Source organism: Echeneis naucrates, chromosome 16 (assembly GCF_900963305.1).
Source record: "Echeneis naucrates chromosome 16, fEcheNa1.1, whole genome shotgun sequence".
Taxonomy (NCBI): Eukaryota; Metazoa; Chordata; class Actinopteri; order Carangiformes; family Echeneidae; genus Echeneis; species Echeneis naucrates.
This window is the reverse complement of record NC_042526.1, coordinates 10,784,540-11,069,496: the sequence shown is the minus strand read 5'-3', so window position 1 is coordinate 11,069,496 and position 284,957 is coordinate 10,784,540. Positions and strand designations below refer to the sequence as shown.

The 284,957-nt window shown below is 40.6% G+C and overlaps 19 protein-coding genes, 1 long non-coding RNA gene and 1 other non-coding gene across 38 annotated transcripts; 10 read left to right on the top strand and 11 right to left on the bottom strand.

The window, feature by feature from the left end:
• The first annotated feature begins 71,713 nt into the window (after positions 1-71,713).
• lepa (leptin a) lies at positions 71,714-72,293 on the top strand. The gene is made up of 2 exons (XM_029523489.1): positions 71,714-71,860; positions 71,961-72,293. Exons 1-2 carry the CDS (start codon positions 71,714-71,716, stop codon positions 72,291-72,293), a joined length of 480 nt encoding a protein of 159 aa, XP_029379349.1.
• A 546-nt stretch (positions 72,294-72,839) lies between these two features.
• On the bottom strand, positions 72,840-80,212 carry rbm28 (RNA binding motif protein 28). 2 transcript variants are annotated; one of them, XM_029522859.1, is made up of 20 exons: positions 79,875-80,212; positions 79,474-79,620; positions 79,272-79,378; positions 79,052-79,127; positions 78,846-78,938; positions 78,641-78,712; positions 78,386-78,488; positions 78,079-78,287; positions 77,922-77,988; positions 77,716-77,825; positions 77,543-77,616; positions 77,259-77,394; positions 76,951-77,015; positions 76,667-76,825; positions 76,291-76,440; positions 76,083-76,157; positions 75,862-75,976; positions 75,479-75,617; positions 74,882-74,996; positions 72,840-73,405 (listed from the first exon to the last, which is right to left on the bottom strand). In XM_029522859.1, the coding sequence occupies exons 1-20, from the start codon at positions 79,990-79,992 to the stop codon at positions 73,268-73,270; spliced, it is 2,268 nt and encodes a 755-aa protein (XP_029378719.1). In that variant the 5' UTR covers positions 79,993-80,212; the 3' UTR covers positions 72,840-73,267. The 2 variants fall into 2 exon arrangements, with proteins under 2 accessions (XP_029378719.1, XP_029378720.1); XM_029522860.1 differs by having other exon boundaries at positions 78,088-78,287.
• Positions 80,213-86,713: 6,501 nt separating this feature from the next.
• LOC115056804 (uncharacterized) lies at positions 86,714-90,220 on the bottom strand. Its single transcript, XM_029523535.1, has 4 exons — positions 90,100-90,220; positions 89,402-89,656; positions 88,360-88,606; positions 86,714-88,188 (listed from the first exon to the last, which is right to left on the bottom strand). The coding sequence occupies exons 2-4, from the start codon at positions 89,636-89,638 to the stop codon at positions 87,827-87,829; spliced, it is 846 nt and encodes a 281-aa protein (XP_029379395.1). The 5' UTR covers positions 89,639-89,656; positions 90,100-90,220; the 3' UTR covers positions 86,714-87,826.
• Positions 90,221-100,137: 9,917 nt separating this feature from the next.
• Positions 100,138-105,159, bottom strand: impdh1a (IMP (inosine 5'-monophosphate) dehydrogenase 1a). Of its 3 annotated transcripts, none has more exons than XM_029522871.1 (14): positions 105,061-105,159; positions 104,400-104,448; positions 103,525-103,626; positions 103,327-103,401; positions 103,009-103,215; positions 102,809-102,896; positions 102,516-102,715; positions 102,234-102,324; positions 102,061-102,156; positions 101,794-101,937; positions 101,456-101,597; positions 101,207-101,350; positions 101,032-101,115; positions 100,138-100,633 (listed from the first exon to the last, which is right to left on the bottom strand). In XM_029522871.1, exons 1-14 carry the CDS (start codon positions 105,156-105,158, stop codon positions 100,612-100,614), a joined length of 1,542 nt encoding a protein of 513 aa, XP_029378731.1. In that variant the 5' UTR covers position 105,159; the 3' UTR covers positions 100,138-100,611. The 3 variants fall into 3 exon arrangements, with proteins under 3 accessions (XP_029378731.1, XP_029378729.1, XP_029378730.1); XM_029522869.1 differs by having other exon boundaries at positions 103,342-103,401; positions 105,061-105,158; XM_029522870.1 differs by lacking the exon at positions 103,327-103,401 and having other exon boundaries at positions 105,061-105,158.
• Positions 105,160-107,461: 2,302 nt separating this feature from the next.
• Positions 107,462-110,609, bottom strand: LOC115056762 (receptor-interacting serine/threonine-protein kinase 3-like). Of its 3 annotated transcripts, none has more exons than XM_029523462.1 (12): positions 110,529-110,584; positions 110,283-110,436; positions 109,894-110,203; positions 109,654-109,808; positions 109,510-109,559; positions 109,148-109,306; positions 108,904-108,980; positions 108,681-108,780; positions 108,530-108,579; positions 108,236-108,281; positions 107,763-108,005; positions 107,462-107,672 (listed from the first exon to the last, which is right to left on the bottom strand). In XM_029523462.1, exons 2-12 carry the CDS (start codon positions 110,420-110,422, stop codon positions 107,665-107,667), a joined length of 1,338 nt encoding a protein of 445 aa, XP_029379322.1. In that variant the 5' UTR covers positions 110,423-110,436; positions 110,529-110,584; the 3' UTR covers positions 107,462-107,664. The 3 variants fall into 3 exon arrangements, with proteins under 3 accessions (XP_029379322.1, XP_029379323.1, XP_029379321.1); XM_029523461.1 differs by having other exon boundaries at positions 107,463-107,672; positions 110,283-110,443; positions 110,529-110,609; XM_029523463.1 differs by lacking the exon at positions 110,529-110,584 and having other exon boundaries at positions 110,287-110,420.
• Positions 110,610-128,895: 18,286 nt separating this feature from the next.
• Positions 128,896-201,311, top strand: frmd4a (FERM domain containing 4A). Of its 9 annotated transcripts, XM_029522565.1 has the most exons (25): positions 158,234-158,756; positions 172,596-172,661; positions 177,130-177,224; positions 178,822-178,914; positions 181,848-181,932; positions 183,975-184,031; positions 184,445-184,467; positions 186,709-186,792; positions 186,920-186,985; positions 187,099-187,156; positions 187,363-187,449; positions 191,880-191,956; positions 192,848-192,989; positions 193,158-193,299; positions 194,751-194,884; positions 194,987-195,109; positions 196,350-196,581; positions 196,818-196,874; positions 197,002-197,239; positions 197,503-197,661; positions 197,773-198,105; positions 198,215-198,813; positions 199,412-199,514; positions 199,956-200,027; positions 200,524-201,311. In XM_029522565.1, exons 1-24 carry the CDS (start codon positions 158,589-158,591, stop codon positions 200,023-200,025), a joined length of 3,291 nt encoding a protein of 1,096 aa, XP_029378425.1. In that variant the 5' UTR covers positions 158,234-158,588; the 3' UTR covers positions 200,026-200,027; positions 200,524-201,311. The 9 variants fall into 9 exon arrangements, with proteins under 9 accessions (XP_029378428.1, XP_029378427.1, XP_029378426.1 ...); XM_029522568.1 differs by lacking the exons at positions 158,234-158,756; positions 199,956-200,027 and adding an exon at positions 128,896-128,914; XM_029522567.1 differs by lacking the exons at positions 158,234-158,756; positions 199,956-200,027 and adding an exon at positions 150,410-150,763 and having other exon boundaries at positions 192,851-192,989.
• trnam-cau (transfer RNA methionine (anticodon CAU)) lies at positions 199,140-199,212 on the bottom strand. The gene has a single exon. It is a non-coding gene; the product is annotated as a tRNA-Met (tRNA).
• Positions 201,312-205,416: 4,105 nt separating the features above from the next.
• tmem253 (transmembrane protein 253) lies at positions 205,417-207,145 on the bottom strand. 2 transcript variants are annotated; one of them, XM_029523808.1, is made up of 6 exons: positions 206,601-207,145; positions 206,415-206,525; positions 206,276-206,332; positions 206,071-206,181; positions 205,807-205,953; positions 205,417-205,663 (listed from the first exon to the last, which is right to left on the bottom strand). In XM_029523808.1, the coding sequence occupies exons 1-6, from the start codon at positions 206,760-206,762 to the stop codon at positions 205,610-205,612; spliced, it is 642 nt and encodes a 213-aa protein (XP_029379668.1). In that variant the 5' UTR covers positions 206,763-207,145; the 3' UTR covers positions 205,417-205,609. The 2 variants fall into 2 exon arrangements, with proteins under 2 accessions (XP_029379668.1, XP_029379667.1); XM_029523807.1 differs by having other exon boundaries at positions 206,415-207,145.
• A 257-nt stretch (positions 207,146-207,402) lies between these two features.
• Positions 207,403-214,106, bottom strand: LOC115056970 (B-cadherin-like). Of its 2 annotated transcripts, XM_029523799.1 has the most exons (16): positions 213,968-214,106; positions 212,453-212,659; positions 211,951-212,040; positions 211,722-211,865; positions 211,473-211,628; positions 211,255-211,396; positions 211,005-211,174; positions 210,784-210,912; positions 210,510-210,695; positions 210,170-210,414; positions 209,919-210,061; positions 209,602-209,826; positions 209,293-209,517; positions 209,049-209,188; positions 208,741-208,884; positions 207,403-208,175 (listed from the first exon to the last, which is right to left on the bottom strand). In XM_029523799.1, the coding sequence occupies exons 2-16, from the start codon at positions 212,606-212,608 to the stop codon at positions 207,924-207,926; spliced, it is 2,547 nt and encodes an 848-aa protein (XP_029379659.1). In that variant the 5' UTR covers positions 212,609-212,659; positions 213,968-214,106; the 3' UTR covers positions 207,403-207,923. The 2 variants fall into 2 exon arrangements, with proteins under 2 accessions (XP_029379659.1, XP_029379660.1); XM_029523800.1 differs by lacking the exons at positions 211,951-212,040; positions 212,453-212,659; positions 213,968-214,106 and having other exon boundaries at positions 207,406-208,175; positions 211,473-211,647; positions 211,722-211,826.
• Positions 213,468-216,707, bottom strand: LOC115056973 (pyruvate dehydrogenase [acetyl-transferring]-phosphatase 2, mitochondrial-like). Its single transcript, XM_029523805.1, has 8 exons — positions 216,125-216,707; positions 215,852-216,031; positions 215,655-215,774; positions 215,281-215,567; positions 215,110-215,215; positions 214,792-215,028; positions 214,397-214,696; positions 213,468-214,283 (listed from the first exon to the last, which is right to left on the bottom strand). The coding sequence occupies exons 1-8, from the start codon at positions 216,203-216,205 to the stop codon at positions 214,008-214,010; spliced, it is 1,587 nt and encodes a 528-aa protein (XP_029379665.1). The 5' UTR covers positions 216,206-216,707; the 3' UTR covers positions 213,468-214,007.
• LOC115056972 (telomere repeats-binding bouquet formation protein 1-like) lies at positions 215,622-224,033 on the top strand. 2 transcript variants are annotated; one of them, XM_029523803.1, is made up of 12 exons: positions 219,930-219,966; positions 220,103-220,213; positions 220,350-220,481; positions 220,857-220,988; positions 221,225-221,285; positions 221,406-221,524; positions 221,703-221,831; positions 221,933-222,085; positions 222,174-222,305; positions 222,454-222,579; positions 223,229-223,371; positions 223,456-224,033. In XM_029523803.1, the coding sequence occupies exons 1-12, from the start codon at positions 219,930-219,932 to the stop codon at positions 223,924-223,926; spliced, it is 1,746 nt and encodes a 581-aa protein (XP_029379663.1). In that variant the 3' UTR covers positions 223,927-224,033. The 2 variants fall into 2 exon arrangements, with proteins under 2 accessions (XP_029379664.1, XP_029379663.1); XM_029523804.1 differs by lacking the exons at positions 219,930-219,966; positions 220,103-220,213; positions 220,350-220,481 and adding an exon at positions 215,622-216,066.
• Positions 224,034-224,456: 423 nt separating this feature from the next.
• pdp2 (putative pyruvate dehydrogenase phosphatase isoenzyme 2) lies at positions 224,457-227,357 on the bottom strand. Its single transcript, XM_029522428.1, has 8 exons — positions 227,256-227,357; positions 226,983-227,162; positions 226,786-226,905; positions 226,412-226,698; positions 226,239-226,344; positions 225,921-226,157; positions 225,524-225,823; positions 224,457-225,410 (listed from the first exon to the last, which is right to left on the bottom strand). The coding sequence occupies exons 1-8, from the start codon at positions 227,355-227,357 to the stop codon at positions 225,135-225,137; spliced, it is 1,608 nt and encodes a 535-aa protein (XP_029378288.1). The 3' UTR covers positions 224,457-225,134.
• Positions 227,358-229,638: 2,281 nt separating this feature from the next.
• On the top strand, positions 229,639-237,336 carry LOC115056971 (telomere repeats-binding bouquet formation protein 1-like). 2 transcript variants are annotated; one of them, XM_029523801.1, is made up of 18 exons: positions 229,639-229,744; positions 229,881-229,991; positions 230,128-230,259; positions 230,635-230,766; positions 231,003-231,063; positions 231,184-231,302; positions 231,482-231,610; positions 231,711-231,863; positions 231,952-232,083; positions 232,232-232,357; positions 233,007-233,149; positions 233,234-233,616; positions 233,703-233,773; positions 233,904-233,981; positions 234,279-234,515; positions 234,975-235,055; positions 235,273-235,335; positions 236,957-237,336. In XM_029523801.1, the coding sequence occupies exons 1-18, from the start codon at positions 229,708-229,710 to the stop codon at positions 236,977-236,979; spliced, it is 2,211 nt and encodes a 736-aa protein (XP_029379661.1). In that variant the 5' UTR covers positions 229,639-229,707; the 3' UTR covers positions 236,980-237,336. The 2 variants fall into 2 exon arrangements, with proteins under 2 accessions (XP_029379661.1, XP_029379662.1); XM_029523802.1 differs by lacking the exons at positions 229,881-229,991; positions 230,128-230,259 and having other exon boundaries at positions 229,695-229,744; positions 235,273-237,336.
• A 2,046-nt stretch (positions 237,337-239,382) lies between these two features.
• Positions 239,383-241,681, bottom strand: LOC115056974 (cell surface glycoprotein 1-like). The gene is made up of 2 exons (XM_029523806.1): positions 241,511-241,681; positions 239,383-240,659 (listed from the first exon to the last, which is right to left on the bottom strand). The coding sequence occupies exon 2, from the start codon at positions 240,650-240,652 to the stop codon at positions 239,702-239,704; it is 951 nt and encodes a 316-aa protein (XP_029379666.1). The 5' UTR covers positions 240,653-240,659; positions 241,511-241,681; the 3' UTR covers positions 239,383-239,701.
• Positions 241,682-241,690: 9 nt separating this feature from the next.
• Positions 241,691-242,891, top strand: LOC115056977 (uncharacterized). The gene is made up of 3 exons (XR_003841846.1): positions 241,691-241,741; positions 241,950-242,065; positions 242,168-242,891. It is a non-coding gene; the product is annotated as an uncharacterized LOC115056977 (long non-coding RNA).
• An 8,623-nt stretch (positions 242,892-251,514) lies between these two features.
• On the top strand, positions 251,515-258,493 carry neto2b (neuropilin (NRP) and tolloid (TLL)-like 2b). The gene is made up of 12 exons (XM_029523084.1): positions 251,515-251,795; positions 253,173-253,229; positions 253,383-253,541; positions 254,135-254,383; positions 254,579-254,626; positions 254,767-254,894; positions 255,169-255,270; positions 255,524-255,650; positions 257,016-257,129; positions 257,488-257,618; positions 257,707-257,799; positions 257,873-258,493. Exons 1-12 carry the CDS (start codon positions 251,786-251,788, stop codon positions 258,320-258,322), a joined length of 1,668 nt encoding a protein of 555 aa, XP_029378944.1. The 5' UTR covers positions 251,515-251,785; the 3' UTR covers positions 258,323-258,493.
• A 945-nt stretch (positions 258,494-259,438) lies between these two features.
• Positions 259,439-264,119, bottom strand: LOC115056328 (uncharacterized). The gene is made up of 12 exons (XM_029522667.1): positions 264,004-264,119; positions 263,802-263,845; positions 263,124-263,187; positions 262,770-262,901; positions 261,877-261,981; positions 261,734-261,783; positions 261,483-261,602; positions 261,325-261,370; positions 261,105-261,176; positions 260,790-260,943; positions 260,621-260,703; positions 259,439-260,532 (listed from the first exon to the last, which is right to left on the bottom strand). Exons 1-12 carry the CDS (start codon positions 264,034-264,036, stop codon positions 260,383-260,385), a joined length of 1,053 nt encoding a protein of 350 aa, XP_029378527.1. The 5' UTR covers positions 264,037-264,119; the 3' UTR covers positions 259,439-260,382.
• Positions 264,120-264,960: 841 nt separating this feature from the next.
• LOC115056329 (ADP-ribosylation factor 4-like) lies at positions 264,961-269,229 on the top strand. The gene is made up of 6 exons (XM_029522668.1): positions 264,961-265,130; positions 266,006-266,086; positions 266,184-266,293; positions 266,770-266,841; positions 267,060-267,185; positions 267,311-269,229. Exons 1-6 carry the CDS (start codon positions 265,064-265,066, stop codon positions 267,395-267,397), a joined length of 543 nt encoding a protein of 180 aa, XP_029378528.1. The 5' UTR covers positions 264,961-265,063; the 3' UTR covers positions 267,398-269,229.
• An 839-nt stretch (positions 269,230-270,068) lies between these two features.
• On the top strand, positions 270,069-274,562 carry LOC115056885 (protein tyrosine phosphatase domain-containing protein 1). Its single transcript, XM_029523659.1, has 12 exons — positions 270,069-270,259; positions 270,363-270,443; positions 270,603-270,721; positions 270,995-271,132; positions 271,236-271,507; positions 271,594-271,896; positions 272,010-272,264; positions 272,344-272,460; positions 272,556-272,657; positions 273,548-273,628; positions 273,717-273,827; positions 273,912-274,562. Exons 1-12 carry the CDS (start codon positions 270,069-270,071, stop codon positions 274,032-274,034), a joined length of 1,893 nt encoding a protein of 630 aa, XP_029379519.1. The 3' UTR covers positions 274,035-274,562.
• A 1,635-nt stretch (positions 274,563-276,197) lies between these two features.
• On the top strand, positions 276,198-277,481 carry cimap1b (ciliary microtubule associated protein 1B). Its single transcript, XM_029523573.1, has 6 exons — positions 276,198-276,309; positions 276,403-276,606; positions 276,767-276,868; positions 276,948-277,069; positions 277,158-277,298; positions 277,389-277,481. The coding sequence occupies exons 1-6, from the start codon at positions 276,198-276,200 to the stop codon at positions 277,479-277,481; spliced, it is 774 nt and encodes a 257-aa protein (XP_029379433.1).
• A 1,287-nt stretch (positions 277,482-278,768) lies between these two features.
• On the top strand, positions 278,769-282,228 carry rabl2 (RAB, member of RAS oncogene family-like 2). Its single transcript, XM_029522806.1, has 8 exons — positions 278,769-279,412; positions 279,534-279,563; positions 279,740-279,819; positions 279,956-280,035; positions 280,162-280,273; positions 280,488-280,585; positions 280,736-280,819; positions 280,964-282,228. Exons 1-8 carry the CDS (start codon positions 279,306-279,308, stop codon positions 281,042-281,044), a joined length of 672 nt encoding a protein of 223 aa, XP_029378666.1. The 5' UTR covers positions 278,769-279,305; the 3' UTR covers positions 281,045-282,228.
• Positions 282,229-284,957: the final 2,729 nt, after the last annotated feature.

Genomic DNA, 284,957 nt, shown 5'->3' with positions numbered 1-284,957 from the left:
ATCCAAAAATAACTCATTGAGCAAGATCTGGGAAACTGCAGTGCCGCCACCCTGGTGTACTAACCATGAAAATATTCAGCATTATTTTAATCACGTCGGCTATTTGACCAGGATCATGCGGGAGGCGATTGTTGTTGTTGTTGTTTTGTTTGGGTTTTTTTGGGGGGGTTTTTTTGGCTTTTTTTTTTTAAGCTTTTTTTAATAATTGAAAATTTTATTAAATCTTTTCATTTCAAACTGAACTTTGGAAAATGTTTCAGTGTTGCTGTGTTTGCTGATATCTTCCTCCACCTGTGTTCAAATCCTGATTTTATAATTGTAATCTTGTCTAATTCATCAGACACAAATTAAAGATGATTTTTCTGTTATCAGCTATACTTAATGGGAAATGTTCTTTATTTCTAATTCCCTCTGCTTGATATATAATTTTATAAAGCGCCATTTTCCTAAGAAATCTTGTTTTCAGCCAATCATATTTGCTGGAGCAAAGTTTGTGCATTATATGTTCAGACTCAATATTTCTAGTAACCATTTCAAATTTTAAGACCTTCAGCGTTTCAGTGGGCTTCAGTTGCTTCTTGCTGTGTTGCAGCTTGTGTATTGTCTCTTGTCAGTTACTGTTGTTTCTACAGCACTTAGCTTCTCTTGTGTGTCTGATATATTTTGTTATTTGTCTGCCTGCTTTAGTGAAAATCATACCATATAAGGGGAGTAGTTTATCTGCTACAATGGAGAAAAGACGCAGCATATTGGAAGTTTCCTGGGCAGCTGAGAAATCAGAGCAAAGATATCCAGTCAATAGATGACCAATAGCTCTTCGACCTCGGCATCTGCATCTATACATGATCCATGTACTCAGTTCACCACCAGTGTTATTTGGAAAATGTCTAAATCCAGCAAAAATTGGCAAAGTTAGAAGCAACACTCAATAAATAGAACTGCCAGAAATCTGTGATATGGCATTCAACTTACTGACTGGTCATATTGTCACGATATTGTCAGATAAGGGACAGCCCCAATTTGAAGGCTAGCCCCACTTTTGGTGTCCAGCCCAAACGTGATATCGTGATATTACATCATGTGCAATTTTAAGGCCAATAAAGCGTATAATACGTACTAACTGAGTTGTGGCAGTCGCAGAACAAAGTAAGTGCAGTATGTTACTGGTGTTAAACTGCGAGCATCCTCCATTTCCATTTGGACAATTACAAATTTGAAACTGAATACGAAGTGCTGAGAGCTGAGGACTGAGCCAAGTGACATTATGTTCATTTTGTTATTGGATAGGAGAAGGAACTTGTTCGGGCTTTTTAAAACAACTCATCACAGATGACTAAACAGCGGGTCCATCGCTGGCAACAGAGAAGATGACAGAAGTTGGGAATCCAAATCTTTGGTGTATGTACAGTATTTCAGAACCACAGCGCATGAAAATGTCTACAGTCTTTGGAGTCGAACATGATGAATAGACATATTTGATTTATTTCATATCAAACGATCCCCAAAGGTTTTCCCTCTCTGTTCTGTTACCAGTTAAAGTTTTGTTTTGTTTTGTTTTTTGCTGCCTCTGAAAGGTGTGAAACATTGAAATAACAGGCTAAAGACTTCATCACTGATAAACATTAGCTGCACAGTCACTTTAAACTTTTTTTAAGATAGGCGAAAACAGCTCAGGGATTCATCTTTCACTTCTTTTCTTTCTAAATGTTAACAAACTTTGAAAATGTATTGTATACATTATATATGTATTACTATTATTATTACTATTCGTTCTGCATGTTGGTACACTTGGATTAAAATCTAAATCCCCATGGCCTCAGAATACTATCAGATATTATTATTAAAGATTAGGCTCTACTTTATGGAGAAAAAAATGGCAAGCATCCGCACACGCACGCTGAAAAATTTACATGCACTCATTGGCACTTGTGCGCGGTCTTTCCTCTGCACACTTCCACTTCAAGGGCTGCTCATTTGGCTAACAGACCTCATTACACGGGCGGATGGACCATCGACCCTTTGGTGAAGGAATTAAAGAAATCTCCCTTTTCTACGCTTCTGTCCAGAATGTGTGACATGATGTCCTGGAGTTATTTACCTGCTCACTGTAGTATGACAGCTAATCTCACCTGCAGCGCTAAGACTTCACACATGACAGTTAAAATGTCTGGAGCAAAAGTAGGTTGACTTTCTATGGTTTTGAAGAGTAAATCTCTGAATACAATGCGCAGAAACATTAAACATCCTGAACGTAAGTGCCACTGTAAGGATATGACAAAAGAATATAGCCAGTGTCCAGTTGTGGCAGTAATTTAACATGATTTTTGAGATTTTTTCCAGAAAGCAGATAGAGAGGAGCTTTCCCTTTCACAGCAGGTGTTTACATTACGTAAAGTGCAATACCCTGACATTTTGGAGCATTCAGATTCAAGCTTCTGCATCTGTTTGGATTATTCTATTCCTTAAACTATCTCATCTATCCTTTATCTCAGAAATTACATTCACATGAGATAACAGGCAACAATAGCACTTTAAGGTCAGGAAAACATCAGGGTTTTGCTTCAGTATACGGTAATTAAATTTATATTTTAACCTACTTGAGAACATAAACCAGCAAAGAAGACACAAAATTACCCCAAAAATATGTTCATATTATCCCTTCAGACTGTGTTTCATATTCACTGATTGGTCACAATACTGACTGCTGGTCAGTATTGTCAAGGTCAAGTTAAAAACATTGATGATCAAGTTACATTGGCACTTGTCATTGGGTGGGACATGCCGAGTAAACATTCTGCCCTTAAAGTTTATGGAAAATGTGAAAGTGTAAAGACATGAGCAACTCTGACAGGAGAAACAATGCAATGGCAGAGGACCTCAAAAATGGTCTGCAGTGGTCAGAGATAGAAGAATACAACAAGTTCAATGAGAAGTCCCCGACTCTCAACCCAGTCCCAACATCTGTGCCACATGCCACAGCACACCTTCAGAGGTCGACTGGACTCAACGTCTTGTCAAGTCTGAGCTGTTGTGACAGCAAAAGAAGACCTACACAGTAATATGCAAGTGGCCATAATGTTATGTCTGAATGGTTTATAAACACGTGCGCACACACACCTGAACCAGACACACGCCCATATATGATGTGACATGGTAATTTCACCTCATATCTCAAGAGACCAATAAAGATATTATTCATATTTGGCAATTCAATTCAGATGACAATGTTTTTCTATTTATTCTAATTGTAAAGCAATCAGGGATTCCAGATGTGTCCTGAAGACTGCAGGCCTGTTATGCAATCTGTGGCCACAGCCACCAAGACTCAAATTATCGTGACAACACTAATTAACATGATGACAACCAGTTAAATCCCCACCACAGCTGGGCTCTGGTCAACATGGTAACACATCACAGACAAGTGTTTTTGACATCCTTTCCAGAGCATTGACCATAGATTCTCACACAAATTCTCAGTTTCATGCACCAACACCCACACACAGCAGTGCACACACATGAACACGGATATACAATGTAGACACAAACAGTCACAGGCCTGAGGAGGTGAATATGTGTGACTGGATTTTTGAACAGCTGGAAGCCATGTCTCATTTTTTGTGACCTCCTAGCCACAGGGCAGAGGAGAAAAAAAAAACAAAAGAAACTATCAAACCACTGAAGCTTGGCGAGGCACAACATGTGTTTGTGAGTGTGACTGTGCGTATATATCACAGCCGCACATGTGACCATCAAATGCCTTTGGGAGAAAAAAATATATCCACTTAAATTGGATTTTATTACTCACTGTCCCTCCCTTCAGTCATTTTCTCAGCTTCTTGCCTTCATTGAGAAATCGCCAAGACTTTGAGGTCACTTTTGGTCAATACCATCCCTCATCTCTACCCCCTCCTTCGCTTTCCTCAGCTCCGGCTCATATATTGCATCCCTCAACCTCCCACCCTAAAGCCCCCATCTCCACTAAAGATGTCAGACAATAGTTTCACACTGATCAAATGAGACAGTGTGTCAGTTCCATCACAGGCCACAGGGAACAGTAGGAACAAGTGCAATTGTTTTTGAGTGCGTATGTGTGTTTGTGAGTGAGTGAGTGCGTGCTTGCGTGTGTGTGTGTGTGTGCGCGCACAATGGCATATAAAACTGCAAAGGTCCAGATGTGCATGCTTGTGTGTCTGTCTGTGGAGTTGTGATGTCTTGCCTTAGAGAGCAGGCAGGGGAAAAATGAGAGAAGGGAAGTGCTGCAAGAAGGATGAGAGGCCCATCAATCAGAATGAAAACTGTCTACGCTACAGAATAACTTTTACACATGATTCTCATACTGTCTTATAGTCTTATACTTAACTTATAGCCCAGCACGAACAACCACCCAATAACGTTTTAGAGTTACAAGTTGCTAAAATTATTCCTACCATTACAGATTGCCATTCATCTTTGCATGGTAACCATTATAACTTTTTTATTTGTGGGAACTAATTTGGTTTTTTACCTCCAGTCAGATGAAAGGAGGAAATCAGAAGCTACTGTTGACAGCATCTTAGAAAGTCCACTGAGACATATTGTACATTTACTGTATAAATCTGACTTAAGTGTACTGCTATAGGCCAATACAGGCAACCACTACAGACGCACACAATTATTTGTAACTGTGCTACAGTTCAATGTTGGATTGCTACCTAATGTTTCCTTCACTCAATCTTTTCAAGATGGTAAGATACCATTGGTACTGGAAATAAAGCATAAAACCCCTGCTGGCAGTATCTTGATAGATCAGGCTGCAGATTTTCAAGACCAAGGACCAGGAAAAATGTATGTAGCAAACAATTTACTAAAACATTGTAGTAAATATTGTGAGGTCTATTGGATAGGTCAGTAAAAATAAAAAGCAGCAGAGTGCAGAATGGGAACTAAATTGAAGTCAGACAACTCATCCATTGAGCTACCCTACACCTCCCACATTGGCTTTTTATGTAGCATAATACTTAACATGAACATTTGCTTTCTGGTCAGATGTCACTGAACTCAGTATAAGTCTTGGTGACTACATTATAGTAAAACTTAACACTTCCATGCTGCATTGGATAAGTCAAGTAGAATATCACACTGCAGCCCATTGAAGGCCAGAGCTTTTTCAGAGTATTCACAACATTGCCACAGACCATGGATGACTGTCCTTATCATCTGGTAAACTGGCCGCACTTTTTCCAATTCAATCGCACCGTATGAATTTGCCGCATCGGTTTCATAATGAGGCATCAATCCACTATTTCTTTCGTATATCATCTAAAAATATGGCTGACATTGTGATACATGCCTGAATAACTCCAGCCTTCCTTCTCCAAAGGAAGCTGCAATGTGCATGTGACGGGACTGAGCTCAAGGGTCAGTCACAATATACATTGAATCATGCTTTTGGTGCAATATCTGTTTTATCATCTGTTAAAATAGCATATACGATATGGACAAACTCACAATGCACCTGTGCCGTACACTTGCTTTCATGTGCTTTGGACTGTAAAAAAAAGGAGCCCTGAATGTTAGTTGGTCTTGTGTTGTTTTACATTGAGGCTCAAAAAACTGTAATAGTAAGACAAAGCCTTGCCTGAATATGTGACACTGAATATATTGAGTTTTATGTTAACATCAAGATATTTAATCCTAAGTAGGTGTAAAAATAATTAGTAAAACATGAAAAAGGCTGTTACTGTTTTGATTGCAATGACACTTTAGTGCCTTTTTCAAATATAGCCTGGTTAATGACTACTTAATTCGCATGACATATCATTGATGCATTTGGAACACACTCAATGAAATGTGACCCGATATAAACGGCTTTCAATGACTGTCTTTCACATCTTTAATAGAACATAATTCTACCAGATACCCACAAATCTAAGATGTTTGAATTTCTTTGCACATGGTCGCAGTTTTAACTATTGTTGTCCCCTTACGCAATAAATGCTATTTCACATCATGACAAACCTTTTTAAGGTGCACCCCTCAAAGCATACAGAAACCATTTGTATTTACTATGCAACAGTTTCTCTTTCTCTAGTGCATATTCAGTAGGGGTGGGAATCTTTTACTATCTCATGATTCGATCACAATTTTTGGGGCTGCAATTCGATTAAAAAAATTGATTTTCGATTCAAAACGATTTGATTCATAATGATTTCTGCTTCAATCTATAGGTGTGCAAAGGAACATGATCTACTCCAGTCTGCTTTACAAGACAGAATGACAAATGAGACATTAAAGTGTCTTTTTCACATTTATTAAGTTTTAAACATTTATCCATGCTTAGATGAATTGTTGCATAAAAGCAATCTCACATATAGCTTAAGTAACAAAAATAAGTGTCTCTTTATAAAAAAAAAAAAAAAAAAAAAAACTTGCACACTGTAAAGCTCATTGTCAAATCTGTGATCACGAAAAACTGAATTCATCATAAACACAGAATAAAACAGAACTAGCCGACATTTTACATCAACATTTTGGTTTCCCCCCCCCCCCCCCCGGAATAAAAAGAAACATATCTGTCAGGAAAATTCTCCGAGGGGGGTCACTAATGATGCACGCTCCCCTACCCATGAATAAATAAATGAATGTGGTGACTTGAGCGTAGTGGGTGCAGTTCGATTCCCAGTAGGGGCACCTCAACATGTCTAGGTTAATTGGTGACTTGATGTAAATGCATGTGTGGGCACCTACATATGTCTAAGTTAATTGGTTAATTGGTGATAATGACTGGGCTACAGCAAGGAATGGACCAGACCAGACCGGTGACGGCACCCCTCTAGAGACTGGACCAGACCAGAGACCGGGCCCCTGCAGAGCGTAGAGACTAGACAAGACTAGACCATTGTTCCAGAACCGGCTCTTTGGTGACGTCAGGATGGCCCGCATACAATATGGATTTGTTTTTTGTTTTGTTTTGGGGTTTTTTTATACATTTTGGGACATTTTAAATCGGGTTAGGGTTAGGGTAAATGAGAGTAACAATTCTTTTTGGCACAGTCCTAATATTCAGTGATTCTAATATTTCAGAACAGCAAAAAAAAGTCTTGTTTGCTTCAGCCACTTTAACTGCTTCGACATTCTTTTCATCTAAATTCATACCATTTCCGAATTTTCCATCTGTCTGGTAGAGGTTTGACTTGTGCTAAAAGGAAATATTGTGTAAAATCTCAGTGCATTAAGTCCAACACCATGTCACGCCATTCAGTTTACTCAGCTTTTAACTCAGAGTGTTTATGCTGTCACTCCTTTTAAAATACATCCCACCAGTTTTCAAATTTAGACACAACCATCAGTGAAACACGAACTCGGACACACATGAAGCTTCAGCCTTTCCCTCTGGGTATTGCTGAAGTGACAGAGAAACAGTAGCAGGGTGAGGATTACAATTGCAGGCTTTTACATTTGCACAAACACACACACACAGCTTCAGACTTGGGCAGATGGATAAAGTAGGGAGGATGCGACCAGAGGAATGATGCATGATAAGGACAGCTGTGCTAAGCTCACTTCATTCAAGATATACAAGCTCAGTCACCGTACATCAGCAGCAGGGCAGAGTGTTAAAGCAACAGTCTTGTATAAATCACCCAAAAGACATACTTGAGTAAAACTACAGTTAAGACCTTCTAAAAATATTTTAAGTCCTCATTGCTACTTCAAGCCATAATCAGCAACACATCTTTAACTTATTAATGTAGTTTCCAATTAAATCAGTAGAACAGAAACAGACTGCAGAACACAATTAACTGGGGAAGAGCAAATCTCAAAAGAATAAATACAACCAAAGGCAGGTTTATTAAAAAATATATCTTAGGCCAAAGCAAGTGACACTATATACACCTCCTATATTCACAAGGACAATGTGGTGAATACTATAAATACCAATCAAAATTCATGACCTGTGCCTCAGTTCATTTGCTTTGCATTCCTTGCAGCATGCATGTGGGTATTGACAGTGTTGATGTCCATCAATCTTCTTTTTACAGTCTGTAGAGTAAACCTCCTGGTTGTTCTCAGCTAAAGGCTTCAGCCATCATTTGACCTCAGTCAACTTCAACCAGAAGTCCACAAATGTACATTTCCCCATTTCAGAGTCTGTTTCACACCATGAGAGGGCATCACTGGCCGAGAGCCAAACCACCCTGATTCACCCATCCTTTTGTTTTTTTTTTGTATTAACAAGCAACTAATATGGTTATGGGACATGTAGTGGAATCAAAGTATGTGGTTTTTTGTTTTTTTTGTTTGGGTCCTGACAACTTCACTATCTGCTACACCAACCTGTATGATCACATGATTAGGAAATAATCACAGAAAAAACATGATTAAAATAATCCTGCATTTTATTTAATTTGAAGCATTGTCCGCTACACTTCTGCTACTAATTCCTCAAATACCTACTTTTGTTTTTGTTTTAAATAGGATTAAATGAATAGAAATTGTGTCGTATGACTATACAAATTAATGTAATCTATTCAGTCAATACAGAATGCCACAGCCAACACACAAATTCATGTAATTCTGCTACTAACACAACATAATAAGGTCACTCTATTTTGTCAAGTCCCAGAAACTTGTCAGAGACTGGTCATAAGTCACATAAATAAAAGTAATGGGTGGACAACCTATCCATCTATCTATCACTGGCTATTCTCTATGTCACCAATTAGATACCTTCCATTAATTATCACTGGTTGATTCATAATTGTTCCTGCCAAAAGCAAGAGAGAAAGAATCCATAACATTAAAGAAACGGAACATGGAGATTTATTGCAGGTAAGATAAAATGAAAAATCCAACAAGCACAATGAATTGTTGCTTGATTTTAACATACACTATATTTTATGTATTGGCTCTCCGATTACATTGTGAGATTTATATCAAAACAGTGTAAGCGCAGATCCACAGCTGCAATAAATACACACAAACACTGACTTGTGGAAGGCCAGAGAAACATCCTTCTTATCTTAATATTTCATACATAACAGTGGAAGAACAGAAGAGCTCTCCATTTTTAATGACCTAAAGGGGGTTACTACCAAACCCAAGAGCAGGTATAGTACAAACAAAGTTTTGCATTTCATAACTATTTATGTTGTTGTCTTCGAGTCAATCTAGAGTATTGTGTATAATTCAAGGAATGAGAGAGAAGAAAAGAGAGACTGAGAAACTGAAAAGAAGAGAGACCTTCTAAGTGATTATTTTTGGGTTATTTTGCTTCAGTCACTTCTATGGAGGCCTGTCAAATATCTCAAAGTGGTCGCAAAATTCTTTTCATATTGTTTTAGGACAAAAAGGGTTATGTAATACGAGATCACAGACATAGTTTTATGATATAGAAAGACACTAAAAAAGATGGTTTGACAATGCATTGGCCAATGAGACCTTTAAAATTTGAAGAACTATATGAGCCATCACATATATCATACATAATTTCAGACTGAAAAGCCTCATATAACTACATTGATATTAAAATAATATTATTTTTGCATTTTACTGAGTGCTGAATGCTCTGGTTTGTGTAAAAATAAACCATTTTTGCAAATCAATACCTTAGAAAAAGCCTAATATGTTGTTATGTCAGACACAAAGCCTCTTCCCTGGGGCCCGCAAAGACTAATGGAGGACCGTTCGATGTGTCGTGCGTTGTCATCATCCGGAGGTGGGTTTGTTGTTTTTTTTATCCAGAGCTATTGAATTGAATCTAGGAGTCAGCACTGGGCAAATTGCTTTCATTGTGTTCCAATGGTTCCCAAAAGAATAAGAGTGCATGAACAATCTGATTTCAGATGACTGCTTTGGATGCCCAACTATTCTTTAGAAACTACCCACCAATAATGAACAGTGGATCATACATTTCAAATGAATGAGAAATGGCACAAGGAAAACTTAGATGACAAATTAATTGGGCATTCTGCCTGCATGATGTACCTGAATGCAATGCACACTCAAGCACACAAACATGCAGCATGGAAAACGGAGTACAGTGTGGGACCGTTTCAAAATAATACAGTAAACCTACACTTCAGATCTTCTGATAAAACACTGATATCACTAGTTGTTTGTGTATTTCTCAGATGGATGTTGAAAATTCTAGCTTATGTCATGTCCTTGTACCCATTAAAACGTTCTAATGCGCAAGTACTCTTCTGTTTGTTAACGATTAACTCATCATTCAGCTCTACAGCAAAACAAACAGCTGCTAATATCATCCTCCTGCTCATCTGTTCACTCATCTTGTAGTCTGTTATTTGTCCTTCAGTGGCAGAGCTGCTCCTGACTTAACTTGTTCTCAAGGTCAGTGAGTAAATAAGCGTGATAAAATCACTAATGATGAATCTCCTGTTACTGTGAAGCAACAAAGGGGTTGATAGCTTGTTATCAAGTCAATTACAGAGTGAATACATTTTCTAAACAAAATCGGAATGTCTAGCCTTATAAAATTCATCAAATAAAATATTATTTATTTCTTTCCTTTCTGATTTACAGCTAACCTATGGATTGTGTCCTAGACATTCGGAGTAATTTACTTTTCCTTAGATTTGGTGAGATGCAGTGACACCTTCCACACTTTATATCTTCTGAATTCAGAGTTGGTCTGAGGACACGTGTGAAATGAATCAGTCCACAAGGGATAAAGTCAGTAATCACTGGCGTCATTGCCATGTCTGCTGCCGTTTTTTATTTATTTTTTTTATTAAATTGGGAACAAAGGCAAATGACAGCGCTGAGGTTCTGTTCTGTACGAGCAGTTCCTGTTTCTGTCGGAGTGACTGGCAAAAATATGTGTACACACTAGAGCTGACAAAGCTGAAAACAACTGTTCATTTCCTGATACCTGAGCTTGTGTATGGTGGATACAAAATACCAATCTGATACTGGTGCATTGCAAATAAATAAATGAAAGTTCTATACATTTAACCCTCTTCCTACACGTAAATCTCTTGATCACCTTTTTCATGTAGAACCGTTACATTTTCTCTGACTCCATGGTGACTGAAGGCCCTCTTGCCTTTGTTAATGTATATATAAAACAGTATAAGCTACTTGGTGAAAGAACCTTGCCACTCTGTTTTTTTTCTCCTACCGTCCTCGGATCGTGGGCCATTTACCCCACCCCCCCCTCCACGCTTCTTGTAGCCTTGGGCTAAAGTGTGAGTATTGCAGTGATTTAGAGGCCCACATAAAACTCTGTCATGCGCACACAGACCAAGTCAGAGAGCGAAAGACAGAAAGAGTAGCTGAGGACTGCTTGTACAAGGAAGAAATTGAAAGTGTGTGCGTGATTTTGCTCATGTGGTGCCCATATAATATCCAACAGATCCCTTAACCACCACCAGAGCCTCATTTTCATTTAATTTCAACAAGTCAATCCACTAAACCATCAAACACTCACCATTATAAGCTTCTGAACTAAAAAAAGAATTCAATTTCCTGAATGCTACCTCCACAACTTTATGAATCCACAGTGGGAAAGAGCTCATTTTACAGCTCACACACATTTCAATCGAGCCAACATAGAGAACTATAGTCGTTCCCACATGGGAGGATCAAATTGTGTGTTAAATAAAGGAAAGGCTGAACGTGGGGTGAATAGGGGTTAAAATGGGCCGGGGCTGGCACATAATTGTAACCTGGTTCTCCTTTTTCCCTGATCGCCTTAAAAAGAGCATAGCATGTACCATATCATGCACTTGTTACATTGTATTTATAGTGTGAAAGGTTATATCAGTAAGATTTTGCAATCTATACACACATGCACCCTTGGCAAACCTGAGACTACAGAGGTCCCCCCACATAACAAATCCCAATTTAACCACTGGTGGTGAAGTGCTGGTGACCAGAAAAACTCACGGAGGTAGCGATATGGGAGTGTGGGATGCAGAGAAAACGATGAAGACAGCAGGTGGGACAGGACAGAGAGAGAGAAGACAGGGAGAATTTTCAGCACAAGACAGTAGTCTAAAAATATCCTTAGTGGTATGAGTGTAAGAGCATTCAAATGTTTGCGTTTGTGTTGTGTCACTCATAAATAAACTCAGTTATTCTGTAGATTTGTTTATGTGCAATTACTTGTGCGCCTTCTAATTTCATGAATGTTTCTGTCACTGTAGTTTTATTAGCAACCAACTCAGAGCAGAGTAGGTAGCAGCACAAGGTGAAATGTAGAGCAGCCATCTTAGCTAACAGAACACGTGTGTGAGTGGCATGATAAGGACTTCCTCAGATGGCATTTTAATATAGTTTACACAGATTTCACAAAGGGAGGAGGACAATAAAGAAAAGAGGAAGATTGCTTGCACATGGGTGTATTTGTAGGGCTGTCCTTGTGGCAGAGACAGAGCTACAAACATTCCTTCTCACATTTTATATACATGGACACTAAGAAAAAAAAAATCTTTGAGCTCAAAATGATATATTCAAAATCTGTCAATTGGAAGAGCACTGAAAAAAAAAAATCATTGTTCTCCTTTTTTTACTGCCGAGTCAATCTTTTTTTTGGCAGCAGAAATATCAACTTCTTCATATTTCCAAATAAAATTATCTAATTTTTAACAAAAACTATTAAAATAACTCTCATAATCAACTGGAGGGAAATGACTATATATCTGTCATTTGGAATTGTTGTATAATTAGTGTGTCTATTAGGCCTGAAAGGCAACAAATGAGAAAGATTGAGAAAATTAAGTCTTGTAGAAAAAGATAGACAAATAAGTCTTGTCTCATTGAAAAAAATAAAAAAAGACTTATTTTCACTCCAGAACAAACTGAAAATGAATGGAAAAAGTGATCTCAAGGGGGGTGTGTATGTGTGCGTCAATGTGTGAGTCTCAGTGTGCCTGTTTGGGACGTAGCCTGCGGTCGAGGTCAGAGTTGTATGTTGGTGCTACAGTAAGCAGGCATTACACACATGTCCTATCCTCCGCCAACACTCATTAACACTGCATGGCCCTTTAGACAGCAGTGTTTAGCATTCTATAATGAGTTTCCCTCCGGAGCAGCAGGCTTGAATGTCACTCACAGTCAACTGCAGTTTGAGTCAGGAGGTGGTGATGTGTGTGGGTGGTGAAGTGGTCACAGTTTTTGTGTCTATCTTCTGATGACTGAAGACAAAGTAAACAGACTCAAGACGTCTCTTATGAAAATGAGTAGAGGCAAGCAGAGAAGTGGAGACGGCAGAAAGAAGGCATTTAGTGAGTATTCGTGCTGTGTTTGGGGACATGTTCTGAGCATACTCTATGAATAGACCAAATGCCAGATTAAATGCCACAACTAGTGTGCGTTTTCTGTGGTCATGGCCTTTTAGGCTAGACAGTCTATTATTCAGTTAGGTGCCATGGAATGTATCGGCCTTAAATAAAAGCCTTAATTGGATCCAAGTTTGCAAACTGTTCATTGCACAGTGAGGGGGAGCAACATTTTTATTGTGTAACCTGACAGTGATGAGGTTGTGCAACACACAGACTGCATCTTGACATTTGTTCGCAATGCTGGTATGAAGAGTCAAGGCATAAAACATGACAAATGTTTCAGAAACACTCCATAAAATTCCACTGACTAATGCAACAAGATAGGCACATTAGCAACATTTAGCTTTACTAATAATGAAAATAATGTAAATCAACAGCATGTCCAAAGACCAACAGTGGCACATCTGAAGTACAAAAGACATCAGAAGTGCTTGACTTTGACATCAGGTTGTATACAGGTTGTACATCTCTCTGATTCTAACTACAATGGTTCTCTTCTGCAATCGTTTGATATGAATGTATTTAAGGTGAAGTTCAGACAGAGGTCTCTTGGCGTCTAAGCTTTATCCTGGTGTCGCATACATGCTTACTCCCCAATAAAGAGCAAACACCGGCAGCATATCTGCTTCATCAAAGTCTAAAATTCATTTTTCTTACCCGAGCGCTTTATTACTCTCGATAGAATGCAGGGAGAAGATCTGAGATAAAAGACAATAACAGTTTTATGAGTTGCCCACTGTGTGCATCTGATCTGATTCACTGTGTGTTGTCACATGCTCACATGCTTTATGGACTGAATGTGAGTTTGTGTAATGTATGCTTGTGTCTTAAACGTGTTCAAAAGTGTGTATCTTTATTCTTGTTTGGGTATGTAGTCAAGGGTGGATTAATTAGCTGTAATGTAATTCACAGTGTCACCTCTCATTATTTTCAGAATGCAAGATGTCCCGCACCTCTCTGTGTCCCTCTTGCCCCCTCTTCCCCTCTTCTCTCCCTCTCTCACCTTTCTTTTCTCTCTTGTTGCTTTTTATGTCACCCCCATCTGTCTTTTCACATTTTCTGCACCAAATCAAAAGCACACAGCCTGCTTCTTGTCTCCATCTCTCACAACCTTCCTCACCCTCTTCCCTTAGAAACCTTCCATTAGAGTTATCACAACCTTCAGCACATTCTGCATTATTTTACATTCACTATGGTGGACTGACGTAGCAAATTTAATTTAATTAATTTTTCAACTGAATTGTACTTTATTAGTGGATCCAAAGTAATCTGCAGTAAATCTACATTGAGCTTTAATGGGATGGTGATCACAGTTCACTTGCAAACTGTCTTTGATATTAATGATATGAAGAAACAAAGAGTTTCAACAATGAAAGAATCATCACATTACCATTTAAACCACCCAATTTCATAAGCTGTAGTTTCAAAAACTAGCCTCATCCTTTAGTCTCTGCATACTTTGCCTTTTAAATAGATTTTATTTCAAACTGATAGAATTACTTTCTATACCCATCGGTCCAAATTTTGGCCTATTACTGAGAATTAAGGTGAAAATGTATTGCAAATTTCAATGTCCACATTTATCAAAAACTGGAGTTTTCCGGACGGGCTCATGCCAGCTGCGATGCACCTTGACATGATGGTGTCCTGGGGCATCACAGCACACCATCTATCAAACCTAACTGATCACAGCAGCACTGCCATTTGTTTTGAGGCCATATCTTATACAGGTAAAAAGCTGACGTATAAATATGGACAAACATATTCACAGACTAAAGTAATGACCACATTTTGTCACAAAGAAACACACAAACACCATTCATCGAAAAACAATACCGGTCTTGTTACAACTGGTAGTAAAAAGATTTATTTTCTTTACAAAATGAATCATGTGCCTTCAGATGTGTCTAGAACTACACTAAAGTCCATCTGGGGCAAAGTGAAGTGATTGAATGAGTTAACAAGTAATCCACACAACATAACCCATGGACATAAAGAAGTCATGACATCGAAGAAACTGCTGTCTTGTAGACTTTGGTGATAAAATTGTGGCAAGGTTCAGATGAACAGTAGTTTAACACATTTTCTAAAACTTTCAGTGCTCCCTGGAACCTGGATGCTTCAAGTTGGCTGTGTGTGTAATATTGATCAAAAAAGGTTCTTGGTCAAGAAAATTACCACATAATCAATATCTTCTAAAGTTTCAAAATCCAAAACCTCTGCAGGGATGGGAGAAGCTGCCAAAAGTAAGGCCGTCTCTGTGATATTCCCATCATTCAGGTCTAAGCGGCTACATGGAAGGCACTTTCTGTGAAAGGTATATGACAACCTGCATAAATGCTGCCAGCTTTTAAAGCACTCCAATTATGAAGAAAACCACCAAACCATTTGGACACAACTCAAAACATTACGTCAGGTCAACACATGAAACCACTCGTTAACCGGCTGACACCATCACTCTGGCAATGCATGGTAATGGCAGCATCACGCTACGCTCCAGGCTGCACATGAATCTGAGCGAGGGACAATGATTCATCTTTTAGCACTGCATTGACCCAAACCATATAGCCAAGACAAGGCTAGAGTGGCTTCAGGTCAAGTCTTTAACTATTCATGAGTGGCCTTGCCAAACCCCATAAAATACATCTGTAGACATGCAGACGACAGATCACAGACGCTTCCCATCCAGTCTGATTGGAGTTGAGAGGAAAATGCGATACATCTAGAGACTTATCCAGAACACTTTCTGGTGTATTTGCCTTCGAAGGGCCTCCTGCAAAGTGTTGAAAAAAGGTTTGAATGCTGTTCTTTAATATATATTTTTTGACCACCATCAGTACAATGTAAATGGAAGAAATTCATTTAAAATTAGATCTACCTTAGTCTTGCAAAAAGTAAAAAAAAAAAAAAAAAACAGCCAAGCTATGTGATTTGGCCAAGGACACCCAAAAGAGTTGTATATACTACATATCTGTAAGTGATGAAAGAACAGAAACAGATACACAGCAAAGACAGCACAGATTAAACAAACAGTTCAGACAATGACATGAAAGCGAAAGTCATTGTTAGAGATGAAAAATATAAATATAAATAAAAATAATGATTCACTGGCATACATGTATGAAATTGATGCATCAAATTATACAAAACGTATTTGTCAATTTTTCAGAAATAAAACAGGGTTGGAATGCTAATATTAACTGCTGTAGTAAATAACATAAATAAAATGCAATAGTTAAAAAAAAATAAATTTACCTTGTTTATTCAGTAACACTTGTGACCCCGCACTAAGGCCAGGTAACATTGTTATTCAACTCTGAGCACACCCCTTTCCTTATTTACAGTCCTTCTCCTTTCACTATCTCACATATACGAATTCATATCATGCAAATTATTTGACAGAGCATCTGTGTCAGAGAGGGTGAAAGACATGTCAAGGTTGAATGGAGGCAATTTCGTTCTATTAGCTTTCATTCTTCAGAAAAAAGTTGATGGACCATAAGAGATTCTTAATAGATGAATAAACCAATATAACATAATGATTTAGTATGTAACACCCAGGAAAAAAAGATGTGCGTTCACTTTGCGGGCGACTATACACAATATGCAGCTTTTGTTCACAGTATTCTGGTCTGATCCAGTCCTAACGTTGTTTAATGTTGAAGGGAACAGTAATTGGCCCATGTGAAAACCTCCTGTCACTTACAAGGACATCAGTAAAATAAGAGCGATACATGGAGAAAGATCTCCCATAATGCTTCTTGTCTTTTAATATTGTATAATGAGACATGGTGAGGATCCCCCTCTACCAGCCTCATGAATTATTTCACATTCATTAGGGTATTAGTAGGAGAGTAGTATTGGGCCAAAGAGAGGTATCAGAGAGAACTGGAAAAAAAATTAGCAGATGAGAAAGAGAGATCAAGAGGGTAGAGCAAATTAGGAGTGACATGTGATGCTTTTTCTTGTCAATGGCTCATACAATTTTGGAGCAAAGGCAAGTCATTCAAATGAGTAGGGCATTCAAAAGACTAACAATAACATTCAAAATGCTCCACTAGACTGATCGATGGTCTGCCAAACACCAGATATCTCTTTTAGCACAGTGTGACTGTGAGTGTTTGTCCTTTCCGATGGCTGATGTAGACTGAGGACATGTACGTGAGAGACACTGTAAAGGCAAGTCCAGCAATAAGTCATGATTGATTTTGTCCCCTGCCAGTTGGAGGAAGAGGCAAAAACATTCCCTACAGGGTCTAGAGAGATAGATTGTGTACTAAGAATGCCATTGTTACTGAAAAGCACATTTTCCCTGACAAGGCACTGCTATTTCTCCTCCTCTTCTCCTTTCTCACGATGACAAATACTCTTAGCCTGATAGATGTTATTGTTTCCAATCACACATCTCCCCTTCTCTTTGTTTCTCTTTATCCCATACCAAACACACACAAGCACGTGTATAACACACAGCAGGGTGTGCACCTCTTTATTTATATCACAGGAAGTGGGAACAGATTCCAGTTTGACTGGACAGAACCTGAAGTTTTATATTAAAATCAGGGGCAATCTTTTGTTTATAAATGTGAGGGATGGATGTAAAATGCACAACAGACTTGACGGAAGGAAAACTGTGGCCCACCGAACAGAGAAAAAAAAAACAACAGCATATCTTTTATATATCCATTCATAGATTTTAAATTGAGTCAGTCGCCTCATAACAAAAATGCGAGCGTTCTGTTACAATAGCACAACAACGACACTTTCAAACAAACCAACAAAAAAGGGAAATGTGCAAGACAGCTATGAGGTATTCAGTTCTCAAGCACTCTGGCTGTCAAGTTGGTGGAGTTAGAACAAAAAGCTGTGTGGGACGATGGAGCCGCATTGTCACCATGCAGGACGCTTGCTGTGTTTTCTCATCTGCCAGTCAGCTCCTGTTGATTACAGCTGGCTGCAAGGAAGAGGAGAATTTATCAGCGCTGTCAGATCACTATGCAGATCATCTGATCAGGCGCAGGAACACAGTTACTGACACACAATTTATGCAGAATATGCACAGAAAATCCATTTATTACATTACCAGATATGCTCTTTCGGAAAGTTGCTTAACCTTCACAAAGCTGCCTTCTGTCGCCAAATGTTGTGTTGACTGAAGCTTAGACGGCTACAAAGCAAGTGCACATTTTGCTTTTCTTTGTCAGAAAGCACAGCACTATAGGAAGAATTTCTCTGGGTTATAGTTTATGGTTCTGTCTATAACATTGTTACAAGTACACCTCTGCATTACGTTGTTTGCTAAAATCAAAGAAAACTAAAAAGAGGAATACAAATCCACTTCCAAAAAAAATTACTTTTACTAACTCTGTTTTTTGAATTTTCAGAAAGGATTAAAAGTGCAGGGCAGCATGGTGGCATAGTGGTTTGTGCTGTTGCACCACAATAACAAGGTCGCAGGTGCAGTTCCTGGCCTGGGGCCTTCCTGTGCGGAGTCTCTGTATGATGGACTCGTGACCTGTCCAGGGTGACCCCACCCTCACCCAGTATGAGCTGAGATTGGCTCCAGCACCCCCACAACCCGGATAAGCGGTTAAAGATGGATGAATAAATGAATGAATGAATGAAAGTAAATAACAATGTCTCTTAGAAAGTAAGTTTAAGTTGGGTTTATGGTCAACAAGAGGATTTGTTTTCCATATCAGCGAAACATTAATGTTTTGTCCAGGGGAAGTAAAAAAAAAAAAAAAAAGAGAGGTCTGCATACAAAAACAGAGCCTCACAGTGTGGTCAGGTTTAGTCATCAGACTAAGTAAATTACTACCTCTTGCCCTGTACTTTGAAGAGTTTTTGTCTTTACATCTTAACAAAGATAAAGATTTTTCCCTGTCGTTTTCCTGGTGCTAAAACATGACCATAAAAGTGCTTGTGGTGGGTGTTACATGAATACGTTCTAAGAGAAAACAAATAAAATGTTTTATCAATTTGCAGATACGTGTAGTTGAGAATTAAGACTGCAACTAGTGTGATTTGTTGGAAAGGCATAATATCTTATTTGATAAGAGATTTAAACAAATCTTGCATAAATTAAATGTGACACTGACAGGCTAAGCTATTTTTGATTTAAAGATTGTTTCATCTATGATAAAACTGTTGATCTGAAACTCAACATCACGCCTTTTGCTTTATTTAAAAGCACAATTTTGCTCGTGCTATCTAACAACTATGTTCTGACAAAGTCTTCATTAATGAACATTTTGAAAGCCCCTTTAATTGACTCATTTTGAATGCATGCTGGCAGATTCAGTATGATCAAGGTATACAATTTCAAAGTCTTTAGTTAGATTAATATCACACCAGCACTCCATTATGATCTGAAAGATGACTTTTTTTCCACGGGTTAGAATGGTCACACTAAATAAAATGTAGTATTTATCAGAGGATACTAACACAGGGACCTCTGCCTCTCTAAACCACCATATCCATTATCCTGCCACAGTTTTTTTCCAAACCCCAGCTAAATATGGAATATCATTTTTCTTGTTGAAGAAATGTCATGGGAGCATGCCTTTCCCATTCTCTGCCACTCCTGGCTTAATTAGAGTTCTGTAATTACTGGGACTGTAATTTCTGGGCTGAGGAGATGGAATATGTAGAGTGGGTTGCAATGGAAGTCCTGGGAGCTTTCTTGCAACGCAATGCCAGATCTTTTCTCTCCAATGCAATCATGTAGAAAGGCTCCCTGCAGTCTAATCTTCAAGTGAAGATAAATTTGGGGTTCGTTTGGCCCATTATCTGGGCTTATTTTATCATTTTCAATCCATTCTAATCAGTAAGGATGCTGACATCTATCTTAATGTAGCAGTTTGACCTGCAGAACACCTCCTGATCATACAGTCAGGCCATTATCTGCCAGAGACACTGCCACTTGGCCGGAATCCAACTACACAGATGGGGAACAGGTAAGACTGTTTTCAATACTTTATTTTAAGTGCCTAGAGAGGAGTAAGCCAACTCTGGGAAGTTAAGCCGATTGTGTATTACGCTGTCGGGCTGATGATGATGCAATCTCAAGCAGTGAACTCTCCCTCTGCTTTTTAATTTCCCTCAAGCATCTGTTTCTAAATAGGGGTTTTATCCTTTAAAGCTGGGGCATGTTGTAACCTTCAGCTGTTTTATTCTTTTCTAAGCACTAAGCAGAATAGCCGGAGGGTACGAACTGCTGCCAGGACACTGTACACTTTTCAATACGGGTAATTACTGCTACAATCAGTTCAACGCATTACTAACGCTGCACTTAATAGGGAGCGGATGCCATTTCATTGAAAACAACAGATTGAGTCAAACGTCAGCCACTGAAATACAGATACTGTACATGCAGTTGAAAATCTGTGCCAACATATAATGCATGCATATCATAATTACTCTTGGCATCACATGTAGTATTTTCCATTTCAATTTAAATTATTCAAATCCAGCAATTTTTTTAAGCAAGCTAGTGAATGCCTTCCACTAAGCCCTTTTCGTATATCCCTTTTGCTGATTTAGATTTGAAAGCCCTCACTGAAGTTGTCAATTTATAGTCAGATGCTTGAGACCACTGTTGCTCTCACTCACTCTAAGTGTATTATGTGTTGACAGCTCTTTGAAATAGAGGGTTTCATGTTTGTGAGCTATTCATGCAAGCTGAATGTGATATGGATCTACTTGAGAGAGACAGAAATTCTGCTTAGACTGTAAAGTGACAGGAGTTTTACAATCCCAACCATAAACTTGTTTTTCTTTTCATGTCTATGAATCTAAGCAACTGCTTAAGGCTTTACAAATGAACTTCACTAAATGAACTGCTTGAATGCTAAACTTGAATCCAGGCTTTTCAGTTTCAAAGGCCGCTGTGCTTTTGGTTTTTTGGATTCCATCACATACGTGTTATGAATCTGCTAATATTATAATTGATAGCAATAATGCTGATGCAACTTAAAAATCCAACTCGTGCCTAGCTATTCATATACCCTGATCTCATAAATCTATTCAAATAATTTCTCAAGGCAGATTTCATCCCCCCTCAAAATACTGCAATCACTTCTAAATGGAAAACAGATTTTCTCTCAGCCCTACATTTAGAAAATACTGCAGATTGCTGTGGCTATTTGTCCATTTGGCAGCCTGCCTCTGGCACAAACTGAGGCGTCTGACACAGGTAATCTGACTGTGTTTACTTCGTTTTAACTCCTTTTAAAAACATTTGCTGTGCAATATACGATGCAAAGTCTGGGTGTTTCCTCAGTGTTGGCAGACATTCCTGTACGTTCACTGATGAATAAGATCATATGAAACAGAAGCAAATCAATGCAGAATGCAGTACTGTATAGGGATGCAATGGTACACTTTTCCCACAGTTGCATCACAGTGTTTGGGCCACGGTAACAGTGCGGTTTCAATATCTTAATATAAAACTACTCACTAGAAAAGGCAATATATTGCGTGCAAAAATAATTAAAAGTAAGCACAGATATAGTCAAACCACTTTATTATAAAAATGTAACACCCTTCCATAAAAAACAGAGCAGTATCCGATAAAAAAGCCACCATAACTAGAAACATCTTAACTGTTACTCTTTACCGAAAATACGCAATATCTAATAAAAATAAAGAAAATTTTTACCCACTCATAGAAACTATTTAACTGCTACAAATACAATCAGCAAATGTGAACATGACATCAAGTGCAGCGTCAATTCAAAATAGTTAAACAACAGCAAAGCAATACTTGCACACCGTGCTTTGCTTGACTATGATCATTTTTCTGTTGTCATCGTAGTCAACGCTAAATCCAAAATGATCCCATACCCCCAAGTTTGCTCAAGGTTTACTCTCCGCTCTCTTTTCCAGAATTTCCAAGCCGAGTACTGATTGGCTCCTGGGAAATTCAGGGACTTCTGATTGGCTCTGAAGGCAGCATGAACAGTGCAGTGCTGTTCTCTCTACTGCGTCTGCTCCGAGTGCATCTAATTGCACAGCATGCGCTGCATCAAGTTTTGATTAAGTTTTGTGACGGGCTAAAAACATACCAAGAAACCACTGTTTGCCTTTGTGTATTGAAAGGTTCCATTAAATATTGAATATTGTATTACAGCATCACTGTGTGATATGTACTGTGCTGAAAAATAACTGAGGAATGACAATCCACAAAATGAAGCAGCTGTGGTCAAAAGATAAGATATTGTTTAATATGTGAATGCAGCTTTCAAAGCATAAGCCGTCATCACAGAAGTTTCTGTTCCTGCAAATTCTGTTTCCCTCCATCTGACCATATCCGCAGGTTATGTCAACAGTTCTCATCCCATACTGTGAACAACCTGGTCCTGGTGTGCTTTCTGCCAGAGTTCCCTGACAGTTTTGCAAAAAGTTAATTTCAAGTTGCACTCCTTGCCAGAAAATACCTGTCTGTGGATGTGTTCCTTTGCCTTTCTAGGACATGATAGGAAAGTTCTGCTTTAATCTGTTTTTTCCACTTTAAGTACAGCCCAGTTTGCTTTGATATACATTTTTTCCACAAGTTGGTATTTGAGAAATACACCTGGTTGAAATTAACCAGAATGGGCATTTAATCACTCTGTGGCTGGACAGTTTCCCACGTCATTGGAGTGAACCAACTGATTCTCAAGTTGTTGCCATGAGAGAGACAAAAAAAAAATTTGAGCAGATTTTTAAGAAGCCACTCAGATTTTCTGGAAGAAAACCCAGCATGTGGATCAAAGGTGTTTCTAAAGATCAGGCTTTGGGATATGAGGATTTCATACACAGGGCATTGGAGGCAAGGCAAAGTGTGCCTAAGTTTAAATTTACACATATTTTTATTCAAGGGTCAGTCTGACAACTTAAAAAGGGACAGATTTTTATGGATTGGTTATAATGAGCAATGACAGTCAATCTAAATATAATGCATGCTCATTCCTCTCGACTCAAAGGTACTAAGTCAGAGGATCAATAAAAAGCATTATTAAGCTCCATTTACAAAAAAAAAGTTCAATTCAAACAAGAAACAGGCTAAATCACTGGGCACTTTGTATAAATTACTTTAAATGTTGTTTTACAAAATGTTTGCATAATGGATTCATCTATCTAATGGGAAACAGAAAGAAGCAGACAGATGGTGGTGGAGCCAAAATCAACCATTAGCTGGGTGCTGACAGTATTGTTTTTATTGATTGTACAAATGTATTTAACTATTCATGTATCTAGTTTTATTTATTCATTTGTTTACCTGTCCCAGACACTAACACAGATATGGTTAATGCAGCCTGCATATCAACATCAGAAGGAGCCAGTTGGCCTTTCATCACACAGAAATACAGACAAAGACCCTTCAAGATGCAGGACAAAGACAAATGGGACAAATAAGGAAAACTAATGTGGCTGTAGTGTCGAGATATATGAAAAGAAAGAAGAGAGATGAAGTGATGTTTCATCTTCCAGGGTCTGGTCTTCAGCTTTAGTGTCATCTACTTCAATCAACAGCATAGCTCCAGGCTTTGCATATTTACATATTTATTTTATTTACATAGCAATTTGCATAATTACCATAATGTAAACTGTACCATGCCAATGCTTTGTGGTGTATGAACCTGTGGTGAACTTTTCTGAATAAGTGTTGAATGCCAGCAGATTTATGTTTCCATGAACAGCCAATATTCTGTTTTTTTCCTCCTTTTCCCTTGCCTATCTTGTTTTTGCTTGTTTTTTTTCTCTTATTTTCTTTTTGTCCTTTCTAAGCCGCCCATGCACACCTCCTCTCCAACAGCACCAGCATGACAATCGCAGGATGTATTACCATTGTGCATGCGTGTGTGTGTGTGTGAGAATGTGTGTATATGACCTACTGTGCCCCTGTTGAAAGCACCATACACCATAATGACCTCACGATCTGATCTGCCCCATCTGCTATCAAGACAGGTAGTGTCTACACCTGGGGGAGAACTCCCTTTCTTCCCTTTCTCTTTCTGTCTCTCTCAATCTGTCTGTCCCTTGTCTTTCACACACACACACACACACACACACACACACACACACACACACACACACACACACACACACACACACACACACACACACACACACACACACACACACACACAATATTGTGCCAGGATGCAGAGCACTTGTTATTGAGACATCTGCTACAGTGTTGACTGACGGACATCATTCATCCAGCTGTAACATATAATGATGAGAAGGAGCAAGGTCAACCTTCTACGTCCTGTCCACTCTGGAGAACCCTAACCCTGGAGAACCTTTGGTTTTCCTTTCTCGGTTCTCCAAATCTACTCCAGATTACAACATGCATGTTCCTGAGGAATAGCAAGCTATATATTTTCTTTCTTTTCTGTCCCAGGGACTTTATTCTGGCCCTGAAGATTAGAGAGAACACATGTTTTCAAAATAAGGTAGGCTGCGGGGTATCTTTGTCTGGCGACTTTTCTGCAGAGACATGTCAGCAACAGTATAGCAGAGAGTACACACTGACCCGTATGGCAGAAGGGCAAGCACAACCTAACCTTTGGTGTAAAATATGATCATATTCTCCATAGTGCCCCGACACTTAAAAGTAATTTAAGCTCCAGAGATGAGTCTAAAACAGCATACAGCCCTTAATTTAATAAATCTGGCAACTTTGTAAAAACACAGAAGCAAAGCCATTTAAAGCAGAATAATTGACAACAAAGCCAAACTCAAAACTTTTATAATTACTGGTTCATGAAGACACAATGAACCATTTCCACGGTGCTACACTGTCTGGTGTTTATGGGTACATGAGTAACATTGCTTGGTGGGAAATATGCCTCAAAGCACCCTTCGTAGAATTAAGCTGAACAGAGTTGAAATGTCATTTTTTTTCCATGAATTTCCTTTTTGTATCGGAAAACGCACTTAAAAGCAGACTTCCAGCTTCAATTTAAAAGAATGACTCGGCCTCCGGGAATGGCAAGCAAAGCTTTTTGATTATTAACGACATTCTGCTGTTAGTGTGTGAACCAGTCTGAGTTTCATTTGGGTATTCTACCTACAGGGCATGACGACATTTCCCCACAATCTTACTTGTTAAAGCAATTTGAATTATAAGAATAAAGTCTTCCATTAAGGCTTTTATTGGCACAGGCCAGAGCATAACATAAATTGCTGATGTGTGCCTACTGTACACAGCTAGGCATTGAGGTAGCTACAAATGCAGACAGTGTCCTTGCTGTTGAAACTACTTTTTAAAGGCAAATAAATGAATGAAAGTGAAAATGTCAAGCCAGCCCTCAATCACACTGAAAGGGAAACAAAAAGAGAGCCTGAGGTGCAAGGAACACACAAGGACGCAAACATCATATACAACAGATTCAAATTCAGAATGTCACGACATCTTAAACATTCAACAAGTATTTTTTTGTCACCCACCCCACCCATTTTCTCTCCCTCACTCTCCACCTCCCTCCATCTCCATTCCTCCATCTTTGCCAAGGACACAATCCCTGCTGTTGTTACCATGGAGACAAGCCCAGAAGGGCTGTGGGCGAGACATGAGAGGGACTGTGGGTGACTGTGTGTGTGTGTGTGTGTGTGTGTGTGTGTGTGTGTGTGTGTGTGTGTGTGTGTGTGTGTGTGTGTGTGTGTGTGTGTGTGTGTGTGTATGAGCATAAGCACATATTTGAAAATCTTTGCCCTTGTTTGTTTTCATATGATTTTTCAAGATTTCTTTATGTTGCTTTGCTTTTCTTGTTTCTTTATGCTTGCAGTAGTCAACATATAATTCATGTTTGCCAAAGAGTCAATTCATGCTATTTCAACAAATCAGGTAATGCAAGCTGTTCAAAGTGAGAGAAGGGAGTCAAGGTTAATTCTTCTATCTGTATGATTAGCATTGCTCATCAAATAAGCAACATGCATTTGGAAGTGTGAAATTTTTCTGTGCAGTTCCGTTAAGGCTCATATGCTGTTTGTTGCTGTCCTTGGCAATCTGACGCACACAGTTCTGGATCAGCATCATATTGTGACATAACATTTGACATGGTTTCGATTTATTTCACAACAAACAATGCAGACCTCCAATGGTATATGTCTGTGTTTGTGTATGGATGTGCATGTGTTAAAGTGAAGAAATGTGGGTTAGAAGGTAATGCATGTGTTGACAACAATAATTCACCCCATTTATTGAAGGAGAGATGAGAAGAAAGTGTAATTTTTGTTGCTCCAGCCACTCTCTCAGCTAAGAGATCTAAGTGACTCACTTTCACCATTCTTCTCTAAAAAGCCTAATGGCCCAACATTGCAGTACTTTTCCTGACAGCAAATTGAAGTTTCAGCAGTAACACGTACTATGTGAGAGTTTATGCATGGCATATTATCAGGTTGAGCTGAATGCTGGATGAAGTCTTGTTCAGATTTATGGACAGATTTATGGAGTTGGCTACAATGGGCTGTTCAGTTTGAGTCATCTTAGGGAAAGAGAGAAACATGCTTGATTACATATTGTTGTACCCCTCATAACTAGCATAAACTAATCTAGTCAAACACAAAACAAACACTTCTCTAATGAACTGAGAGACAGTCGAAAGCTTAGAGTTTCATCTCTACATCTGATTAATTTTAATAATTAATCAAACAACAAGTTACAATAGGAAACACACACAAGCAATGCACATAAAACACAATCAAAATATATTATAAAATTCTCACACTGAAGTTGATGGTTGAGAGAGATCACCAATCCTCAAGCAGAATGATTCATTGTAACAAAAGCCCACCTTCTGTTACTGAGATGAACGCCTGTGTTTCATTACATATTTAACACCTCTTATGTTTTTAGTCAAGGTCTTATGAATGATAACCACTAAAACTGCATGTGTAAAAATGCTGATACCTGTGATGCAAACCAGAGGTGTGATAGGCATAAACCATTCTGACTGATGTCTTCCCATTCCACTTTACAAAAATTGAATTATCTTGTTATCTGTTGCTCATTTACTTCCATCCTTCATCAATGAATGGCTTTGCAAGGCCTCCATGTTTATGCTGCCAACGCAATAATATTTACGTTTTTATTTTCCAGAATGTCTGAGAAGGAAAGAGAGCAAATGAGAAAAGAGATGGATATACTGCGTAATCATCCTCATTTAACAGCCATATATTCAGACCAATAGGGTGGATGTGTGTGTGTGTGTGTGTGTGTGTCTTATGTTACTTGAGCCTCAGCCTTCTAGCACTGACGGAGCATCATCATGATAGTAAAGTGGCTCCTTAGCTGGACCCCATTGACAGCCAGCGTTTAGTGTCACACATTTTGTCAGTGTGCTTGTGTGTTTCTGTGTGTGCCTGCCTCTGAATGCAGTTTCAGTAATTCTGTGGCCACACTAACATGCCTATACTGGCAGGTCCCTTATGCAAAACAAATGGCCTAGGTTGGCAGGTTCAGTGAAGGGTGACGGTTGTATCTGGTTTCATCAGGTCAGAGAGTGATGGCCACAGCAGATCCAGGGGAGATACCGTTTTATTTCACTTGCAGTGCAAGAACCTTACAAACCCCCAATGAAACACATTGTGCCAAGGTCTAGACTCAGGAACTGTGGTGATCATTACCTTGTTTAATTGCCTAAGACCTTTAGTTATTCAATATTAACTACAGTGACATTGACTCGAAAACACTGTTGTTAACTTTTTTTTTTTTTTTTGAAGGTCAGTTAAATAACAGGCTAGTCTCAGGCTTGTATCTAGGCAACAGTTCTGCATTGATAAGACCGTCACAGACAGGTTAATAGAAAGACTGAATAAAGCTATAAATACTATTAATCATGCACACAACAAATGTGTATATTGTTTATAATGTTATGAGTGACAATGATTCAATGGTTCATGTTTCATCTCAAGGTTGTTAATATTCAGAGTCATAGAAACAGTCACATTCCCATTCATGATGAGCATATAATATTATAAAAAAGTATAAAAAGACAAAGCATACAAAAAACATTTTAAGTCAGTTCAAGATGGCAGGATATCAGCAGCATTTGCCATTCTATGACCTATTACATGGGATTTGTGAGGGTTTCAAGTCCAAAAGGTTGGAAACTTTTCTCATTTGTTGAAAGCTGTTGTTGCGCTAATATACAACTTATATTTAACAGTACAATGGACACATTGTATTGTGAAGTCAACCTTATTTTTCTGTTACATCACAGCACAATTCATCAAGCTAAGTAATAGCTTGGTAATGTAATGTTTTGTTACAAAACTCAAATTCAACAGTCCATGGCATACACCCACATATAAACACAAGCATACGAAAATAATCTCTCTCTTTTACACACACACACACACACACACACTTGATTTGAGCCATATTCACCAAGAGCAACAGGTGTGACAACAGCCTGCATGAGCTCTGTGATTCTCTGCTTGGAAAATGAGTAGGTGTTTCTGTTTTGATGATTAGTTGAAGATGAATACATGCCAACACATTACGGCCTCATTCAGCCAAAACACATACAGTTTTGCCAATGTCCCAAGAGGGGTTTAGCAACTTCTCACCTACACCCACCATCTCTAAAGTAATTGCCTGAATAACACTGTATCCACTGCCTTCTTTTACTCCATTGAACATATTCAATGTTGTTGCTGAGTATAGAAACTAGTAAACTAATAAGTATTGATGGCAAAATTATGGACAGCAGTTAAATTAAATCTTTTTTTTTCTTCACTTCACTTCTACTTCTTTTGAAAAAAAAAAAAAAAAAAACATTGAATTTTCTATAAACTTTACAGTTGGGCCAGTGGTTCAGCAGAGTGATGTCCTTTGCTCCCAGTCTGCCCATGTTTAGCATCATCCTTGCCATGCATAGCACATGGCAGCAGTGTGTTGGGGTGCTGTTACTGAGTTAATTTCAAACAGACTCAGCGTCATCATTTCATAAAAATAAGCTCTGTAACGCAGCATGTATAATGTATGATTCCTGCAGAGGAAAAGGAACCGACACAGACAGACCTGACAGCCCCAGGGAGTCAAATGAGTTAAGGGGAAAAGTTGATTATAAGGCTCTTAACGATGCCGCTAATTACCATTGATGCAAATTAGCTGAAGCTCCAAGTTAACTGCACAGAGAGTAATCAGTGTGCCAGAAGTTCGAGTCAAACTATCATCCCTCAACCCTTCATGGGGCACAGTAAAATGTTTTACGCTGTGCTGTACGCTGTGCCAGAAATGTTCGTGTGCTTCCCTGCTGACATCTGAGTGACCCACATGACAAAAGTAAAGCTTGTAATTGTGGATCTGTGTTGACAAAGACACGCAGCGGCTCCGATCCAAGAAAAAGTCATGCCATGCTTGTAATCTGAGGTGAAATTAATTTTCAACATTTGACTTTCACAGCAAAGGTTAATGTGTTGGTTTCTTTCTGGAGGTGCGGTGTGCAATTATACTGATCAATGCACACGCAGCTACAGAAATCAACACACACACAGAAACACACATCCATTTAGCCTGACTTATGTGGACTGTGACTGTGTTATTTTGTGCAGTAAATCCAGGTTTCTCTCTATGCCGGGATACCAGCTTAATCTTCTTCCAGGCTCTCGGCACAACAACCGCTGGGCCTGATTTACTGTGGTCAGCTTCAATAATCAACCCTGGGAGCCAAAGGTATTCTTCGGGGTCTGGATGGCAATACGTTTCAAGGACAATTATTTTTAATGAGTCTGCCTCCAATCTATCTGCATGTGGGTCGAGGGACGCTTGACAAATCCGTCCTTCAGAGAGCCTCCTCCTCACTCTGATCTATGGTTCTGCTTCATTTCCTCTGCCTGTCATGCTGTGTGTAGAGCCGCTATCAGTATGTTTCACCTGGTGCGATGTCTCACCAGTGGAAAGACAGGCTGTATGACTGATATGGCAATATGGTATTTGTAGTCCTAAAAAAATGACGACACTATAATACATTGTGTGATGATAAATGAGAAGAAGCAGTGGAAGAAAACTTTTATGCAAGAACTTATATTACATGTATGGGTCATCCTGAACCTGGTACTGTAATCCAAGCTTGATAATTCACCAAAGACCAAAAGAGATACTAAATATCAGGAGGTAAATCAGGACCCACATCTAGTTGAGTGGTTGTCCTAATTTGTCCAAACCACCTTATCAATAACTGTTGCCTATGTATTCTTCAGAGCTGGCCAAAGGTATGTCCTCACTATGCAAGTTGGGGCTCTTGTATGCAAGAACCCCAGTTCCCGCTCATGTTAAAGTGGATGTCAATGTTTAAAACTTTAGTGAGAGGGTGAAGCGGAACTCTCCATCTGGTATCTGAAAGACGAAAAAAAAAAAAAAAAACGATGCAAATGTATTGTGAGAGCAGCAATCGGCTTAACTTGGTCTCTGCTCCATAAATTAGATGTGAGCAAATAACAGTAGAATGACGTAAGAGCTAACTTGGAATGTGCCTCACTCCATCTCTCTAACCCATCTGAGCAGTGAATTTCTGAGTCTGTCTGCATCTTCTTTGCCTGCTGTTTCCAGGGCCGTGTTGTGTTTTTGTGCCAGGCAAAGGTTAGACACACACATCCATATGTACACAAGGAGCAGTTAACACAATATATGACACATGTACCAAGTCAATGCCAGAATTCACAAGTATGGCAGTTCTTGTTTGGCATATATACCAAAAATGTATTAGAGATCTTATTCTTTGATGGATGATGAGAGCAGTACAACAATACAAGTTAATAATATTGTCCTTGTTTGCTCACAAACTCGGTGAGATGAAAAAGGCAGGCCCGGTAAACAATAACATCTGGCATGTCCACACAACTTGCAGGAATTAAAAATCCCCCCCTAAAAAAAACTAACCATGACTGATAGACATATTTTGTATATGACATGGATCATCAGGGACAAATGACCAGAAACCACTTTGCTAATACTCAGTTCTGGAAAATGTGTACAGTGTGCAAGGCTATAATTTTGAGGAGCACAAGCGTTGCCAATTTCAAAGGCAGCAATCTGATAAAAACAAAAGACAAATGAGCAGAGTCAAATTATGTGCTGTGTCTGATTGAGCATTAGTGAGTTTAGTCCATTTAACATTTCATTTACACCTTACCAAAGGATAAACTGTATAACATTATAAAAGTGATAGAAGAGCAGATTTAGCCATGCTAGTCACCATCTACGTCTCTGAGCTGCAGAAACAGCTTGGCTTTATTAATCTGATCTATTTTCTTCAGCAGGCTATGATCTATTGTTGCAGATGACTGTACCCCTCCAAAGAGCTCCAGCCCACGGGGCGTGTCTCCTGCTGTGATTCCCAGCAGAGGTCTTTGTTGTGGGGTTATGGAAGCACTTGAGCTCGGCAGTGTGCTTGTTGTTCAGACCTTTCATGTCCCATGAGGAAGGTGGGTCCACTGGGATGGGTGTTTGATTCACCAGTGTGACCTTGAGCCTGTCGGCAGTAATCACAGTATAGCCTTCATGTGGTCTTTACATTTTACATTTTTGTGTGCTTTTGTGAATGACCATCTGGAAGAGAGAATGAAAAAGTACAAGGAAGAAACAAAGTAAGTAAGAGGGATTGTGTGTATCCAGCTATATTGCTCATATGCATGCATGTGTCTGTGTGGAGATAAGTCTCTGTTCTGTCTGGTTCAGTACTGAATATCACATTCTTGCAACTTCCTCTGTGACTCTAGCCTCGGGCTGTTTTGTTGCATGTGTTTCCTGCCTCCACTTGTGTATCGGGGTAATTAGATGCATTGCATGCGTCACAGTGATTTTTGTCTCCCGTTAAATTCTGTGACCAGATTGTGATTGAGTTGTAGCAACCTTTTATCTTTTCCTTGGTCCTCTGATGAAGAGTTCTCCTTGTGGGCCTGAAACTCTGGTATAATTCGTTGTGGTAAGAGAGTCCATATTGTTACTCTACAGTAATCACTCAAAGTTGCTCAACAAACCAACCAGTACCACGCAGACATGCACTAAAATGGGAGATGAGCAGCACTGGAAAAAATTTGATTTTTCCAAAATCTAAAGAACACAACGTACCAAAGATCTCAATCAAACTAACAAAGCAGAACTCATGCTGCTCATGGCAGTAATCTGCCTTCTGCTCCCTTTTAAACTGCAGATATAGAGCAAATAAACTTAGCTACGTAGAATTGAACTTTTTTTCTACCTGCCGTCATGCAGTGTGACTAACCCTGGCAATTTGGCAGACAGGCACAAGCACAGTATGATGCTTGTAGAAAGCAACAATGACTGAGGGCTGGAGGTAGATATGACTCGAAAACATACACATACATATATACACAAACACACACACACATGCAGCTGCAGCTTGTTTGCTTGGTGGTGGATAGAAAAAAAAAATCCATGTCCTCTGAGCATCTGTTCACTACAACAGGGATGTTTTCCCTCCCAAATTCCCAATATTACTTGTCCTCACAAAATATAATTTAGAGAAATGTGAGCAAAGCTACTGGCTAAAACATTACCCACCCACTACAGTGTAATAAATACAAAAAAAAATGTGAACTTTTTTTCAACCAACGAAGATACAATCTTGAGGAGGAAAAACTACTTTGATTTTAAGGGAAATTGGGTTTTAATAAATGAAATTTTATCTTTTTATTTTTACCACTTGTGGCCTCAGTAGTTAGGCATTAAGTGTAGCACGCTACACTTAGTTACCACACAACTGAACATGTCTGTTCAATTTAGCTGGAGCAATCTTATCACGGGGTCTACTGGCACATGATAAGCCACACTACTACTCCTGCAGCTCTATTATTGTGAAAGATCATTGTTGCAGTATTAACACAGGTAGACAATGAAACCCATTCATTTCCATTTTGTCAAGACAAGAGGCTGCAAAGTGCTGTGATGGTAAAATACGCAGGTAGGCATCATCACCATCTGTCACAATTATCATCTGCAAACCCACGATAATCAGTAATGGACTGTCAATAATTATATGGACTCAATGTGCTGCAATTTGGCAAAAAAAAAAAAAAAAAATAACCCACTTTTTCTCGAACTGAAAACATATCACATCATTTCATTACATCCTTTCATCAGTCATTGCTGCAAATTTTGGAGCATGAAAGCATTTATTGTCAACAGGTTCCACTGAGGGAACAACTATTAGTCCTTTTTTTTTTTTTTTAAATCAAGAGGCGTAAAGCTCCAAAGTCTCTGATGACTGATTAATATGATTTTTTAGACCAACACCTTTATGATGGAAAACAACTCAATCTTCACATAAAGCATTTTCATGAAGATGAATATTTGTCTTCTTACACAAACACAATTCTTCAAATTGAAATAGAGGATAGTCACATTTTCTACAAATAAATGATGAATACATTCAGCATGTTACTTTCCAGGCAAAATTGTTGACAAACATGCCCTGTGAAATGGCCCAAGTGTCCCTCTCTGTCAGTGTGTGTTATTGATAACAGACTGCACACCCTGTCTGTCGGTCAGTCAGTTCAGAGGAGGCTGGTTGCGTCATGTCATAATTTTGCTGCGAGTTCATCAACTGAGGACATATCACATCATTTCATCAGCCAGACAGCCTTTCAGATACATCACTGCTGAGGATCCGCTCCACAAACAGCAGTTACCCAGCATGCCATCCGCTGAACACATCTGGATCAAAGCCTAAAAGCATGGACTAGCTTTTGCGCATTTCTTTTTTAAACCACTGAGAATGTGATGAAGTGTCAAAGGTACTGCAAAACAGCCTTCACATCATCTTCACAAGGTAGATGTGGCAGGCAAACTGAAACAAGCATTCCAACTCAAGGGTGATTAATTAAAAAAAAAAAAAAGAAATTGGTGTGAATACCCAAATGAACAAGATGTGTGTCTGTGTTGAGTGAGCTAAAGTCATCCAGCTGGATTAACAGGAAAATCTGCAAGTCATTCTTTGTCTCAAGGTTTAGGGAGCACTGGAGTAACATCAAGAAATGTCACCAGCTGCCACAGATGACACTGCATTGATATTCTTGGAGGCCAATATGACAACATTAGAATGGGATGCCCATGCACAGGCAAGCACATCCAGAAATACTTAACACTGAGTTACACAAGACGCACCCATAAACATGCACACGAGAGCTAACACCTACTTGCCTCCCAGCAGTGGGGATGTAAATGTATTAAGATCGCTGTGTGTGACATGAGGCAGAAGGAGAAAAGTGGCAGATGACACAGGTGGCACAGAGCAGAAATACAACTTATTACAGCCAATACAAAACCCCTGCTGAGGAGGGCTGCTAGGACAACAAATATGAGCAGCAAGCTGGTACAGGAAAGCAAAGACAGGAGGCAGAGACAGGTTTGAAGAAAGGAAAGAAGGAACCATGTGAGAGTGGGAGGAGAGAAGAGAGCCAAAGAAAAAACAAGGGGCATAAGAAAGGGTTGGAGAAATACACAAACAGATTAGACGAGAGGGAAAGAGAAAAGGGAGGGGGGGTGCTGATTAGAGAAACAGTGTGGCCAGTCGTAAAGGATCATATTGGATAGGACTGTCTACAGAGCCAGTTTTAAAGGTTGCCCAGCATCACTATTCATCTCACCTGCATCCAAATGATGGCGTGGGCTCAGACACACACTCACACATACACACTATGGATAGAAATCTGCACTCTTGTGTATTGGTAAGAGAAAGACTTATTGTGCCCCGCTGCACCTATGGCAGGTTTCCAGTACTCGCAGGTGGATAAATGGTCTTTTAGGTTGGCCAGCAATCTGACCACTCTGCTGTTTATGAGCAAAGGAAAGTGGGAAAGGAAAAGGGTAATGGTGAAAGAGTGAGAGAATGAGAATGAGAAGGGGGTGAGGGAAGAAGGGAAGTGAGGAGTAAATGAGGGGTGGAGGATGAATAGGGAAATGCACAGCAGATGATTTGTAACATGACTACCTTGTATTAATCTACACTAATGCACTTTTCCACCACAGAAAGAAAGGAGCAGACAGTAAAATGATGGAAGAACAGGAGAAAATTACAGAAGACAAATGTGATTTTACAGCAAAATACAAGTAAAATATTTGATATATTAAATGCAGACAGGCATCTTCCCCCTGACCAATACATCCATTGGAGGCTTTCACAGACTGATTTTAAATAACTGCAGATAAACCTTTATTAGTGTTGATGGGTGACAAGGCCAAGAAGACATTCTGGGCTGCCTACAACCAAACGTTTTGAACAACCGACAAAGATAATGCCTCTGTCCACAATGATTTGAGAATTTAAAGACAATAGTTACATTTGCAAACAAAAGAAAAATATGAAAATTATGAAAAGTATAATGTCCTGGAAAAGCAGCTCAGCAGTTAGCAGGGTAGTAGTCTGGACTGATAGTTCTACCCATATCAAAATGCCTTCCTGTATGGTGACATATGAGTGCCAAAAAGCACTCAGGCAATGAAACAGGCATTTGGGCGTATTATATTATTTCACACGCGTAGATATTAACTGCGAGCGCATAAACTTCTCCATGAGCAAGGAAAAAGTGCTGCGAGCGAGGACGAATGTGTGCCCAGTATGCCAAACAACCACTCAAAAATCACCCCGCTCACGCAAGTAGGATTTCTGCTCTCTCTCTAGAAACTTTTGGCACATTGGGGGAGGGAACAAGGGTCAGCACTGGCTGAGCGAGAGAAAAGAAATCTATTTTTGAGTTTTTGAATAATTGTTTAGTGCGCTGGTCACATATTCATCCTTTTTCCCCTCGCTCGTGGAGCAGTTTTCCTCTGAGCGCATGCTCGCAGTTAATATCTACGCGTGTGAAATAATATAATATGCCGATTGCATGTTATATCGCGCGAGTTGTTTTTGTCGCCTTATTCCTGGTCTTCAATGGTGCTTACATCTGTATAAAACTTAGCACATTTTCAAGACTTTTCGGCCAACAGAACGAACTGGCTGGCTTTTTGCTGTGTCTGGACAGAAAACGGGTTAGCAGACTCGCTCACTGGATAGGAATTCATAACCAAACAGGAAATTAATGAAAGCACCTGAAGCGAGAATGAAGAAAAATATTTTCATGTTGGAAGAAGTGAATAAGGAGAGGTTGTCTGGCTGTCTGAGATGGACTTTACATGATATTATTCACGAGCTACTTTTATACTTTTATGAAAATACTTCTGATTCCTCTGATAGAAATACTAAAAGGCCTTGGTGTTGTCCAGATATTATTAATAAAACAACAATGAAACAGTCAACCAGAGTGAGTGACATGAACCATTATCATAATGACTACTGTTACTGTAATTAATTTTTAATTGAATTGATTGACACTTCTGCTGTTCTAACAACTTATTAGCTCACAAAAAAAAAAAAAAAAAAAAAAAATCAGCTGAAAGAGATTCAATTTCAAGTAAGATTTGCCAAACACTCACCACCTCTTTTGAATATTTACAAGGACTTTTTGAAAATTAAAGAATCAATTTTGACTCATTTTAAATATTTGCACCTGTTGGAGCCAGAAAGTATTTTTATTTTTTTATTTTAGTATTTTAATTATAATATTATCACATATCTGGTTTTGGTATTTTATGTGATTTGTTGATGACAGCAAAAGTACTAAATGCTTCCTGCCATATTCTTTCATTTGTGGGGACAAATTACAACATGAAAATTTTAGGTGCTGGCATATCTATCCATTGAAATTACATTTTGCTACTGCTGTAGAAAACCACACTCTTCATTTTTGCTTTTGATCTTCAGCTTATCTCTATGTAAGACAGCCCTGCATGTGCTCATGAAACTCTACGTGCTAACTGACAAGGCCGCCAACAAGCCTATGGGAGCAAAACACAGCAATGAAGATGAGATTATTAATTAATTATAAATCATTCCAGCATCTCTGAATTTATTTCATGTCGGCATCAGATATGAGAAGCAAATAATCTGAATAAAGCTGCATTCTGTAGGGGCTTAGCTGTTCATAAATGTAACATTGATGATGGGAAGTAGGGGTTTGGGGTTGTTTCAAACAACATATCCCCAGAGACATAGTTTCCAAGGCAGATACACACTGCTGATTAGGACACTGATCTCAGTATTGATATGCCTATAAAATACGAGACAGTTCAACACAGACACAGATTTAACTTGACACAAGACACTCACGTACACAAAATAATATGTACACAGTTTATGGTGTCTGTACAAACACACACACATTTATAAAAATGCATAAATATAAACACGCACACATACTATATACACAAATGAATAAAAACAAATGAACAGATTACCTGACCCACTGCACACAAACACACAGCACCAACAGATCGACCTGAGCTATGCCCAATATGGGTCTCCAGCTGCAGATCAATGAGAGACGAGGGTAGAAGTGATGGTTGTGAGTGAGAGGCCTGAAGGCAAGCTGCATAATCAGGGAATCTCCTGTCACACAATATAGCTTACCATGGATGAGTGAATTAACATATTTCTTCTCCTGAAGTTTGAACTTGTGATTTGGTGGAAGTGGAGGGAGAGCGGTGGGAAATGCATGTGTGTGCTATAAGAGATGATAGCAATGTTTAGGTTTTTTGCTGTGAGGTCTCTCACACGTTCATTTCTTTTTCCTTTCATCCAGGGTTTCTGTAATTAGTAGATTGACCTCTACTGTCAGGGCCTAATTAGATATGGTAATTAAGGATTAGATGGGTCAGGAGGGATGTGTGTGTGTGTGTGTGTGTGTGTGTGGCTCTGTGTGCACGCACATATTGGGGTTGGCAAGGAGGATGGGGGCTAGTGTTTGTGCGTGACGTGGACAGATAAGGGATGTGGAGGTCGATACGCTGCTTTTAGATTTAGGGATGCAGGGAATTGTCTACTCTCCTTGGTAAATAGCTGCCTTGTTTGAAAGATCAATGTGGATGGATGCAAGATGAATAAATGTTAATTAAAAAGTATCACTGTACTAAACCTCCTCCATTGACATCAATGAGCTGACTAATGCAATATACTAAAGGACCATACTGTATTTCTGGAGTGGTAACATCCACTGGGAAGTGTTCTGCTGCCAAAATACATGAGGATAGGATGATGTCCTTCTTAGGAACTGTTACCAAAGCTCTTCCACTTATCACCAGCATATTTGCTGCTGTGGTAAATGGAAAAAAAGGCTGTGCATGTTGTTGCTAAATACTTTTAAATTATAAGTTGAAAGCTGCAATCAGCTATACTCTTGTACCATTCAACTCAAATTAATTAACGTCATTTTACACAAAAAAAGCAGGTCACGCAGACATTGTGAGAAAACAGCTTGCACAATAGACCAGCAGAGTGATTCAAGTAACAGCAATTACAAAATGACAATGGCATTCACAAAAAAAAAAAAAAACAAGCATATTACAAAAGAGAAATTATGATTTAATAAGAAAAGCAAATTCCAAATGAAACACCTAACGATGAAACAGCGTGACAGTTTAGACTAAATCTGCAGACTCTTGTTGTGCTTAACTATGCGTTTTCATCATGAGGTGCCTTTGTCTTATATATGGTGGGGAATCAAAGGATGTGACTGAGAAACAAACACAGAGCAGACAGTTTTACAGCTTATGGTGGGCAAAAGGGGAGTGTGATGGCACCAGATATGTTGTATCCAACAGGCAACCCCAGAACCTCAGTCAGAAGGGGTGCCCATCACTCACTGCTGCCCTGTAGGGGGTTGATACACTTTCCTCACTCGATCATTCAAGACATGGCAGGTAACATTACAAGAAAAGGAAGGGAGAGACAGATAAAAAGGAAGTATATTGAGCAAGCTATCAAGCAATATGAAAAGTGGAGAAAGGCGGAAGAGGAAGTAAAATGGATCCATGATAAAGAATAAAAGAAGGAACACTTGGATGAGGTTGAACTAGGACAAGGACATCAGAGCCTGAAAGTTGAGTGGAAGAGGGTGAAAAAAATATTTGGACAAAATAAGTATAAGGTTGGAGTGGAAGATAAAACTGGAGAGAAAAAGATGGTGGATGATTAGTATGCTGGCAAATTGTTACATGTCTTAGTGATCTCACAGAGCGGCTCACCCCTCTCACATAACCCACGATGTAATCTGAAGCTACAGGGAAGACAAAGTCATTAAAATGAAGGACCGAATGTGAACCATGAGCAGCTCTTCCTACAAAACAGCAGAAAAGGCGACGAGGATATATCTGGCAATAAGATTTTAGAGTGAGGTGAGATTTGGATGACCTAGTTAGAGAAGAGCGACAGATAAAAACGGAGTGAGGGAGAGGAAAAGACAGAAAAAAATGAATGATAGGAAAAAAAAATGCATCATGCCTCCATCTGCTGAGTGTTTGTGTGACATGTTCATGATATGTTCACAGATTTACAAGAAACATCAAATACTGTGTATCTGATTTTGTTGTGAGCTTGTGCCACACATGTATTGTCAGATTGATTACAGTGTTTTCTGAATTTGGTTGTGTTTTGAGTTTTTGTTTTTTTCTATTTGCACATGGCATTCTCCTAACTTTCAGTGTGTTGAACTCTCAGTGAGATTCAGTGGTAAACAATATATTGAAATTCTGCCTTTCTTAATGAAACTCCAGTTATTGCAATGCACCTTGAGGAGAAGGAAATGGCCCACAGGTTGAATAAAATTTTCAATAACCATCAACCACTCTGCAACGGTGTTGAATGAAAAGTTAAAAGATCAACAAAATCAACAGGATTCATGGTTCTGGGATTCATTGCATTCAAGTCCATGAGTGCCTGTCTGTCATGTAGTTGTTGAGATCTTCTTGGTCGTGCTTGTGTAAAAATGCAGGAAGGCCACATATTTTGCTCAAAGTTCTTTTTCCTGACAATGCCCCTGCAGGGACTTAAAATGGTAATAGTCAAATACTCTAGTTGTGCTCACTTTGTAGCGAGCATATGTCTAAAAGGAAAATGTCTTCGGACATATGAACAATTACATTATTTTCACAAACTAGTGAATGGTTTCCATATTTTATGTATATTTCAGAAGCCATTGCAATCAAGTGACTCAACTCAAGTGGAGCTGTTCTATGTGGTTGTAAAGCTACTGTTTTTCTATAGTGTTCCCAAAAGAATGAATCAAGTTTTACACACCTGCAAATCAACAAAAGTGCAGAGGGAAAAAAAAAACTTTGTTAAAATAAGACAGACGAAGACCGAATGCGACCTTGTGTTTGTGACATTGTGTGAATGAATTTCTTTTTATGACAACTCTGTCATTCTTGGCCTTTCTGACACTTACTCTAAAAGACAACCTAACTCAAGAGACTAGCTTTGAAAGCATGCTCTAATGCACCAAGTGTTCAAGTCTGTCTCAAAACCAAGCGTATTTGATTCCACTATGAATTTTCCATTGACCTTTTGGGTGGTAGGATGGATGGATGGATGGATTGATAGCCAGGTGTGTGTGTGTGTGCATGAGCATATGGCTTGGAAAAACAAGTGTTTCACGGGTTTGACTGAGCTCATATGTAAAATATAGAAAATAACATCTCTGAGTTCTCAACAGTGTACACACTGTTCCTCTACTCCATCTTAAAAGAAAAGCACTCAGGCCTCTTTGTTTGCAGGATGTGAATACATACAGTTAGACAGAGCTGTGTGAGCGCGGGTTCACAGGGGAAAAAGAAAAACAATATTTTAACACATACACAAACACATATGCACAAAGATACACTTACATCCACACAGAATGAAGCAGAGGGGAGAATAGTAATGAGGCAAAGCTTTACAATATTCTAAATTTGGCTGTGGGTCTCCTGACGCAGGTAAATGTTCACATTGCACCCTCTTTCCCCTCCATTCCCTGCTGTGCATAGATGACTGAAGCTGTCTTATGCTAGATATTTTCCCCTTAAGGCTGTTTCCATTCGGGGTGCCCAGAATAATGTTACACACTCCATTATTTTTATAGGCCTTAGGCATCTCACTCAGATCCGTTCACGAATATATTGACTTTCACTTTGCTGCATGATTGAGGCTTGTTTGCCTTGCTGCCAGCAGACAGCATGGACCAACCAGACTGTAAAGGATGAGTTAAGGAAAAACTCCACCACATACAGACATGAGCAGAACTGTTGAAATAGTGATTCTGTTTAAACTGCTGACTTTATCTCAATTCCCCAAGGGAATTTTTAAGAATTAGCCTTTCCCTTTCTCTCTGTGAAGAAATGAAGATAGATGCTCCACATATGATCTCGTTAAAATAGAGTAAAATACAAAATAGAGAAAATACAGCAGAAATGATCTGTGTCTCATTATATCAGTACCAGAAAGAAAAGCATTTCACATTTGACATCTTTTCATCAATTCACTACAGAGTTAACAGCCTAGAAAGGTGGATAGAGTTCATGTGTTTAGAAAACAAGCAAGAGGAAGAGTTTCCTTGATATTATTTGCCACTCAGTTTATACTCCAACCACACCAGAGATGACAGAGATACAGAGATGAATCACCCATTCATTCATAACATTCCCTCATATTTTCCTGCTTATCTGGCCTTGGGTTGCGGTGGAAACAAACTAAGCAGAAACCTCCAACATGCTCCGACATTTTCCCCAAGCCATATCTCCAAACTGCTCCTGGGGAATGTCGATTTACTCCATAGCCATATGGGACATATAATCTCAGCAGGATATTTGGGATTCGTTCAAGGCGTTCTCCTGGTTGTGCGTGGCCAGAAAACATTCACAGAGGTAAATGGGATGCACAAATGGACAATCAATTGAGGAGAAAGATGCAATGTTTCAGTTTTCTGTCTTAAATATAGTGCTTGTGAGCAGAAGAGGGGACCCCCCAACCAACCAAAAATTTTCCAAGTATGGTGCTTCACAGGTGGAGCTCTCTAATTACTATAAGCCCATTCAGCAACTTTAAGGAGACCCAGTGCCGTGCACACTTTCTATCTGCAGTATTGTGCAAATGAATGTCAGAGAGGACTCAGGCTTAGTTATGGCAAGCTCCTTAGCCCAGTCTAGTATGTAAGCATGGCTCTGGATCCAGATGTGTGTAATTGTGTTTACATCAACACAAAGCATATGTTTACATATTCATATGCCACACTCTGTCAGTTATTAGTTAAGCATGTGCTCTGGAGCTGTTAACAAGAATGCTGACCCTGCTGGTGAGTGGATTGTCCCCGGACACTCATTTCCTTATGGGAAATCAAACACAAATATGTCTCTGGCTCATGTGCTGCGACACTGTCATCATTAGTCACATTTATTCAATGTGACACTGGAACCTCTGTTACAGCAGCTACTGTGGCCTTTATACCCCTGGGTAATGAGTAATTCTGCTAATGATGAGTGAAAGATACAGACACTGTTAAGTTAATGTGACTGAAAATCACACCTTGAATGCAAACTATGCAGCTGAATAGTCCAACAACATCTGCTGCTGTTAGGTATGGGCTGTATAATAGCTATACATGTAATTAAACAACGACTTCTGACAAAGAAAGTCAGCTCTTGTAATAAACCTGTAACAAACTGCCACCAACACATAGAATACATGTGAAGTTGTTTAGGATATTCCAGGGTTTTCTTAACAAAGCATAAACTATTGTACTTCAATGTATACCTTGCCAGAGGCTCAAATCAATTCTTGTCTCTTTAACCAACCAGCCTCTCTGCTTGGAACACAAAATATATGTGCTTTTTCCACTGTGAGTGGGATCACAGAATCTTTTAAGAACTTATGAACCTGGATCAGGCCTATGACATCCTCTTAGCAGATCAGACTGAGAACACCTGCAGAGGAGGACAGAAAATAAATCGCAAATAGTCCTCCCAGACACCCAGATCACCCTCAACTAGGTCCTCCTGTAAACAAGAAACTTACTGGGACACTATGACCAAGAAGTGGGGCATTCTAACCTGAATATTACCTACATGCCTTATTGGCCCAAATCACTTTAATTAATGGGATGTTAAGACTCTTTTTTTTTTTTTTTTTTTTAACCAGGGGAAGGGGTGGGTGTTATTGGCACAACAGCCAATTCGTACCACTAACATATATTAATGATGATGATGCCTGTGGTTTTAAATAATTTTATAGTGACTTTAACACTCTGACACTGTCCAAATGATGAATGCATGAGATCATGGCTTCAGTCTCTCAATTGACATAATCACATTCAAACATCTGCGTAGGCTCCTGCTCTTTATGCTATTTGGATTACATTGTTGAGGCAGACAATGACTCCCCCACCATCTTTAAGGATTCACTCCTCTAAGGGTGCCTGCATATTTAAAGTAGAGTAGGTATCAGCTCCATGTGACTTTCCCTCAGGGGAGAGGTTGAATGAGAAGAGAATGTCCTTAATGGTAAGAGATCACAAAACCATAACATTGCTTCAGTTTTACTTGAATGCTAAAAATCTAACTTTTAACTGAATTTCATTTCTCATCTAACTCTTATTTGAGCTCACCACAAGACACTTAATACACAAAACAACTGGCCACATATCAGACAAGTAGACTGAATTTAATTTTGTCAATGAGCTATTTGAGAACTAGTCAAGTGGTACCTTTTACACTTGCACAACTTACACAACTAATTGACAGGAGCACTTCTCCACAGACCTCTTGTAAAGGTGGTGTTGGTGTGGGGGCTATTGGCAGCCTTGGTTGTATTGTACCGCCATCCTATTTTGCTGCAGTGTTCACAAGCAGTGAAAGGACATATAAGACATGGGTGAATTACAGGAATTACAACTTCCTTTACAAGGTCAGTGTTTGGTAATTCAGTGGAATGAAATCACCGAGCCCCACAGCTACAGACAGGAAACTGGCATCATGTGAAGCTGGCCTTGATGATGTTTACGTGTCAGCTAGATCATGTCATAAAATGAGACCATCTTATGAAAGATATAATTCAGTAACTAGTTGTAAAAGCAAATCATTTCCCTATTAATAGAACTCACCTTGAGACCTGACCAGCAAGAGTGGATGTGTGTAACTATAATGTAAGGCAGCCTCCTTCCTTACTGCTGGGCCTCTTATTCAGAGCAGACGCCTCCTGAGAATAACAGGCAAACGGAGCATGAAGGGAAGCCGAGGTCTGGACCAGGGGAAGATAGCATGACTGTCTGACAGGATGTGCTTAGTTACACACTCTCTGTTCCTACTACAGCCCAAACAGCCCACCAAGGCCACACATGGGAGAAGAAAAGGCAAGGGAGGAGAATACAAGGTGTGTGTGTCTGTGTGTGTCTGTGTGTGTGTGCATGTGCATGACGCAAGAAAAGATATATCGTTCCCTGCTTTGCCTGGAGAGGCTCTGGGATGCATCCAAGATGCCAACAGCAGTGACAGCATCATCAACAAAATGTAGCTTTGGCACACACACAAACGCGTGCACACACACTCACACGTAGCCAGATTGCTGCTGAGCCACTTGAGAAAAACACTCCAAATGTGTTTAGGAAACTGCTCTGCCCCAGGAGGGAAAATCACTTTTTTCCTTTTAGTTCCAAACAAACAAACAGCTACACACTTTCCATCCTCACTCCAGCGAGTGACGATTCTCTCTCTGTACAGCAGCAGAATGAACAAGTCTGCTTTTAGAAGGAAACTTTTCCACTTCATCATGTTTACTGGCCATTAAGCCAATTACAGCCAAATGAAACTAAAAAGGACAGGCTTAAGAGAGAGTCAGATTGCTCCTGAAGGTCAAACAACACTCAGAATGAACAGCCTCTCTCCATAAATCCTTCAGCTCAGATGTTGCTTATTGGCACTCTACATCAGCACACCTGTTTATCTGATGAAGCTAAAGGAAGACTTTAAATGTCTGGACATTTGCCCAGTTTACCTTTATGGTCCATCTCTTGCTGCCATCTCTCTTTCTCCCTCTAATTTCTTTTTCATTTCCCAAGTGGGTGATTCAGTGCATTTTTCACTCTTAGGACCACCAAAAAATAAAAACCAAGCATGGACTTAATAAGAACACTCAAGATGTAAGGAGAAGAAAGAAAGAAGAAAGAGAAAGAGAAAGAGAAGAAAGAGAAGAAATACTGACCAAAGGAATCAATGAGAGATAGTTGGTTAAAGCCATTAAAAAAAAGCTTCTAGCAATATCATTAAGTTCTTAATTACTATATCTGCTTTTGGGTTTATAGTATTTTGAAATGTCAAGTACCTTATATTTAAAAAAATATTTTTTTTCTTGCATGAACACAAAGTAATTAGAAGCTGATATGCTGGTGAGGGGGTGGTATTACTGAATAGGCCAAATGCTTAATGGTGCCAATTCCCAAGGGAATAATGACACTCGTGTAAACAAAAGACTCTGTATCTGGCTTTTTTTATTATTATTGTTAATTATTGTTATTATTAAGGTGTGTGGCCCATTTTTGATTCTCAGACTGAATGAGTGAGTGAATAAATGAATGAATTAGTGGCTTTGTCTGAATGAACATGGAAAGAACTTTGACACCTCAAGTAGAAGGAATAACACAGACAGCAGAAAAAGAGACAGTGAACCAGAGAGGAGAGCAACATATGCTGATGAGGAGGACTTCCCAAGAAGGATTTTAATATTTCATGTGTCCTAGATTCCACCATAAACCCCCCCTCCACCCCAACCCCACCCTGGGGACCAAGAAATGACTATGGAGCCAAGTATGGAAGGATGGAGGGAAGGAGAGAAAGACCAAATGAGAGATTTTTTCTAAATTATATAAACTGGTAAAACAAACGATGTGCATTAGGCCATGCACCCTCCAAACATCAAAGTAATACTACCCAGTCATTTTTTATTTTATAACACCTATGGGAACTTAAATGCCACTGAGTTTTGCTCTATTTGTAGTTCACAGTAACAAAAATTGTAGGTGCCCTGTATCTGTTTTGAGAGGGAGGTCAGTTTTTTTGCAAGTTATACAATATATGAATTTTCTGTTTTTCTATGTCACAAAGAAGCAACTCCCTCATCAAATTATTATTTAAAGTTAAAGTTTGACCACAATAAATATGAAGGTAATGCCAGTAGAGCACTAGAAAAAGTGTTGTGTGGTTGATCAAGTCACAATTCACTGCAGAAAAGCTCAAGAAAAAAAAGAAGAAAAAAAAAAAAAACATACAACCATTTTGAGTCTTGACTGCTTGAAATTTAATGTACTGGAGCAGTGCTGATGTTCATGTCTAACAGCTAAAAAGCCCAATTTCAAGAATGTTTATTATACAATTACTTCCACAGTAATAAAGGGGAAAACGATAAGTAAGTTATAGAAGAGAATAGAGTGGATAAGAAATGCTGTTCTTAAATGACCTTGACTTTGTTATCAAAGACATTGTTAAAACAGTGCAGAGAATAAAAACCATAAGCATTTCTGCAGGACGCAATGTCATCCTTTATTGTTAAAGGCAGATTTATCCTCTCCATGGCGCACTGCACATTCTGATCCACCAACAAGTAGCCTGCCACCAATATTTGTCTCTGCCTCTTGATCAGACAGCTAATTAGCATGAAAAGTTATGTTGCTGCCACTCTCTGTGTATTTATGCTTCTGTCAGCCTGTCTGTCCACACATTTGTCTGTCTGTGTTTATAGCTGTCAGCTTGTGTGCATGTGGTTCCTGCACTTTGTGTCTTGCTAGTCAGCTGCTTTGCTAATATTGTCAAGTTCAACCGACCAAGATTGCCTGAAGCCTCTGACCATGCTAATCAGCTCAACCCACAATAACCCACCAACTGGCATGTTAATTAATCATGTTACAGTGGTGGGATGTAGCCTTGCATGTCAATGCTCGACACCACAACAAACATAGGTATTAAAATAATGATAACTGCTTGTAGTCTTGCTATTAAATAGCAGTTGCTCCCTTTCCTGTGTGAGCTTCAATCAGTGTGTGTTAGTGTAGAAACTGTGCTCGTGTTGCACCTGCAGCATGGGTAACAACCATAAAAAATGACTTAGAGGTGATGAGAAGCCTAGCACCGCTCTGCTGGCTGCCACTCTGTGTTACCTTTAGGACTGCCCTGCAACTCACTTCACAATTTCATTTATTTCATAGATAACATTTCCTGCTTGTACTGACATACTTGTACATGGTGGACACACACACACAGTGACTTGTGTACACTACCTGGAAGCTATCCCTTACTTTACTGTTACAAGAATAACATCAGAAACTGTTTTAGCTCATGCTGCATGCAACTGCAATGAACCCAAACAAAGAACATTTATTTTGTCTACAGCAAAACCAGCAGCATAGCCAGAAATCACAGTGTGGGTGGGCACAGAGAAAATCAGGTGGGCCAACTTTACCCCAACACTAATCACACTGAAGTTAACCAAAGGAAACCATTACAACTGCATTTAAATGAACGTATCACACTTGCAGTACACAAGGCATTCATATAATCGGAGGTCATGGTAAAGGCACCAAAATGAACACAGCATTGCGCTGGCACGGCGGCCATTTACATACAGTATGAACAAAAGCGCTGCTTTCAGAGCTGCACCGGTCCCGGTAGCAACACGCTCGGCAGCTTGAAGAAACATGACATTTGAACACAGCGTGGCACGGCGGCCATTTACAGTAAGCACAAAACACCGATGACAGCATTGTTGAACAACTCGCGGCTGAAATGGCACTTGAACAGAGCATGGCACGCTCAGAGACAACACCAGCAACCCCAGCATAGACTTCAACGTCGCCACAAAGTGCACACACAACAAAAACAAAATCCAATGAGCGGCCGTACTGAATTAGCAATACGACAGGCTGCAGCACCAAACTGTTAACTTCACTTACTTTGGATGATCACAGCAGGAGACGGCGGGCCTTGAATGCTGAACGCTGAGCTGATTTCAGTTTTCCAGTCGATTTCAGTTTTCCAGCCAGTCGGCTGTTTTCCACAGAGCTCAGTCCATGTGCCACCGCTGATCAGCTGAGGGCAAGTGTAAGCCCACTGACAGTTGGAAAGTTTCCCAACAAGCTTGTTATGGGCAGGGTGAAGATGGCCGGAGGGAACGGCGCATTTTGGGAATTACGTCACCAGGACCAACTTTTTGTTGGTGTGTTTGTTTGTTTGTTTTGATTTGTTTGTTTGCTGGCTGCAGGTACCTGCGCTTTGACTTGGAGGGGTGGATGTGCGTTTGGAGAATCAAGTGCCTTTGCTGTTACTCGGCACTTGTTGGGGAGAAAACGGAGCAGAAGTCGGTATCTGGGGAGAGACTGACGGCTGAACTTTGGTTGAATTGTCTTCCTCCTTTTCCTCCCGTCGCCTTTTTGTGACAAACTTTGATAAACCGCTTTATTTCTCCGTCACAGTTTGTCCTCCCCGGAGCTAGCTAGCTAGCTAGCCGACTGCTGGCGGTTCCCTCGCGCGCGTCGCGCGGGCAACAGAATGAGTGAAAGAGGAGGGAGGGGCCAAAAGCACTGTCAGTAAAACAACCTGGCCAATCACCGTCATCACATGGTAAACGACGGCAAAGACAATATATATTTTTTTATCTGTTATTTTTTATTTTTGGTGATTGTTCGATACTCGAAACAATTTTCCGTGACAATAACGGCAATTGACTGCTACAGTGGTCATTATTTTCACTGGATGAGCTGCATAAATGGAAGCTTTCTGATTGGTTGCGGCCTGTTTGGCAAGTGGGTGTGGCCAGACTCACCAGGCCTCACCCACAGCCACGCCCACGAGCATGAAACTTGGTACACTGTGTGTTTGTGTGAGGCAACAGAAACACAAATCACATCATGTTTTCAACATAAAGTACATTGTTTGTCTGTTCAGATTAAATATGGCGTGAAACCACAAAAAATTATTATTCTCCTCATGCAGCTCTGTCTGCTAAATCTGCATGTTTTACACTGCGCTGTCATCCCTTTATGTGATGGCATAATGATGAAGATACTGTTTAGATATTCACTTATTATCTGCTAGGCTCAGCTTCCAGACAAGTTAAGGCTTCCTGTATTAACCAGAAAACTGGAAATATCTTTGGCTCCTTTTCTCTTTCTATCACTGGACAATTACAATATTTATGAGAAGGACCCTGTAGTGGAAAAACACAGTTTTATTCTCAAGCTATTTCTTTTCCCCCTTGTACTGTGGATTATTTTTCCTTTTTTTTAATGAAACACCGCCAAGAAAATCACTCAAGCATTTGTCAGTGTAATTGTACAACACAATGCCATGAATGGATATGAGCCTGCCGTTTCAAACTGCTGACAGAGACAGAATAAAACACCTCGCACTGAACAGGAGATTAGGACATAGAAATGGAGTTAGAAAGACAGCAAAGGAGAAATTATGAGAGAATGTGGGGGGGGGGGGAGGGGGTTCATTTTTTTTACATTCTTATTATTTTCTTGAAGCCTTTTGAAAAAAAAAATACTTGAAATTAAAATCGAATAAAACGTTTATCATGCTGACCTTTGACACACGTCATGAAAAAAAAATGTGTTTGATTGGGATAACATTGTTCAAAGGATCAAGTGATTTTATTTCTATTAGATTTGTAAAGTGTCTGTACTGTACTTAAGGGTTTTTTAAAATACTTTTTCCTTTGATCAGTATTTTATACATGAATTTATTGGTATACAGGCTGTATATTTCCTCTACAACTGCTTTGAGATCATTCTTAACTCAAACTCATATTTTCCCTTTCTACTTGTTCCTTGCTAACAGTTGCTAGTCAGATGCTGGGAAATTATATCGGTTTCATATGAATTAGTCCAATGTGACAGATGTTCTGGTTCCTCTGGGATTTGGGAGGCTGGAGAGCCAGAGGCCATCTATTGGAAAGCGAAACATGGACTAACCATAAATCAGACCTCAAATGGCTGCTTCACAATGATGCAAGCCTTACGCAGGCTTCCATTTGAACTTCAGAGATATTTCACAATCCTATACTGATATTTCTTAAATGTTCATTGCTCCAGTTTTAGCTTATCAAGGCAAAAGAACAGGTTCACTGTGTAAGTTGTGTTTAGTCTATTTCACTCTGCAAATGGGGACTTATGCAGTAAGACAGCGAATTGAGCATCACCTGCCTGCAACTTTATTGCTCTCGATTCATATGTGCATTGGAAAATGCAAGGCATCAAAACATATTAGTAGGCATTGAAATGGGAAAGCCTTCTCAGAGAGCACTGTATACGTGCAGAGTAACCAAATATGAGCACGCCCTTTTTAAGAAAACATGTTGCGCAGACAGACTGAGGATTGAGTTTAATCAAGTGTGACTTCTAACTATTCTCTGTACTAAAGCTGCAGGATTGAATAGACTTTAACCTGTACTACATTCTTTACACATATCTCAGACCACCAGGTTCCTCATACATCCTATGGTGATTTTTAAAGTCTATCCACATGTGAGTAATAGCTATTTACTTTGTCTAAATGGATGTGTCTGTAATTTCACCCTCCTCCCATCAAGGTTCCCAAAGCACACTGCAATTTCCTTGATCACTTACTTGCGACACTGCAGATCAGCCTATGTGCCTGAGTCTTTGTGTGTGCATGCTGTATGTATTTTTTTTCCTGCTTGTTGTGCATGAATGTGTGTGTGTGTGTGTGTGTGTGTGTGTGTGTGGGAGTGAGTGTTTTCATGCATAAACTGAGGACAGACCTCATTGTCAGGGACCGTTTGCTGTATGACAGCATCTTACAGTCTATCTCACAAAAACGAAACACATCACACACAAACCACTTTCATTCGTCTATACCTGAGTGAATGATGGATTGCGCTCATTTTTAAAGTCACCACTGTAAAGTGAACATAAAGCCCCCTCTTTTTGACCTCTGCTTCCTCCAGTTTTTTAAGCACAAGCACCACTTACCTCAACCTGACATCCACAAAATGTAATTTTGCATCTGTCAACAGCAGCCAAAAGTACCTGGATTCAATGCCTGAGAAAAATTTATATTTTAGTGTATGAGTAAACACTTTAGTGATGTAATTTGTAATCATGTATCAGCAATGATATTTAGATCCATATTTCTCCCGCAAATACTAACCTGTTGCCAGATTTCCTTTTAAAATATGTTTCAAAATAAGTTCTTTTTGACCTGCCTGGGAAATTAAATCTTAATCAGTGGCTATAATATCCTCTCAATAGTTATGATGAGTTAACAATTGAGGCAGACAATGTGTTCAGCATTTATAACATTGAACTCAATCATCCATCCATAAAAAGTAATCCTTAGCTTCACTTTTATTTATTTTTTTAATCTCTAACTTTTATTGCTTCTAAGATCTGTTTTACTAGCCTGACAAAGACAAATCACTTTCTACAGTTATTGCGGTCTCATTGTGGTATTTACTCGGGACAGAGAAAGTCACAGAGTTTTGCTAATTTAAAAGACGAAGAACCACATTATTACATTTACTCTAACAAGAATGTTTTTTACTGCGGTGGTAGATGATATAAATGCCCTAAACATTTCAAACAAGTGCTTAAATTTCACCAGTTAAAAGTTAAATGGGTTACAAAATCTTTTAAAAACTTTGATTCATTTATTTACTCTGGTAAAAGCACGACAAGAGGACATCATTTTGTTGCTTAATAGGTGACATTCCCCGTTTTCCCAGAAATCACTTTGTTGATTGCAACAATTCTTTGCGAAACTACCTTTCTCAAATTAATTTCAACATTATGTCAATATGTTATTTTACCAATTTAAAATATACTAAGTGAAAAAGATATATGTTTATAGTGCCCATTGCAAAATGTCTGTGCGAGCACATATGCTCAACATATGAAAACAAACAGTATGTTGCATCTGCAGCAGCGCTCTGGTGGCTGTGTCGCCATGCCATGTCATGACATGCCATGCCACATAGAGAGCCCAGAGTAGCAAAATACAGTGTATAGTAACAATCCTTATATTTGCCAGTTTATTGACCCAAACATATATTTTATAAGCTCACATGATTTGATTTACATACCAAACATTTTTTTACTATACATTCAAAATCACAATATAATGACCACTCCCTGTTTTATTTTATTTTATTTTTTTATTTTTTTTTATTTTTTGTCTCAATTCAGGTCGCCCTACTTCCTGTTCCCCTCATGTTTCCCACTCCTGGAATTGTCCTAAATCAAAAGGCAAATGAGCCTTTTGCCTTCGTCTGCGTCTGTCTAATCACCTCCCCCTGTCTGTATATACTTCACTTCACCCTTTTGTTCTTTGCCAGTTCATTGTTGCATGTCTCACATTCCAGCATGCCTTGTCGTCTCTCATGTTCCTGGTTTTCAACTTTGTTTGGATTATTGGGTGTCATCTTTTGCCTCTTCCCTAAAGCCGTGCTCTTCCCCGTGCCTGTACATTACAGACATCCTTTGGAATGGGTAATTCTATACATAACATTAGTCTAGCATCATGATAAGTCTTCAGTTTACATTTCTAAGATTTAAAATTAATGGTTTCAGGAGTGACAAGAAAGAGTGTGTCTTATCATCATCCGAAGAATCCTTGTAGTTTACTAATTCACTCTCAATGGATGATTTTAAGTCTATATTCTTCATGAAAAAATTTTGTTTCCATGCATGTTTTTACCTGACAGAGCTCTAACTGTATCATCTTCTCTTGGTCTATTTACCGTTAATAGTAAATTGATCCTAAAAACACACCATGCAGTTTCTCTCTCATTGACAGCGTTTGGGTGTTTTAACTTTCCACAGACATTAGATCAATAGGAATGAGCCCATACATACAGTATGTGAAACATAACACTTGGTGTGACTTCACATGTTTGTGTAAAATGGAGATTAGAGTTATGGAAATTATAATAGCTCTGTGCATTAAAGTAAGTGTATTGAGGGTTGAGGCATGCACCGTACATTTGACATTTGACAAGGCCCTCTTTAATCACAACCCTTATTTCCTGGTTGGTAAATGTTGGTGTCATGTTCATTATATTAGTTGAAGACACTGTCCCTTGGGATTTTTCTTCTTAGTAATCCTGTTCAGTTAAAGATCATGCAGTCTACAATAATGGAATGCCATCTTGAATCCCAAGGCTCTAAGGGCAAGTTAGACTGCTGATGACAGGGACCAGGCTTTCATGGGATTTTAAGGGGAAGCTGCTAAGGCACTTAACAACTCACAAGTCAGAGCATGAGGCGGGATGACACGTCTCACCACTTAGATTTCCAAGAACTGATTGCTGTTCTTGTGCAAAGGGTGCTGTCACAGATTTCAAATTTAAAGTCCAAACGTCACACACTCATAGAAACAAACAAATACAAGCCATCTGGTAAACTTAAATTTCCACAATCTAATTGTTCAGCATTGTGCAACCCAACAGGATGTTTTAGGGTTGTCACGGTGGTTAGCAAAGGTTTCCCTTGATGTAGAAACACATAAGAAATATGTAGAAATGGAGAAGCCTATTAAAACTGAATAACCAAATGTCCTGTTTGTATTCATTCCTTTCAGTCTTTCAGTAAGTTGTTTGAAATGTGGAGGGATGTAACAAGGACAAACAAAGGCAGGTCAGCTGATTCCTGGACATTTTAATATGTCGCAGAAGGTACAGCATGGATGAAGAGATTAAAAAATATGTCAGTAATGGGCATCATTTCACTGCCTTTATTTTAGCATCCTGTTTTAGTTCATGCGGACTCACTGTCGCACTGCCATGGCTCACGTCACTATAAAAGACAATGGTTAATGATTACTCTTTAGGAAGAACCATAGGTTGTGAGTTCAGCAAACCAGGGTTAATGAGTCATAAAGATGTTAACATGTTAAACACAGTGAGAATGGGTGCGTGTGTGTGTGTCATGTGTTGGCTTGGTCGAGCCCCTGTAAGCCACAGGACAACAACATGCCCCCTGACCACTGTAGTCATTACTCAGACGTCCATTATTGAGCTGTGCTGTGAGATTTACAACCCGGGACATAAATTTACAGAAACTCAAGCTGTCCGTACATGCTACGATTGTCCCACCAATCTGCTCTTCCTCTGACTTTCTCAAACCTCTCACAAACGCACAAAGCATGAGTCAGCATGTAAGGGGATAGGGGCAGAGAGGGCAGAGGTAAATCCTTAAAAAAGAGTACATTTATAGTATGTCTTATCTTTTCATGATAACCATCAGACAGGTTTCATTATTTTCCACAGACCGACTTGACAGTTTTGTGAATTTGGTGAATTTGGACCTTGGGGAGACCATTTAATGTTGCCTCATGAATCCATTTATGAGAATAGCAAACTAGAAATCCAATGAGTTTCACCGTTAAAACATCCACAGCTTCTGCTTTAGTTAATTAGAATGCAACATATTTAGCATAACCAAATTATCATTTAATATTTATCATCTTCATGTCATCTGTCAAGGCTGCAGGTGTTCTTGATTACACACCCTCAAATTTGTGTGTTTGTGTGTGGCCAAAACACATCATTATGCACCACCTGTTAGGGCAAGAGGTGGCAATGTGCGGCCTGTCACTCCTCACTGGGCTGCTTGGCCAAAGAGAATGAATCTAAAATGAAGTAAAAAATGCCTCGACAGTCAATCACTCCATGATAAGCGTTCAGCGTATGAATGATTTCACAGAACAGTCTCCACTCACCCTGTTGCACGAGGACACTGTCACATTCTGCAGTTCCCTCCCTTCCCTCCTCAAGGACAGAATCATATTTATCCTTTAAGTGTAGTTTCAGGAGGGAGAGTCTTTCATGCTCACTCTGTCTCGCCTCAATGCATTCCTAACCCTATTTCCAATTCTTCGAGCAAAATATTACCATCAATCAACCACACATACATGTGTCCCTGCTGTCTTGCAAAGGTGTCACAAACAGCCTTCATCTGTTGGTGTGGGACAAAATCTCTTTGTTCCACAGAAGGCAAAGATTTATAACAATTCCCAGTCCGTCACCACCTCCTCCTCACGTCTACATACTTTATAAACCATTGTCATCTGTGTCAGTTTGGAATGAAGAAGCTTGACTACCCAGTGATCTACAGTGTCCAGTCTCAATCTGAGTGCAGCATGTTGGCCCCATCAAACCTGTTAGCGTGTGCACATATGTGTGTGCGTATGCTTTCATGTGTGTCAGTGCTGCAGCAATGCCAGTCAACATGGTGCTATCACATAGGAACAGAGGGCTGTATCTCTGCTGCCTCACACAGGACAAAGGTTGCTACCGCATGCAAACCCGCTGTCCTCCATCCTATCCAACACGTGTAGAATGAATCTTACGCAGGGAGTTATCTGGTGTCCTTCGCCGTCCCTCAGGAGGGCAGATAGCAGTGGTTGGACTCCAGCTGCTTCCTCACTCACATGCACCATGTATGAACACAAAGCAGAGATGCATTTACGTGCGCACACATACACACACGCACAAGCACATCCCTTGCACTCCCTGCTGAGGAGGTGGAGCATAGGAGGATCACACTGACATTTTCCCTCCAGGCAGTCCCATCCAAGTGACTGCTGTATTGTTTTATGTGCATGTGTGTGTGTGTGTGTGTGTGTGTGTATAAAGGAAGGAAATGGTTCTTAAGAAATGGTACACAGTTATATGAATGCAAAACACCAGATAGGACGAAATTATGTCAAATATTCAGTCTTTGGCCTTGAGAACATTTTCAATGCATGAAAATATTGAATATTTGCGACTTACCAGGAACAGGAACATTACAAAAATATGTTTAATTGAGACAATGTCAAAGGTACAATTTCCTTTAAGCAGCCTTTGAGAAGAATTCCATGAGGCCCGAGGAGCACTTTGGTGAGTGTCCTCCAATCCTCAGTTTCCAAATTTTCCTGTCCTTGCAGCAAGTGGTGAACTGACAGTAGAGGTTAAACATTGCAAACCCAGGTAAATGCATCAATATGCTTTAATCAGTTTGGAAATGTGAATTTATTTGGGATCAATTCAAGAATTGGGGTGCTCTCTTTTTTTCCAAAGTAAAATGTTTCCTGAATACACACAGCCCTAAGTTTGGCTAATTTCATTACAATGACTCTTATGACTCATAGTAGAGGTAGTGTCTGCCATATTTACAGTCAACCATTATTATGTTTGTCATTTTCATTTGAATGAGACTTAACCCTAAAGTATTGTTAAAATACCACACCACTGCTTTTGCATATTGCAGTCCATTTACGATGGATCATGACAAGTTCCATGCCACTTAGTTCAAATATGCCTTCTGTCTCCTTCTTCTTCCTTGCCTTGACAAATTTGTTTGCCTTGACTCATCTTATTTCCTTTTGAATTTTCCCAACTAGATGTTTTGATTAATTCAGCATCATGGTGAAAAATCTGACATTGCAGACAGACATTGAGAGACATTTCATCTGCTAAAAATGAGTGTCACTCTGTGTGATGTGAGTACAGACCCTCCTTTAATTGGTCTGTTTTAAACTGCAATACTGCTGACAGACAAAATATCTCACATCGAGTTTTCCTTCTATTACTATGTGTGAGCATATTCTCAATAGATTTACAGCAAAACAAACAAACACTGCTGATGGAATATCAATCTCTTTTTTCCTTCTCTGTTGACTGTCCTTTGGGTATTGCAGCCGAGTTTGCTGTTTTTGTTTTGTTTGTTCACTTTTGGTTTTTAGGCCAGCATTTCATCATCCATCACACTTCAAGGCAGAATATGAAATCATTCAGTCCACTGTTGACAAAGAGCTCCATTCCTTTCTCTCTCAATGATGCAACTTTAGCAATATTTGCAGAACAGTGGGACACTGAATGCTTATACAAGTGATGATATATGATATTGCCGCAATACTGCTGAGAAGTGCATTACACTTCCTCAGTGGTCCTGTTTTCCTGTCCTCCTCAGCGGGGAAGCAATGCAGGTAATTCAGGTATGATGCTGTGGACATACACTGACTGAAGCTTTCTTACAGTTTTACTATCTTGCACCATTCAATAGCTTTTCTGCCAAGTCAAGCCCTGAACAATCAACCCAATTAGTCTCCTGATTAATGCTTTTGGCTCTGAAAGCGATTCTCCTGCGCTAACCTACCACATTAATACTTCACAGATGTGATGTTTATTGCATTAATGTACATAAATATGAATGTGTGGAATAAATAACAGAACAGATCCTTTTCTACCAAAATTAGGGATTATAAACATATTTGTTTTTTAATCATTATTAAGCCTGCTAATAAATGCGGATAGACGCCTTTTTTACTGCAGTCTCGTTTGCCTTTCTGTTCAAACTGAGATTTAATCCTAAAACAACTTTCAAAAACGTACAATCATTCATTGAAGTGCAGTGTGATTTCATGGCTGTGATTTCAAAAGGGAGCGAATACTAGTTAATATAAATGTCAACATGCTAACATACCAACAAAGATACAGGTAAGTTTGAAAAAAGTACCATATTTACCAATAACTTCTAAAGGCCAAGTACGGCTGAGACTGATGGAAATGCGATTACCACAACAGTTATTTCATAACAAAATAGTACTGCACAAGTGATTTAGACCTGACAGCTGTAATTTTAAACTTCACAACAATACATCCGGCAGTTGTCAAGACATTTAATACATTTCATGCTAATCCCAAAAAGTAATTGTAGCTTTGTTTCTGTCTAGGCCAGTGACAGGCTGAACAACAAAACATCCATAGAGCTCTACCACTGACAAACCACCACTGAACACAGACGTGTGCATGCAAATCCCAGCTGCCCAGGCCTCCTCATGACATGAATGGGTTGTCAGCTCTCTAACCTGACTTTTCCAAAGGGACCTGCAATTCTTTATAAGGCTCAGTGGCTGTCCCATCTGCAGGAGAATTACGGTAGTTACATATGCACAAGTGTGATACATGAAACAAGGTACTCCAGGGGACTACCAGGAAATTGTATGGATAATTCAAGACGCATGAATTATACACTAAAGATTCATGAAATATATACTGCTTGTTGGCCAAAAGCAGCCATGGTTTCAAGCTCTTGGTAAAGTTGGTTGTAATTTATCCTGGAAATGTGAGATAAAGCCTATTAAAATTTCAACAATATTTCTTTTCCAAATGACCAACTTCCCATTGTTTCCTCTACTCTACCAGCAACATTGTAACTTTTGTTCCTCTCTTTGTCCACCATCCAAACCTCCTCCTGGGACTGTAAGACTCTGTCAGATTGTCTGTTGAGCTCTTAAACATATCTGCTCCATGCTCTTTCTAGATGCTGTTGTTTGTTCGACTTCCCCACTGAATCTGCAGCCTGCCATCTGGAGATTTTTTGGGAGCAAGTGAGCAAACTTTGTAAATGCAAGAGCATTTCACCCATAAGTGGCTCTGATTGCATGACAAGCGTATTCCTACCTGAATGTACATTATGTAACGGTGTTTTGAGCCTTTAACCAAGCAAGTGTGTTTGTATGTATTTATTGTGCACTCGACTGATTTCAACCTTCACAGACTTTTGGCTTGTACCGGCGTGTTACTTCAGATAATGTGAGTCTCTGGTTAATTGAAAAGGAACTAGTCTGTGTCTCCCTGCAGTACCTTTATTAAATTGTTAAAGAGACACACCCTTTCAATGCAGGAAAAACATCCAAAACCTCCCACGGTATGCAAAGAATAGCTTGCTCTGGTAAATAAATCAATAAATTATTTAGTGCAGAGGTGCTTTACCAGGTGAAGCTGTGGTACTATTATCCCTTGCCAAAAAGCAACAGCTGATAAATCAGGAATATGTGGACATAAAACCACACATAAAGCCAGTGTGGTGCGCACGTCTCCGGTGGCAGTGATTTACAGCCAGCTGAGCTAAACTGCTTACCGTCAGGAGCTATAATGGATGCCAGTGTCTGCTCTTAATTTTGTTGGCTGGGGATAGATATTGCTGCTGTTATATTCTCCCACGACAATTTCACTGATGTCTCCCAAGGTACCCTACTGTGTTATATTTGAACCATATGGGTGCAAAATGGTGCAATTAAAAACGCGCTGAAAGCCTCAGAAATTGATCACTAAGACAGGCAATTTTGGTTTCACTGCTGTAATATACAAATTGTCTACTGTTTCTCCTACTGCGGATCTTATGATGAGTCCCCAGAGCTCGGATAATAAGAGCAAACATTAAGGAGAGATGAGCTGGCAAATTTAGAGCAGACTTCGGCCATTAGGTTAGCCGTTACATATAAATGTGCACATGAGAACAGTATGTGTTTAAGGAAAACCCTTCTGCTGGTTTCACTTCACACAATCAGCATTTTTCTTTGCCTCACAATAGACAAACGTAACAAATTTTCCATTCTTGTTGCCTTCTTGGCCTCTTGCTGTTGATGGCGGAGATGTTAGGATGTGGAAAGCTGCGAATTGTCCAAGCTACAATGAACCTGCATAATCACAAACACAAACAAGTTATTTACAACTTGAAGGACTCATACGCCTTGGCAGCCCATCAAAAAGAAATCGCTGAGATAAGCTGCATTATACTTTATGGATGTGTTGCAACAGGTATGCTTCCAGGTAGTGCTCCCTCCTGCCACCTGGTGTTCATAGAGCCCCCTGCACGGCTTCGTCAACGCTCTTTGGTGCCCACTGGTCATTAATTCTTCTGCTCTGGTTGTCTCCAGATCATTGCTTGTCAAAGGAAATCCAGATTTCATCTGTCTGTAGCAAAGAATAGTACATGTTCACAGTTAATTTATTTGTCATTTCCATGCTTGCACATGAAATGAAATTTGTACTCTGGTCCAGCTGCGTCCAGTGTAATAATAAATCTAAATAAGTTATAATAGTCGCAGACTAAGGTTAAAATATAAATGAATTGGCAGTAAAACATACATAATACTAAATAACAGTGCAGTGGATTAAAACGAGAGCAGCATGTTGTAATAAATGATGAAAGTGCATTTAATGATGTGTGGAGTTCATCAGTCTGACAGATTCAGGGTAGAAGCTGCATTTGAGCCTGGTTGTTCTGGCCTTCATGTTCTGCAGTGTCTTACCCAAGGGAAGGGGCGCAAACGGTCCAGGGGCCGGGTGGCTTGGGTTCCCCCATGATGCAGGCTGCACTGCTCCTGCACCTACAGTACTGATGTAGAGCTCCTCAATGGATGGAAGACTACTGCTGGTGATCTTCTGGGTGATTTTCACCACCCTCTGCAGCGCCTTCCTGTCAGCAGCAGAGCAATATCCATACCAGGTGGTGATGGAGAAGGTGAGTGTACTCTCCACCCCACACCTGTTGAAAGCTGCCAGCACTGAGGTACTGAGCCTCCTAAGAAAATGAAGCTGTTATGTGACAATAATAAAATAAAATAAAATAAAAACAAAGTATGCCATGCTTTAATCTGCACCAAATTTTACGTGTGGCAGAAGGGAGTGAGACAAGAGACGAATCGTATTTCCAACCTACCATTTCCACATGCTGTGATTCCAAAACCCAGACTATTACTAAGCTGCTCCAGCTTCTGGAGGAAGGGATGGTTTCACCTGCGCTTCTTCAGGGATGATGCAACCGTTTTCTCTGACGTGCAGGACTGCTAAATAACCAGTAGATGGCATCAGCAGTTTAAGATTAACAGTTGTGGGCAGAAAGCTCACTATCAACACTGTGAACAATATTGGCTGTTAAAGTTGTCATTGCAAATACCAATATTTTCCATGAAGCCTAAATTAAATATAAATGTAATATTGTTATCGACTATTATTATTGTTATTATCATTATCATTTTAAGTTGAAGTAAGTAAGAGTAAAAAACATAAATAATGAATGTAAACCAGTGCTGCTATAGTCTGAAAAGAATAAGAAAGCACGTGGTATAGCATAGCATCTGTCTGTAGCATCTGTCTCTATCCAGAGGGATGACACAAAAAAGCTATTTCATAAAATGATCACATCTTAACACACAGAGACACACACAAACTCCTGCTGGTTACAGCACACGTGAGTGGTTTTGTGTTAGACATCAACTCTGCTCCATGAATGAATAATCTGGGGGCTTGAAGGGACAGATAAGATGATGCAGTTCCAGTGGCCAGCTGGCATGCTTCAGCTCCGTGGCAGCATCATGGCCTCTCTGATGTTGCACATCAGCCACAGTGAATGGCCCTTTCTTCATTACAATGAATGAATGGATGGATGAGCACACTCCACCTCACAGTGACAGTTGGTTTGATGGTTTGATGGTTTGATGGCCATTAACCAGGTTTAGGGGTCTTGCCTCTCCTCCAAAAGCTCACTGCTGGCTGGGCTAGATGGCTACTCTTTTTTCCTTTTTTCTTTTTTGCTATTTTTATCCCCGTGGTGCTGTTTCTGAGCCAGCCAGCAGAGAGGAGAGCAGAGGTGCGGGCGTCTCTCTACACACCCACCTCTCTCTTTCTCTCTCTCTTTCTCTCTCTCTCTCTCTCTCTCTCTCTCTCTCTCTCTCTCTCTTTCCAAAAATAGCCGTGAGTCGTGATCAGCTCGTCCTTGAGAGAGAGACAGAGAGAGAGAGAGAGAGAGAGAGAGGGAAAGAGAGAGAGAGAGGGCTGTAGTATTGCTTAGAATCAGAGGAGGGGTTATGGATTGATACAAATAGTCACCCCCGCCAAGCCAACCCCGGCGCAGGCTGAATTAATGTGTTGCTATTTTTGGGAGCCCCGTGTTTCCAGGGGAGACCTAATGACGCAATGACGTCAATGCGGGTCAATCGCAGACTGGAGGAATTGAGTGGCTTCCATTTGGGGCTTTTGCAGTATTTCCTACAGAAAGGATTGGAAACGGGTACAAAATGGAAGTATATTTCCTCCAAAAAAAAAAAAAAAAAAGCATCGAAAAAAAAAGAGAGAGACGTGAATCAAAATGCTGAAGTGAAAATGATCACAGTGGCATCCCGTCGCCCCAACCCTTCGAGCATCAGCGGTAGTAAGGGAGGTGTGTACGTATATATGGATGCTTTTTTCCTCTCATCCTCATCCACAGCGCATCTGTGGGATGATACCTGCCAGTGACTGTGGGTTTGTGCATTTTTGACAACATTTTGTGTGTTTGGTTTGATTTGATGCAGCTACACAGCCTCGGCTGAGTGTTTTTTTTTTTTTTCGTGTGATCTTTGTGTGTAGTACGTAGTGTGTTGTTTTCCCTGTGTAACGCTTTATGCTGCCTGTCTCTCAGCCATCAGCTCCAGGTGATGATACTCTGTGTTATATGGATCTTCTGTTTCTCTTCTTGTCTCCAAAGGGGCTTCACACAATCCCGACCTAGTCGCATCTACGCGCAGAGGTAACGAGCACCTTCTCCCTCATCCCACACACCATGAAATAACACAACCACTGAACGATTATCCTTCTGGTGTACGTGATTGTATTAGCGGGTTAGTTTGCTGCCTGTAAACTGTTGATCGGGGTTTGCAGGTTTGTATGATAGCCAGAGGAAGAGCACTTATTGGAGCTGAAGGATTGTGCGCGTCATGGTGGCTTGCAGCTCGGCGACCTGCCGACGCGCAGAGCCAAACAGTGGTGCTACCTGGAGATTTCGTCTTCTCCAAACTTTAATTTCGCCTGTGGACCATCATATTTGCAGTGGAAGTTCAAAGAGTCCATTGTGTCACATCGCGTGATTATTTCCCAACTGATTGCGAGGGCGTCCATTAGCAGAGGAGGGTGATTTTTTCAGGGGGGTAGTAAGCAGGCTGGTGCCAGGTGACGTTGGTAAAGGCAGAATGAGCTGACAGTGAAACCCCTTGCTACAAGTAAAACCTCGAGTGAGACGCATAGATCCAAAAGGATGAAACACACACTCTAATGCACACATTCCCAACAAACAGACGAACACACACATGCACACATGCAGAGAGTCGTGAAAGGAGGTGGTGGTGTTGAGTGTTTGGGTCGGGGGTGGGGGGGTAGTAGGGCGTTTACCGACAGGGGTGCTTTCAGAACCATGGACAGCTCACATGAAGCGCCAGTGTTGGCCCTGAGTCTTCACAGAGCAGGCCGAGATACCCCCCCCCCCAACACACACACACACACACACACACACACACACATTTGACCCAATGATCAATTATTACACAGAACAATTGATCATAAGGTCATTGCACTTTATATCTCTTTTTTCGAATAATGTGTGACCTGTACCTGTGTGGAGTGACGTTGGCTGACCACTATCTGGGTGACGGGCTAGATGGATTGAATAAGAATACACTAATAATGTTCCTTCGTAGGATGTTCAGTTGGATTAATGTGTGTGTTCATATAGCAGCAAATGTGTGTCCACATTTAACCTACCACCACCTGAAATACAGATTTGGGGGTTAGGGCTACACACACACACACACACACAATATGCATATGCATAGAAATCTATATAACTATAGACGTTTGTGTAATCTCATCTTTTCGGTTTTCTTTTCCTCTCCATTTCACAAGCACGCTGCATTCTTATCTTCTGTTACAAAGTCATGGTGGAATCCAGCATGATCTGAGACATTTCAGCATTATTCCAGTTTCTTTTAATTATTTTTGTTCATATGATGGCAAAACAAATTTGTTTTAACTTTGTATTGTGCCAGTTAAAGTTACACTCCACTGTCTGCTACTGGATTGCTAAAGTGTGAGGTGTCATGAGGGCAAATCACTAAAAGGGAATTTACATAAGTGTGTAGAAAACTGTATTTCACACTTCTATTGTTCTAAGTGTTTGCTTTAAATAGTAGTTTTTTGTTTGATGACAGGCTTACATATGACATTTTACCTTTACACACTGGATGTGTAAAGGATATTCACAAAATATTCTTTTGATTAATTTTTGAGTTATTTTCTTTCGTTTCGATCAGTGATGACCAGTTCTGACAGTGAGCATACAGTGATCAGAGATAAATGATGTCCTTGTTAATGTCATTTTATAACTGATGTAGTTTCAGCAAATAACTCAAAATCACAAAATCAAAAATCTGATATGATGAAATGTATGTGTGTAACTATAACGTAGCATATTAATCTGCTCGGTCTTTCTGTTGCAGTGTCTTAAAATATGATTTCAATAAAAGCAAATTCGCCTGAGAGGGAAAAATAGCAGAATGAACAGTACACAAACATTTAGATGACGTCAGACAGAACAGCCTGGTGCTGACCTGACAACTAGTACCTCTGTGTAAAAAAAAAAAAAATAGAAGAGTGATTTCGATCCAAGTGAGTGTAAACAACATGTTCTCCCTTTTCTCTTTGTAGTTCTCTGTATCAAAATTTGTAAGAAATTGCACGTACACTGTCAAGTTTAGGGAAGTGAGACCAGACCAACAGTTAGTGCTATTTTGCTTGGGAGGGGAATAATGTATTATTGATTTGGGTAAAAATTTGTCAACAATACAAGTTAAACTGACCAAAGAAATAGATAGTAAGGAAGTTGGAAGTTCGTAATTGTTCGTCTTGATGCTTTGGTGAAGGGTTCATATCCTATCTGAGGCCATTTGCTCCAGTAGAAGGGGGAGAAAAATTAAACATCAAATCTGAGTGAAGATTGTTATGTATGACATTTTGTTCCCACTTTAATCTCATCAATCCCTAACTGTGTGTTTCAGGTGCTGTGGAATATATACGATACGATCGCGGCTGTGGTCTTGTTCTTTTCAGGTCTTTTTGCGGTCTGGGCTTGCTGTCAAATGGCTATCCAGGAAGCCCTTACCCCAAAAAGCATCTGCAAGGGACCCTTACATCGGGGGGATTGACATAAAATATAACATTTTTGGTGATATTCTTGAGCGAACCCCTGTTCTCTCAATTTGTCCATCAACAAAGGTAAAAGAATAATAAGTAATAGGGTTGTTTATTCAGACTTTGACCTATCTAACACAAAAAGTGCGTGTGTGGTTTAAGTAGTCTCATTACATTTACGAACAAATTCACTGTGGTGAAACACTTAACATAGATCACCCAATGAAGCAAGGCCTTTTTTGTAAGCGGTAACTCAGTTATTTCAACTTTCATCTAAAATGAAAAGTGTTTTTTTACTTAGTTGGTTTGACTGAAAACTAGCATCTTTCTCTTTCCGGAGGGCAGCATTGAGACTCATTAGTCCGGTTCTGAATGCATTTGAAGCTTCACATAATTTTCCCAGAAGGTGGCAGCATTGTTCAAGTTTTTTTTGCCGATGAGGTACTAAAGCTTAAATCCTTGGGGACGAAAATAATGGGGGCAAGGAATTTAATGAAGGTGTCATTGTGTGCAGTATATATAGTGTCATAGATCTGTATTCTGTGGTGTATTTTTTCAAATGAATGATTTATTTCTTTACATTTAGACACATGTTTGTGTGTAAATGTGTGTTTTACATTAAGAAAAAAGAAAGTTTTGAGTTTCTCCTCAAATTTAATGGGAAGCTGTTGTTTACATTCGCACCCTGCACACTCGTCAGAAAAGTGAAATTTAGCTTCTGTGAACGTGCTCTGACTAAATAAACCACAGAAATGTGTCATTTCCAATCTGTTACTCATTTCCTGAGCTTTTGTAGTATCACGCAATTGTGGAAAACTACAAAAAACAACAACAAACCAAAGCCACCCAGTGCAAATCAAGGGTTAACCATTTTTATGTAGCAATAGGGCACAACATACACACGCACAACTACATTATTTAATAATTCCTCATGGAAGGACCTCGGGACTATTCCATGAATAAAGAATGCTGATTTCTGCTTTTTGGTATAGAATAAGTTGTGCCCAACAGTTAAAGGTTTGAAACAACAATATTTGCATGTTCTGAAATGTTTAATGTACACATAAAAGTAGATTCAAATTGTATTCATCATTAAAGTGATTTTTTCAAAAAGATGACACATTTATTTTTTGGGATCTCCTTTAACGTTCAACTATTTTAGTATTTTGATTGAACTCGAAAAAAGATAAACACATGGACTTTTAAAAAGGAAATTCACGATCACCAGCTAAATGGGCTGCTCAACAGCTGCAGTTTATAAGAAATGTGTTGTTGTTGCTCTTAACATGTGTTGTGGTTTATTATTCACACAAAGCAATTTCCCAGTTGAAGCGCAGCAGCTGCCTCTTCAAAAACTTGACGCTGTGTTACGAACATGAGAAGAACCTATTTTCTGGAGAAGGCCATTCAGTCAGCTTTGACCTCCCAGTCAGTCTTTTATCAAATCAGAAAAAATGAGGCAAAATGCTTCTTTAAATCTGCTGCAGATTCACCAGGTCAGTTGGTGGCTGCCTGCCAGCAGCATGACTTGATCTCAGGACTTACCTGAGGTCAAGTCATGCTGCTGGTGATACTAGATGTTAGATGATCATGATAAACGCCTGAACACATCTGCAACACACGTGTAGAACTGGTTTTCATGAGTTCCCTCAACGAGATGAGATTGCCTCCCACATGCCTTTTGTACATGGATGCTGAAACTGGAGCAAAAATGATTTGTCTGAAGTCCACTGAGAAATATTTTGTCTTTCTCTCCTGCTGTGACAGATATGACCTGCACATCTGAATGTCAGGGGCAGATTAAAACAACTGACCAATACCTGGATTCACTCACCAACTGATTATCGTTTCAAGTTTTTTCGTGAAAGTTAAAAAGACGGAAAACAGTATTATGTTTATCAAAGAATATATAAGAATATAATATATCAAAGAACAACAGCTTGTTCTTTGATAAATTAAGAAGACAAAGCGGAACTGATTCTCACAGCCTGATGGGGAGCGTTAGGGTTAATCAGTTAGATAAAATATACAATCTTATCCATCCATCCATCTTCATCTGCTAATCTGGGGTGGAGTGGTGTATGCAATCTTAATCGCTTATTATTTTTCCATGTGTGTTAAATTATTGCTTCACATTTTATCGAGTCGATCTTAAGACAATACAGACTCTTACAGTTAGGGCTCTTGGTCACTGTTATTGCTCCTCCTATCTGCACTGGAAAATTCCAGCTTTAAACAACTCCATTGTAAGTAATGAGAGGCAGTGTTCAGTGACCAATAACACTTTTGTTGCTGTGAATACTGTTTCAAGATTGTCCTGTAAAAATATAACCACATGGTATAATAGAGCCGTTTTTCATTATTCAGGTTTTTCCAACGTCTGTTGAATTAAAATAGAGTCCTCTATTGCCTGGCCTGAAAGCTCATTCATATACAACACATTCTACAATATCGGACCTTCTGTTCTAATTACTTTAAATTTAAATACAAATGTAACACATGGTCTGGTGATTTTAGTTCATAATTTACTCATGAACTACCTCATAAAATAATCATATTCCTGCTGAAATTAACATCTGTCTCATTAAAATCGCACAATCAACATACTCCTTCCCAGTTTCCTTTTTTATGACACCCTGTTAAACCAGCAGTGTAACATAAAGCGAGGCTTGTGATACGGTGAGACTGATATGTGTGATGTGCGATATGAGAGTGGAGGTGGGATCTGATGTAATACATACTGTGTCATGCATTTTGTACATCTGCATATTTCCTGTCACACTGTATGGCATAATTTCACACCATTTGAACTTTATACTAACAGTTAATTGTCTGTGTGTTTCACATGCTGCAGCATATGAAACATGTAATAACATATAAATGGTTAACTGTGAAATGGTGTGGAGCTGCTGGATGTTGACTTTGACCAATCAACACAAGAAGTGTGTGTGTGTGGTTTTAATGGGCATTTTGGCATTGTTTTTATTTATAGTGCAATACATGATGTAGAGTAGATTATGTCAAATCTGGTCGTCCGGAGCGGTGCTGCCTTTCTATCAAAGAAGTAAATCATTCTCTGTCTCTCTGAAAGGCGTCTCTTCCAAAGAAGTTACATTGTATGAAATGTGATCTAATTGTTCACATTCACACAACTGTGAATCTCCAATAACGATATTTTGTCAGTGTGTGTTTCTGTATTTATTGTCATAGATAAAAAATATTTTGGTCATTGCAGCAAAAGACTTCTCTGTTACGTCATGTAGCTGGACGGAACGGTGCTGCCAGATGTCTTATTTAGCATTCAGAGGAATGTAAAGTCTGTCAAAAATACGCTTTTAGGAATGGCCATGTTTCCTTTCATGTAATCCTTTCTACTGGACCCCTTTTCTCTGTTAATGTTTGAATATAAAAAGCTCTGTGCTACCACGCAGCATTGTTGAACATGGTGTTCTGTGGAAAGATTTTTCTGGCTAGACATTTGCTGAGCTCTGCCTCATTCATAAGCCCTGTCACCCCCACATGAAAATGCTGATTCAGCTCTCTTTAGAGCAGTTTCGTAGCTTTTACGTCACTCGTGTGTCTGGGGTGAAAACACTACGGCCTGCATGGCAGCACGTCTACAGTCAGTGAATGTAAATTCCCAGCATTCCTGTGACTCATCCAAGCAGGTCTTGCTGAGTGGAATTCCTGGTTTCTACCACCACATCTGGACAAGCAATTGGATGCTGCGTGAGGCCTATTGATGCGGCTCAGTCCCGTGCTGAGTGGAACGCCTCTGCAACACTTTAACGTATAGTTTACTGTATGATTCTACACCATTCACTGGTAAAGTGATCACACCTGTCCTTCTGGCATTAAAAGGTTAATGGATACTATGTGTTTAATGAAAGTGGGGCGCACACTTTTTATGAGGCTATGACTCACATGCTCCTGTAAGTCATGTGACACAAATCTTCATGAATTATTAATGAGGTGTCCTGCCACATTGCAGGAGGTGACTTCTTGTCTTGCAGGGACACTCAGACTCTTCACGATCACAAAGGGACATCCAACATGAAACTCAATGGCCGCTGTTTGTTTCTGTAGCGGTTCACAATGTCATACATTTCTGCTGTTTGGAGGTAATTTGTGCATACCGACAACTTTGGGTTAATTAAACCACAACTGCAGCGTGGAGGAAATCACCCTGACCCATCCTTTTTTTTGCTGCTTTAATTGACTCCTGCTTTCAATTGATAATACCAAAGATAATACAAAGATCTAAAACAAAAATAAAGCATTGCATTATTTAAAAAGGAGATGCATTGGATATGCATTCCACATATATCATAGTTGTAACCAGTTCATGACTGGCTGCTGCCTTATACTTAAATGTTTCCTGGATACTGAGGGATCACATACTGGCAGTCAAAAATCTTGTTTTAAAAATAGTTTTAGCAACAGGCTGCATTTATTCATCCCACATGTCAGCTCTGTTGCTGGCAAGAGAGCACCCTGGGCCACCAGTGAAGTCTTACATGGACAGTCTGAAAACATGTAATTTAATCAGTCTCTTCATTACATCAAGTGTTTCTTTTATGAATAATACACCATTCCCGTTGAAGGTGCAAGACACTGTCATCCACTTGCATTTCTTCCCAGAAACATGCCTTTCATTCTGTATTTTCCCCAACAGTTTTCACCCGCATACAATCTTGTTTATTCTGCCCTAACTGTAGCAATGGCCATGTGTTAATCATTTTATCAGAACTCTGCGTCTGTCTGCATGTGCATGTGACCTCTCAGTTTCATGGAGCACGGGCATGAGGCAATAAATGGTGTGCAGGATTTACAGTAATTTTTCACTTATCTTTCTGCAAAATTTTGAGCGAATTAAAGTAAGGTGGAATTTAATTTCAAAATGTATCCATGAATTAAAAAAAAGAGATGTCCTACATTTGACACAGCTGGTCTTTATCACTTGTTTGTCAATTCTATTTACATGCAATACTACTCAAGAACCCGTAAGTGAAACGCCAAACAAATCATTTACAGAATTTCTTTTAAAGTGAAACCTAATTTAGGCTGCAGGGTTGGTTTCTGTAGGCCAGTGTGAATTCAGAGGATCCAAGCTGTCTAAGTTTGTGACCACTTGAACGTATCACAATCATTTTGTGACTGAAACAGAACACTCCCAATCCTTCAATTTAATTTAACATCACCTGAATGCTAATCTGCAACTGCATTAAAATGTGACAGATTTTTTAAAAATGCAGTATGTCAATTACGTTGTGAGTCAATTACTATTTGAGTAATAAGCAAAAAAGCAAAAATATGAAAAGATCCATTATCGAATATGAACAAACGTAAGTGACAAGGTCATTAATTTGGTTATTATATTGTGAACATTTCTACATTTCATTCATAATTGCGTATTGCTGTACTTTCTTTTTCTGTTAGTACACACACCAGTTTTGCTTTGACACACTATTATGGCACATGCTGGGTAAATACACATGCAACTGTTGGACCCTGTTGGGATTATGCAATTTTCTGAAAAAAAAAAAAAAAGTTTGTGACATAGCATGATATGACACATAAGGCATAGTGACTATTCAGTCAAGCTCAAAGTTTCATTGCAGTAACAGAACTGGATCCATTAAGGCAATTTTCTTCTTTAATCCATCAGTAAGCATTGCACAGGATAAGGGAAGAATTGTGTAATTCTGGATTTTGTATGTCAACATGCAGTACTTTCCTCAAATTTTTAAAATTAGTGTTCTAATACCTTTGCCCAAAACACTCTACTATCCCAGACTCTGGTGGCAACCGTTGGACTAAAACACACTTTTAACAATTTCTAGAGGAAAAAAATCAGATGCGTCCTCAAATACTTACGATCTTGATAAAACAGTTTGTGTATATTTTTTCCATGTGACCCAAACAGAATGCACGTTTGTTTTTGTGAACACACAAAAAATATATGGAGTGCATATTAAACTTGGCTCCCGCCCCATTCAGTGTCCACAGAGATTCAGAGCTATGAGATGCAGAGAGGTAAGTGAGAAGTAGGATGTGGGGGGGAATGAGGGTAAGGACAGAGGTGAGTAAGAGATGAGTCAACAGCCCTCCACTATAAGATATCCTGATGGAGCTCAACAGTGGCATACACACAGACAGCAGCGAAGGTAAGGCCAACCCTCCTCTGCATTTATTCATCTTTATTTCACCATCTGTGTCTAAACTTTATCTTTATCTGTTTGTTCAACTTCAGACTTTAAGGAGTTAAAGGCTCTTCTGGGATTTTAAATGGTTATTTTATTTTCAAATGTCAGTTCCTCTTTCTTTGACAAATAATTGTATTTCTGCTAAAGTTCCAGTTATGTACCTCATATCTCAGGCTGATTAGCACTTTCCCTTCAGTCTGTTCTTTACACAGCCTGTGACTGATGTAGATTCCTGTAGCACAGACATCTGGGGGCTGAGAAAGATTGCGTTAGCCAAAGTCAGTGATCTTTGTACCATCCAGAAATTCACAGGTGTTTCTACCACAAATATTTGCTGCCATAATCAAACATATTGAGTAAATTGCTAGCAGGAACTAAGTTGATAAGCATAAACTGATGACATGCTGATGAGCACGAATGCCTACTGCCATTGTGAGATGACACAATGGTGAGACAGCAAGTTCAAGCTGGAGATCTACAGTCAATATAAAATGACAGAATGCTCTGCAGGATGTCTGACCATGTCCAATTTCACTCCCCTCCCAGACGTACGGTGCTGTTTTGATCTACACACATAGGTGGGAATATGGACTACACTCTGGCCCTCCTTTTTTCCCTGACACTCGTAAGTTTATGTACAGCTGCACCTCTGCCAGTGGAGGTGGTGAAGATGAAATCAAAAGTAAAATGGATGGCAGAACAGCTGGTCGTCAGGCTGGACAAAGACTTCCAGGTAACCTTTGGATAACTGTAGTTCTGGGATGATAAGATTTGAAATGCTTACAGGTGTTGAACTATCTTTGGATTGAACCAAGTTCTCTCTCTTGCTGCAGGCGCCTCCTGGACTCAGACTCAGTCCCCCTGCTGATCTGGATGGACTACCCTCCATCGTTACAGTTTTGGAGGGCTACAACAGCCTTATCTCTGACAGCCTCTCTAGGGTGTCCCAGATCAAGTTTGAAATCTCTTCGCTGACAGGTTACCTGAGTCAGTGGCGGCAGGGGCACTGCAGTGAGCAGCAGCCAAAGCCTTCAGTGCTGGAGCCACTGCAGAAACTACAGAGCCGAAAAGAGTTCATCCACACAGTGACCATTGAAGCGCTGATGAGAGTAAAAGAGTTCCTCAATCTTCTGCTGAAAAATCTGGATCAGCTTGAGACTTGCTGAAATACGGACATGGTTCTCTGCACAAGTCTGCAACAGAGTCAGATTTTGGAATCCCCATGGCCATGCTGAACGTTTCCAATGCCTTTTAGGGTAAATGTATTCTTGAATATGCACTTATGTATATATATTATATATATATATTATATTATATTATATATTTATCTACTTGAATATTTTTCTAACATTCTCTATTCAATGGAATATCAGCAAAAAGATTTGTTTCCAGAGGAACATTTGTACACTAATTCTTTGAACTATGACTCCATTGTTGTATAAAAAAAAAAAAAAGCTGTTCTTCAATTGAAAGCTGCAGGAGAATAAGGAACAATCACAGCGAACAGCGATGTCATGAAATTCCTGAAAACAGGACATTTAGCTGATGTGTTTGCACAAGAACTAAGGCCAGCTTTATTTCAGTGCAATATCATCAGCTCTTCTAAAATAACTATTTATATCAGCAGATGTCTATATTTTTGTAAAATTGTTGTACAGATGTTTTTATGACTATTGGATTTAAACTATGAATAAATATTTGACAGAACAATGTTTTGTCTTTGAACTTTATTGGTGTTGTGAAATGAGTGATGGATGAGAGGAAATCAGATGAATGTTACAGTCAAAGCGGATCAGGTTAACATTAAATCTGATTTGTGTCTGTCCTTCTTTCATGTCACTTATATATTCAGACTGTGGGTGTATTGGGGCGTGAATAATGGCCAACATGTCATATTTAAAACTGCAATCAATAAGGATTTAATACAAAAGGTAATAATGAACAGTAAAACTCCAATTCAAGTTTTTTGGTAATTTTTTTTTTTTTTAAATGACAAGTACACAGAAAATGTCTATTCTTTAAGCTTGTCTTTGTGTTAAAAAAAGATGAGAATGGAACAAGATGAAGCAAATTAAGTGAAGTTTAACTCACTTCATATTTTCTTCTCTCACAGAAAAAAACCCCAAATATACAGTTCACACTAACTATCAAACCATTTGTTTCTTTTAATAGTGTTCCTTTCACCATTACCCATCAGTTTCTTCTTGTACTGCTCTACCAGGCTGTCGAAACGGTCCCCCCCTCGGCTCTTTAAAGGTCTCTTTGCTGTTTTAACGTTCTGGAAAGAAAAGACAAAAGAAAGACGGTTATGACGTGCTACAGGACATTTGATCAGGTGTCACCAAACTGTTGGGCTACTGTTTTAACAACATGAGATAAAGATTAGTGTTTGCTTGTATCACCTGTGGTGATCTTGCTCAAAGTCACGTTCATTTATTCACGTCTACTCTATTGTTAATGATACATGTAAATGTAGTTTTTGGGGGCGAAGCTGGGTGAACTTGAAGTGCTCCTCCTATTCCCAGAATTAGCCCAAAAGCCAGGAAACCAGAGAGGCTCAGTCACCTGCTGGTAACAAGATGTGCAGCCTCAAGCCCCCAGTTGACATCTGTACATATTCCAGCCATGTACCAGGTTTATTCCCAGTAATGTTTGAAAATAAGTCTTCAAATCCAATGATAACACTATCAGCTGGCAACACTTCTGTTGGCTAACAACCCAATAGAACTGCCAGAAACTCCAACTGGACACAGCATTTGGCTGCCCAGCCGTGGAAATCAGGGACTAATGGGTACAACAGAGAGAAGTCAAGCACAAGGTAACTTTTCAAAGACCTTGTATAAATCTTGTGAAATACCTGATTACTTTCAGCCATCTTCCATGACTTCCTACTTGTTATGACTTCCTCCTTCTCCTAAACAGTATTGTGGTAATTCCATTACAATTTCACTAGGTGGCACCAGAAGTCATTTACAGGGACTAATCCTCTGGAAAGCATAGATGAGCAGTCAATGAAGACTGCTCATCTATGTTTGCCATAAGTTGCCATAAATTGTTTGAATTTGCTTTTCCTTTAGGTTTCTTCCAAATAAAAAGAAAAAACATTTTAACTAGTCTCAGCTTAAATGTTTTTAATCACGTTGCTTCGAACCCACTGCGAGGTCACTAAATAGTTCATGAAGTGCAGGTTTGAGACTGGGAGTTTGTTAACTTGGTTTTCTGAAACCAGAAGCAGCCATATTTGGAGGAAAAGTTGGAGCTGAGGAGGAGTGGGGGATACACAAATGCTGCTTTTATGGTCTATTTTCCCCTAAATAGGATGATGTATTGAAAAAACCTTGAAAACTAGCATCTAGCATTACAAACTCAGAAAATGTGAAGTATTACGCCAACTGAGATAGAGGGCCATTTCTATCTCTCCACAGTGGGACAATTAAAGGAACTTACATTTTCCCATTTACTTCGCACAAGTTTCTTGTGTTTTTTCTAAAAAATGTATTATCAAACTTCTTTTTGCAACCATGGAGTCGCCCCTGATGGTCAGTAGATATATCTACTTCAGATTTGACTTTTTCATTCACTCTGCTTTTCAGCCTCCCGAGTCTACATCAACTTTTATACACAGTCTATACTTAGTACTGACGGAGCTAATGTTAAATTGTTTCTAAAAAAAAAATTGTTTATTTGCAGCTAATTCTTGACATGTGAAAATGACCAACTATGAATAAAAATGTACAACAGGATATGTAGAAACCTGGTTTCTGGACTGTGTGGGCTTCTCCATCTGTCGTCTTTGGCGCTCTCTCCTGTTGGATCGAGGCCTTGTGTTTTTGGATACTGGAGCTTGCTGCTTTCCTTTGTCACGCATTCTGAAAAAGAGAACAGTTCATAATTGCTTTGCTGATGCTCACAGTTAAGTCACAGTGACTTTTTTTATTCATGGTTTTAAGACGCAATGTTTTCTAATGGTCTACAGCTTAGTGTAAAACTAGAGCTCTTTCCATATTACAGCTCAAATCCAGGTTAATCACACAACTGAGGTGTGGATACAGAAACTTGTGTGGCAAACGGATGAGAACAAAATTCACTAATACTGATATGTTTAAACAAGCAAAAAGTGTAAAAGAAAGAGATCTTAAAGTTCAAAATTGTGAGAAGGGACCATGCAAAGCAGAGATTTTCTATTTTATTCTATTTTTCAATTTTAACAACTGTCTAATTATAAAAACCCTGCTTAGTCAAAACTGATTTAAAAGTATTCTAAAACCATGCTGGGAATTTTACATCTATCTGCTTAAGTGGTAACAGGGAGAGCACTGTAGAAAAGAAACTAAGGGTAATAAAACTGTACCTGATCTTAGGACCCCGGTGAGATGGCATGTGTAGAACCTTTTTTCGTTTCTTTCCGTTCTCCAAATTTACATGCTCGACCTCAGGGTTGGTCTGAAAGCCGGAAAAGTGCCCGTCTTTTTTCTGGTTTTTAGGAGGAGCTGAAGAAAAGAGTAAGAAAGAGAAAGAAAGAGAACTATAAGTGTAGCCCAGTGATAGACACACAGATGACGTCATTTTCAGTACTTTACTGCATTGGTCCTGGGCCAATTTTGTCACTTTTTACATGGATACTAGAAACACTGAACAAAATGAATTATTACATCATTTAGCACCACTGATTGGGATGTATTCAGAACAACAGTAATCCTATTTAAACCCATCTGTTTAATAATATTTTGATACCTCTTTCCTTTCTTGTCAGCTCTGCTGAGGATTGTTTTCCTCCACTTTCAGTAGGTCCTTTTCCATTTACAGGTGCCTGGGACGGAGTTTTTGCTGCTCGCTGATTTTGGAAAGACTGATACAAAAAACCCCCACATGATCAATTTAGAAAAACAAACAAAAAACCCCAACACAAAATAGATCCAAAAAAACTATAAAAAAAAAAGAGAGAAGAAATGCACCTTGTTTCTTTGCTGCCGCATTTCTTTTATTTTCAGTTTCCTTGAATCTTCTAGGGAGAACTCAACAATAGGTCTCTGCAGGGGGATACATGATTGGATCAGAAAAGGTACAAATGAATACATGTTTAAGAAAAGACAAAAAAAAAAGCTGGTTTTAAATCCACCAAGGATGATTTCATCAATGAAGCACTCTCATGCAGACAAGTACCTTGTGTGAGCCGAATATATCAGGGTTGTTGTTAAGGTGACGAAGTGTGCTGAGAGCATGTTCGTGTTCCCGGAACTGGATGAACCCATAGCCTAATGACTGCCCCATCATCTGACCCTTCTGTGGCTTCTTGTTATACATCACCCGGCACTGAAAGGAGAAACAGGGATCAAATGCACAAAACACATGAACACAGGGGACAACAACACCCTCTACTGGGAAAATGGCAATGGTTTCAGTTCTGTAACTGCCCCACACTAAATGTTACCCCAACAAAATTCTTTTCAGGAAGGTTCTTCAAAGTTGCAATAAAATAGTGATCTTTTGAAACTTTTTGAATTTATTGAAAGGCTCCCCATATACCATGGTTTCTCACCTCTGTGATGTGGACTCCCTTGCTACCCTTATTGGCTTGAAGGCAAAGTGCTTTTAGCTTTTTATTGTCCACTGACTTAGGGAGGTTATGGACACACAGACGATTCCTCGACACAAAAACATTTAGGTCCCGAAGCTTGGCCCTCTTTACCTCTTCAAACTAAGATAAAAACAAAACCACAATATCAAATTAAATTGAGTTAAATTTCACATTGTCTCTAATGGAAAAATGTACTTAAATATCTCAAAATGAAGATTAATGTTAATTAAAAAAAATATACTCACCCTGGTTCTTTTGATCATATCTGCTTCAGACACACCCTCTGCAGCCTTCGTTCCAGCACGGATCACTGCACATTGAAACCAGAAGAGAATACCAAAAAAAAAAAAAAAAAAACAAACAAGAGAGAAACAATTGTGTGACACAATTAAATATTCTATTTTAAATAAGGATTTCACAAGTTGAACATGGTTTTCTTAGCATCTTAGATGAGATATCATAGTTAAACATTTTCAAATGGGCTGCTGTGAATGAACATCAGCACAAGTATAGAGGAGAGAGGGAAAAATTGAGGATTAACAAGAGTACTCACATCCCTCTCTGGCCAGGAACAGGTTCCTGGTACCTGTTTCCACCTTCACCTTTTTGACCTTTAGCTTGGCAGCATCCTCTCTGCTCACTGCTGCCATGATAAAAAGCTTTCTGCCATCTACACGAATGCCGCCATTCTGCATCAAACGGCCCAATGTTACAACAAGGCATCGACTGCCGTGGATTGCACAAAGCACACAAACTATAGCCATACCATAATAAAGGAAGACCTGTGAAATATTTTGAACTTATTATTTAGAATGCCTGCGTGAGGTTGAAAATTACCTCTGCCTCATCCTGTGCTGCTGCTATGCATTTGTCTGCAGCTTCTTTAGTCTTAAACTGAGCAAAAGCGCAACCTGTAAAACAACAAACCAAAAGTGTGTTAATCACGCTTTTTTTTTTCTTTGTCCAAATGATGGAGAAGAGTGTTAAAATCAAAGACTGCTATGACTGACCTTTTGAATGTTCTGTGTCTGGGTGGAGAACAATTTTTATGTAGTTAAGCTCCCCATATTGTAGGAGAACTTCCTCAAGACCCTCTTCCTCTGTGTCAAAGGACAAGTTTCTAAATCAAAGTAGTGAAAACATAAGACAGATGAACCACTTTTAATTGAGAAATGAGTAAGATAAAGCAAAACAGGTTGTTGAAAGACTTGTGTACCTGATGAAAATCGTCCTGCCCTCTTTCACATCTGAGGGAAGCAGCTTCTTTGAGGTTTTAATTTCAGCTTGACAAAAAAAAGGAAGCAGACAAATCAGGTCAAAGCAACAAAAAAAAGAATGTATTCACATTAAAAGAAACATGCTGAAATTGAAACCTGATTTACTGTTTGGTTCATCATCGCTCTCATCTTGCTCCTCATTTGAATCAAGGACACTCTCATTATCATCTTCATCGAGGGACTGGTCGTCGTCGTCCTCGTCGTCCTCGTCCTCCTCCTCCTCCTCACTGGCTTGATCCACACTATCATCTTCGTCCTCTGATTGAGACTCTTGCACCTCCTGCACAGCTGGTTTTGACTTAACTCTGTGGAAACATTAGGCAAAAAAATAATCAGTAAAGTTAGTCTGACAGTAAGTATAACAGTTATTGGTATATCAATTAATTATGTTTTAAGTTCACACTGTTTCTTTGCAGGTGGTGGCTGTTTTTTTTGTTCATCGTCATCTTCAGAGTCACTTTCTGAGTCTGGCTGTTTTTCAGATGCCTGCTTTAAAGTTAGATTTTCTGTGGAGATGAAGAAAATACATTGTTATCATTAATGTCCTTAATTCACTATTGACATACTTTGAGGCTATGAGGACACAGGCACCTTCTCTCATGTTACTTAATGTATGTTAAAACGGTGATGCTGTTGCTAACTGTTGCATAAAAATTACCTGCAATTGAGGATTTCTGTGTGGCAATAAATTTGTCCCTAGGTACAGCCCAGTCCACTGCTACCTGCCGACCTGTGAGTAAAATAATATTCAACTATGCAGACACGATCCAACTAGAATAACAGTTTGTTAGTCAAGCTCTGATGACAACAATGACAAATTGTGTTTCTCACACAGGATTAACCAAAGTGTCTTGGTCACTGACCTTTTATCTCCTTAAGGTTCATAGCCTTAAGGGCTTTTGCTGCCTCAGGTACTTTTTTTAGCATGACAAATGCAAATCCTCGCATCTTCCCATCTATAAATATATATATAAAAAAACACAACAGAATATTACAGGAAGGACATTACTCAACAGTCAAATGATAGCCCACAATGTTTTTGACATGGTACTAAGAAGACAATTTTTACCATCTTTCAGGGGAATTGTGGCCTCAAGGACTGTGCCAAACTTGGAAAACACTTCCTTTAAGTCATCCTCTGAGCACTATAAGACAAGATAGGTATCATCCTGCAGGTAATGCAACTGGAATATTTTGTGTTCTCTGTAAACAACTATTAATTTCAGGAAATTGATCAAGAAACATGCCAATTCTGGATTGTTTTCAAAGATGCAGTGGAGTGCACAAACCTTAAAACTGAGGTTTCTTATGATGAGTCTTGCTTTCTGTTGCTTCTTCCTGAACCCTTTAGGTTTAGATTCATTCTCCTTCGGTTCTGTAGTTGGCTTTTCAGTTGCTACATGAAAGACAAAACAAAAGTTAACAGGAGGACATCTTGAAAGATCCCTTCTAGGCCTGAAAGTTTCAGGGAGACAATGTTTTTTGACCCACCTGTTTTCTTTTTGTCTCTTATTTTCTTCTTCGCTACTGACAGAAAAAGCCTCTGTCCATCATAATCTTTGACTTCTTTCAAGGCTCGCTGTGCATCTTCCTCAATGGAGTATGTGACATACCCAAATCCCCGACAAGTTTCAGTTCCTGGTTTGCAAGTGGAGTTAAATTCATTATGCTGTTATACTGTTGTTGCACTGCCCCTTCGGAGTTACACATTTACAGTTTCAAGTTCAGTGTATTTGATCTCCAATTGCTTTTTTAAACTTAACCAATGAGATACATCACTAAAGCTTCAGTGCCACGAAGGACATTGCTGTAAACGTTAGGTAAAGCATCTATTAAAAAAGTACAAGGAAATTAAATAAAGAGATGAGCCAAGAAATGGTGGAAACGTTTACCTTTCTCTTTGACCACGAAACACTGCTTTATCGGACCGATTTCAGAAAATATTTCCTCAAGACGCTGATTTGAGGCTGAAGCTGGTAGAGAACGGACGAATATGGTTTGAGCAGGCATGGTGCTCCGCGCTGCTAAGCTAACGTTAGCACGATAATATCAGCCTGTGAAGCTCGGCAATGACTCACAAAGTGTCTAATTTGTCATCAATTCAACATTGGAAGCTAATATCACAGTTCGATGACAAGCGATTCCGTGAGATGACTACATGTCAGAGTTTAACACGCACACTATTAGCTGAAGGATTTGTTCGCATGTTTACATAAGTAGGCAGACATCTTAGAAAGTTAGCGGAAGTCATCACTTCTCGCGATAACTTCCGGGGGCATGTCCCAGTTCAGCATCACACTTCCGCCCAGCAGAAACGTTATTTTAAAATCGTCTTCACAAAAATCACATATAACTCAATATATTCATAAAATTCAGTGGCGGAGAAACAAGTATAATAAAAAAATATTTGGAACAGAATTAGAACTGAAAGAGACGAGATATAAAAAAACATATTCAAAAAGTTAATATTTTTATATTATGCCTCCTACTTCGACAAACAACATACACTACTACTATCAACCTGCCATATAGAATGTGGATTTGTGTAATTTACAGACAAATAGAAACAGCTAAAACTCTACACAAAAGTGTGTAGTTATGATGGAAATAAACTGATCACATCATCTGAGTGATTTGAACAATTTGATACAATATACAAATGCAGCTGCCTTTCATTCCCCAATTTACAGTATGCATTATAAGAGTGGCTATATCTCCAGTCTGAAGCGTAAGAGAAAAACACTGAATTAGAAGTGTTATGGTTTTGGTTTTTATGTCGGGGTTTGAGTTTTTCTGTCATGTTTTGAGTTCTGTCTGGTGCCTAGTGTGTTCGGTCTGTGTCACTTCCTGTTTTATTTTGAAGTCTGGGTTCTGTCCTCTTCATTGCGTTCAAAGTAAAAGTCAAGTCAAAGTCAGTTTTATTGTCAATTTCTTCACATGTACTTGACATACAAAGGAATCGACATTGCGTTTCACACTATCCTATGCATTTACATGGACAACAGTAAACAGCAGATGCACAACAAGACAAATCCAAAACTAAGTTAGTATAAATAAATAAATGAATAAAGTGGGGGGGGGGGTTAGAGTCCAATGTTCCTTCTGGCTGGGGCTGAGAGTGGGCAGGGGAGAGAGTTCAGCAGCCTCACGGCCTGGTGGATGAAGCTGTTAGTGAGTCTGGTGGTGCGGGAGCGGAGACTCCTGTACCTCTTTCTAGAGGGCAGGAGGCTGAACAGACTGTGTGCAGGGTGACTTGCATCATTGACGATTGTGATGGCTTTGCGGGTGGTGTATAGGTTTTGCAGGGAGGGGAGTGGTACACCAATTATCCTCTCAGCTGTTCTCACGATGCGTTGTAGAGCCTTCCTGTTGTAGTCAGTGCAGCTCCCACCCCACACAGTGATGCAGCTGGTAAAGATGCTCTCAATGGTTCCTCTGTAGAACGTGGTCATGATGGGTGGTGGAGCACTTGAGCGCTTCAGTTCGCGCAGGAAGTATAGACGCTGCTGTGCTTTCTTGGCCAGTGATACAGTGTTGGTGGTCCAGGAGAGGTCATCGCTGATGTGCACCCCCAGGAACTTGGTGCTGCTCACCCTCTCCACTGCGGCACCATCGATGGGCAGTGGGGGGTGTTGGGTGTGGCCTCTCTGGAAGCTGACAACAGTCTCTTTGGTCTTGCTGACGTTTAGCAGGAGGTTGTTGTCTTTGCACCAGTTGGTAAGAAGCTCCACCTCTTTCCTGTAGTGGGTCTTGTTACCGTTGGTGATGAGGCCCACCAGTGTTGTGTCATCTGCAAACTTCACGAGGTGGTTGGAGCTGTGGGTTGGTGTGCAGTCATGTGTCAGCAGGGTGAAGAGGAGAGGACTGAGCACACAGCCTTGTGGAGCCCCTGTGCTCAGGGTGATGCTGCTTGAGATGTTGTTGCCAACACGCACCGCCTGAGGCCTCTGGCTGAGGAAATCCAGCAGCCAGTTGCAGAGGGAGGTGCTGAGGCCCAGTTTGTCCAGTTTGCAGATGAATTGTTGTGGTATTATGGTGTTGAACGCTGAGCTGAAGTCTATGAACAGCATTCTCACATATGAGTCTTTCTTTTCTAGGTGGGTGAGCGCTGGGTGGAGGGCAGAGCAAATTGCATCGTCTGTGGATCGTTTTGCTCTGTATGTGAACTGGTAAGGGTCCAGGCTGGGGGGCAGGGTGGATTTGATGTGTGACAAGACGAGTCGTTCAAAGCACTTCATGATAATGGGTGTCAGTGCCACAGGACGGTAGTTGTTGAAGCAGGATGGGGATGATTTCTTTGGCACAGGTATGATGGTGGCAGCTTTGAAGCCTGATGGCACAATGGCTTGCCTCAGGGAGGTGTTAAAGATGTCTGTGAAGACGTCTTTCAGCTCCTCTGCACAGTTTTTTAGCACGCTACTAGGGATGCTGTCTGGACCTGCTGCTTTCCGGGTGTTGATGACGGAGAGTGTCCTCTTCACGCTGGCAGCAGACAGGCACAGAGGCTGGTCGTGCAAAGGTGGTGGTGTTTTCTGTGGGCGAGTGGTGTTCTGTTCCTCAAAGCGTGCAAAGAATCTGTTTAGGTTGTTGAGCAGAGTGATGTCGCTCTCACAGCTTTGCGATGAAGGTTTGTAATCTGTGATGGCCTGAATGCCCTGCCATAGGCTCTGTGCATTCTTGCTGTCCTTGAAGTGGGAGGTTATCTTGTTTGTGTAATCTTGTTTCACTTTCCTGATGTCACGGAACAGGTTGGCGCTCGCTGTTCTTAGGGCTGAATCATCCCCAGCTTTGAAGGCCTTGTCTCTGGCCTTCAGCAGCCTGTGGATGTCTCCTGTTAGCCATGGCTTCCGGTTAGCTCGAGTGGTGATGCTCTTGATGTGGGTCACATCGTCTATGCACTTGGTGATGTAGGAGGTCACAGTGTCTGTGTACTCTTCAACATCTGTGATGGTGTTGTAGGTGGCTGCCTCCTTGAACATTTCCCAGTCTGTTGTCCCAAAACAGTCCTGTAGAGCAGAGGTCGCCTCCTGTGGCCACACTCACTTCTTTCAGAACAGGTTCCTTGCCCTGATGTGGATCACCTGTGTCTTGTCCAGTCACTTTGTATTTAAGTCCTGTTTTCTGTTTAGTCCACATCAGATCCTTGTCAATGTTTGTCTCGTTTGGCCTGCAGGCCCTCTTTCCTGACTCTTGCTTTTTGCTTGTGGTTGCTTGTGGTTGCTTCTCTCTGCCTCTCTGTCCCTCTGCTTGTCTCTCAGTCTGTCTGCCTGTCTCTCTTTCCGTGTCCCTCGGCCTGTTGTCTCTGCCTCTTATCTGTGCTTGTCTATCTGTCGTCCCTCTGTCTCAGTTTTGTAGTTTTTGATTTAGTGCTACGTCACAGTGTCTCAGTTATTTTGCAGTTTTTTGGTTTCCATTTCTATTAAAGTATTTATTTTTCACCTCCATACCCAGTCTGGCTCCTGCATTTGGGCCTCCAGACTTTGAGGCGCTCCCCCTGGACTACACAGCACTCCCGCTGCCGTCACCGCCTCCGGAATTTGCAGCGTTGCCTCCGGCGCCTTCTGTTCTGGCTATCGATCTCGATCTCTATCGACTCACAAAGTGTCTAATTAGCACACTATTAGCTGAAGGATTTGTTCGTAACCGCGATTAAAACCGGGGAAAAAAATATTGTGATAAAAATATTGCGATTAATATCGCGGTAAAAATATCGCGATTAAAATTGCGGCAAAAATATCACGATTTCATCGCGATTAAAATCGCGGTAAAATATCGCGATTAAAACTGCGGTAAAAATAGCGCGATAAAACAGTGATAAAAACAAGCGCGATTATATCGCTTAAAATCGCGATTAAAATCGCGGTGAAAATCACGATTAATATCGCGATTAATATATCGCGGCAAAAATTATTGCGATTAAAATCGCGGTAAAAAATATCGCGATTAAAATCGCGGCAAAAAATATCGCGATTAGAATCGCGGCAAAAAAATATCGCGATTAGAATCGCGGCAAAAAATATCGCGATTAATATATTGCGATTAAAATCGCGGTAAAATATCGCGATTAAAACTGCGGTAAAAATAGCGCGATAAAACAGTGATAAAAACAAGCGCGATTATATCGCTTAAAATCGCGATTAAAATAGCGGCAAAAATATCGCGATTAGAATCGCGGCAAAAAATATCGCGATTAATATATTGCGATTAAAATCGCGGTAAAATATCGCAATTAAAACTGCGGTAAAAATAGCGCGATAAAACAGTGATAAAAACAAGCGCGATTATATCGCTTAAAATCGCGATTATATCGCTTAAAATCGCGGTGAAAATCACGATTAATACCGCGATTAAAATCGCGATTAATATATCGCGGCAAAAAATATCGCGATTAATATATCGCGATTAGAATCGCGGCAAAAAAATATCGCAATTAATACCGCGATTAAAATAGCGGCAAAAATATCGCGATTAGAATCGCGGCAAAAAATATCGCGATTAATATCGCGATTAGAATCGCGGCAAAAAATATCGCGATTAAAATCGCGGCAAAAGTATCGCGATTAATATATCACGATTAGAATTGCGGCAAAAAATATCGCGATCAATATCGCGATTAAAATCGCGGCAAAAATATCGCGATCAATATCGCGGCAAAAATATCGCGATTAGAATCGCGGCAAAAAAATATCGCGATTAATATATCGCGATTAGAATTGCGGCAAAAAATATCGCGATCAATATCGCGGCAAAAATATCGCGATTAATATCGCGATTAAAATCGCGGCAAAGATATCGCGATCAATATCGCGATTAAAATCGCGGCAAAAATATCGCGATCAATATTGCGATTAGAATCGCGGCAAAAAAATATCGCGATTAATATATCGCGATTAGAATTGCGGCAAAAAATATCGCGATCAATATCACGATTAAAATCGCGGCAAAAATATCGCGATTAATATCGCAACTAAAATCGCGATTAATATATCGCGGCGAAAAATATCGCGATAAATATATCGCGGTGAAAATATCGCAATAAATATATCGCGGTAGAAATATCGCAATTTCATCGTAATTAAAATCGCAGCAAAATATCGCGATTAAAACTGAAAAAAAATTGTGATTAAATCACGATTAAAACCGTGATAAAAAATATTGCAATTAAAATCGTGATATCGGCATAAAATCGCGATTAAATCCGACTATCTTCATGAAAATATCGAGGAAAAAAAAATTGCGATTAAATTGCTACTAAAATCTTGATCAAAAATCACGAGTAAATAATGGTCAAAAATCTCGATTAAAATCGTGATCAAAATATTACAATTAAAACATTGTGATTTAATCGCGATTAAAATCGCGGCAAAAATATTGCGATTGAAATCTCGGTAAAAAAAAATTGCAATTAAATTGCGATAAAAATGTTGATCAAAATATTGCGGTTCAAATCGTGATCAAAATATCGCGATTAAAAGCATGACCAAAAATCGCGATATAATTTGTAATCGCGATTTTTGGTCATGCTTTTAATCGCAATATTTTGATCACGATTTGAATGAATTGATTAAAATCATGACTAAAATGCTCAAAATATCGCAATGAAAATATCACGATTAAATCTGACTAAAATCTTGATCAAAATATTGTGATTAAATATCGAGTTTAAATCGCTACTTAAATCTTGATAAAAAAATCGTGATTAAATATTGAGTAAAAAAAAAAAATCATGATTAAATAACGCTCAAAAATCGCGATTAAAATTGTGATCAAAATATTGCGATTAAAAGCGTGACCAAAAATCTCGATTAAAAATCATATCGCGATTAAAAGCTTGACCAAAAATTGCGATTAAAAAAAAAAATAAATAAAAAATTGGGATTAAAAATCATGGGAAAAATTTATCACAATTAAAAATTTCAATTAAAATCGTTAAATCGAGATAAAATCGTGGGCAACATTTAACAATACATTGCGATAAAATCATGGTCAAAATTGATTGTGACAAAAAATTGCGATAAATTCATATTCCGATGAAAGTTGTGGTCAAAATTGATCGCAATTGAAATTGTGATCAAAATTTATCGCAATTAAGTCGTGATTAAAGTCGATCAATCACAAGTAAGACGCGTTCAAATTCGATCTAGGCAACTAGACGCAATTAAAGTTGGTTGGGGCGATCAATTGTGATTAAAGATTGGTCGCGATTCCAGTCTCCTCAATAGCAATCGCTCTTGATCAAAGTGATTGATCGCAAAATTTATTGAGGCTATCGATCACGACAAGGTGATCGAGGTTGATCGAGGAGGCGATCGATCGCGATCAAGGTCAATCAGGTTGATCGAGAGTGATTGAGGTTGATCAGATCAGTCGATAGGTATTGAGATCAATAGCGATCGAGCTCGTGGTCGAGGTCGACATCTTGTAACACTAACGATTCACATGACACCGGGGAGAGAATATGGATAATTGGGCCCAATTTGGACATTTTCAGTCAGGGATGTACTCACTTTTGCTGCCAGCAGTTTAGACATTAATGACTGTGTGTTGAGTTATTTTGAGAGGACAGTAAATGTACAGTTATACAAACTGTATACTGATTACATTGTATCAAAGCGTAATTTCTTAGTGTTCTCCCATGAAAAGGTTTCATTAAATATTTGCAGAAATGTGAGGGCTGTACTCACTTTTGTGAGATACTGTATTTATAAATTTGTTCCCATATTTTTATTTTTAATCACAAATGATACAAGAAGATGTTACAATATCAGAGGCACTGATTTATGCTCAACAACACCTTCAACAGACGTTTAAGAAATTAACAGAGCAAGTTTAACACACTGAACAGGAACAGAGGGAGGTAAGTCTATGCCAACCACCATAGAACTGATGATTACGACAGTAACGGTAGTACAAGTAATCAGTGCAATGCAACTTTTTTGGTAAATATATTCTAAAAAAACAAATACAAAACAGGTTCTTGAGCAAAGAAAACTGCATAAAAGGGGTCTTATAAGGTTATAATTCTGTACAGTCAACAAACACACACAGTTGATTTTCTTGGGGAAGAACAGATATTCTCCAAAGCCCTGATGGATCAAATTGATCAATGGTCACAGATTTTGGTATAAATGTGAAATTCTGCGTTTGTTTTTGCTGAGGGTAAGCGTCAAACATGGCATGCACAACAACTTTTTTTTACATTTCACAAAATAGCCTTTGTACCGCACTGTACTCCTTTCTGGTTCAATGTATAAACACAGAATATACTCCAGGTATATATCCAGTCACAACTAACAGGTTTAATTTCTCCTTGTTTGTTAGCAGTGCAAATGTGACAAATGTAACTCTTAAAAACAAATTATTAAAGATTACTTCCTGAGATGAAGATTAACAACCTACCAAACCGAGCCAGTGTTGTAGAGTCCGCCCTGAGCATCCTCACATTCATTCATTCATCTATCTTCTACCGCTTCTGGGTCACAGGGGGTGCTGGAGCCAATCCCAGCTCACATTGAGCGAGGCACACCCTGGACAGGTCGCCGGTCCATCGCAGACAGCCTAGCATCTCAATCCATAATATATCCATATATTGCTCTAGGCCCAGTGGAAGACTCGTTAAGCACTTAAAGTCTTACCAGCTATGCTCAGACAATATGCTTGTTTGCCTTCTTCTTTGATTACAGTCAGATAACAAAACACAAGCACTTTCTGTGTGCAGTGTGCAAAGCTGCTAACTGATTTTTAATTTATATATTTTCAACCACACCCAATAAGCTAACAAACCTTTCAGGTTAAACACAGACAGAAAAACCCAAGCTAATATTACATCATATTATGAACCACCTTACATTTTGGCTTTCAATTGAGTGATATGGAGTGAGTGTAGAAACAATTCCAGGGTGGCCAAATACTCTTCTGGGTACCTCTTTAGGTGACCTGCATGTGTTGAATCCTTCCACTTCTTTGCTGTGACCTGTATCCCAGACTTCCTCCAGTAGTCAAGCACATCCTCCTGAGCTTGTGCATTGCTTAACACATCATTCTCACAAAAGAAGAACAATGCAGGAGCACGGACCGGTGTTTTCCAAAACACATCGATGCTTGTGTTAAAATGGTCCACTGTTTGCCGTTTAAACAAGCCAAAGTATAGCATGCACACTTTTTTGACCAGCGTCTCAAAATGAGGAAATACAGTCTTTCCTAGACCTGTTCAGGAAGGAGAAAAAACACATCATTCATTTGCACTAAGACAGACAAAGAAAGAATCAATCAATCAATCAATCCTCCACACACACACACACACACACACACACGCGCGCGCACATGCACACGCACACACGCATGCACACAACAAAATCATGTTAAGGGTGAACTAACCTGTGACCATTGTGTCCAGAGTGCCCACCACCAAACTATCAAAGACTTGGCCTTTGATCCTCTTTGTAAGAGACTGATATTTCTGTGTATCCTGGGACACGTGGATCAGCAGCTGACTATATGTGAAGCCACCGATTGAGAAGGCATGGACAAGTAGTGGACGAGTGGCAAAGCGCTCACTCTGAAGCAACTCCAGCAAACTCCTTCCATGATCCAGACCCCAGTGAGGCCACAAGAACTGTTGCACCTTGTGTGGAGCAATCATAACAAAAGTCATTTTTATAGAGATCACATCAGCATTAATAAATGCTTCAAGACAAACTTTTCACAAAATTATAAAAGCTGACTTTTTTTTCATATAAATTTTTACTGACAAGCACTATTCTTAACAGAGTTAAATGCTGACCATGCGGTATGAGCAAAAACCACACTGCACCAACTGCTTCATTTCAGTCACACAACTCACGGAATTGTCTACAATTGTTTTCTAATTAAGTTATTGTTCATAATTTTTCAAAAACTCCCTTGCATTTTTCATGAAGCCACCATTACTAGTAAGTTTTTAAATGAACCTTTGGACCATTTCCAGTGATCTAAGTCCTATTTGCTCTTGCAAATGTATGCAGGTGTGCAGGTGTGCTGTTTAAGGTCATGTGTTCACACTGATGTGGGATGCGGATCGCTTCTAAACTTAAGTGTTGATAGTCACAACAAAACGATCCGAGAACTGCAGCCTGCAATGCAAACTTAGCCTGTAAAGTTCAATAGATGCTTCAAGTACCACTGACTAAAATCCCAAGCGTTAACTAGTATCTGTTATCTTGCTTATAGATAAAGGCTCTTTATCTATCAGGGCATGGCTAAAAAGAATGGCTGACTGGAGAAACCCCATTTATGCAGTTAAAAGATCATCAGCACAATAGCGTATCCAAAAGATAACCTTACCTTCATTTCAACCTATAACACTTCTTTGCAGCTGTAATGGTAAAATCTGACTTTGTTCAGGATCAGCTTTAATGTCCCTGTTTTTTATTGTCCTCACCTCACTCTCCACTACAAGCACGTCGAAGCCCGTACGGAAGTAGATCTCACAGTACTTGGCCACAGCCTGGGGACGTGAGCCCAGCCATGGCAGCAGCAGCATGAGGGGCTTATGCTCTTCAGACATTTTGCGCTGACATCCTGAGGCTGGAGATGCTAATTCATTCACATAGAAAGTGACATTTTTGCCGAGGTGGTGTGCTGTGATGCCTCTGCTCAGGGCCATCCGGGCTGACATGGTCCACTCCAGTAATTGCTGAGGAGGAATATATGGGGGTCAAGAGTGAATGAACTGAACGAATTGTCAGGAGAAAAATAATATATGTATGGTGACGACCGACAAGTTTATGCTGCCTTTGTTAACATCACAGTGGAGTACAAACCCTAAATGTGATGCTCTTTAATAACTTAGTTTAAATGAGCTATTAGCGTTAGCACTGAGTTTTAATTAACTTTGGCTTGGTGAGGTCATTCACGGCTCACGCTGTCGTGAGGAGACTTCATTCACACATCCATCGGACTGGTTGTCTGTAGCCATGATATTTCTTCTCATCGTGCTCTCACATGACAACACATTCAGTACGATCACAAGTCTAACAAGAGGAAACGCCTTTTCCAAACTCATTCCAACATTACAAATAACTTTAGAAGTCCGACACTGACGACAGCCTGCCCACTAACTACCGGTCAATGACTGACCTGGTGTCGGTGACGCTGCCGATGAAACCTGCTAACACATGGTGTGATGCTCGGCTTCGTGACAGCTTTTCCAGTGAAACGTGGATGGATGTTCAGCGGCTCTTTCTTCTTCTTCTCCTTCTTCTGCTGCGACTTCTTCTTCTTCTTGGTGGTTTTTAATGGCGGTTGGCAAAAAAAACCCGTTCTGGCGCATTGCCGCCACCGACTGGTGTGGATCGACAGTCTGACTTAATTGTACTAACTACGGGAAATAAACAAACGTTTATTTAATAACGACAAATAAATAAAACAAAATTATATTCATATTTTTTAATAAAACTTGTTCTCCTAAGATAATGTGTCTGTGCATCATAACATTCTTTTTTTTCAAACTTCTCTGTGAAATGTCTCTTAAATCTCACCTCAGCTTCAGTTTTATCAGGCCAGAAATTTGATCTTTTCTTTCTTCATTATATTTTCAACAGTAAAGGAGCTGCTGCCCTCCTTTGCCAACAGACTGTTTCTATCTATCTCATCCAAAACGTCTAATATTAATAATAATCTTACAGTTTATATGATGTCTCATATGTTGATGTTGAGGCCCAGTTTGTTAGGGGTGTCCTGATTTCCCAAAAATTAAAACATGAACATTTTATGGTGTACATACAAAAACAAACACACAAACAAACAAAAAACCCAATTTGGATATATTTTTGAAGAATGCACTACAGTAATGTGTATTGCATGAAGACATTAACATTTGCAGGTTCATATAATTTTTTTCACTCACTCATTGCAAAAAGGAAAATAAGATCTTTCTTGTCTTAAGGTTGGCATCAGCTTCATTTCTAATAATTTATTTATCTATCCACTTATTTTTTAATTTCCCTCCACATAATATCCAAAGACATGAAAGTGTTTTTTTTCACTGTGAAGGTGCAAATGAGTCAAAAAAGTGCTCATTTGAAAGTAAAATTTTGAGGAAAAAAATTTGTTTTTCAAATATGGAACAAATAAATGCTCAGTTGTCATCATACTGCTGGAAGGTTTTACTTTCACCCTTATCAGTATGATCTGGCACATTTTATGATGTTGCATGGGCATTGTATGCCAGTGTAAACATACAAAAGCTATATATTTCATTTTTTGTCTATCTTCCACTGTTACTCCAACCAGACCATTTGCTTTGTTTTATCCCCCTCTTTGCTTGTGCAGCTTTGTTTCTGTGTCTTTTCCTGATTGTCCACATTCCCAGCTGGACCCCAGTCCCTGCTGACTTTATCCTGTTGGAGGATGACTTGTCTAAACAGAAACCAGTTTCCCAATGAGTTAGGATAGCAAGTGTGAGGCGGCAATAATTTGGCCATGTCCCTCACTGAGCTCATATGTTTGGCCTGTCATTGTCCTTTTCCAGTCCTTTTAGTTACGGCTGGGTTGGTGCTTTCCTGTATCCACATCAGGCAGCAAGTTATTCACCCACCTCGGGAAGTTGCTATCTCCTCCTCTGACTGATGGTTTAAATGATCTGAAATAGCCTTCACCATCTTCTAGTCTGTGAATGCGTAAAATTTGAATCTCATTGTTATAAGCAACAGTTTTCAACCTAAAAGCACAAGCCTGTGAAAAGGAAATGTAAAGTTTGGAGATAGTTGGTAAAGTGCCCTCTTCATTGTTGGCTGTGATATTTGCAGTTCCAGCCAACAATACTCTTGGCATACAGAATTAGTGTCTTTATCGCTGTATTTTATGCAAAATATATATTTGGCAAATTTATTTGGGATGCAGTTTGATCCCTTCCTATCTTCGTTTTGTTTGGACAGAAGAAAAATCAATGTGCATTTGGCAGAAGTCCCACATAACAACAGTTCTGGCCTGGAAATGGCCGTGTCCTGCCAATTCCACAGCGAGTAGAGAGTTTAAAACAGAACTTTGTTTAGATCCTCTTATCAGCCAGAAAGAGAAAGAATATGATGCGTGACTGTGCTTTAAACTCTCTGTCTCTGAATGCATCCAAAGGTATGTGGATCAGTGTCTATTTTTGAACCATCCTTGGGACTTGAAGTAGGCCATGAGGCTACAAGGTTTCCCCCGATGGATAAAAAGAGAACACATTAAATCTGAAAGCACCAGAAAAAGGAAAATAACTAAAGTTAACAACATAGAATGATCTGATATGGTTCAGGTAATAAGTGGAATGACAAGAAGGTCACTGTTTAATGATTCTTTGAAGTACATATTCAAGGTTCACAGTTGGAGCTGTATGAGACCACTACCATGCATTATGCATGTATGCAATACAAAGATAAAATCCTGCTTCATCCATTGCAGTGACATGTTTCAAATGGAGCTGCTGATGTGATGGTTACTTTAAGAGGAAGGGAACAGCATCAGTTGTAAATTATGCTCAATGGCATGTATTGATCTGTAGCACTGGTTGGTTCAGTACAGTGCAATGCCTGTCTGTTGGTTGATGCGCTTTTCTGCAACAGTTTTCTGAGCTTTTTCCTCTTCAGTTCAGTTCACTTCTGTTCTGTTCCCTTCTTGTTTAATTGACATTACACACTGTGAACTGCGTCATATAGACCAGAAAGATGTGTGTAACTGTCCTAAGGTTCCTATGCAACTACAAAGGAGAATATACTCAGAGTGGGGAGGCTGATGCCTCACATTCAGAGGAAAGGGATTGTGCAAACAGTCAAACTCATTGTCAGATCTGTGCAGCGGCAAAGTGTGGGACAGCGGGGGTTGTCATGAGGAGGTGGGGTCTGTCCCATGTGTCGACTGTCTGATGAAGAGAAGAGGGGCACAGCACACAGGGTATGAAAGGACACAGAGTGCTACGCAGAGAGATACTGCAGGCATGCAGCAAGACAGAGCGGCATATATGTCTAAAGGGGCTGCAGCAGAGTGAGCTGTTGATGAGGTAAGAATGCTGAAACGAGACTGGATACAGGAGGAAGAGCAATCATGTATCTCATGTCCTTCGTGTGCTGCCATTATAAATGTAGCTCTATCACTCACACAATGCTAGTGCTTGTGTTGTATGTATGTCAGAGGACTTCATAGAGTAAATGGTGTTATAGTGTTTTCATTCACTGCACTGGAACGCTCATTAACAGTATTTGCATTTTAGTACTCCACAGAGATTAAGATTATTTGTTGCACATATCCAATAAATATACGATAATCATACGTGTTTACTGTTGAGTATATGATTCCTTTCACCTTTATCTCCAGGTGTGTTAAGCAAAATATTCATGGAGACCTGACTAAAAACAAAACCTGCCAAACATGTGATTGGACGGTAACCCCATAAACATACAGCATGTGACTTTATGGGCTCTCACCATGCTTTCCCAGTGGAATCTTTACCTTCTCCTCCCCCTCTCATCGCTTCTCTCACTTCATGCCAGAGCTTCAACTGGAGAAAATGTCAAGGAGACACAACAGACAGACACAGACACAGAGGTGCAGCATCTCATAAAGCCATCACAGAGACTTCAAAAATCTGGGTTAGCACCAGTGAATCCCCAGTTCAGTCCAGACTTCCTGGATCTGCCTTTGAGTTGGCCCTCATCGGCATCTGAGGAGACAGATAGACAAGGTGTGATTGGGGAATACACTGATTTACAGGAGAGCACAGAGGCAGCTTTTGTGTATCCTTATGAGAAGGAGCCTTTTGAATCCAGACCTACAGAAGGTGCCACCAGTGGGGAGAGTATACAGCCAACAAGGTATTCATCAGCAGCAGTTCCACCCCAACCTACCAAGGAACAAACATTCAAGTATGAGCCATTTGACGCCAGCACTGGGTCCATGCAGACTGGAATTTCACAGAATGAGACGAATGACAGCCGCTTACCTTTTCTTTCGTCTGGCTCACTTCCATCAGAACAGGATTCAACACAGCTGTCAGCTGGACCTGGGACCAGCCCTGAGAACACCACTCAGCTCATTGACACGAGCAGTAGGGAATGGATGGGCCCTTCTGCTACCACAGAGGAAAAGGCACAGGGTGGGACTGTCCCAGTGAAAAAGGCGGGAGATGGATTTGTTAATGCCACAGACCATATTTTACACAGAGATGCTGTTGGCATGGTGACAGAAAAAGGTAAGAGTCCTTGAATTAACTTTACAGTGTCTAGAGCTTTTGTCATTTACTGAATCTGACCCCTGTCCAAATCACAGCCAACATTTGTCACTTATGGCCTGTTGTGTATGGATTTATAGTGTTGTCCTCTTCAGTATCTGAAGAATAAAACTCCCAGTCAATATTAGACTGCAGTGTTTTTGGTATGCATTCTACTGACACATGCAGTTGTTTTGCATTAACAGGATGTTTTGCATCAGTTCATCAAGCCCTCAGTCTGCAAAAATATTCCTCTCACTCTTATTTTCTCTAAATGTCCATTCTCCCTTGCATTGTGCTGTCTTTTATCAGAAATTCTCCCATTCAGACCTTTCTCTGAGCATGGAAACATTTAATTCCCATTGCAACAAGTGTCTATTAACCCCATTCAGTCATTACATAATGTTGTGCTTACCCCAATGTGCAGTATTGACTGCTCACACACACACACACAGTTGTCACCCACTTGTCAAAGTAAATGATGTGTTGTGTCCACAAACATTTGGGGAGGAGGGTTTTTACAATCATATGTGGAAAATGATGAAGAAGAAATCAATCCACCAGGCAATTTGCTAAGTAATTTCCAAATATTGCAGAAATTTACAGTCACTTTGGTCACACCCAGGGGTGTTTTTGTGAAAACTGCTTGTTGTCTCACTGCTTGTTTGGGCCTGCAAGATCACTTCATGGCTAACGGGGAAACCAGAAATAAGACACATTTCATTCATCTCCACTGTGCTCCCTGATTCTGATGGCTTCAAATGGTTTACTCTGAACGAAATTTCTCTGAACTTAACGTTCCCTTAAATGGAACGTTAAATTCAACAGTTTATTCTGTTATGTATAATAAAAACAAAATATTACAAATTTGAAAATGAATGAAATGGACATCTGATACAATAAATTATTAAGTCCCCTGAAACAAACCTTGCAGCTCCTCTTAGGCAATACTAGCACGCCACATGTAACTGTCAATAATGTGTGTAATGGCGCTCTCACAATGGAAACAATTTGTTAGATTAGCTGTTACTGAAAAAAGTAACACCATTTTTGTTATTCTCATCAATGAGAAGGAGATGCTTACAGTGTTTATCAGTGATAAAATCACAGTCAGACATGAATGTCAATCACTGAAGAATCTTGTTGAAAGGAACAGCAATAAAGCTAGAATAACACCTCTCTGCTATTTTCTGTGCCTATAAAGCCACAGAAAATGAAAGCAGCAGTGAGGTCAATACTGGCTAATCAGCACACATCCTTCCCTCTCTTCCCTCTCGCCCTTATACACATGTACACACTCCCACTCTCTGTGACCTAGTTTGAGACTCCCAGTTACAAGCCCGTTCCATTTTATTATGGATTATTTCAACACATGGCAGATTCCGCTGTGCTATTTTTTTTGGACAATAAACTGAAGAACAAGATTTACTTTTGTCTGTATTTATTGGTCAGATCACTCTGTTGGTTCTTATATGCCAAAAGTAGTAAAACTGCTAAAAACAAATTGGTATTATAGAACTATGCATACTAGGCAGCAAAGTGAGGCTGACACTAATATTTAGAATTTACCATCTTATTTTAGCATGACATAGCTTCATTTGCCATAAAAATTTCAGAAATGTAAAATATATTTCTACCATTTTGTGTATAATATGTGTTGACAGAACAAAAATTTGTAACGTGATATCATGGGTCTTGTTTTTCAGATGACTCCAGGAACATTGGTCTGCAGGGCTCCAAGTCCAGCAGCACTTCCTTGCGTGATGGTAGCATGGACACATCTACCACACCCTGCAAAACAACAAATCAATCTTGGACTCCAACCTACATGGAAGATTTTACTCCAAGCGAGTCTCTTCCGCCCTCGCTGGTCCTCAGCCCTGGCCTTTACGTCCCTCTGTATTCAGACTGGAACTCTGCCCTCGCCACATGGGGATTCGCATGGGAAGCTCACATCTATGGCCTAGGGTCTGTCTTCTCTGTGTTCAGTGCAATCTCTGTGATGTGTCTGTTAGGCCTTCTTCTGCGGTGTCCTCCTGGAAGCCCTTACTTCACTCTCTTGCACTTGTTCCTCCTCGCGTTTGCAGGAATGCAAGCTTTCTGTTTGCTCTACGATGCTTATAGTCACCAAGACCGTCTTCCACCTCTGGGCTCTCTGATGCTCTCTGAGTTACCCTTTCCCTGTCTGATCGCAGCCTTCTCCATGGCCTTCCTCCTTCTTTTATTGTGCTCACACATGCATATTTCTCTCCCACTTGCTATTTCTAGCTCATTTTCAAACTTAACCAAGCCTCGCCTTTTCCTGTGTGTTTCCTTGTTGCATTTTGGAGTCTCTTTAGGATGTGTTGGCCTGCTCCAGCTCTTCCACAATCTACCCACCATGATTCTGCTTTCTCCACATTGTCTGTTTGTGTGTCTAACCATCTTTCTGTCATGTTCCTACCTCATGTTCTACTGCTTAATAAGAGTAAAGACAAAACACATCTACAGACTGAATGACAATGGAGAGGCTGGAGGATCTCCTGAAGTTGTGCGACCTGCAAATTGCCCCTTTGCCAAAGTGGAGGACTGGCATAGGGCAGCGGGAGCTGGAGTTGGAGCTTCGTTGTGTTTGCTGGGGTGTGGAGGTCTACAGCTTTACGGGATCCTATATGCCCTTGGTTTAGGTAGGGTTGATGACTATGGGTTCCAGCCCTGGCCTTGGTGGAGCTACCAGGTAGGATGTAGACTCTGTGAAATCGGAGTGTGTCTAGGCTTGTCTCTCATTGGCACACACCCTTTGTTCTGTCAAAGCAACACATCTATCAAGACCATTACTCAACCACGTCCAGGATCTTGGTCCCGGCTTTCTTGCGGCTCCCCTTCACAAGGACTCAACCTTCCTTCTCATGGAGGTGCAAATCCCCCTGTCCTCCCATCACCCAATTCTTGGTCACAAGATAAGCAGGAAAAGCTGGTGGTCTGTGATGTCGTCAGTAAGGGACAGTCAGAGACTCTACTTCTTTCTTCAATGGTGGATCCTCCTGAAAATGGGCTAGATTGTGTCCCAAAATCCATGCAAATACGGACTACTATACTACCCCTACCTACACCCCCAAGCCCACCCAAAAGGCTTAAAAATGCAGTTGAGCCTCAGCTCTCATCACTGGATAGCTTAGCTGTAGAGAGTGATTCTACTGTGGACCTGCGGCCGCCCTCTCCCATAGATTTGTCCCGCAGCATTGACCAGGCTCTGTTTAGTGAGTCCCTGTTCTCTCACAGTATTTTTGGTTTACCAAGGCTGTTCAATACTTCTTCAAGCCATTCCTTGAGTTCTCCTAGCCAAGGTGCGTCTAAGCAAGATCCCAGTTCTGTGGAAAATTCGTTATACCGAACGTCTTCCTGTGGAGACATGGATAAAGAGAAAGAGAAAAATTCTCGATCTTCCCAGCCTCATGGCTCGTTGACCTCTAAGAGCAAGGCACTGGAACAATGGGATTGGAAAGAGAGCGTCTCTGGCTCAACCCAGGGTTTGTGCAGCATTTCCAGGGAGACAGGAAAGCTTCGCTCACATTCCTGGGCCAACAGAGGGCAAAGCTTTGCTCAGCACAGTCTTCCAAGAGCCATTCCTCACCTGTCTTACCACAGGCGTTACCGCACCCTGAGTTTGGCCTCCCAGGACGTCCAGGGCACTGGTCAACTGGCAGGGACTAAACACCTGAGTGAAAGCAAACAGCTGGAGTGGGATCTGGCTGTACAGGCAGAGTTTGTCAATGTGTGCAAACAAATTGATGCTCTGAGTGTTTGCAGTGATACCATTGAACTGTAGGAAGTTGTAAAAGTTCAGCTGTGAGTTGAATGCGCCTGTGATTATCAGGGAAAGCAGAATATCATTTTGGCAGATTTAAATTTTAAATCATAAAAGTCAATAAACAAAAGTGAAATAATGACCTGAATTTATAAAAGGATAATGGACATTCTTGATACAATTTGTAGCCTCAACTTGTTATCTGTTAATTTTTTCACACTGTTTTCGGCAACTTGTGCCCTTAAAAAGTTATTTCTGTGCTCATTGCACTTTGACATTCATGAATGTTAACCCTCAAATATCTAATGCTAAAATATGAAAATGCTGTCACACTGCGTCTAAACAGTAGGTATAATATTTGGATAACTGACATGTTGAGATGTGTCAGTTTTGTATATTGCAACAGCCCTCCCGAAGAAGCGATGAGTCTAACAGTCTTAGAATACTGAGGACAGCTGCAAAAGTGGCCGAATCTACAATATGGTTAATGGAAAAAAATATCATTGAACACTGCTAATGTACTACACTTCTGTGTTTTCAACAACAGGAAAATGTAAGACATCCTCATGAACCTGTAATATGACAATTCCATCATCGTCCATGACATCTCTATATACACTGGTAAAAATGATAAAGAAATATTAACTTTTCATTGTAACAAGGAACTAAAAAAGATGTGTAACAGTGATGCATAATAATTTGCTAACATGATTAGTACCCTTGCATTAGTTGTGAATGGAGTTGGTACACACCAGTACTTCATCATAAGAGCAAACATTTTGGCATTTTGTACTTTTCTCACAGGATTATATGTTAGTGTGGTGCAGTAAACATGGAAATCTGAGGAAAAACCAGGTTTACATAGAAAGGGTACTCCCTTGGCCAACCAAATGAGTGGAAATTTATTATTTTTTAAAATAAATTCTATCTATCTTTATTAGTATTTCCTTTTACTTTAGTGCCCTCTAGTGATAAAAAACACCCACTTAGTAGCAATTATTCTGCTTCCCATATTTATGGTGTTAAAACATTTTCTGGAGATATGACAAAATTTTAAAGCAATGTCAAATACCTTTTTCAAAATAATCTTTATTCATGCAATGCCATTTACAATGACTATCATTCTGAAGACTTTGTGTGGCTGATGGAACAAGACATTGGCATTTTCTATTTATTATTACTTTATTGCAATGATCAAGAAGGCATCAAATAATTTTGTGAACTTGGTTGTAAGTTGGTGCTAAATTCAAATTCAGTGTTTTAAAATGGAAAAATATCTATTTGTCTATCAGTGTAGAATAGTGAAGTTAATCCGCATGATTTATAACCTTACTCTAATGACTCCAAAGCCCAAAGAGATTGACTCATCTGTTAAACTGTTAAATGTTGAGCCTGAAAAAAGATGCATAACTATCTCCACTACCTAGTGTTGACTGATATATAATTTAAATTTATTTTTCCAAAGTGTAAATGTCAAGACTCAGTACCATTTGAGTGAACATGGAAATAATATGTGTATTGAATGATCAGATAATGGTCAGATATTTGTAATGTACGCCTAAAGCACGGATACTTCCCTGTCTTTTCACTGAAAATGTGTGCTGTCCAGTGTTTCCCAGTAAGAATAAAATGAACAAAGAAAGATCTAAAGTGAGACTACATGTGGTTGCTCCTGTGAGAATATGTCTGTTTGTTAATAAAAGCTGATGGCAAGCTTTTTGCTGCAATGATGGAGCATGTCGTTTGCAGGGTGAACAGAGGAGTGTCCATCATGTGACTGTGAAAATTTTAGAGATGAAGACACAACATTGAATTTGCAGTACAGCAATAAGACAATGAAACAGAACAGTTCTGTATGTACGATATATTTACTCATGATGCAGCAAGCTTTATGCACAAGGATGCAGACTAGAAAAAATGACCATGGTGACATAAAATTTTAAGATTATTTTACATGTGCAGTTTGCTTAGCATCAACAGAGAAAATATCGTAAAAGGTGTTCAACATTTGTGTTGGTCTCTTCTTTTAATAACATAAATTGCTAAATATTTAAAGCTTTACATCATAAAATGCTTGGTCATTGAGTCTGTTTTTATTCTTTTATTGTAAAGTAAATATAACCAACTAAATATGACTTCCTGATGTACTTTGAAAATAAATTTGCAACTCTGTAAGGTTTACTGTATATTCCTCTGTATCAGGGCGCAATTCAGAGATGGGAGATGGGCCTGCCATTAGGCCAGCAATAAGCTTAACCTAAAGCAGTAAATGACATGTATTTTCTTGTTGAAGGTGATCAGCAGAGTAGTTAATTACATTAGCCTCACTACACATTGGCCACAGGAGGAGAAAGAGAGAGAGACACAGGAATAATCTGGAGTCGTCGATCATTAATCAAAACTCTTCAGACTCAGAGTCAAAGGTTGTTTTTTTGTCTATCTTTAAAGGGGTCAGAGATGACAGAAAAAGATACAAACAGGTAGTGTCAGATTATAGTGTGGTCGTACTGCAAAAACAGCTGTGTATGAGTAGTTTCACATGCGTCCAGAACATCTGCTCATAGCAGCAGGGGCTGGGACGTTAGGTCCTGATCGAGGGTTTCCTCTTCCTCCCGCCTCAGTAAAGCCGCTTCTCGTAACTACATTTGGAATAGAAAAAAGTAAAATATCATCCTTATTCTGTGCTATGACTGTGTGCGCGTCTTGAAAGGAGATGAATGAAAGAACATGCTGGAGTGAAGACTGCAAAGTTGTACTTACATGGCACAAAAGAATATCTAATATGATAGCATGGATAAGAAAAGAGGAAAAGGTGAGACAGTTGTATGCTGCTAGCCACAAGCGAATGGCTTGATGGTAATCTGATGGTTTCTGACAAACAAACTGAATATAAGTAACATTTAGACAAGAGGAAAAAAAGATGATCACCAAACCATCACTGCCACTTCTACTATTTAGAGAGTAGAGATAAGATACGGATCGTAAAAACAAGCTGCAGAATGAAGATGTTAAACAGTCACCACTGGCTCATACGTACGAGTGGAGTCCGTGTACGCCTCCCTCCATTTGGGCAGACATGGTTCTCTTCTCAAACTTCAGCTCTCCTGAGTACATCATCGAACTGGGACAAAGTCACAGAACAGAGACTGACCAAAAGCCCTTCCACAATATAAATGCAGCAGAAACACTCACAAACACAATTTCATCCTCACCGTAAAATAGATAAACTCTTGGCTCCAATGTCCTGACAGCCGTGTTGGATACCAGCAATTAGGTAGGGTACGAACTTGTGGATGGAGCCTTTATCTTGGACTGAGCCTGAGACACCTTGGGCCACCTTTACCTTATCCCCCTCACTGGGGACACAAAAAGAGATCCATTCACACAGAGTAAGCGATAAATGGGCCAGAATTACAGTTCTTCAGAAGTAAAGTTCTTCAGAATAAGTATTTATGTAGCACCTGAAGTAGCGTTTCTGGCTATTATTTTTCTCCATGGCGTCCAGGGAGCCCATTCCTCTGTACTTCTTCAGGCGCACACCGTCCGAAAAGAAATATTCTCCTGGAGCTTCAGTAGTTGCCGCAAGCAGCGACCCCATCATCACTGAAGACAGAACAAACGATGTGATGAAGTGATGAAACATTGGCTAAAAGCAGGACAACAAATAAACAAACATTTCACAAAAGTTACAAATGTAGTTACACTACACATGAATGTAAATGCCGGGAAATGTCTGAATGTTCCAAAGAGATATAATGGTAAGTGTTTAAGGACTCAGAAATACATAGAATTTTTGTACCTGTAGATGCTCCCAAGGCCAGAGCCTTCACCACATGACCAACAGTTTGGATGCCTCCATCAGCAATTACTGGAACTCCAAAACGTCGTGCATATTCTGCAACCTTGTAGACTGATGTTCCTTGTGGCCGTCCACAAGCCATCACTAAGGGAGGAGGGGAAAATAAATCTTAGACGGTAAATATATACAGTAATGCATGCTCATTAGTTTAGTTGTGTAACTAAAAAAGTAGGTGTTCACTGTGCATTTCTGCCCTCCATGCCACACCTTCCTGGGTGATACAAATAGAGCCGCACCCCATGCCCACCCTCAGGGCATCCACGCCTGCATCGATCAGGTTTTTAGCTTGAGCAGCTGTCACCACTAGAGAGAGACAGAGAGAGAAAATAGGTGAATGAGGAGATAGGAGACCTTAAATACAGAAGAAAGAGGGAGCTTACCATTTCCTCCAACCACCTGAAGTTCAGGATATTTCTGTTTGATGTAGTTTATCATGTTGATCTGATACACAGAGTTTCCTTGGGAAGAGTCCTGTAGGTAAAATAGTTGAAATACTTTTAAATGAAAAATGACTCACCTGTGAAGTACATCACAGGTTTTAAAACAATGAATAGGAACATTCTTTTTATATATAATTCTGTTACATTCAGAATTCATTCATAGTAAAAAAAAAAAAAGAAAAAGAAAAAGAAGAAAAGATAATTCCATGTTTAAAAACCTACCAGGACCACTACATCCACACCAGCCTGCATTAAGAGGTCCAGTCTGCATTTGTCATCCTCTCTGGTGCCGATGGCAGCACCACACAGCAGCTGCTTACGGGAGTCCTTGGAAGCCAAGGGGTAGTCTCTGTTCTTCTTCAAGTCTGTCCTAGCAATGATGGCAACCAGCTCATCACTGTCATTCACTATGGGGAGCTTACCTAAGAGAGTCAGAGAGTAAAATGAGTGCACACATAAAGAAAAATGTTGATTACTTTGGCTCTACAGTGGCAAGATTCCTCTGGCAGATTCACCTTTTTTGCTTCGTTGCAGTATGTCATTAGCTTCCTTCAGTGTGACTCCAGCCGGTGCAACAACCAAATCCTCCCTTTTTGTCATTGCCTGAATCAAAGTAAATACATAAATAAATAAATAATTTGACTGGTTTTACATCATAAAGCCACTGTATTCTCTGTCACATATACACATATGAACACATTGGTGGGGAGCAGACCTCTTCCAGGGGTCTGTCATGATCTTTCTCAGACAGGAAGTCTATATCTCTGGAAGTGACAATGCCAACCAGCTTGCTACCCATCTTGCCGGTTTCAGTAATGGGGATCCCAGAGAAGCCATGGCGTATCTTGGACTCAAACACATCCCCCACTGTGTGTCGGGGACTCATCACTACTGGATCTGTAATGAACCCTTGTTCAAATTTCTGGAAAAAAAAAGAAGTGTTTTGGGTTTAGGATATTTTGTTGGTGTTACAGGTTTTTTTTTTTTTTTTTTTTTTTTTTTGTGTGTCTACTTTAGTTCACATCAATCTCACCTTGACTTTCCGCACCTCATTGGCTTGAAACTCAGCAGTACAGTTATGATGAATTATTCCAATCCCACCCATCAGCTGGAACCAGCCAATCAGATATAGAGGAGCAAAAAGAAAAAATGAATACTTCAGTGTTTTGTGTACTCAGGTCAGGCTTTGTCTGCTAGATGTGGCGTGTTTATAGTTGTGCTGTCTACTCACTGCCATGGCAATGGCCATGGATGACTCTGTGACTGTATCCATGGGAGAGGAAATGAGCGGTGTCTTTAGGGTTATTTTCCTTGTTAATGCAGATGTTAAATCCTGAAAGTAAAGTACATTTGGAAATAGAAGAAACAAGAAACATGGATGAGGATATCACACATGTATAGTTATTTATATAGTTTTATACATATAGTATAAAATAAAATCTTGAAGCTGTGCTATAATGCAGTGTAAACTGCCCCAAAGGTGCGTGCATGGATGCTGAAGGACAAATCAGCACGAGCACTTTCCCACAAACAACAACTATGATGCTGCCGCTACAGCACAAACGCATCAGACATGTTGGAGTCCAACTGGCTGAATGCACCTACTAGTTATAAGGTGACGCAGGTGTGTGTCTGTTTTTTACCCCTGCCTTTGAGCAATAACCCACGTGACCATGGCATGAAATTAATTTCATGTCCCAGCAGAGCAGGCAAAGACAAAAACAAAGCGAGCCAAATAAACAACCCTGTGCTCAAGCACCATTTTACTAATGACTATAACAAAGAGCGAAGGATTAATTTTAAGGATTACAGACAAATCTGACTATGCTTTTGAATTCTTAATGAAGAACATTACATATCAGCTAACACTGCATGACAAGAATACGTTTGTATCTCAAAGGAGCGAGACGGTGTGGTGTTTAACAGCACATGCAGAATTTCTTTTGGCCTCTTCGCCTCCAACAAAGGTTACCGCTGATTTTTATTGCAAACATTATGCTCTTGTGCTGTCATGTCTGAATAATAATAATAATAATAAATATCTTGTGAACTGGCCAGGGAAGAGCATATATGGACATTATGACTGCTGGGCAGAACGGTACTCACCACTTCATCAGAGGTAAAATCTATGAAACCAGGGAGGATCAAAAAGTCACTGAGAGCAGAGAGAGAAATGAGACACATGTCATCGGAGGGTAAAACATGAGAATATGTAAATTTAGAAGTGGAATAGAACTACATCAGCTTATTTAATTAGAAATATTATAGTGACAGTCACAGACCAAAGATCATATAGCATTCAGAGTGTATGGGAGCAGTATCCTTTCCCACAAAGCTGCTGTTCTTTAGTCAGCAGATATAATCTGACAGCCTTTCACCTCACTGATATGTTCTGTATTTATCCTCTACACACTGATGAACCCCGTACATCACCTCCATTAAGGATAAACTCATCACCCATTAACACACTGCATGCACATGCGTACATACACACACAGATTCTGCTTTTAACGACCCTGACACCACTCAGAGTCATCTTTGAAAGTCATATTACCTTTGTTAATCCTCCACATAAAGCCCAAGCAGATGTGTCATCTCTGGTAATACCAAACATTTAATGGAAGACATTGCATAATGCTGTGTGCTGCTGTTATGTGCATGAGGATATGTGCCATTTGTGCACATGATGCCGAAAAAGTACGTTTGCAATACCATAAACTGAGTCAGTAAAAAGTGCTGTGTGTTTGTTTTTATCAGCATTTCTTACTTGTATGTTAGTCCATCGCCGATAGCAAAGAGCTGTTGTGCTGTTAGCCCATCTTCAGGAACGTAACCTGTGCCTCCACTGATCAAGTAGTCTGCCATGCTGAATTGTTAAAAAACCACATGTATATGTTTAACGATGAATCTGTGAAAATTCTTCTAATTGACAGTAATTCGAGCGCATCTTAGAGGTTTTCATGAATATTATAATGACTATTTTAACTCAATTTTCAATCCATTATTTCAGTTTTTTTTATTAATTCTTTCATTGCAGCATGGGCCATCTATTCTCATGGGAAAATAACATATATTTTTAGTATGTAATGTATTTGTGGGTATATTTATCATTTGTGCAAAACCTGTATTCCGCTAATGTTTGTCTTGACTTCTGTTTGTCACAAACTTGCTTCAGCCAGATCCTATTACAAATGTTGGAGTCAAGACAGGAAACGCTAACAAAAAGAAACCGTCAATGGAAACTCCTTCCATGCACTTATGACGGCAGAGCAGTAGGTAAGAGGATTTGGGTGGCTGCCCACACAGCTGATAAATGGGCTTGTAAAGTGCACAGCCTGGGGGAGTAAACACATTGGGCCAACTTCATAAAGCATCTCAGCTGTTGCTGAAGATACATGGGTATTGAGCGCAGGTCTAGTGTGATATCAACATCAAAACCTTACAGTTAACTTTGCAGTTAGTGGTGAGTGTGAGACTGACCTTTCAGGTTCATATCCAGCTTGGATTCGTGTAGCGCTGTATCTCTGGGCTGCTGTCTCATGCCCGTGTCCATGTGGTGTTGGGTGAACGTATACCCCGTAGGGATGAGGTTGCTCCCCATCTCTGTTGGAGACGCGTGGCCGTGCTGGCTCCATGTCCCCTACAATCCTCCGGTAATCAATCTGGTAATTGTCCCTCTCCCCATCTCCAAAACGGTCATAACCATGACCCTCCATCTCCAGGAAATCCAGGGCTATGACCTCCACGGGGCTCACCACCTCACACACGCACACTCTTCAAGCACTTCTATTTTGTATCATATACATTAACAAAATCACACCCCCATTCTCCAGTGGCCCCAGTGACTCCGAATGGACACACACAGACACACTTAGATTGCAGTTCAATTAAAAGCACTCATAAACACTCTAGGCTTTCAGTGCATTTTCACACACACACACACACACACACACCTTTCAAACACACCTGACATGAGAGGAAGCTGCCATCTGCTATGTTGCCAGTTAAATCAAAATAGTCAAAAATTCAAGATTTCGCAAGATTGCAGAAGACTTCAAAGGATTTCTTGTGTAAAACATACAATTTTTTTTCCCAGAAAAAATCTTAAAGCTCCGGTAACAAAAGTCTGAATGATGCAGTATCAGTCAGCATTGGTTTCCCACAAAAGACTTGGAGTTTGAATTTCAGCATCTCAACTCTTGGAGGCCATTGAGGCCCTTTGGCAAGGTGTTTAGCTAACCTGCTGATGCAGCCGACTGTCTTGACTTCCAGGTATTTTCCCCAGCTGGAAGTACGAGCAGCTGCTGGGGATGAGAGTCAGGTCTTGCTTAGATGGCAGAGATTCGTCCCACTGGTGGACCAGAATGCAGCGCTGCTTAGTTATCCCTAAGGCTGGGAGCTTCTCCCCACCCCATTCTCCTGGTGCCTGCTGAGCTTAACTCTGTTCCTGACAGTAGCAGACGTCACTCTCCCTCAAAGAGGATTGGGAGCATTAATACAGCATGGGGTAGAGAGAGGTGGGTTTGTAGGGCGGAGTGAGGCAGTCAGACTGAAGGAGGGAAGGATGGGTCAAGATAACACTTTAACTAACTTTCTCCTCAGAGGATTACCTCTGTGCTGAGTTGTATGTGTGTTTTCACAGAGCTGTTAATGAAACAAAGGTCAAATCCCAGAATACTGTTACGTGGCAGCAAAATTTTGTTCCTTTAGGATAAACAGGAGGAGAAGGGCAGAGAAAAGTCTCTGATTGAGTAATGACAGGCAGAACCTTTAAAAGCAAGTTGTTGATATTTGGTCTTTACTTTAAATGCAAGAATGGTTTAGTGTTGCTTATTTCTAATATTAAATTCATCAGTTTTACAGCAGTGTACAACAAACTTTTACCTTTTAACTGAAGTGGAAGAGTTGCCCTCGACACCTTCATCTGCAGGTGACTGACTGACTGCTTGTGACAGTTACAGAGGGATTGAACCAGAAAAGCCTCTTACCCAGTCTCCCTCTCTCTCACACTCACACACAAACACACACACACACACTATAAGAAAGCACTTTCATCATATCAGCAATACAAAACATGTTTGTTGTTTATAATCAAACCATAGCCTCAACACAACCCACCATGCTACTTTCTGAAATGGCAAAAAGAAGAAGTGAGGAGAGAGAACTTCCTTTTTGAGGCTAAGTTTTATTTAAAAAAAAATATGCTCAAGGCTTGTAGTAAAAACAGTAAAAAAAAAAACAAAAAAAAAACAACTGTAAAAAACAGCATATGCACAAAAATACATTAAATTAAAGATAATAATGCAGGAGGAGAAGTAGGGGAAGGTTGATGACACTTGCGTTAAATGCGAGAAGGCCACACGTTTCGTAATTATGCACCTGAGAGAAAAGAAAGTTAAATTAAAACTTGAAACTTGAATTACTTGTCATAAATTAAATTATGTTTGAGGTAAGAAGTGAAAATCATACCAAGGTCTTTCATTAGGTCTTGCTCATATAACTTGAGGGCATCGTAGAACCTGGCTTTTGCATAGTCCCCTCCTGAGTGCAGAGAAGTTTGAAAAAGCTCTCTTATTTTTTCGTCACTTGTTGGGATGGCCTCAATTCTTCTGAAGATTCCAGGAGCAACGATGTCTCCAAGCTTTTTGAGGATTTTCGTCACATTGTTGACATTGTTGGTGATAGGCAGTATATTGTCCTCAACGAACCTCACTGTTTATAAATAAGATATGAGGAATGAGGAGTAGGGAATGTCCACCAAAAGATATTATTCAACCATAAATGTAATTCTACATCAATGCCAAAGTGCTCAAATTTTTATAAAATATAGGAAATATGAACAAAAAATGTACATTTATTTCTTCAAGCATCACTGCGATGAAAAAAATGAAATGCCCTAAACAAAACAAAAAACCTTGCATTATTAAATAAAAAACCCAAACCTTTAACATCATCGCTTATGGTTTCAGTGGGGCTAATGTCCATCACCTGTTAGCAAAAGTAAAAACTTATTTTAGTCTATACAGTGGACTAATACAGTACATGCATTGAATGATACCATTTAATGCCAAATAGATGTATAATGAACGCACAATTAGTACATATATAATACAGCATAACATGAATCCACATCTGAATTGCTTTTGTTTGTTTACCACTTAACCTCAGTTAACTCAATCAAAGATCATGTTTCTTTTCCCCTGCCATTGAGGCAACAGACAAAATATTTGGCATACCTCTGATAATGGGCTTTCCATTCCGAAATCAACAGCGTCACCGAAGTCTCCTGAAAAAGACAGAAAGAACATTGCGCATTGTTTTATGATGGAAAGTAATCGCAAATCAGGTTAAATTCATCCAACCTACAGATGGTATTTAATACTTGACCTCTCTGTTGAGGAGAACTGAATGGTGCACTTGTGCTTGTGCTTGTGCTTGTGCTTGTGCTTGTGCTTGTGCTTGACTGTGACTTCTTGGATAGGGAATCCTAAAAAGAGAATTAACATATTGAAAATAGTGAATGAGAGATAATCATCAACCACACAGAAGTGTTTTCATGAAATAAGATTTTGTGGTTAATCAGCACTTTTTCTGAATTGATGACTTGTACCTTGACATTTTTGATGGCAGCATCAATTTCCTCATCCGTGTACTTGTTATAAGCCTTCTGTGTGTCATTGAGGATACCTGAAACATAAACCAAGCTTTATTTTAGACAACACAGTTGCAGCAAATCACTGTGTGATAAGCGAAAAAGTGGCTTCACAAATAATCAAGATGGAAATTTCAAGTTCATCCTGTGACAAATGCTTCATTATTGGATTAGTCAAGATGTATGCCATAGCAATACATACCCTGAAAGTCAGGCCTGTCATTGGGCTCCTTTTGCCAGCATTGTTTCATGAGGGTAACCAGCTCTTGTAACCCTTTTGCATTGTTGTTTTCAAGTGCTTCGATAGAAGGTCTTTGATTGTCGTAACCGACGGCTTCTCTCACAAGGTGTATGCAAGCCTCTGTGATGCGTGTGATATAATGAAGAAATGCACATTTGCACAATGTGTGATATACACAAACTACAGTAAACTTAGTTGTGATGAATTATGAGGGAACCAAACAAACACATCCAGTAATTTTATCATATAAAAGATGAGAGCTTTGATTGAAATCAAACAAAAACAAAAGGCGAGGGGTAAGATGTAAAATTCATTAGAAGAACCTGGATATGGCTCTTCTCCAGTAGAGATGGCAGCGAGAAAGATGCCATAGCTGACAAGAGAGAGGAGAATTTTTCTTTAGTAACACATTCAAGCTGTTATATTAGCTGTATATTCAAATGAAAATCACTGATTTGAATGTTTACCTATATACATCAAAAGAACGGTAACGCTTGCATGAAGCATTAATCAGTGCCTCAGGAGGCATGTATTTGTAAGAACCTCCAACCATTTTTTCTTTCTCTTCTTCATCGGTGTACACAGCACTGGCTGAAGTCCTGCACAGACCAAAATCTGCCAGCTACTGGGATAAAAACAATAATTTAAGTTTAAGATTAAGTTTCACTTCAAATTAACTAAAGAGCTTTAGTTCAATGGTACTTGACCTTGGCTGTGAATTCTGCATTCAGCAGTACATTATTTGGTTTTAGGTCCTGGTGCACTAAGGGAGGATTGTGTTGATGGAGGACGTTCATGCCTAGAGCCACTTGATGTGCCATGCGGAAGACCAGGGGCCATTGTGGGAGGACATGTTTGTCAATTAGAGTCTGAACTGATCCTCTTTCCATAAACTCCATGACTATTCCGTGTGTCGTGGATCCTGGTAATCTCTGGAATGGTCCAAAAACCCTCACAATGTACTCAAAGGAAGCCAAGGTCATGTACTCCGCCTCAGACAGTGCTTTTTCCAGCTCGCTGCGGGGGAAAAGGGAGGAACGTAACAATTAATGAAACAATCAATTTGTTAGTCCTTCAAAAATGTGTAAATATTTACCCACAACTGCTTTTCAGTATCTTGACAGCCCGGTGGATCCGTAAAGTCTTGTGCCAGGCTGTGTAGACATCACCGAAAGTTCCGGAGCCGATAAGTTTCCAGTCTTCAAAGTCCTCATAGCACATAACACTGCGAGCCATCCCGTTTGCAAACCCTAAAAACTATAGAAAAACATGCAGAAAAGACACCCGTCGGCATTTCTTTGGTATGATAAAACAATATCAATGTTGACAATGTTGTACTCACCACAAATGATTCGACGTGTCCGATTTTTTACAAACGTGCTGTCATAAGACGACAAAAAGTCTGACTTCCTGATTCTGCGGCTCCAACATGATGATGTCATCATCGGGGCGGGGCTTAAGACACAAACACTTCTTGTTTGTCATAACGCTCTTTAGATGAAGGTAATAATCATAATAATAATAATAATTACACTAAAAAAATTAAAAACAAAAGAGAAAGTTAGAGAGGTTTAATCGAATGAAAGACATTTCTTAACCCAGTAAAGATCAGAAGATTTTTTTTTATAAAAATACTGAGTACTTTATTTGGCCCATAGTGAAAAGAATAAACAGGGGAAAAAAGTATTTAAAATAGTGTGAAAAGGTGACAACGATGTGCGATAAAGGACCTAACAAAAGGACAAACATTCAAACATGATAGAATTTATCTTTGTTGAACTTAGATGGAGCTACAAATTGAAAGATTTTTCTTATTTTGTCAATGTCTCCACAGTGGTAATAAGACACAGGTCCGTTGATCATCTGAAGGGGCGGTGTCCAGTGAGAGGTTTGCTCTGTTTTGCTCTGACTGCACCTTTTATATTTGTTTAAGAATAAATATCTCTTATTATATATCACTTATAAAGATTTTGTGAGGGAAATGTTATCTGTCAGTTCTCCATTAATAGAAAGCTGTCCTTTTTTTATGTGAAAAACACAAACCAAAAAAACAGTTTTTGTGATATTTTAATGATAACCCGCTCACATATTTAAATGTAAATATGTGTAACAGTACTGGTTACAAATGAATCTGCAAGTCCTTCTGAGAAAGCAATTCAAGAGTAGACGAATTAACCCACAACATGCTTTCAGTGTTAAAGCTGAGCTACAGAAACTTGACTTGTCTCATATCATGCATCACTCATTAATCTGATGAGGGAGACTGTTATAAGTCTACATGATCTCTTCCCTTCTTCATTGCAGCCCTTTCTCATCACTGCTCCTCATCTTACCTTGTCTCTGTCCTACGTGCTCCCACTTGCAAGAGCAAGACAAAAGCCATGCTCAGACTGTTGTCTGTTTACATTATTAATGTCAGAAAAATTGAATGGAGAAATTGTGATTTGATGCACAGGTTCCTGTGACAGCTATCATGGATCTTAATGTGCACAGCCTCACGTCTACACCCCTTTCATTAAGCGTGCAGAGGTGTATTTACTCATATCCCACGCTGCCATGCTCTTTCAACCGGCATCGATAGGCGCAGTCTGCTCTCACTCTCTGCATTTCTATTGCTCTCACCCCTCCCTCTTCTCCACCCACCTTCATTTACGCACAGCACAGAGTGGACTGCTCTGCCGGTGCCTGCTCTCCAGAACACATCTCTCTCCTCCTGGCTTCCTTTGCCTCATCCTATGCCTTTCTGAAACAATTTACGGTCTTCTTTATATGCTTCCTTCTTTCCCCTTGCCTCATGCAGACGATATGTGAGGCCAGGGATGGTTTAGTAAAGGGAGCTTTCAGCATTGGATCTGTGAGCGGAGAAGTGAGGTGAGCATCTGTCGTTACAGGGGCTGCCGAGTGCTTTTGGCTGGGGAGCATCACTGATGCAGGTTGCATCCTCTGGATAACCAACTGGAGAGTCTCACCAGAAAGAAGATAGACCCACGTGCTGGATGTGCTTTGTGTTGGGAGAAAGAAGGCAACAACTAAGGGAGGAGAGCATTTAGTGAGAGGCACAGGAGTCAGAGGGGTTTGGGGGGAGGTGGGTGTGGGGTCTGCAGGGAGTGTTTTAAAAGTGAAAGGAGGAGTGAGGGGTGGGGGGTGTCTGTGCTCTCGGATCAAAGAACTGGAAGACGGAGGATTGCTTATTACTCTGGAGAGTCTAGGCAGTCACAGGCTCTCCAGCGGCTGTGGCATTACAATTAGGGAGCAGAGGTTGTCTGCAGCACTGACTGAAAAAGCAGAGGGAGGAGGTTAAGGACACGGAGTGGGAGGACCAGTCAAAGGACTCCATCTGCACCGAGGTGCTTCCTGCTTCCTGACCGAAGAGTCAGAATAAGAGGGAGAAGAAGGAGAACGAAGTCCATCCAGGAAAATTGCAACAATCCTTTTTCGCAAGAATCTGTAGAAGGATCCCATCATGGCTGTCCAACTCATCCCTGAATCAGCCGTGTGTTTGCTCATGGTGAGTCTCAGGGGGCTATAGCATTACCTGTGCTGTCTACTGCTTGTCTTTGTTTCTTTCTTCCTCTGCTGTGGCTTTCTCTCATCACTCTCTCCGCATGGCAAATGGTCAGGCATCCGCTAAAGTGGGACGTGAGCTCATAAACAGAGATCTAAACTGCTTGTTTGCTCCACCCCTTTACTACTACCTACCAGTTTCAAATCTTCTGAGAACTTTCTTGTGAGAATCAGAAGCCGCTTTCTGTACCAAATAAACTCGTGTCTTTTTACATCCAATCCAGAAAACTCCAGCTGTTGTCCCTCTCTCCCTCTCTCACTTGTTCAACTACTGCAGTGGTCAAGTGTGGGAGAAATCCCTGACAGACCATTGCAGCCATGGAGGTGCAGTGCTGAACATGATGTAGTACCATTTTGGAGATGGATGTCACTTAATAGATGCATCTATGGATGTGTGAGTAATAGACGTGTGACTGTCTGCAGTATGTGTATGTAAATAAGTTGATTCAGGGTTGTTTTGTGTCTAACTAATCAGGGTGTGATCATTTCCAATCTTTCAGATACAACCAGTTCAATTACATATAATACAGACAGAGCTGCAGCCCATGGCAGAGGATTTGCAGGATCTTGTTAGTGTAGCATGCAATCCTTCATTGACATGAAACAGATTGGCTTGGCTTTCCGCCTGGTTCAGATCTGGCCATAGAGAGGGATGAAATAGAAACACACAGCATGCTTTATTACAGTGAACTCTGCTTTCTCTCCTTCCAGCTGTAAAGTCAAACAATGGCACAGTGCCTTTGCTGCATGCGTAGAACACAGATAAGCCATGCTCCCCTTTTATGAAGAGCGTTATTTAAATGACTGTACACCCTGCACACTGGTTGATTTTGAATAGGAGGGGCATGTTCTACTCATTCTCATTCTATAGTGTTGGCATTCTGCAGTCCCAGGGGAAGTCATGCATCGCCGCACTACCTGCTATCTCCACCTGTCATGGCTGTCTGTTACTATGGGGATAGGCCATGCAGTCCACTTGAGGGAGAGGAGGAAGGAAAAGTGGGAGTGCAAGAGATGGGACAGGGCAGAGAGAAAAAGATGGAAAAGGAAGTTTGAGCAAACCAGGAGGAAGGAGACAAAGTGAAAGCAGGCTGTCCCTTGACTCCATTTTGCAGTCTGCACGTTAGCCTGAGCAGAGAGGGTGTTCCTTTCCAAATGCTGATAATGTGATAGCTGACAGTTTTATACCCCATGTTTTTATTTTCCTCTCATCCCAAGTAGCATTGAAAAACTATAACTTACTGTCACAACTTTTTACTGCCTCATATCCATTCATGATGAGAGCCCTGCAGCTGCGATGTTCTCGCCATTCAGCACTGCCTCAATCTCTTGGTGACGTGCAAGACACTTCACTGGATTTCGGGCATTGTCTTAGGCAGAGATTTGTCTTTGCCTGTTACTGCAAGATCACTAAGGCTAAGGAATAATGCGAGATAAATCTGCTCTGTGGTGATTTTTCCTTTATATGCTGAGCAACATTGACATCAGATCATTGATTTCAGAGCTCAGTGATGTATTCAGAAATCCCTGGCATTTGCATCCAAGCTGATGTGTTCCTATCCAAATGGGAGTTTATGCAGCATTTGCGCACAGTGCCAGTGTTTCGTGAGCGCACGTGTTTGCGTGTGAGTCATGATTAATATGGATCATGCTTCCTGCCTCCGTGTATATTAATATTTCAGGTGTTTAAGTGATTATGTCCCGCAGTAATTACAGGAGCTGCTTTAAATAATTTGCACTGACAGCACAACAAATAACCTCCACACACATCCAAAATAGATGGATTGATAGACTTACTTTTCCTTCTTTTTCTGTCATGTCCTCTTTGTGGCTGATACAAACTACAGTTAGGTGTTTTCTTCTCTCCTACGGGTCCACTTGGTAATGTGATTGGCCAAGACTTACAATAGCTATAAAACCGAATGGTCTCATATCTGACATAGAAACTGGGCCAAGTGGGAAGGACTATTATGTTAGAGTCATGGCCACTATCCTAATCTTGTTATGAATGGATTAGATCAATAAAATACGGGATGAGAAACTAGTGGATGAGTCTTAGGGGAATTGTTATAGTCTTTTTTTATGCACTTCATTTTCACGGGTTAATTAATTATTGGCATATTTTACAGAGGTGAGGGATTTTCATTTCAAGTGTATCTACATGGACAGATACAGTATCTCTCTCTCTCAATCTCCCTGGTCTGATGGAGAGGGATGAAGAGATAAAAAACAAAACTGTCTACAGACAGACAAGCAGACATGATGCCATCTGATATTAGAACAAATCACAAATAGGATGCTATCGTTTGATCACAATCGGTGGCAATATAGCTTTACTGCTGAGATCTCTATCACCAGTATATGACATGTCTCCTGGCTTTTATTTGGAATGAGCTTTTTGAACTGGAACTGGACTGACTATTACTGCACAAGTGAGACATTTATTTTTGACCTGGACTTGTGTGATTTATGTGTGCTGCCCCTATTGCAAGATTTCTTTTTACTGCTACAAATCAGAACTGGAGCAGTCATGGTGTTTGCCCGCATGCATATCACCGAGCTGATCGGCTCTGCTCTTGAGGGGTTCAGAAAAGAACAGCTAATAGCTAGTATCATGTAGGATTTACACTGAAATTAAATACCACGAACAATAAACTCAGGCGGTAAATAACGGCATCGTTCGGAATCTAAATTCAACAAGATTTCATAGGCTCCAGTTTTTTGTTTGTCATTTTGATGCAGCTAATCCAGGATTTATTGAAAATTCAGTGCCACATGGAATTGTAATTATAGAAGTTTGTTGAATCTGGAACACCATTTATCTTTGGCTTAGGGCTTTCTTTTTCTTTTTTTTTTAGTAGAAGTCTTGTTCTGGTTCAGGGGTATTTGATCAAAATGGATTTTCTTAGTGCTGGACTGATGTCTGCAGATGTAGCTGAGGGAAAACAGGGCAAGTTAGTGTTTTGACACACACATGAGCTAAGTGGATTATCTTCATGTTGCTGCAGGGTTCTGCTCTGCGTGATGTGAAAGAACAGCAGCCCACGGCTTTGTGTTGCTCATTGCAGCATACATGTTAAAGGTCGTCTCTTTGCAAGATGACATCCAGCATGACGGGTGGATGGATGCAACATCACACACCTGCCTAAGTAATCATCAAGTCTATAAAGTCTTTCTGTGTGGCTTGCACTTTGCCATGTGTGAAGTCAGGCTGATAATGGACATGTTATTTATGCTTGGGAAAGCATACAACCAGGAACCAGCAAATGCACGGAAACTCCAAAACAAAGACCTCTTGTTGCCTTTCTTGTTGGCGCCCATGTCTCTGCATTACTGTCCCTCATTCAATTATCCTGTCACTGAGGATGGAGACCAGATGACTCAGTGTGATCAAGCCAGAGGATTCATTCAACACTAATCAAATCACTATTCTATGACGTGATGTAGCGAATGTTGGCTACATACATGTGGCTTAATTGCAACACGCATACATTTCTGTTTATGCCTGCAGAGCTTGGGATTTCCACGTAGTAGCTAAAACAGTGCATCAGACATTAAGCAGCAACAGTCAGAAACCATTTTGTCAGAGATTATTGTTGTATTTTCAATTTCTGATATTCATTGCAATAGAGCAGCCATCGTATAAATAAAAGAGGGCTGAACAGCGTGGGGGAGGGTTAGCAGGATGACATCATACTGAGATAATTGATTACTGCTCTGTAACAACAGCAAAGGGAGAGATACAGTGTATTTGTGTCCATGCGTGTAATAAGATGGGTTGTTTGGATGGAAACATACACACAGTAAAAGTCAGTGTGTAGTGCTGTGAGTCACCTAACAACCTTTAGTAACTGAGTGTGACCTTTTTTTAAACCAACAACCACTCAGAAATATTCCTAACATCTCCCTTCACATTACCACCAGGACTGACTGTATTTTCCGTTATCCTTCATAACCAATTGTGTACCTTGAATAGATTTCTATTTCTTCTAAATGATTAGGCTGACTGAAGAGACACAGAGATTTTTTAAATGTTTATTTTTTTTACTGCTGTCACAATCTGGCGCTTTACTTCTTGTCCTACCTTGAACTTCTTCTCATGTGCTTCCTTTTTGCTTATCTGTACTGCTCTACATTAACAACTTCACAATTCATAATTTCTTTAATGCTGCAGTCTGACTGCAGAACAGTCATGCTTGACTGATGTTTGGAGGTGGTTCTGCTGAAGTCAGCTAACTAAAGACCTGGAATTGCTGCAGGGGGATAGCAACACTTATTTTACAACATTAACAATGCCTTTTGTGGTTGGTTTTGGTGTGCTGTTTTTCAACAATGAAATTAACTGTGTCGTACACTTAACAGTTCTATTTGTGTTGTGTGAAGAGGTAGGTTTACACTGATATCAGATTTTTTAGTCATGTTCTTTCATCCATCCCTTGCCTTTGGTTGATTATAGTTGGTCTAGTTAAAGGAGATGTTGATTTAAATGTGTTAATTAGTAAAAATTCACCTTGGGCCACAAACAGTTCAGTCATGTCTGTCACAGTCTCTGTTGGATTCCTCTCACCTGAAGTCACAGCCACGCCCCCTCATCAGGACTCTTCCCCTCACCTACTGCACCCAGCTGGTCCTGATCACCAATTGGTCGGCATATAAACCTCTCCTGCTCGCTCATTCTTTGCCAGGTTGTTCGCAGTCCTTATGTGAGGTTTTTCCCAGCAGTCTTTATCAGACTGTTTCCCTGTTGCTAACTGTGCCTGTCTCTGACCCATCTCTCTTATCTTTGCCCTGGAAAACTGAGCAGCCTCCTGAACCTGACCTTGCCTATTGTCTGTCCCCTGCCCGCTCCCTGCCAGCCTGGTTTCCCTCCCTGGAGGACCCAGCCTATTCAGAGTCTTGCAACTAGCACTTGCACCAGGTCAGTGGCTTCCGCCGTTTGGATCCGAACCCACAACCCTCACAATGTCAGCATTAGCTTCCAATTAAAAAAAATAAAAAAATAATAAAAGCAACATTAAATAATTTTCAGTTCCTCTCTCAAATAAATGGCACCTTAACCTTTACAAATAACTGTAACAAACACACAGCCTTATCCTTTAATTTTACTTATGGGTTTGTCAGCTGAGGAATTAAGTCCAATCTTCACTCTCCTGTTCACGTCTGTCTTTAGTCCCCCTTCCCATCTGGTTTCTTTCAGTAGCTAATATCACCTGTGTTTTTTTTTTTTGTTTTTTTTTTCTTCTTAAAGCTTATTTATCTGGTTTCTGATACAGACAACTGCTTGCTGGAAATCATATACTAAATCATGCTTACAATATGTTGGCTACTGTGCAGATGCAAGCAATGAGTTTAATTTGATGAAATATCACAATAAAATTTAATTTGCAGGTTCCATCTAGTGATTTGATTTTAATATTGCCATTTAATGCTGAATAATGCTTTTTAAAAAAAATTGCTATTTGGAAATTACATAATTAGTTTATTCAATGTATTTGCTTAGTCCACAAAGTCATGGCCACAGCTGAAGGTATTGATTGGGGCTTTGATTGGAGTATGAACGGCTTTGAACATTGTTGATGATCACAGAATTGATCGGCTTGTCCTGCATCAAAGTAGCAGTGTCAAGGAATTCCTACTTTAGCCTGGCTTTGGTTCTGGTACTTGTGAAATGTTGTGAAATAAAATCATTTTTTGTTTGGTTGTTTGGGTTAAGAGAGAGAGAGACACTGTTAAGTTACCAAAAATGTATGTCAGTGATATGTGCAAGTGAGTGATGGGGGCAGACAGAATAGAATACCATTAAATCTTTTGAGCTGTTAACACTGCGGCCTGTATAAAGACTATTGATGAGCTGCAGAGGTGAAGGCGCCTCAATTCTAATTGACTTCAGCAGAGTATTTGCTCACTCAGCTGTGGTCATTTGAGTGTTTGTGTGTAGCCAGGGGAAGGTCTCAGGTGTGAATATGTCAAGTGTTTGCACAGTGAATCTCCTCCTGCATGTTAATGCATGCGGCTGGCAGGCAGTGGAGTGTTCCTTACGTGTCTAATGGGCGACCAGGCAAGAGGCGGTTTGTCAACTGAGCTCGGGAGATATGAGAAAGGGGTTAGTGAAACGACCTTTAATGAGCTGGAGGTGACCTGATGTGAATGCTAGCAGATCCTCAGTCTGCAGTCTCTGCTTCCATCCTGATGTCTATTACGGCTCTCAGGCTGTGTCCACCACTCATGAATCGGTGAATAGGAAATTGTTCAGATCAAGCATAGCTTGCTAATTATGTGATTCTTGGGTTGATGCAGCATATGTATGTGTGGGCAGAGATGCCTATTTGCATTCACTGTAAGTTACTTCATTGATCGAACTGCATTTTTCTCCACTCATGTCGCCCACTCTCACTCCTGTATTTGGATACACCTCATGCACTCTTAAATGAGCTGCTATCCACTGAAGTCACTCATTGCTTTCAAAACAAACAACATGCAAGTATCTTCAGCAGCTTTAAGAGATTCTTACCTAATTTGAGTCAGCTTGCAGGACATTGTCCACAGTGAAACCTGCACATGGTATTTAACTGACAGCTGTTCCCTTTAAAGTTCAAGCTACTGTGGAAATAAACCTCTGGGAGTGGATGAATGAGGGTTTTCTGACTGGTGTTGCAGCATCAAAACACAATAAGCTGAGTGTATTCTAGTTTAATCAATCAAGGCAGAATCTGAAGCAAGCCTCTGGGTATGGTGGACACACTGCATTCACATGCTGGGGGGCTGGCTGGAAGGGTGAGCTAAGCCATTCATTAGTAGTTATTGGTTTTGAGTGTCATTTCCTTGGATCTATGTGAATTGTCTGGGGATGCAATTGGAGTGAGATTTGTCTGTGAGGCAAAAGTAAACCAGCCTGGGCTGCATTCACATTTGGGTTTCTGCTGCATGCTATTGCTACTGCAATGAATACATAAATTATTCTCCAGAGCAGTGGCAGTGTCACATTTGCAGGGTGCCACCTGTCAAATGTGCCATGATGCAGGTTTAGGGGAGGGGCAGCAGGGTGGCATGGGAGAAGCAGAGGGACCAGGCGGTCTGATTGGCTCACCATCTGTCTCTGGGACTGAACAGATGTCTGAGTAGAAAGACCATTTTCTATTTTTCAAGTTCGTTTTCTCTCTCTTTGTGTCTCTGTGTTGCTGTGAATCTCATCCTATGTGTACATGTATTTTTATTTTATGTGCAATGTGAATATTTCTGACATTTTTACACTCTGATACAGATGCCAGCAGGGCCGACTGTTTTCCATATGGACTGAATTGAGAGCAGGCCCTTATCATAATGAAGAGCTGTGTTGTTAGCAGCACTCAATGTAAATAATGAAGTGCATTGCACATGTGCCACATTATGCAAGTTCTGCCTGTGAAGTTGAGATTTAGAGTGAGAACAGAGATAGAATAGGGAAGTAGAGCGAATAGGATTGTTTCACTTCAGCCTCTCATACAAGTGTTGCACTTTGCATCAGGATTAGCTGAGAGTCACTGACCAGTGTTCACTGTCAAAGCCTCATAACAGGCAGGAATTTTTCAAATCGATATCAAGAGATATGAGGGAATATTGGATTTGTTTAAATGAGCTGATGCACCTGACATCGTGAGACTTGTAGAAAAACACTGAAAGCTTTAGACACAAAAAGCAGAAGGACAAAGACTTTACAGCATCTAATGTTTGAATTAATTGTCTTGGATCTATTGCATCTTGATCACAGTTTCGAGTGGCAGCAAATATAAAACATTTCTCTCACCTTCTCCACCCATGAAATCACATAGCCCTTGATACAAATTCAGTGAACAATTTGCACATAGTCTGAAACAACTGTGTATTTAACTAGCTCTGTTTTCCTCCTGATCTCAGCACAGTTAGGATGGAGGTGTTGGGTAATGTGACGACAGGTGTTAGGAGTGAATGAACAGAGGGCACGATTGAACACCCTGCAACAGGAGGCCACATGATTTTTCAGAAATGCCTGCTGAAATGTGACTAACTTTGGAAACAATTCTTTTGTTTCTGCTGATATAATAAATGTATGTCACGATGGGTTCCAAAGTGACATTTAGACTACAGTCAATGTGTCTTTTCATTAAATAAACCTTCATTGCATCTGGGAAGTTCCTGTGTGATTACATCAGCAGTGACTGTTGAGCTCAGAGACTGTTTCTCAACAGTTCCTCTGTAGGGTGACAAAAGTATGGCCTTGGTCGTCCTAGCAACTGCTGCTTTACTGCCAAGGACTTTAAAAAGGTGACGTTTCTCCCTTTAATGCCCAGCACAAAAGAAAAAATATGTTATGTGCTTGCAGCATTTTTCCCATTCACAATATGTGACTTAAAAGAAAGTATGTTCTTTTTGGTTTATTGTTGCATTGAGGTTTGGTGACGACTTCGTCATTGAAACAGAAAACGAAAAGCTATGTTTGTTCACATGAATGTACCGACAACACCTTTTGACTTGTGCAGAACTTTTTACACGTGGATGGTTTTCTGTCATTTGCCATGTCTTTCACCACATAACAATTATTGAAGGAAGATGATGGAAGCGTGGGAGAGAGCACAGAGGAAGAGGGACAACCATATCTTCTCCTGTCTGCCTCTAGATGGAGATAAAGACTATTAAACTAGTCTGATACTCTGCTGCAGGTGACTCAACTACTCTTCTTGTGCTTAACTGATGCACTGAGAATTTTGAACCTCCGTTTGCTGCTGGTGGGAGTGTGATGGGTCTGTATTGGCATTTATTAACGCGACCTGAGTACAATTGCTTTGTTTAAAATATAAATCCCCTGGAGTGATGAGCAGAGCGGAGATCAGGAAGGTCAACAGTGGACGGTTCATCTCAGCATGATACTGCAGCGGATATCTCCCCCTCAGTTCGTTTTATGAACACACAGGACAAAGGCACTTCTGGGCTGTTGCTGTTAAATAAATCTTCTACCAGTTTATGCATTTGCATGTTATGAGTAGACTGTTACTGATGTCAGAGCTGTTGATTTAACAAAAAAAAGACAAGACCACGCCAATCCCCCTCTGTAATGTTTTACCCAGCAGACGTTCCCCAGCCAGAAGCCCGTAATGCCTTAAAACCACATCACGTCTGAGAATGTGCAGTGTTTATCTATCCTTTTTTAAAAATAATTATTCAAGTTAAATTCAAATGAAGCAGAATATCTTACCAACAATCTCCACAAATGACAAAATTCATGCTATCTTTTGCTTCCTTTACTTTTCTATGGTTTTCTCTGAGGTACAGATGTCCAGCCATCAATCACAGTACTGTGCCACTCCACTTGTGACGATCAGGGTTCATGTTGACACGTGTTGTGATCGCAGCAGCAGCTTACGAGGAGAGAGTGCACTTTTTGTCCTTTAGATTTCATCATCCCTTTATCAGACCAAACCAGGACCTAAACGTCCAAGTAATCTGAATCAAACATCTGCTTTTCCAGCCTCAAGGCAACTCCTACTGTGGTGTTAAAAGCGGGTGTTTATTTATGTTTTTTTTTTTTTTTTATACCCCCCCCCCCCACCAAAGTTAGTCATCTGTCCAAAGGCTAGCTAGATTAACTACGATGTAGTTGTTTTTTGTAAAAATAAAAAAAGAAAAGCTTTTTTCTTTTCCTTTTTTTTTTTCTGTGCATGAAGTTTTGTTCAATGTTTAACGTTGATTTTTCTTCATGCTGCTGTAGAAACATTCAGATAAATCTCTAAGCCATGACTCAGCCATAGCCCTGCAGCTGTGCACACAGCCCCTATTCTCTGTTCAAATCCTTGAATCTGAAAACCAAATAAACTGCAAACCCAGCAAAAGGCACAGCAACACTATCTGACACATAATGTTGATGTTAACAGTGTTTCAGAACACGCAAATTTTTTCTACAATGAAACATTCCCATGTCAGAGTTGCAATTCCACCTTTGTTTATTGTGAAGGTAATTCTCATTCCTTACCATATCCTGCTGTTATATCACTGAAAACCAGTTCATACCTTTCAGCCTCGATACAATTCTAATTTCAGCTTTGAATTGTTTTATTACATCCTGTGACAGAAAAGTAATTTCACACCAAGAAATCCTATTAATGTCTTCAATGCATGCTAATGGATGGATAGATGTTATGTCTGCTAATATTACACACTCCTGGAGAAGAATTAAACTGTAATCAAATGAAAAACTATTTATTTTGTAGTAGCCTAAGTGATGGGAATTCTGATCTTATCAATATGGAAATATATGTCTGAGCATCAGCTTAATTGTCTGTGTTGTATTATTCATGAAGGTCGTCAACTTTTGGAAAACAGTTTTCCAAATGATCTTTTATCCACTGCATTGTATTTCTGTCAAATTTCCATGCTATGTATATGTCTGAGAGGAAATACTTTACCTACATGCCTTGTTTGGCGATTAGCAGTAGATGGCAGTGTGTGAACATGGGTGGGCTATATTTGTAAGTCAGGACCACGCAACAACTGGCATGCTTTGGGTATGTGCATTATATAGCGTGTGTCAGAGATATAGAAATAGGTCGGGTTTCTGTGTGTGTGCCTACAAACTAAATCAGCATGCTAATCAAGGAAAGCCAGAGTTTTGTAAATGGAAGTTAGCTTTTCATGAATTGACATTGTACAGGTCTGGATATGTGATGGCAGATGATACTAACATGGTAATGCTCTTAGTACTATGAAGATAGTGAAAACTGGGATTTACCCAGAGTCAACCATTTTGTGTGTGTGTGTGTGTGTGTGTGTGTGTGTGTGTGTGTGGAAGGCTTGCTGTGCTGTCTGCAGAGAATGCTGGTTGCCCCTGACAACAGTTACTAGGAGACCACTCTGGAGTGACTTCATAGCATTGGGCATGCTTGCACCGTGGGTCACGATGAATAAAACCAATGCACGTTTCCTGCTTGCACAAATGGGCATTTAAATAAGATGAAAAAATCTCAGCCCTGATAATCAAAACATCAGTGCACATGTACAGCTGTCAGGAACAATGATTTCAATTTGTGTTAATTTGTGCATTAAAGCTTCTTAGCAGACAAAAGGTGTGTTCTCGTGGGAACAAATGTGAATGCCAGTCTAATAGTTGTCATGTTATTCATTGTTTTTATTAAATCTGGCAAAAACAAGCCATTTCTAATCAGTGCCACCACAGAGGCTGCTTCTTTTGCACATGAAAGTTATGGAAATAGGATTGCTTAAATATTCCCTCTCTTTCTGTCGCTGCTGTTCTTTCTTTCTCTCGCTCTCTCTTTTTCTTTCTCTATTCCTTATGTCCTTCCACTACAGAACCCTCTGCCATCCATCTTTCTCCCTTCCTAATTCTCTGTCTCTCTGCAGTAGTGAGATAAGATGTTTCTCACTCTGAGCTGTGGTGAGGTGTGAGAGAAAAGGTTTTTTTTTTCCTCTCTCCCTTTAACTACCTCCAGGACACTGCAGGCCAACGAAGGAAACCACACATTGCCAATCTATGTCTGTACATATTGATCGGGGGAAATTTTTGTGTGCGCGCGTGCGCTGCATGTTTCCCAGGATAGCTGTTTAATGAACTTTAGATTGGATGTCAGGCAAATTCCCTCTGGCAACAATCACCCTGGCTCTCTCAAACATGGCTGGGACCTTTGGCTCTCAGAATGGGCTGATGTAGTTTTGTGCTCTCAATTTATCATTGTAAATCTCAACTTTGGCTGTGACTCTGACATCAAGCAGCAGTAACCAATTGCACTGAAATCTTGCTGAAAGCTGTTAGAGCAGCCACAAGCCACTCTAGGTATTGAATACGTATTAAAGTACTGTGTGTGAGAGTTGTTAAGATGATATTCCATTACTGCTAAAGTAATTCCTAGATTAACCCATCCACTGTACGGCAGTTTACCTCAGGTCTCCGCAAGGAATGAGGGTTTTAAATATTTCACGATAATAATGTGGTTAATTGATTTAGACAGTCATTAGCCCTCTTCTTGGTTTATTTCAATCCCACAGATACATACCGCATAGCTCTGTCAATATTAATTCAGTGAAGTTTTCCTTTACTTCTGTAAATCAAAAATGTCAGATGATGAATCATTGCTGCTTTGAACTGAATCACACAGCCCTCAGTATCGGCAGGGATTGTTAACAGGTGCACATCTTGTGTTTCCAGTTCCTTCCTGAGTTGATGGTGTGAGTCCATGTAGAGAAAAAGCTAAATGAGAGTCATCACCAGCTCCCTCTCTTGTGGCATTGATTTAGCTGTAATGCTGTTAAAGGGTCACTAGTTGACTTATAGGTCTCAGGCCCTGCTGGACACAGACACACACAGTGAATAGGGATGAAAATGAACTCATCTTATTCTTGTTCAGTTTTGTCACCTGGTTGGTAGACCGTTTACATTTTGATATAAACTAATTTTAAACCACAAATACATAAATGGATGTTCCCTACACCATAAATATCAAAACAAACTGCAAAAACTAACAATAGTGTGTGACCAAATAATCTGCAGAGAATTCAAAGAGCCATAATGGCAGATGGGACAACAGAATAAATGAGAAACACATCAGTTTGAATCCTGGACTTGGAGCAGCTTTGAAAAAAGAATAGGGCTGCTGAGGCTCCTTCCGTGATGTGATTTAATTGATAATCATTGCAATCAAGTCCTTTTGTTTCCATGAGGTTACAGTCTGTTTAGCTGAGGCTTATTACTTCAGTCCATTCGATGTCTGCTTTTTGCAGTGTAATTGCCCCTCTCAATAGAAACAAAAACAGCCAGAGAAAATTACACACCACTTTCACATTTGCCCATGATGCAGCTCTTACGTATGTGCCCACTACTGATGCTGTTTACACTATAACATTTTCCTCTGGTTACATGAGCCAGAAAGGACTGCTGCAAGACAGGAAGTAAAACTGCAGAATATAAAATCCAAAAAAAAGACAAAAGCAACCAAGAACCACAAAGAGTTAATGATAAATCAAACACCAAAGTGTGTTAGCTTTCATCTGTGTGATGTAAAAACTCAAGCGGAATTCATTTTAATAGGGATAGGGACAGGACTGAGGAGGAGGTGAGGGAATGGCAGAAGGGGGATGGGGAGACGGGGGGTAGGGATAGGTTTAAGGGGAATGTGCTGTATGTTGCAGTGCACAATGCACTGTGCAGTATTGTTTTGTGATTGTAACTGTCTTAACCCCCCCATCCCATCCACCCATCCCCTCCTTTATGTACAGCTAGGTATGGGTTTAATGGTAACTGTGTGTCTTGTGTAAGTGTGAGACTCACTGACAGCTGAAAATTCACTGTCCTTAATAAGGTGTGATGGTGAAAGATGTCGTTTAATGTTACTGTTGTGTGACAAACGCATGCACATCCATCCAGGAAAACAAAACAAAACCCATATTTTCAATCTCTCATCACAGTTCCGGCTTATAACATCATCCCTCCTACAAACACAGTGTAGGCCAAGATAAAGTAGCAATATATATATTAGGCATGAGCCAACATTAGGAAAAGCGAGTGAAAAATCAAATGCAAAACTGATCAAATGAAACACAATTTAGAAAGAATGAAAGAAGAATATTGGTGTGCTAAATGTTTCTCTAAAGCTTTGCTTGAGGAGGCTACTCTGCGTCTATCACCACAGTCTGAGGTCAGAGGTCACCGGAATAAGATTTAAGCTCTTGCCGCAGATGCCCCGTAGAGACCCCTGTGGCAATTACCAAATTTTACATCCTCAATAAGTGTGTGCGAGAGAATTAAGGGTTGATATAGAGTGTGTCTGTGCGTGCAAGCATGTGTTCTCATATAATCATATGGTCTGATGGCAATGTTGTGTCTGAGGTGGTAAATTGTCGGATGTGAAGTGGACCATGGCATGTTCTCCTATGGGAAATCTTCTGTTTAAATGTGCCTTATAAATGAAATACATGGCGATGAGCCCTGCTCACAGAGGTTCATTAATTAAATTTTAATTAGCTAAAAGATGATGAGTATTGCATCAAATTTTATCTTCAAGGCCCCTGAGCAGTGTTTATAGCTAGTTAATAGCGTGGATTCTTGTTTGTGAACATATAATCCCACACATGTCCAATTTCACTGAAGATGAATACTTTTCATGTTTCATACAACATCAGTGTTTGAATTTCAAATCCCAGCTCTGCATTATCTTTGTTAGCATTAATGAAAATGCACTTAAACAAGGCCACAGCGGCTGTGCCATCAGCAGGCTGAATGTTATTGATCTGGTCATTGCATTGTTGTGCTGAGATATGTGTCAACAGGGCCAGCCTGCGATCAATGCCGTTATGTGACAGCAGGTTCCAGTCACACTGGTAATGTGCACCAGTGTGATAGGTGTGTACGTTTACACCTTGTCAGCACAGATCAATTGGCATGCCAAAAGCTGTTGATATTCAAATGTATATTAACACATTCACATAGTGCTTCCCTGAAAATGAAGTGTAATGCATGGATTCATTTTATTTACTTTGGTTTTACTGCACAGAAATGGCCCCATGACTAGTTGGTCATCCAGCTGTCTTATTTATGTGTTCACGAAATGTATATTGACTTATTTGTGCTTTTACTTTGAAGGGTGCGGTGTATAGTATGTCAGTGTGACTGAAAGCTTACGAAGGACCCACATCAGTGAGGTCCACTGTGCTTAATTTGGTTAATGAAATGCTTTTTTTTTTTTTTTTTGGTCTTATCTGGGTTAATACAGAGAAACCAGGCTAAAAATAATTGAAAGAGGGAAAGGAAGACAGACAATGAGAGACAAACCAAAAAAAGCAAGCCCTTCTCTTGGTATCATTAAAGACATAAGACACGAACAACTGTAGTCTTTACATCAAACAGCTTGGACTGAAAAAGGTAACAGGCATGCGAATGCTTGTGTATTATTTATTTAATTTTTATGATTTTCATGACATTCACTCCCATTGTTGCCATGGCAATGGAAAGATGCAGCCCAGAGCAGAGGTGGTGATTAGTCTGTGAATTTCATCCACTTATAAGGAGGAATATTAACACAGTTAGCACATGAGGACAATGCCTGATCGTGTCACTCAGCCATCAGAGCCTTCAGTTTATGCTTCAGCTGTATTACACAGAACACATGAGCGTTACATCTCGCCACATCTTTATGAACACATACAGTACAGTAGGCTGTGGTGCAGCTGTAACTGTGTGGGCATAAGGATCGGTGTGGAAAGGAGGGACAAGCTTAGTGTGAGTGTGCTTTTGTCTGTTTGTGTGTGAGATGGTGACTCATGCCTTGTCTATTAAGAGAATAGAGACTGATCAGGTTGCCAGGCGATTAAGAGCCACTATTGTCTGGAGGGACAATAGTGGCCCCGTGAGTGCCCTCTCTTCTCTCTGTTTTTCTTTTGCTTTCTTTCACACACACTATAAATGTACCTTTCTGCCTGACCCCCCAGCTGTGGGCTTGAAGGGGAAAAAGGAACTGACAGTGAGGAGGGGGACTCAAAAAGAAGAATTATGGCAAGCTGAGAGGATGAGAAGGGACGGAGGGGGAGCCTAGCAGGAGAGCTGTACAGGAGAAAAAGAGGACCTGCAATCATTTGCCACATTGAAGGGAACAAATGTAGCTGGAGGCGGTGAGGGGGAGTGGGAGAGAAGGGGATAGGGAGGGAAAGGGAGACGGAACGATAAGCCAAGGAGAGAGAGAGGTACAGGGGGAGGGTGGGTGAGAGAGAGAGAGAGAGAGAGAGAGGGAGGGAGGGAGGGAGGGAGGGAGAGAGAGGGAGCAAGGGAGAGACCTTTCATGGACACTGCACATTAAAACCACAGAGCTGTGTAGAGAAGGATCACACACTATCTGACAGGTCAGCAGAAGGAGGAGAAGCACTGGAAGTTTGGCATTACCCTCACTCCTGCTTCCCACTGTGTGTGTGTGTGTGCGCCACGGATGCACACGCACACACGCACGCGGACAGGCTCTGTGCCTGTCAGTTGGCCAGGCTCTCTGGGTGGGTAAGGAGCTGCGTTGTAGAGATGTTTGCTCTGAGGATGAGACAGCGTTTCTAACAGGATCTATTTGTGGACTGGGATAACGCCGATACAGCTGAGGGGACCCAAGCCCACCGAAACCAACCGAATCAGTCATGGAGGGACTACTTTCTCCAATGAGGACGCGGGTAGGTTACCATGGGGATTGCACAGCATCCTAACTACAGTGTTCTCCACAGGAATTCAGCAGCATGCTGGCGTACTGGGAGATGAGCTTGTCTTGCAAGCTGGACTGCTGGAACAAATCTGTATGTGCCGCAGTCGCCACGGTGATACTACACTTAGAGCTGGGAAGTTTCCGAGCTGCTGACGTTGCTAGGGGCAATGGGCAGAATGCTGGGAGAGAGTCGGAGACGCAGGAGGTCTCCTATAGTGTGGATAAATGTGTATGATAAAGACAGAAAATGTAGTGAAAATATACATGCAAAGTGTTTCTGTTTGTGTGTGCGTGTGTATTTGCCCTTGCACAAAGAGGTTGTTTTGCAAGAATGACTCAGTGTTTCAGAGTGGTGCCTATCTCCTTTCAGTACAATCCACTCGGCTTTTGATTTAGGATAGAGAAGAAAGGAGCAGAGAAAGAGGGTGCGAGGAAGAAACTGGCTTCAGTTTGTGCACTGAATGTCTAAAAGTGCCAATTCATTATTGTTCTCATCACACACAATCTTCTGTTATACACCCATGTCTGTTTGAGAGTGGAGCTTTTAGGTTGGTTTCTCAAAGTACACTGCGGTCTGCTTCTGTCAAACAGTGATGGCCTCTGTCTGTACAGCACACAGCACAGTAAAGCTAATAAAAGTCGACAATTTTGTGTGTGCGTGTGTGCGCTGGTGTTGGTTAATGTGCATTGCTGTCAGAATGTGTGATGTTATGTGAGCCTATGTGACATCCAGCACATCTGCGTGGACAGTAATGGGTTCTGAGTGGTGTCTCTCTTCATGTGTAGATTTAGTTGGACAAGGAGAGCACCTAAATATAGTACTTATAATAGTGTTACATATTTCTAAAGGCATGATTACATTTTTGGAAGGAGCGAAGAGTCACTCTGTCATTCTTATTTACAATTTCATTACTGCGATGCTAGATCGTCTGTGAAATGCAGCCCAAATTTGGATCTCAGCTTAGAACCCCAAAGTAAAATTGTTTTTAGTTTTAGTAGGTTTTTTTTCTGTTCTCATCAAGAGGAGGGATATGATTTAGTAACCTGGCTCGTTTTATACATCCCTCTCTTCCCCCTCCTTGTGTTACTGCTACTGGTAAAGGCACTGTATGAGCAAAAATGAATTCTTGATGGCTTGTTGTGCAGCTACAGGAATAACATTGAGGGTTAGGGTTAGGGCTAACCCTAACCCTAACCCGACTACAAAGAGACAACCAACGAGCCTCGATTTGTGGGGGGGCTGAAAGGGTTAATTCACCAGGATGACCTGATGGTGCTGTCACACATGAGTACACTGCTCTGCTCACCTCTCCTCCCTCAAACCTGCAATCCGCTCTTCTCCTGCTCTTCCTTTCACTGTAGATTTGGGCTCTTTCTTTTCTTCTGTATGTGCCATGCACCTCTTTCTTTTGCCTTGAAGCCAGGATTGTGTGTCTCTCTTTCTCGCGTCTCTCTCCCGTTTGTCTGCCCACCTGCCCATCTGTCTGTCTGTCCGTATGTCTGGCTCGCACTGTGTCTTTGGCAGTTCACACGAGCTTGATAATTGGTATTTGCAGATCAGCCCATGATCTAATCCAAAGAGGCTGTTTGGAGATAGACTTGGCTTCAAAGATATGGCACTGTATCAAGCCTGCTATATCAGTGCTGTCTACCACCCTGGCCAGATTTGCCCAAGAGCTGTGGGAATGATTTTCAGTGACTAAATGACTTTAGCATTTATCTTCATCAGCCACATTGAGCTTCACATGCCCCGCAGTCGATCTGTGTGTCTCAGTTTTGGCATCGAAGTAACTTCACTAGATTTATGTGAATGAATCACTGCATGAAGGGCCAAGGCAGGAGTCTCTCAAAGTTTATACAGCATAATCTTACTTTAATGCACTATTTTTCATCTCCAGTGACAAAGAGAGGAATATCATGACAACAGCAACATTTCATTTGTGATTTTTTTTTTTTTTTTTGGGGTCTGTTCTTTCATTTCGCTTGTAAACAGCATTAGAAATGAGAAACACAAGGAGGGAAACAAGCGCAAAAACCATTTTGTGGTCTTTTTTCCCCCTGGAGTTCAGCCCTGTGCACTCACAGCCAGGAGCCAAGAGTAAGGAAATCTGAGAAAAAGTACATCAAAGTTTATCCATACAAAAGTGCTGGCAGCATCATGGGTGTTTTTTTTTTTTTCCCTCGTTCATATAAAATCAAATGAGTACTTTTCAGAAGACACAAAGTTAGTTTTTTTTTTTTTAAGAAAAAAATTAATAACCTCATCTGTAAGATAACATAACTCTAAATCATGCTTCAAGGTTACACAAAAGCTGACTTCAACCCAAGGTAACAGACATGGAAGAGCAAAAGCCTCTAAAAAGCATGCTAAAATAGGGAAATGTGCAGAGAGAGCTGTTGGTTACTTTTGCCTCACTCTAGCCCCCCCCCCCCCCCCCCATGCCATATCACTTTTCTTATCTGTTTCCTTATTCAAGATGGCAGTAATGGGTACTGAAGCACTGAAATGGCATAAAACGAGCATCAGTAAGCTCTGTGTGTTTGCTGCCTTTGTGTAGTTACATACAGCAGTAAAGCAGGTCAACACAAACACAGCGCAAGAAGAATATACTGAGTAAAGAAATCCTCTGGGAAGCTGAGAATAATGGACAATTTGTACTCTGTCTCCATAAAATCTGCTTAAGTGTATTCCTCATTATTGTATAGTCTCTCTTTAATAAACAGGAGAGGGAAAGGACTGATCCAGACGGAGTGTACAAACAGAAAGGCACGTATGGTTCCCAGTTGTATGTTATATGTTCATGTAGGTCAGTGGAACAAGGAGTGGTAGATTCCCAACACTGGGAGGTGTGTTGTTGTATGGGACATCTACACACATCATTTAGTGTGTGTATGTGTATCAGCTTCAGTCAATTCTTGTGTGTTCCCAGATCAATAGAGAGTAGTTATAAAGAGATTAACCCTGTCAATGGCCCATCAGTCTAATCAGAGATCTCTCTGCTCTTCTTCCCTCACCTTTGTTGCTTATCTGCATGCTTACTTCCTCTTTCAGTACAGTGTTGCTGACTGTCTCGAAGCTCTTTCCTCTTCGGGTCATGTTTGTGCGCACAAGAGTGTGTGTGTGTACTTATGTCCAGCTGCCTGTGACAGATGGAGCCATTACAGAAATGGGCAAAGGCTTGGACATACATGGACACTGTCCCACATGCACATATTTATTACATTAAGCTGTAGCCAATTGTGTGTTGTCACATTAGTTTATTTTTTGTAATGTTTGTTTATGATAGCAATCACATGCATGGAAACTTCACAGCATTTTGACTTGTCGCTAGCTCCTAAAATATCCTTACTAGCTTTGGGTACCGCATGTTTCGTTTGGCCCCACTATCCCCACCCCTTTCCTCGTTCTCTTCCCTCACCATACATCCATCCACCAGGTTCATTAGCGGGCAGACTGCTGTCAGGATGGTTAAGGTCAGTGTGGCATGGAGGAGAGGGCAAAGCAGCCAAGAGGGAAGTGACCAGACCCACATCCCTGACGCAGACCGCCTCACTGCTTGGATGAAAATAATTAGGAGAGAAAGGCAAGGCTGGGGGTGGATTTGCAGCAAAAGGTGGAACTGCCTTTGGCAACGCACTCATAGACTGAAACAAACACACACACACCCACACACAAATTCAATGCACAGCAGGTTGGCTGGCAACATTTAAAGGCCAAAGTAAGCAGCAGCAACGGGGGGGTCTAGAGACTGGAACCACATGGGGCACATCCTACCAAACACACATGCACAGACACAAGCACACACCCTGATTGGATGTGGAGCCTCATCTCACAGCTGTCATTTTAGGCTAATAAGTGCACTGTCAAGGTCAGGGACAAGTGATCTTTTGTTGCAAATGGAGTCACAATTACTGTGATTTAATTGAATATAGAAAGGCCTCAGTGATCCAAATTTTAAAAATTATCTGCTGCTCCTTATATTAGTTCCTGAGCTCTTGATTGATCAGAATAAAGTCTACCTGTAATAAGAAAGATGACATCATTGGGATGCCACGTGGAGAGAGAGCGATACTCCCACAGTTCCCTGCTTGAAGCTTTTTGTCCCTTCCCCATTTGAAGGTCTGACTCTGCTTCTTGCCTATACATCATCTGTGTGTGTGTGTGTGTGTGCCTGTGTGTGCCTGCTGTGTCAAGCACGTCAAATGTGTCTTGTCCTCTTGAAGAGGCCCAAACGATGAGATCAATCAGACCACAACTGAGCAACAAGAGAAGCAAACCACCGATGCACTTAATGTTATGTGTTGTCATGGAAACACAGGGTGCACATTTTCCACTCCATTGGCTGCCATCAGAGCACAGGCATTTTTTCTAAATGATTTCAGACAGATTTCAGCGATTGAAAGATGGGAGGTCTCCAAGAGAGGCAGAGGACCCACCGGAACACAAGTATCTTAATAGAGACCACCACAGTTTAATGAATGCATTTGTGTTTATGTGTCAGCGCTACAACCGTGCAGTTTAAAGAGCCTCCAGCAGCTGGATTATGCCTATTGACTATCTGTGTAATTGCATAGAATAGATTATCCCAGGAGATTTTCCCCTGCACTTCTTATAGCCTTTGGAGATTCAAAGTGGCAATTAGACTTCTCTATACTGAAATGTAACTGAAAGAATACACACATGCACGCACCTTTGCAGACACCTTTTGATGGACGAGCAGAGGATTAGTTGTGCCACCCCTGCTGCAAAGGTTGAACCTGCGCTGTACATTTACCATCCATCAACCTATCAGTAGATCTACAAAGTGTAGACAATTTTACAAATACACCTGCACACACTCCCACAGGAGCTAAAGTTTTCTCATTCTGTAGTTTCCCTCAGTCACATGCAGCTAAATAGTTTTTCAGCCTTTCTTTATTCTGTTATTTTCACCTCAGCACCTCAGGGGACTCACCAGTTTTAGCCCTTTTTTTTTTCTTTTTCTTTTAAGCCATTCTGGCTCATCTCAGCACATCCTTCCCCAGACTCTGCACTGTGACCTCTTCATATGAAAAGAGGATTGAAGCAGTTCGTCGGAAGACCAGCTACATTTGATTGACTGACCAAGACCTGGATTGGTGTCAGTAATGTCCTGATGGGAGAGGGAGAGCAAGAAGGAGAAAGAGAGAGAGAGCTGTGTGAAATCGTAGAGAAAAAAGGGGGAAACATGGGATGGGCATTGTGGAACCCACTTTTGAGTGCACCATAAAGCATCATCATCGTCATCTATTACATACTGCAGTATTAAAGTTGTCACATTTTACACATGCACTCTGAAACAATGGCTCTATACTGGCAGTGCAGTCCCTGGCGGTGTTGTATCTGGTTTCTGGCTCAAGTGCTCCGGTAGATCACATCTTTTTCTTATGATGTTGGCTGCTACTGGTTGGCCTAGTCCCAATCACATGGAGCTCCTGGTGAAGATGAACCTTCCAACACCGTGTGCATCAAAGACCTGGTCCCTCCCGGGGGCAATAGAGGGAGCTGAGTCAGGAACAGGCACTCTCTCCAGGATATTAAAACATAAAGCAGTAACAATGGAACATCTTGTGATAGGGCATTTTGTAAATATCCTACAGTTTTTTTCTCATCTTTCTCTTTGAAAGAGTTTCAGTGCAAATAGCTACACTAATTTCACATTTGCTAATTTTATGCTCTAGTGCCTTAATTCACAATTTACATGACTGCACAAGGAGACACTGAACAGCTTCACATCCATACACACAATGGCCATACGTTCAGACACAAGAAGGCCCGATCTTCAATTTGCATGCTCCACTAGATGTACACACTCATCTCCAGATGTATGGGACCTTATGCAGCCTGAGACGGTCATATTGATGTTGGTCAGCCAGCCTGAATGGATGGATGGAAGGATAGACCGGAAAAGGAGAGAGAGAGAATGAGATGTTGAATGGGAAGGCTCCAGGAAGGAAGAGGAATAAATCTGTTCAGAGTGGCAAATTGGACCTGGAGGGGGGAGGGAAATCTTTTGAGTTGCACTTGATTTTCTGAAGCAGTAGTCCATGACACCACTGAAAGTTTACCAATCTTTTCCAGCTTTAGTGATCTTATTTGGGCTTCTCGGGGGGCAGAGCAGCTGTGATGAACATGCTCGTAATAAATATTTCTGTATAAAATGCCCACATCAGGGGCTTCCTTCCCATATGTCTCTTCACACGTACGCAAGGGCATTTCTTCAAATATTTTGTATTTCAATTGGTGTAAAGAGTCAGAATTCTAATATTGATTGCAAGATTACTCCTTTTCTTGCCGTACTATAAAAGTGTGGGTCGTATTGTGTGTTTTATTTGACCCCTTTTATCAGTTTTCACCTTTCTCATCATCACTGCAACACTGTGCAGTGGTTGCCATGTATTCTATTATCACCCTTCTCCCATGTGTGTACAGCTGCCATTACGCTGAATTAAACCCAAATATGAAATCAGGGCTGCCAGATTGATGCTGATCCATCCTCCGAGGAATACTTACATCATCCTAAGTGCCTCACTGACCCTCACTGTTCTCATTACTGCTTGTTAGAACAATTAAATGTGACGTGTGTCAGATTTATTTTCACCCCTGTGTGTGTTTGTGCGTGTGCATATATCTGCAAGTGTTTCTCTCTGAACAGATGTGAGCATCTGCCACGGCAGTTAAGGCCATTAATAAATGTCTAGAGGTGTTTGTATGCGGATTCGTCAAACTTTTCGGCAACAGCTGTTATTTGCCATGCACTCTGTCTGTGCATGCACCCTTTGCGAGTTCTATGATATAGTAGATTTTTAATGTAGCTGCAAATTTATAAGTGAACTCTTTCTAATTCGGTTAACACCATGGTCACGTTGTTTGAAAGTGAACAACTTTCACAACGACATGCAGGACAGTGTTGACACTTGGACAGGAATTCCTCAAAACTAAGGAAGAGAGCTAAGATATGCAGTGACATATCGAAGGCCAGCCACTTTCATGCAGTAAACTATCAGTTATATGTGGAATGCTGTCCTGAAGTGGGTGCAGTCAGATTTAGGTAATTATTATTTATACTAGTCTCAAAACAGGAGTGTTGCGCAAATACCACCTTTGTAAATTATAATGCCATGTCTGGTGACAAAGAGTGTGTGTTGATTCCCAGAGGCCTCATTCCACCTCTGTGGTGGGAACTTTATGCTCTCTTTTGCGGAAACCTGTTTGTCAAGTTTAATTGTCTTCTTGAAGCTCAGGGCTTATTACATTGTCTGTGTCTCCCGATGTCCTTGATGTCCTTGTCCTTTCAGAAGACGTTTCTGTTATTTCATCCATCTCTTGGAGCTCTGCCCCAGAAGCGCTCACCAGCGAGCTGTATTTCACACTCTGACCACCAGAGAGCACTGTTTGATGATGTTCCCTCACCTTCTTTACAAAATCATTACCTCTATTGCTATCTCTGTTTCATTGATGGGAGAGGAACAAGTCCTCTGGTGTCTGTGCCTCTTCCTATGGCTCCTCCACTGAGTTGTAGGAGAGAAAAACCTCTTAGCACAGGACACAGCCAGAGCAAAAAAATCATCAAGATTCTCAGCTGTTCGACGCAACCAGCCTCCTCCATGCTGCGTCCTGCCTGATGTATGGAGCCAATAAGTGGAGGCCTTCAGCTCTAATGAGCAGGTGTCTGCTGCTCTGTTGCTGTGTGAGAGCGACAGTCGTTTGGCCCCAATAAACATCAGTTTTTATTGGACAACTCCACAATTCCCCTCATCTGTCACCAGTTTCCCAGAGATACACAGGCCTGTGGAGGGGACCAGGTGGAGAAGCAGGAAAGAGAGGAGTGTGTGTGTTGTGACCAGGGAAGTGTTGTATGTATTATTAATGACCTTCTTCCTGCTCTGCCTGCTGTCTGAGAAAGAGACAAAAAGCAGGAAAATTATGTGAGATGGGGAGAGAGAGAGAGAGAGAGAGAAGAACAGCAGAGGGACAAAGACATTAAAGGAAGGAAGCATATGTCAAAGGCTCCACTTGATTAATAATTATGAGTTTTGTCAGTCACCATCCCATGTAACCCCACACTTCAATTTTTCCTGTGTCTGCTCTTTTTGGCCTCTCTCTTGTGGCTTTAGCAGTCCCTCCGTTATCGTGGTGATAACAGGAACTGAATGTAAATAAATGGTAAATACCAGGAGACAGGACCTTGGCTTGGAGTGAAAGCTGGGACTGATCAAACCCCAGCTGTCACGTCACATCTTTTCCTGACTGCGGTGCAGCCGAGGAGGAGCAGCGAGGACAAAGGCAGGGGAAAAGAGGGAGGTGTGCTGGTCTATCTGACAGGGGACCCCAGAGGAGGTCGTAGCCCCAGGGGGGTCAGTCTAGTCTGGCAGTCCAAGGCCTCTCTGGGTTCCTTCTTTAATCCCATCAATTTGAGACCTGGGCAGAGAAGAATATACAAATACAGATATTCATACAAAAAAGCAATAAAGCCATAAATAAGTCAATAAATCCACAAAATGCAGGACAGTGATTTTACATTTTGCCTTTGCCATGAAACAAAAGAGGGTCTGGTTTAATGTCAGGAGGTGGAGACCATCTCCTCAAATTCCCTCTTTCTCACCCTGAGCCCTCAGGGCTCTCCTCCTCCTCTGTGTAATAACAGAGACTGCCAAGTCGTTTGGCCAGCATTAGCCACTGAGTTTGTGAGGTGGTGGAGGAGCCAGTGCACCTGTCATAGGTGTGGGGCCCATCTGTACAGTAACAAGCATCTGAGCCTCATGCCTGCAGGAAGGGGTGGAGCTTGCACCGTCTGGCTTGGGTTACTACTCTCCTGGGAGAAAGCATGCAAGTGTGCTGCGGATTAAAGCATGAGTAGGTCATGTTAGCTCATTAGATGAACAAGAGTGCGTGTGCGTGTGTGTGTATATCCTCTCTATATTTTGTTGGGTACTTAAATTGTTATTTTGGGGCTTGCATTCCTCAGATTTGTTGATGACAGATCACAGATGATTCACTGTCTGTGGGAAAAAAAGGAGCCATTTAGATATGACAGGCTGAAAGGTTAACGATGGTTACTTGCAGCTGTTGATGAATGGGCCTGACGGTCTGACTATGAGTGGAATACAGGAGTATTTACATTCGTTTGCAAGTTTTCAGTTGTAAATTTCAGTCACAACAGAAACTGACAAGCTTTTGTAGTCGAATCAAAATTCAACTTGAGTATTTTCTCAAAAAGTTATGAAAAATTATCAAGCAAAAAAGATGCATTAACAAATGAATCATTAAGGACAGTTATCACATAGAAGAGATGGTCTCGTAGATACTGCTGAAATTTCTATACACATAGGCATGCACAAACATACAAAAGCACATGTAAGTATGTTAACCAATGTTTCCCTCTTTTCCCAGTATCCCCGTGTGTCCCCCTGGGAGTACGATCATGTATAACCCATTTCCCCGCATGATCTGGATGTTGGGATTAAAAATGTATCGCTATCATCAAATATTTAATGCTCACATTGCTACAAATTAGATTCCTAATTGTATGTGGACTTGGGGTCTCAGGACTCGCGTGCTCTGTCTCGAACCAAAGTTCATTTAGGTGTGCTGTTTGCCTGCAAGACTGCACAATTGTAATGAATTGCATGCAGACAGTCATGAGTGCTTACTAGAGTGTTAATTGTAAAATCAGTGTTGGGGAAATAATGTTTTCTTACCCACTTAGTGCTGTTGCTGGGTACGCATGCATCTTCCTGTGTCTATTTCTGCCCATGGCAGGAGGCTGGGAAGCCTCTCCAGCACTGGGTAAAGTGGGCTAAGTTTACTAGGGCAGAAAATGCTGGAGTGTGACTCAATCCAGCGCCTTCATACAACCAGCCTCGAAAATATGCCTCCGTCGCATTCTGTCTGCTCTGTGCCTCTCTGACACACACTCAAAGTGTTGTGAAAGGCTCATATGTAGGACAGAGAAGGCAGACGTAAAGCTTCCAACCAAGTTAGAAAAGGTGGACTGTGTTTTATGAATGCGCTTTCAATCCCCTGCATATTCGTCATTTAACAGTAAACAGTAACAGTAACAGTAAAATTCAGGGTCACTTCCACTGCAGGATGAAGGGAAAGTGGAGAGCACCTGCCTCTCCTCTCAAAGGCTTTCCTAGAAACCACATACACACACACAAGCATCCAGAGAGTCACAAAAATAGGTAACGTCCATTCACTGTAATGTGCAATGACAGATTTGGGGTGCAGAGTGACACAGCAGAATTTCAATAACTAACAGCGCTGCAGCGAATGACTTAGCAGATTCCTTTTCATCTGCACTCTGCTGTCCTTCATCACAGGCAGCCAAAAAGATTATTAAAGATGGTGAACAAAATGGGAGTAGATGTGTGTTTATGACACTGTTGTGTTTTTCTATGCCCACCACTCTGGCTGAAAACAAAGGGACAGCAGAGAAAATAAAAAGAATTGATGTCATCCACCAGACATGAGCAGATGAGGTAGGCTGTGTTGTATACGTTAACACCTACTAGTCCAAGACTGGCGGTAAACTCCTTAGACAGTTAGCTACAAACAGGTGCTTAAGAGGCTTTAACAACATGTCAGACCTCAAACCATTTGGACGACTGCACAGTTTAATTAGCACATATCCCTATTTTCCATGTCAGGTGGACATCCAATCAATCAGACTCAAGCAGACACATGGTCTGTTCGCTTCTTCGAAATTAGATAGAAAGAGCAAAACTATCCGCACAGTTTGTCATTATAAATCAGAATCACAGAGGCTCGTGGGGATGACTTTTCCGATGTCCAGTCTGAAATGCTGTAGCTGCCACCACTGCGGTGTTCTCGCAGCTTACTGGACTGTCGGCACAGACAACTTCTATGTGGAAGTGGAGAACGGTTGTGGAGAACGATGGAAATACACGTCAGACTGCTTCAGCCTGTTTCATTTCAAGGTACAGCATGTGGTGAAGTAGAGTTTTAGCTAGCTTTAATGCAAATCATGTGGATAAATCATTCTTTAAATTGTACAATTTCATTATTTTGTTATATGTATGTATAAATCCACATTATGGTTATGTTTATTTGTCATGATAATGTTCGTGAGGCAGTGTGAGTGTGGAATTCAGCCTTTATATTTAAATAAATCATGTGCAGAGGAGAAGCTTGGCAGTTCAAACTCCCTCTTTTACAATAATACACATTTTAATACATATGAATGCGGCTTGATGGAGCATAATGTGTTCTTAGTCCCAGTGTATGTATGTATATAAAGATGAGGTGATACCAGTTTAGCTCTCAGATGGATGTTGAAACCAACTGGTAACAATTTATTCCACTACCTTCTCACAGCATCGCACACACCCCCTTGATTACACACAGAAATCTGGGTTTTAACCCCAGCCGTGCCAGGAGGAGTCACACAGGGACATGCTGTACTGTGTTGCCCCTCTGTTGGGGGTTAAGCTCCTCACTAATGACGAATGCTGGTCTAGATAGGCTACCTGCCGATCTCATCCCTCCTTACTGCATTCACACTCCGCAAGGCAACTGCTTCACAAGTCTTAGTGGCCATATACTGTCCATCTTCACGATACTAGAGGGCATTTATAATGCATGAGCGGCATGCAGATGAGAATTAGATGGATATTTCTGTCTTATTATGGTGGGGTGTTTTATATGTGCTCCACTAGAAGTGACTTGAAGAAGACAGGAAAATCTCCTGAGGGCAAAAAACAACTGATGGATCAGGGCAATCTGTTTTTTACACCAAATGGTGTGTATTATGGTGTGTTTGGAGGTAAGTGTGAGTGTATATGTGTCTGTCTGTGCACAGAATTGTGGCTGTGAAATAGATTTGGTCACACCTTACTGATCCTCACTACAGAGTTGATTCAAGAATGGATGACTGGCTGTTCTTGGCGACTTTGCACACAAGAGAGGTGAAAAAGGGCAAAGGTCGTTGGCACTCTGGGTGTGTGTGGTCCAGTAAAAGGGAAGGAGGAGGACAGGGGAGAGACATAAAACTGAGAGGGATGTCTCTGAGACAAATGAAGCAAGGGGAGGGAGAGAGAGAGGATAGTCAAGCTTTACGGTGAAAATGTAATTGAGATTTTGGTTTGAAGTGAAAGAATGATCTGTCTATTCTTCTGTCACAAACCTTTGACTAAATCAATCAGTGGATCAGTTACTGAGTTTTTACTGAACGCTGCATACACCATAATATTCTGTCTCCTAAAAGTGTATATGTCGCTTGGTACAAACATATTTAGATCTGCATAATTGCCCCTTTGGTAACTGCACTCATTAACACTTCATTAAACTTAGCTGTTACTGGCTGCGTCCATCTTTATTTACAGTGTGTCACACACACTCTCCTTCCTGACACGCTACAACATATAGTCATATCCTGTTTGGTGGCTCAGATCCATTTAAACTCACTTCCTCACAGACCCCCCCATCCACCTTCCCTCTGTCTGACTCAATATCTGTGTCTTGTCCTCTGTAGGTCTGGGTGTTTTGGAAGAGGGGCAGCGGTACATGCCAATAAAGCCAAAAACAACCCGCTCCTTTTGTCTGACCAAGATCCTTCATTCCCCAGTTTCCCCTCTTTTCTTCTGCTCTCCTTCTTCCCTCACTGAGTCACCATCCCTCCGTGCCATACAGCCTTAACCCCCTTCCCATCCCCCTCAGCCCTACTCCAATCAGCCCTTTGCCCCACGTGTCTGTCCTCTGCAGTGCCCCAATGCCCCTCCCTATTACTGTTACATAAGCTTTTAGTCATAGATTCAGGCCACATCGCTGCTGATTTCTGTGTGTCTCTGGGAGCCTCAGCATCCAAGGCCGGCCCTTAATGAGGCCCCTACAATAGCCCATTGATGAGAGGCCCAGTGTGAGAGAGGATGACCCCAGCCAAGAGCACCCAGAATTGAGCATCAGCTGCCCCAGGCTCTCTCTCCACACAAAGACGTCCACTGTGGACGGAGACCTGAAAGGCCATGGATGAAAATGAGGGAAAAAGCAGGGGGAAAGAGGGAGGAGATATCCTGTTCAAACAACTTTGAGAATTTGAGATAGAAAGATATTAGAAAGAAAGAAAGAAAGAAAAAAAAGAAACAGACACATGACTTCCCATCAAGCCGCCTCCTCTCCTCTTCTGCTCATCCTAACACGAACCGTGAGACCCACCCACTGCCAGGGAGTTGTCAGTGCCGTCATCTCCTACATGGATCATAAATCAGATCCGAAACAGGGGACTCCAGGACTCTAGTCTGTCACAAAGCCTTATCAGATACCATAGGTTGCTTCGGGGAGTCCGTGAGTGCACTTTTAGGAGACCCCTCCATCCTTTTTGGAAATAGCTGGAGCGCTGATCCTAATCCAGGCAGTTTTTGGAGCCAAGTTCTGCAGCAAAAGAGTGTTTATTTAACCATTCAACGCTAAAGGATGTTTGGGAAGCCATCGTAGATGGCCAGTGAAAGGAGAGGAGAATGTGGACGAATTAGGCTGGACTGCTCGAAGCTGTCATGGTTATTTGGAAACATGACATGGATTAATGTCTTTCATCAAGCCATCTTTAAATATCTCATAAGATCCAATAAGAAAGAGGAAGAGAAATAGAGAAAACCAGAGTTTAACCAGAGATTAAGACTTTTGTCCAAAAACCAATCTCTGAATTTTTAATCGGTTGCTTTGTGTTTTGGATCAGCTGAACAATGACTCTTGCTGCTCGACTTGAGGACTTAGAGGTGACCCTGGAACACATGCTTATGGATGTTTTTGTAAGTTTGTACCGTCTTTCTTTTCTTTATTTTTATTTTTAACCACAGTATTTCTCTTATCTCCCACTTTTGCCTTTTGTCGCCATTCTTCTTTCTGTTTTGACCTCTTGAATAATTCCTGTTGGAGACCAGAGGCCAGCATATGTTCATGCTTTTTTCCAGATGCTCTCTCAGTAATTGGTTGTGGAAAAAAAAAAAAAACATCCTGATTAAATATCAAACTCTGTGTAGAGAGTGAGAGATTTAAGAAATGAACTGACCAACAACCAATCTCACCTGGATTTCATGGCCTATGACTCAACACACGGTTCACCCACTGACTAACAACTTTAGCAATGTTAACACAGTGTGTGATTAGCTTTTATCCAGCCAAGTCCAAATCTTGATACTGGGCTTACTGACTTTACTGTGCTTTCTGTGACTGCAGCATCATATATATCTGTGGATAGGCACAAATCTTTTGATTAGGAATGAATAAAATCTCTTAAGTAAAGGAAGTGAGGATTTACAATGAGGAAATGAGGGGTTGAGTGAGGAATGAGGCAGAAAGTTTAATATGATAGTCAGGTTTCTGTTGTCCGTGATGCTTGGTTAGAGGTAGATTGCCCAAGCCCCTGTGGCTTACAAAGCATTCAGACTGTGGAAATGAAAAACTGTTCCACACACACACTTAGATACAAAAATATAGTCATGTGCAGGCGTGCGCTGTCTACTTCCATTCAAACACACACACAATGTAAATACAACATCAGAATTCCCGGTTGCTTTCATCCGCCGGCTGCTGTAATGAGTTTGGTTGTTAAGCTGCTGTTTCCTTTTAACATTGTTTACAGGCACAGGCATCTGTTGGGGGGGGGGGGCAGTAATCTATCCTTTCCTGAGATACAGTCTGCTTCCAGTTCACACTATCAGCACTCATTGCAGCTGCAGTTGGGCATCAGTGACACTGATATATGCAGGGATTGCATACTTTGATGCCTGAATCAATCAACCTATTTGGGAGATTTGGCCGTTTTCTTATAGCCAATTGATGATTTATCGCTGAGGCAATAAACATTTGTGTTTATGGCCACAACAGGATTTGGATTGTTCGTGCATTGCATGTGAGCTGGAAAAATGAAAGTCAAAAAAAAGGTTCCTTCCTCTACATTTCCACTCAGCATCCTAATTAGTGTGTTTATTTGTTTAATTATTTATTTATTCATCTATCTGTCATTTCTCTTATTGCTGGAAGAGGCTGGAAAACAGATGGTTGTCTGGCCACTTTGCATACGTAAATGAGAAATATTTAAATTGCCTGCATCCTTTCCTGCTTGGTTGCTGACTGAGCATGATTAAGGCACTTCCGGGTACACACACACACACACACACACACACACACATACACACACACACACACACACACACACACACACACACACACACACACACACATACACACACACACACACACCATTGTTTAGACATACAGACAAGCAAATAACAAGTCTATTTAAGTGAACCATCAAATAAATGGTGAAATAAAGGGTGAATTAAATATTTTCTCGGGAAGGCCTACCAGCAGCAGACGTGTGTCATGAACCTGGAATGTTACTACTGAAAATATTTTGTCAGTTTCTACCAAAGCCAAAAACAAACAGTAACACTATGCGTGTTCCTTTGAACTCCTGTTTAGGGTGTGTTCTGTGAGCGTAACAGGGTGTTAGCACAGATGTGAGTGTTTCTCTAAGTGTCAATTAGTTGAACACAGAGACTGGGCTCATTAGAGGAATATTGTAATAATGGCGGTGCTCTGCTGTTCTAACGATGCCGCTCATTGGCCAGGAACAGCAGCTGAGTGCGCAGCTATATTCAAAGGCTGCATAGCTATTTTCATTAGCACTACCCTGCATATACTAATAAGAATACATTTTATTTATAAATTACTTTTAGCAATGCCCAAACACATTTTACAGAAGGCAATCAATAAAAATTATGAATGATTCAGAAAATGGTTCAGAAAAGCAGAATGGATCCCGGCCTGTGGACTTCCTTTTCCAACACTTTTACTATAAGAAAAAGAGGACACTATTTTTGATGCTTTGATTGCTTGCTGGAAGAGCAAGTTGAAGCAGAGTAGCTTTTTCAGGTCAGCACTTTTATTTCTCTTGCTTGCAAGAATGCTATCTTAGAGTATGAGCACAAGATTGCTTGTGACATGGTTACAAAGTCGTGCCTGACTGGCTAAAAAATCCAAAATCTAGTAAGAAAGTTCATGAACAGCCTCAAAATCAGCTGATGTTAAACAAAATCTAAACATTCCACTTCCTTCTTGTCATTTTGAATGCTGATTCATTAATGTTTGTGTACAGTGTAACTTCCATTGCATTTGTGGCCAATCTTATCTTTATTCACGCGTGCATTGCACCATAGCTCCATGCACAGTGACAGCATCAATCAGGACATGGTCTGAATCTTTCGATTATATTTTCTTTTTCTGCTTTTTCTACTAGCTGCTTAAAAATGTCTGTTAATAGCGTCCGCTCAGCTTCTGCCACAGTGGTGTGTATTGTGTTGCTGGTCCACTGAGCTGTGTGAGCTGCTGAGAGAGAGAGCACGAGTACTCTTTCAGAGGATGTCTCTCATTCTTGCACAAAAGCTGACAGTCACGTCAGGAAATGAAGCAGTGTCATTAAAAATGCATTCAGTCCTTGTGTAGTTTAATTGAATCTCCTCCCCATACACCCCACAATTGTCTCCCCTCCCCCAAGTCCTTTCCTCCAACATCCTCATCCTCTTCATGATTCCAGGCCTGGAGGCAGAGCTAAGCATCTCCTCTTTCAGTCTTCTGCTTCCCAGATCTCTTTTTCTCTCTCCTCCGTCCCCCAGTGTCTCCTCTGACACAGGACCTCAGCTGGATGGGATTGTTTCCATCACAGCTGTACTGCAGTGCTCTCTTTGCTCCTTTCGGTAGACCGTCTTTTCAGCACTGCCTTCCTTCTTTCCAACATCCATAAAGCACTTGTTCATGACTTTAGGAGGGCTGGTTTGCCACAAAGGGCTTTTGGGTGTGCCAGCCCTCACTATGCCAGGAAACCCAACACTGTGACAGAAAGAGCTCATACTCTTCTCAACACTGACACAATATAACAATATTGTACAGAATGTGTCTACATACATTCCAGCATACAAAACTCATTTGACTGTGTTGATTCAGACAGAGCCTATTGACTGGCTGTATTATGTGTGACCATCCTGTTATGTAATGGGTGTGTCTTCTGCCCAGTGACAAAACTGTTCAATTATAGTAGGCTGACCTCGCCCCCGTCCTCTCTTGTCTTCCTATAACCCTCTCTATCTCTCGCTCTCGCTCTCCCTCCATCTAACATTCAGTGATGTCATCTATTTGTATGAGACTATAGTGTCATGTCTTCTCATGACCCAAGGCATAAATTTGGAGAGAGTTAAAAACTTTTCACTGCAACTCTTTAGACGACTGTAATGTGTCCATCTCTCACAGAACAACTTGGTACCATAATGTTTCTAAAACAATAGTAAATAGTGCACTTCTCTGGAACTATTTACACAGGAGGATGATGACACATTTTTCATATTAGGTTGGATTTACAGCAGGAAGACACTGTAGCACGTCTCAAAAAAAATCTAAATAACCAGATCTGTATCAGGATTTGGCTGCACGGATTAAAGGAAAGTCAGGAAAACTGACAAATTGATGCTAAACTCCAATGTGTCAGAGTTAGTTTTCCAATAATACTGTTGGTGGAGACATGATACTGCTTATCCTATGGAGGGCACTTTAATAATCCTAAAGGGGCCTAGTCTGACATGAAATAAACAATCAAGGTGTGTGCTACAACACACAAACAAAAAACATTGAAGATCTTTTATTTACTGCCGGTCATCGACAAATTGCTAACTTCGCTAAAGGCGGAAATAGCCTTGTCCAAACAGAAGTGAGGGTGAGCGTTTCATTTGTTATCTTAGTGCGGGTGCTCATGACATTAGCAGGCTATGATCATTGTTTGGTCTGATAAAATATAACATTATTTTTTAGAATGAATATTTCCACACTGTTGGTTGATTTAAATTAACATGCTGGCTATACAGAGGTGTGTTTGTGTTAGCAAACCGCTTGCAGAAGCCTCTGCTGATTTTTATTTTCTGCTTTGTCAATGAATTTATCAGCTTTGCTGCAAAAAGAAAATTATACAATTAAAATATGTAGAACAGTGTAAGACATTACACAAAGTCTTCGGAAAACATTCACTTTTTCCATAGCATGAATCAGATTTGAATCATTTAGTCAGATTTTGCAATCAAAAGAGGTTTCTCAATTTCTTGCCTCATTAGTCTGTTCTCTGACTGTGGATTTACCCAAATAAATGGAGGCAAGACAATTTTAAGACAAATTTACTCCGATTTTTATGCGCATGTCTGCAAACTAAGCCACTGTTTTAAACCCCCTCTTAAGTTTCTGATGCATGCAGCATCCAGATGCGAATGCTACAGCACACACACAGGTTTCCCAGCAGACCTAGGTGAATAATTCACAAGGCTTGAACGCTATTCACCAGGGCAAATTGCACGTCGTAGCAGCCCTTACATGTCTGTTACTATTTTCATATTCTATTGATTAGCCCATTGGAATTATATGTTCTATTTTCAGTAAGGTATCAATGATTTTATAATGGCATACGTCGAGATATGTTTTTTATTCAAAGCAATATCTGTGCAATTTGTGATAATGAACAGAGCCCTTCCACTGTTTTTCCATCTGTCTACATTCCTGTGGAGCCAATTGCGGAAATGTTAACCATACTGAAAGACACATAAGCAAATATAAAATGTGTGCACACACCCACACATACACACACTCTCACCTCCCAGCAGGTTGGAGCAGATGTGGTGTGGAGTGACACGGTTTGACCGGAACGATCTGTCCCGGCGTTCCCACCAAATCTCTCCTAAACACAAATATGGCCCAGTTTTCACAAAGCGGCACACAAATGTCCCCATTTCCTAAAAATCTCATGGGCTATCTGTTACCTTTCGGAGCATGTAAAAGTGTTTCCCAGGGTTTCTTAGACAGACACTGCTGAGGGGATGATAATTGAAGTGGATGCTCCCCTGTGGAGAAATCATTATGATTAGTTCTGGCTTGATGAAGAGTGGGAGACCCCGCTTTCTGCTCATCTCATTCTCATGAGATCGAGAAAGACAGCACAGGCATACATGTCGAAGCACAGACAGAAGCCCACAGTGGGAGAAAAATCAAATTACACTATCATGGTGGTATTGTTTAGGCGATATAAGTGTTTATCTTGGTTTTCTGTGCAACAGTACTGTTTCTCAAGCCTTTGTAATTTGTGGAGTCTTGGAAAATAAACATTCAACCCCCTCTCTGTCTGCCTCGGATAGGGTGAGAGTCCAGCTTGAGGGCATTTCCATAAACATACCCACCCACACACACACACTCACAAACACAGTGAGGAGCAGGACCACTGGGATGAGTCAGACAGCCGTGGGCAGAGACTGGCTGGGTTATCGGGGTAAATTAATGCGTAACAATGCCAGGATAATAAATTTGAGAGCCACTGCTTCTTAGTACAACTGCAAACACAGACAAACAAACACACACACACGCACACATACATATGCAAACTAATGCTGTGTAAAAATAAAACCCAGACAATCAGTTGCTTTGTTTGCACCTCCCCCATTAAGATTTTCAATAACCAGGTAGTGATCACCCTCTCGTTCTCTTTGCTGTCATCCTTTTCTTCTATTTGCAGTATTTTGTAAATGCAGTAATAGCTTTTTGTTCATTCTGAGGACAGCTGTTGTGAAATGATTCAGGAGAGTAAGGCATGTCTACATCATCCAGCTTTGTTTATGTATTTTTTTTGCTTGCTTTTTTTCATGTTATATGTTCAATTTTGTATTTCACATTTTTATTACCAAGTGTAAATCCCATTTGCCTTTATTTCTCTGCTTGTTGACTGAAATGGGTCATCATGTATCTAGCCTAAGGCATCTGGAATAGTAAGATGTTTTTACTTTCTTTTTTCCTCCAGTCAAGATGAGGACTTATCACCTCACAGGATTTGTGGCATTTAAGAGGGAATTAAAGAGATATTCAAGTGGGAAAAACTGTGAGCTGCAGATAAAAAGGAACACCAACCATATTTAAACTGTTCAATTAAAAGGGTGCGTATTGTCATCTTCCTGTCAAGGTGTCATGCAAAATCACAATGAAGAAGCAGGGCTTTGTCTACCAAATCAACAGTGGCAGTTCATTTCTGTCATCACAGTTTAAATGAACATCAAATGCAAACATACACAGAGATTGCAAATAGAGAGAACTTAATTCTATCTGTTGGTGTCCTCTTATTTTTTTCTTTATCTTTTCCCCCAGTATGTCTTCTGTTAGACCTGTGTGTCTGAAGACAAAGTTTATAAATAGCCCTCGGATATTCCTCATGCAGCCCACAGCCACTCACACACAGATGTGGGTCAGGGTACTGAATAAATAATGGTTGTGGGGATTACCATTGCAAATTATTCTCTCCTGTATGATTGTCGCTCTGTTGTAACACACTGTGTGTGGTATTTTTGTGTATGTGTGTGTGCGGATCTAAGGGTGACACATACGGTATCATGTCACTAAAGCCGTTGGAGGGCCTTGTTTGATGAAATGATATGGGGTCTATTTAGGTTGCTCATTTTCACTTGTGGCTTTAATCTGATTTTGTGTCCTGTGATCCAGCATCAAATCACCTCCTGACTCTAACAACAAAGCTGGTTAAAATCCACAGCTCCTGGCTTACAACACCCACCTAAATAACCAATATGTTTGCTCTCATATATGTGAGTCCTGTTGTACATGGGTACATGTTGGACTGACCGGTGGATGGCTGTTTGTGTGCTGATCCACTTTAGTTAATCAGATGACAGTTCAGTATTGATGGGCAGAGACAAACAGAGCTCAGCGGTGAGTGATGATGAGAATATGACAGTAAGTCACTAGGACCAGCTGTAACTCATGAGTCCAATAGCCTTAATGGACATGTAAAGACCACCGTGGTGGATAAAGGGACTGACTCAGCTCTGCAGCCATCACGTTGAAAGATTTTTACAAGAGGCAGAACCTCACAGTTAGAAACACACAAGCAAATCCTCTGCTGTCACTGTTTTTTGTTTTTTGTTTTTTTATGGGAGGGTACATTTCTGCACGTTTCTTCCTGTAGAGAAAGAATAAAAAAATATGATGATTCTGAACATAATCAGAATATAATCAAATATGTGTGTGTGTGTGTTCTCCCTTTGTGTCCTCGTCCAGACAGTGCAGGGAGAGAAAACTGGATGTGGGATTTCAAGGATAATCTCCCAACCAGATGGCAAAACATCCCATATTCCTTTTGAGGTTCTCCACGTGATCCCCTTTCAGGGCTGCGTGTGTGTGTGTGTGTGTGTGTGTGTGTGTGTGTGTGTGTAGTGGTGGGGGGGTATATATGCTTAGACACAATTATTATTGGATCCCGTGACACAAGTGAGTCTCCTCAACAGCCGTAACATCACGTTAATCCAGTGACCTGGTTAAACCCCCAACTGAAGGAAGTGAGTGTGAGAGGCGAGGAGGGGGGATGAGAGGAGAGAGGAGAGAGATCCCTCCGCCTCTCACACTCATTCACCTCCGGAGCGCCGAGCGGAGCAGCAGCATGGCCGGTGTGGTAACACGGAGGGGCACATAGGATCCCCCCCCCACACACACACACACACACACACACACACACACCACGAGCTTCTCTCCTCATACACGCCCACGCGCAAGCTCGCGTGAACCTCTGCCGCCAGGCTGGACGGGACGGCGCGGACACCGACCTCACACACATGCACACATGCTCGCACCCCGGCGGACACACACTCCGTGGAGCGGACGATGGGGGTCCCGGGCACGGTGACGCCCGGCAGGACCCGCCGGCTAATGCTGAAGCTGCCGGTGGGCACTCTGCGGAGGAACAGCGGGGAGCGGGTAAGACACAAGCTCGCCTCCATTCCTCCTTTTCCGACTCTCCGCCGTCTTCTCTGACTTCTTTCTCTCTGTCTCTGTGTCTCACCGAGCTGCTGTGTGTCTAAGTGGGGTTGGAAGAGGTTCCTTCCTAATCCAGGGAGCTCTCTTAGATTTGAGATGGTGGAAGGCGAGCCAGGAGCAAAGCTGTTAATCTCTGCAGCGGACAATGTCCGTTTCTTTCCCTGACAGCCTGTCACTGCTCACGTTGGCCTCGGAAGTGGGAGAGCTGAGCTTGAATGCAGCTTGTTTGTCTGTCACTGTCAGTGCTGTTGAACCGACTACAGACGTGAGAAAGCTTCCCATCTATCAAGCAAAGCGTTTCCTTCAGATTGATTTGAAGTGCTGCTGTTTTTTTGTTTTTTTTTCCACCCACAGTGAAAATCACTTTGTCTGGACACCAGAAGCCTGAGTGTTTGTGTAAATCTGCTGGGTGTGGGCTGAGGACAGAAGATAATAGTTTCCAGCCAAGCTTAGATGAGGAATGTGTTCTCCAAAGTTAACCTTTATGTTGATGTGAAGACGGGCTGTAACTTGCCAAAGTGATTCACCCCTCATGCTTTTCACCAAAGTTGTTTGCAACCACGAAGAAACGGAAAAATGAAAGAAGCACTGTGAGCGTTTGTGTGTGCGCGAGATCCCTCCATGCATTTTCTGTGTGATGTGTCTCAGCTCTCTGTGGGCTGGCATTAAGGGAATCCCATGGCTCTTATAGGATCACACTGAATTGAATTTGATCACCAAGTTTTAAATCTCAGTCTTCCCACTTGATGTGACATGACTTTAGTTTCATTTGCACACCTCTTTGAGGGAATGTGGCTTATGAATGCCATGAGCTCTTCTGAGAATTGCTGGCTGCTTTTCAGTTATGTTTTTGATTGAATGTGTGCAGAGGATACAGTAATGCACGTCCTTCACAAAGGCTATCAAAAAATTGCACTATGGGCACCATATGCTGAATGAAACAGCTTCTGCTTTAATAAGCCCTGAAGTGAAATTTGGCAACCTGCCTCAATGCAAAAATAAGAGTTTTAACCTTCACAGACAAAAGACAAGATAGTAGTATTTACAGTCAAACTGCACATACAACATGCTTTCAGGTCTCACTTTTTAAATGGCAATTTGAAGTAGATCCATGGTGGCTGACTGTGATCTAAGTGGGTCTGTCATAAAAGTGTATAATTGGAGGAAGCCAAGTAATCACTGTTCTTAACAAAAGCATTGTTGATGGGTGGACTGATGTCCGTCAGTTGTAAGTTGCATTGGATAAAACCATCTGCCAAATGAGTAAATGTAAATGACTGTTTAGCTGGTTCACACACACACATAATTAACAGGGAAAAGCAGATTTTGTTGGAGGAAGTTGTCTCTCTCCCCCTCTCCTGATTGCCTCTCTGCCTCCCATTCGTCTTGTGGCCACCTGTCCATGGACAGGCTAAATGAGGATTACTTGTTGTGATGGTTTACATACATTTAGTCGCACAACTGTACGGTGCTGAAAAAGTAACTGGATTTGATCACCTTGCTAAATTATGTATTGTATGTTTCTTGTAAACCAAATGTAAAACCAAAAGCAGAGTCATAAAAGAAAAGAAAATGTACAGGCTGATTCCTATTTCACCATCATGGCAGGTGAGCAATGTGATCTACCGGTATCGTGCCCAGAGGCTGTAAAAAGGGCCGACTGTCTGAGTTATTATTTTACTTAGCGAGGCTCTGGAATACTTTCACTTCAGTACACAGCGTCAGCTTTGTCCTGCTCTGACATGTCGCATTAGATAACTCATTGCGTTATCAAGAAGGAGGGCATGCACACCTAACAAAACATTGACAATATGTGTATCTATACACAGCTGAGGGGAATGTTTCAGTGGAGGAGCTCTCTTTCCACACGTGCAGATCCATTTAAAAGCATTTGCACCCTAGGTTTTCATATTCATCTGTAATTCCAAGTGCAAATACTTGGCTGTGATTGGACCCCTGCTGGTTAAAAGCTTTCCACCCTCAGAATCATTTGCGATCTCGAACTTGTTTGAAAGGTATTTTAAAGATGGGCTCTCCTTATTGCTTCTCATCTATAGTCTGCCGCATAACTAATGCTGGTGAATTGTCAAGTCGATGGAGTTCCTGATGAATGTTGTTTTTTTATCACAGTTAATTGAGTATTACGTACTAAAACATAGCCATCTTTGTTCACAGCCAACTGATATGACACATCTTAGCAAAAGATGCCTTGTTAACCACACAATGATAGAAGAGGAGACAAGCTTGACTTGTACTGTTTTTTGCTTTTTTTTCCTCAGTGATACATCTTCTTCTCTTTACCATGCCCACTTTACATCATAGCAGTGTTGAGAAAGTAAAAGTAGTAGCCACGATTGAAGTGGATATGGACAATCAGTGTTTATAGATACTCTATGTTGAAAATTGAACACATCATCTTTTGGGGGTGTTCTGTTTTTTTTTTTTGTTTATCTTTATGAGCAGACTGAATTAGGATTATCCTTCGCCTTTGTCATCCTGCTGTCATGTTAAGCTGCTCAGCTCTTTCATGTGAAATTAAGAACAAAAACAACCAACAAAAAAAGGGAAGACAAGATGTATGTGTTTACATGGGCAAAAAACATTTCAGATTTTTGGCGGCTGCATCGCTCTCCAAGGAAACCTTGGTGTTGTCAGGGGCACCACAGGGGAGTGAGGGTTTAAAGGTGGAAGGGGTAGATCACTGTCAGAGAGTGAAAACTTCACACGTGCACACACACATATAGAGGTGTGTACACATGCTTAAAAGACACACTCATGAGCAGGATGGGAATGCAAACAGACAACAGCATGACTGTAATTGACCACTATAGGCCTGAAAGCTGGAGGCAACCAGACAAGAAGTGAGGCAGGAATACTGATCGATCCTTGTTAAATTCAAACATCTGCATCATTGTCTGCGCCAATTGCAGAGAAGGTCGGCGCTGGACTCCGGCATGCTATGCGTCACATTGACACGCTGCATGCTTCTCATCAGACTGCTCTATTTGTTCAGGTAGAGTCAGGATAAATGAAATTATGGGAAAGTTATTGTGGACAAACCGAGGGACAACGTTCAAAATAAGTTTCTGTTTTTGAAACCAAATAGCAGTTTGCAGCTTTACAATATTTCCCCCTACAGCTTTTGTCTGTCTGGTTAAAGTATTGATTCCCAGGGATCTCGACCAGCCCCCAGGAATAAAGGTGAGAGAGCTGCGGTCAGCCAGTCCAATTACAGACACAAAGAAAAAAGGGGTAAAGAAGGGGGGAAAAAAAGAAGAAAGAGGTTGGAATAACTGGAGCTAAAGGCTCCTGCAGGCCCCGCTTGAACCACACCCTGTTTGCCATGAAAAGGGGGGTCCCCTTTCATCCCCAAGGCAGCTCAGAAGGAAGAATGTTTTTCAGCAGGGGAGGAGGGAGAGACAGGAGACCCTCCCACCCTTTTCTCCACCCCATCTCTTTCATCACACTCTGCCCTGATTTTTTTTTTTTTTCTACCTTTTTATTCCCTGTCTAAAATCATCCAGCAGACCTAAAGAGACACAGCTGTGTATGCGTTCAAAGTAAGTCTGTACAGAGTGAGATCAGACAATGAGGAGATGATCGTCTCTTGACTGTGAGTGAAGGCTGGAGGCATTGAGCTGCTGATATTGTGTTTTCTCTATGGAGACAGTTTGTTCGCAGGGCAGCTATGGTGAGACTGGACTCCTGTGTCCACTGCCAAAGCATCCCTAGTGGAAACACTTGCGTGCGTGTGTGTGTGGAGATGCGTATCAACATCCTCTGCCACCTCCATGCAGAGCTCTCAGAATGATTTGTTCATTATCGATGCTTCTCTGTTCTCAGAAATGACAGCATGGGAACCCCTTTGATGAAGAGGAAGAGACAGAGCAGGGAAAAAGAAGAAAGAAGTTTGAGTTGATGAGAAAGAGTCTGTTAAATTCCATCTCCCCAAAACAGGATGTAGACACCCCAAAATGTTCTTGAAATATCCACAGACAAAAGTACCTTTTGTTAGGCAGAGATAACACAACCCGATGAGAACGGAGGCACTGTCTGTGACTCATTCCTATGAACGGGTTTATTCATTGTGTGTGTGTGTGTGTGTGTGTGTGTGTGTGTGTGTGTGTGTGTGTGTGTGTGTGTGTGTGTGTGTGTGTGTGTGTGTGTGTGTGTGTGTGTGTGAGATTAAAAAGAAAGTTGGACTTGTGGACATTAAAAATGTTGGAGCCACAAGACTGTGTGTGTCAGTCAGTGTGTGAGAGAAACAGGGCATGAGTCACAAAGACACAGAGAGTGGAAAAGTGTTAGAAAGAGAAGGAGACGTGCAGCCTCTTGCTTTCCCGTGGGTGTACTGCAGTAACATAGTAATCCTCATTAATATTTATCTGCTAGGCAAAGTGGAGAGAATGATTAGCTTGAGTGTGTGTATTTGTGTGTATCTCTGTGAGTAAATCTTTCATTGAACATCCCTTTGCGCATGTGTCTGTATGGCGTATTACAGCATACAACACATGAACTAGGTCAACTTTTATACTTAAGAGACTGACGAGTCCCAGCACTTCAAAGGTTTTGTGTCATCCTGGGGTTCCTTGTTCATTACTTGCGTTGCACAGTGAACAGTGTTTTCATTTAATAATTTCAAAGACGGACATGAATGAGGAAACCAGCCCTCATGGCCTGCACATACATTCTCACACTCATGCAGACGTATAGAAGCTTCCCTCTTTCATCACTCTGGATCCACATTACACTAACTTATTGATTTTCCTACTTTCACCTCTAATACAATCACATTCAACTAGGCTGATCGCAATTGAATTTTGTTGTGGGTCTATACCCGTATGTCACTTATAATCTCTGTCACATTGATACATAGTAACTGTGACAGGTGCTTAAAATGAGCCTATGAGAAAAGTAAGACGGCAGCAAAAAGCTCGATTCCAGGTTTATTGTTGCTTTAAAATTACATTGAAAGAAGAGAACAGTACATAAGTAGTTCATGCGTCCATTGTACTTCGTACACACAACTGTTTTAGTAAATTTTGTGCCAAAGTTCTTCAGTTGTGAATGTTCTTGTGAATTTATAGTTTCTGTGACCCATTTCCCTCTACTGCTCTCCCTCCCTTGCATTCCCTGAGACTGCCTGCGCTCTAGTATAACACGCCTGAGTGAAGATCAGAGAGCAGGGAGAAGATTGAGACATATAGAGGATGAGATGGGGGAGAGATGAAAGAGGGAGAGACAGAGAGGAAAAGTAAGAGTGGAGGAAGAGTATACTGAGTACAGGACAATGTTTCCTCCTGCTTTTCTTAATTCCTGTCTGATGACCTCACACCAGATTTTTTTTTTTTTTTTTGGTTCATTGTGTTCAGTAGGTAGATTAATAAGTGTGAGAATGAATGAAAAAAACAAATAAACCCAGATGAACTAACTGGTTGGCTGTCAATTCTATCTGTCCAGTGATCACACCAATCACACCAATGAGTGTAGAGTTCTGAGCAGAGTCTTCTCTTTTCTGTCTTAATGGCCAATCAGCTGACATTCTGGCATTTTCTGTTTACATCGGAGGGCTTGCACGACCTTTCCCAGCATTCAGCAGGGACATTGCAAACACCCAGGCTCATGGGAACAGTGCGCTGTCGTACCTGACCTTCCACCTCCCTCCCAGACACAACAAATATTTACACCCATCTTAAATTACAGTGGCTGAGAGGTGAATGTCTCCACCCTTCTACCCTTGTTGGCCATTTAAGCCAAGCACATTCATTTTGGAAAGCTCACACATTCCTCGTGGATTTCTCAAGACACTGCTGAGAGCACAGCAGGAGGCCCTCAGACAGAGGGATGGCTATCAGTGGAAGGTCCAAACTTTGTGCGTTTGGTTGGTGAAATTCAGGAAATTTCAGAACATAATGAGAATCTATTGTATATTTATGGAGTAAGACTTACATTCATTGGACTCTTTGATCTTTTCAGTCGGCTATCTGTGATTAATGTGTACCAAGCAACTAAGTAGCACTTAAAGCAAGAGAGAAGAGAGCAGATAAAGACAAAGTAACCTATGGCATCAATAATATATATTTTTTTTTCATTGTGGAAAAGCAAAAACGTATTAACATTTTCTCTATATACTGTAATCGATGAATGACAAAGCAGTTATTTATCCATGTAAAACACCAGCTCAGCAGCATCGAGTCGACCTCTTGCATTAATAAACCCCTCCACGAATCTGAGTGGGCTTGGAAAGGCCGTTTAATCCGGCAATAGTCAAACTGGGTTTGGTTGGAAGACAGAGAATTAGTGTACAGCATAGAGTTATTGAATTTTATATTGATTAGAGTTTTCTGAAGAAAATCAAAGTGGAAGAAATCAACCAGTTAGACTTTAAAAACTATTAAAGTCTATTAAATTTTCTTTTTAAAACTTATCATCGACATGTAAGAAATCCTGAGAGATTTGGATAATTATATGCAGTCTGGGGGAAGTCGAAATCGTATGCATCTGTGTTTGACATCTAACATTATATCTCACAAAACATAGTGATCATTGGTTCAAGCTGTAATTCTTTGGCAGGCTGGCAAGGATATACACACATGCACTGTGGGCTTGGCACAGCTTGTATTTGGGAGTTGTATTGCCTCCATGTGGCCATTGTTGTAAATGGGTGTGGGTAATCAAATGTAACATAAGGTCTATTGTGAATAAATAAACAATTAGGTTTGATGTAATCATTTATATTTACATTCTTCTCCCATCCTGTTTTGTGGGTAATGTGTGCTGGTGGTGGTTTTGAGTTACAGATGGAATACATATTCTGTAATTTCTGGAAGAATTTGATAGGTCAGGTCAGGATACTCAGGCCTGGGAAAACTGGCTGAGAGGAAATTGTTTCCTTTTTTTTTTTTTTAAATGATTCTGGCTTTAGTCCCAGCGCTGTCAGAGAATAACATGCTCATGTCTTTGGAGACCAAATGTCAGCATTTTTCAGCTCAGTGACTATTTTGGTCATAGCATGCATGAATGCATGCAATTGTAAAGTATTTATGTGTGTGTGTGTGTGTGTGTGTGTGTGTTTCTGGATTTCAAATGAGAAGCATATGGATAGTGTCCACGCTGACAAGGTGTTTGCAGCTTATAACCACATCCCTTTCTCTGAGATAGAGAGAGTCGACTGGTAGCTCTCTATGTGAGCTGCAGTATTAGAGTGCATATCGCTTTAAAAACAACAAACCAGTCAGGGGGACTAAGACTGGCTACATGTCCTTAGAGGGAATATTTGTGTTTGTGGTACTGAGACCAATGGACAGTGGGTGCTTTGCCTCAGAGAGGAAAGAGAGAGGAGGAAGAGGAGAGAAGGAGTCAGCTGGGAACACTGTCTGTGGGACTGGGGCAGAAGGACGAGCAGGGTTTGACCTTGTGGAGGACTCAAACTGCTGAATCCCAAAGAGACTGAGAGGACAGAGAGGGACAGAGACAGGAGAGGAGGAAGCCGCAGGGTTATCGTGTCTCATTGTGGCTTACCTCTGGAGATGACCTAGTTATTATCTTTTGGCGCCTAGTGGTATCAAGAGGACAATAAAGGCGAATCATATCGTCTCATTGCCCGGGCCTCGGTGGATTTTACCTGTGATGGCTCACCTGTTCAAATGAAGGTTTGCAAATGTGGTACCTTTGGATATCTCACTGATATCAACGTTGTAATGCTGTACAGAACTTTGGTGGTGTCTCTCTGGCCAGAGAGAGCTCAGCATCAGACCGTGAAGTAATGGAGGCTGTCTTGTTGGGTCTAGACGAGGTGGTCTGTACTCGGCAGGGTCTGTTATGGACTCTCACCTCTACTGCCCTCCGACGCCTTCGTGTGCATGCCAGGAACCTTCCTAGACCCCTGCACTTATTACACACACACAGGTGTGTTTCAAGGCCACTCTACCAGGTATGCTGAACCTCACATACACACACTGGATGAGCATAAAGAGACGTAGACATTAACTAGACATGCATGGGTTTATCTATCAGTATATTGTAATTTGGCACCTTGTATTAGGCATTAGTTGCTCATTTAAACCAGAATAAATGAATCTGAATGAAGAGATGCTTTGGAAGGGATTAAATTTGCAATAGCCAGTTGTCTGTATGCATGCTGTTCCACCTGTGGAGACAGGTATCTGGTACATGAAACAATTATTAATGAATGATACCATGTTTGTAATAAGGTTGAAGACAGCCAGGGACACAGAGAACAGTGCTGGAGGCCAGGTATGTCCTTCAGCCAATAGACCATACACATGGACAAATTTAAACAGGACTAATTTGTTTCATTAAGTACTGAGGACAGAACTGGGTTAAATGTTGCTCTGGCTGAAATGGGACACACAAGCTAATAGTATTATACACACACTACTCTGATGCGTATGGAGTGTTGTCCTACCAAGTTAATCTCTCGCAGAATACTCTTTTTTGGTGGTGGTGGTGTTGTGGTGGTGGCGGTGGTGGTGGTGGTGTTGGTGTTCAGGAAGGAAAGCCTGGACAGGAAGTTGTGTTGCTAGGGTCACTATTAAGGAGCCAGGAATTAAGCTGTTAAGCCTGTAAGTGTTTCTGTGGTTACGTGAAAAGGAAGGGCTAAACACACACGCTATTTTATAGGCTGTCTGGTCACTGTGCCTCTTTCCACGGTAACTATTGATGCACTAAATATATCAGTTTGCTTTCAGAGAACAGTTTCACTCCTTTCAATTATTTTAATTGCTTTTTAAAAAAAAAAAAAAACTAAATGCATCTTTTGTGCTTTGTGTTTGTGTAGCTGTGATTCAGCAAAATGGTTGTTCAGTATTCATAGCACCACGTTTGGATCAGTACTCTCGGCTTTCATGGAGCCATTAGTATTCCCCAGGCATGTCACCTGCCCTGTATGCAGCTGGCAGCACCAGGACAAACCCAGCAGTCTAACAGAGAGAGACTCATCAGGCCTGCTGATCAATAATGAAGCACAAAATGATCAGCAGTGTAACTTTAACACATGTACATACAGATGTACTGTATGTGTTAACACAATAAATGTCACTCGCTGTGTGTGGTTTCCTGTCTCGTTGTTATAATAACCATTTTTATTCTCATCAGGGGAATACGCATGTGTGTTATTCTAACTTTTGCCTTAATGTGTTTTTATCAGGCTCCAAAGTTTGAGCATCTAAAGGGAAGATATCAACAATCAGAGGAAACTGAAATAATTTACCGGGCCTCACTAAGACAAACCCATCCCTAACACCCCCTCCTGGTTTAGAAAAACACAACTCTGAAAGAGGCCACATTGAAACACAGAGGTCACCTTACCAAACATCCTTTGGACAAGGCCTTTGATGAGCTGCAAACAATGTCTCCCTGTGGCCTGCTGAAGTGGTACAGTCCAAGGTGGAGCAGTTAATAGTGGAGGGAGTTGCAACGGCAGAGAGGGAGGGGTCAGTGTGTCAGGCTGCAGGATGGGGATATCCCTGGCTCACTGCACTGACTCCCCACCTGGTTTCCTCTATTACTGTTAATGAGATACTCAGCCTCACACAACTGGCACACACAATAGAGAGAAGAAAAAGAAAGACTAATTGTGCATGTGTTCCAGTTTTATCAACCTGTTTCTACTTTATCCACCCCTTTTCCACTTTTTTCTTTCCTCCTGAAATGGAAAAACATTTTCACACCAATGATCTCATGTAGATGCGTCCTTTTCTTTTCAGACTTTTTATTTTTGCTTTTCTTTCCCTGTTTAAATCACATCTTATTTAATCCTCTGCAATGTTTTCAACTCAGGTTGGGGAAGGCATCCATCACCAGTGGTCAAACAAAGCTGATTAGAATACTGCAGAGTGTGACACATGTCAGCTCATAATATTATACTCAATGTGCTTTGCATGTTGTCGAGAGCTACTTCCTGTTTGATTGAGCTATGGCATTACATACTGCAACATTTGTGAACTGTTGTTTGTTCACACTGATGTGCTCTTATTTCTCTCGTGAGAGAACGCGGCTATGTGTTCACACTTTTATACATTAGGCTGAATAATATTGACTCAACAGCCTCCAGCCACACATTTTCCTCTGGTGGTGTGACCCTTTAAACAGGGTTAGTACAGGGAGACGGGCGAGAGCAGTGCGCTGCTGTACCGTGTTGGACAGTGTCTCTGGGTAATTGTTTGTCATTTCTCATGCTGCTCTCCATTGACATTGATTTTTAGCTGTGTGCATTGTTTTTCGACTTTTTCTTTTTTTTTTTTTTTGGCTGTTGTTGCTTCTTATTTTTCTCACAGCCGCCCCTCCTTCTTGCCACTCTCCTCATCCCAAAGGCAGGATATCCTGCATGGGGAAGAAGCAAGAGTAAAGACTATAGCAAACACAGGTGGCTGGACTTCCCCCGAGCAGAATTTTTTAACTATCTGTAATAATCACTGTCTTCTACAAGCCATGATTTTATTCTGAGGATGTGAATTGACATGCTGTTGTGCAAAACTTGTCCTCAACAAGTTCAACATCTTTGTAGATAATTTCAGACTTGACAAGATAAACATCTTCAGTTTATTTCACGTTAGAGTGCTTGCGAACAACAGTAGCTGACAGGATCCTTGTGCTCACAGTTGGCAAATAAACTATGATCCACGCTGTTTCCTAGCAACGCAATCCCACTGAAAAGTTTTATGCATATTTTATATCTGGCATTATGTCACATCTGTCATACATATCCATCCACCCTTATTGCTGTGTGCATGTGTAGGCTCTGCCGCATCATATTTAGGATTGAATCCAGGCCAGCTTCCTCCCACTGAATTCATCTGGTCTTGTTTCCTGTGAGAATAGCCCTGTCACTGATCATATTCCCCACACACTGACGTGCCTGAGCCCTTTTATGATATGAAGCAGAGACACAACAGCAAGGCCTTAAAATAACCGAGACACCTCCGTCAGTCTAGAGGCCGTTTCATTTCTATGTGTTCAGTTCTATCGTGTGCTGATAAACTGTAGGCACTCAGTCAGAACACCATGTTTTCAAGCAAGGGGATTTCTTGGAAGAGGAGTTTAGTGTGATTGCCAGCAGCCGCCCCTCAATCAGAACGTGGCTGTACTTGATTCACTTTTGTTAAGTCTTGCTGACTTTCGTGTTCAATTAATCATGCATTTGTTCTCATGTTCCACTGAAGCAGATAAAAAAACAATAGACCCATGGCAGGCAGACAAATATCCAGGATTGTTAAAAAAAAAAAATGGTGTGTGTCTTTCCCAGTGTTGTTCATTTTTCTCCCCGTCTTCCAGCCAAGTAATTGTAGAGGTTGAAGTTGAACTTGTGACTTCCTACTGAAGAATTTTGATCACTATCCCTGTCTGGCAGCCATCTTTGTTCTCATTGCCAAAGTCAGGATCTCTATGTGAGAAAATCTTTTCCCAGAACTGAGAGAGAGGTTTGGAGACGGGAGGGAGAGCAGAAGGCCAGAATGGACAATGTCTCAAATTTTTCCAGTATCTTGCTGTGGTTTTTTTTTTATTTTTTTTTATTTTCTAATTTGTTTGCAACTAGCCGGAGGCTTGTTTGTGTTTGATATTGCCGCACTGGCCCACACACATAAACGCCCCTCTGTAGATTCTGTTGGTGGTAGACGCCATTTACAGTGTCTCCCTGGGGATAAGGTCTTATTTGCATAGTTTGCCTGGAAAACATTACCACTGCTCCATTCCCAGGTTTATCAAATACCCAGTGTCAGTGTAAATGTGTTTGGGGGGAAAAAAGAAAAAGAGGAGGCCACAAGCCAAATTCCTGTAGACAGTCATCAGCAGTCCAACCATGGGAAATTCTTTTCTCACCACTCCATGAATCATAAATGGTGATCAAAATTTTATCTGTCATTCATATTTTCTAGCTCTGACAAGTCTATTGGAGATTTGTATACTTGTTAAATTTAGCATGACACCCCCCGTGCCATGTCACTTAGTCACTGTGCACCATACTGTAAGCTCCTTTCCAGAATGTAATTTCTCTGGTTAAATGAGACCATGACACTGTTTGGTTGGAAATCCGCTATGGTGATTAATTACAGAGATGCGAATGCTTGCACACTTCCTCAGACATGTAGTGTACATCGTAACATACAGACATCTCAAAGGAAAATAAATTGAGAAATATTTCTATGATACATACAAGAATATCCATGATGTAACAATGACATGTTTTTTATGATATCCAAAATGAATGCTAAATATGTAAACACCCTCCCAGATATCAGTTGCCCTGTTGGAAATCATTCAGATGTCCAACACCATAACATGTGAGTCAAAATATCTGATCATTGTGTTGCATTGGGCCAACATTGACGGGCCTACTTGATAAATCTGGCTGGTATCCCTCTAAAATCCTCGAAGTGTGTCTGATTTGTGGCTTGAGCTCCACGTTGGTAGACATGAAAAGATATTTGGAGGTTGTCCCCTTCCACTAAGTGTAGTGATAGGTTTAACTGTGGCATTAGTAAGAAAGATAGAAGGGTTTAAATGTTTTAAATTCAGAGGTTAGGGCCTCAGTATAGAATGGTAATCCCAGAGGATTACCAGGAGAATCTAGGGAATATCTGAGGAAATCCCCCACAGGGTCTCTTAGATCCTCTGCACGGATATTACAACCTCTAACAGTGTGTCCACATATTTACCAAACAGGGGTTTTAAGTTTTCTGTGTGCTTTAACATTTAGAGATGTTTATGTTTCCTTTACATATGCAGGGCATTTTACAGTATCAATAATATTAAGTAGAATGAGAGGGGAGTAATATTATGATAATATGGCCAAACAAGGTGGAGCTTCATCATTTAATTTCCCATGTTGCTTTGGGGAGGTGCCTTCAGACACTAAAATATACAAGTCATTATCGTTCTGAAATGAATTTAGGCTACTATGAAATTTTAAAATTTAAGTCCTTTAACACCTTGAATACTGTGTCTCCCCCAGGTATGCACATCTGTAGGCTAAAGTTTGATTGGGTTGTTCACTTTTTTTTTTCTTTTTTTTTTAATCTCCTGAGCAAAAGCTTTACACCTCCTACCATCATACTCTGGCTCTCCCCGAGGTGAATTAGCCAAATGGAAGACATTCAATACCTCTACAATCACAGGGTTCCCTTTGGATGAGAGGAATTGTGCACAGACACACATTGACGTAGATACACACAGACCACACACACTTGCCAAAGGGCTCTCCCTGTAGATGAGCTGGGTCATTTTTCATTACCCTGGCTTAGAGGAATCAAGTGTGTAGTAATGGAGCACAGTCAAAGTGAGCCAAGGCTACGGAGGGATAAATCCTGACTGTAGAGCACAATGGAGGCGAAGCAGACAGACTGCAGGACAGAGCCTATGGAGGGACATGTAGCTCTTTCTCACTATTTTCCCCCAGAATACCTCAGAGTAGATTCTGGGAAGATGAAGGAAAGGTCTGGAATATGTTGCACTTTCTCTTCTTATCGCTCCACCATTGCCTGTGTTTTCTTTATCATCGTGTCTCAATTTGTCTGCCTGGCTCATCTCCAGTTTATGCCCCCCCCCCATTTCTTAACCTTTTTGCCTGTGAATTTATTACCTTCCTGTCCTCGCTGTGGAAGTGCGTGTTTGTGTTACTGTTACCTCTCCCTGTAATGATCCTGCACACATAAACCCTCCTTAGGCCACATAAGACAGGATAGCTTACTGCCCCCCCCCCCAAAAAAAAAGAAAAAAAAAAACCTGCAAATATGTTGACTTACTAGAGAGACTTCAGGTTTGAACCTCTGGGTCATACCTTGCTGCAGTGTCTTGGCATTGTCTCTGTGTGCTTCCCTGCATTTCTAGCAGAGAGTGCACAGGGGAGACGGCTAGATCTCCCACAAAGTTGTCATGACAACTTTTGTTTGCATCTCGGGCTAGAGAGCACAGCGGAGTGAGGCTGGTAGAACATTTAGGTGCATGAGCTTGTGTTAGTGTCTGTGTGCATGCCTGAAGTCATGGGTTGTGTCCATGCCACTCAGCGAAAGAGGTAAGTGCTTTTAAAAGAGTTATTATATGGGGCTGTAAAACCAGTTCTTTGAGTGATGTCGTTCTGAGGGGTTTTTGGATGCGCGTGCACACACACACACACACAGACAAAATTAGCAGAGAACAGAGAGGATTTAGGTGGTTTGTACTCAAAACCCTTTCTTCCCTCTTCCCTGCTGTTCTGGTCTCTGGGTAGGCCAATAGAATACATTAGCACTGTGACACGTAAATACACACACACACACACACACACACACACACACACAAATACACACGCAAGGCACTGCTTAATATTCAGCATGCTAAATAATTAGGGTGCTTGGTATTCCATCCAGTCACAGGACAGGGGGTAGAGGCCACTGGAGTTCAACCGCTCTGCAGTGCATAGTGTCCTTGAGTTTAGGCCGTGAGCTATATATTTGTGTGTGTGTGTGTGTGTGTGTGTGTCCTTTTGAGAAACGGAATGAGAGTTAGAATATGCAAGCGAAGAAACATTATGAATCAATAAGGTTTAGTGGATTTACAGACATGCAAAAAGTACACAAACACACATTAGTGTACACATTTATGCACAGACACACACTCTGACAAACAAACATATTTATAGAAAACAATATTCTTTGCAGAACCAAATACCTCACTTACATCACATTGTCTTTCTGCGTGTATTGCCGGCAGTATCAATGAACACAGGGCCACTCGGATCTACAGTGATTTTTCACAGTGTAAATTATAAATGAAGAGAGGAGGAAAAGATCCTTCCCTTGTGAATGACATTCTCACACACATTGACTGGCCAGACCCTTACTGTTCAACCCCCATGATCACTAAAACTGTTTCCTTGAGATAGAAAAAAGATCTTTCGACATGGCATCACTTGTATGTGTTTGCCCTGAACTTCTCAGTCTCTCTTGGTAATCTGTCAGTGCTGTGGCCAACCCCCACCCCCACCCCACAATCCTCTGTCCCTCCTCAGAAGCTACTTCAGTTACTGAATCACCTCAGATGTATTTCATCGTAAACACAAAGCAGATGTACAGCCACATTTTTAGAGGCACACCCATCAAAATACACACATAGACAGACACAACAGTGGTGTCTGTAATAGCTTTATCAAAGAAGTGTTCCCTTTTGGCCTGGAATTCAAAGAATGCCTAACATTAGCTGTTAAGGCCAAAACTGATCAGAAGAAAGACAGGCAGTTTCCCCCTCCTTTGCAAAATAGGCAAAGTAGAAATATCATGTCTGAACATAGGCCATCGCCATCAAAACACAAATGCAAACATATTCAAAGTGCTGGTAATAGAAATGGCCTGCATGCAAAGAAACCACAGCGGCCAGTGGTGACCTGGTCTCTAAGCGAAACATAGTGGCTCCGTATCATTACCTCATCAAGGGAGACATTTGCTGTGGTCCACTTTTGGAGCACTTGATAATAAAAATAGCCACAGTTTCTATATGAATCCATGTGTACATCTGGGTAAGAGTAATTTTCTGCCACATAGTTTTGGCATCAGTGAGAGCAAGAGGAAAAAAATGTTTATTATGGATTGAGAGAGGAAGAGAAAGGAAAGCAAACAAGCGAGGAGCGAAGACAGTCATGGATTGCACGCAGTGTACACAGTCAGTTTACAGCACAGAATAAGGCAGGCTGTTAAACTGATGACAGAGTTATGTTGGACTTTCAAAAAATGAATCCAGTGAATTTAAGATGATAAAATGTAACCTTTTAGTGGAGAATTTGAAAAGAATGAAGAGAAAATTTTCAGGCTGTCAGGAATTTGTCGAGCGCTCAGTGATGTTGTGAGTGTTAGAAAATTGAAAAAAAGTAACTGTCTTCTGTGTACAAATGGCAATGTACAAATGGTACAAAATGTTAAAATGAACTTTACAGCCATAGTTAGAAGTTAGAGATGTATTTATGTGGATTCAGCATCATTTCCTTTTGGATCAATAGAAATCAATAGAGCAATAGAAATTAAGAGATGAATTTTTATATTATGCCTATACACTCCACAGCAATTTCCCATTAAAATTTGTTTTTAAAATTAATAAGCATACACTTCCTTCTGGTCTCCTCACGTCAGTTGGAGTCAAAGCTGTGTTTTAGCTAACAATGGAGGGAAATATATTCTGAGAAAACGAGGAGAAACGTTTTTGGTGAAGTCTGGGAACAGAGCTTTATAGTAAAATGAGAACAAAGTAGAGCTGACTACAGAAATATCTGCTTTTTGTTTGAAGTGCCAGTGTGTTTTTGATTTTAAAAACGGCCTAACTGGAACCACATTTCAGTCCCAAAGTCATTCATGGGCAGGGCGGGTGGAGCTGACAAAAACGCACATGCACGCACATACACACATATACTCACTTGAACAAACAAAACAGATTTCTCGCAGTCAGTCATTTCTCTAGACATTCCTGGCTGCCTTTCCGTGACCCTCCCAGCTCCGTCTCCCTCCGCTGCTATATGAAGCACTAGATAGAGAAGAGGACAGGATTTGGCCCAGCTATTACTTTTACACCAGGTTTCAATAGCCCATTGAACTGAAGCTATTGAGTGTTGGTATATACTGTTTTTTTGCTGAATCTCGTGTTGACATCTAATTTGCACCATATGCAGATACTGTTGCATTAAAACTGACGACGAGCCATAAAGTGTATTCAGCCATAATGATCTCAGCACCATAAATCATCATAGGACTGCTTGTGTCAGACCATGCTTTCTTCCAAAGTGACGTGTTTAAGAGTGTGTTTGTTTAGTCTCCATAAATATGGGAGAGCAGCAGACAAAGACAGAAAGCGAGAGCATAGAGTTTGTGTGTGTCAATCTTAACTGCCTACCGCAGCGTTGCACAGTCAGTGTTAAAGAGATTCTCCATCTTGCTCCAATTAACTATTCAGTGCTGTTTATACCACATTCAACCAATATGCATACCTTTTCTAGCACAGAGCATCAACCCTGGTACCCTGCTCGACCCTAAAACCTGACTCTAATACCCACCGCCTGTTGAACCCATCTCACCCGTTTAGATCTTTCCCCTTTGAACCCCTGCTCCATACAAATACACTAGATCAGCACCTCATTGCAACCACCCAGAATAGAAGTAAACTGGCTCCATAACAGGGCTCTCTGTCTGCGTTTGACACCTTGTGCCTCCTGGCAACACTCTCCATAGGCCCTTGAAAGGCAACCATGCGTCGGGAAGTTAAGGGGCAGAAGTGCTGGACAAACAGCTGTGCACTCACTAGCTGCTTTGCTTCCTGTCTTCCTTCCTTTATCCCTCAATCTTATTCAGCATCTCTGGAGGTAGTGACATCCTTTCCATCCAGCATTTTTTGCTCCTCTTTTCTGTCTTTAATTTTGTGCTGGTTCTCCACAGCCTGCATTGTCCCCACTCCCTCCCTCGCATTGGTCAAACAGCAGGGCTCTTGTGATAGCAAACTGAGGAAGCAACCAATAAAGGAAGATATGTATTTAACCAGGGAAAGAGAAGGAGGACTGGGTGTATGCGTTAAAGCCAAAGAAAGAGTCATCTGGAGATGTTTAAGTTGGACAGGCTAGTTTCCGGTGTCTGGAACACGCCAAAAATATCCAGAAACAGGGGGGGAAAAAAGAATCCAGCAGGAAGGGAAAGGATACACCTCCTCATTTCTCATGTGACCTTCAGCAATCTATATAGCAACAACACAGTTCAACGTAAGCACATTAAATGTAATTGCATCTTCATCATGCTTAATGCGGGGGAGAAGAATTCTGCAAATTTAAAACAAACTGGTCCCCATTGTGTTTCACATATGGTGCAGTTTCAATAGGCGCACATGAACTGTATTACACAACAACAAAACTGAAGGTGATCTTCAGGCAACAAACGTTCAAGTCTGCCAGATGCTGATGGTTTAGCAAGCCATATCTTCCACATTCACTATGTATGTACATTGTACATCTGCCACATGTGGCCTCACAGTTTTCATAACATGGGGATTACTCTGTGTAGTATTACAATAATAGAAAACAGGCTAGCCTACATTTGCAGAGTCATTCAAAGACTTTTATTGACAGTAGGTATAAGATTATCCCTGCAGCAGCGCACATTAGTATCTATTTATGGTCCCAAAAACTGGACGGATTTTGTTATGTTAACAACTTGTGGTTTCAACGGCTGCTGCTCCAGCTGTGTAAGGTGAACACAAGTGCCCAATTTAGGTCATAGAAAAAAATAAAAAGAGAGAGTCAGTGTGACGGCTGCAGTGGAATGAAGGCCAGGAATCATTCAAGCAAGCCAAACTTGAGCTTTTGGAGATTTCTGTTTAAAAAGTACAGACAGGAAGTGACAAACCGGAGAGAGAGAGAGAGAGAGATCCAAACGAACCCCCTGTTTTACTGCTAACCATTTCTCAAAGCGCATGTGTGCTGGGCCCTAATATATAACAGGATAGTTGGAGTCACATGAGGTTAGAGGAAACCTTCCTGCCCCACAATGAGAGCAGTCTGTGATCACTGATCGTTGTTTATCAGATGTGGATTCGTTCGTTTTTGTAACAGCAGCCTATTAGTGTGCTCTGCAGACGCACGTCTGTTTGGGTTTGTGAGCGCACGCGCACACACACACACACACACACACACACACACACACACAGACAGAGGTCTGCAGTTTCTCATGACTGAGAGCTGCTCCAGCCGTCCTCCCCCCTCCCCGCCCCCACATCTTGCCTCCATTATGCCCCTTGCTTTCCGAACAGCACAGAGAAACAGAGCCGGCCCCGAGATCCGGCAGGCCGGAACACGCTCCGGTCCGTCCCCCGTTTCTTCCGGTCGTCCCCCGGCTGTCTGACCGGTGGTACGGTCCTCCGCCATCAGCTCTTTCACACGCCGTTAGCGCCGGTGGAGGAGGAGGAGGAGGAAGGGGAGGAAGAGCTGCGGTCGACCGGGACTGGACCCAGAGGAGGGGAGGAGGAGGCGGAGGAGGAGCAGGGGGCGATGAGAGAGCCGGAGCCGGAAAACGCAGCCTGGTGGCCGCTGAGCAGCGTCGAGCTGTGTGCATCTGGAGCGGAGAGGACTAACTGACGGGCACCAACATGGATGCTGACGGATCTCCTCCCCGAGTCCAGCCGGGAAAATGGGTGTTTTTTGACGATATTGTGGCAGTAACACGACTCGTGTCCTTCTGGGATTAATTTTTCCCCCACTTTTTTTATTTTTATTTATTTTTATTTTTTATTTGTCGCTGTTGGAGCCGTGTTTTTTTTTTTTGTGAGTGAGCATTTTGTTTGCAAGGTAACTAAGTCATGATAACGTCACTGAGCGGGCATCACTGTCATCCGTCTGCATGTGTGCAGCTCATCTCTGTCATTTAGCTACCATCATCAGCTATTGTTAACAATGGCAGCTCAAACCAAGGTGCTGGTTCTCCTCCCTTTGGCTCTCTTCTAATCTCCGTTTGTTTAGTGAGTCAGGCCTGAGGAGGCGGTGAGATGGGCCAATTCAAAGCTGCCCATAATAGATCAAACATGCAGCATTCATCAACACTGGACCTCATGTGTTGTCAGATGAACTACATTATAATATTATGTGAACAAAATACACTGGAACTCAGTGTGGTGCTGGCAATGTGTTTGGAATAAACACAAAAGGACTGAGCTTCCTGTAAATAATAATAATAATAATGATAACTGAATGGCTTAACTCTGTTATGGTTCAGCAACACTAAATAAACTCGAAATACTCCACATAAAAAAATGACAAGGTATTCATAGAAACCATTGTTTTCATGGTAGTTAGAAACTCAGCAGTATGTGTCGAATGCCACAAAGTGAAGTTTATGACTTAAACCAATAAGACCCGGCTCTAGAAGATTGGGCTGCCTAATTTTTGCCCTGCAGGCAGTGATTTGTTACCTTGACGTTCAGGTTTGTACTTTTTCCCAGGTGCATCAAGCAGAGTGAAGGTGTGTGTGTGTGTGTGTGTGTGTGTGTGTGTGTGTGTGTGTGTGTGTGTCTGCATTGCAGTTTTAAGTATTCTGCCGACAAGATACCTAAGATGTTTTGAAGTATACTGCTTTCTTCTATCCCAACTCCAGGCTCAGTGATGACACAATGAGAAGAGAAGATTAGTTTAACCAGCTTGAATGTTTTAAGAAATTATGTGTTGACATCCAATCTTGCACCAGCCTTTGATATACTGGCCGTTTTGGCGTTCTTGTTATCTACATTTGGTTATTATGGATTGTTTTTGCACCGCAGGCCGACTACTCAGCTGTCTTGGTAGTAATTAAGATCAGTGTATATGGTGTAAACATGGAAGTTTTGCAGAGGCAATGTAATGCCAAGTCAGGAGAGGAAAACAAAAGGCAATGCTGAAAACGTGTGTGTGTGTGTGTGTCACTGACTGTATGCACAGGTGCACCCAATCTAAACCCTCAACCCACAGGAGATCAATGGTGAGTGGGAGGGTAAACCAAACCCTTCAAAGTAATAAGAAGTCACACACACACAAACACAACCTTGCACACACCAGTAGTTATTCAGCAGAGTTCGCACTGAGGTGAATGTTGAGACACAAGTCTGTCACTTCTCTCCCTCTCTTTTTCTGGTGCCTTCAGCTCTATGTTAAACTCTCACCTCCAACCTGTCACCTTGATGCCAGTTGCATCGGTGAGAAAGTCGGCCTAACAGCAGCCATACCAAATAGCAAGGGCCTCGGGTGGTGAATATGATCCTTCATATGGTGAGAAGTTACAAACCGGTTACACTTGTGTTCATGTTAATAGCATTTGGTCTTTGATGGGAGTTCTCGTGGAATGTTTGGTGACGATGCCTCTCTTTCTTTCTCTTTTATTTCCCTCTTCTCCAACATTTCTTGTCCCTCCATACACCCACACACACACACACATACCCCTTTGCTTCCCCCATCTCCCAGATGTGAGGGAAGTGTGGGAGGAGCCAGGGGGTGTTTGTGTTCCTCAGGGTCCCTGCTTCCTGTTGAACTGTGGAGAAAATGCCACATGTGCTGAAAACACCATGACACATGCACACAAACATACACACGCTGAACAATCTGGCAGGATTTGTTAATCTATTCTTGGAAGTCTAGCTATATTTTCCTGTGAATTTTCTTCCTTGGTGTTGTATTTGTTTGAATTTGATCACACGGTCACCAACTTTCAGACAGGTTTGGAGAAATTGCTTTGTCTGTCCTGTGATGTTTTTGGTCTTGTATGTGACGCATATTTCCCCCCAGTTTACTGTTTCATCATTGCACCTGCTTCATTGTTTTCCAATGGACTTGACAGATGGATATTGTCGTTTTTTTTGTAGCGCTTTTCTCCAAACCTTGCATCAGCAACACAAACACTTGAGTTAACATAGTCAGCAGGCGGATTTGCTCCTTGTGGTCATTGTAGTGCACTGATGGATAATGGATCTCCATCTCAAAAAGGAACACTTGAAATATCCATGAGGAAAAGAGCAGGACAGAACACCGTCTCTACTGGTTAATCCGGTGTAGTTTGCTCAGCCATTCTTGGTTAGTTTTCACTGAGATCTCCTATAGACACATGCACTCCAAGTCTCCAATACATATTACCTGGGAATACATGTTCTTATTTTGACAATTTAAGTGAATTGACTGAATTTTTCTTTCGATACTTGGCTTCCATGTTCATGCCTCATTGAGTCGGATCTGTATCTGTGAGATATTTAATAGATATTAACAAACATCCCTTGTCTTTTTTTTGTTTCTCAGATGACGGAGGGGAGGCGATGTCAGGTCCATCTCCTGGATGACAGGAAGCTGGAGCTCCTCGTACAGGTGTGCCCATCCTCACTCTCCTCTTCTCCGTCTCTTTGCAAATTCTCATTTCCTTAGATCAGATGAGAAGAGAGATCTGGTGTGCTAAGGGACCTGATTACAGCTGACGAAGGGAAATGTGGTCAGCAGTTGGTGACTTTGCACTTTCCTGATGTTCACTTGATCGCTCCACCTACACAAAATCACATATGGGTGTGAGTGCAGAAGACCTTGCGCTTATATTCCCTCCAAGCTATTCATTGAAAAACAGAACAATGCCACAGTCATGCCCTTAACAAAAATCTGCCCCAAATTCATGCTTGTTCATGGGCATTTTCTTTCCTTCCCATTCTGCCCTGAAAACCCAGGATACCTCTGCAATCCATAAATCCACCTTTTTCATTGTTAATCTTCAAATACTAACAAAAAATTAACTCCTACCACTCCTGCTAATCTAAGCCCCCCGCAGGTCAGACTTCATTCCTTTGTCAAGAGAGAAAGACAAGAGAAGGTAATTGCCATAGAATGGAAAAAAAGCAAGAGCAAAATAGAAAGACTGACGTATAAATTCAGGAGAATAAGAGGGAGGGAGGAGAGTGAGATGAGAATGCACGAATGGAGAGACAGGAGATGATATAAAGGGCTGGGCATAGAGAGGAGAAATTGAACGGGGTAGCCAAAGAAAGGTCTGCTGACTTTCTGATTTGATTACTCTGCCAGAACCGATCTTCTCTTTTTGAAGTGGTACTTTTTTCTGCTCCTCTTCCCCTCTCTCTCGTTTTCTCCTCATTTCTCTGACTTTCCACTCTTCAACCTCCATATCTTATTTTGTCACTCAGCTGCCAGCTCCCCTCTACCTGCCTTTCCCTGTCTGTCTCTCCCTCAAAATTTCAAACTCCATATCTTGTCATTCATCCATCCTCTCTTCTGCTCATCATACATCCTTGAGATAAACAAGAAGAGAGATGAAGCGTGGAATAAAAGCTTCACAGTGATCGTTCTTTTGTGTTAAGAATTTTCCGGATAATTTAAGACAAGTTTGAAGTCAGAAAGTGTTTTCTGTTTACCATATAATATAAGCAGTGTTAGCAAATGGTATTATTTGGCAACCATATTAGCGCGAGAGAAATATAGCAAAAAAGCAGGAAGGAAGGATGTTATTAATAAATAACTGCTATTTAAATCAGGACACTGTTGGATCCTGTATTCCTCTTGGTCTCTATCCTCATGTCTCTCTGTTGGGCGGATACATAGTAGGCCAGTAGTGTGACCACAGAGAATTACTCTGTTATTATTAGTTTTCCAGACAAACTAAGCAGTCAATACCTCCACTCATTTGCAAAAAAAGGGAAGGTTTCTTCCTTTTGGGATGACTATAACTCATAAGCGGTGCAAACAGTTGTATTTCTTTTATATTAAGGCAGTTCTCCAGTATTACACGGTCCACTGGGCTATTTCATGTCTTCACTGATCATTTAACAGCACTGTGGTCAAGTCTGCCCCGTTGAGGTTTCCATTTAAGTTCCTGTGTCTGCGCCATATGCACCATCGAGCCAGCAAGCTAGTTTCAGAAAGGCTGGATCTCACTTCTGTCACTGGCTTTGACCAGCTGTTAAATCCCAAAGGTGTCCTTCATGTTTTTCCTTTTCCTTATTCCCTTCCTACTATTTTTGATGGCATGTCCTTTGTGGTCTGTTTATGGAGCAACGCCTCATTGGCAAGGAACTATGTGCCAGAAGGCCAACACACCTATGGAGCAGGTTGTAAAGATTGAAGCTAAACACCAAATACATCACTGGCTGAAAATACATGCCAGTAAGATGACTGTCACTCAATTAAAAAGGGATAAATTCTAAAGAGTGAGTAGGTCACTATAGCATTTTAATGCCAATGTCTGTATATTCCACTCTATATGTAAAAAAACAAACAAAAACAAAAAGCTCCTATGGAGAAGTACTATAACATAACCAGTATAAGTTAAGAAATTAAAACCAGATTTTAAGGGGGCTGTTCCAACAAACAAATGACATGTAACCAACCTTTTACTTCAAGGACTGACACTGATAAATCAGTCACTGTCCCATAAATCTGCACAACTCTGAAGGCGCCCGGGTCCTGATTAGCTATTTTCTCCCTGACTTGCTGCCAGCCAGACCAGTGAAATGCTGTATTTGTCACTTGCCCATAGATCTGCTTTAGCATGTGTCTGTCTCACTCTTCTGCTGTTAATTACCTGTGATGCTGAGGAGGCCCAGGCTAAATGTCTATTAGATGTAATGCTGCCTCAGCTAGGTGTGTGTGTGTGTGTGTGTGTGTGTGGCGCACCATATCACTTTCTATATTGGCTCGATCACTATTGGTGTCTTCCACAGCATTTTAACACATCCATTTGGAATCTGCCCTCTCACAGGCTGTAGTTTTAGGATGTATGCATGCATGAAGAGAGGGTGAGTGTTCACTTGAAGAGAGTCTAAATCAATTATACTACCCAGTGCAGCCCATGTGAATTTTACACTCTGCTTGGTATGCATTGCTTTGTTGAGCCTAACTTTACAGTCCTTGCCTTGTTTCTTCTATTTTTTCAGTCATATGCTTCTGATATTCCACAGTGTATTAGGAGTTTATTTTATCTCCATAATATCTTCCCAATTGCTTACTATAAACATCAATGTGTCCCTGCCCTCCAGCTAATTGTTTGTTATGCTGTTTTGGCATGAATGATGCTTAATTGGTGTTGTTGCCAAGACAGTTGCCACGCTGCTGTGTGGTAATAAGAGACCACCACTCTAATGTGCCTCAGACAGAACCAAAACAAGCATTACTCCTAATACTATAAAGATAGCTTATTACTAGACCTAAAATTTCCACATCTAAATGTTTTGAGCACTTCAAAGAGGCTTTGTGTTGCTCTCATGAATGGCTGCACTCCCACTTGGAAAAACAACACAGCTAGTAAGAGACTTTATGGATGGGACTAACGGAGTCACAGTCCTGGGATCAGGACATAATCAAGGCTTAAACATAGTTCGGGTCACCTAATCCCTGCTCGTGAAATAATAAACAACATGGAACCAAAGAACAAACAGTGCCTTAACTCATTATGAGACAGAGGCAAGTCATGTCATTCTTTTTTGAGAGCTTTTTTATGCCCTTTTTTAGTTAGTATCAAAGAAGTGAACAGGAAACAGGGAGACAGAGGGTAATGACCTGCAGCTTAGGTCCCAGGCCCTAACCGAACCTGAGACACCATCATAACATGGCATACGGGCGAATCACTCAACAGCCCACGCTGCCAAGTAAAATTTTCTCGCTGTAAATATGCATTTGATAAAGTAATGTCTAAATAACATAACGACCAAATCATCTAGCACAGTAGCAGTGTCTCTATTTAACATCATCCTCTACTGTATAAGTCACTTGGATTTGAATCTCAGAAGGCACGATCAATGTATATTCTCAAGCTCCCTCCAGAGCCTTTTTTTGTAGCAGGATCACTGTAGGCGTCGTACTTATATGAGATCTAGGTCACTGGAGATGTGTGCGTGCATGCATGCGCATGCATGTGTATGCTTGCTCTCTGCATGACATCACCTCCGTCACTTAAAATAGCTCTTAGTAGCTTCTGTCACTGAAGTTGTAGCTGTGCAGTGAGCACAGGACCTCGGGGAGAGATTATTAAGACTGCACACAAAGACACCTCTAGGTGGGAAATATATAACTCTAAATTGTATAGTGTGTGTGCGCACATGCGCATATTTGGTTGCAGACAGTATATTTTGCTCCTCTGTCCTCAGCACACGTCTGTATGTTTTGAATGGATTACATTTTGTGCATTGGCCCATGTGTGCATATGTGCATGTTTATTTGTGAATGTGTGTATATAATGAAATGTAGGCAGTGAGGCACACCCATGGTTAACCTCAGGGTGTGGCATACTGCTGTTAGCCAGGATGTCACAAACCAGCAGCATATGGCAGCAGTCTGCCTCTGCTTGGCTTTAAGATGCTCTGCATGCTCTGAGTGTTGCGATGAATGGAGCTTGTCATCAGATATAGTGTAGCCCAGAGAGTATTCCACAGCATTTACTGGCTAGCAAGATCTTGTGCTAGCTGCAGCCCTTTCCCTGCAATACAGTTGTTCAGCCCAGAGCCATGACTGTGCAGTAGAGGTGTGGGTCAGAGAGGCGGAAAGGAGAGAAGGAGGGGAAGGGCAGGGTACCTGCATTGTCAGCAACATCCACACACACCATCCATCTTTCTCGCACTCTAGTCCTCATTTATCTCCTCCTTTCTTGCTCTTTTCCCAAGTGTTTGTCAAACTGCTTAGTCATTGCAGTAAATCAATAGCTAATAGAATGCATTAATATAAAACTCGAGCACATGTACTCGTTCCAATAAAACTACAGAGTGATAAACCACTGTATTCATACAAAAGAGAAGTTATATCAAAATATAAGAACAATAATAGCAGTATGTCTCTCTCCTGGCAGCCCAAGCTGATGGCTAAGGATTTACTGGACCTTGTTGCCTCTCACTTCAACCTCAAGGAAAAGGAGTACTTTGGGATTGCGTACACAGATGAAACGTAAGTCACATTCAAATATTGATGCCTTTGAAAAGTATCCACATGATGTATCAGAGATATTTCTTCATGGTCTTTTGTTTTTTGCAATTACTTTGTCTAGCCCTAACCCTTTTGACTGGAACCACATCCAGACTATTAACACTCTTTAGATAGTAATATTTCCTACAGTAGTATAGGCAATATTATAGTAGAGATGTAAAAGGAGCAAAGTCATCAGTAAAGTTAAGCTTGCAACTGTTTGTACTGGTAGTAAAGAAAAAGGCCATTAAATGGAATATATGAGGTTTTGGAATATTGTCTGATAACATTAATGTTTTATGATCACTTAAGTGACCTTTTCCACATCAGTAATGGAATTAGTATAACTGCTGAAAAGGGTGAGGGTCAGTCCATTGTTTATGGTTTTCACTTGAATGTCCTGTTCTGCAACTGGTTTCCCAGAAGCATTGCTGCTAAATATAATTGCAACTAACATAGTTCGAACAATGAAGTATTTCCCAAAAGCATAGTTTTAACTCCTGTGGATTAGTAATTATTCTCGTACAGATCAAGTGACAATCATCTGAAACCATAGTTTCACCCAAATATTTGTGATGTAAGGATGCAGAGTTTGAATTGCATCTCTCGAGCTGTGATGAGAAGCTGAGTTCCTGGTGGCTACATCATCAGTGATGGAAATTGTGGTCAAGGAAAACTAGTCACCATGAATAAACTGAAAATATTCAGTTAAATTAGTTATTATAGTATGATTGTAGAGCTGTCAGTTGAGACAATATTCATTTTCCTATGTATCATATAATTTAAATTCAGTTTGAACTTTGATTGGATGGCAAATTGACCATTTCGCAAGCAAAAGGTTATGAGGCCATGCATCCCCGCAGACTTAGTTATGATACAGTGCTTGAAGTGCAAAACTGACTTTATTGTGTTATGTGACCTAGAAAGAGTGAAGCACCACAGCATGATAACAGAATTGGTCATGCAGACATACACATAATTTACATGGAAGCAAACATTTCCATGGCCTTTGTGTCTGTCTTTTTGTTTCATCCCATGCGCCAAGTGATGTCTAGGAAGAGTGGCCTCTGCTCTATGGCATTTACGCTGTGACACTTTCTGTAACTAATGTCAGTACAGCAGAGCAACATCAGTTTTGCAGTCTTAGTCCCCTGGGGTTAATTCTATGGTGTGTGTGTGTAGATTTGTTAGGTGTGTCTGGAGAGAGAAGACGCCTCACAACTGACTGCCCAGTGGTCAAAGAAACTGTGTGTGTGTGTTTGTGTGTGTGTCAGGGGGGATTGAGAGACAGAGACTGAAGGAGGGTGACTTTGAGAGAGATGTTGCTCAGTTGCTCAGGAGACCATGTAAGGTTACCAGGGTGACAAGCTGTCTCTGCAGTTTTCCTCTCTGTTGGAGAGGGAGAGAGAAATCAGAGGCAAGGGGGAGAGAAGTGGTGGGGAAAATAGACCGGAAGGAATAATAAAAAAACAAAAAAAGTCTTCAATATCACCATGAGTTAGGTTGTTGTGTATTCTTGTTTGATGTTCAGACATTTTTGAATAATAGCACTAATCGATTGTTTTGTGGTCTTCATCAGGGGCCATTTTAGTTGGCTGCAGTTGGACCGCAGGGTATTAGAACATGAGTTTCCCAAGAAGTCTGGTCCCATCGTCCTCTACTTCTGTGTCAGGTGAGTTTTTCTTCAGTAATGGAAGCATTTCTCTATTGCAAATGTTTGAATAAGTTGTAGAGAGACAGAAAGATGTTGCTGTTGCACATTCATTCATGTGGTTATGAGAACAGATTAGCAGGGTTAGTTATGATGGGCCCCTATGAAATTGCTTTGACCCCAGTGTTTAACTCTTGCCACAGGGGCCTCTCAGCCAATCATGATCCTCTTAGACCTCATCAGCATGCGCTGCATGCAAATTCCATCACATAGCTTTATGGTGACTATAAATTGCCATACACTGTACAAGACAGGAGAATATTTTCCTGTTGGGAGAGAGGCCTTATCCTTTCTACGCATTTATATAGAAGCAATTTGCCATGAGCAGTTGCAGGCTCAAATGTAAATATGTAATTCCTTGTGTAAATAACCTCGAATGCAACTCATGTGATGAAGCACACAACTTTGCACTGGGAGCTGTTATTGCTGTTGTTGCATGAGTCATCACCTCAGTTAAAAGGCAACTTTTCTATAACCTGTCTTGGCAAGGTTATGATATAACCTCGCAATCCTACACTCCAAACCTTTTGTACTGCTCATACAATGGCCCCACCTGTATATAAACCACTCCTGACTCACTCCCAAACACTGGGTCATGTATGTGGATTTGACAGTAATACAAAGTGAATGCTTTTGTGTGTGTGTATGTGTATTTTTGTTTGTGTGTGAATGCTTTACCATCAATAGAGAGAGAAAAAAGCACCTGACCTGAAAGGAAGTTTTCTGAACTTTGTTAGCCTGATATGAAAAGACAACTCATTCTCAGCCTGATAGCATGTTCACAGGAGTGTTCACAGGAACGCGCTCACACACACACACACACACATACACACACATACACACACAGACAGATTGTACTTCCTTGCGAGGCAGATTGTCCTTTTGCAGCAAGGCGCTGCAAAGGGACAAGTGATTGTTCACTGTCCCCAACATATCTTGATGATGTCATGTGCACCCCATTAGCAGAGACTTACTTAGCAACGTACATAGTAACGTGACGTATATCAACACAACAAAAAAAACATTGACATTTAAAGCACAGTGCGAGCAATGACACAATGAGATGGCTGTATAACAAAATCATATCCTGAACACATTGAGCTATTGTTCGCCATATTTAGTGAACAATGATATCAGTGGAAAAACTTGGCAGCAATGTTGCCAAGTGATCCAGGGTAGTTATATTTGGTTCCAATGACAACTAATTTTGCTATGTCCAAGATTTTAGCATAATGATGTAAAGTCCCCTTTCTTTAGTTTACATAGAAAAGTGTGTGTGTGTGTGTGTGTGTGTGTGTGTGTGTGTGTGTGTGTGTGTGTGTGTGTGTGTGTGTGTGTGTGTGTGTGTGTGTGTGTGTGTGTGTGTGTGTGTGTGTGTGTGCTGGTCAGGCATAGGGTCATTGTAGGTATATTTAGACTAATAGCTGTTTGAAGATGTGGCTTTGTGAACTTTGACCGCATTTTGAAGCTTCATCACCCCATTTCTCTCCTACAGTTCACTACAATTCTCACCTTAATCTCTCCAAATGTCACACTGACAGCAACCCAAAACCCCACCCCCCTTCATTATTTCTCTTTCACACGCACACATGCACACACACGCAGCTTTACCTTGCTTCTTAGACATATGCACCACATATGGAGTTTCAGGGCTTGAAATGGAACAACAATCAGCCCAAATGTCAAGCCTGAATGCAATGTCAGTGGGAGCATATTGTTTTCATTTGCACAACTTAAGTGTTTTTTGTGTTCATCTTTAGGTGTGTGTCTCTGTGCATGTGCATTCACATTAAACGTTTGCATACTGGTGTGGTATTTGTGTTATGTGTGTTCCTAGTCTGGGCTCAGCAGATGACCACCTCCTGCTGATTCAGTGGGTGCCTTTTTGCATGCTTGCTGCTATGCTTGCAGTGTGTGTATGTCTCATCAAAAGTGCAGTTTTAATTAAATGTTCACAGTCACTATTGACAAGGTTCCTCTCATCCTCTCTTGCTGCTCAATGGTTAACGCGATTTAAGCCCTCCAGTATTGATCCTTCTACAATCCCTCTCACTCAACACCTAGACACTCTCATGTGCACACACACACATGAACACGTTCACTCTTACAGGAATATATCCAGATGTGTGTGTATAAAACCATTTATTGTTACTGCACAATTTTATGCCGATACTGTTTGAGGATTGGGCAAGTCTCCTAAAAATCCTCTGATTGATGTGCATTTCCATCAGAGAGGATCTAATAGTTTCGTACTGCTTCGTGTCATCCTCGCTCCCCTCTGGCTCTGCATGCATTCATGAGCTAAATTTAGACTCCATTATTATGTTAGTTCTATGCTCACCGTGCTGCAGAAGTAGGTTACTGTGCTTCTCTCTCCAGTAGTATGTGGCTGCATGTGTGTGTGTTCATGTGTGCCTGTGTGTGTTAGCACTGTATGCGCATGCGAAATCAGTACACACTGCTGATGATGCAGAGAGGTAGACAATGTGAGAAGTGCATCATGTGCACATTCAATCTGCGAGTGTGGGTGTATGTTTCCACACACACACACTGTGGAATGTGCGCACACAAACTAATAATGGATCATTGCCAGCCTCCATGGTGAGAGAGAGAATTGGTTTAAGGTGAAGTGAAAGGACATCAGTATGCAGTTCATCCTTTGGTATAGTGTGCCCCCTTCTGGTCCCTTTGATCATTGCACCATTTTTTCCACTTCACATTGCACCATTTTTGCCACATCAATCATTACCTGCATGTTAAACCTGTCTTTTTTCTCTCTGGAGTAAAGAGATAAAATATCACTGATCTTCTTCGTAGGATCTTCAAGGTCAACGAATGCCCTTGTTGCATTTGATGTTGAAAATGTATTGAGGCTTCTCCTTCTATGTTTTCAGATTCTACATAGAGAGTATATCCTACCTGAAGGACAATGCCACTATTGAGCTGTTTTTTCTTAATGCCAAGTCTATCATCTACAAGGTAAATTCATTGCTTTGTTTCTGTAATGCATTTGTAGTACGCAGATTACCTTTGACTGTGAGGGAATGTATCTTCTTTTAGTATTTGTTCAAATCTTGGTAATTAGAATACTTTGAAATTTTGTAGCCAAAATAAAGGTTTGCCTCTTGCCTGGAGCACAATAATCATGTGAACTATGGGCCTTCATGTTGCAAGAGTTGTGCCACTTTATAGGTCTATTTCTGGTTCTAAATAGAGAAACAACCAAAGAGGCCAGCTTGGGAATTTTTGTTCCACTCTGATTTGGTGAAGCAGAAAACATGAACCATTTTTAATCAGCTGTTACCCATCATATTATGTGCTGCAGCAACTAGAAAATAATTTAACACATTTACTACCATCTGTCAATGTTGAAGCATTATAACAATTTTGCTATTTAAATTAATCCTTGCAATAGAAACTAACCCCAAGAAGGCAAAAATAGAATTCAAAAGGCCAAAATGCACACAAGTGAACTACATGTACTTTAGATAGTTTCCAGTTAATATGTCATCCCATTTAGAGGCTTTATGTTTGTTTAAACAGGTTAACGGGCTGCCAGTAGCAGTGAACTGATAACGCAAACAACCTGTTTGTCATTCGCCTAAAAACAATGACATTGTACACTATGCAGACAGCAAACATTTATGTTTTATTTCCAGAAGAGGGCGTATGTGGCCCAAAGGAAAAAAATGGTCCAGAAATGCCTTAGTAAAAGCCCTGTAGAGGATGATAATTGAATAAGATCCATTATTTCTTATGCAGAAAGCTTGTACTCTTGTGAAACAATAAAACAATAAAAACAAAACAAACCTTTACAAACACGGAAGGCTTAAGGGTGTATAGGTACGTTACACACTCTTGATGCTTTGGTTTAAGAACCAAAGCATCAAATGCAAATGTTTCTTGCCTAATTGCCATCACATACAACATGTGTAGTAAGCCTATAAAGCCCAACGTGCAAACGTGCATGTAGTCAGAGAGACATTCTGAGCAGGTATAAGCTGTGTGTAATTCTTTTAAAATGTTCAAGAAGTAGATAACTGACACATGCTGCCCCTGATAAGAATGTTAACTCAACATCAGAGTGAAGTATGAATGATCTCCCTTCCACTTCCAGGCATATATTATTCTCACAACCCCAGAAAGAAAATTAATTTCACATAGTGTTTTCATCATATTATGTAAACCTTCGGCAGTAGCTACAACCTAGTAGCTCAGTATTTTTATTCATTGTTTGTGGAAGCCATGAGAAACATGTTTGGGTATGCTGTGGGAATGTATACCGTACAAAAACACACACAATGATTTGTAGCCACCCTGATGTACCACCCAGGGTAGGTTTGTTCTGTCTAGTGTTTCATCCTGGCTGTCGGATCTCCCAACCAATTAAGAGGTGGATTGTGAAGGAAACATTCCTGGCATACTTGACCTACTACTCAGTGCACCCTAACCTCTATCAACCCCCCCCCCCAATGGACACACAACATAGATGTGCATATATCTGTAAGATATACATATAATGCATATACTTGCACTCAACATTGTTACATGCCATTCTTAAAAGTGCATAACTCAAACCAACACTATGCTGTGATGCTGTGTAAGAAATTTCAATGCAACCCAACATCTCTGGCACACAGGAACATTAAATCTGCCCTGCTTGCACTCAGATTCCCTTCATTAATATCACTACAGCAATTTTGAAAACAGCTTTGAATTTATTTAATTTTCCATGTCTACCTTCAACCCCTGAACCCCTTCTCCCAACCCCCATCACATTGCCTCTAATCTCTAAGCTCCATCCACATGAAGAGGTCATGAAATTATAGAAGGGTCAGAGGAAAAATGAAAGGGGGGGGGTGGTACCACCGACCCATCTTGGAGAAGTAGATGATTATCAAAGGCACGTCCACTTTTACTCCTGAACACGAGCACTGGGTGTGTTTTATTTACTTGATGCTGGAGCAAAGAAAATCTTTCATAGTCCATGTGCTCTCTCCTCTTTTCTCATCTCATTATAGGAACTCATTGAAGTGGACAGTGAAGTCGTCTTTGAATTGGCTTCCTACATTCTTCAAGTAAGATGGAGTTAGTGTGTGTGCGCTTCTGTGTATGTGTCTGTGTAGTTGTGGTTGTCTCTCCAGATAACTTGTTTTTCCAATCGGCTCCAGCACTTTTTTTCCTCCTATCCCTTTCTCAGAGTAGGTTAGTCCATTAACTGCGAGGTCATGTTACACATAGCCTGGGTTTTTCTGTGTGCATTTTTGTGTTACTGTGTGTGCCCTGGGTCAATGTGCAGATGCACGCTATCAGGTATCTGTACTGTAGGCCTTCAGAGGTTTCACTCTAGATGGAGGTTTAAAGTTTCTCCCTGATTCCAGGGCACAGCACCAAGCTACATTTTCAGTTACTCAAACAAAGCATATAGTCACATATCCATGTAGGTAAACTGTCCTCTCACTTCTTTTCTCTTTCCTTTTGTGTTCAACAGGAGGCAAAAGGTGATTTCACCAGGTAAGGAGTCATTATATAGTATAAAAGCATCTGTCATAGTCTCTAGGAGTGTGAATAGGACAACGCATAGTTTTGATTGAAAGTGATGGCTCCAAATTACTTAAAAGCATATTAGACTCACTTTTGGCAACCTGAGGTGATATGAGGAAACACATTGTTCATTTGGTCAGCAGTTCATTTTTATGAAGTGATCAAGTCATTTCCTTTTTCTACATTGTCAAATCTCTAAGGCGTCATTTATGATTTTAGAAACCCTAACCGCCAAACCCTATGGATTAGGTTGTTTTCATGTAGAAGGTGACGGTCCTTGCAGCAAATTCACTCACCAAGAAACATAATCTGTAATCAAGTTGGTCCAACATGGGAAACTTCCCTCATGCAGTGCAGTGACAAACCACAACAGTGACATTGTGGTTTCAGAGTCTGTCACTGTTACTGAGGACTCATATGTAATATACTGCTTCTCTAGCAATCATTGTGGTGATGTGGCACATTGTGATGTTATTACTTTTCTTTCTTTCCCATCTTTGCCCTCGTAGCTGTTGTTTTCCTAATTGAAAATCCATGCAGCTAGACAGCAAGCTTAAAACTAACAAAGCATCTTGACACTAATTTGTTTACATAGTGGATGCTGTGCCTATTTCCCCCTGACAGGGGTTTGGGTTAATACATGTTTATTCAGTGGGTGGGGGCACAGACAGACACTATATGAGTGGTGATGCCCCTCCATGCTTGCTCCCTGAGCATTGAGATGCATCACTGAGTACTATATCAGTTTCTGAGCAGGATTTTTCTCTTCCACCTTTCCTGCTACCCCCTTTTCCCTTTGATTCACTCAATTTCACGATTGGGATGTGAAAGATTTCCTGATATGAATTTAACTAATAAATTTAACTGTAGTTTTACAGTTATGTAGATTTTTAATGTGAATCACGGCCCACATGAGGTTCAGATGCTGAAGTAAATATGTGTCATCGCCTCAGCCCCTCATTCCTTTCTTGTGGCTCTGAGAACAGACTACAGCAGCCATAACCCCTGACCTCACTTCCGCCGGTGAAAAGAGTAAATGAACTTTCCCGCAGAGGGCTGGAATGTGACACACTCTGGAGACATTCCTCTCACCCTCCTCCCACTTTCCTTACCCCTCCCTCTCGCACACGTACCTCCCAAAATAAACCCCGCCCTCTCTAAAGATCTTCATTAACATACACTGTACTGCTCTTCTTCACTATCTCTCACTGCCCCTGCCTCCAGAAGTATCCATTTGTTTTTGTTTTTTTTTTTGCTCTTTATGCATGGGAAAAAAAAAAAATCATTAAGCAATATTTTTTTTCTTAGTGCTTGTAAAATGAGTCAAAGGAATAATTCTACTGTTTTTGCAACAAAAAAACATGCAGCAAGTGAAACTATTGGAAATCATTGATTTGAAAAATAAAATTTTCTGACTTATCACTTGTGAAGATGAACATGTGATGTTGTCATAGCACCCATGCATTTGAGCCTGCGTTGTCATTGTGTGCAACGCAAACGTATACCTAATAAGTAACTTGAATGGATATTCACAAATATATGTTCACAGCTGTCTCCAGACATTGGAGAACAGCCAGGCAGGGTGGATGGGATGGATCTCTTCCAGGGCTTTAGCTCATACATTGTCATGTTCCCAGGGCTTTCCCCAATCCTCCATGGCCTTGGCAAGGACTAGAGAAAGGCTGAGGGCTTATAGTGGGGTATTAAGACCTCCTGCCACTGGAGGTCTGAAAACTGAATCTCGGGCCAAGGAAGGCTCTTTGGCTCTCTCTGTGACTCCCTGTCTCACTTACACTTTGTCTTTTCTTATTCCATCCCTGTTTTATGTCCTCTTATCTTTCTTGTTTATCTCTCATGCTGACTGACATGACTGTATTTATGTCATTTTTCCCTACCCTGATCTCCCAGTGTCTGCAGTTGTTCAGAAATAAACAGTGCCCAGCTTCAGAGGGTTTTCAGACCATGGGTTTTTATTTCTCTTCACTGATGGTAGTTCCTCTGTCTGCAATTTTCCAAAGTTAACATATAAATTCTAAGCCAGGTCAGGGAGGAGAAATCTGTTTTGTTATACTAAATATGCAAGTTTTCAACTTTCTACAGCTTAGTGGTATGGCTGAGTCCATTTTTGGATGAAACTGTCCAGCCTACAGCAGTGAATGATCGCTTTAGCTGAAATACTGTTGACCATGTCTCGTGGTTTTTCTCCTCCAGTAATGATGCAACCAGGTCTGACCTGAAAAAGCTGCCTGCTCTGCCCACCCAGGCCCTCAAGGAGCACCCATCTCTGGCCTACTGGTGAGATACTAGTTCGTTATCTATAAAGCCACCAGAGCACTGCATAAGCTCCCCTCATCTTCTCTTTGTTCAGTTTTTCCCAATTTTAATAATTGTCATTGTTACTCTTTATTGTGCTGTTTTACAGTGAGGACCGGGTCATAGAGCATTACAAGAAACTTAGTGGGCAGTCCAGAGGCCAAGCTATTGTGAAGTAAGTGTGTGTACGCCACACACTTTGTCCAAGTTTGTCCAAAGAAGCCAGCGCTTTCTGTTACTCTAACATTTCTTTTTTGTTTTTTTTTTTTGTTTTTTTGCTCTTTACAGTTATATGAGTATTGTAGAGTCTCTGCCCACATATGGAGTGCATTACTATGCTGTAAAGGTACAGTTTTACTACACCCCCCCTCCTTTTTTTTTTTTTTTTTTTTTTTTACACACACACACACACTACTGCACCACAAACACACACACATACACTCACATATGCATTTTCATTTTCATTCACTCAGGCAGTAGTACTGTTTCTTTCTCTATATAAACATGCTTATTTTGATCATTTCTACTTTTTCTTTCTCTCTCCTGCTTTAGGACAAGCAGGGGATTCCATGGTGGTTGGGTCTGAGCTATAAAGGAATCTTTCAATATGACCATCAGGACAAGGTCAAGCCCAGGAAGGTAAGATGATGCTCCCTCTGATATTTCATCACCAAGCTAACTGTCCACAATACAGCTTTTTGCTTTCTTTTCAATGAGCAATTAAAAATGAATGGGCATACATCCTTACTGACCCACCATACTGCAGTTCCGTCATGTTATTTATATTCATCAACCACTTCTCTAATCCTTTAAAAGACACGTTTATAGTTAATGAAAATAATGTGTTGTTTAAGATGGAAATGACTGTATCTGTGTCATGGTCATCACTGTCCATTTTTTGACTCAGTCAGGACATTGTGTTTGGAAAGAACAATGCAGAACTAATACTACTGTCTGGAGACGTTCAGTCTTGGAATGTTTTGTATCCTGTCCTGCTTTTATTTCTGTCCCTCTGTGGATGAAGTCTTCCTCCCACTCTATGCACCAAAAGGCTCGTCTGTAGGAGCCTTTCTAACCACACCTTTGAGCCCCATCGTGCTTAGGGCATTCAACCATGTCCCAAAGGGTGTTAATGATGTTAACAGTCTCCCTCCATAGTGACTGATCACCAACAGGCTAAGACACACATAAAGCTACGCTGTTGCTCATAAACCCACATACTCGGTTACAAATGCACACAGGACAGACAGGAACTGAAATAGATTCTGAACTCGCCAAGCCTGCCAGAACATTCTTATTTGCCACTAACATGGTGCAGTATGTTCATGAAAATATGTCTTGTTTAGTACATTAGACTGTCTCACCACCAAGGCCCCATTCTTGCGTCATTCCCAAGTGCTCCAAGTCATGTGGCTGCCTAGGTGTTAAATTATCATGCTATTGGAAAAGACTGTCATCCCTCTGTGATACAGTCCATGATATCTCACACACATAAACACTAAATCATGCTAGGAAGCTAACGAAAAAAGGTCACAGACTATGGTGTGTTTGTTTGTTTGTTTGTTTTAGCTTACTACATATGTAAAAGTGAACAAAGTTTGCCTCAGCTTTGTCCAAGGGAGATTCCAAAAATACCAAGAAGACAGAGAGGTGGCGTTACTAGGATTCTCACACAAGTGACTTATCAAGCATTCAGCTACTATAGCAACAGGCAATGTGACTCATCGGTTCAGTAACGAACCTCTCCCCATTTTCTCGTCTTTTCTTCATTCCCCCTGGCTCGTCCTCTTTCTCCGTCCTTCCATAACACACACACATAAACAGACATGTTTTCACAGGAAGAGCCTGGATTTCTTCACTGCCAAAATCATGTTTGACCAAACAAACAAAACAGAATTTTTCAGTAATAAGGCAGAGAAAATAGGGTGTCTGGTGCTTCTCTTAAAGGTTTTTTTTCCCACAGGAAGAGGGGGCTTTGCATTTTAAGTTTGGATTAAGGGTCATCCCTGTTTCACCAGACAGGAGGAAGGGTCTTTGGTCAGTCAGCCTACCCAGTACCAGTAACCACTGACTCACAATGGTTTTATCAACATGTCAGTGCTGTGACTCGCAAGGATGGAGGAAGGACACAAATTATAGAATATTCTGGGCCAATTCAAATATTAATTAATATAAATTAATATCAAAACTCTGAAGTCAATTAACAATTAATTTGAAGTTATGCTTTATATGGTGTGTGTGTGTGTGTGTGTGTGTGTACTGGAGCCAGTTGTTTTCCAGTATTCTATTTCCAAGGAGAGTTCATGTTGTTTCTAAAGGCTAACCCACCTCCCACACCCTTCAAATTTATTGAGGGGTGTTAAAATACATTTCCCCCTCTTCTTTACCACAGGTCACATCCAGACAGGAGTTTACAACCAAACCACACAGCATAATAATGCCTCATTAGTGTGCTCTGACTCATTAAAGCCATGGTTATAGACCAACCTTGCTGATGGACTTGAAGCTAACAGAGAAATGCTGTCTGTGAACACTGTGATGAAGCCGCGGGAAAGTTTCAACTAAGTGTAGCAAACTATATTGTGACTTACAATCATCTAATATGCATTTCACAGAATATGAATTCATTCTTTATTTTCTGCTGTAGGATGAGAAAACTTAAGGCCAATGGGCAGCTACAACCTGTTTTCATTAGTTCTTTCCATAAATGTCATCCCCCCAAAAAAACCACAACCAAAACACAAACATGAGCAAGTGCCCCAAGAGTGTATCTGTGTCACCATGACAACTGGTGGATATAGTATTGTTTAAAAGGACCCCACCTATGGATGCAACAATGGTCTTTGGGACACATGGGTCCAACCTTTGAAAGGAATAATACTACGCATAACAGTTACTGTGGCCTTTTCTATTTATTACTCTATTCTTCTCTGTTCTTCTATGTTAAGTTTGTTTCTTCCCAGAGTCCTTGGGGAGTTTACTTAGCAGAATAAAGGCCTTTAGAGTCAAACCTGACCTTTTTCATCTCTAAAGGATGTACTTCAGGAGCACAGGCATTATTATGAAATAGACGTTGGTCTATGCCAACCAGCAGCCTGTTGTTTATGAATCACGATCAGTCACTTCCTTTGCTTGTGTGTTTATGTGCCATTACGTATGAGTGTGTCACAGTCAAAAGGAAGAGGATTTATAGCATAGGCAAGGACACATGTAGCACCCTCGCTGTAACAACAGAGGTGACTGCTCGCTTTGTCAGATTTCCTGAGAGAGAAGCTGTCAGCAGGGTTGTTTTTTTTTTTTTTTTTTTGTGTTTTATTTAGTTTTGTTTTTTATCCGAGAGTTACAATGGCTACAAAGGTTTCAATAACACAAAAGGCTTATGTAAGTTGAGCACTTATGGAAACAACACTGTAATCAAAGCAAAAATGTCTAATTTTAAACTAGAGTGACTCTTGTGGCATTTCTTGTAAATCCTGTGACTGCTTTGAACCGAGTGTACACATGCTCATGTATAGAATATCCTGAAACATCAAAGTTCACATTCAGATTCACGGCTGCTCTGTGAGGACAGTTTTAGTAGTCTCGTGCTGGAACACAGTTACAAACACCTACCTTATCTTTACAGTGCTGGTCTACATGTAGCCAACACACACACACACACACACACACACACAGAGTCACTCTCACTATCTACCCTGCCCGCTATATTTAGCACCATGCTACATTAGCACTTCACACTCCATTTAAAATGCACGGTACAGAAAGAGTTGTGATAAATGCACAAGACTGCTTTCTTGATGCTTGTGCACTCTATACACATCAGTGCATAACTCTTGCAACACTTAAATACATACATTAAGCTGTGTTTACCTGCTTTTTTTCATCATATTTCTCACCCTCCTCCCCTTTCCTCCCTCTCATCTCTCTGTCCATTGTTTTCCCAGGCTGTTAAAATTCCTAGGCTGTGACCTCTTCCTCCCATAGCTCCCTTTCTCCTCTTTTCCTCCCTCATCCTGTCGTAGTTGGGTCTTAGCTTTTACTTTGTTTCTTTTCTCTTGCTGGTCAGTTCTTGGAGCTCAGTATTACCTTCCTCACTAATCACTAGTCACTGAACATCAGACGTTAGTGAGTGTGTCTGCATGTGTCTTCCAGCTGATAGATGCAGGCCCGCTTGTGTTGTGAAACAGCCCTCACTCCTTTACCTTTTCTCTAACAAGAACCAGACCCAGACTTTGTGACCCAAACACACACACATACACACACATACAATTCTGACAAAAGAAAGTAAGGGTACTTCAATTGTGGGGGCCACAGAAGACTTCTCTCTCCCCCTTCATTACTCCTCCCTGACCCCACACACACACCTCCCAACCACAGGGCCCAGGGCAGGAAGCTCGGTCCCTGAGGGAGGGAGGAGGGGTCAGAAGGAGGGGAAGCACAAACGCCCTCTCCCTCCTGTGTTCTCGGAGCAAAAAGGAGAGGGGGAAACTTAACTTTATACATTTTCTCTCCACCTACACGCACGCACACACACACACACACACACATGCCTACAGATGGTGAACACCCACCATCTGAAAACTTTATGTTCTCTTGTGCCTGGGAGGATTTCAGATGCACACATGCTGTGGAATACGTCTTAGGAGAAACTTTCTCGCCCAGCTGGCTTTAACTTCATTTAAAGAGAAGCTGATGGTTCATAAAGCGGACGGAAACGAGAAAAAAAAAGTGAAGCCGAGGGGAGGAAAGAAAGCCACCTCCCTCTCACACTGTCTTTCTCCCGAGTGAGATCATCCAGAGCAGGGATCCACTGTGAACAAGGCTGCCTGTTTCAGGTCCGGAATAGGTCCTCTTCTCCTCCTCCACCTCCTTTATCTAGTCCGAACTCCTCCTCTTCAACGGCATCCATTTATTTTTTTTTTCTGTGCCGCCTTATCTTTTTTCTTTTTTTCAAAAGAAATTAGAACATAGAGAGAACAGAAGTTTTGACTGAAGGCTGTGCGGATTTAATGTAAACTATGTTTTTGTATGAGTGGCCCTGAAGAGCTTGTCTTTGCCCTACACATCAGGTGTTCCAATGGCGCCAGTTGGAGAACCTCTACTTCAGAGAGAAGAAGTTTTCAGTGGAAGTTCATGACCCCAGGAGGTAAATTTATTTCACAAATTTAACCAAATTTAAAATGTCTCTATCGTCCTTCATGAGTGACTGAATGTTTGCGCTATTGAACTTCTAGCCAGGTAATATTAGAAGGCAACACCAGGTTCCTTCAGTCATGGTGCATTTCAATTCTATTTATTATATATTACCAATGTGCCATATGTGAATGTGTTAAGATTGAAGCTGCATATGGCCCAGTGCGGGAAAGGAGAGATTGGGATCTAATTCCATAATAGTTGGAACGTTTTTCTTGGCAATAGAGCAAGATATTGAGGATGTCCCAATAGAGCCTGACTTAGATTGATAGACTGATTGTTAACACACTTGTGCCGCAACATGCATGCACAAACTCATGTGGTCTCTCTCTACCTCTCCCTCTCTTTCTCTCTCCCACACATACACTGCACAAATCCTTGATTGTTGACCACAGAAGGATAGATGGCTGAGCGATAGCTGTTTTGTGGAGGAAGTGACTGCTCTTGTGTTTATTTAACATGGCTATATATTTGGAGTGTTATTCTACAGACAGAGAGAGGGAGGAGATGGGAGAAAAGGAGACAGACAGGGTGAAACAGAGAGCAGTGGTGTTTTCTTTAAAGGAAGCTGTCATTTTGGGTAAGCTGGTCTGTTGCTCAGCTACAGATGTGTGTTTAAATAAGGATGAGTAAACAATGGGGAACATCGTGTGTGGCTTTGCAAAAAAATTGCTATCAGGTTTGCTCCCTAAAGCCTCTAATATTTTTGTCCTTCATCAGAACAGCTGCAGCAGCAGTAATTTTGTTAGTAGTAATAGTGGAGCTGGTGGAGTAGTTTTGTGGGTTGTTTTTTTTTTTTTTTGTATTCAGTGTATATAAGGAGGCCTTGTGTCCGCTCCTACTGTAGGGCGTCGGTGACAAGAAGGACGTTTGGCCACAGTGGCATCGCTGTGCATACCTGGTACGCCTGTCCTGGCCTCATCAAGTCCATCTGGGCCATGGCCATCAGCCAGCACCAGTTCTATCTGGACCGCAAGCAGAGCAAGGTCAGTCAGCCCAAGAAACACATTCAACTGATGACACAGACTGCAAACATGATTAAGAATCTGCAGTTGATACGGCAAGCTCCGCAAGTGTTGTCAGCAAAAGTGTTGCCATTCAATTTCTAAAGGTTGTACCTTTACGAATATGCCTTTTTGTTCATGTATGTCCAGTCAAAGATCCATGCAGCACGGAGTTTAAGTGAGATTGCCATAGACCTGACAGAAACAGGAACTCTGAAGACCTCCAAATTGGCCAACATGGGCAGCAAGGGGAAAATTATCAGTGGCAGCAGTGGCAGTCTTCTCTCCTCAGGTTAGTGTGTGTGTGTATATATATATATATATATATATGTGAGTGGCTGCATTTGATAGAGAAGGATAGTTACAAACAGGGAAAAAGAATCACCTATGTGTGAGTGTGCTGGTGTCTGAATTTCGATGTGTGATGAGGAGAGGGGCCCCACTATCAACTGGAGAGACAGAAACAGCTGCCTCTGGAAAGAGGCCACTGATTCTCTGCCGAATGATCTCACGCATGCTGTACATACACCTCGTCCAATGTCTTTCTGTATGTAATGGGCACCACTCCCTCCCTCTATGTGACTTGGACTCATCCTCCAGAGGCCCCTATCCCCTCTAAATTTAGTGAGTGTGGGGGGAGGTCAGCAAGTAATTGTCACAGCCTTAAAACAATGCTTATATGCACAAATAAAAAGTTTGACAGAAATATTTATCAATGAACTAAAATTAGAAGAAAGAGGAAAATGCCCTTTTAAATCCAAACTGCCATGTACAACGTGTCACATGCTGGGAAAGCACAATGTCTTGACTTAGTCATATACTGCTGCATTATTCACTCAACAACTGGACACAGCTTCAGGATCAGCTGTCATTGGATTACATGTTATTGAATCAATAACATATGTCAGGAACTGTTGTTCTACTTCAGTAATCATGTCTCCTTTGTGTTACTCTGCCGACTTGATGATCTACTGCTTATTGCCCAGAGCCTTTGGTTTCTCTGCAACATAAATACACGGCGAACATCAATGAGGAATAATAAAAATTTCAGATTGTTAGGGATCTCTTATATTAGTAGCGGGATCTGACCCCGGAGTGCATGTCCCTCTGATTGGGACTGTTTTTCACAGGCCAAACAACAGCTTGACCTGAAAGAACATTTTATTTTGAACACATATACTGTCCTTTCCCATGACTTCTAATCTTCAAATAAATTAGTTGCTGCAGAAATCTGGCTGTCACTTGAATAGATGCAGACATATTGAATTTAAACATTGTTTTTTTTTTTTTTTTTTGGAACAATGGAGAGCCATTTAATATTTCTTGTCTCCAAAACTGCGTCACCAGCAGTCAATTTTCTATTGTTGCTACATTTGACTGCACAGTGAACCACATTGGGTCACAGAGAAAGCAGCAGAGAGAGATAGAATATGTGTGTGTGGCGTGTGCGTGCGTTATTTCAACAATGCGTGTTTTATAAAAGACTGACTCTGTCTCAGGGCCATGGAAGATTTTACCCTAAACTACCACTTCCTTTCAACACTTGCACAAACACGCGAACACACTCAGCTTCCTTATCAAATTCTCCATTCACTTCCTGTAAACATCCTGAAAATCTAGCAGGTGCATACACAGTTTCTCCCTTCCCTCCACAGTCTTCCTCATAAGAAGTTCTCCCAACTGCAAACATGCACACACACATACTCCCAACTCGTGCCCTCAAATCATGTGCGTACCTTCCAGGTTCTCAAGAATCAGACAGCTCCCAGACAGCTAAGAAGGACATGTTGGCAGCACTGAGGGCCAGACAGGAAGCTCTGGAGGAAACTCTAAGACAGAGACTAGAAGAACTGAAGAGCATCTGCATCAGAGAAGCGGTATGAGAAAATTGTGGACCGGCAGATTTGGTACTTTCTAGCTCTTCTGTTCTGAGTTCACCCCCCTTTTCCCATTTTTTTATATATATATATATTTTACAGGAGCTTACAGGAAAGCTTCCTAAAGAATATCCTCTGGATCCAGGGGAGGAGCCACCCACAGTGAGACGAAAAATCGGTACTGCCTTCAAACTCGATGAGCAGAAAATTCTTCCAAAGGGAGAGGTAACTCGTTACTCTTAGTAGCTCCTTATCACACTCACATCTTGGAGTGTTTTCAGTTTTTAAATGAAATATAACCGGTTATGTACCTGTGTCCAGTTGTGCTGCAGTAATTGGAAATTGTTCAATGCTTGGCTAATGAGTTTAGTGACTATATTTCCCTTTTAAACAGATGGAATTTTACAATTATGAGCAGAGGATGAGCACTATAGACTACAACTTATGCTTAAAAGCTCACTACAAATCAAGAGTCGTTAAGGATTAATTTTATTTAAAACCATCAGGGGTGATGATTTCACCATGTGAAAGCTGTCTTTTTGAGACACAGGTACATTTTCCAGAGCTACAAAACTTCTAAAAATAGTCTCAGCATTCTCACCATAGGAAGTGGTTATAGTAGGATTGTGTGCAGGCATGCATGTGTGGGTGTGTGTCACTAAGGTTGTATGCTTTGAAAAGATTCCAGGGACAGTCACAAAACTGTTTAGTGAGCAGAAAGAGGTTTCTTACTTTAATGCCCATGCACACAGAAACAGAAGCTGCTCTGGCAGCAGTGTGAAAGCACTGTTGAAGAGGGATTCCTCAGAACTGAGGTAGTCCAGTAAGATGTCAAGTTAAGTGAATGCATCATTGTTCTGTCTCTGTGGAAGCAAGTGGGTGTATTCTGTCATGTGAAAGCACATTATATGAAGGCTGTACAGTCTGTGTGTTTATCACATGATTGCCATTAGGCTGTCTCCTCATCTATTATCACCTTTACAGTTTCTACTCAACTATATTATGCAACAGGGTACAACACTGGTAGAAATTAGTGTCTAAATAGATCCAAAAAGTAATATGCAGTACAGTGTTTGTTTCACTTGGTTCACTTTATAATTGCCACAAATCTCAGGGCAAGCATAGAGGAGGAGACGATGTCTTGACGGAGAGGTGTTGTTATTGGGGGACCAAGATTCTCAATGGCAAATATACAGCTGCATTGGGCTGCAGCACAGATAAATGATTTCCTCAGTGTATTTTCACTGGCACGGTTCAGTGTGTGTCTAACCAAATTCGTTGCATGGGAGAGTTACAGTCTGAATATGTGTCGGCAAACAAGGCTTTGTTGTTTTTGGATTGTGTGTAGATTTCTGTTGCTAAAACTGTGCGAATCCAGTATCTTTGTGCTTGCTTTGCATTACTCATAGTGTGTGTGTGTGTGTGTGTGTGTGTGTGTGTGTGTGTGCGCGCGTGCCTATCCCAGGAAGAGGAGCTGGAGCGGTTGGAGCGAGAGTTTGCCATTCAGTCCCAGATTACAGAGGCAGCCAGGCGTCTTGCCAGCGATCCTCATGTGAACAGTAAGAAGCTAAAGAAACAGAGGAAGACGTCTTATCTGAACGCACTGAAGAAGCTACAGGAAATTGAGAACTCTATCAATGAGTACCGGGTCCGCTCTGGCAAGAAGCCTACTCAGAGAGCATCGCTTATCATTGAAGGTATCAATATTCCCTTATTCACTGCAGCACTATCAGATTGTTTTCTTTGCACTGTGGTTCTATCAGCTGGAGCTGCTCCTACACATAGCAGTGTTCCTACATTATTGCTTAGAGCGGTAATGAAAACCACAATCCAACTGTGTTGTTTTTCAATACAACATTACTACATGTAAGAGTTTCCAGCTCTCTAATTTTGTAATTACAGTCTGTAACTGCTTTGTTTCTCTGTCCTATAGAGGCTAATATTGGCTCTGAAGACAGCTCACTATCTGACGCGCTGGTCTTAGATGATGGTAATAATAATGTGATGCCCTCATATTATACTTATGCACTCTGTAGTTCATGATAATTATGAAATTAGATGAAATCCACTCTCAATTAGTGTGTTCGGTCTTACTTCGATTACCTCTCTGTTCACAGATGACCCTCAAGTTACAGGTACGCCCACCTTCTCTCCAGTAGCATCACCTCACAAGGGCCTCCCGCCACGACCACCATCTCACAGTCGGCCACCTCCACCACAGTCCCTGGATGGCCTGCGACACATGCACTACACACGCTCTGACTACGATAAATCACCCATTAAGCCCAAGATGTGGAGCGAATCGTCACTGGATGAGCCCTATGAAAAAGTGAAAAAGCGCTCTTCTCACTCCAGGTATGAGGGAGCTTATCTTTAATGTCCCTTTAAGAAAGAGCAGCGGTATACTGACAGTATGGCAATGTGTTAGACTCACCATAATGCATTTGAACTATCGTTTAACCATCTCAAATGCAACTAGTTCTGTCACAATGAGCAGTAATCAATGGAAATACAATTGTAGACTGCATGTTGATCATGTTTCTACAGTACGTGAGAGGCGCAAATATATAATTACATTTGTCAATATTTATGCTGATTTTTCTCACTCCTCTCTTTAGTCACAGGCGTTTCCCAAGCTCTGGCAGTGCTGAGGCAGGGGGGAGTAACTCTCTGCAGAGCAGCCCCATCAGAAGCCTTCCTCACTGGAATTCACAGTCTAGCATGCCATCAACCCCGGACCTGAGGTCCAGGACACCACACTATGTACATTCTACTAGGTCAGTCTTTATATCCTCAATTATTTCATACACATTGTGATACACATAACAGATTATGTAAGAGGGAAAAAAATGCAACAGTTTTTAAGTCTTTGGGTACTCTTCTTACAGGTCAGTGGACATCAGTCCCACACGTCTGCACAGTCTTGCTCAGCACTTTAGGAACCGCAGCTCCAGCCTTGAGTCCCAGGGCAAACTGCTTGCATCCGACCCTGATGCACACCCACACACTCTGGGAACACTGGGTAGCCCCGACTTCTTCCTGGGCCCAGGACGCAGCTCCAATGGCTCTGATCCACTGGACGACTGCTCATCCTGCACCAGCCAAAGTAGCTCAGAGCATTACTACCCCTCTGGTGGACCACCAGGCAGTAACCCCAACTACTCTACTCTGGGAGAGGACTCACCCTCCAAAGCCAGGCAGAGGCAGAGGCAACGGCACAGGTATGGGCTGGGTAGATGCTGGGAAGATGATTTCTGGACACAACTTATTTTTACCATACGCACATGAAGAAAGGGTTTTGTGACACTTTCTGTGTGTGCTTCCCTCCAGGTCTGCAGGACACCTGGGTTCCTCTAACTCTGGCTCTATGCCAAACCTGGCAGCTAAGAACGGCTCTGGTGGAGGCTCAGGGGGAGGAGTGATGGGAGGGGGGCACCACGGAGTTTACCTCCACAGCCAGAGTCAGCCGTCCTCCCAGTACCGCATCAAGGAGTACCCCTTGTACGTGGAGGGCAGTCCCAACCCTGTAGTGGTGCGCAGCCTGGAAAGTGATCAGGAGGGCCACTACAGTGTGAAGGCCCAGTTCAAGACCTCCAGCTCCTACACAGCAGGAGGTCTATACAAGGAGGCTTGGGGAGAGGAGGGAGGAGAGGGGAGTGGCCGACTCACACCATCACGCTCTCAAATCGTACGGACTCCATCATTGGGGCGAGATGGTGGTGGTGGAGGAGGAGGAGGAGGAGGAGGAGGAGGGGGGAGGGCAGCAGTGTCTGAAGAGCTACGATGTTGGTACCAGAGGTCCTCAGGGAGCCTGAAGGAGAGGAGCCACTCACATTCGGGTTCCACTTCCTCCGAGACTGGGTCACAGCACGGCACTCTGGGACATGGACGAGGGAGTAGAGTAGGGACACTTGCCAAGTGCTCACCAGGTGGGTCACCTTTACTAATTGACATTAAATCTTTGGCCATAAGAGTGAATGAGAACCATCGATATGGGTTCTAAATAAAAGTTTGTTTATTTAATTGAGAGTTTACTTAGTTTATTGTAATAAAGGTCCATCTTATAAAACATTCCTTTGTCTAAAGCTCAAACACACGATACACGTGGTCTATACTGTCAGCAAGGCTCAAATCTCATTTCAAATTGACATCAGAAAATGACTACCTGAACAAACTAAATAAATACCAGTCACCTCAAACTGTGAATTGTGTGTAAGTTGTTTTGTGATGGCAGGAGTGTAAAAGAAAAACAGAGTGCCCCGTGTGAGGCTCGAACTCACGACCTTCAGATTATGAGACTGACGCGCTGCCTACTGCGCCAACGGGACTCCTGACTGTTGGGCCTTTGTGACACTGGCACTAGATCCCCCAGCACCATGTGTGGCACATAGTTGAAATTCCTTTGCCTGTCACCTCACTAGCGTCTCTTGTACGTCTGTTTTCCCTGTGTGTGTGTGTACACATGTTTTCTTTGTCACACACTGCATGAGCTGTGTCAGCGTATCTAACTGTCTATTTTCGCTGTAGCTGCATCCCCTCACAGCCAGAGGAGTATGACGCCCTCCAGTGAACACGCAGCCACACCCACACCCCCCTGTAGCCCACAGCACATCCTCAACTGGCAGAGCGGGTAAGAGACACCACTGCACACATGAAGCAGCCAGAAAAGGGTGACAAGATATTTGAAGATTTAAATTGAACTTTATTTCGGACAAACAGTTTCGTTCCCCCTGAGCTTCTTTTGTAGCATCTTTTTCAAACTTCACTTCAACATCCTCATAAGCTTTGACTGTTTGCTGTATCTGTGCAAGCAGATGCTGTTTCACTGTGGATATCTTTATTTTAAACCTTCTTTCTGAAATTATAACACTCCTCTTGACTTGTGTCACTGTTTTACTCACTACATCTTTGTTTCTTCACTCTTCAGCTTCTGTTAGTCACGTAATATCTCACAACTTCGGTCTTTATGGAGTAATTTTCTTTTTCCCAGTATTGTCATGTCTTTCCTGTCTGTCTTCCTGTCTATACTAACCCTCCTTTACTTGTGTGTGTGTCCTCTCTCCTGGTTTAGAGGCACAGCAGACAGCTCTCCCACTGAGGACGTCTGTCAGTCTCCCCCTCAGCCCAGCTCTGATGCATAGAGGTACTGTCTGTGGTCTCAGCCTCCCAGTGGTCTATAGCTAGAGTGTACCATTGAGAAAACACAGCAGCAGCAGAAGCAGATATAAAAGAAACTGAACAAACTAAAATAAAATAAAATAAACAAAGAAAAAATACAGAAGTGACACCAAATTTACTGAAAGCATCACTTGTTTCATCGACTGTGGGGGGGCTGACAAAGAAGGGGTGATGGTGGAGGTATGTGTGTGTCAGGTACTCCCTCTCTGGCTCTATCTGTATCTGATCTCTGCATGTGCTCTGCTCCGTGTTCTGACCATGTGGCCCATTCGCTGCAGGATTTACTAATAGAAATGCTCGACCATGTGCTGTATGTGTTGTAACAGAGAACATTTCTTTTCAAAGAAAACACAGTAACAGATGATCACCACAAATCATAGAGATGATAGTATCGTGTTTTCCGTCTGACATAAAAGGCCCTGCGTGAAGGTTGTGTAATCCTGCTCTCCCTCCCTCTGCAGGTCTTTCAGTGACAGCTGTTTTCTCAGCAGCCCCCTGTGTTCAGAGCTGGCAGATGTGCAGTGGTACGGACACGACAAGGCCAAACCTGGAACCCTGGTCTGAGACCTTCTTTTAGGAGCTCAGAAAAGTACCATTGCGCTCTCCGACTGCCTCTCAACTGTCCCTCACTGCTACCCATCAACAACCAACAACCTCATCCTTAGAGCCCTACAAAAGCCCTGCCCCAACCGGACTGGGAGCCTTCCTCCTCGCTAAATCCTGCCCTTCATCCATCTCATCACCTCCTTATTATACTCCCTCTATCAAAGCTCAGTCAGACAGGGACACACCTATGAGGCTCTGATAAAGGCTGGTTTTACAGGACACACTGGGACGTACTGCCTCAGAACTGTTGCCCTACAGCACCACCGAGCCCTTTATATACTCACAATCTGCAGCACAGAAGCAACGGGCAAGGGGGAAGGAGTGAAAGAGGAAAGAGAGAGCACAGAAAAATATCAAACACACAACTGAAACTAGACAAAATCAACTCTGGCCATTCCAGGATTGGTTTTTCTATCTCATCTTTTGGACCCTAACCTTACTAACTCCAGTGCACTGCCACCCAATCAGAGGATACCTGCTGGATTTGAGCCACCCGTTGAAAACCAATTTCCAGGCCTGAGTGAACTGTGTTGGATTTCATTATCCCCATCAAGGTTGTTTGTCTGTCTTGTTTATTTCTCCCTGCGTATAAAAAAAAAAAAAAAAAAAAAAAAGAGAACGTTACACAAACTTTTCGAAAAAATAGGAATTAAACATAGTTGACAAATTCAATTTCTCTCATTTTAACCCACAACCAAAGACAACTGCTGGATTAACTGGTCATACGTTGAGCTGGTGCGCCTTGCTGAAAAGTGACCGACTGTCAACTGTATGAGAGTGAATTCACAGTGACGATATAGCAGAATGGTTTCTGGGACTCTTGTCTGGGATATTGATGAGGACTATAGCAATAACAAACATTGTACAAGTACATGAACTGCTTTGAACCTGAAGAGAGAATTGAAGCATCTTGCCACGTTCTCTTCCTTGTGATGCTGGGATAGAAGGCTCATTAGTGCATCACAGGGGGAATATGGAGTTGTAGTTGGTTTGGCATTATCTATGCTTTCTTCGTTTTTATTTAATGTATTTGGTTTTTATAAGATTTCTATGACCACAACAGCTGGTTTGGCCACATGGTGGATTATGAATCGCACTTGAGCCAGAGCATGGAGCGTCGGTTAGAAGGGCCATTTTTTAAAAAGTGTCTATACACAGTCACACAATAACTGCAAAATTTAAATATGCCCTTACGCAATATTCCTGTTCAAGCCTGGAAGAAAAAGATGTTTGCCAGTTGACACCTGTTGGTTTTACTTGTAGTTTGATATTGAGGATATTTAGTGATAAATCTCAGTCTGCAATGACTCATCTGCAGTGATTCATCTTTCTCCATCATGGGTGTCTCTTCTTTGCCTTTGGTCTTGGATTTTATATTCACACCATGCTGTGCATCTTTCAGTCCCTTTGTAGCACTGTGTTTACTCATCTTTATGTGCATCTCTTCAGCATGACAGGAGGGATCCTGAATGAACACAGACAGTCTGAAGTCAATGCTGACAGGCAGAACACTTGCATTAATGGGCACACATGAATACTAATATATTTGTGCCAAATATGTTGGTGCTTTACCGTCGTACTGTATTCAGAGCTGGAACAGTAATTCCTTCATGCTTCAGACTCCCTTCCACACTGCAGGGCCATCTATGAAGCAGCAGCAATGCAGAGTTGCCAGAAGACAGTTCACAAGCTCATCTTTAATTTGGCATCTGGGGAAATTGTTGAGGAATTTGTCGATCTTATCTCTTAAAGCACAACATGAACAGCGTCTATGAGGAATGGAGCTAACATTGGTCTGTTCTCATGTTTCATTAAGGCAAATAGGTGCAACTAGAAAAGCTGGGATCACAGTTAAGTCTGCTTTTAATCAAACAGACAGCAATGAATGAATGAATACCCCATTATCAGGGCAGAAGCAGAAGCCATAACCAGAACTGAGAGAAACCCCACCAGAGAGAATTATTTTATCATACACTCCAATCAGCAATCAAATATCCAGAACAGGGTTAGAAAAGCACATTTGGTTTTGTACAAAGGAAGAACTCTGCATCTTTTTTTGCTGCCCCAGAATCAGTTTCCCTCATCTCCCCTTAAAATATGTTTATGCTGCAGAATAATGCTAACCATTGTTTCCCTGTAACTAATCACATGTTCTTTTATTATGATTAAGACAGTTTCTACATCTCAGTGACAGTTTTTCGTTCAGTCTTGTGTCTAGATAAATTGCGCATCATGCTGTAATGCATGGGGGGAATGGTACGTATGCTACCCCATCTTTCACAGTGGTGTTTCCCTAATGCAATGACATCAGTTGTTGTAATCTCTTTCCAGAGTATTCTCATGAAAAGGTTTGGTGCACTCCCATGCCCCATGTGCATGAGTTATCTATCCATACCCAGTCAAATCTGATAAGTCTTAACCCAAGATTGGAAATCAGCACTCACTGCTAAGTGACGTCTAGTGTATCAACTTTGATCGAGCTTTTCTCACTGAAAAGTGCACCAAAGACACAATCCCATGCATGCAAAGCAGGCCCACTGACAAATAAGAACCCTTAAGACCTCCAGCATCCCATTTCTACACACGAACATTAGCACGTTTCGATCTGTAGTGTCACCCTCGACTCCAGAGAGTCTTATTTTGCTGTCGTGGTGATCTCTGACCCCTGAGCCTGATGTGATGAAGCGTGACATCCCCCTGACGTCTGTAGTTCCCAACACACCGTATTTTCTGTGAGACACAGAACATAGAGATGTTTGAGCATTTTATGGTAGTCAAAGAGAAATGAACTTACTCTTTTATCAGTCTTTTCCTGTATGTACCGAGGGGCACTGTAAGGTTTGTGGGGCTTTTAACATTCACATTCATTGTTTTAACAATGCTCCATTTTATATGAACAAGTATTGTTTTTATTTTCTGTTCTGACATCGTAAATACCCTTCAGGTGCTACAAAATGACCAGTTACTGCTTTGTCACGTAGGATCTAGACATCTCTTCATTGTTATCAATAGATTCAATACCAGTTGTGCAAAATGAAGCTTATTTTAACAAACAGTTTAATAGTAGAACACTTCCCCTACCGGACAATAGAGCATGTAACTTGATTTTATCAGTTCCGTTCAACTGTAACAATACATTAAAGGTGTTGTAGAAAAAATGTGGAATTGATGGGGAAAAAAACTGAATTCCACAGTTAATTTATTCTTTTTTCTATAAAAAATTTGTATAGTAACTTTACATTTTTCAAAACTGTGTTGTTGGAAATTGATGATGAATTTTCAAGATGAGAAGCCGTGGTGGTTCTTCAGAGAAAGAAAAATAAATTATTGATGAATGTTCTCAAGACTATGACTTTGTCTGTTTTGTTTTGTTTTGTTTCTTTCGCCTTCCTCCATTCATTAAAAATGCAAAACTAACATTGAGACACTCTCCTGCAGGTGGCTGTGATCTAATCCTCCCAGGCCATTCAGCTGGAAGCCTGCAATATCAGTGAGACTAATCAAAAGGAATCTTCACATGTGGTCACCACTTCCTCTCCTCCGGATACACTCACCTTCCTGTCATCACATTCAGGCCTCACTTGCTTCCCTCTCACACTCTGGCCCTCCAAGAGAAGGGGCAGGAGGATTTCCTGTGCAGTCAGAAGGACGATGCACTCCAAAGATAACAGATATTACTCATCACCCACCAGCAGGCTATAAGATTAAACAGCTGCGCATGCAGAATATATCTTCCACACGTTTTAACCGTTTGCAAACCACTATGTCACACAGAACAATTCCTCTTTGTGCACTCATTTGAGTGCGACAACAGGAGATGCAGACCTCTGAACACACTGCACATCATGAAAGAGGAAATAGTAAACACACACTCAAATGGTAGTTGTGATGCTGCACCACATAGAAAAGTGGCTTCCACCAGAGGACTCAATTGTCACTTTCTCTGAGGATGCCAACCCTCATCATCCTGCTTTCTCTTTCTCCCTCTGTCCATATACTAATGAACCCCATGTTTCTCTTTGTACTTGGTGTGTTACCATAGCAGCTCTCCAACCAGGCAACAGCTGGAAGCTGTTAGCCAGACGTGCCGTGAGAAACTAGCTGCTCTGTCATGTTCTTTTCACTTCCATGAGTCGGTTAGCATGTGTGTGAGTGAGCTTTTCAAGACTAGTGCATGACCTTGATTTATATTCTCAGTGAATTCATTTAAACAGTTAAACTCAGTGTACAGGCTTGGTTTTTTTTAAGTTGTGCGAGTGGTAGCTCTCTAACTTGGCTTTATGGTAAAGGCCAGATTCAGGATCAGTCTATTGCAAAGAATAGTATAATTGTCAGAATAGTGTGATTATCAGAATAAAAAAGGCCTATAGGATCACATTCAAAAGATCACAGTGTCCTCTCATTAAGCAGAAACATGTCTGTAATCTCAAGTGAAACAGCTTCGTCCTCAAACAGGCAAAATTGACTATTGCTGCCCTCTACTGTTGACCACAGAGCAGCATCTAAGAAAATGAGAAAAAGGAAATGTGACAGCTATAATATAATTCAAAGCTTCATTTATCAGTAACTTCACACAGATATATCCACAAAAAGGCTGCAGCAAAGGTGATTTTTGTCTTCATTTGTTCACTCATTTGTGTTTTGGGGAACTTTATTGTAGAACTGCAGTTGAATATTCATTGCCAGCATGTATTTAATATAAAGTTTATTTTTGTTCATTTCAGTTTTTTGATAATCCCAATGGAACATTTGAAATACAAGTCAGAAGTCAGGCATTGAATCACATTTTAAGCATTCTTCTTAACCCAGAGCTGCTTCAAAAGTTCAGACAGTCCTCAGTCAAGAAAAGCAAATCATTTTCAAAAAACTGTGCATGTTGGAGTGAGTCTTCAGCATTTAGAATTTGCCTGATCTGATCAAGCTATATTATATCTTTGAGTTTCACTGATTGTATTCAATTTGTTCCAGTAGAGGTCCATTGGTTTCATCAGGCTCCTGCAAAAAAAAAAGAGCAAAGAACTATTAAATCCCATAATAGACTGAATCTTAAACAGCTGATTGAACTGAGATCCCGTTCGACAACCGGAAACGACCAGGCAACCTCCCTGCTTATTGTTATGCTATCCTACTGTTTTCACCTGTGAGACGCGGCTGTAGGTCTGAGTATGCTGAGGACTGTAGCGACGCAGGCCTCTCCAGCAGAGGAAAAATATGAAGATTGATGCCAGAAAACACTGTACAGAAAATGCTATGGAGCTCCCCTTTGCGATGTACGAGCCTTTACGCTGGTGAGGAAGCAGTTCACACAGAGAAAGCATTCATTTTCACACAAACTGACTGACTTTATCCAATTTCCATGTATTATTTGACTATAAAAGGCATCCAGAGATCTGCAGAGTTACCTGCTGGTTTGTGTTGAGTGCTACGGGATGTGTCAATTTGAGACTGTTGACCAGGAGAGCAGAGAACCCAAAGAGGAGACTAAACACGTTCAGACCCATCAGGGTGATGATCTATTTGTTATTTGTTATACAAAAGAAAGTGAGGCAGATGATAACATGAGCACAAAAAAAAAAGTTCTTTAAAAATATTCAATCAAGCATTCACCTTTAATTTATTAGCTTTTCTCTGAACCTCCATTGCCAGACACCCGGCAGCCATGTACTGTAACAACACAGGTAACACTGTGACAACCAGCCAGCATTCAACTGTTTCTGCTGAAAAGCGGTTCACTGAGTGGACTCACAAACAGGCTTGACCACACGGGTGTTACCATGGTGACGGAGCAGTCGTAGCTCACACAGGCGTGGGTGATTGTGGTGAGTATACAGCCAAAAGCGCTGAGGACCTGGACCACCTGGGGGGGAAGCACAGGTTGAAGCAGGCAAGCAGGTAAGCTAAATGAAGCAAACTCAGGAACGCTGTATCTCACCCCAGACACTAACAGCCTGGTGTTAACCACGCTCCCAAACCAACGGTGAATCCTGCCGGTTTCCAGCTCCATGGGACTGGTGACCTGAGACTGTGGGTGGGCTGAGGGTGTCTCCTTAAAAAATACATGGTACAGCCCCTCCTGAAACATGTTCTGTGTCATCTGTTTTGTAAAAAATAAATAAATATATGTATAAAGGCAGCAGAATGGATGGTGAAAATGCAAAACCCAGAAGTTACTGATATGACTTCGACATGCCGGCAGTAATCCACACTGATCAGATTTCACACTAGATTTTGGTTTGAATTGCCACCTACCTCTGCAAATGTTGTGAGTTACCCACACAAACTCATATCAACAGGAAATATCATCCAAATAAAATAAGAAACATTTATGTTCGGTTCCCACCGTGTCTGCCTGTGTATTCACTGTTCAGGGTCAAAGTTCACTTGGGCTGGTTGACACAGAATGGTTAAAGTTCACTCTTGAGGAAGCTGTTCAGAAAGAGGATTGGTCACAGTGACAGATTTTATCAGCTTGACCAACCTTACCATCGTGTCACAGGATTGTTTTCATTTCACAGATTATATTTTGTGTACTAACTTCAGTGTCCATTCAGACAGATAAACATCCCAAACATCATATACTTCGTGAACCAAGAAATTGTTTATATAATGACATAAACAACGTTTACAAATTAAAACTAATTTTATTCAAGAGGTAAGGGTTAAGGCTTAATAATCAAATAAAATAATCATATAATATAAAAATTAACACAACAGACCCAGCCACAGTCTAACAAGAAGAGAAAAAAAAAAAAAAAGACTACAATGACACCCAACATGGAGCTTTGAGGAACTTTAGAAAATGTATTGATGGAGAAAAGAGTGTTGAATAATGTATGGGAATGTTTTATTCAAGAGATTAGGGAAATAATTTCAGTGCAGAAGCTTTTTGTTGCTAACGCATAATTTTTCCAACAGCACTGGTATGACCTGATTAATGCCATTATTAGGATCTTTTCTTGAGCGTGTCTTCAATCAAAAAGATTCTGCTCTAATTCCATGTGCAAATTTGGTTTTGCCATGAAACAAGTGAAACAACAAATATCACAACATCCTTAAATATAATTTAGTTTGTAAGCAGTCATCATTTACCCACAAAAGTCTGCAACAACCTGATGGAGTAACAACCGGAGAAAGCTCAGATGAATGCGTGACCTCGGTGGGTGCGTCGTCCAGCTCAGGCTTCAGCCAAGGCAAAAGTGACAGGAGGCAGCAGAAAACGGTCACAGCTCTCTGAGGGCCGAAGGCTTGAAATACATCAGACCCACTCTGTCTTTCCTGGAAGCGTTTCTGCATCGTCGTCCTCTTCTATCCCTCCTGCATACAGGGCAGCTAACCTGTTGAAACGCGGCCCCCACTGGGCCAGGCTCTGAAAGTTATGCTCCTCATCTGAGTCTGACGAGTTGATGGAACTAAGCGAAGCAGCGTCAGATCCATCGCCTTCGTAGTCAAACACCAGGAGAGAGTCATAAGGAGGAGCTGAGGGGTCACTATTCGCAGCACAAATGTTCTAAAGGGGAAATCACGAAAACACCTTGTTATAGCACTGATCCACATTCAGCAAAAGCTGCAGGTCTTCTCATGCCTTCAGAACAAAGATGCTGGGTCCCCCACAGGGAAGACCAATGTCTTACCGTGGCACTGTCAACATAACAGTGACGGGTTGTCAGATGGTGCTGTTATAATCTCCAGCATTTCCAGCATTGCAATGTTTATACAGGATTGTTGTTGCTTGTTTCTACTATTTTATCATTTATACAAATATATTATTAGGTTTTGATCTGTGTATTGCTTTTGTGGAATCTAAATTATTTATTGCTATGGACATTGCGTGTTGTATTGACTGGGAGAGAGTGATGGGCAACAGCTGTGCCGAAGAGGGCCACACCCCCCCGGAGCAGGTTTGATGAAGCACAGGTGGAGGGGAGTTTATAAAAGGCAAGAAAGGTAATCAGAGGGGGGCTGAAGCTGCTGGATCACAAAGCAGAGCTTTGGAAAACTATTTGCTCGAATAATGGACCACATTATCGCCTGACTAAGGGTAATATAATCTCCAAAATCTTAGCATCACTCACATCTTCAACAAATTTGCCGATCTCTTCGCTGGCTTGGAGCTGTCGTCGGTAAGCTGGGCGGCTCTGGACAACAGGAAACACATCAGTGCAGAGCACCTCAGGACGGTTATCCAGCCCTCTGTGAAGCTGACTCAGGTCATACTCCTGAAGGAAAAGGAAGGAAGAGTCTTGAACCTTTTGCCAATTATGTGAAAAATATTCCAAATAGCCCCACATATTTTTTTGAGTAACTGAGACTGCAGTGTGTCAGACAGTGGTGTTGAAATCATCAACTGTGTGTATCACTGCCTTCACTCCCTAGCTCCTACCTGGTCTTCTTCGCTTCCTCCCTCCTCGTCATAGTGAAAAATGTTGTCCCTGGGTAGGTCTTCAAAAAGAGGGACATCCTTCTCTGACTTGCTCGTCCTCTTCCTCCTCCTCAACAACAACAGGAGCAGTAGAAGCAGCACTGTGATTTAAAAAAAAAAAAAAAAAAAATGTAAGCAATAAGAAAAAACAGTAGTGTGAGTGAACAAACAAATTTTAGGGTGAATCAGAGAGACTGGTACATACGCAGAAGACAAAAAATGACTCCCAGAACCGAAGCTGTGGCAGAAGAAATGTGCTGCTGAGGAGCAGGAGGCGAGCTGAAGCAGGTAGAAACGCGCCCTTGACATTCGCACACCTCTACGTCAACGGTGCTGTCTTGGTAGAGTGTGCCAGCATCATAAATGCGCATGAGCACATTATAGTTCCCAGGTGACAACTCTCGTTTGGGTGCAAGGGCTGCTACACTCCCTGCAAGGGGCAAAACGCACATAATTAATACGAGAGTCAAGCTACGACTCACGGATCCAGGATACTGTCAGTGGGCTGCCTTGCTTGTGGAACTGGTGGTAATGGTCCAGTTGAGCTTGTGTTTTCCTTGAAGCGCCACTGTAAATGGTCCAGCATGACCTGGTCCATCTAGGTCCTCTATATCCAGCTGGGCAGGAAAAGGGTCCTTGTTGCATAGCCTGGCTTTCCTCTGCTTGATCACAGGAAGATGATCATTCACGTCCATCAAAGTCACAACCAGAGTTCCTGTCCCTGTAGCTGGGACAGCATCTAAAATCATGGAAAAGGACATAGCGGGCTTATTTTGGGGGGTTCAGGGTTATTGTTATGGGGAAAATGCTATGAAAGGACAAAAGTATAACCATTGTCATAGCCCAATGTTAGGACTGTGTATTTGCCATCTTTGACATAGCAGGATTCTCTGTCCATGCTGCTTTTAACGCTGACTGAGCCGGTGTCTTCATCTATGCTCAGCCACTTTGCAGAGTCATTGTATAGTTTATATCTAGAAGCAAGAAGAACAGGCTGATCAGAGCCGAAACAGACCAGTGCACATGTACGTAAACACATCCGTGTGTTGACATGTACACAACATGAATGTGTTTTCCCTTACCTAACCGTCTGTTTCCTGGTTCTGTCTGGGTCCTCAGCTCTGATGTCAACCACAGGCCCCCCTTTGTTCAAACCCTCTGAGATGCTCACATGCACCTCCGTGGGACTAAATACAGGAGGCTCATTCTGGTCCACGACAGTTACGGTGACTGTGGCTGTCGACGTTGACACGGGTCCAGAAAACGACACCTCGTTTGTCACCACTAACAGCACAGTAAAGACGGGCGTGCTCTCAAAATCCAATTCCTTGGAGAGGGTGGACAATGGACAAGGTATGATGTGCTCAGTGAGTGAAAGGACAAATGGTGTAAAAACCAATAATGTGAATGCTGGATTCTGACCTTGGCTGTGGTAATGATTCCCTCCATTTTACTGGAGCCAGTGGTGACGTTGAATTCTCCCCCTTGGTTGCCTTTGATTATTGAATATTTAGTGTTGGCATTTGGAGATCCTAACTTGTCCTTGTCAGTGACTTTTAGCCTTATAACCTCTGCTCCAGCCTGATTCTCAGGGACTGATGCTGATGTCTGGGGGGGGGGGGGGCAAGACACACTGTGACTACAGGTCGAGCTTATTTAAAAAAGCACAATGAATCATTACTTCTTTTTAACATACAGATGTGATGGTGAATTGTGGAGCGTTATCGTTGCTGTCAGTGACGCTGATGATAACAGTACAAGTGGCAATGAGCCCCTCCCCCACCATGTCCGCAGCCTCAACGATCAGCTTGTACTCTGGGTAAGTCTATCACAAGGAAGTGAGTATCAAAGGAAATACATGAATAATAATGTCTTTGGAGGACAGTGGTGGTCACTTAGCTTGGCTGATGACTTCACCTCTCTGTCCAGTCCACTTGCCACACCAATCGCTCCACTCACTGGGTTGATATTAAATATGGCCCCTGCTGGCATTTGAGGCATCTGAGTTTTTATCCGGTACCTAATTATTGCATTATTCGTATTTGGGTCATCTTTATCCGTTGCTTTTATCTTCATGACAAGGTCACCTGTTGGCAGCAAAACAAAACTTTTATTCTCCTTTATAGAAGTTAAGTTTAGAGAAGTGCAGCCTTTTTGATTTCCTCACCAACAGCAGCATTTTCTCTCACTCTGCCATAGAAAGAACTGTGAGGGAACTCAGGCGCGTTGTCATTCTGGTCAATGACATTGATGATGAGCTCCATGGGCTCCTCTGCCTCAACACCTTCGTGCGTTGCGTGGGCCCGCAGCTGGAACATAAAATACCCGTGCTTGTGAATGAGCGCAGAGACAAACTTTACGAGTGACTGATGAGTTCAAACTCACAGTGTATTGGGCTGTTTTCTCTCTGTCCAGCGGCTGTGTCACACTCAACATCCCAGACCGCCGATCTACAGTAAAAACACCTTCAGGGGGCTGATCAGCTCCTTGTCCAGAGATCTTGTAGGTTATAACCACCTTCTCTTGTTGGCTTGATTTGATCTAAGCCACAACAATATAACTATATATATATATATATGTCACTATAATGCATATTCAAAAAGACATACTTCATGAGTTTGTTGTTATATTTACCTTTACCACAGATTTAGGGAACGGGCCTCTGTCATTTTCCGGGAAGTTAATTGGTGGAATGACCCACTCCCTCTTGAAACGCTTCAAACTGCCCGATGCAGGTGGGAAGTGCATGGTGGAGAGCGGTTCAAGGTCCATGCTGTTCTGTTTTAATTAGGCTCTGATGTCAGAGAAATACATGTAATCTAATAGAGCAAATTAGAAGATAGCAAAATGACCTGTGATTTACCTCAGGGTTCTGGTTTCCATTATCAGAGCACTTTTTTCTGCTGTTCAGGCAGTGTGGCTGTAGCCCTGTCACAGCTAGAGCCAACAAACACTGGGGAAAAGTTTTTATCCGGTGACAGACTGAACATACTGTTTTACAATCATAATTCTAATTCTCTATCAGATAGGGATGTAATTCTTTTTTAGGTTTTGAAAAGTATAAATGTTTTGATCCACATTTAAGTATTAAATAATAAACTCACACATAGAGACACAGACAAAACATGTGCAAGTACACACATAAATTATATATAAAAAATTACATAAGAAAACAGATAAAAAAAAAGATTTTAAACATTAAATTATTTTTAAAAGCTACATCCATCAAATGATTATTTAGTGAAAAATAATAAATAAATTAACAGAACAAAAGCTCAGCTGAACAATGACAATTTCAGATTGTTTGGCCAATTTCCAATGCCCGTGACAAAAAGACTTCAAAAAAACTGCTGTCAAAAACTCACCTGGACTTGGGAGAGTGAAAAGAACAGTTTCAGAGTCCTGCTGTGCCCCATCAGCTCTGTCAGTACACAGATCCAACAGATCCTCCACTGTTGCTGGCCTGATCTGGACTGGATCACCTGTGCTGTTCCAGTGACGGACAGTCGAGCTTTCCGCATTTACCAGCTCTCCTTTTTTTTTGGGAGGTTTTTACCCTCAGTGTTCACCAGCTAGCGTCACAAAAAAAAAAAAAACTCTCATTTTCATTCTTTAAACTGCCTGCGGCAACAGTAACTGTGTTTACCCTACTTTACTCCCATTGATTGTAGTTTGCCCCCCTCAGATTTTTATCAGGTGAAAAACAGAGAAGCTGAAGGTGACCTCAGGCACCTTCAGCTGCGGGTGTGCGTGTTTATGCAGGTGACACTTTTCTCTTCAAAAAAAAAAAAACAGGGATGTTCTTGCAACATAGATTTATAACCTCCTAGAAACTCTTAATAAGGAATGTAAAATGCGAATTGAGCGGGAAAAAAAAATACATGTCACTAATGAAACACATTAATATATAAACTGTCACTTTCATTTTGTTGGTGGGAACTTTTTTCTCTGTGGGTAGCGCACATGTTTACAAAATATTTGAAGTTCCAATTTTCTCCCATGGAACCCGGCAACGGATAGTTAAGCAGTTTATTTTGAAAATTGTTTCCCACATAGCTCACAGTCTTTGTATTTTTATAATGTGCAAATTGGCCTTTGCATTTCACATTTTAATAGAAATCTTTAAAATTTGAAATTGTCAAATATTAAATGATGCACCTTTTGAGCAAATACTTGAGACCACTTAAATACATCTGAAAGTCAGATTTATTTCATCTACATTTACATCTATATTTATACAAAACTTACCTTGAGTCAGTATGAAGAGCAGTTTGAATTGCATTATGACATAAAAAAAGAAGTTATGGGGATAGCTGGACCTTTACATTATAGAAAATCATTTTAATAATAACAAACAATAAAAACATAAAATCTTTTTTATTTTCCTATTAAGGCCCCCAAAGACAGATAAGGACAAAAATAAGTGACAATGCATAAACATCATAGAATGTTATTTCTTTATCTATAAATAAAATGACAAATAGAACTTCAATTACATTTATGAACATAATTCAACATATTTACTGTCTACATCTGTAAACTCCACTCAGGTGTGTGGAAGAAAAATAAGCAAAACAGCATGAGCATCAGAAGAACATATATTGGTGTGACAAAAATTCCTCTGATTAAAAGCATTGTTCACAGTTTACATAAAAAAACAGAATGAAATGTCTGAACTACACGCAGATAGTGTGTGAGGAAAACACCATGCTACAGAATAATATAAACATTTCCACTTTTGACTTGCAACTTGTATCCATCATGAAGTTTCTGGAGCAAATAGGAGTGCATATTTTGACTTGATGAATGTTGTAGATATTAATATGTAACCTTGACTTATGTCTATTAATGATTTATTAAAAAAAAAGCTGAATTATTACCTTTCATTTGTCATTTCCATCTTTGTCTTGCACTGTTCCATTAACTGTGGTGAGATCTGGCCAGGTCAGAATTCAGGTAAACCACTGTAGCTGTGATATCGTCCCTGTACATTCTTGCCAGGTCCTCTGGTAGAGCAAGCATAGACGCGAGTCTCTCCTGGCACAGCTCTCCATATTCCCCTGTGCCAAGAGCATGTCTGATGAGGTGTGTGGCACCGTTGGTGTCGAGGGCGGGAGAGGCGCGGGCCTGACGTTTCAGTAAGAGTTCATGCATTTGACCCAATTTCAAATTCCTCTCAGATGGAGAAACTGGAGCCTGAAAAACATGGAGGATCAAGTTTTACAGGATCAGTTTACAGGATAAAAACACCTGTAGTTAAATAAAAGGTGTGTTATGAATCAGGGGAAAAACAATGCATGCATACAAACCTGTAGGTGGAACCCACTCAGGTGCTCTCCAACCAGTCGTACAGCCTCCGCATTAGTTAATTCATCCCAAAGCCCATCAGTGCCAAGGATCAAGAAGTGGTCCTGCGGTCTGAGCTTGTGGTACATGATCTCAGGTGTTACATCTAAGTATGGAGGAGTTTTGTAGTTAAGTGGCATGTACTGATACAGGTTGAGAGAGTCGAGATCCACTGCAGACTCCAGGCTGGATAAAACACTCTGTTGCAACGCACAACTCCACTTGAATCTAACATCCCCAAACGCACGGAGGGGCAGCAGGACCTGACAGCATGTTAAAAAAAAATGTTACAACCTGTGATTGATTTGGCTAAAATGTAACTCAGTTGTATAGTGCCATTACTGTCAGAACTGCTCACCCCTAGCAGTCTGCCATCTGTGACTATTGTGTCTCTCTCTGAAGGTGGGTGCTGGGCTCTTATTCGCTCCACTTCAGCCTGATTTTGAGAGTTATGGTCCAAGGATAGAGGTAAAGCACTCCATGAACCATCCTCCTCCTGCACTCCCAATACTGCTCGACAGTCACCAGCATTCGCCACATGGATCCCGTCTGTCCCAATATGAGCTACGCAGGCAGTGCAACCAGAAAACGCCACCTAAAGAAGTGATAATGCCTGTGTGTCAACACTGTGTAAACTTGAACAAAATGAAGCCAAAAAGGACAACTGTCAAATTACCTGAATGGCTGTGCTTTTCATCAGATCATTGGAAAGAGGGACTTGAGCCTCCAAAGAGATGTCAGCATCGAGACGTTTGAAAGCACACTCCAGAGCATCTATGGGGCTGAAAGTGAGATGATGTGAAGGTGTAGGTGCACAGTATATTTATGACGACACACACATACTTACCTCATGCCTTCACCATGTTCCTCAATGTCTAATAACTCCTGCCAGAAAACTCTGAGTTGGTCAATGTAGAGCGAAGCCGAGTCACGGTAGTTGTAGTCTGCATGGTGTTTGTACCACTTCAGGATGGGAGGAATGGGTCTACAATGCTCCATGCACTTCTCAAGCTCCTCCAGGCTTTGCTTTGACATCATTGCTGTGGCTATGTAATACAGCAGACGCTCACTGACAGCCTGAGCACACGCCCAACCCCCATGGCCATCAAACACTCCAAAGAGCATGCCCTTTGACTGGAAAGGACAGAGGAAACTTAATTTTACAAACAGGGGGAAGAAATAGGAAAGCGGAAGAATAGCCGGAAGGGAGAAGATGTATACCTGTAAACAAGTGGCTGCACTGCGATGGTCCTCATTGGGCATGTTAGCAGCGAGCTGGTTACTCTCAAACTTTCTCACAGAACTGAGTCCCCCGCCATAAAACTCTGGCACACTCACACTCTAAGGCAGATAGAGATTACTGTACGCTTTGTCACTTTCCATCTCGTTCTGAAAACAGACACTATGATGCGTATTACCTGCTCATTAGACCTCAGGATACTGTTGATTTGGACCTGGCTGAGCTGGAAGTCTAGGTCTTGACGGGTCGAGAGGAGTCTCCCACTTTGTGAGCAGCTTCCTGACTCATCACTGGACCCTAAGAGCTCTGATCTGAAGGTACCCCAGGACGACAAGTGACGAACATGGGCCGGCCGAGGCTGGGAAGGGGGAGAAGGTCAACATGACAGTATGTGTAAGTGCAAATGAAGCTGAGCTGATATTTGTGATATTCTGAGTTCTGCGAAATAAACCTGAAACGGTGTGATGGAGGAAAGCGACACCGTGTAGCTCGAAGCTCTTTGAAAGATGCTGGCATACAGACGACCAGACATCTCTGATCCAAAGCTGTCGGCAGGGTGTAGTGTAGTTTAAACACCCCGATATCTGCCAAAGACGAGGAGAAAAGAAGAAGGTTGTGATCGTATCAGGCTGCCGACAACACACCTTGACAAACAGGGAACTGACGGAGTTAAACAGCAGGCTAACCAACATTTAACGACATTAAAATGAACACGATTGAGCCACTATAAGGACACACCGATACAACTCAGCCAGCCTCACAGAAGTACCCCGTGACACTGCTGCCGTGTCGACAACACAACAAAACATAGTTAGCTTGCTATCTGGCTAGCTCCGCTGTTAGTACACGTTAGCTACTTCTGTTAGCTACAACCTGTTACTCCGCTATACGTCCACACGCAGATCGACACTGCGTTTGATCAACACTCCGAAGAAATATGCGATAAAGCAAATCAGTCCGTACTTGGGAAAATGACGGACGGATAAATTGCCACTCGTCAAACACTAAGTCCTTACGTACCGCCGCACAGACCCTTTGACGTGTTAACGTGGCGATGTCATCAGCTGGCCTCTGTGGTTCATGTTAGTGATGTGTGTTGTGTTTGTACACCTTTCATCACCTAATCTCTACAAAACGCTGTGTGCGTCATATTGGGAAGTAAAGCACACTGCAGTGTAAAGGTGAGGCAGCATGTCTCTGTCTGTCTTATTGTGTGAGTGATGCATGAAAGTGAATTTCCCTCAGGATAAATAATGCATATAAATATAAAATCTATCATATTTATAATAACGAAATAATATAATATTCATGGAAACCCATTTCCGCTAGTAAAAAATATCTGAAAACTTAGCCTTGATTTAAAAATATATATTATATGGAATTTTATATATTGAATTAAGTTACACGTTATTCAAGGGCTCAACTCATGAAGTCAGAATAAGATTGCTTTTTTACCTGTGTGATAGCTTGGGACGTTTGGAGACAAGCCTTGTTTTAAATTTATAAAGCTATTACTTCATTTATTTTTTATATTTTTGGGGGGACTATTTGGCACTTAAACTTTAACATCTCTGTATGATTGACTGGAGACTTTATTCCTTTATTTATCAGGAGGGGGCGCCATTTCACACTGTCAAACTTCAAATTTGATATGATTAAATCCTAAAGAAAATGAAAAGGTTGCTCCCCTTTACGCTGATTTACTGCTGAGTCGTGCGTAGGTGCTAAGTTACCGTGCGTACTTAGAAAATAGAAAATAGAATAGCAAATAGAAACACAGCTGGGTGATACACACCAGGTAATAATACGACCAAGATGTATGATGTAGAATGAGCCGATCGTTATAATCCAGGTAGGATGAGGATTATACATCGTTGCCATGTCTGTATGTGTTCCAGTTAAGAATATGGCCACGATGTATAAGACATCTCATACCTGGATTATTTCTCCATAACGATCGGCTCATTCTTCATCATACATCGTGGCCGGATTATTACCTGGAACACGCATTAGCTTGTAGCCAGAGTTTGGATGTCTTCTGTGGCCATCACTGACAACACGGTCCAACTCCTCATTACAGAATACAAGTCTATCTATCTGTCTGTCTGCACACACACACAAAACATTAACCAAGACTACCAACCCTACCCAACAATGAGTAATGTCGCGGTCCTTGTGTGTGCTGTTGTGTCTGAAGCGGTGGAGTACTATTTCTAAATTTGCGGTCAATATCTTGTGCGGAAATAAAGCCAACAAGTTAAATAAATTCCTCTGCCCCCCATGTCTCTCTCTGTGACCTGACAGCAGCTGGAGCCCTCTCCACTCTTTCTCTCCCTTTCTGATGTAGCTACCAAACTCAGTTGTTTCTGTCAAAGATAACGTTTTGTGTCGGGCTTTAATACAAGCTAGGCTAATGGACGCTAGCATTAGAGCTGGACAGTTAGCTTACGTTACAAGCTAACGGCCCTGTTTCTTACCTTGCTCTACATTTCTCGTCCAAAATGAACCGTCAGCACATTTTTAAAAACTATTTGTATAACCCTTTATTTTCTTATTCTTCTTTCTTTTCATTTCTGATCACCGGACTGATGCTGACGGGATATTTTCCTACAGATCTTGAGACAACAGGAAAGAGGCTAGCATAGCAACAGTAACCAGGGGGGCGGGGCTTAGCGAAGGATCGGAACAAGCCATTTGTTTTTATTTATTTATTTAATATTATTTTTTTTTTTGGGGGGGGGGGGTTACAAAAGGAAGAAAACAAGTATAGAAGCTCATGTAACTCGAATATTACATAATCTTTCACTAAAATAGTTGTGTATTTTTACATGTTCCTTTTCCCCCCCTCCATAAAGAAATCATCTCAGTGATTTGTTTGCTGTTTTACTGGTCTAGTCTGTGGACGCGTCCTGTCTCCGGTCTGGTCTCGGTCCGTTCCTGGAGGGGTGCCGTCACCCGTCCGGTCTGGTTCGGCCTAGGTCCTGGGGGGGCGCCGTATCTGCATTAGCCCAGTCCATCACTCGCAACCAATTAACTCCGTAGACACGTTCAGGTGCCCACACCGGGAATGGACCTTTAACATTACATTCATTTACATTCATATTCAACATTACATACATTTTACATCACTTATTGTCATACATCAGTACATGTACAGATATTTACAGTTATTACATTACATCACCCCGGGGTTACATTACATACATTCACATACCCTGCCCTAGCTGGGAATCGAACCCTTCACTCCTAGGTGGTGGTCGGCAGCGTTACCACTGCGCCACAGCGCTGTTGGGGTTGCTGCATACATTTGCGCTATTTCACCATTCCACATTTACGTCACCTGAGCGTGCTGACGTATTACCCTGCGTGCGCTGGGATTGGCTCCAGCACCCCACGTGACCTCTTCTTCTTAGCTCCGAGTGCACGCCTGTTGACTTGTTTATAATTTTTATGAGTAGATAAATAGCATGCTTTCTTGCTGATTTTTTGTTGTGTATATGCTACAGTTTGACTGGTTGATCATCACAATGACAATTATGTAGTCCCATGGCCTATTTTATTTAGCAGATCATGTGTAGGTTTTCAGGAAACAATATTTTAAGTGTTCAGTGAATGGATCATTGACTTTCGTATAAACCATGTACTTACTTAGAACTAACCCAGGACATAACCTAACAAATGCATTCTCAATTTATATAATAAATAACATACCAGTAACCGACACATTGGCTTGTTCCACTCGCTTTCCGTACACCCAGCTGTGTTTCTATTTGCGTTTCTTCTTTAAGTACGCAAGGTAACTTAGCAACTACGCACGACTCAGCAATAAATCAGCGTAAAGGGGAACAGGAACCTGGAGGAACCGAATCGGTTAACACCGGCTGAGATTCCCGGATGACAGAAACAGAAGTTTAAAAAAAAAAAAAAACAAAGAGAGAAAGAAACAGAAGCTAACGCTATTTAAAGTTTGTATTCTGCCAGTCTGCGGTACTTTAAACAATCAGAATTACGTGTTATCCACTCCTGAAAGAAAACGTTTCAGACTGAAGAGACAAATTATTTTGACCAAGCGGCACCGCTATCTTGATAGTAATTTGTTTTATTAGCTAAATTAGCCAAGCAGCTAATCATCGCATTTAGTTAGAGAAAAATAGCACAAACTGCTACAGCTGAAAGTGAACCAGAGACTTTATTCTTGTGGAAAACCTTAATCATACTTTTATATGTATCTTTAAATCTGATCAGGGAAAAAGGAGATGTATAAGACAGGGGCCTGCAGCAACAGCCGTAACAGTAAGTAAATTAAAGTAAACTCGTAAATGTCTTTGAAGATGGACGTACATAGCTAATGTAACGTTATGCAGTACATCTGCAGGTACATGTCCGTCTCGTCACTAAGGCATGGCTCATTTAATCACTCTGCTTTCAGCCATAAAGACAGACCTCAGCTTGCTGCTTGAGTGTCTGAAGTTTCAGATGAAATGCCCTAATTTACAAAAACAAGCTCTCCTCACCATTCACTCTATCTGTGAAAAAAGAGGTACTAGTGAACCTTTAATTCACACACACAACATATCTACAGCCCTGAGTCATTCAGATCTCTTACATTGGATGTAATAATTGAAGTCATTCAGCATACCATCTGTCTGTTTAATTAAAGTTTTTCTTTATTTCAGAGGACAATGTAGACCTGCTGAGAGAAGTGGGGGGCGTGGCATTTGTGTATAATCTCTCCAAATCCAGTGTTGTTCATTCAGATGTTAAGGAGGCAGCACTATTTACGCTTGGCACACTGGTAGAGGCCAATGGTAGGCATGTCCTTTGTCACAGAATCCCAGTTCATGGGTGCATCTTGTGAAGGATGTAGTCTCCCTAAATGAGACAGGTCAGCTTTACAGCTTTACAGGCAAACCATTGCCCTGAAACAGTTTGTACAGTGGTGCAGAACATAAATAAGGCTCTAGATTAACTGGTAAGCCAATTGCAAACTTGTTTGTCAATGTTAGCCCTTGGTATTTGCATACATTAAAACTGCAAAGGATACACAGGGCATATATGTGACATCTTTGGATTTTGGGTGTGGGCTTCAAAGGGATGCTCCAAGCTCTGGACTCTATGTAATGCTGTATTTTAAAAGCAAGACTGACATACTGACAATGTACTACATATCTTCTTTTTGATAGTGTATTGCAAGAATTCTTTGTGCAAAAAGGAGACGTTTGCTGACCTTGCTGGGTGGTTGATCAAAGATGACATCCCACTGACGCAGAAGAGAGTGACCGTCTATTTGTTGTCTGCGTTGGTAGCCAACAACAGTATGATCAAGACACCTGAACTGACATATAGAATTACAGCTGCAGAATATGTTTTCTAATTGCTATGCATTTTTATATCCCCTTATTTTCTTTTGTTTCAAACTCATGAAAGCAATTTTATGCATTTTTAGAAAAATTTAATGGGAGAAAAGTCAATTCGATATAGTCCTCAGTATGAGGGTTTTATTTTTGATTTCCGACCTTTGTAGTCCGTGTGTGACTGTGTGCTTTTGCAGAATTAGGACAGATGTTAGCCCAAACCACTGGCTGCCTAGATCTTCTTTTGGTTCTCTTCAGGTACTTTTCAATGATGTGTCTAGATATCAGTCTCAGCCTCTTTACTTACTATTCTGAATGAATAATAAGACCCCTCGTATAGCATGTGCATGCAAATTTACTTATTTGAATTTTTTGCAGGACCAGCTTTCCCCTCTCCACAGATTCTACTTCAGTTGTAGCTAATGCTATGCACACCTACCAGCTCTGGACATCTGTGTCTAGTGCACTCTGTGGATGTGTCAACAATCCTCAAAGTGGTGATATCATTTGTATATTTGTGCCTCTTACGAAGCCTTTTAATATGTAAAACTTTATCATGGCCTCTGCTTTCAAGTGGAGCCATATGTTACAGCATTGTGTATTTTCTGGAGTAAAAGCAAGACCAGTATTAGTCAAGTAATGTTTTTTTTTTGTTTGTTTGTTTTTTTTTTGCAGAAGATGGTCAACATATTTGTGCGACAGCCTTTCCCAATATAAAAATCTGGCTTCAACAGGTTGCAGTGCAACACACAGAGATTTTTCAATCCTTATGCTCCTTCATAGCAATGACAGTTGCCAACAACTGTAAGTGAAATGAGGGATCCTTTGTTGCTAAACATCTTAATTGAAAAAAAAAATCCAAATGATTAAATTGCTTAAAATAAATCACTTGTTTGATTCTGTAGCCCGGGTTCAGGAGAGCTTTTCGTCCTCGGGTGGCTTGAAAACGCTCGCTCTTTCCCTGGCTCGTCTAACCTCTGTGGCAGATGTGAGCTTGTTGTCTTGCCAACTTTGTGTCACCATATCCAAGACCCTGTCAGCTTGCATTACTGATAACAGTGTGTATTGCTCTTTCACAAAAACATGCACTGATCACGCCAACAACCAAATTTTTTCCTTCTTCATTGACAAATCTATTCTCTTTAGCTGTTCTGGCGTCTGGTCTGGCTCGGTACTGCATTGTGTCTCATCTAATCTCCCTGCTGGCAAGCCCAAATCTTGAACCTCAGCACAGGCTCTCAGTTTTACTTACCCTGGGCCACTGCACTGAGTCCTCTGGTAAGACTGCATTGTAATCTGCAGAATTCAGCTCTTTTCCATTTCATATTTTGCACATTTACCAATCGTCAGCTACTGCTACAGTCTCCAACAGTGTGCATTTTAACCCAGGCATTTTCCTCAACTGTTTGTTTATACCTGTCTGCAGAGGAACACCAGTCCCATTTGGTGCAAAGTGGAGGTCTCCCATTGATCATAACATTACTCGCAGAGGACACAAGTGAGGAGATCAGGAAGGCTGCTACATTCATATTGCAGACCTGCAAACAGGCCAGTAAGTCAAAGATGTTTTGTTTGTCTCAAAACAAAAGAAGAAACTCAACCTTTTTAATCATCAATGAAAGTTTCCCATAGCATTTAAATATGGATGTGGGCCTCTTTGATGGAAGCAAATTAATTCTATATTCTAGCTTCTTTAAAAATCCCAATCTGTATTACTTGATCATTATGCCCATAGTTACAGTAAACCCAGTTTTAGTGGCATCTGCAAATACAAGTGCGGTTAAATTGCAATATATTTCAAAATTTAAAGCCAAGCTGTCATGATAGATTCAGGTTGATTTTCACCAACAGTAAATTAATACTCTTTATTTGAATCATTGGCATAAAATGCTCTTTCCCTCCATTTACAAGTATAGTCAGCCTGTGTGAATTTAACGCTATTAAATCATTTAGATGAGGTCTCTTATTCTTGTCTGTTAAAGAAAATGACAAATAATGATAAGGAAAGCAGAGAGGCTCAGTCAAATGCAGTTGAGGCAGCAAAGGCCAGGGATCATTTCATCTTTGTTCCTTATACTGTGAAATATGTGCATTTCAGTAGGATCTGGATTCGTTTCACTTAACGGATATTTGAATTATTTCAGTGGATTTGCCTTTTCTTAAAAATGAAAATGAGAACTTGTTTGTCTTTGCCTGTGAAGCCATGTCTTTGGGAGTGCCTGTTCTGACCGCCAGACATGGGAAGGATGAAAATGTGGAATCCCTTATAAATATGGAAAGCTTCAAAAGCTCAGCCAAAGAGCTGCTGCACAGGATTGACCAACTAGAGAAGAAACAGACAAAGGTTCAACATGCATCCACAGACATGACTCAAGTTTAATCAGCATGTGCCTGGTGACATGTCACGTGTGCTAATGTTCATGTTTAGGAGGTTGATGATGACCAGGAAGAAAGAGTCTTATCAACTTCAACCAAAGGGTTCGCTCCACCATCCCTCTCACCAGCCTTACATCAACCTCTGCAGGATTACAGCATTCAAACAGTCCCTGCAGCATATAGACAGACGAGCGCTAACAAGCCTATAGAAGCAGAGAGTGATGACAACATATCACTTTGGATCGCAAGAAGTATGATTATGAAGGAGAACGACTGTGAAAAAATGAGCATGAGCTCCAAATTAACTACTCCTGAAGACAAGGCTAAGAGCAGTGGAAAGCGCCAGCAGTGTTCAGCACGTACGGGCACTGGATCGATTGTGTTTTTTCATGTACCACCACTAGAGGGACACAGAGAGCCACACATGACAGACAGGTTCGTAGCATTAATATTTCAATTATCAGAAAAAACTATTGAAAAGGAGTCTATAGTATTTTTTTCTTTATTTAGTGAGGTGAGGTGAGGTGACCTCAGGCACCTTCAGCTGCGGGTGTGCGTGTTTATGCAGGTGACACTTTTCTCTTCAAAAAAAAAAAAAAACAGGGATGTTCTTGCAACATAGATTTATAACCTCCTAGAAACTCTTAATAAGGAATGTAAAATGCGAATTGAGCGGGAAAAAAAATACATGTCACTAATGAAACACATTAATATATAAACTGTCACTTTCATTTTGTTGGTGGGAACTTTTTTCTCTGTGGGTAGCGCACATGTTTACAAAATATTTGAAGTTCCAATTTTCTCCCATGGAACCCGGCAACGGATAGTTAAGCAGTTTATTTTGAAAATTGTTTCCCACATAGCTCACAGTCTTTGTATTTTTATAATGTGCAAATTGGCCTTTGCATTTCTCATTTTAATAGAAATCTTTAAAAATTGAAATTGTCAAATATTAAATGATGCACCTTTTGAGCAAATACTTGGGACCACTTAAATACATCTGAAAGTCAGATTTATTTCATCTACATTTACATCTATATTTATACAAAACTTACCCTGAGTCAGTATGAAGAGCAGTTTGAATTGCATTATGACATAAAAAAAGAAGTTATGGGGATAGCTGGAGCTTTACATTATAGAAAATCATTTTAATAATAACAAACAATAAAAACATAAAATCTTTTTTATTTTGCTATTAAAGCCCCCAAAGACAGATAAGGACAAAAATAAGTGACAATGCATAAACATCATAGAATGTTATTTCTTTATCTATAAATAAAATGACAAATAGAACTTCAATTACATTTATGAACATAATTCAACATATTTACTGTCTACATCTGTAAACTCCACTCAGGTGTGTGGAAGAAAAATAAGCAAAACAGCATGAGCATCAGAAGAACATATATTGGTGTGACAAAAATTCCTCTGATTAAAAGCATTGTTCACAGTTTACATAAAAAAAACAGAATGAAATGTCTGAACTACACGCAGATAGTGTGTGAGGAAAACACCATGCTACAGAATAATATAAACATTTCCACTTTTGACTTGCAACTTGTATCCATCATGAAGTTTCTGGAGCAAATAGGAGTGCATATTTTGACTTGATGAATGTTGTAGATATTAATATGTAACCTTGACTTATGTCTATTAATAATGATTTATTAAAAAAAAAGCTGAATTATTACCTTTCATTTGTCATTTCCATCTTTGTCTTGCACTGTTCCATTAACTGTGGTGAGATCTGGCCAGGTCAGAATTCAGGTAAACCACTGTAGCTGTGATATCGTCCCTGTACATTCTTGCCAGGTCCTCTGGTAGAGCAAGCATAGACACGAGTCTCTCCTGGCACAGCTCTCCATATTCCCCTGTGCCAAGAGCATGTCTGATGAGGTGTGTGGCACCATTGGTGTCGAGGGCGGGAGAGGCGCGGGCCTGACGTTTCAGTAAGAGTTCATGCATTTGACCCAATTTCAAATTCCTCTCAGATGGAGAAACTGGAGCCTGAAAAACATGGAGGATCAAGTTTTACAGGATCACTTTACAGGATAAAAACACCTGTAGTTAAATAAAAGGTGTGTTATGAATCAGGGGAAAAACAATGCATGCATACAAACCTGTAGGTGGAACCCACTCAGGTGCTCTCCAACCAGTCGTACAGCCTCCGCATTAGTTAATTCATCCCAAAGCCCATCAGTGCCAAGGATCAAGAAGTGGTCCTGCGGTCTGATCTTGTGGTACATGATCTCAGGTGTTACATCTAAGTATGGAGGAGTTTTGTAGTTAAGTGGCATGTACTGATACAGGTTGAGAGAGTCGAGATCCACTGCAGACTCCAGGCTGGATAAAACACTCTGTTGCAACGCACAACTCCACTTGAATCTAACATCCCCAAACGCACGGAGGGGCAGCAGGACCTGACAGCATGTTAAAAAAAAAAATGTTACAACCTGTGATTGATTTGGCTAAAATGTAACTCAGTTGTATAGTGCCATTACTGTCAGAACTGCTCACCCCTAGCAGTCTGCCATCTGTGACTATTGTGTCTCTCTCTGAAGGTGGGTGCTGGGCTCTTATTCGCTCCACTTCAGCCTGATTTTGAGAGTTATGGTCCAAGGATAGAGGTAAAGCACTCCATGAACCATCCTCCTCCTGCACTCCCAATACTGCTCGACAGTCACCAGCATTCGCCACATGGATCCCGTCTGTCCCAATATGAGCTACGCAGGCAGTGCAACCAGAAAACGCCACCTAAAGAAGTGATAATGCCTGTGTGTCAACACTGTGTAAACTTGAACAAAATGAAGCCAAAAAGGACAACTGTCAAATTACCTGAATGGCTGTGCTTTTCATCAGATCATTGGAAAGAGGGACTTGAGCCTCCAAAGAGATGTCAGCATCGAGACGTTTGAAAGCACACTCCAGAGCATCTATGGGGCTGAAAGTGAGATGATGTGAAGGTGTAGGTGCACAGTATATTTATATGACGACACACACATACTTACCTCATGCCTTCACCATGTTCCTCAATGTCTAATAACTCCTGCCAGAAAACTCTGAGTTGGTCAATGTAGAGCGAAGCCGAGTCACGGTAGTTGTAGTCTGCATGGTGTTTGTACCACTTCAGGATGGGAGGAATGGGTCTACAATGCTCCATGCACTTCTCAAGCTCCTCCAGGCTTTGCTTTGACATCATTGCTGTGGCTATGTAATACAGCAGACGCTCACTGACAGCCTGAGCACACGCCCAACCCCCATGGCCATCAAACACTCCAAAGAGCATGCCCTTTGACTGGAAAGGACAGAGGAAACTTAATTTTACAAACAGGAGGAAGAAATAGGAAAGCGGAAGAATAGCCGGAAGGGAGAAGATGTATACCTGTAAACAAGTGGCTGCACTGCGATGGTCCTCATTGGGCATGTTAGCAGCGAGCTGGTTACTCTCAAACTTTCTCACAGAACTGAGTCCCCCGCCATAAAACTCTGGCACACTCACACTCTAAGGCAGATAGAGATTACTGTACGCTTTGTCACTTTCCATCTCGTTCTGAAAACAGACACTATGATGCGTATTACCTGCTCATTAGACCTCAGGATACTGTTGATTTGGACCTGGCTGAGCTGGAAGTCTAGGTCTTGACGGGTCGAGAGGAGTCTCCCACTTTGTGAGCAGCTTCCTGACTCATCACTGGACCCTAAGAGCTCTGATCTGAAGGTACCCCAGGACGACAAGTGACGAACATGGGCCGGCCGAGGCTGGGAAGGGGGAGAAGGTCAACATGACAGTATGTGTAAGTGCAAATGAAGCTGAGCTGATATTTGTGATATTCTGAGTTCTGCGAAATAAACCTGAAACGGTGTGATGGAGGAAAGCGACACCGTGTAGCTCGAAGCTCTTTGAAGGATGCTGGCATACAGACGACCAGACATCCAGTCGTCCATGTCATCCATGTCGACCAGACATCTCATACCTGGATTATTTCTCCATAACGATCGGCTCATTCTACATCATACATCGTGGCCGGATTATTACCTGGAACACGCATTAGCTTGTAGCCAGAGTTTGGATGTCTTCTGTGGCCATCACTGACAACACGGTCCAACTCCTCATTACAGAATACAAGTCTATCTATCTGTCTGTCTGCACACACACACAAAACATTAACCAAGACTACCAACCCTACCCAACAATGAGTAATGTCGCGGTCCTTGTGTGTGCTGTTGTGTCTGAAGCGGTGGAGTACTATTTCTAAATTTGCGGTCAATATCTTGTGCGGAAATAAAGCCAACAAGTTAAATAAATTCCTCTGCCCCCCATGTCTCTCTCTGTGACCTGACAGCAGCTGGAGCCCTCTCCACTCTTTCTCTCCCTTTCTGATGTAGCTACCAAACTCAGTTGTTTCTGTCAAAGATAACGTTTTGTGTCGGGCTTTAATACAAGCTAGGCTAATGGACGTTAGCATTAGAGCTGGACAGTTAGCTTACGTTACAAGCTAACGGCCCTGTTACTTACCTTGCTCTACATTTCTCGTCCAAAATTAACCGTCAGCACCTTTTTAAAAACTATTTGTATAACCCTTTATTTTCTTATTCTTCTTTCTTTTCATTTCTGATCACCGGACTGATGCTGACGGGATATTTTCCTACAGATCTTGAGACAACAGGAAAGAGGCTAGCATAGCAACAGTAACCAGGGGGGCGGGGCTTAGCGAAGGATCGGAACAAGCCATTTGTTTTTATTTATTTATTTAATATTATTATTTTTTTTTGGGGGGGGGTTACAAAAGGAAGAAAACAAGTATAGAAGCTCATGTAACTCGAATATTACATAATCTTTCACTAAAATAGTTGTGTATTTTTACATGTTCCTTTTCCCCCCCTCCATAAAGAAATCATCTCAGTGATTTGTTTGCTGTTTTACTGGTCTAGTCTGTGGACGCGTCCTGTCTCCGGTCTGGTCTCGGTCCGTTCCTGGAGGGGTGCCGTCACCCGTCCGGTCTGGTTCGGCCTAGGTCCTGGGGGGGCGCCGTATCTGCATTAGCCCAGTCCATCACTCGCAACCAATTAACTCCGTAGACACGTTCAGGTGCCCACACCGGGAATGGACCTTTAACATTACATTCATTACATACATTTACATTCCTATTCAACATTACATACATTTTACATCACTTATTGTCATACATCAGTACATGTACAGATATTTACAGTTATTACATTACATCACCCCGGGGTTACATTACATACATTCACATACCCTGCCCTAGCTGGGAATCGAACCCTTCACTCCTAGGTGGTGGTCGGCAGCGTTACCACTGCGCCACAGCGCTGTTGAGGTTGCTGCATACATTTGCGCTATTTCACCATTCCACATTTACGTCACCTGAGCGTGCTGACGTATTACCCTGCGTGCGCTGGGATTGGCTCCAGCACCCCGCGTGACCTCTTCTTCTTAGCTCCGAGTGCACGCCTGTTGACTTGTTTATAATTTTTATGAGTAGATAAATAGCATGCTTTGTTGCAGATTTTTTGTTGTGTATATGCTACAGTTTGACTGGTTGATCATCACAATGACAATTATGTAGTCCCATGGCCTATTTTATTTAGCAGATCATGTGTAGGTTTTCAGGAAACAATATTTTAAGTGTTCAGTGAATGGATCATTGACTTTCGTATAAATCATGTACTTACTTAGAACTAACCCAGGACATAACCTAATAAATGCATTCTCAATTTATATAATAAATAACATACCAGTAACCGACACATTGGCTTGTTCCACTCGCTTTCCGTACACCCAGCTGTGTTTCTATTTGCGTTTCTTCTTTAAGTACGCACGGTAACTTAGCAACTACGCACGACTCAGCAATAAATCAGCGTAAAGGGGAACAGGAACCTGGAGGAACCGAATCGGTTAACACCGGCTGAGATTCCCGGATGACAGAAACAGAAGTTTAAAAAAAAAAAAAAAAACAAAGAGAGAAAGAAACAGAAGCTAACGCTATTTAAAGTTTGTATTCTGCCAGTCTGCGGTACTTTAAACAATCAGAATTACGTGTTATCCACTCCTGAAAGAAAACGTTTCAGACTGAAGAGACAAATTATTTTGACAAAGCGGCACCGCTATCTTGATAGTAATTTGTTTTATTAGCTAAATTAGCCAAGCAGCTAATCATCGCATTTAGTTAGAGAAAAATAGCACAAACTGCTACAGCTGAAAGTGAACCAGAGACTTTATTCTTGTGGAAAACCTTAATCATACTTTTATATGTATCTTTGAATCTGATCAGGGAAAACGGAGATGTATAAGACAGGGGCCTGCAGCAACAGCCGTAACAGTAAGTAAATTAAAGTAAACTCGTAAATGTCTTTGAAGATGGACGTACATAGCTAATGTAACGTTATGCAGTACATCTGCAGGTACATGTCCGTCTCGTCACTAAGGCATGGCTCATTTAATCACTCTGCTTTCAGCCATAAAGACAGACCTCAGCTTGCTGCTTGAGTGTCTGAAGTTTCAGATGAAATGCCCTAATTTACAAAAACAAGCTCTCCTCACCATTCACTCTATCTGTGAAAAAAGAGGTACTAGTGAACCTTTAATTCACACACACAACATATCTACAGCCCTGAGTCATTCAGATCTCTTACATTGGATGTAATAATTGAAGTCATTCAGCATACCATCTGTCTGTTTAATTAAAGTTTTTCTTTATTTCAGAGGACAATGTAGACCTGCTGAGAGAAATGGGGGGCGTGGCATTTGTGTATAATCTCTCCAAATCCAGTGTTGTTCATTCAGATGTTAAGGAGGCAGCACTATTTACGCTTGGCACACTGGTAGAGGCCAATGGTAGGCATGTCCTTTGTCACAGAATCCCAGTTCATGGGTGCATCTTGTGAAGGATGTAGTCTCCCTAAATGAGACAGGTCAGCTTTACAGCTTTACAGGCAAACCATTGCCCTGAAACAGTTTGTACAGTGGTGCAGAACATAAATAAGGCTCTAGAATAACTGGTAAGCCAATTGCAAACTTGTTTGTCAATGTTAGCCCTTGGTATTTGCATACATTAAAACTGCAAAGGATACACAGGGCATATATGTGACATCTTTGGATTTTGGGTGTGGGCTTCAAAGGGATGCTCCAAGCTCTGGACTCTATGTAATGCTGTATTTTAAAAGCAAGACTGACATACTGACAATGTACTACATATCTTCTTTTTGATAGTGTATTGCAAGAATTCTTTGTGCAAAAAGGAGACGTTTGCTGACCTTGCTGGGTGGTTGATCAAAGATGACATCCCACTGACGCAGAAGAGAGTGACCGTCTATTTGTTGTCTGCGTTGGTAGCCAACAACAGTATGATCAAGACACCTGAACTGACATATAGAATTACAGCTGCAGAATATGTTTTCTAATTGATATGCATTTTTATATCCCCTTATTTTCTTTTGTTTCAAACTCATGAAAGCAATTTTATGCATTTTTAGAAAAATTTAATGGGAGAAAAGTCAATTCGATATAGTCCTCAGTATGAGGGTTTTATTTTTGATTTCCGACCTTTGTAGTCCGTGTGTGACTGTGTGCTTTTGCAGAATTAGGACAGATGTTAGCCCAAACCACTGGCTGCCTAGATCTTCTTTTGGTTCTCTTCAGGTACTTTTCAATGATGTGTCTAGATATCAGTCTCAGCCTCTTTACTTACTATTCTGAATGAATAATAAGACCCCTCGTATAGCATGTGCATGCAAATTTACTTATTTGAATTTTTTGCAGGACCAGCTTTCCCCTCTCCACAGATTCTACTTCAGTTGTAGCTAATGCTATGCACACCTACCAGCTCTGGACATCTGTGTCTAGTGCACTCTGTGGATGTGTCAACAATCCTCAAAGTGGTGATATCATTTGTATATTTGTGCCTCTTACGAAGCCTTTTAATATGTAAAACATTATCATGGCCTCTGCTTTCAAGTGGAGCCATATGTTACAGCATTGTGTATTTTCTGGAGTAAAAGCAAGACCAGTATTAGTCAAGTAATGTTTTTTTTTTTGTTTGTTTGTTTTTTTTTTGCAGAAGATGGTCAACATATTTGTGCGACAGCCTTTCCCAATATAAAAATCTGGCTTCAACAGGTTGCAGTGCAACACACAGAGATTTTTCAATCCTTATGCTCCTTCATAGCAATGACAGTTGCCAACAACTGTAAGTGAAATGAGGGATCCTTTGTTGCTAAACATCTTAATTGGAAAAAAAATCCAAATGATTAAATTGCTTAAAATAAATCACTTGTTTGATTCTGTAGCCCGGGTTCAGGAGAGCTTTTCGTCCTCGGGTGGCTTGAAAACGCTCGCTCTTTCCCTGGCTCGTCTAACCTCTGTGGCAGATGTGAGCTTGTTGTCTTGCCAACTTTGTGTCACCATATCCAAGACCCTGTCAGCTTGCATTACTGATAACAGTGTGTATTGCTCTTTCACAAAAACACGCACTGATCACGCCAACAACCAAATTTTTTCCTTCTTCATTAACAAATCTATTCTCTTTAGCTGTTCTGGCGTCTGGTCTGGCTCGGTACTGCATTGTGTCTCATCTAATCTCCCTGCTGGCAAGCCCAAATCTTGAACCTCAGCACAGGCTCTCAGTTTTACTTACCCTGGGCCACTGCACTGAGTCCTCTGGTAAGACTGCATTGTAATCTGCAGAATTCGGCTTTTTTCCATTTCATATTTTGCACATTTACCAATCGTCAGCTACTGCTACAGTCTCCAACAGTGTGCATTTTAACCCAGGCATTTTCCTCAACTGTTTCTTTATACCTGTCTGCAGAGGAACACCAGTCCCATTTGGTGCAAAGTGGAGGTCTCCCATTGATCATAACATTACTCGCAGAGGACACAAGTGAGGAGATCAGGAAGGCTGCTACATTCATATTGCAGACCTGCAAACAGGCCAGTAAGTCAAAGATGTTTTGTTTGTCTCAAAACAAAAGAAGAAACTCAACCTTTTTAATCATCAATGAAAGTTTCCCATAGCATTTAAATATGGATGTGGGCCTCTTTGATGGAAGCAAATTAATTCTATATTCTAACTTCTTTAAAAATCCCAATCTGTATTACTTGATCATTATGCCCATAGTTACAGTAAACCCAGTTTTAGTGGCATCTGCAAATACAAGTGCGGTTAAATTGCAATATATTTCAAAATTTAAAGCCAAGCTGTCATGATAGATTCAGGTTGATTTTCACCAACAGTAAATTAATACTCTTTATTTGAATCATTGGCATAAAATGCTCTTTCCCTCCATTTACAAGTATAGTCAGCCTGTGTGAATTTAACGCTATTAAATCATTTAGATGAGGTCTCTTATTCTTGTCTGTTAAAGAAAATGACAAATAATGATAAGGAAAGCAGAGAGGCTCAGTCAAATGCAGTTGAGGCAGCAAAGGCCAGGGATCATTTCATCTTTGTTCCTTATACTGTGAAATATGTGCATTTCAGCAGGATCTGGATTCGTTTCACTTAACGGATATTTGAATTATTTCAGTGGATTTCCCTTTTCTTAAAAATGAAAATGAGAACTTGTTTGTCTTTGCCTGTGAAGCCATGTCTTTGGGAGTGCCTGTTCTGACCGCCAGACATGGGAAGGATGAAAATGTGGAATCCCTTATAAATATGGAAAGCTTCAAAAGCTCAGCCAAAGAGCTGCTGCACAGGATTGACCAACTAGAGAAGAAACAGACAAAGGTTCAACATGCATCCACCGACATGACTCAAGTTTAATCAGCATGTGCCTGGTGACATGTCACGTGTGCTAATGTTCATGTTTAGGAGGTTGATGATGACCAGGAAGAAAGAGTCTTATCAACTTCAACCAAAGGGTTCGCTCCACCATCCCTCTCACCAGCCTTACATCAACCTCTGCAGGATTACAGCATTCAAACAGTCCCTGCAGCATATAGACAGACGAGCGCTAACAAGCCTATAGAAGCAGAGAGTGATGACAACATATCACTTTGGATCGCAAGAAGTATGATTATGAAGGAGAACGACTGTGAAAAAATGAGCATGAGCTCCAAATTAACTACTCCTGAAGACAAGGCTAAGAGCAGTGGAAAGCGCCAGCAGTGTTCAGCACTTACGGGCACTGGATCGATTGTGTTTTTTCATGTACCACCACTAGAGGGACACAGAGAGCCACACATGACAGACAGGTTCGTAGCATTAATATTTCAATTATCAGAAAAAACTATTGAAAAGGAGTCTATAGTATTTTTTCCTTATTTTTTTCTTTATTTAGTGAGTTGTTTAAGCCCGTAGCCCCTGTGAGACACAGTGTTCCAAAAGAAATGAGCTCTACTGATAAAGAAGGTAAGAACTAAAGAGAAAGTTTAAAAACTTTTTTTACACGCTGCAATAATAACTTGTTTGTGCTAATTTTGCTTTTTGAAGATGTGTGGTTATACTGTGTTTTTTGAAGTACTATGTGTTTTATGTTTAGAGCTACAACGCCAAGAGATGAGTAATGTGGAGAAAAACACAAAGGGGGAAAAATCACCTGCTCATTTCAGATGTGCAGGTAGGAGAACACCACCCCAGCCAAATGTTTTCTGTCATGTAATATGAAATAGCTTGTAATATGAAATAGCAAGACAGATGTTTTGTGTTGGTTTGCTTTTATAGAAAGCATTTTGTGTTTTGACAAATAGTCAACAGCCATGTTAAGAGCTATGTATAGTTTCTGGAGAAGCTTAGGCCACACAATTGTAATTTTATTGATACTTTGAAGTCTTAAAAGGGCATTCAGCTGATCAATGTAAAGTCCATAATGGCTCTTATGTTAATTTCTCTCGTCTTCATCTCCTTTCTTCCTCAGGCTGTGCGTTACCTTTTGAAGAAGTGACCAGCCGCACCTTTGCATCTCTTCAAAGTTTCTGTCGTCACAGCTGTGAAATGCACAAGGCTCTCCAAGTGGCCACAGAGCGATTCAGGACCTGTCACCGCAGCCTTCTGCTCAGGAGAGAGTACCAGGGCAATCGTATGACATCGACCAGCCAGAAATCTGAGAGAGCATCATCAACAGAGCCACAAAGAAGCAAAATAAAATGGAGAGGTAAAAGACATCAACACACAGAAAAAACACCTGAGCAGAAGCTGTGGTTAATGTCTCACAATTTGATTGGTTTGGCAAAGCGCGCTTTCCAGCTACACTTATGGTTACTGTAAAGCACAACAGAGTTATACTGTAGGGTTGATCATTATGCTAAGGATTGCAGTTTTATACTTTTTTTCACATAAATGTAGAGTGATTGTTAAAGTTAGGATATGGGATATGTATAAATATATCCCATAATAAAGATTGGACATGTACTCATCTCTCTACATTCTCATAGACCCACTGAATAATAGGTGTTGTATTTAATTCATTATATAATTTATTGACAACATTAAAAGGTTGTATTTGTAAACAAAAGGACGTTTTATAGTCTTCGACCATTTTAATAATCTCATTAACAAGCACATATCGCTGTCTACTGTGATAAAATGTCTCATTTCTACACTGCTGTAAAAGAGGTCTGCCTGACTCCCATTTGTAAACGAGAAGGGAAAGGCAGGAACTTCCTGCCAGCGCCTGGCTGGAAGAGGGACTTTGGTAAGAAGCTACAAAATGTTTACATATCCCTTTACATGAGTAATGGTCTTACATGATTTTAAGATCTAAAAAAATAAACAATAAGGAAAAATATCTGTTATAATATAAAAAAAATTATATTCAAATGTCTTCACAAAGTCTTTTTGTAAGCCAGTGCAGCATGTACACTATTCTTCAAGTGTTATATTTGTGTGTTGTTTTATTCCCCAAATCACAGACATCAATTTGACTCCCCACCACAGACGAAATAAAAAGAGGCCCTCTTTCTATAACAAGACTGGTATGTATGTGACATTCTCACAGCAGCACCTTGTGTTGTCCTTTATATTTACTGTGTTAAAAGGGCCACATCTTCCTGAAGATAAGCATGTGATAGCATGTCTTAACAGTAGATTGCGATGTGTGAATGTTTTGATTGAGAGTCTGCTGTGGAAGCTGTCTTCTGTAGTGTGTTCTCGGTAGAAAACGAACCAAAGAGCAGAAGGAATGTTGAACTGGAGCCAGTGTTCTCACAATGCGGGCCAGAGCAGCACAGCTGTATTAAGTTGTTTCACACTCTGTATAACACTGTGTGTGCTTGTGTGTGAGCCAGAGAGGGAGAAAGAAAGAAAGTGTGATTTCATGTTTATTTGTTATGCCTGTGACAACAGGTAACACATTTCATGCAATTTTTCATATTATTGTTCTATTACACCACTCTACTCTATATATTTGTGTTTCTGTTTGTGTTTGTCATTTCCTTTTTCTAATCCTGTTTTCCAATTTTGCACAAGTCACATGGTCAGACTTCTTTTGCAATATGGATGCAGAGGTTGGGTGTGGAGTTCAGTGTTTCTGTTCTGTCAGGCTGAGATTTATTGTATCTTTATACAACTCAGCCAAATGCATTTTCCAAGGCTCACTTTTGTGAGTCGACACTTAGTCGTTTTTCCTCCAACGGCACAGTCTACATTTTCATTCTTTCACTGTCCAGTTCATCTGTTTTCCCCATTCGTCTTCAATAACATATTTCCTTCTGGCTTAATTCTGTTCTGTGATTTCTTTTCTCTTACCTCCTTTTCATCACACATTCTGAAAGCTGGGGCAAGAGTGAAAAGAGAAATTGTCTCTGAGTGCGGGTGATATTTTGCCTTTTCCACATTCACATGCATATACAGATTCAAACTGTATGTTTCAAATACAGAGAGAAGAGGGAATAAATGTAGATGTCACATTCTCGATGATGACTAGCACAGATCACTGCGCTCCTGTAAGAGATGCATAGAATTTTGTCATTAATCAAATGTGTGTGTTGATATTTTACATGTCAATGATGGATTTGTTCATGGCATGTTAGGTTTCTGCAGTTGAGTGACAAAATGTATGCATTTTAGTGCCATAATAAAATCAAAGTTGCTCTAGATAAGATTTCTCCAGAAAATGTAAAGAAAGTGCTTGTTAAAGAATTCTTGAAAATACAGAGGGAGCCCTTATTGTTGCACTACCACATAATTATTGCGCTCTGAAAAAAACACAGACATTGCGCGGAGATTACACAAGATCAGATATTAAGTATCAGCCATTTAGGTTTCATAGCTTTCTGAACGAAGTTGAAATCAATTGCTGACTGAATTTTGGGAGTGTCTGTGATGCAGGATGGTTGGAAGTAATTTGTATTATTTGATTTCAGCCTTGAGAAGGTATGCAACCTACTGAGCAGAGTTAAAACATTTGACTTCTCTTGAAGCTCCATCTTGTGTCTTACCTCTTCCAACCCAGACACACTGATGTTGACCTGGCCAATAAATACAGGCATCTGTTGATTACAAGAGAAAATGTTGAAATATCAAAATTGTTTCAAGATAACTGTCAAATGCACTTAGCTCAACTGCTTTTCTTTGTCTTCATATTTCTGCCATCAGAGGGGCAAAAGCCAGGATGCTGATTGTGCATTATCCGAGTCCTGAGATCCAAGGAGGACTAGAGACAATGGCCTTGTAATCACTTTCATTCCATTCAGTTCAAACTGCACTGTGATTATTTACCTAAAGCTGCACACACTCCATGTTCATCCAATATGTTAAATTATTAATATAAACAATACACTTATTGGTTAATGGAGATTTAGTACTTTGTTTATTGTTTGCACTGTCTTAAATAGTTTCCGCAGCAGTTGTTATTTTATTAACGTGTTTCTAAAAATAAGTGTTTGTGTTTGTTAACTTACATGACAACACCTTCTTTGTCAAACCATTTATGCATTTGATCCATCCAGACTATTATAAGCTTATTAAATTGAAAACATGGCTGTCAACAGTATTTATAATCTGTATGTTCATTTATAATGCCTATGTTCACAGTAAAAAAAAAAAAAAAAGTCCATTTGAGATCAAATCAGAAACCATTGGCTTCTTTTTTTTTTTTTTTTTAGATGAATTGTGCCATATGAGGATAACCTTTGAGGCATTTTAGTGAAGTGTTTGTTCTGCTGTAGCACCACCTTTCAATGAGTCACCATCACACTGTATAGGACCAGATTTTTGTCGTGTCACTGTATTTCTGCCAAATTTGGATTAAGTTGCACAATGACCCCATAGAGTTTGGGGCAGTGAAAAACAGTGACAGTTCTGGAAACCAACATATGACAATCCTGTATAACAGGTTCAATCCCAGGTCAGATTTATACACAGAAATTGGTGCAATGTAGTGAAGTTATTCTCTGTAAGGTATACCGGAATAAGGGTCTTCTGTGCTCTCTACTGTAGTGTACTGTGCAGCGAGTTATGTGATGCATTTCCATCTGAGTTTGATACCCTTCTCTTGCCTTTTTGTTTTTAGAACAGACTTCTGCCTCAACCCTTAAAAATCATTTTTGTTACTTCCTTGACTTACTCTGTAACGGAAACAAATACCAAGTTTTGTTTTCATTGTTTTTGTCCTTTGACCATCAGAGTCCACAGAGAGACAGGAAATCATCGTTGTTTATTGAGCTGAAATCCTCTGGTATGACAGGAATCATAAATAGAGCAAATCGTGCTGCTTATCTATTCTCTTTGTGTTTCACAAAGTAGCAAGCTATGTGCTTTCCCAATCACAAGCTTGACTGAGGTCACTCCCTCTCCCTTTCCATGGAAACTCATCGTTGTATTGCCGAAATCATTTGACTTTCATCATGCCTTGAGGTGTAGGCTGTTCAGTTTATATGTAACTGGACAAGGCAGAAATTTTACGCAGACCAGGTCTTCAGATGATTATGGATTATGGAATCGGATGTTGTAGTGTTGAAAAAATATTTTATATACTGTCACATGCACCACATTTTAAATTCTGATGACACTGCAGAATCATTAAGCATTCTTCCTGTTAAATTGGCAAAGGCAGTAGTTATTTGACCAAGTTTTATTTTAGGCAGACAGAAGTGTCCTCCCATATGAGTCAACTAACTGCTTTGTCAAAATGTTGGAATAACAGCCAGTGAGAGCAGAGGGAGTCTGGTGGGAGAGGCATGTGAGGAGCAGATTTTCTCATGGACTGTAACGCATTCACTGAAGACTTTTGACCCCAGCCCCCCGAAAATCTCCTTCCTTTGGAAAGAATGTGTTCTCGTCTCTCCTCGTCTCTCCCCCTCTCTCTCCCTCTGTCCCATGAGACTGAGAAGGCGCAATCTCGCGTACATGACTGCTTTGCGTTGATTTCCATCTGTGTGCTGTTTCCTATACATGCAATGTGTCATTTAATGTGCTCTGTCATGGAGAGAGCTCGAATTGCTCCAGTATATTCATCTGACCGATCAGGGGCTGTCGCCACCGAGTGATCAGTTAGGTCCGATTCCATAATTAAAGTGATGGGACTTTTAATAGTTACTGTGCAGTTTTGTGCTTATTAAGATAATGAATGAATTAATCGCATCAACCTGCCTTTTTCTTGAACTCTTGAACTAAATTCTCTCAAAAATATTAATGCCAATATTAAAAAAAAAAAAAAGTGTTCCTGACTATGGCATAGAATATTTTTATTTTCACAAGGAAGCCACTACTTCATGTTTTTATACTGAACACTTATAATAAGAACATGATTACTCCACTTATTGCAAAGTTAAAACACCAGTACGTTAAAGCAAATATGTCTACTGGATACTTGTATCCTTCTAAATGGCCATATGTTTATATGGACTCCACCTATGGTTGTCACTTTGGATTAATTTATGAGTTATATAATCCATACAGCTCTTAACTTTCCTTTTTCCACTCGGTCAACATGATATTTTGATGCTTTCTTCAGTCTTTTTCTCTATCAAGTTGTGATATAGAGATGGTATCTTTTTCTCCCCATACAAGAAATACAAGAAGACAGAAGAAATTTTAGTTTAATGAATTTGCAGAGAAGATCTCTGTTGTCCATTCATACACTTATGTAGCCTTATATCCCCTGTCCTATTTTTGCTCATCAGCAACACACAACACATGGCTGTACATACATCTTACAAAACAAAACAAAACATGAATGTAACAATGTTTAGTTGTTCCAGAGTTCATTTGGCACATTTGGTTCATTATGAAAAAGTAAAGAAGTTTGGTCACACAGGTGAAGGAGAAAAAAAAACATTGCATTAGTGGTTGTTCAGACGTTGTGTAAAAGATAAAGAGGGTTTCACAGACGATTTTCATTCACATCAGCTCATTAGACGTGGGTGCATCTGTGATGGGAGTGTCGTCGGGGGTACTGACATCACTGGGAATGAGGTCAGCGAGAAGGTCATTTCCTTTCAGCTCTAAGTTCTGTAGGAGTTCACTAATGCTTTCCTTATTGACATCAATCACAGGCTGCTCCGAATACCCGGCAGTCTCCTTCTCCACTGGGTTTTCCAGAGATTCTGGTGTTTCCTTTGGCTTTTCTGGATCACTTGTAGAGCTCTGAGCAGCTTCAGTGCTGTCTTGGCCTCCCTCAGCCAATGTGTTGTCTGAGGGCTCATCTGCAGTGTCTGGGTCAGGAATGAGAGTTGGGGGTGGAGAAGTGTTAACAGGTTGGGGTGTGAGGTCAGAGACGTGGTGGTCGGTTGAAGTGGTTGAAAAAGGCTTTGGCTCAGGGAGAAGCTCTTGGGAAAGGAAATCTGTCTGCTGCTCCAGAACCTCAGTTGGAACTGCTGCCGATCCGCAGACAGGCTCAGGCACAGATTCAGCCTTAGTTCCTGCTTCAGACTCTGGTTCTGGGGCAAGCTGAGCTTCAGCTAAAACAGATTCTGGTTCTGCAGCTGGTTCCACTTCTGGGAGTGATGCTGTACTAATAGAGACCAGGAGCTCAGGTTGGGGTAGAGCTGGGGTTTCTTTTGCTTCAACCTTTGGATCAGCGTCATTTTGTGTGGCGGGGGCAGCAGAAGCCTGGACCTCCTTAAACTCTGATATACATTCTTCAGAGGGTAAACATACCACTGGTGTCACTGGGTCCCCCACCACTACATCTAAATCCTCTGTGTCTGTGTCCTGGGTCTGTTTCGGCTGTGTTGGCTCCTCTGCTGGTTGAGGAGCTGCTGGCTGCTCTGCAGGCTTCTGTGCAGTGACAGCAGTTTGACTGCTGCTGGCTGCTGGAGATTCTCGCCTTCTGCTGAACCTGTTTCCCATGATTGACCTGTCGCCAAGTTCAAAATGACAATATAAGTATCACAAGTAATTACATTTCAAACTCTCCTTAGGTGGTTGTAGATAATAAACTCAACATTGCATCACGCTTAAGCAAAAGTTTTACTTCAAGATTCGTTAATATGCAGTTGCCTACGATTATCTGTACAACAAAAGTTAAGAGGGGAACTTCAATTCAAATCACCTTTTAGTGTGTATTTAAGTTAACTAGGAGACAGACAGAGACAGAGTCCTGTTTTAGTGTGTTGGTACATCATGTTCCTTTGAACACTTCTTGGACCGAAAACAGCCTGCATGAAACAGTGCATGGACATTAACTGTATGTCTCTATGGGAATGTTTCTGGTGTGCCAAGGAGCATTAAAGTTTATTTGATTCTTTCTTTCTTGTTTTCTTTAGACTGCAGGTCGCATCACAGATTTAGGTTTGTTTCCATCAGAAAATAAAGTCAAAAATCTTGGGTCTATTTGGAGGTGCACCTGAAGGTTTTGTCATGGAATACATGAACACTGTAGTTGATGTTTGGCCGCTTTACCACTCTGAGTAATAACCACACCTTATTTGCTGTGTTTCAATGATCCGCATGCCGTTCTCACAAGTGAAGTGGTCGACAATTTCATGACAAATATCCAAACATTAAAGTCTAATTCAAACAATCTCAATGTGCTAATTGCGGACAATTGCTGGTTAAAATGAACCGAACAAAGAAACTTGTTTTGGATCCCGCCTCCCTGCTTGTCCTGGACAACTTGTTACAAGCTCTAAAACTGCACAGAGCTGAAAACAGCTCCGGCTGGAGTTGCCCTAATTCAGTTGTAAGTGTAACTAATGTTTTACCAACCTTCGGGATCTTCTTGAGTCGCAAAGGCAGAAAAAGCAGCAGATGATCTCAGTGTCACTCCGGATTTGGAGAAGTCCGCACGTCAAACTGAGTGCGGCGGCGCGCGCCAGCTGCAGGACCGACGAAGCTCCTGCTCGCCGTGCGCGTTCATGAGCTGAGCGCGTCGCAGCAAACCCCAAACTGAAGGTTGTTATTGTGAGCCCGACTGTCGACGTCTTTTGGAGAACGAAAGTAAGTCCCTAAAACAAAATAATTCTTTTGAGGACCTGGTCAAAATGAATCACCCGTTGATAATCACTGAGAAGCAACTCAAACTGTCATATTTGATTACCTATAAGCATGTTTCAAAAATAAACTTTTAGTTGTTATTTTACATGCGTTTGTGCTTTAAATATTGGCTTCACACAACTGTGATAAAGTCGTAATGTTCTCTGAACAGATCGATCAGCTGAGCTGCATGAGGTTGAATATTAACCATCTGACCTCACATATCCTGCCTGTTAGTCTGAGAGGTTGGCAGGGATCAAAACTCTTGAAGAACAGCCAGATAATGACGTAAGTTCATGCAGAAATGAAATGACCCATTTCTCCGTGAAATTATTTTGGCTTATTAAATGATTGTATTGATTTTGGTCGGTATAAATTTCAAATCTACAGGGCAGAAGTCAAAGGGTCTTGCCTGGCTTCGGTTATCAACGCTGTGAAGAGTCCTACAGGGTGTTGTTTTTGGATTTCAGTGTTTCTACTGCTCATCTTCAGTCAGCAGTTAACATCTCTATTCCTCTTTGATGGCGTATTCATCTGTTCCACTGATGTCCTCATCAGTCCCTTTCGTTTCTGTCTAAAAAAAGATGGTCAGGTTTACTGCAGCTCTGTCTGTGAAGGTGAATGTGACATAAAAATTTACATGGCTACAATAGCAGTTATCCTGGCTTTGTACATGCCCGTGGTGCTGGTGGCCTTTGCCCTGCTGGCCATGCTGTTCACAGTGTATGCCAGAGAGACAGCGACACTGACGTTTAGTATGATCTGCCAGGCTGCATCAAGCCTTCTCATTGTGGCAGGCATTATTGTTTTTTTACTTTTCAACTGGCAATATGTTTCCTGGGAAGCCTTGACCCCCTGGTTTTATATGTGTATGGGTGTGCAGGTTGAGCTGATTATAACAACTGTGCTGATCGGCATTTTAAGAAGGAAGATCTGACTAGAAATAGACGGGTCCACTCTGTCCCTGTCTCGGCTTCACCACGGGGCTGGCTTTGTGGTTTTGTGTGGAATTGTTTGTGTTCACTGTGCAAAAACATAAACACATGAAAAATCTTTCATACAAGCAAATGTAGATATAACCCAACTTGGTTTTTCTGTGAATAAAATTGTAAATATTTACATTATTTTGTCACATTGACTTTGATGTTTTCATTCAACAGTGCATAAATCTTCATTTTGATGATACAATAACTGTATTTCAGTTATTATTATTAAATAGCTCCAATGATATACTGCAACAGTAATGTAGCTGCTGTTTGTGAGTATCATTGGTGTTATAAACACTGGCACTCGTGTTCCAATAACAAAATCATCCTGGCTGAGTTAACAACCAGAAATGAAATCTTATGCTGGGGCTCTCAATCCAAACTGCTCAAAGTGCGCAGCCAAATTTTAAACCCCAGTGGCATTGATTAAATCATCAGTGTCCCAGTTTGTAGCTTTATAAGGGAGCTGTGCACATTCACAAGTACTGACTGGACTGTCTTGTGAAACTGTGATTTTTTTCCTTATGGTGTAAGCTCACATAGATGGTATTCAATTAAATTTCACCTTCATCAGGTGAAAAAAATTTCTCGAACAAGCCGCAAGGCATCGCCATCATCATCCTTCACACCATCTGATGCCTTCTGTGAGTGCTCCTCCCTTTTCTCAGCCTCCAGTTCGTCGTTTTCATCAGTTTCTGAAACATATGTCATCTCTTTGGCTTCATTGCAGTCTGATGGTGGCTCCTCTAAAGCCTCTGTCACTGACTTTAAAGAAGCAGGTTCCTCTCTGATCTTCACAGTGGCATCTCCTGCCTTGTATTCATCTTCAACCTGTGTGGGTAGGAGGAGAGAGAAATTTAAGCATAGACAGCATATACTTGGAATAAAAATGCCTCTCCAAATACATTTAAATTTTCATACTATTTGTACAATTCTGACATGTCTTTAATTGGAGCAGCATGGTGGCATAGTGGTTAGTGCTTTTTCCTCGCAGCAAGAAGTTCATGGCTTCGATTGTTTGATGTTTAGCACACGGAGGACTGCAACACCATGCTGCTAAATTTTAAGTGTGTTTGACTAACTGACTCAAAGAGGAACCTTTTTTTCCCGCCATAAGGGAAGTTGCCCCCCATCATAAATAAAGAGACCACAACGCCACCTTCCGGTCCGACAGCAGCGCCACTTCCGGACATGCGCCGTAGGTCAGGTAGGCAGCGGCCGCTTCCACCAGCTCAGCCTCGTTCATACAGTAGAAAGCTGACCTGAAATCACAACAAGGTGGGTTTGTTACAGTCACTCAACCGACCAAAGCAGGCCAGCCTCCATGTTGTTGTGTGTCCTCCTTCACCTCGTCCCTTTCCGTGTCCTCCTGCACCGCAGCGGCTCCTTCTCCTTCACCTCCCCCGGCGCCATCCACGGCGGCAGCCTGCGGTGTCCGTCCGACATGTTGGCTCTGGTTGAAGCTACACATGCACTCACAACTTCACTGTTCGACGTCCACACAACAGAACACAACCAGTGTGTGTTGTGGTGAAGTCACACAATCGCTCTGGCGCCGCTTAGCGGGGGAAAGCTGTAGTGAGTCAAAGGAAGTCCAACCATTACAGCAGATTTTTAAGATATCATGCAGCAAATAATCCCCGAGCACTGGTGCATATTTCATTATTGGATTTTTTTTTTTTATTTAGCTGAATGAAAATGACAAACATCTGTAGCAGAGAAGGTGTAGAACAAGTCCACACAGTAAAATGGAGATTTTCAAGGTAAGAATTCCCCCCAAATACTAAAACTTCTTATTCTTCTCAAGTATTCATTTTAGGGGTAAACATCTTTTGTACTTTTCGCCAGGTTAGCTATATTTAAATGAAATATCTGTCTGTATCTATCTACACTACCATCAAATGTTTGGACACACTTACTCATTCAAATGAATAGGAAAGTGTCCAAACCTTTGACTGGTAGTACATCTGTCTTTGTCTATCTGTCTGTCTGTCTGTCTATCTGCCCATTCACACATACAGCACACACTTCCATCTCATAAATTACAGCACATACACACACACATGCACACGCAATGCACTTGCGTCAATCAATCAGCGTTGCAGTAAAGTGGTCCGTAATTAAAACTGTTGCAAAATCTCCTCATCCGAAGTGACATCTCTTAGCTGGGACTTGAGTTTCAGTTATCTGCGCTCATCTCTTTTCTCAGTTTTTCTTCCCTCTTCACAAATGTGGAGTGGTGTATATTCAGGCCCCTGCCAGTAACATTGGGCAATGTTTCCTTTAGGATTATGTAAAAATCAGTTTAATAATTAATATAAATCAAAAACTTTTAAAGAAACATTTTTATTTTGGATGCTTCCTCTTAACTGTTATCCTGTGGGTATGTGAGGACAGAGGCACAGTGATAACATCTAACCCTTGCCCCTCGTTTTTTTCTGACCATCAGTAGTTTATTCACTCTATTTGTATGACACATTTTCCCTCTTTTCATCATCTTCTTTCATCTCACACGTTCAAATCAACATTGTATTAGACTCTCACTTTCTGTCACTTTCTACCCAAAGCTTCCTCTTCTCTCACTCTGGCATTTTAATTATGTCTCTAAAGCCCCTTCGTACAAGCGCTTAGGCTTTGATTGCAAAGACCAGCTTTGTATATTTGACTAAATTAGAAAGTGGGGAGAAGGGAGAGAAAAAAAATATCAAGGCAAAGAGCATGTTAACCGCCAGATGCACGCACAATGTCATTTTCCCTAAAGCGCTCAAGTTAACCGTATTTTAGGAATGTCTAGTAATCAGACTGCTGAACTTTATCTAATGAAAAAAAAAACCTCAATCTGAAACCATATTGTTGTTATAATAGACTGTATTCCTGTAGGCCATTTCTTTTCTGATGTAATGCTACTGTACAACAACACAATCCACTTATGATTATTAGCCAAGATTGAAATAATGCTTTCATTGGCACCAACAACGCCATTTCTTTTTTCACTGGAAAAAATTATTCATGAAATGATTAGAATTCCTCATCATAGTTAACTCATTAGTATCATTAGTAAAACAATTCAGTTCATATGAAAATTAATTGGACGTTAAAACATTTTTGAGGAACCTAGTGTTGCGTTGGACTCATCCTCATCCAGGCTTGCTGCCACATCCACAGATCAGTCCACGCTAAGAAGATTTCCTTTTCCTACTGCACTGAAGCTTGTCACTGCTGTACTTGCCTGCTGATTTTGCGGGTCAAATATGGCCCAAATATCTCAAGTGTCTGACATGAGAGCATCTGTACTATGGCTTTGTTTAACATTGCTTTTATTCTGATGTCAGAATGAGTCCTCCTCCTCTATGAACACTGCAATAGATTACTGAAAGAAATTAATATTTAGATCTGAAAAACAATTACTGTATATGCCTGTATTTTATTTTTAATAGGGGAGAAGTTATTATGTAGAAAAATAAAAATAAACAAAGGACATTTTTTTCTGTTATTCACACTTGCCTCTTCACATGTTATGCCCGAAATGGTAAGAAGCAGACTAATCTTTTAGTTGTCTTTTTGGGCTTAAGCATACTTTGGGTCATTTCTGTTGGCCATCTGTTCCAGAAACACTCTTGTGATTGGCCATATGTTGTTAGTGTTAGGAAGAGCAGAACATTTAAATTGAAAATATTCTTCTGGTTGTCAGTGGAAAAGTACTATCTTTTGGGAGTTGGCAACCAGCACTTTATCAGTGCATGTATGTGCACATGTATGTTTACAGTTGAAGGCTTTGGTTTGGCTTTTAGTAAAAACCTGTCTTCTGTCTGAGTTGGGCATGTTCTTTCTAACATCTGAGAAATAAAGGGAATAATTTTTGTTTTAAGTCTATTTAACTCCCAAAAATCTTCAACAAGCAAAATCTTCCAGCACTTATTTAGTTTGTTTTCGCATGTTGGCTCTTTGTTGATGTGCATAGTTGTGTGTATTTGATTAAAATTACCATAATGTTTCGATCAAATGAGTTGAAGACACCAGTGTCGTATATCTTAAGTTGTATGAGGTCTGATACAACAAAGTCTTTTCTACTTTACATTTGCTGAGCTGACAGGTAAACAACTACCTAAAAAACACCTTACAAGCAAAAATCGGCTCATCAGCTCCCCACAGATTCCCAATCCTAGCCTGGAGGGTGCTTTGCCAAAAATTATTATGTGAGAATGTTTGCTCATTCTTGGTTGACTGCAAGTCTTTAAAAAAGAGGATGATGCCTCAAGGAATGAATTCCCAAATAACAAAATCCCTTACTTCTTTCCCCGGATATAAAATTTCACTTGTATGCAGTTTAGGTTTAATCTCAGAGGGTGAAAAGAAATGAGAGAGTAAGTCATTTACATTTATTTGCATGAAACTAATGATAGATGAGCAATTAAGTTTTCTGAGAAATTGCGTGTGTGTTTGAAGTGATGAATATCAGTCGTGACATTGCATAAAACAAACCATATGTGAATTTATGTTAATACAGAGAAGATGCCTCTGGGGTCTGAGGATTAGTATAAGTATTACTGATAGAGTAAAAAAACAGACATATACAAATAATGTGAAGATACAGTAAAATTAAACTGGAGCCCCTTTTCAAACCAACCAAATTGATTTGATTTTGGGATGCTTTGGAAGCTTAATCTTAATTTGTTCTCTGACATTTAAGGTAATTTTTCTCTCTTCTTGCTTCACCTAATCTGTTGTCATTAGGACCAAAGACAGGATAAAACAAGTTTAGCATCAGCTCTTCCTGCTGAATAATTTCAGGTGTACTTCAGTCTGTCTTGGTGTTTACTGTTAGTGACTGGGTCTCCTAGGACAGCCTGGCTTTGAAAATTAAGATGACTATTATATGAGGAATTGTCAATGTGGATGATTCAATTTTAAGCTAATATTAGCGAACATTTTTGATAAATAGACTTAATAGAGAAAATAAATTAGACAGTTGAGGAAAAGTTAATATATGACCTACGTATATTTCCCCAGCTGATAGGATTCACCACAGGGAACTTTGTATAGGGTTGGTTAGTTAGAATATAATTTACAATTATAACCTTAAACACTTATGAGGCAAGCAGGGAAAATAAAATTTCATATACTTAAGTGTGTCCAAGAGGACAGAGGAAATAAAAAACTGAAAACAAATGAATGTGCTGATGAAGTCACTGGGAAGCAGTAATTTGTTCCACCCTATTAAAGTCGGGACTTGTAGCCTACTCCGCTTCCTCATCAACAGTAATAGGCCAAATCCACAGGGATTTCCTGCCAATCACCAGATCATGGTGGTATCTTAATGACTTTTCTTCTGAAGCTGAAGTGCTTGTCTTCTAAAATCAGCAATCTGTTGTGTTTTGTAGCAACTAGCAGATCAGGCAACAGTGTCACAGATTCAAAGCAAGTCCAGATAATGAATTACTATGTTCTCTGGAACTGTTTAACCTCACTGGAACATGTGTCTCTTAAACTGCGTGAAAAATCCTGCTCTGCCATCTGTGACCTTAAAGAAGACCCTGTCCTTGAAAGCTCATTGTTCTTTCCAGACAAGCAAAATGGTTTTTGATACCAGACGTGCACATGCATGCAGTATTACTCTTTGACAGTAGGGAAATCAAAAAGAAAGAAGGGAGGAACCATGCAACTATGTCACCTGGCTCACTCAACCAAGGACTATGATGAATTAAAGATGCTAATTTCATCATTAAGCACACACTAATAGGAGCTATCAGTTGCCTGGGTGAAACTCCAATTAAAATGCTAATTCCAATCTTGGTCCTGCAACTTAACAGATTAAGATTCATTGTCCCCCTTTAGTTCTTGTGTCTCAAAAAATTCAGGCAGAAAGATTTCACATCAACGACCTCTTTGTGTTCTGTTTTGTTTTGCTTTCATGTAATTTACAAGTGTTATTTACAATTTTAGTATTTTTTTATTGAAAGATACTGTTCTGCTGTTTGTGTGGCACGCAACTAGTAGTTAATAAAATAATTAATAACAGAAAATAACAGCCATGGTTAAAGTGTCTATATGAATTTTCATGTGTGAAAAATTGATGACAAAATGTTTTGTAGTGGGTTTTGTTAAACGTTTTAATTCAGACAGCGTTTTACAAACGTTGACCCTACTGTACAATCTCACCATTGACTCCACAAGAAGCTCAAGAGGAGAGTTTTACGTGAACTTTTTCCACCCATAAAGTTTGTCCAGTTGTAACAAAATTACAAATGTTCAAATATGTTATTTGAGCATTATAAAAATCTGACTTGAACTTGGCAAAATAACCTCGGCATAACATTCAGTATGTTCCATTAGTTCCCATTCCAGAGTTTTTGACCAATTTTTCTCCATAAAGCTTCAGGTGCATTTCAGGATGAACAAAACAGCACAATTGTTTTCATCCAGTACATATTGTACAATTAATCAAATCAGGGATTTTTGGGGTAAAATATATCAGCTTGTTGAACAGCACCTAATCTTATAGAGACCCGCCTCCCGCCCATCACACATTCAACAGTCCGGAAACTGTTTTTGTAGCATGTATTCAGAAATATTACTGGGTGGCAGTATTATGCATGGATGGAAATTAAAGATTAAAGGACAAGTAGGCATTAAAGATTTTCTGACATTACAGAAACTCATGGGGGGATTAAAAGGAAAAGCTAAATCTTCCCGCTGGGTTTAGTTTACTGCAGCAGAAAACTTCCAAGCAGACTGGAAAATTTTGTCTTTTGTCTTTTGTCTTTTGTTTTGTTCTCTGTCAGACCCCTGTAAAAACCTTTGCTTCCTAGGTCCTTGAAAGAAGCAGATGAGACACCAGCCCGGTTGCCATGGCAACAGGTGCCGCTTATAATACCTTTTGATGTGCAGTAAACAAAGGTGTACGTGCTGGTTTGCCGATATGTATTCGTGTTTGCTGATGTGATAGTAACACCGATAGAGACTGACCAACAGTGGCGTTAACTGTGACCCCCTGATGTTCATCGAGGCACGTCTCAGTAGTACTGCCAAACCAAATGCATCCTATAAAATAAATGATTCGAGAACCTCTGAGGCAACACTTTTGCTTTTTCATCCATCTTAAGGGAACAGTGTAATTTTTAAACACTGGCACAGATGATGCAACTTTATTATGGTGGATATATTGTGTGGGTGAGTTTCTGAGTTACTTTCCTGCTGAACCGATTTACCCCAAGGTTGTTACTGAGGAGGAAAAATTGGTCCCACTTTACGCAATAATGATGGCTTTGGAGACTTTGGAAATATGGCCCCGGGCCTTTCTGACAAGGTGTGTTGCTTTGTAACTGCTGGTTTGCTGTTCACTCCTGTTTTTTTTTTTTTTGTTTTGTTTTGTTTTGTTTTTTTTAATTTGTTCAGCAAGTTTCATTTAAGAACTATGCATTTGAAGGAACAAGGAGAGAAAATGTCAAAATTGGCAGAAAAAGTTACACAAACAGTGAGTTAGACTTCATGTAGGTGTTAATCTCTCTATGTCTTCTTTTTGTATCAGGAAGAAATGATAGAATAGAATGGGCCACAGTTAATTCTTGATATACCTAATAAATTTGAGGTTGCTATACTAACTATAATTTTTGACAGCATTTCCATACATTATACTTTCGTGTTGCCATATTTCAGAAGAAAACTTTTTACATGCACACATTTATCTGGTGCCAGTATTTACAGTTACCCTGCTAAGATTTTGCATTATGACCATTTTCTAAAACTGCATTGTTCAGATTAAACAGCCCTACCTTTTTGCAGTCTACACTTAATACATCAGTGGCATCAATCTAACAGGAACATTCATGCATGAATATGCTGATGACCATTCAGGATCATCACTGTGTAATGTTAACTCTATATTAAATATATTAGTATTTTAAAGTGATGCAGTGTTTGATCTGAAAGACGTGATCACTTCCTCTGACTTGGAAATCTCATCTGAATTCATAAGCAATAAATCACAGCTTTGCTTAAGTTGTTGTAGTGTTTTAGCATTTTCACCACCGCTCTTGTGACTGCTCTTGGTCAATTGTCCTGAAACTGAAATGAAACTGCCAGCGGTTTTGGGCTGTGGCTTTGTTGATATTACTTCTGCTTTCTAAGGGGAGCTTGAGTTACATTATCACATATTTAGACCGAGGCATATGAGATTGCCTTTGGCTGCCAGGAATGACCTTACATTGTCCAAAGCCTCTGATTCAAAGCTATTACAATCAGCTGCCGAGGCACCAGCCTGCCACTGGACATGTTTAAAGGCAACACATCAAAGGAAAATCTCCACCCCACCAAGTCTTCTCTTTTGTCTCTGTGCAGCTCCAGCTTTATTATAAGGCTTCAGGTGCCATGCATCTCCTTCCGGACAAATGAAAGAAGACCACCGTGTCTGTGTCCCGCTCTCTGCTCTGCATAGAAATGCACACATATGCAATGTCTGCCCAGTGAGCTCTTTGGCCAGGTGTTCTCTGTGTGTGTGTGTGTGTGTGTGTGTTCATTTCCCTCTGGCCTCTTTCTCTATGTCAGCTAATTAAGTTAAAACAAAATGTTAATTCCTAATGAAATTCATCAACATGCCAGACAGGCGATGTGAGCATTATCATATCTCTCATTACTAATGTATTTTTTGCGCACATGCGCAATCACCTCTTCCATCGTCTCGCGCCAAGTAAAGCCAATCTTAAAACGGCGAGCAGCCGCAGACAGATCATCTGTTTATTTAGGAGGGGAAGTGTCAGACTGATCCAGACTGGAGCTCTGCGGTGTCACAGTCTTTGTGCTCACCCGACACATTTCTGACAGTACTGGCAAAGATTATTCAGAAGTTCTTCATGCGCGTCCCAGAAAGAGCCCTCATTCTGGCCAATAGGATTACGATCAGAAGGTGAAAGTTGGATTTGGATGTGAGAGATTCTAACTTGCGCTGATCCAGGCCAGTGATTTCAACAGGCAGGGGGATGTGAGGGAAACAAAGCTGTGCAAGTTTGAAACCCAACCCGAGAGGATGCATGTAGGTGAGTGGGATTCTTCTTATTTACATGATTCCACACGGCCTTTTCCCTCCTTTGTCTTTTTGCCATATTTGTGCACGTTGTTCTCAAACTTCTGCTGTTGTCAAGATTTTCATAATTAGCCCACAATATTTTGAAAATAGCAACTGAAAGCGATAGAGGGATGGTAAAGTGCATTTATTCAGGCATCCACAGATTGCTGTGCCACTAATGTATGTGTTGTTTTGAAAGTTTGTGCAGTGCAGCCTGGACACTCAATGTGCTGAATACAACACCATGTGGACAACACATTTAACTGATAGAAATAAAAAAAACAAATTACTACACACACATAAATATATATAAATGTATATATATACCAACACACACAGATTTATGTATGTATGTGTGTATATATACACACATACATATTTATGTGTATGTATGTATTATTATTTTTTATTCAAAGGTAAAATGCATAAATTTACACCTTACAGTGGTGCAGTGGGACATTTCCCAGATAGGATTTAGGCTGCTGCTGCTGCCTCATTGCCTCCATATACACACACACACTGCATGGTACCAACCAGCATGTGCAGGCGGTTTTGGAAGGAAACAAAAAAATAAATAAATAAATAAAATAAACTAAACAAAAACTTATTTTTCGATGTTGTGTATCAGCTCTGGTGGTAAATGTCACTTTGCTCTGCCTATCAGCTTCATTAGTGCGTGTGTGACAGGATCCTACTGCAGATTTTCATTTGGCGTTTTCTCAAGAATTTAAGATTAGTGGGGATAGACAATAATTATTTGCGTGTTTTTAAATATTAAAATGTTCAACACATTGCTATATTTAATAAAATATCAACACAAGGCAATAAATCATCAATATCAAAGAAACGTTGCCCAGAAATCAGCACGTTGTATTCAGCAGTTTTGTGACTTGCAGTTTGTCATTGGACGATCACAGCAGCATGCCAACGTGTCAACCTGCCTCTTTAGTGTAAACTCAAAGCAAATTTCAGTGGTCTGCTGCCCTCAGGCCAGATGCTCTATTTAGGTCATAGTTTATGTAATGGGCACAAATGTGGCACAAGACATGTTTTCGTGAGACGAAGGCTACATTTCATTCGCCTTTTGATGTCTTTGCACAGCACATACAGTCAGCAGATTGTCAGCAGTCTCATCTCTCATCCCCTGTGCTTCATGTAAACCTTAAAAATAAATAAAGTAGGTTGCAGAGGTAAGGAAATAGTGTCCGTGTTCTCTTCCTGTGAAGATTTTGAACTGCTTGGTCTGTTGTATTCATTTCAGGCAGACATCAAGCAAAGACACTCAAAACTTGCGAAACGTATTCCCTTTATTCTCTGATTGGACCTGCTCACGCTGCTTCTTTTACAGTCTGCATATTTCTCCTGGTCATTGAGGAGGGATTTGCTCTGGCACAAAAGACTAAAGGTGAGACTGATACCTTCGCTGCACATTTTCTAATTCAACTGTACAGGTTGTACACAGGAGATACATGGCAGCGTCTTAGCTGTGTCGTGCCATCAGTTGTACAGAGTTACTGTCAGGATGTTGTGTCTGAGTTGGACGTCATTTCACATGCAGATGGAGGAGCGTCATCAAAGGAAGTTAAACCGTCTCAGCAGCCACAGCATTCTAATCACTGTGGGAACTGGGTACGAAACGCAGATGGCGGCACCTTTAGCTCCCCCAACTACCCCAATTCGTACCCCCCCAACAAGGAGTGCCTTTATGTACTTGAAGGTAATGAGCACTACACACCTATGCCTGATAATTCCACTGAAATGTGAAAAGTGATCTATTACTCTAATTATGTGAATGTTATAGATTTGATATTAAGTTATAAGCCAGATTCTTTTAGATGCTCTGGTGGCTGTTGAAGGAAATCTGATGGGATGTGGTGCATGATGCTTCTGTTGCTATTGCCTCTTTCCTTCAACAATGGTTTTGTTATGAGTTATTATGAGTAATAACATTACTCATAATAAATTGGTCACAAATGATGCTGTTTTGTCTCTCTTGGCAACAAAGGACCTATCTTACAATCTCAAAATTATGCGCTATGCCCTGTTTCCCTTCACGGCCATTAAAGTACAAACAAGCTGACATTATGTTGCACACCAAAGAATATGCCAAACTTTGCTGCTAGCTTGTGCATAATTTTTCCCCTAATTGCTCCTGGAGCCCACATAAGTCTGATCTAGTCATACTGTCTGAAAAAATAGCAGCACTGAGGGATGAGGGAAGGAGAAGATATTTCTTTCATGATATCTATGGCTATATTATCTGTCTGACTGACTGGCAGTAGAAGTGACTTACAACCATGCGTCCACCAGCGCTTCCCCGGCAGAGAATAGAGCTGCTGTTTGATGATGCCTTCTACATCGAAGCATCATTTGAGTGTCGCTTTGACCACATTGAGGTTCGAGACGGTCCATTCAGCTTCTCGCCACTCATCAACCGCTTCTGTGGCTCAGCCAATCCCGGACTTGTCCTCTCAAGTGGCCGCTTCATGTGGATTCGCTTCTTCAGCGATGAAGAACTGGAAGGGATTGGTTTCCAGGTCCAGTACAGCTTTACTGCAGGTGATGCAAAGCACAGTGGGGGGTTTATTGATCCCTGTATGGCAATGTTCTCACTGTAACATCCTCATATTTATATCCATCTAACATTCATCTAATCCTCTAATCAAATGCCCCAGCTATTATTGGTCAATGAATTCAGACTGATGATGGCATCGGTGTGATAGCTCGCTGCCTCTCTGTTATTTTTCCTTTAAGACCCTGAATTTCATCTACACGTGGGAGGACTTTTAAACCCTATCCCAGGTAGTGCAACTATGAATAATTCACTTTCTTAAATTGTGGCACCCCCTCTTCAACCCAAGTGTAATCTTCTTTTTCTGTCTTGTGTGTTCCCACTCTCTCTGACGCTTTACTCTTACTGATTTTTACTGTCTGTGGGTCAGATTGTCAGTTTGAGCTATCAGGGGCCGACGGCCTGATCCGTTCCAGTCAGGTGGAGGAGGAGTACAAAGTGAGGCCAGACCAGGCAGTGGACTGTATCTGGACCATACGAGCTCCAACAAACAACAGGGTATGGGTGACATCCCAAAAACCAAACAATTTATCAGCAGATTAATGGATAACGAAAAAAATGTAAATTCATAAAGTAATCATCAGTTGCAAACTAAGTATTATATAATTTTTGCCATTTAGCTGATGCACAACTCACTTTCTACATTATGAGTAATAAAAACAAGACAGAGTGCAATGCCAAAGCTGAACTGAATGTTGAAAATAATTCTGCAAAAAAGCCCAGCGGTGTCTGAAAAATGTGGATTATTTCCCCTCCATCTTGTTTATTCCAGATTTACCTACGATTCTTGGAATACCAGATGGAAAACTCAAATGAATGTAAGAAGAACTTTGTGGCTGTTTATGATGGCAGCAATGCCATTGAGGACCTAAAGGTAATATTACTCATTAAATGATGTACTGCACTCTAAAATTAAAACAGCTTGATCTGATCTGCTTTATTTGTTAGTATTTCATTTTTCTGTCAGCTCTCTGTTTCTCTCACCATCGCCCGTCTTTCCTTGCCATCTATGCTCATTTTCAACGTCCTTATTCCAGTCAGAAATGTAAAGAAACTGTTTTACAGACTTTAGCCTCAGGGAGACTGCACATCCATGATGAGAGAAAATAACGATTGGTTTCTTGTAGGCCAAGTTTTGTAGTACGGTAGCTAATGACATCATGCTGGACACTGGTGTGGGAGTAGTGAGGATGTGGGCTGATGAGACAAGCCGTTTCAGCCGTTTCCGGATGCTGTTCACATCTTTTGCTGATCGTGAGTTTCTGCTTCACTTACCCTCAAATGCTGTCATTTAAAATTTTTACCATTGTCCCTTTTACTTTCTGCTGCAGGGTTTGGCACAGACATTTTTTTTTTATTTATGACCCACCTAACCACCTAATCTTCTAGAAAGACAGACACATATCTGTAAAACAGGGCCTTCACACTGCGTTCCACATTCTTATGCAAATTAGATTTAAATGTCGAAAACATAATGTTTTTTGATTTACAAATAAACTCCGGAGTCCCGCGAACCTCAAGGTCTAGGATCCTCCATAGTCTTGGACTAGTGCATAAATCTGCTATTCGGCCAACCCTCACCAATACTCAGAAGCAGGAACGGTTGCAGTGGACCCAGAAATACATGAAGACTAATTTTTAAACAGTCTTGTTTACTGGTGAGTGCCATGGAATGGCCACCGTGTCTCAACAAGACTTCCACATCAGCAAGGAGGTGGCAGTGTCATGTTTTGAGCTGGAATCATGGGGAGAGAGATGGTGGGTCCCTTTAGGGTCTCTGAACGTGTGAAAACGACCACTTTCTTCCATGCTGCAAAAAGAAGAGCTGTGCCTTCCGTAGCAAAATCATCTTCATACATGACAATACACCATCTCATGCTGCATAGAATACCTCTGTGTCATCGGCTGCTATTGGCAAAAAAGGAGAGAAAGTCATTGTGTGGCCCCCATCCTTTCCTGATCTCAACCCCATTGAGACCCTTAGGAGCATCCTCAAGCAAAAGATCTATGAGGGTGGGAGGCAGTTCACATCAAAACAGCAGCTCTGGGAAGCCATTCTGACATATGCAAAATAATTCAAGCACAAACTCTCCAAAAACTCCCAAGTTCAATGGATGCAAGAATTGCGAAGGTGATATCAAAGAAGGGGTCCTATGTTGGCACGTAACTTGGCCTGTTATTATGTTTTTGGTTGAAATAGCTTTTGATTTCAGTAGATATGACCTCCTAATGCTTCAAATTAATCAAATGATCATTTTCAGTTTCAACCTATAAAATGTTTTGAAACCCTTTTGAGCGTAATCATTTGGAACATTGCATTTTGAGTTTTTTTTTTTTTTTATTTTATTTTATTTTTCAAATACTGTTATCATTGGGAAGTTTGTTCAATAAAATTTCTAATTATGTCATAACAGATGATGACTTCCTGCATTGACTATCTAGGAAAATCTGAGAAAAATGTATTTGCATGATTTAGAACGCGGTGTATATGCCAGATACCTGTTTCACCAAAGGAGTGCAGGAAACGGAACAATTTCCTGATCCACTTTCTGGAAATTTGTTTGTTTTCTTTTTCAGTCTGGTTGCATCATATACTGATACACCCATTTTGTGTTTCAGCTCCCTGTGCAGCCAGTGCTTTCTTTTGCCACAGTAACATGTGCATCAACACTTCGCTGGTGTGTAATGGCATACAGAACTGTGTCTTTCCTTGGGATGAAAGCAACTGTAAAGGTACCATTGCACTTTAGAATTGTATTGTGTAATATCCATGCCATGTCTGTCACTGTTGTGTCGCAGCAGCGAATGTTATGTCAGTGTTGAACACTGCAGACTATTCCCATAGAATACTTTGGATCTTATTATCTTTGACACCTCCCTAGCTTAAAGACCTTTGTGACTTTCGGGCCATTTAATGTCTCTGTAGCACTTCAGTTAAATGGGCTGGCTGTGCAGTTGGTAGTTCTTTGACTCTTGATGAACTGAACTGATCCTGGCAATCAAAGGGCCTAACCACTGTGCAGCGATAGAAAAGAGCAAATGACTCTTAATGTATCTGAATGGCCATAATAATTTGTTCTCTCTCCTCCAGAGAAAAAGAACAAAGGTATTTTTCATCAGATCACAAAGACTCATGGGACAATAATATGCGTGTCCACGGGAGTGGTGCTGCTGCTCCTCATTGTCTCCATCCTGGTGCAGGTCAAACAGCCAAGAAAAAAGGTAGCATACATTTAACAATCATATCGCAGATATTACCTGTGAGGTAATAGTGAACTTCCTAAGAGCTTTTATATATCTTATTTTAAAGGTGTTGGTACGCAAGAATAATCTGTTTCAGCAGGGTGACTTCCAGGAGGTGTTTGATCCTCCGCATTATGAACTCTTTACACTTCGAGACAAGGTAAGTCCAATCACTGTGATAAATTATTACCTGAACATGGTCATTTTGAAATGAACACCGTTACTCTTTTTAGGAGGTGTCAGGGGATCTTGGGGAGTTATCGGAAGAACTCCAGTCCCTTCAGGCACTCAGAAGATCCTCATCAGGCTCCCGCTGCATACACGAACACCACTGTGGCTCCCAGGCCTCTGTCAACTCAGTCAAAGCCAGTCAGGGTGCACATGGTCTGGGAAGGGGATCCATGGAGCTTCCCCCTTTCAGAGGGGTCTTCGAAAGCACATTGCCCCCTTTCAGGGACTTGAACAGCAGTCTGCGTAAGAAGAGCTGGCCAAGTATGAAACCAGGCCAGATCCAGCGCCATCACAGTATTGGGGATAGAGCGCTAGGGCGGCAGGATAGAGTAATGGAGGAGGATGAAGAGGAAGAGGAAGATGCCAGGTATGACGTTTATGTACGCAGAGCAGGAAGCCGAAGAGGGAACTATGAAATGGCCCAGCAAAGATCCTTGTCCATGGACTTCTGAAAAGAAAAGATAAGGTTAGGACCATACATACTAAAGCAGCGACTGCTCTGTATTATTCTCATGACAAACGTGTTTTGTTAAATACATTTTACTGTAAAAAAAAAATAGATAAAAGGAAGCACGATAACCACGTCAAAAACACCTTTCAGCTTTAGTTAACCTGTGTTAAAGTGCAAAGCCCTGCTTTTAAATACTTTAGAGTTAAGGTCTTATCTTTCATCTGCTGTTGAGTCAGTTTTGATATCAGACATAAAATCGTCATCTACAGCAGAGCACATGCTTCTAAAAGGTGTGCCATAAAGGTATGCTGGTTGGAGTTTCCCTTCTAAAGCTGACTAGCAGATTATGCTGTTTCATCCAACTCTCCAAAACATATCAAACAAGACACTGTGTCATTTTCTGTTCCGACTGGTTGAATAAACAACGACTTAGCTCTTTTCTTTCCAACAAACTTTGTATTTTAGATAATTATTGATACTTAGAAAAGAATCAGTGTCACCACAAATGGAGAAGAGTGAGTGCCAACAATGTATTTTAGAGGGAGTTGAAATAAGTTAAGTTTAAGTTTATTAGTTACCACAAGTTAGCAGGGTAATTTCTGACAGACCTTTCCACTGTTTTAATATGTTGCATCCCACTAATGATGTCAATAAAGATCAGACAATGACTTGTGAAAATTGTTTATATACAGGAATAGCTAACCTTGGAGCTGGAGGACAGAGCACAACATTTAGAAGTCATTTCTGGGCCGCAGCCTCACAGTTTAATCAGCAAATCTGTAGTCTGATATGTTCAAAGATGACCAATTATGGCTGCCTGTTTTATACCCACACCAAAAGACTAACGATCAACAGATCTGATCAATAATATGTTAGCAGATCACTAATAATGACTTGGACTGGTATTTTTGTTGCTGTCTGTATGAATGGGTGAGTATGTATATTCATCAGAAAATGAATCACAAATGAGACAAAATGACTTGTTTTCTACCGCTTACCCATCGGGGTCAAGGCAGGTGCTGGAGCCGATCCCAGCCAACGTTGAAGGTGAGGGCGGGATACACCCGGATAGGTTGCCAGTCCGTCACAGGGCCCATATTCAACACACTGACAAACATTTCTCAAATATATAATTTTTATTCTTGGTTGATTCAACAGTGAGGTTATTGGAGTATTTCAAACACTGTGTAAACATTGTTCATGTTTTATCATATCTTACTCAAACACATGTACCCACAGGTCTTTGGCAAAGCAGCTGTGCACAGACATAACATGCTTTACAGTACAGTAGATAAACGGCACGTGTGGTCTGCAGGTTGTCAGCTCAACAAAAGGCGCACATTTTGTAACCATGTCATAGAGTTTGAGAACTATAACATGAGTCTGCTGATCTTTGATCTCTGATCTTGTGATCACTGCGTGCGAGAGTCTATATATTTTGAAGTCTTTACATAAGCACTTAGATGCACAATCAAGTATTATTTTTATGAAATATTTTAACAGTTGTAGTTGCACCCAAAGAATGCACTTTGTCCCTTCTCTTGTCATGCTTTAGGTTCCTCAGCTTGAACTCCAGCTGACACGTGCCTCTGAAGTGAGTGAAAGGTAACAGAAACATAAACATTGCTCGGCTTTCCATTGCTCTCATTTCGAACTCTTGGTACTCTGTATGGTGCTTAGTTCCTGTTAAATAACAAGTCAATAATAAAACCGCCCGCTAGTGCATTATTCAACACAACACAATACACAATACTTTTTATAAAGCATGTCATCTTCTGATATCCTTCAAGTCTTTGATGAATCCAACAGGAGTCCCTTTTGTCCCCTTTTATAACATAATATGGTACTTCAGCTACCTTGACTTCATTTACTATATAAAAAATTCAGCAGTTGCAATAAAAAAAAGCATCCATCATTGCATCTTTAAAAGGTGATTGTGCTTCCTTTTTCTTTTCATCCCACCTTCCTGAAAAAAATATCTCTCAGTCCAAACTGTCAAGTGTGCTTCCTCAGGCCAGTAAATTGTGCCAATATTTTTCGAGGTGTGTTTTAAGTCAGTAATCAACATGAATTCGTCAGCGATTCATCAAAGAAGGCGAGGCGTTGTGCCACCAGGGGAGTGTTCTCCCCAAGAACAGCTTCTCTGAAGTTTGGTCGCCTCCAAGCATAAACCATACTGTTCAGGAAACCTTGCAGGGACACACTGGCAGCCTGAAATAAACCAAAACAATGCCGTATCTTACTAAACAGAAAAAAAAATTCCTCCTGTCAACTGAAATCTAGATCCTCAAAAATGTACCTGTATCACATAAAAGCCAAACAGGTTGAAGTGTTTCACATTTGCCCATATCACAATGTTGGACACCACAATCAGGACAAGGGCTGCAGGAGGAAGAAACACAGAACATCAGGCTTGTGTTGAGTAAAAGTTGATGAATAACATCAACATCATTTAAACACTTTTGTACCTGGTGTCCAACAGAATAAGATGACCATCACCATATTTCTTGCTGCAGAAATACTACTTCTCAATGTCCTTCTTGAGCGTCCATCTCCTTCCACTGGAAAAAGATACTGATGCTGGTGTCTTTGGTACCATCTACTAACATTACAGTAAATCACCTGAAAACAAACACAAACAACAAAACAAACTATGATTACACTATGCTCACGCATACGTAGTAAATATACTTCCCAAGCTTATACAAAGTATGTAGTACAAAAATATCACTCCAACTGCAAATGAAATGTGATAAATGTTTGTAAAATGGTCTGTGACTTACAGAGCAGGAAAGCAATACTGTTGTGACCACAACGAAAAGAAAAATGTTGATGAAAATGTCATGGAATTTCTCCTGGTGAAAAAAAAAAAAAAAGATAGCACATTTTTTAGTCGTAGAGGCTGCCCTTTTTTTAATGACAAAATATTGTCACGTTTTTATATACGATGCTAAATACAATATGCTCTAATCCCAAGTGTATAGAAGTGTGTTTTATATTTACAGGCCATGGATATGAGTCTTCCCAGCAATGCAAGAACAAAATGCAACTGAGAGGAAAGAAGAAAAGAAATCCACAAGGTCAGAAACACAGGGGACCAGACCTGTTTCATTTCTATTACTTCACTGAAATAAATTGATCTCTCCAGGTTTTGTGCTCACCTGGTGCAGGATGTACTATTATCATAGACAAAGAAGCCCACTGATTTGTCACTGATTGAAGTCCACGGAATAGCTTTTATGGAGAACACATATGCTAAGTATATTGCAGCAGGAATCAACCTATGGATGAGAGGGAGAAAAAAATCGAAGAATGTTTGTCAGAAATAATATTTGAAGTCTGGAATAGTAGTTAAATTACAATAATGTAAATCGCTTAAAACAGTTACAATAATGAAAATAAGAAAACTCACCACGCCAGTCCATATACAGGCATAACAAATATTGTCCTGTAATGCTGACTCTATAGTCCAAGACAGTCAGGAGAAAAAAATCACTGAATACATCTGGATTGTCTCTGATAAATCATCATATACAAACGCAGTTGCCAACTCACCTGTCCAACTTCATCTTCTATTGGTCTTGCTCTCCATCCTTGGATTGCTTCCTTTGACTTCCATGCATAAACCACCATCAGCAGAAATGAAATAAAGTAAAATGTCTGGAAGACAAACACACAAAGTAATGACAAATGTGACATTGAATCTCATGATGTTGAAAGAATGATCACTGAACTCTGCAAAGATGCCAGTGTTTGTTTGCAGACAATAACTCGGAAGTGTCTAAGTCCCGTTCCGACATTTGCTCTCTGTTTATTTAGGGACGTAGTTTATGGTTCTCTTGACGATTCATTTATTATTCAGTTGTAGATGTCTGCTTTACTTAAGTAAAGAATATAAATTATTTACCTATTTTAGTCACATTTGGTTACATGTATCTCACTCACATTTTTATGGGCTACTAACATCCTAAACACATTGTGCATCATTTAAACACAGTAAAAATTTATAATCTCAGGCCTGAACGGATTTCCTTTTTAGGTCAGTCAATTCAGATATGGCAACGGAAACAATTATTTCAAAATGCTGACCTTTCAATTAAAGGCTAAATAGTTTAGCTAACTACCTATCCCTGTAATATATTATAATAAAAATATTGTAAAATACATTTGCAAAACCTAAACACAATACAGTCACAAAGACAGTACAAAACTTTTGTAACACTTGGTAATAACAGAATGAAAAATGCAGTTTCACTTCACATGCGGAAGGAATAAAAACATTTACATAACTGAAGACTAAACACAGTTCACCACTATTCTTTATGAAGGCAATATAATGACCACAAGGTTTTTGCTTATTTTACTGCTAGAATGACGCGACTCTTCTGAGTCCGCATTGACTCACCCCCCCACCCTCCCAGGAGTAGAGTGAGAGATCAGTCCCTCACCAGTGACAGAGGCAGGCTGTATATGCAGATAATTCCTCTGTTGGAAGTTTCAACTTTGTTCAGGACGCTAGTGAATATCAGTGTCAAAGCAGCTAGGAGGTCCGCCAGGGCAATCTGCACCAGTAGGGTCACCTGTACACAGACACATAGAAATCAATAGCCATCCTGCAGCCTTGTGGACCACCAAGGACTGAGTCAAAATATGAGCTTTGCAACCTACAAATTAATAAAACAAAGTAGAAAATATGCATAGTCTTTTAACAAGCCATAAACTACTGTAATCATATTTTCACCAAAGCCACATTGTTTGTGTGAATAAAGATTCACACATACAACAATACATATTTCACTAACCTGTTGTCTTAGATGCCTCCATTTCACTAATGAAACCACCAGCACAGAAAAACTCCCCATCACACTGCAGTTAATCAGAAATATGTGGACAATGAAATATCAGGAAAATCACATGAGCACTGCAATGAATTTAATCAGATTCTTGGCCATATGGATGAGGAGTAAAAGGAATGAGACAGGAATATGTTTATTGGACAATTTGCTGTTGAAAGAGGAGACAGACGTCCTTGAAAAACAGCATGTGACCTCCGTGTGAACAACTCTTGTAAAATGGCTCTGTAAAATCTGACTGAACACATAGCACTGGCATTTTTCCCGCCTTCTCTCCTTTGCCAGTTCTTTTCTCATTCATTGTTTTGCTTTGTTTGTATTAAACTAAAGGAATAGGCTCTAAAACAAAGATGCAGCAGAATGGTGGATGAAGTTTTTTCAGTTTGCATTGGCTGCAGTTAACTAACAGTTAATATTTGTATTCAGGAGGCAACAGAGCTGGAAATGCCTTTACAGTAATACAAGCGATACCCGCAGCACTGGAGGGATCCAGAAAGAAAACATAAGCCTGCTTCTACTAGATGTTGCCTTGCTGGTTTGGAAGATGCTGAAACTAGGTCAACTATGTAAAAGCAGTCAGTAGGCTACTTAGAGCATGAAACGGAAAAGTATGAGGAAACATATTACCTGGGAATAAGTGATACCAAGTACACAATAATGAGATCATGGACCTGAAAAATACAGTGCAATCATTTTAGAAATTTATAGCAAAATTTTCCTCTGAAACATTTCCACATTAAATTCTATATTTTCATTTTCATTCAAAGAGATCATTATTATTTATTTACATCCTATAAATGTACAGGGAAATATTAATTGTATTACTTACCTGATATTCTTCCAGTTTGCAATAGGACTCCATGATTAATATCAAATAATCAACCCAGTATGCAAACCTCACACTTAGTTTGGGTAGAGCTCATTAACCTTTCTCCATAACAGACCTTTGTAAAATGCATTTTCCCACCAGAGCGCACCTTTATAAAGGTCTGCACCTTGTCACGTGCTGTTGCTTTGACTCCACCTGCTGTGGGTATGTGTTTACATGTCTTGATGTCTTAGTGTCACTGCAATATATTTCCATTGGATTTCCCCAGGTGGAGGGTGAATATTATCTGATTTATTGCCAGTTTAAAAAAAACAAGACAACTGAGGGAGACAAGAAAATAGTGAGAGGGAATTTCCTCAGTCCTGTTGGGATTATTGTCCTCTTTCACTGAGCATTTAAATCAAATTCCCCTCCAAAATGAAAGACAAATATAGCCTCATCCAGCTATCATGCTATATATGTATCATCTGCTATCCTGCTTTATTCTGTCTGACACACACACATCATGGAGTGCAGTTCCAGTTGATTTCTTGAATCCTTTTAAATAATTCAATCAGAAGTTTGGTCTATTCCTGCTCGATGTGTAAAGTGCCTTGAAGTAACTTTGGTATGATTTGATACTTTAGGAATACATTTTAATTTGATTTGCCTGTTGGAGTCATTCACAACACTCTCTCATTGACAAACGTTTGTATTACAGAGACATCTAGTGGCAGGAATTGACTTTACATTTAATATCGGAGGATGAAAATATGTAATATGTCTCTCCTTTAAGTATGCCTCATAAAAAAGAGTAACGATGCAGAATATATCGAAAGAAAAGACTAGTCTAAATGTGTGTGAAACATGAGACCAACAATAAGAAAAAGACACCGGAGAATGTCATCGGTTCTTTGTTGTCCATGTTGATAAAGTTGATTCAAACTGATGACGTCTTGAATTCCACGTTGGCCCGGACGTGGCAGTTGAATCAGAGCGACGGAGTGAAATCATCTCAGTTTACCTCAGCTGGGGCTAAAATCACTCCTATCCCCTCACATTCGGACACCCTCGGCTCATCATGGGGCTCACCATCTCGTCGATCTTCGGACGGCTCTTTGGTAAAAAACAGATGAGGATTTTGATGGGTGAGTGACAGCTTTGTTTGGCTAACAGTAGGAAACGCAGCGGGTCTTAGCTTTAGCTGTAGCCGGACGGGCTGTTAGCTAGTCCTCGGTTCGCTTTTAATGGCTCTGCTTTCCCCAAACTTTTAAGGGCAACATTGGGAGGAAAGCCGAACAAAAGCGCAACTAACACCCATTAAATGAACAGGTTTTTGTGTATGTATACAGAAACTAACTGTGGTTTTAGAGCCAAGCGTCATTTTGTAGGTTTTCGGGTGTTTTTTTTAAAGGGAGTTTGGCAATGAAGCCTGCCGTCGGCTACTGTAACCCAAAAACGGCTGTAATTTTGAATTATATAAAGTATTTATAACTACGATAAAGTGTTTTATTCAGAAAGGTATTTTTTATGGTGCTGCCAAAAGTGCCCTTTGCTGATAAATTCCTTTTCAACTTCCTATCACCAACTTTGTTGGGAAGAATCTATTGACATTAAGGCGTATTAGGAGCTCATTGACTTTAACACATGAATTCATTTCACTTGTTATTGCACCGGCTTGAATCTTGTAACACGACGTTGTGTAATCAGTTTCTTATGACGTTAGATGGCGAAATGTTACTGGGTTGGCTTTCAATTCTGTTTCCGGTCCGAAAGGGAGTGATATGTACTGGATGAAGTAAAAACATCATCCCTACAAAGACCGCGTTCAATCCTTTAAGGTTGGTCTGTCAGTAAATCGATAATTTTATGAAAATGGGGAAGTCGCGTGTCGTCAGCGGTTTGATGATTGGATCTATAGGAAAAGGTTTTGTAACACAATGTAGAGCATGCTGTTATCACTACCTCTGTCCTCTCCTGATGCGAAGCAAATGTTGATTTAACCACACTTCATTCCCTGCAGTTGGCTTGGATGCTGCCGGAAAAACAACCATCCTGTACAAACTGAAGCTAGGTGAAATTGTGACCACAATCCCAACAATTGGTAAGAGTTTTTTTGTGCCCTTTTCATAGTTTGATGGGTCCCAAAAATTAATATTAATGTGTTTTTTAAACTCTCCTCCTTTTTGTCTACCACCAAGGCTTCAATGTGGAGACAGTAGAATATAAAAATATCAGTTTCACTGTGTGGGATGTGGGTGGCCAGGACAAGATCAGACCCCTCTGGAGACATTATTTCCAGAACACACAGGTATGAGTGTGAATGTGAGAGTCCATAGTTGTACCTAGCCCTCAAATACTTCTGACAAGTAAAGCTGTTTCGGTAAAATATAATTAAATAACTTTGATGAACCAGAAATCACTAACCCATATATTGTACCGAAATAACCACTTGCACTAGACTGGAATGGTTTCAAAGCAGCCATTGACTCTTGTAAGAAGACCAATATGTTTATGAGCTTTAAAGTTGACACATATAATGTCAACAATAACAATGAAAATAAATAAATAAAAGTTTTTGCTTTACTACAGATCAGCACATTATTTATTTTTTAGCTAACATTGTTAAAATGCAATTCTTCAAACCAGAATTTTATGTATGAGCTCTAAAACTATTTAAATATTTATAACTTACAGTAATCAATAGTAGTTTACGATCTGTACAGTAATTTTATTATTCAAATGTAAATAATAAAATCTAATGTCTTCACTGGTTTTCACATCTAGGGGCTCATCTTTGTAGTGGACAGCAATGACAGAGAAAGAGTTGCAGAGTCGGCAGAAGAGCTCTCAAAGATGGTATGTATTTATAATTGCTAAGTGCTATCTTGAAACCTTCATCTGTCTGTTCATGTCTTAGAGAAATGTATAGAGTTATATGTGGACAGGTTTTGCATAATAACCTGTCCACGGGGGGAAAAAAGTACATTTTGAATCTTTCTCTTTGATCTCTTTTCATCTTTTGGCCCTAATATGAAGCTAGGCTGATGTCCTAATCTATATTTCTGCCCTTCTAGTTGCTGGAGGACGAACTGAAAGATGCTGTTTTGCTGGTGTTCGCTAACAAACAGGATCTTCCCAATGCCTTATCAGTTAGTGAACTCACAGACAAACTTGGCCTACATGCCCTCCGCAACAAAACTGTAAGTAATCTGAATATGAACATGGTCCGTACTCCTGCAGTAAAGAGTAAACCTGTAAGCATGTATGAAGCTGCATTCATTCATGCCTTCTCCTAACTTAAACCATCTAATCTCTGACCCCACAGTGGCACATTGAGTCAACCTGTGCCACCCAGGGCACTGGGCTCTATGAAGGACTTGACTGGCTATCCAAAGAGCTTTCCAAGAACTAATAAAGGGTCGGATGGAAAGATGAGTGAGAGAGACTGAACACCACAGGACAGGAGAGAAGGCACAGACATTCAATTCAGAAGCATTTGGTCTTCCAGCAGGGATGTTCAAAAAAAGGACACAGCTGGTGGACAATGTAATCATCTTTGGGAAATTTTACTATCTGTTCTTGTTTTGTTATCAATACTATTTCTGTATTTTATCTTGACATAGTCATTACTTTTCTCTGTACTCTTTTCACAGACTCTTACATAACATCAAAACGTAGTTCAGCTGCACAAGGAGCAAATTACCTATTAGGGAAGTCATGCAAACAATCAATACAAGAGTTGTTTGTCCACTCGGTACCTCAGCTTCTGTCAAGGCAACAATTGCAGTAATCAACCACTTATGTTATTTTTTAATATTCAAGCCTAGGTTGGAAGATATGATGATGTAACCCAAGAGTTTTGGGGAGGGACAACTTGAAGGATGCTGCAAGCTGCCCATCTTTATAACCCTTCGTGGATATTTGACACACTTGCAGATCTGACTCTTTACTCCTCACTGCTATATCCATAATCTTATGCCAAATCCTTTCTCCAAAGGTGTGTAGCCCACAGAATGAGACCAGCGGGGATTGCAGTGATTTCACAGATAGATTTTCCTTGTTGAACCACTTAGTTTCCCAGTAAATTGGCCCAAAAAGGAAGATGTGCCCTCTGGTCCTCCTTTACATAAATCTTAATCACTTCCTTATCTCATTCCTAGGTCATGCTCCCTCTTAAGATGCATTTGTGACGTTTTTGCTTCTGAAAGACAAAATAATGCAATGCAACTTCCTTTTATGCAGTAATGTTTGGTGTGCTACATCAAACCACACTGTTTTCAGCGTAAATTGCTTTCTTACATCTTGACTTTATTAGCAACAAGGATTTTGTTTGAAAATTTGTGAATTTGCCCTTGATTTTTTTTTCTCTCCTTTTACATGGAAATCATTCAATTAAAGTTTCACTTGTTCTATCCTCTGTAAACTTAAATCTTTTTTTTTTTCTTTTACTTAAAAGAAGGAAGGAAATGTCTTTTCCAGTGTTGACATAGACACAATGTCAATGCAACTGAGTAGTAGCATGTTTTATGTTTGTTTTTGTTTTTTTTCTTCTGGGGGGAATTGCTTTTAGTTCAGGGTTGTTGTGTGATGATAAATTATGTACTATACGCTGCCCCTTTTAAAACATAAAAACATACCTGCCCATTCATTTATTTGGGTATACATTCCAACCTATGCTTGCGGATGTTGAAGCTCCCACTCTTGAAACTGTTAGCTAAGATATTTTACAAAAAGCTCTGAATAAATCCAGTGTTTGAAAAAAAGAAAGGAAAAAGAAAAGCTTGTTTTGGACTCTACTGTTTATTCAGAATGACCTTTGTCATCTTACATAGACTTAAAACTTTGAAATATTCATGTTATTATTGTACATTGTACATTTTCTGATTCATACATTTATATAAGGAAAACACTTTTTGGATTTTGACATTCTGTTTCACAATAACTTACTAAAACACTTAGCTTGCCCTTCTATCAGGAACTGACTGATAAGAGGAAGTTTTTTTTAATCTGCAACTACCAATCAATCTGTTAAATGACACTTGATTACAAACCACAACAATGCCTACCATGTCTTACACATTTTACCTATCTTTTTCTAATATAGAGGATGGTGTAAATTACTCTGATCTATTCCACCAAGTTTAGAACCAGACTTGCATGCATACAGATATTCAGAATAACATCCTCATGGCCTCTGTATTTAGATAGGGTGAAAAAATGAATAAATGACCAAAGGAAATTGTACAAAAGCCATGCCTGTTGTAAAATCTGCTTATTTAACCTTGACATAATTTTTTGACTCCATAATGACACAACAAATAACACTTCATGTTAAGACTGCATAAGCAAAGAATATGTCCTCTGAGTATCCTTTTCGTAATTGGTGCATGATAAGAAGATCACACCTGGTTATTCAGAAAAAGTATTTGTACAAAAATATGTTAAGAAGTGAAAAATTTAAAATTCTTTGTATTTAAGTTGAATTTCAACTCCAGTGTTTAAGTCTGCTAAATTAACAGGTTTGTATTGATATGAGACGACAATACATGAACAAACATGGATGTTCTTTCAGTGTAGACACAAACCTTATCAGTGTTTATTAACAGTAGTAAGACCAACAATATTTTTATATAGTAAAATGAAGCTTAGGTAATTAGGGAGTGTTTTCAGGTGAAGGTATCAGCATTATATAATTGGCTTGCTATGATATGTGAATGTCTGTTCTAATGTGTTTATGACAGCTAATCAGGCTTAGCAGAGCTGGGTCAGCACAGTTTGTGTGTGTATCTGTGAGCAGCAGGTGTTTCAACACCTCCTTCCTTCACTTTCCCGCATGCATGGGATTTATAACTGCAACAAATGAGAGAAAGGTAAGTTTTTGAAAGTCATTTATTTTATTCACTTTTTTGATGTTATATAATATTATAAAAGTATCAAAACTGTCGGTTTAACATGATTTATCTCTGTCTATTGGACAATACCTGGTTCATTGTAACACGCAAATAAGGCAGCTTGGCCCAGTTTGGGTATAATCCTTCATATCTACAGTTCTGGCTGGTTTTGGGGGTTTCTTCACCTGCAGGATGATGCCGACTATGACCCCACACATACCACTACCCCAGCCTTCCTATTCCCAGGCCAGAGAGAACCTGGTGAAGGCAATCCCACCAAGACTCCTCTGTCTGCTGGCCTGTGGAGGAGTCGACTGTCGCTATGAAGGACCAGAGTGTTGGAAGTTGAACCAGCAGGTTATTCGAGGCCTTTTTTCCTCCTGGTGAGACTCTTGAGCTACAGTCTTATTAATGTTATTTTGTTTTATGATTTAACTGAAAAGGCCAAGTACAACTTTAATGATCTTGAACTTATTTGTCTCCCAGGGTGACAGGTGACATAATTGCCATGGCACGACCATCCAGTCATTTAATTGAGAAGTACAACATCATCAATCAGTTTCATAGGTAATTACTGTTCATAACTATTCCTGCTGTGTCTGTTTTGTTTTCTTGTGTGTCTGTGCCATTTGTTCAATAGTACATGCACTAGGAGATGTAAGACTTTAATTACAACTAAAGCACTAGATTCACCTGTCCATTTTATTATTTTCGACTTTTTTCCAGGCTGAACATTAAATCCATAATCAACATGCAGCTCCCTGGGGAGCACGCTCACTGTGGACCTCCCATAGACCATGAAAGTGGCTTTACTTACTCTCCAAAGACATTCATGGACAATGACAGTGAGTTCTTGATACTCCAAATCTGCGATATTGAAGTTAGAATTGATTATTTTTGTAATTTTTGTCAATCTGCTGATGAAACAATTCCTCCTCAACATTATAAAGCATATACTGACTGTCACAATGATGTTGCTGTGCATGAACAGAATCAGTTAGAGTGTCAATATAAATGGGTTTCACTGTTTGTTATGTTTCCACAAATACAGGTTAATCCATAGGAATTGACACAAAACACCTATCTGCATTAATGTGTGTGTAACTGTTTATTTGCAGTTTACTTTTACAACTTTGGGATGCCAGATTTTGGTGTGTCCTCTCTTGTTGGTATAATTGATGGGGTGAAAGTTTTGGCGTTTGCAGTGAGGGAAGGAAGAGTGGCTGTGCACTGCCATGCAGGCCTGGGCAGGACGGGTAGGAACAACCAAACTTTATCTATTCCTAAAGTTAATACTGTTTGGCAGCTTGTCTATATTTAATGCTCTTTTGTGTACTCACTGTTTGCGTTGATCAACAGGTGTCCTGATAGCCTGTTACTTGATCTATACCCTGCGCATTAGCCCAAGTGAGGCCATCCATTATGTACGGATTAAACGCCCTCGCTCTATCCAAACCCGGTCACAGATCAGTCAGGTGTTTGACTTTGCCCGCTTGCTTAGCACGCAGCTGATCCAGTACCCAGACCTCAGTCTGCGACATGGAGCCCCTTTCACCCTGCAGCACTACCTAAACCGACAGGCATTATTGCTACATGGCCAGGAGGCACGCGTCCTCAGACAAACACCAAAGGTGAGGGCTTCATCATTACATTATATTATCATGGCTATGGCTGAATTGAGTTCTCCACTTCCATCTGTCTGATGGCCTCTCCTCAGGTGGTCTACCTTCTCTGTGTGCGAATTTCCTGCTTAGCCCTGAGTCTCCCTGCTCCTCCAGAGATCCATGCCGAGCTGGAAAAAAGATCAGCTCTGAGGACCCTGAGCAGGACTGTGAGGGAGACGCTGGTGGCCAAACAGTACTTGCCCTTGTTGAGGGATGGTCATAAGGGCTCATGGGTGGGCTCAGGCTCTGTGTCCTCCTGGGATGAACCTCTAGGATTCTTGGAGAGGAAGAGAGATATCCTGCTGGACAAACGTAGCTACAGTGATTCTGATCTTAGCAAGATTACAGTAAATGAGGTAAATTTTCTCTATGCGCCAGGAATTACAACAATTAATCATCTGAATGTGTTCTTTAAAGTCCGACTGATCATTGAGGCTTTTCCCCATGTTTCATACTTTCTGTCCTGAAGGATCTGGAGCTTAGTCCACACCAGAACCCAGCACTTGGGACTGAGAGAAACTGGTGCATGGAGGATCTGATACGACATGATCTGGGACCAGTTAATCCAGCCGTTGCCACACTTTCACCAGTTCACCAGACCTCCAAAAAAGAGCCCTATACACTCAACATCACAGTTTCCAGAATGAAATCAAACAACAACCGTGATAAGAGGTTGAAATGCACGGCAAAATGTACACTTCCCAAATACAGCTCCAACGTCGAGGTAACCACAATCCATACTGTGTAAAAAAGCTTCAGAAAATAAGAAAGCACAACATCTTTGCTATCTCTGTCACATGAAGTTGTCCAGGCATCAGCATAATCCGGGCTCGACCTCAGTGGCTCGTGCTGTTGGCAAGGCGATGGCAGAGCAAGGTCCTCCGGGAGAAACCATCCTGCAAAGGTCAGCGCTTTTACAGGTAAAAAGAAAACACTGTTGCAAATTTCCTATTACAGCAGGACGTACAAAGGAGATTTTGACCTGTAAGATTGACTTCACTCTTCTTTTCAACAGGAGGAGCTAAACAGTAGTGACTGTGGATGGGCCCTGATTGTCACTGAGTCGGATCCTCATGTTCTCAGCTGTCTCTTGTGGACCTGGCTGGAGAAGTTAAGGGTCAGTGACATCAAACAAGAGGCTACAATGTCAGTAATCCCACTTTGTCCAAGAACTACCATGTAATGACAGTGTGTCTTCAATACCTCAAACATGGCTGGGCTGCATGTTCTTCTCTCCTCGCTGCACTCACATATACAGCAGAACTGAGAAAGAAAGGAGAAATCATCACCACAATTTCACAATTTTGTCAGACAGAAAGAGTTTTAAAGATGCTGCGCAACACTGTTATGCTGCATTTAAAAGCATTAATTCAAAAGCACAAATGAAATAACCACAAGACAAAAAGTGCATTGAATTGTTTGCAGTATTTCCCGGTGTGTGCCTGAGGACACAGGTAGGCCTTTATTTCTAATTCCACCTTTTTGACATGTAGAACTAATTTGTAACTGAGGCTGCTTTAGCGTGAAGCACCTCTTTCAGTTGCTACTGCTATTTCATTATGTCTTATTAGAAACTCAGTAATTCCTGTAACCATTTTAAATTTAAACCCCCCTGGCATTACAGTGGGTGAGAAACTATTTATTTATTTGCTGTACTGTAGTGGCCCCATTGACTTTTCTTTGTTTTATATATTTGTTTATATGCAAATCCCTGATAGTCTTTTTAAGTTTAGCAGCGGCCAGTGGCGTTGCTCTACCTTCCATTCAACTATTGAGAAATACTGTAAACATCCTTTTACAGAACCGAATCACTTAATGACACATGAGGAAACTCCAACATGAGGCATTTTGCTAACCATTGGTAAAACAGGGACATTTGCAAATATCAGAGTGGCCCCGGTGTTGCAGACAATCCAAAAATATTTGTTGATAGTCTTAATTTCAGTATGCACTTACCATCGCATGTTATATTCATTCCTCTCTTAATATTCATGCAACCTAATCTAGGAGCCTGTTCTGAGTCCAGAGGATGTAGTCAGGTTGTGTATTGGCGCAAAAAACAGGAAGCCTCTTGATGTCCTCAAAAAGGTGAGGAAACAGACGCAAGGCGTTCAGTCTTTATACAACAAAATGGCAGTCAGAAATAAAGATTTAAAATATTTTTTCTGTTATTCAGCCACAGAGACACACCATCTACTGTCTACTGAGCTGTGTGAGTACAGTGACGAGCCTTTGTCCACACAGGGAGGATGCAGTGCTGCAACGACTGATTCGAGCGCTAACAAGGGTAATGGTATGCTATTCCAACCATTTAATATTAGGCTGTAAAGATGAGTGGAATGATTGCCCTTTTGTCTTGTTTAATCAATAGCGTCCCCAAGAGGACATGGAAAACTTTGCAACTTTGATGAAGCTCCTGAAGTCCAGTTTGAGGGAAACCTCCCACAACCACAGAAACTTCATGAGAGCCCGTAGCACCAATGCTCCTCTTTGAAGAGAAGAATCCGCACTAAAATAACTCACAGCAGTTTTCATTAACACATAAAAAAAACAGAAGAAAAGATGATAATCATGATTTGTGTTTCCTCCAGGGCATCTCATTGTGTGAAAACTCTATAAGTGCAATTTTATGATTAACCTCTTGACAGCGGTAAAGGCAGAGGTGTAACAGCAAATTCAATTTACCTGCTTCATTTTCAGGTTGCTGGTGTTTTTCCCTCAAGCTCACTGTTCAACTGTCACGACCTACTGGGTCACTTGAACAGAGCAAGGCCAGCATCAACGTTAACAGTAAGACCTGTGCTTTTCCTGCTATCAAGAGAGCACATGGATGCTGTGAGAAGGCAAAACATGTGAAATATACAAACACTCATTTGCACTTCATTGGACTCAGGAATGAAAAACAGAGTTTGGTGGTCAAAATTCAAAGTCATTATGACCTCACAACGCATTTTGAATTGAATACGACTGAATTGAATTCATACAGCAGTATATGTCCCAATTTCAATGAAAAATTACTGATAGATAAAATCATGTAGTGATGACGTTGTATATCCAAAAGGTTAAAACTCAATTTCATTTTTATATCATCATGCTTAGCAAAATAATGTTCAGGCCATTATTCAAATCTATTATTCAGAGAGGTGTGAATTTATCTCCTGGCACTTTGCTGGTTGTCTTGTTTAAACAGCCATGGGCATGTCATTCTAGTTGTTCAGGTTTTCACATTAAAACACTCGCACCATATGAACTGAACATTTCTATCAGATGCAAAGTTTTCTTTGCAGATCATTTGTTTCTATATTCATATACAGTATTTCTTGTTTATTCTGCAGTCAGTCTTGCCTAATTACTGTGGACTAAGACCCTCAGATCTAACATCTGATATTTGAACGTGAATGTATTTTTTAGGCCATAATACACCAGGTTATAATTTTAAAAAAGAAAGGAAAAGAAAAGTGGGGCCTCTGGGCCTTGATAAACTTAGAAAAAAAAACAAACCCTCAAATTAGAATTCAGGACACTCATGTTTGATTTTGTTTGTGTAAAATACTGTCCCTTTGTACAACCACAACTGTTACAGCCTTCTACATTAAATTAATTATTTACGCCTTCTCCACGTTGTATTTTATATGTTCACCTTTCTACACTGTTCGCAGACAGAAATGCACACATATTCATACACACAGTCGTCTCCATGGCAACGTTGTCATAGTGAAGTTGACAACTACTAAACAATCTGTGTTTGGGTTCAGTGCACATGCTCAGTTCTGGGGATAAAACCTGCCATAAAGGGACACTCACCACGGGATTGACTTTTCTATAAGGTAAAGTCATTTTTCTGTGTATGGACGGTAGAATGAACTAAGCTGAAAACAGTGACTCATTTCACAAGTTTGTATGTGCTTTGTTGACCTTTAGCAGTCTTGTGACATGTAACTGGGTGTATGACACTGGATGTGCTGGCTTTACTTTACCTTTAGATTACCTACTAAGTATTTATATCAGGAAATAATACCTTGCCTGTAGTATAATGAGTTCACTAAATGGTCTAAATTAACTGTTGTAATTTTCACTGCGGTGTAACAAGATAAATAAAATACCACTGAAAAATTGGCCAGTGGAATGATTAACAATCCAATAACTTGGTCTGCTCTTTTGAACTTAAACAGAGAAAGATTTTAATGTGACAAAGATTGGCATAAAAATCAGCAATGTCTATTATTGTTATTATTATAATTACTGTTATTGTTCAAAAACTACTGCTGGGAATGGGTGGCAATATGGCTGTTCCTGGTGATGAGATGAGAAGTCACTGGTGTAGCAAGTTTAAATGATGCATTTCTGTTATATCAGAAACAGTAAGGAGTACCAGCTTCAGGGCTCAATATAAAATATTTAGCAGCAGCTGTTTTCTTTAACACCCTCTTATATAGAGGCATACCAGGTGTTTGAACAGAATCACAGGAAATATTCACCCACCTACACCCTAAAATACTTCACGCAGACATGCCTGCTGGTGATTTGACTACAGTTATATTACAGTTTCAATTTCATAACATGCTAAAATGATTTATAAGGCTGATTGATAAATCCATCCAGCTGATTGCCTGGAACTAGATTTTTCAATCTCCATCTGTCTCTCTGTGTCAGGCCAATGGGAAGTGCAGAACCTTGGGTTGGGACCTGGAGGCCCCACAAGCCAAGGGGGCCCATAGCTGCTCTTTATGGTAGCCCAGGACCCAAGTATGCACTGCCTGGGCTCACAGGTACAGCCAACATAGCCATTCACCCTTTTTCACCATTAGCGCCCTTATCAGCATTATTACTAACTTTGTCTGCCTTTGTTTCCTTCGATAAAGGTATCAATAAGCACGACCCTACTAAATACAAAGCACCACAGTTCAGCTTAGGGAAAGTTCATAAACAGATCAGTTCTGATTGCTCCCCGGGACCAAGATATCTCGTCCCATCAAACATTACCAGAGTCGGCCATGACGGCACTCCTGCATTTTCACTCCACAGCCGCCCAAAGGAACCACGATTGTTCCAGGCCCCTGGACCTGGTCAGCAAAAACCTCACAGACATTACAAACATTTCTTAAAAGCAAACAAAAAACAGATTCATGCAAACTACGCATCCAAAGATGATAACATGAAGGTTTTGTTCTGATACTATTGTTGAGTTTGCCTGTTGTCTTTATGTAACTCTGTTTGGTCCTACAGGCCACTATTCTCCAGAGAGTGCAGGAAAGTCAGTCTTCCGCTCTGCTCCTGCTTACTCTATGTCTGGGAGGAGCAAACACATGAGCACCAACCAAACGCCAGGTAATCGTTGCCATTTTGTATCAGCTTGAACTGATCTGTGGTTTTCATGGCCCAAAGAATATAACCTGAAATTCTGCAGGTCCTGCCTCATACAATCTACCTCCTGTGCTGGGACCCAACACTGTGATCACATCTGCTGCTCCCAACTACTCTCTCTGTGCCCGCAGCAAAAATGGAACCTTCCATGAGGATCTGAAGAAGGTACATACAATCAAGGATCATTCATGAAATTTTCTTAAAAAACTATTATATAAAACATCCTGGTCTCTATTTTTATTTCCACCGGCAGACTCCCGGCCCTGCTGCCTACAAAGTTGTGGACCCTTGTACTTACAGGCAAAAACCTCCACAGTACAGCATGACTGGCCGCAACTTTGCTCCTGGTGAAACCACAAAGAAACCAGGACCTGGCGCACACTATCCTGAGAATGTAAGAAAGTCCATGATGCCGTACATAATCATCATACAAGTCCAAAATTGCCTGTATTTTATTAATTTACTGTAAAATTTCTACTCCTAGGTGACCAGCACAAAAGCAAAAGCTCCAAGCTTCTCCTTTGGACTGCGTCACTCCGAATACATCACACCACTCTTTGTTAATATGACAGAATAATGCCACAATTCACACATCTGTATGAAATAAAGTAAAAAAAAAAAAAGCGAACCGTTCAGAATCACCAAGATTGTATTTTATTGCCATAGTTAGAGACTGTGTTATATTGGTATGTGTCACTTTCTCAGCTTTATGACCAAATCAGTATTTCAAGTAAATTACACTGAATTAAAATGATTTCATACAGGGCACATGTCTGATATCTGTATTCCTGTTACTCGATTTTCAAACTGCATGTTCAAATCACTTTCATTTTTCAACTCAGTTATTCTCTAGTTGAGTAGAGATATTTATTTTTGATTAATTTTTTTAATTCACATACTCAGTAAGTAACAGTAAATTGCAATTTTTAAAACCTGACCTCCAGTTGAACAACCTCCTTCATCTGTGATATAATATTCCATGGTCTGTTGTGGGCTATATATTAAATATTCACGATGCAACTTCACACAACTTTATGCAACTTTTTTCAGTTTATGAGGGGACACCTGAAGTATTAAGACATGCAAGTCAGTGAATGGCTCGGACTGTAACTGCTAATTTGTACAATCTGATTTCATTCATGAAATCAATTCACAGATATTTGATATCATATTTTGTCATCAAGACTGCAATTAAATTGGCTCCAAGTTATTGTATGCCATTAGAGTAACAGATGGATAAATACACTCACTGACATGGTTATTGAGACATAAATATTACATTGTGTTCATTGTTTATATTTTCAAGGGACAGCAAACAATTGAAAGTGATAGCATCAGAGTGAATAACATCTCTAGATGGAAGATAAAAAAAACAACACAATACAATAAAAGTCAGTTTGAGACACATAAAATCACCATTATGCATAAAAAAAAAAAAAAAAAATCAGATAATTGCTTGACTCCAGCTAATTTTTCAGGGCATTTATGCTTATGATGCAAGGCAAAAGGAGTAGGTGCAGCGACATGAATAATTTAAATCAGAATCTATCAATATTCAGGAAATTATATTGTTGCTCATCTTAAACTACCACAGTGCTGATAATGCCTGCCTACTTTTCATGTAGTAAACTAATTTGATATTCATTAATATAATTACACAGATTACTTATTATTTTAAAGAATAATAAATATCTACAAAAGTCAGTGTCCCAGTGCCGAATACAGAGCCCAGAAATCTGTGGCCCGTCAATAACTTATAATTACTTTGAATTGAGCTGTCATAATTTTCGACAGGCACATACAAGGACAGCCGGACAGAGACCGAAGTGGTCCTACAGGCGTCCTCGTTGCATAGTAACGAAACCGTCGGCCACTTAATGCAACATCTGCAAACTTTCAACGTCAGAGTCCCGAAGTCAGCGAGGACAGCCGGCGAAATTAGATTCGTGTTGCCAAACAATAATATACACACGACAGTCGGAGGCATTTGGATAAGTATGGTCTAACACCTGCTAGAAACGCTAATCCAGTTAGCGGTGCTAACCTACTGTTAGCCGTTAGCACTAGCTGCCTCCTTGAATGTCTCACAGGTAACGGACCAGCGCTCCCAAAACATCCTTTAAAAGGGAACATTGAGCCCAAAGATAACTTCGAATCTATTCTCCATTTAAGCTACAGTTTAGTTTTGTAATGTGCGCAACAACGAACGAGCAAAATGAGCGATAACACGTCGAACTACGCGATGGTAGCGTCGGCTAGCCGATGGAAAACTAGCTAACACTCAATGTGGCTAAAAAAGCCTGACTCCTTTAAGAGTTCAGTTTTTAGGTGAATAAGTTCTAAATACGACCAAGAAAGCCCTCTGCTAATACAGCCACTACAGTCAAAACAGAGAGGGAAAATGGCGAGCGACGTTGGCAGCATCCCTGAACTGGACCAGAACAAATACGATGCAGATGAACAAGTGAAGGTCATCTGTCTGGGCGACAGCGCTGTTGGAAAATCTAAGTATGTGTTTTTGCTGAAAATTTCAGACTCTTTGAACTGGTTTCTTTGGTGATATTATTACGTTTCCTCTGAATATCACTGGTTGTCCTCTTTAACATGACAATACTCTGTCCCTTTGTAGGCTGATGGAAAGGTTTCTCATGGATGAATACTATCCTTTAGCAGCTCAAGACTTTCAAAATAAATGTCTGTGAAATTTGTTTAAAACTTCTCAATGCATTCCAGTTAATGTCTGCACATGCTTGTTCGTTTAAACCTAAGTCCATACCTCCTCATCAGAGAAGAGTATGTCTTCTGAGAGGTTGAGATCCTTAACTCTTTGTACAGCCGTCCCCAGCAGTTGTCAACATATGCTCTGACTCTCTACAAACACACAGCCACTATAGGAAACAAGACAGTAGCTGTTGGTATGTATTTTGCCTTTCCTTTTCTCGTGCCCTCAGTGATAACTGAAAATAATTTAAAAATCCTAAATCAGCAGCATCAGCCAGGATTGTTCTTTTCATTGCTTTTGTGGGGATGGTTTCTGTTTTTGATCCACAGATTTCTGGGACACAGCTGGTCAAGAGAGGTTTCAAAGCATGCATCCGTCATACTACCACAAAGCACATGCATGCATTATGGTGAGACACACTCAGCAACGACTTAGCCAGCCTTTTCCTACTTCTTGCATGGATTTAATTTGTTAACAGTGCAGTTGTGTACTCAGTGATGAAAGGAATAAAGACTATACTATTTCTCTCTTTAAGGTTTTCGATGTTCAAAGGAAGATCACATACAAGAATTTGGCCAACTGGTATAAGGAGCTGCGAGAGTACCGACCTGAGATACCCTGTTGTGTGGTTGCCAACAAAATTGATGGTGGGTCTGATTTTGACACTGCATATAATGATAACTACTTAGTTCTTACAATGATGTACAATGATGTTATGTATGTAACAATGTTATAATGTTACAGCTGAACAAGCCTTTTCATTTTCCTTTTATTGTTCTTTTACAAACATTGATCATTTTATCTAAAACATTCATGAACTGCAAAGTTGGACAAATGTTTTTGTTTGTGTCTTGTCTGTAGCTGATTTGAAGGTGACACAGAGAAGCTTTAACTTTGGGAAGAAGCAAGGACTCCCATTTTACTTTGTGTCTGCAGCTGATGGGACTAATGTCGTAAAGGTTTGAACTTTTAATCAATGTATTTTTGTAATTTCACAAGTGCTGCCTTTATAAAAGTGTCCAATTAATTCAGCCTATAATTCAGCTGAACATCATAAATTTTGTTCACCACTTCTTCTGCTTTTGCATATTTTTTAATGCTCGGAACAGATGTTCAGAGAGATGATCAAGAAAGCAGTTGACTACAAGCAAAACCCCAGCGACTTCATGGATGAAGTAATGCAAGAATTAGAGGTATACCTCCCTGAATATTAAAACATAGCCTGATCACTGATAAGTAAAGTCATAAGTAATTCAGAAGTACGTAATAATTACACACAGATCTATTTGGCTTAAAGTATTTGTAACTGATGTCATTTTATGTCACTCTTCTTATAGAATTTTGACCTGGAGAAAAATGAAATTCATTCAGAGACAGATGAGGATGGATTGAAGGCAGAGAGTCCTGATTTGGTTTGACAGATTTTTGCAGATTTTTCAAGCCTTCTTGTCATCTCATGGATTATTTATGCTCTTTTGGAGCTGATGCTGTATAAAAATATAGATTAGATTCATTTAGTCAAAATGTCATATCATCTGAGATTGACAGTATCAATAACCATGTTGTCTCTTTAATTTCGGTTCATTTAATTCTGCTAGCCTACAACTGGAGGATGGCAGTCTTCTCATTAAGTTGTGGCCTTTCATCCATCCAATGACACTGGCCATAAATCAGACGGAATAATTAGGAATTGTGTTGTTTATCAGGTTCATTTAGCTACAGTAATAGCATTGTTGCTCATATTTGTCTAAAATCGACCATTTTAAAAGTAATATCCCGCAATGAGGCATAATATTTCTTGAAGTATATAAAAACAATTACTTTGTGTCAACTAATGTGAAGCATTGAAAATGAACTCACAAAGCAAAGAGAATGCACAATTATGAACTGTACTTGCTGCTGTTCTCAATATTTGTTTGTGGTGTTATGTACGGTGCTAGCAGGGAGCTGTTTCTGTCTGCTGCTTTTGTTGCATTTGTTTTATTATATAAAGTCTGTTTTTTGGCACCCTTTAAATGGAAACTTAATGTACCATGTAACCAAATGATCATGTCTTATTCCAACTTGCTCAACTGACTGTCCTTCAGGCCTTGCAGGACTGTTGCTATGAAGATCTGTGAAGACTTAGTGTAGGTAAGGTGATAACATGCAAGTCAGTTACATCTGTGATGTACACAGAAACAATGTATGTTTTCTATTTATATTTTGGACCATTTTGTGTGGCATTTACTCACAATAAATCACACTGGAAGATAATTTTAATATTGCTAATTAGCAGGAATGATAATTTGACACAGCTCATGTTTTAATTATAAATTTATTACATAATGTAACAAACATATCTCTGTGGTGGAGATATCCTGGGAAACATCTCAGGTCTTGCCTCAACCTTCACTGTCACCCTTACGCTGCTGCATGATGAATACTAGGTAGCTTCTGGTTAACTTTTATTTTAACTCTGGCTGTTGTGTATTAATAAAGTGACATGGAGGTTCTGCTAGAAGCTTCCAGAGGCTGCTGGCAAGGGTGTAAATCATTTTCCTGGTAATCAAATGCTGAGAAGGGGAAGACAAGGCTGAGACTTTGCAGTGATACATCCACCATTCTAAACTTCACAGTGCAAACAAGGTGAAAACCAACAATGAAAGAAAAAAAAAAACCTTTAATGATAAAAGCACTGGTTCCAGTGGGTGACTGGAACTCAGCGGGTTCTTAAAAAGGTTACACTGCTCCCCCTACACTATGTAGATTGTGCTTTGTTGATTAGAAAATAAGACAAAGATAACCCTTCACTGAACTTATTTGATTTAATGATGTGTAAATGTGTTACACATTGCTTATTTTGCATCTGTATTTGTGGTAAACCTACACAACAATCCAACCAGGTATTCACTCTAGCATTGTTTCTTCTAACCAGGCCAGCCTGTGTGAGTTCAGACTGTACACATTGTTCGAGTTTTGTTTAGTTGTATTTATAGGGGAACAGTAAGCCAAGCTGGAAAATAACCTTCATCACAGTAAAATCAAGCAGTTGTGATACTTTGTCTCAAAATTTAAATACAAATGTTGATGCAAAGCTCACAGGTAGATATACACAGGCTATATACATATATTATATGTATATATAATATATTATATGTATATATAATATATATATATATATACATACACATACATACACACACACGCATATATATATACATATATATGTGTATAGCCTTGTTTCTTTACAAAATAATAATGACTGTATTTCCACCTGGAGGAAATACTGAAGGATCTAACAAATGTCTGTAGTTCTCAAGATTTCCAGGAGATGGCACCATAATATTGAGTCTAACAGCTCAAGAATGCTGTAACTAAGATAGTCCTAAAGCAAAGACTAATATACAGTTAAGTTATTTATTTTTTGGCACATTTTTCCCTTGTGTTGTTTGTTCCACACTGGATCACCTCATATAGCATATCCAAAACTCAGAAACTGAAGGTCTGAAAAAGGAAAAAGGAGTGCTGCCAGACAGAGTGGAGGGTAAAGAGCGCAAATGCCATCTGGGAATGATTGTACAAAACAGTGACACTGTGTAAGTCCAACCTACACAGTTACAATGTGGGTTAAATTTGTGTTGCAGTATAAAATTCTACAATGGTTTCTGTCAGTGTCCCATGGTAATCTCGCTTTCTCACTTGTCCCTCCCTCTTGGGGCAGGGCAGTCCAATCTTTCAAAGTACAAAACCAGGATGCAAAAGACGAAAATGTATATGTGCAATTTTGTTTTTCTGTGTATGTATTGTGTGTGTCTGTGTGTGCGTGCGTTTGTGTTACACAGCCACTGTCGGGAATCTCTGATGGTAATACAATAAGGCTATAGTGGACTAGCTCCAATGATGTATACCCTATAAATCAACCATACACTCTCCCACAGTCATGTGTGTATTGTCGCCGCCTCTCTCTCAAACAAATACACACAAATTGAAAACAAACAAACAAAAAGAAAATATCCCCAACAACATTTGCACACATATACACACAACTGTAAACGCGCTGAAGAGGAATGACCACACGGAGAGATTCAGGGAATCCAGATGCACACATGCGCTTGAACAATGGGTGGCTTTTATGTTAGCACCTTGTCACCTTGTTTTGTGCAAATCATCCCCTAGTTCATAGTTCAGAGTTTGAAAGTTCAAGAGTTCATAGAAAGAATAAAATCTTCTCACCTTTTCCACAGGTGGTTAACTATGCATATATGCCAAACATTCATATATAGATCTATATACTTTTTGTTTTTCAAAAATTTATATGAAATCTATCATATATACATTGCTTGTGATTTTTTTTTAAAAAAGCAAATATTTTTTAGTTTGTTTGTTTTTACAAGTGTAAGTACGTTTAGAATGGACAGTATATTCTTTTTTTTTTTCCTCTCACTCTAAAATTCAAATGAGTGAAAGAATAGAGTATCATGTTCCACACGCTACAAAATCTACCCACAGTATCTGAGGGTAACAAATCACCAACAGAGGAGGCAAAATAAATAAATAATAACAACAACAAACAAACCAAAACAAAACTTCCAAATGATTTTGAGGACAGAGTCAGATGTAAAATAATCAGTGAGGTCACAGTGAGGCAGTGAGTGCTATTCCTACAACCCAGATACAACGTAATATTCACCACGCGCATTTTACAAACTGCTTGCAAGGGAGAGAAGAAGGAAAGATGCGTACAACTTCTTGCCAAGTGAAACAGCCTGAGCATACTGACTTGATGCCGCGTATGTGTTGAGGGATGACATTTCTACCTTTTTTTTTTTTTGCTTGATTGTTGCGTGAATAAAACTCACTGTTTCTCACTGCCAGCAGAAGCTACTCATGAGTACAATTGTAGATTTTTATTTAGTTTTATATATATACATATATAAATATATATGAATATATATATATTTTTTAATATTGTTAGCTGTCTCGCTCTTTTTTTTTAATTTTTTTTTATTTACAACCTGGGTCTTATGTTTAGAGTTCTGGCTGCCATTATTAATGATATTATTTTACTCACTAGGTAAATTGTAGAGATACAGGGAAGCAGTGCAAGACGATGCCAGGTTGTAAAATGCAGAATTTTCTTTAAGACCTTACAGAGGCGTCCCCATCCCCACAGCCTGATAAACCCCGGACATATTTCCTGCCGTGCCACTTCAGAAGGGCACCTGCTGTATGTCTGGCTAATTTAAGCCCTTGTTTCACAAGACTGCGTTGGTGCTATTCCGAGTAAAACTAGTATCTATGGAAAACAAATCTGCTTTAATTGAGTAGTTTAAGCTTAATTTGACCAAG

Excerpts from the sequence above, each read along its gene's own strand:
- rabl2 (XM_029522806.1), top strand. The coding sequence starts at position 279,306 with ATGGCGAGCGACGTTGGCAGCATCCCTGAACTGGACCAGAACAAATAC. Across the intron at positions 279,820-279,955 it reads AAACAAGACAGTAGCTGTTG|ATTTCTGGGACACAGCTGGT; the intron begins GTATGTATTTTG and ends TTTGATCCACAG. Across the intron at positions 280,274-280,487 it reads GGTTGCCAACAAAATTGATG|CTGATTTGAAGGTGACACAG; the intron begins GTGGGTCTGATT and ends TCTTGTCTGTAG.
- LOC115056973 (XM_029523805.1), bottom strand. The coding sequence starts at position 216,205 with ATGTCTGGTCGTCTGTATGCCAGCATCTTTCAAAGAGCTTCGAGCTAC. Across the intron at positions 215,775-215,851 it reads TCCTGAGGTCTAATGAGCAG|AGTGTGAGTGTGCCAGAGTT; the intron begins GTAATACGCATC and ends TATCTGCCTTAG. Across the intron at positions 215,216-215,280 it reads GAACATGGTGAAGGCATGAG|CCCCATAGATGCTCTGGAGT; the intron begins GTAAGTATGTGT and ends TCTCACTTTCAG.
- cimap1b (XM_029523573.1), top strand. The coding sequence starts at position 276,198 with ATGGGAAGTGCAGAACCTTGGGTTGGGACCTGGAGGCCCCACAAGCCA. Across the intron at positions 276,869-276,947 it reads GAGCACCAACCAAACGCCAG|GTCCTGCCTCATACAATCTA; the intron begins GTAATCGTTGCC and ends GAAATTCTGCAG. Across the intron at positions 277,070-277,157 it reads TCCATGAGGATCTGAAGAAG|ACTCCCGGCCCTGCTGCCTA; the intron begins GTACATACAATC and ends TTCCACCGGCAG.
- pdp2 (XM_029522428.1), bottom strand. The coding sequence starts at position 227,357 with ATGGATGACATGGACGACTGGATGTCTGGTCGTCTGTATGCCAGCATC. Across the intron at positions 226,699-226,785 it reads GTGCAGCCACTTGTTTACAG|TCAAAGGGCATGCTCTTTGG; the intron begins GTATACATCTTC and ends TGTCCTTTCCAG. Across the intron at positions 226,345-226,411 it reads GAACATGGTGAAGGCATGAG|CCCCATAGATGCTCTGGAGT; the intron begins GTAAGTATGTGT and ends TCTCACTTTCAG.
- frmd4a (XM_029522563.1), top strand. The coding sequence starts at position 158,589 with ATGGAGGCTGTCTTGTTGGGTCTAGACGAGGTGGTCTGTACTCGGCAG. Across the intron at positions 186,793-186,919 it reads CACCCATCTCTGGCCTACTG|TGAGGACCGGGTCATAGAGC; the intron begins GTGAGATACTAG and ends GCTGTTTTACAG. Across the intron at positions 186,986-187,098 it reads AGAGGCCAAGCTATTGTGAA|TTATATGAGTATTGTAGAGT; the intron begins GTAAGTGTGTGT and ends TGCTCTTTACAG.
- lepa (XM_029523489.1), top strand. The coding sequence starts at position 71,714 with ATGGACTACACTCTGGCCCTCCTTTTTTCCCTGACACTCGTAAGTTTA. Across the intron at positions 71,861-71,960 it reads GGCTGGACAAAGACTTCCAG|GCGCCTCCTGGACTCAGACT; the intron begins GTAACCTTTGGA and ends CTCTTGCTGCAG.
- LOC115056762 (XM_029523461.1), bottom strand. The coding sequence starts at position 110,422 with ATGGCTCGCAGTGTTATGTGCTATGAGGACTTTGAAGACTGGAAACTT. Across the intron at positions 109,809-109,893 it reads ATGCAGAATTCACAGCCAAG|CTGGCAGATTTTGGTCTGTG; the intron begins GTCAAGTACCAT and ends TTATCCCAGTAG. Across the intron at positions 109,560-109,653 it reads CGTTCTTTTGATGTATATAG|CTATGGCATCTTTCTCGCTG; the intron begins GTAAACATTCAA and ends CTCTCTTGTCAG.
- LOC115056972 (XM_029523803.1), top strand. The coding sequence starts at position 219,930 with ATGTATAAGACAGGGGCCTGCAGCAACAGCCGTAACA. Across the intron at positions 220,214-220,349 it reads CTCTATCTGTGAAAAAAGAG|AGGACAATGTAGACCTGCTG; the intron begins GTACTAGTGAAC and ends TCTTTATTTCAG. Across the intron at positions 221,525-221,702 it reads TGTCAACAATCCTCAAAGTG|AAGATGGTCAACATATTTGT; the intron begins GTGATATCATTT and ends TTTTTTTTGCAG.
- LOC115056970 (XM_029523799.1), bottom strand. The coding sequence starts at position 212,608 with ATGCGGAAAGCTCGACTGTCCGTCACTGGAACAGCACAGGTGATCCAG. Across the intron at positions 211,397-211,472 it reads AGAAAACAGCCCAATACACT|CTGCGGGCCCACGCAACGCA; the intron begins GTGAGTTTGAAC and ends TTTATGTTCCAG. Across the intron at positions 210,696-210,783 it reads CACAATTCACCATCACATCT|ACATCAGCATCAGTCCCTGA; the intron begins GTATGTTAAAAA and ends CCCCCCCCCCAG.
- LOC115056971 (XM_029523801.1), top strand. The coding sequence starts at position 229,708 with ATGTATAAGACAGGGGCCTGCAGCAACAGCCGTAACA. Across the intron at positions 230,260-230,634 it reads CACACTGGTAGAGGCCAATG|TGTATTGCAAGAATTCTTTG; the intron begins GTAGGCATGTCC and ends TCTTTTTGATAG. Across the intron at positions 233,150-233,233 it reads TAGAGAAGAAACAGACAAAG|GAGGTTGATGATGACCAGGA; the intron begins GTTCAACATGCA and ends GTTCATGTTTAG.
- LOC115056885 (XM_029523659.1), top strand. The coding sequence starts at position 270,069 with ATGATGCCGACTATGACCCCACACATACCACTACCCCAGCCTTCCTAT. Across the intron at positions 272,461-272,555 it reads AAAGGTCAGCGCTTTTACAG|GAGGAGCTAAACAGTAGTGA; the intron begins GTAAAAAGAAAA and ends TCTTTTCAACAG. Across the intron at positions 273,629-273,716 it reads CTCTTGATGTCCTCAAAAAG|CCACAGAGACACACCATCTA; the intron begins GTGAGGAAACAG and ends TCTGTTATTCAG.
- impdh1a (XM_029522871.1), bottom strand. The coding sequence starts at position 105,158 with ATGGCAGACTACTTGATCAGTGGAGGCACAGGTTACGTTCCTGAAGAT. Across the intron at positions 102,897-103,008 it reads ATGACAGACCCCTGGAAGAG|GCAATGACAAAAAGGGAGGA; the intron begins GTCTGCTCCCCA and ends ACTTTGATTCAG. Across the intron at positions 102,716-102,808 it reads ACTGCAACGAAGCAAAAAAG|GTAAGCTCCCCATAGTGAAT; the intron begins GTGAATCTGCCA and ends TGACTCTCTTAG.
- LOC115056329 (XM_029522668.1), top strand. The coding sequence starts at position 265,064 with ATGGGGCTCACCATCTCGTCGATCTTCGGACGGCTCTTTGGTAAAAAA. Across the intron at positions 266,842-267,059 it reads CAGAAGAGCTCTCAAAGATG|TTGCTGGAGGACGAACTGAA; the intron begins GTATGTATTTAT and ends CTGCCCTTCTAG. Across the intron at positions 267,186-267,310 it reads ATGCCCTCCGCAACAAAACT|TGGCACATTGAGTCAACCTG; the intron begins GTAAGTAATCTG and ends CTGACCCCACAG.
- rbm28 (XM_029522859.1), bottom strand. The coding sequence starts at position 79,992 with ATGCCTGCTCAAACCATATTCGTCCGTTCTCTACCAGCTTCAGCCTCA. Across the intron at positions 79,379-79,473 it reads AAGAGACAAAAAGAAAACAG|CAACTGAAAAGCCAACTACA; the intron begins GTGGGTCAAAAA and ends TCTTTCATGTAG. Across the intron at positions 77,826-77,921 it reads GGCAGGACGATTTTCATCAG|AAACTTGTCCTTTGACACAG; the intron begins GTACACAAGTCT and ends ACTTTGATTTAG.
- neto2b (XM_029523084.1), top strand. Across the intron at positions 254,627-254,766 it reads ACTTTTAAACCCTATCCCAG|ATTGTCAGTTTGAGCTATCA; the intron begins GTAGTGCAACTA and ends TCTGTGGGTCAG. Across the intron at positions 257,800-257,872 it reads TCTTTACACTTCGAGACAAG|GAGGTGTCAGGGGATCTTGG; the intron begins GTAAGTCCAATC and ends TACTCTTTTTAG.
- tmem253 (XM_029523807.1), bottom strand. The coding sequence starts at position 206,762 with ATGACACAGAACATGTTTCAGGAGGGGCTGTACCATGTATTTTTTAAG. Across the intron at positions 206,182-206,275 it reads GAAAAGCTAATAAATTAAAG|ATCATCACCCTGATGGGTCT; the intron begins GTGAATGCTTGA and ends AATAACAAATAG. Across the intron at positions 205,954-206,070 it reads CACTCAACACAAACCAGCAG|CGTAAAGGCTCGTACATCGC; the intron begins GTAACTCTGCAG and ends CTTCCTCACCAG.
- LOC115056974 (XM_029523806.1), bottom strand. The coding sequence starts at position 240,652 with ATGGGAAACAGGTTCAGCAGAAGGCGAGAATCTCCAGCAGCCAGCAGC.
- LOC115056804 (XM_029523535.1), bottom strand. The coding sequence starts at position 89,638 with ATGTCAGCCCGGATGGCCCTGAGCAGAGGCATCACAGCACACCACCTC. Across the intron at positions 88,607-89,401 it reads TGCTTGTAGTGGAGAGTGAG|GTGCAACAGTTCTTGTGGCC; the intron begins GTGAGGACAATA and ends GCTCCACACAAG. Across the intron at positions 88,189-88,359 it reads TCTGGACACAATGGTCACAG|GTCTAGGAAAGACTGTATTT; the intron begins GTTAGTTCACCC and ends CTTCCTGAACAG.
- LOC115056328 (XM_029522667.1), bottom strand. The coding sequence starts at position 264,036 with ATGGAGTCCTATTGCAAACTGGAAGAATATCAG. Across the intron at positions 263,188-263,801 it reads TTGGTATCACTTATTCCCAG|TGTGATGGGGAGTTTTTCTG; the intron begins GTAATATGTTTC and ends GATTAACTGCAG. Across the intron at positions 261,982-262,769 it reads ACAGCCTGCCTCTGTCACTG|ACATTTTACTTTATTTCATT; the intron begins GTGAGGGACTGA and ends TTTGTCTTCCAG.